We start from the raw sequence: 245,656 nt of genomic DNA, 5'->3' as shown, positions 1-245,656 counted from the left end.
CTTCAGGGACACCACTAAAATTTGGCAAGTCATACAACTTTTTTGGCAATGGCGGCATCAAAAAGTTGTTATAATATGGCGGCTGTTGAACTGCATTAAACGGCTGCGTCAAGGGCGACTGAGATACAGGCAGAGAAGTTGGCAGCGACGGTTGGGCAACGAGCGACGGAGCAGGTTGCAGGGTCGGCGGCTGACTATGGCGGGAGACTGTAGGCAGATCACTGGTTACGTAAGATTGTGGCGTGACACTCGGGCGATTTGTGTCCACTTCAGACTGGGCACTGCAGGAACCACCACCATACTCACTCAAAATGTTACCAGTAACCACTTGTGTTGAATTTGGCGTTGATCCGTTAGCGGTAGTCCTTGCAGCTTTCAATGCACGCTGTGAATTTTGCAATTGTATCTGCAACACGTCAATTTGTTTCCTCAAGCTTTCCATTTCAACTTGAGAAACACTTTGCATTGTTGTTGCTGCAATCGGTTGCGTGAAAGCACCTGTTGTTGTTGTTGTACTAGAAGCTCCAGCAGTGGTAGGCATATTTGACCCCCCGGCTACCCCCGGCCGATCTCGGCATCATCTTTACAGCACACACACAAACCAATCAAGAGGTAGCACAGGTTTATAAATGACAGCAAAATTCCAAAAGTAAAATGTCACCAAATTTTCCACACAAATCTTGCAAACGAACAACAATTTTTCAAAATGGCGGCAAATTTCACAAAAAATGGCTCCAATTTTAATTTTCAGCGCCACAAAAATTTCAGCAAATTTTATACCAGAAGGGCCACACTATTATAAATTTCAGCACTGCAAAATTTTTTAATTCCAAAGGCCAAAAACAATTTTCTATACTGGCCACTTGTTTCTTGAATACAGCAAATATTCCTTGAAACAGCAAACAATGGGCCAAACAAATTTCCAAACACGGCAATGAAACGTAAATTCACAGCAATTTCTCCAATAAATTTGTCCACAAAAAACTGTCCAACAATTTCGCCAATATTCACAACAGATTGCGAAATAAAATTTTTCCAAAATTTTCCTCTTTATCGCTCTAGAGTGCGAAATAAAGTTTGTCGCTGGCTGCGACTTGAGTTTCTCCTGGGAGGGATAGCGAATTTAACAACTCCCTGTGAGCCACCAATTCCCACCAACCAAATAAAAACACCTTCATAAATTTATATGTATGTGTATATGTATGTGGGTAGTAGCGTAAAGAGCGTTTATTTCTAACAAAAAAATATAAATTAAAAACTAATAAAAAATATAAGGAGCCACACAACTTACCGCAGTCTTTATCCCTCACGAACTAAATTTATTAAAAAAGGGCGACAATAATAAACCACAAAATTCTACTGCATTGCAAATTTCTAACGGTTTTGTTCCAACAAAACCTGTTTGAGTGACAATCAATGCAGTAGAATATGAGAAGAAAAGTACTGCGGTAAACAAAAACATAACAAAGGCTCAAATGATCAACAAAGAGAACGACTCAAAACAAAATAAATCAAAACATAGAAACACACACATGCAAACATATGGATGGCTGTGTCAGTGACGTCACACTGTCACCCATATGATGCTGTGTGAAAATGAGATCAAACAAAAAATGTAAACAAAAATAAAATATATGAGCGGCAGCGACAAGTCTAAAAGGCGTTTAATGTAAAAATTCCAATAGTCGAACGCACATACAGTTAGTCAACTATATTATTGCAAACGATGAATTTTTAAAAATTTAGACGTTTAATTAGGAATTACTACAAGAAATTCTTTCAATAATGTTGGGCTTTTTGTAAATATCTGTTGATTAACCTGTTAATGACAACATCAAGCCAATAAATCCAGAAATCGGTTGGAAATGACAAAAACAACGGGCAAAAAGGATAGGTACCTGGTTTTTGTGGTGTCAACTAAATAATTGCAAAATGAATTAATGTGCAATAAAATCGTGGGGTTTCCCCCGCGATTTTTTGCATTTAAGGATTTTAAAGACTTTTATGGTATGTGGACATGTAGATCCATAATTTTTGATCATAAATTAATTTTTGTGTGTGTAACATAGACGGTATATTCAGAAAAAGAGAAAGTCAGGTAAACGGTTTTGGAAAATATGCTACATTTGGTCTATTCCAATTATAATAATGGTAAATCCGAAAGAGAAATCCCTAAAATCACCTCTCGTAAGCTGAGAAGTGTATACAACATCATATACCGCACCGAGAAAGAAATCAGGCTCAAACTGAGGGCGTTACATGGCAGGTCCGAAATAGTAACCTCACGAATTGACTGTAGAATGATTAAAGAAATTAACGAAATAGCCCTAAGCAGCACCAGAAAACATCTTTTTCTAATTAAAAATGATTTTGGAGTAAGTGTGTCACAAGAAAAAGTCAGAAAAGTGCTACATAATAACAAGCACTCATCACGAGAGACTAGGTAAAAACCATTGCCCTCCCATTACAATATATAGAAACTATTCCGACTTGTTATAGACAACTTTTCACGCCATCTTTAGTATTGGGATGTCGTTATATTTTCTGATGAAACTAAAATTATGTTGTACTATCACAATGGACCTCAAAAAGTATTGGGAAAACCCTTGAAAGCCATGGAAAACAAAAATTTAATACATACCGTAAAGTTCGGTAAACTGTCACTTATGGTATGGGCTTGTATACCAAGCAGTGACCTTGGTAAAATCCTGATTTTTGAAGAAACAATGACATAGGAGGTTTATTTAGATGCTTTAAGAAAAGATTTAACCAAAAGCGTCTAGAAATTTGGGCCTGTTGACCCTGAAAATTCAAACAAATTGCAATATAAGAACTACAAAGACAACGACCCTAAGCATAAATCTAATTTGTGTAAGACTTGGTTGTTATACAACTGTACCAAAGTCATTTACATCCCGTTCCAGTGTCTAGATATTAACCCCATCGAAAATTCATAGATAAACCTGAAGGAAAAAGTCGGGAATAGGTCGCCCACTAACCTGGGGGCTAAATAAAATGCAATAAATAATAGTGGCTAAAAATACCATTGGAATATGAAATTGCGAAACTTATTTATTAAATTCAGATACGTTTACAAGCTGTTTTTGATGCCAAATATGGGCATACGAAATATTAGAACCAACTTTTCGAAAAATACCGTGAAAGACTGAAAACTTGTGGATTTTGTAATTCTTTAGTTGACAGTGCAAATAATGAGTTGTACTCATTTTTGTTAATTTTAAGAAAATGTTTACTGAAATTTAGCAAATTTTTTTTTTTATTATATTAATAAACATGTGTAAGAATTGCATTGTTAACAAAAATATTAATAATGATATTTATTTATAACAATAAAATGATGTCTTATTTAAAATTTTGAAATAATTTTGGTTTTGCAATAATTAAGCTGACTAACTGTATATACATTATATTGACCTTAAATAACGGCATTTGAACCCCAAAAATTATTTTCTTTTCTCTAAAATATATCTCAGACACCCAGAGGCATTCGCCAAAACAATAAAATGTATAAATTTTGCTGGTAATTCCATATATTTCACGGTAATACCCACATTTCCTTGGGGTGTATGTAAACTTTTGTCCCCATAATTTTTAGGTTTTTGTAAAATTTACCTTTATTTGTATTATGGAATATACTTTTGCTCTATTAGATATTATTTATTAGTGAGAAGAAATAAAACTGCATACTTGGAATTTCATAAAAATCACTACTAACCCTAATACCCGAGATTTAGGGGGTGTATGTAAACTTTTGTCCCTGACTGTATATAACAACACACAATTACAGACCACCTACGACTCATTGTTATTTAACTAAGAACCCGTCATGCATCAATGAATGCGGTTGTCGCAATCTTATCCAAAATGATAAAGCCCAACGTGCCAGTCTTATGATTGTGGCACAATTCTTCTCGTGGGCTTGATCATTTAGGATAAGATTTAGACAATCGCATCGATGCTTGCCTCCCGACATTAAAATGTATGTAGTTTAAAAAAGGTGGCACAAGGTATGAAAAAGTGGCACAAAATATCAAAAAGTGGCACATTTGGTATCAATATAAAAAAGTGGCACAGAAGTATTGGCCCCGGCACATACGGTCCGTTGTGAGTCGCGTCGCGCGTTAAAAACAACGACCACATGAAAAATGTGTAAGTGATGCCAAGTTTGTTCTTGAAGTTTTCATGTGGTTGTTGTAACGCAACGCTCAACGCGCCGTATGTGCCGGGGCCATATCAATGCCGAAAAAAAGTATAAAAATTGATACTTAAGTGGCACAACGGTCACGCTGATTGTGATATTTACTTTTATATTTTTTTTTAATTATTTTTGCGTTTATACACTTTTTAATTGTTGTGTCGTTATAAAAAAACCTTCAATTAACTATATTTAAATGTAAAAACTGACGAAAGATTTTTTATTGAAATAAAACTTTATCCCTGACGATGTTGGAAAATCCCAACGAAACGTAGGATGAAAAAATGAAATAAATAATCTTTATTTTCAACAAAACCCCTAATGACCTAATAGCCCGATTAGACTAAGTCTAAAACTATATATAAAGATTCAAAAAGGTCGAAATAAACAAAAGTAAATATAAAACATTCAGAACTGTCGTAGGTCATTGTTATTAGACTTTTAATAGGCGTTTACACCAGACAGTTTGTCTTCAAATACAACTCTGATTTACTAACACATGCATACATTTGTCGTTTGTCTCTCAGCTGTCCATCAGTTTTTCACAGACAGCCGGGTTGACAAATTTTTGACATCTTTGTGAAAAAGAAGTGGGATGATAACTCAAATGTGCTGAAAACAAAAGAATATGTACAGAACAAAATATGTAAATGGAAAACAAAAAGAAATCGGTGATTTTCATAATTTCATAATTTTTCAACTGGTTTCGCAGTTGTCTGGACGCCTACGTCACACAGGCAAGTTGTGGGATTTTGACAATCAATACATGAAGTCAACGATGAAAAGAAGTATTTTATGGTAGCATGGTAGAACAAATATAAGGTAAAGTAAATACTACAACAAATTCAACTCGAACAACAACCACAAAGGAATTTTTGAATTTTTGTTTGTAACGTTACTGCCAGTTTTATTTGTAAACAAAACAAGGAAATGTCTATAAATTATTGGAATTTAAAAAACTAATAATTTTTCACATTTGGTTGAATATTTTGGAAAACATGAATGAAAATTCGTTACATTTTCAATTTTTATGTTTCCACATCATTCCACTAAATGCATAAATTCTCGCAGTAAGTAGAATTCTTGCAGAAAAGTTTGGGGTCGCTGGAAAATCATAGAAAAAGGAGAAGCTGTTTCAATGTTTTGTTTTAGAAATCAAAGAAGCACATGTTTATTAGGGCTTTATTTTTTTAAATTTTAACAAAATACCTCACATATTAACAAACGTTGTATCGCCTCTACAAGCGGGGATTTACTGTGCGGCTTATCGTTCGAACTTGGAGGAGGTTACATATCATTGATATGAAGAAATCTTTCTGGGAAATGGTTTTTTCCGAATGATATATTTTTTTTCTCAAAAAATATATGTCCCTAATGTACATCGAAATAGAAATAAATGTATAAAATGTCATATGAAATTTGACACTAACGTTACAACCCAGTTCAGTCAGCGGTGTATTGCTTCTACCTTTTCTTATTCTACCATGTTATGTTAGCAAATTTCGAAGTTTCAAATTTCATGAGTAGACCCTATTACATTTAGAAAACCAAATTTACAAAAAACAAAAAATAAATAAAAATACGGCTGATTGTCACTTTTACCTTATATAAATGTGCCTTGATTAAGGGCATGTTTCACTATAGCTCTGTTCCAGAACTAAAAAGTTTTTACAATTTTTACCACTTTTACACATTTTGCGTTCCCGTACACAAAATTTATATGAAAATCGTTTACGACTTTTACAACTTTTACTACTTTTACCACTTTATAAAGTACGGGAACAGGCCTTTGTCCCGCAAAAATTTGCAAGCCTGATCAGCTGAGTTTTAATTACCTGTTCAATGTAAACAACTCGAAATGTTATCATTTTTGACCAAGAAAATTTCACAATTGCACATTTTTTTAGATTCTAAAGCGTTGAGGATATGATTAAAGCATTAAATAAGTAAACTGCAAATTTAAAATTTTTTGGTCTGTTCCAGAACTGCAAGAATCTACTATTTTTTACTATTTTCTCCGATAACATAAAGAAGAAAATGTTATTGTAGTAAAAAATAGTAGCTTCTTGCAGGTTCTGGAACAGAGCTTATGTTTTTGTTCCGTTTGGTTTAAAATATCGAAAGAAATAAAAACAAATTTCATACATTTTCAGAAACAGCTGACTTTCTTGCAAGTTTTTTGCAAAATGCTGTTCGATAACTTTCTGCAATTTTCCTTGCTTGAGAGAGTAAAATTCACTGAGAGAGGTTGCTGGAACTGACTGAGTAATTCTTGCTGGGAAAGTTATCGTACACACCTTTTGTTTTTGCTTCGAAACAACTACACAATTTGAAAATCATACACGAGTTAAGTAGTTTTTCTTTCGACATAAGGTGTGTACGCAAGTTCTCAGTTACAAAACTCTCCAAAAATCTCTCCAAACTCGCTCTATTTTTCTGGATAATTTTGTTAACGAACAGAATTCAGTAAAAATTTGTACGAATTTTTAAAAATTTTTTGGGTTATCGTACAGATTATCGTGAAAAAGGCTGTAAAACATATACATATGTATGTAGGTTCTTTCCCGTACTTATTTTTTTAGTAAAATTTGCAATTTTCTAAAAATATCCTACCACATCCAAATTTGTTAAAAAGAGAGCGAAAAAAATAGCAGAAACGTACCAGCCAATCAGAAGTCTAGGTTATAACGTTTGCTTAAAGAGAACGCTTTTCAACGGATGTTCTGTGCGTGATGCAAATAAACCTGCATCACTGCAAAGCAGCGGTTACCAGAACTTAAGTAGACATCGCCGTGGTTCAGGAACCCACAGAGCTCATTTTCGGACCACGGAGCTATGCACGTTCAACTAAATTGAGTACTGCAGATTAAGTGAGGATATGGAAGAGACAGAAACAATCAAGCGCATCCTCTGTCTGTGTTCTAGATTGGCAGTCAAAAGACACAGCCTGTTTGGAGTGTATGAGATAGTATCTTTCTTTTATTTTTCCTCCATAGACCCCGCAGCCTTGTTAGCTTATTGCAGGGGCCTTAAGTGGCTATAGGATGGGTCATCCTTGACACAACAAGATCAATAAATATTATCTTTTCTTGCCTTCTCCTCTCTTAAATCTACTATCCTCCTAAATCGTTCCTGTCCTTCTCCCCTTCCTATTCATTTTACAGGGAATTCAAGAAATTATTTTCTACAGTCTACATCAGCCAAGATCATCCATATACGTTAACGTATGTGAGAATAACAATCAGTCGTCGTTGAGCAGCCGACAAGTAAACATGTGCATAGATATACGCATAATTTTAGTGGGGACACTGAACAAAACCGCACACACCCACGACATGTTTACTGGTCACAGGTCTAGCAACCACTGAATGCTGATACAAACTTTCTTGTGATCATAGATGGTCAAAATTGCTCTTAAATATTTTTTAAGGGAAAAATAAAACAGCGTTTTTGTTAGAATTGCATTACTTTTTTAATATTTTTAACACACAGACGACATCTAAACAATTACAAAAAACGATTTTATTAAAAATAAAATAACAAAACAACCCGTAAATGTTTATTTATGTTGTAACAACGAAAAAGAGAAACAAAACACAGCAACGCTGGCGTGCGAGAAAGCCCATCTATGCTTGTGATTCTCTCACTACTTTACTCTCTTTTTTATTTTGAGCATCAATGGTCTACATATAGCATAGATGGTCAAAATTACTCTTAAATATTTTTTAAGGGAAAAATAAAACAGCGTTTTTGTTAGAATTGTTTTACTTTTTTTAATATTTTTAACACACAGACTACATCTAAACAATTACAAAAAACGATTTTATTAAAAATAAAATAACAAAACAACCCGTAAATGTTTATTTATGTTGTAACAACGAAAAAGAGAAACAAACCACAGCAACGCTGGCGTGCGAGAAAGCCCATCTATGCTTGTGATTCTCTCACTACATTACTCTCTTTTTTATTTTGAGCATCAATGGTCTACATATAGTGTTATTTTAATAAGCTTTGAAATGATATTTTATTGGTTCAATACATTCGGTTCTATATCCTGTTTTTTCAGACAAAAAATATATGTTGCCGTTATCAGGAAGACAAGATCCATCGAGGTAAACCGTTCAGTTGTTGCGACAAAGCTCACAAATCTATGAATGAAAAGTAATAATAAAAGTAGACAACACTTTTGCTATCGCCAGGACCATGGCACAATTACCCAGGTAGTGGCATCGTAAAATTTTGAATATGTAATGTCAAAACTTTCTTTATGTTGTTGGGGAAATTACAACAAAAATAATTTTTTTATAAAGGGATTTGACTTTTCATATTCGATCAGCTGGTGTGATACCACTACCTGGTAGTTCTGCTATGGCCAGGACTTAGCGACAACTTTTTTGGTTGCTAATTTACCGACAAATTTCGTTAATTAGCGAAATTATAAGCATTTTAATTTTACCAGTTTTTGCCGGTAAAAAAAATTCGTTAAGCTGAAAACACATCCAACGTTTGAGTAAAGTTTTGTGTAATTTCTGGTAGATGAATTAAAAACAAAGTGCTGCCAAGTTTCAATTTTTCTTTATTCTAAGTCTGTGTTTAGACACACAAATTTATCGGGAAAGTAAATTGAGTTTTTGGGAGAGAGCGGAGAGGAAAGAGCTCTTCAATACTCTTTCCTACCCCCTATTGCCTAAAAACTGAATTTACTTTCCCGTGTGTCTAAACACGGACTAAAGGCCTCGGCACATACGGCGCGTTGAGCGTTGTGTTACAACAACCACATGAAAACTTCAAGAACAAACTTGGCATCACTTACACATTTTTCATGTGGTTGTTGTTTTCAACGCGCAACGCGTCGCACAACGTACCGTATGTGCCGGGGGCTTAAAGGCCGCTGCACATACGGCGCGTTGAGCTACAACAACCACATGAAAACTTCAAGAACAAACTTGGCACCACTTACACATTTTTAATGTGGTTGTTGTTTTCAACGCGCAACGCGTCGCACAACGGACCGTATGTGCCGCGGGCTTAAGGCTTCTGCACATAAGGCGCGTTGAGCGTTGCGTTACAACAACCACATGAAAACTTCAAAAACAAACTTGGCATTATCACATTATCCAACTGAAATTCGTTGGTGGTATAAAATTTTCCGACAGAGAATTGTCCGTGCAGGCCCACTTTTTGATATAGCCCCCATAGGACGGTACCGCCCGATTTTTATTAATTTTGAAGGTTTTAGCCGTACCCAACTGAAATGGCGGAGATTCGGCATTTAGTCTTTGTTGGGGATACATATAAAATATTCCGACAGCGAATGGTCGGTACAGGTCCAGTTTTTAATATAGCCCGCTTAGGGCAGTGCCAGCCGATTTTCGGCATTTTGAAGATTGTGGCATTAATATCTCACCGAAACGGCTGAAATTTGTATTTAGTCTTCGTTGGGGTTATAAAACTTTTCACCTGAAATTTGTCAGTATAGGTCCACGTCTTCATATAGCCCCCATAGAACAGTACCTCCCGATTTTCGGTATTTTGAAGGTGTGACCTCATTATCGCATCAAAATGGCTGAAATTTGATTTGGATATACATAATTTATGGTGGAGGGTTTAATATGAGTTCAAAATCGCCCCATTCTGCACCTTTTAGTAATAAAAACTTGAATTTAACAGTTTGTTTGGAGACTCATCACTGCACTAATTTTCCTACTTCCACCCACATCGTAGGAGCCGTAGGGCGGATTTTTTCATTTTGTTTTTTCTTATTTATTATGCTGCGATCAATTCCAAGTGATATCTGATCTTATTTGTCAAAAATGTTCCCATAATCGTAGTTTTATTTGAACCAAATTAAAAAAAGCTTCCTTCCCGAATTGGTATATTTCCTAAAAATTGCTATAAAACCAAAAGTCGCAGGAAGTCCCAGGTAAAAATTTAAGACGTTATTCTAGACAATATATATACATAAATACTTAAACAAAAAATCGAAGCGGAACTCGATGGATTCCCATACTAACACCCTATTTTAATTGCAGAAATTAAAAAATGTACCTTACATTAATTTTGCACGAAACATGTAAATATAAATACCTTATGGGTTATACAACTATTTCATTTAATTAAATGCCATTACGATATATCAAAAATATAAAAGTTTCCACACGTCTATCGCAATTTTACAGTTAAAAAAGGTCGTAGTTAACATTGTAAAAATATCTATTTTTAATTACCGTTATTCCGTTCTGACTAACTATTTCTAATTGTTATATAAGCCATTAAATACAGTCAACATTCTAGTTCAATACTGTACTAAAGTTTTGTAGTTTCTTTCAAGTCCAATTTTTTTATTTTCTGCACGATAGATCGGTACTTTTTCCCACTGTACGTAAGCCTTTTCAAGCTTTTGTAAATCCCCCTCTATGAAGACAAGTAAAATAAGACAACAATAGCAGATGATTCTTTTGCATTTTGTTAATATTAACTAATTAAATATTTATTTAATTTTATTTATTTATTAAAATTACTTATGGTGTAAAATAATTTCATTAGTTTTCTCTTGAATGCAGTTTTAGTTACATTTGTTGTAGATAATAAATGTGATTTTGTATACACAGCAAAAACCTCCGTTTGTAATGATAATCAAAAATACATAACAATAGAGATATTCGAATAAAATTATCATTTTACATTGACATTGGTATTTATTTTTCTTTTTAATTTTTTATGTTTTTTTTGGTATTTGTACAAAATATAAATCAATTCAATATAAAACTTTTGTTCTCATTGACAATGGTGTTTGAAATAGAGAAAACAAAGAGGCAATTACTTGTATTTAATTTTGTATATTAAAATTTATATTTATGTTAAGAACAAAATGATATATTTTTATTTTTATAATTTTGTTTTTGTATATGTTTAAAGGAATCTGTAAAGGATATGGACTCATTATTGTTTCAGTTTTTAGTTATTTGTTTTTTTACTTAAATGCATTTTGAATACTAGACGTAAACACCGGCACAAAAACGTACGTTGATATACAAACTGCAACAAAAAAACTAAAATTGTTTTTTATTAAAAAATAAAAATTCTTTTACATATTTATTAAAAAAGAAATACTTAAAAAAAGAAATTATAATCACACGCAAATAAACAGTTCATAAAACTTATTTAAAATTACTTAAGATTGATTAAACATTTCTTCTCACACACAAAATACATTTTGATAACTTAACAAATATTATACAAATATTGTTGCAAAATTATTAGATATAAAACATAATACATTATAAGAAGAAGTATAAATAAAATATTGCAATTATGGAAGAAACTTGAAAATTTTGAAAAAACACAATTTCATATAAAATGACTTAGATTATAAAATCATAGAGAAAAAACATTAGATTTTCTATAAAAAAGAACAAATTTCTATAATGACACGGTGCTACAAAAATGTAAAAAATAGTTTTATGCTTCTAATGTGGTTTACCATATAATAGGGACAATACTAAGGACACTGCAATTTTCTTCTAATTTTCATTACTACCCCCAAAAGCAAGATTATGAAAAAATATGTTTTTCGTATTGAATTAAAAATGCTTCAACGTAAACATTTTCTCTCGACTGAAAATGTGTGACATTACTTGGAGAGATGATCATAATTTGGAGAGAACAAATAACAACCTACTCATTGACGAACGTCTGATCCATACAGATTTATGAACTAAAATAACGATTTATGTTGAAAAGGCATGAACATATTCCAGCGCTCTACCAAATAAATCAACGAGCCCAGCACAGTACATGTTACAAAAATATATGGTATTAAAAATCTCAAACTTTTTAAATCTACAGTTCGCACAGTTTCGCTGTCATCACATCTAGCTTTAGACCCACCAATTTAACGTTTCTTAGGCGAACAAAATAGCTTTGGGTTTTTTTTTGAACATTTGGGTCATTGGAACGAGGATTTAGAAAATTCCGAAGAAACATATATTTTGGACAATCTCTGTACTCTTTAAGCCAAACTTCAAACTTTGGTAAAATAATGGGAAATGATCCAGAATATACAATTGATCTTCGAATTGATCTTGATTGATTGGTTGAACATTATCGATGTGTAAAACGCTGGAAACGCGAAAATTCTTCAATTTATAATTTTTAAAAAAAGTTATGATAGTCGAAAATGTCATGTACGTACATATGTACATACATACATGTAAAAAATATAAGAAAAATTACAAACTTCAATAAAACAGAGAGATAGGTCATCTAGAAAAACTGAAAGGTTGAAACGATGAGAGATAGTGTTGTAAAATGGCTTTATTGCCTCTTAAGCCGATATTGTTAAGTTCCAAACTACATTTAAATTGGTAAAGACAAAAATTGTAATATGAGCCAAAAGACAGGCTGCATTTTATATTAAAAACTTCCCAAGACAACACATCAAACTGCATCTAAGCCAAAACTATTTAGGACCTTCTTGGAGGATGTTCCTTTTGTAACTTGTTCCGATATAGTTCAGCTTCGAAATATTTTCAAGTTTGGCAAAATTAAACACAGGGATGGTGTACCAGAAACTGTTTATGAAATGCCTTTCGATATAATACATATTACGACGGAAACGTCGTATACCTATATGCATAAAGATTTGTGACCGAAGGGGAAATAGATATTGAATTGAAAAATGTTGGCCTGTTCTTTTACAACTTACAACTTTAGTACGCATTTTTAGAAATTCTTCCTCCTTCATTTTCCGAAATCGAAGACAATTGTAGTGACTTTCCCTAGACATATAAGAATTAAATAATTAAAAAAAGGAACCAGAAGGACTGAATTAAAATTTTCGTAATTATCGACTCCACTGTAGACTAATGTAGAACGATATAGAATACGATAGTGAAACCCAGCGACTATGTTAAATACGTCTTTGGTGAATCATCAGACTGAATGTCTAACCTTTCTATTTTATGTGTAACAATTTGACGAAAAACATGAACTTGTAGATTTTGAAGAACCAGTAACACAATGGTCGAAATCGTCACAAACCTATCCAAAACCAATATGTTCTTGACAAAAGAAAATTTGTAGTGGTTGTTGGTGGTTTCACACAAAATATATTAAAATGCAGAAAAATACCCGGAAGGTCTCTTAGAACATCACGACCGAGCCAATGGTCTGCAAGGATGTCGAACTGAATTTATTGAATGATTCACCCTCATCACTGACAGACAAAATGAGATGAGTCTGGTAGTAGATGACAGAGAAGATATTCTAAGTAGGTGGAAAAAAATTGTAGAAACAATTGCAAGCAACTCAGGGAAGAAAAGAGACCTAAAGTGGCTGATTCGTTGTGATTAAATATTATGTTCCAAAAAAGTCGGCCCCGAAAATCCCAAGCAATACGCAACAAGCGTTGGCGTTACTAAAGTGCTAAAATGCCGATGGTAATTTTCAGAACTGTCGTCTAAAGATACTGTTAAAGTGATGACCTATTTGAGGCCTGACTGAGGTAATCGTGAAGATTGTTTCGATGCTCGTCAGTGCTGGTAACTCAGAAACCAGAAAAATATGTTCCTTTGAAATCAGTATGATACTCGAAAGAAGCTTACGCCCAACGAGAACAATGGTCCTAAAATTTGTTGGTTCATACTTTCCCTATGAGCAAGCCCGATACCAAGAAAAATGGGTTTATGGTTATCTTGAGGCCTTTTTCCTTTTTAACAACATGAGACTATCTCTTTTTGAACATCACATCCTTTAAAACGTTGTATATGAAGTTTACTACTTTGGCAACTTAGAAAACCTAAAAATATTAATACGGACAAGAGACGGTCAATCTGTCAATGTCCGAATTAAACTGAAATATTTCTGCTCGTTTACGTTTTAAGTTCTAGTTTGAGATTCTTTGCACATTGAATTTATATATAGCCTGCCTTAATAAACTCATAGTTTTAGAGAGTCGACGGGTCAACAGATTCGCAATAATTTGATGACAACCGAAACAACCCATCGTACTGTGTTATTAAATTTGTGCACCACAACTTTATTGCGATTTGAATTTTTATTAAGAAAATCAATTAAATTTGGTACGTGAGTAGTTCTACCTATTCACTAACCTCAGATGTGGACACCAAAATGTTTTACATGTTTCAGACTTTTTTACTTTTTATACGGTACGGATAATCTGCGATAATCTCTGATAGAAGGACATGCCTAAATCGACTAGGCATACATTTCGAGGTATGAAAACAACCAAAATGTATATGCAGAGGGAAAACATCAATGTTATAATATGCAAATTTATTTCGAAATGCATTTTTAAATCCTTTCTTACTTAGTATCGAAATAAGAGCTTTTTTTTAACTTTTGAAATCCACTACCGATACTAAATTTGATTTTTGGTTAAGGGGTTACCCTTTAGAAAATTATTGACTTATTCTGAAGTACAGGTAGCATAGAGTATGTCGCAAACAATTTCAAGTCGATCGGAGCAAAATTGGCTGAGATATAACCTTCAAATTGAAGAACCCGTTGTGTTTTGTGTGGAGAGACGCAACTTATAACGTGTTTATCTCGAAATTGCAAGAAGAAGACGTACCCAACGATAGCTCGAAAACGAATGGACCGATCCTCATATATTCTGGTGAGCTTTTTAAATACAAACAAATCTTGTCTTTAACCGAGACGTATGTTTTTTTTTTTTGTTAAATATTTTTGCCCGTATGTTGGGCAAAAAGGTCAAATTTTTCGTTAAAATCGAAATTTTGACTGAAATTTGTGAACTGTCTAGATCGGCCCATTCATTTTCGTGTTATCGTTGGCACCGCAAAACTCTTTTACAAAAAAGGGTTTCGCAGGTAGCCATTTACCACAAGACTATGCAATACTTACTTGTCAACAACAAAAATTCAAAAAGTAGTTTATGATGCCCTCTTTCAGTTGAAAGAAATATAAACTTAAAAATATTGGTAGTTTCTTTGAAAAAATTAGTGAAAATTGATTTTTTGGTCGGACAACTTGGTGATAACCCATTAGGCGATGAGTTGATTTTTTATGTTGAAAAGTAAAAGAATCGCATAGACTTTTGGTTATGACGAAAAAAGAAAGTACCACTTTCCATGGTCGATTTTTCAACTTTCCAGGAAAAAAAATATTTTTTTGAAGGAATGTCAAAACATGGAGGTGTCTATATTTTAGTTGAAGATAAAAAATTTGGCTTTTAGTTAAACATAAAAATTTAAATATCCGTATCTTCGGGCGATGTTTAAGACTTTTACCCTTAGATACAGTCAAAGTCTGCTTTATGGCTTTGTACATTCTAAAATTTCATGTTTAAAAATGGTTTTGTGGCCCCATGATGAATAATATTGACAAAATGGGGGACCAATAATATGCATTAAAAATTTTTAAAATCGATTAAGAAGATGAATTTGAGTGGAAAAGAAAAAAAATAAAGATCAATTTATGACTTATTTATAAAACTGAAAGATCAAAAAGTTTACATTTTTGGTGAAGAATAAAAATTAGAATTGTTAATTGAAAGTAATGAATCTAATGTCGACTTTTGTTTTGGATTATGAATATCTATCTTCGGTCGATATTGAACTGTTTTACCATTGAACACTCTCATAGTTGTACAAGCTATATAAACAAATACATAGCTTTTGCAATAGGTAAGTACAACAAAATATCTGTGCGGCTATTTGATGACTAAGAATTTTGGAAAATTTTGTCTTTAACGTCGAAGTCTACCACCTTAATGGGACTAAAACTTTTTTCTTAACTCTGACAAATATTACAAAAAAGACAATCACGATATATAACACATTCCAGTCGTAATCTAACTTTTGGAGGTTGTATTGCTAATTTGCAAACTAACGTTTTAATTGCACATTTACTTTGCAAGTATTTTTTTTTTTGGTTGAAGCACAGTGTTATGATTGTTGGCGCTTTGAGGGGTTAAACTAAGAGTTTTATGCTTTTAAAATTAAAAATAAAATTCTTAAAAAGACAATAAAAATAATAATTATATTATATAAAAAACAAAATAATAATTAAAAAACAGACATTTGCAGCACACATGCAGTTATAATATTTTTTAGTTTTGTTTTTGTTGTTTCATTACTTATATGTATGTATATGCTATCATTTATGTATAAACGACAATAACACTAGGACGACGATGACATTGAAGGAAGATTTCAGCATTGGATGTGAGTGTGTGTGTTTTGGATTATATAACAACAATCGGAATTTAATGCACTTTTAGAAGAATTTTTCAACATCCTTAACCATCCGCTTCACATCATAGTCCTGGTATTTCTGCTTGCTGTCGCCTATTCGCTCTTGCCGTGGTGATAGTATAGTTTGGTTTAGAGGATTTTTTATATTATGCTGCCAATAGATTTCGTATATTTTTAGGCGTATTCTCTTCATTAAGATGTTTTGTTGTATATCGCAGAGCATTTAATAGGGGTTCAGCTTTAATCGCTGGCTGTTGTTGTAGAAGTCTTACACATCCCTTGACATCGACATGAGCACCGCGTGCAAATGCACCAACTGGATGAACATGATCATAGAGTATGACAAGACCAACCATTACTCTAAGGACAAGCAGGTGGGTTTCTTCACGTTCGATTTGTTGAAGAAGTTTACTGGAAAAAGTTAAAACAAATGGTTTAAGATTAATATTAAGTAATATTCGAATGTTATTTAATAGCAGCTAAATATTAAAAATGTCGAAATATTGAAGTGGTAAAGAATGCTGAATGAAATTAATAAATTTTAAAAAATGGGTAGGCTAATTCCGTTATTAAATCAAAAAAGACCTAGCAAAGCAAATTCATAAAGTTAACTTCAAAATCTACAGCAACAATATAACCGTCATGAGGCAGCAAAAAGGCATGTTCGATTTTGAATAAAATGTTAATAACAGGACAACTAATTGCAAATCCCGAAAAAATCGTAATTTTCTATTCTGTATATTTTTTCTACTCGAAGCTGCTGTTGCCGAAAAGGAGTTTAAAGCCATGCCGAATAGTAGTTGGGGAATCTCTATTCACTTACTACTCTCTATTCACTTACTACTCTCTCTTCACTTACTACTGATATTCTCCCTCAATCATCATGTGTTTGTGTTTGTATATTTTTGTTCAGCATGGGAGCGGCAATATATCCCGTGCCGGGTTTCATCCATGCCGGGTTAGAGAAGAACCCCGTCCCATGGATTTGTTCCGTTTGCCAGATCTGCATTCATCGTCCTCGTAGAAATACAAGACCCCCGCAGTCTCCCCAACAACAACTAACACAGTATCTAACACCACATATTGTTGTTCAGCCCTCCGGAAATACATCGTTCTTGCAATTTAATTGCAGCGGTCTTCGCAACAATGTCTGTGAAATTTGAGGCTTTATGAGTCGGAGGAACATCGTGGTTGCCGCTATCCAGGAAACAGAGTTCAAAATCTCGTGTGGCTTGCAACATTTGCGATGGTTACAACGTTTTGCGAAAGAATCGTAGAAGAAGCCGAGGAGTAGGACTTGCCTTCCAGATACATATCTCGCTTGAGCTTGGCTCTAGTGACCCATACATGGAACGTATGCGTATGCGGGTATCAGTAAAGTTTGGAACTGCAGAGGTAGAGTTCGTTAATGTATACATACCGCCCAACATAATCCCGCTTTTGGAAGGTCATAACCGACTGGTCTTAGGGGACTTTAATGATCATCATGAGTTGTGGCATTCCGTCCTAGGCTATGACCAGAGGGGTACACGCTGGCCGAGTAAATTGATAGTTCCATATTTTTTACGATGAACGGGGGCGATCCTACGAGGGTAAGGGGAGATTGCAAGAGCTCGCTAGACATAACCATTGTGGCACCCGGTCAGGTAAATTAAATGCCCTGGAAACCCCTTATTTCCCATGACTCAGACCATCTTCCAATCATCGTCCCGTAAACAGTCCACACGACTTCATATCCTCAAACCACCGTACTTTTCTGAATTATAGAAAATCTGATTGTCCAGATAATTTATGAATCACCGACTCAGGGAGCTAGCTGCTCATTTCCTTAGATCCTCGGGTAGCTGAGATAATTTTCCGGGATATCATCACTTCTACAGCCGCTCGATACATAACTGCTGGTTGAATGCCCGAAATCAGACCAAATTTCCCAGAAGAGGCGACGGGACTAGCAAATGAGTGTGATGAGCTTCGTCGTACGAACCCTGAAGATCCAAGTTCTTGAACTAGTAGGCGAACATAAGCGGAAAAAGTGGCTAGACCACCTGATGCAATGCAGCATTAGTCCAGGATTACGTAAATTGGGGACAACGATTAAATCACTCTCGAATCCGAAAAATAAGGATGGTACAACGCCTGTTACTAGCAACTGCGCAACAGCTACAGGATAAAGTCCCTGTTGTCGCTAGTAGATTTTAGAGGCACTTAACCTGTCTCCTGATTCTTTATGGACACAATCTGCCCAGGTTGTAAAATTTTTGATTCTGGTCACAGAGGAATCAGAACCAGATAATTGAGAAGATATGCTAACGTTCTTATTTGCATTGCTACAACAAAAACATTTTTCAAATTATTTAAAGTATATGCATCATTCTTGACCATAACTTCAACATTTCGACATTTAACATGCACATCTAATATTTATACATATTTAGAAAATACTTACGGGTTTTCCAACATTCTCAGACAGACTTTAGCCATCGTGCCTAATGTTTCCGTTGTATTGTCCACATCATCGGCATTGTCGGCAACAAACTTCGAGGTAGCTTCGCTTAATACTTTCAACATTGGCGTGGCATGGGCATAAAACAGCGACATACGATTTGCCAATTCCGTGCTCACCAGCATATTATTTGTCGCATCGATACGTTGCCGACTTACAATACGTCTGTAATAACTGAAATCATTTTGTATCGCAGGTGTTTTCATCTGAAAGTAAAATGTGAACAGGGAAAACAAAAACAAGGATTAGTTATTTTATTATGAGATAATTAGACAACGGATTTTGCATATTAAAAAAAAATCAAATAGAAAATTTCTGATATTTTCACATGTTTTTGAAGATATTTTGTCATATACATCTTTACAGAATCTATAAAAAAATCGAAAATTTGCATGCCATTGCGTTGCTGTACCGAAAGAATCTTTGTCTCCTCATGTAGATGGTCCACTGAAGACATACGGAGGCAGTTCTCAGGGCGGCATTGTTATAGTTTTGAATATTTTTAACTCTCGTTGCACTGATAATTGCGGACCACATTGCGCCACATAGCTTGCAACAGACCTACCTATCGCATTTGTACTGAAAAGGTTTCTTTATCTGCACCCCAAATGCTGCCGGCTAGAGACTTGAGGACTTTGTTCTTACAACTCAGCTAATCGCAGATTGACGTGACATGGACTTCTTGTTCCTGAATTATACGTACGACTCACGTCCATAATTGATTAAGTCTAGCGCCACCATCACTGTTCTATCATACGGCTTGCTCTGGTTGAGTCCTCAACTAATATGTACGGAACCCATGCCGATGATCAGCAACTGGTTAGCTGTTGTTGACGCTGAGACCTCAAGGGTCTTTGTTACTGGCGACAAACACGACAATGGTCTGTACGATTCACCTTTATTTGCATCCTTGTCTGGCTTCAGTAGCGGGACAACCAGTCTTCGAGAACGATGTGGGTGGCTAGCGACAGGTTGAGAACTGTTTCAGCATTACCATGGAGATTCCATCAGTGCCGAACACTTTGGATGATTTAGCGTTGCTGATGACATTCGCAACATCATCCAGTGTAAAATTGTGGTGGTTCATACTCGGCAGGAAGAGATCAAAAGCGACTTAGACAATGACAATGGTTGCGTAAGCGAATATATGCCTACCTCATTCAAGTTCGACTCCTTGGCCGTCATCTTCCCAAGCAGAGACGCATGGGCTGAGTGCATATCTCCTCTGGACGGTCTGGCAATATACACAGACGGGTCCAAGATGGAAGAAGGTACTTTCGTTGGCGTCTACTGCGAGAATCCACTAATTAAAAACTCATACAAACTATACGATAATTGTAGTGTTTTTCAGGCGGATAGTCTTGCTACCAGGAAAGCAGCTGAATTGGTGAAATGTCTTGAAGGCATCCTTACAGGACCGGTGACTATATATGTCGATAGTCAAGCGGCCCTCAAGGCTCTCATCGGCAAACTTCGGAAGATCTTCAATGAGAGAACACATCAAAGATGGCTATTGGAACCTGGTTGTAGGGTATCCAATGCGATCTGGCCTGTGGTTTCTTATCGAAGAATTGCTTCCCTCCTCTCACTTGATAAGTTAGGGATGAAAATTGCGGTGGGACTTATAACAGGTCACTGCAGAGTGAGATCTCTAACTTCAAAATGGGACGACAGTGGCATTGACTACTGCAGACTATGTGAAGATGCGGAGGAGATAGAGACTGTCGAACATCTGCTTTGTAAGTGTCACTTGTTGCAAACAAGGAGATACCGAACACTAGGTAGATATGAGATAGACACTCTGACCTCCTTGTCTAATATAGATTCCATCGTCCTACTCAACTTTGCCAAACATCTATCATGGCTTGGCAAAGGTCCTCAACCACTAATCAGACTCTTTCTTCTTTTCTAGCACATTCTCATCCATGCCTTTGCATCAAACTTTACATCTTCATCCTATCTGGGCTGCACCATCAACTCATCATCTCCACCCTATCATCCTCATCTCGCCATACTGCATCAACATCCTCACATCTATATCATCTTTAAATCTTCAACAACAGTCTACACAGGATGAACACAATAGACCAACGATCTCCGAGTGAATCAGTCACCTATTCTAAAACCTAACATAACCTAACTCTTCTTCTTCGCCCTGTCACTACCGGGGTGTCGATTAAAAAACTTGCGCACCTCTTCGGATCAGTCAGTGTAAATGGGCAAGACGAAGCTCATTACGATAATTTGCCGTCCCTAGTTCCTTGCCGGCAGCACTAGAAGTGCAGATAAAGAAACTTGTTTGTGGTAAGCTATGCGGCGCCAGTGCAACGCGATGTTAAAATATTCTAACCTGTCAGAATGCCGTCCTGAGAGCTGTCCTCATGTCTTCTTTGGACCATCTACATGAGGAGACAACGACTTTTCCAGTACAGCAACACAAAGGCATGCTTTCGTTGCGGTATTTGCTAGGGTGTTACCGTGAGATCCATCCTAATCACCATATGGTGGATAGGACCCCCACACCAGGAGGGAGAAATCTTCAAATCTGGAAAGAGAAGTCCAACGTTACAAGAGAGAACTCCGAGATCAAGCAGGTTTACATAGCATTCACAGGGATACAGTTGCAGATGACATAAACAACTATCGTGTGAATGCGGTCGTACGAGAACATCCCCCATCTATCGCAGCTGAGGAGCGTCAGCTGTCACGACAAACCAGAGTAATTTTGGCCCAACTACGCTGGCCGTCTGAATTCCTATCGCGCAAGGATCGATGATACCGAGCAAAACATCTGCCCAGCCTTCAGCACAGGCCCGCACGACATAATTTACATTTTCAACTGTCCCGCCAAACCTACTCAATTAACTCCACAAGATCTGTGTTTACATGTCATCGAAACAGTAACAGTAAACGTCCTTACTGCTACCCGAACATCTCTTAAACTAGGCCAATTAGCTATTCCATGATTAATGAAAGTGCGATGTTTAGAGGTGATGAAATCGGGCGGTCTGTTGATGGAACCTATTAATGGGAAGATGGTCTGAGCCAAGAGAAAGTCAGGTTGCCAGTTGACGTCATTTGTCAGATCAGGTGGCACGATGCGTATGGCTGGCGAATTCTAGTAGGGGCATTCTCATTGACCGTGTAAAACATAGATAGAGCCGAGGACATTCTATGTACGGTTCATTAGAGTCAGGCTCATGCGAGATAGGTCTATATGGTGCGATCCATCCACAGTACGTTGTAACCATCACAATGTTGTAAGCTGCAGTTGTAGTTGAGCTGCGACCATGATATTCTTCCGACTCATGAAATCCACAATTTCCTAGACCTTACCGCGGAGTTTATTGCAATTAAATTACAAAAAATGACAACCCCTGAGTGCAAATCTATTGATGCAATAGATGACCTTGTTTTATAAGGAGACGATACAGTCAGTAAATTGTCAAAATTTCAATTTCTACATACATATATCTCAAAAATGGTAAAACCTAGGAAAATATCATAAAGGACAATCTTGTAGAGAATTTTCACAGCTACAAAATTTTTCTAAGCACAATTTTGATAGGACTTGAGATTTCCCAGCAAAATCGCGAAAACCTAAAATAAACCTAAAAATGTGTACTTTGACCGCGATTTATTAAAAAAAACCCTCCAGCGATTTTTTCTTGTTTTTGGATTTTTCTCATCTATGAACATTGCTGTTTCAGAATCCGTAAAAACTTCCCAGGTGTAGGAGGATTTTTTTTAAAGTAAGTTAAGGCGCACCGTACATGAGACATTGTTTTATAAGTAGGCGATACAGTCAGTGCATTGTCCCAATTTGAACTTCTATATCTCTAAAATGGTAAAACCTACGAAAATATCATTAAGGTCAATCGTGTAGGGAATTTTCACAGCTACAATATTTTCTCTAATCCCCTTTCCATAGGACTTGCGGTTTCCAAGGAAAAATGACAAGTTGAATCGCGATATATTTAGAAAGTGCTCGGGCGATTTTTTTGGTTTATTGATTTTTCTCATCTATGAATATTGTATTTTCAGAATTCGGAAAAACTTCCCAGGTGTAAGCACCTTCCATTTAAAGTTGGCTCAAGAGCACCGTGTTATTTGAAAGATTGCCTTCTAGCGTTGGGTAATGAGCTTCCAAACCTATACGATTCCACAATCCATGCTCGTAACTTAAAAAGTGAGTTTAATTAAAATTTTGAAAAAATTTATACAAAATATGAGAATGAAGCCAAAAAGTCGCAGGTGAATTAGTTTTGAGAATTAATTCATAGTTGGCTGGGTAGTAGAAAAAACGTGCAAAAGATAATCACAGAAGGAAATGGAAAACATTACGTGATTTGACAATTAGAGTTGTAAATTAAGTAAAAATCAGTCGAAAGCAGTTGTCGGCAACCATTATGCGTAATAGTCGGCAGGCAGGCAGGTCGATGTTCACATAAAACATTAACATACATAAATGGTCAATTATTATAGAATGGGGGTGGGGGTGGTAGTGAGAGGATATGTGTGTAACTAGAGATAAACGCAACAACATTTCTATAGCAGCGACGACTACAGGTATTTTCCATATGAAATATTTTAAATTATTTTCGTTGAGAGTTCAGGGAAAAACGTGAGGTTTATGTTTGTGCCGGTTGCTCATCACATCATCATCATAGTCAGTCGCCACAATAACACACAAAACATCGCAAATTAAAACTGCTCAATAGTGCCAAGTTAGCAAATAATCAATTCAACCTGCCACCACCACCCCCACACTGCACTTATGTTCTCACCGCGGAGAGATGTTGTTTCCCACAAGGTTCTAAGTTTTTATATATAAGTAGTGATTGCTAAAGCTGGAAATTGTGTAGTTTTTACATGGATTCTGAATAAACAACAACATGATTCATAGAGTAAGTAATAAAGAATTTTAAGTAGATGCTTAATAATTAAAAAAAGTAGAATTTACAAAATTCAATTTTCTTACAGATATTCCCATGTTTGTTTTTGCTGTTTCACAGCGCTTTAGGGCAGGCGGTTAACTACAATTCTTACATAAGTAACATAAATTCCCTGCCACCAGAGCAACCGGAACTACCAGGAACTGGGAGCAACAACAATTTCCAACCTAATCCCTATAATACTCCATATGCGCCATTGTCATACTCCAATGAAGATTTTGTACAAATTTCCCCTTACCTCAGGAACAATGGGGAGGAATTTCAACAGCTTCCCACCACTAAATCTATACCATTCACACCCAGAGCAACAACACCCACAGGATTGTGGTCTGGCCCACCTATAGTAGTTGAAGATATTGCTGACTATTATTCAACCACTAATGATGGACAATTCGGTGGTAACACCATTACCTGGCGTACACCCAAACATTTACATATCAACAACCACAGACAAGAATTCAAGGAGGAAGAAGAACAGCGACAAGACACTCAATCCTACCAACAACAACCACCACAATCACAGCCATCACATTTTAATTATGGCAATGGAGGAGTAATTTATCACAGCGATATTAGGCGGCATCAAATTTTTAGCTCCTCTTCACCTGATACTGATGTTTCAACAACAAGACAACAGGGACAACAGCCACAAAGGAATGTAAGAATTTACAATGACGAACCAGAAGAACTACAACCTCCACAGGCAACAACAGCAGAGTATCAACATTATCATATAAATCCTCCGCAGGCTATCGCCGCCCTACAATCATCATATGCTTCAAATACAAATTTAAATTATTTCCGAAATATATCTGGTTTAAATAGAGCCGAGGTAGAAGAAGAACGTTTAGCAGAACACGCAACGAATTATGCCAAACATTTTAAAGTCTATTTGAGAAAATATCCACGTAGAATAAAACCAGAATATTAATTTGTTAATGTTTATTGTTGTACTTAAATAAAATAAAAATAAAAACAATTAACAGAACTACAAACATGTATGTAGGTCAATCCCAATATGGCCGGCGGTTCTATGCATCGAATTAACTGGGAGCAATCTCCGACAAGAGGCTGCCACCTTACACAATGATATCTGTATTCGATTTTTTTAACTACGAGAACGATAGTGGTCCTTGCCGAAATAGAAAAGATCCCAGCCATGGTTTTTCTGATATTCACGGTGCGCCTAACTAACTTTAAATGAAAGAAGCTTACACTTGGGAAGTTTTTGGGGATTCTGAAACTACAATATTCATAGATGAGAAAAAATAGAAAAGTCGCCGGAGGTCTTTTTAAAGTTAACATTTTTAGAGTTTTTTTTTTAGTTTTTTTACGATTTTGCTTGAAAATGACGCGTTCTATCGGGACTAGAGACAATTTTGTAGCTGTACCAATTCTCTACAAGATTGACCCTCTTGTTTTTCCCAGGTTTTACAATTTTTGAGATATAGAAGTTCAAATTGGGACATTGAACTAACTCCATCGCACTCCAAGCAATGTCATTACAGCAATGTCCCAATTTAAACTTATATACATATGTATGTAAATGGTACAGCCTAGAAAAAAATTACAAAAGCCAATCTTGTAGAGAATTTCCACAGCTAGTCCCCCCATTTCGATAAGACTTGCCGTTTTCAATCAAAAACGTGAAAACATAAAAAAAAAACAAAAAAATGTGACCTAAGCTTCTATATCTCAAAAACGTTAAAACCTAGGAACAAATCGTAAGGTCAATCTTGTAGAGAATTTTCACAGCTCTAAAAATGTGAACATTGACCTAGATTTATTTAAAAACCCTCCGGCGATTTTTTTGGTTTGTTTTTGATTTTTCTCATCTATGAACATTAGCTCTTTCGGAATCCGCAAAAACTTCCCAGGTGTAAGCGGTTTTCGTTTAAAGTTAGTCAGGCGCACCTTGTATTATGTCTGAAATCCTACCAAATTACCAACAAATTGTGTTTTTTGAAAATTGAAATTCGGTAATTTTTAACAAGGATATCTCCTAAAGAAAAAAAATCCGACTTAACTAAATGTAGCAGATTTCAGATTATGAAAGAGTTTCCCATACGATTGTTTTTAACAAAGTATCATAGGGAGAAACATTTCAATGTTCGCAGGATGCTTTTGCTCTATTGGTGCCACTGTGCAACTGGTCTCCATATTGTCGGTGTCATGCTTAAGTGTTCCATACGACATTTGGCTGATTCGAGAAAAACTCAAGTTAATGTTTGAGCCCATATAGTCTAAAAGTGGTTCAAAAGTCCAATAATTTAAGAATTCAGTTCTACTTAACTAAATTCTAAGAATATATCAGGAGTTTGACCAATTTTTATAATTGTAAAAAGATGCACAATTGTTCCATGGGATCTTTTTTCATGTTTTTTTTTTGCAATTTGTGTCACATGTAGGGTTTCCAAAACCGAAACCGGTTTTCGCCAAAAACGTCATTTTCGGTTAACCGAAAAAACCGGTTATTTGTGTCGGTTAACCGGTTTTAAAAAAGTAGTAATATTTTTAAAATTTCATTACAATTGTATTCTTGAAAGTAAACTAAACTTAACTAACAAAAGGTACGGCTAAATTATAAATGTCAGATACCTTTAAACTTGAAAATATTTTGTGTAAAATGGCACAACTTCAATATAGTTCAATTGAACGATCTATGAAAAAAATGCGTATACGTAATATCACACGGTTGTTTGAATGACGTTAATCATACGTTCTTGAATTATTACATTAAACTAAGAACTTGTCGAAATTAAGGTTGTAAAGGGTAACGAATCAAGTACTTTTTGATTCCGGCACGATAATTTGAGGTTCTCAACGCAAGAAGGAGAATCCAGACTCACTAAAATGTAAATTTAATTCCTTTGGTACACAATCGCATATTTGTAAGGGCTTTTACTATTCTTAGAGCACAATTTCTGACTTATGTTTGCTGTCTCCACTTTAAGGTTGAATGTTTAATAACAAGGATATTATCAGATATATATATAATATAATGAATTAGTTATACTTAATTTACCCCTTGCCGCACATTTTTTATCAAATATTTATCAATTATGAGCAATTTTGTACCTATTTTACAAAACCGGTTTAACCGGTTAACCGGTTTTGAAAATTTTTGAAAACCGAAAACCGGTTTGTGAAAAAACTGAAAATTTCGGTTAACCGAAAACCGTTTTGTTTGGAAAAACAGGTTTTTTGGACACCCTAGTCACATGCCACTTTTTATCAATTGTGTTCCACCTCCCTTATGTGAAGTGCTACTGCGGAGTTGAAAATTCAGGGCCGTGAATTTGCAATATTAGCCACTAAGTCTACGGCTGATAGAACTGCGGAAATCAACACAAAGAATGGTATGAATAACTCAAAAACACTTACTTTGATGCAAAATATGACAAAAAATCAAAATTTTAACTTTGGCCTTGAATTCCTCTGCAACTACTAGACCGAATTTGATCGTTATTGATGCATCGGGTGGCTGATAGCTGATAAAAATATTTCTATCCGTTGAAAAGTTACAGAGTTTCGACCAGGATAAAACGATTCTGAACCACTGTGGGTCGTCAGAAATGAAAATAAATCCATTCAGACCCAGAAAAAAATCCTTAATAAATAATGGGGTTTTATTGTACTTTTTGGTAGTCGTAACTACTTGCAGAACCCCCTACTAACGCATTATTTTAACAAGGGCATGTGAAAAATGAGCTAAAAAGATCTATTTTTAGAACAGTTGAGGTGGAATTTGTTTCCAAATCGGATTAAATCTGCGAACTTCTGATTTGTAGCGGAACACACTACAAACAGTGCCACGCGTACGAACATTAAGGGTTGTTTAAACCCACACATGTACACCACCAACTGTTTTTTTATTTTGTTACATTACTTTGTAATGGGATATGATGAAGACGATGTCAAATATATGCATTACCTAAGGGAATTCAATTTTTTAAACAAATTCCTGTACAATCAATACATCTTCGCTAAAGAAAATGAAATTAAAGCTAATTCTAAATGCTTTTGGTCTTTCGTCAAGTCTAAAAAGAAATCATCCGATATTCCCTCTACAGTAACATATAATGGTGTATCTTTAAATCTAATTTTGATCCTCCAGTGAATAATAACTGGACTAACCAAAGCTCTCTGTCTGCAATTAACGTAGCTAACATATCAATTTCTAATGATGATGTTTCTGAAGCGATTTCGAAGATTAAAAATAGCTTTAAAAACGATGCTGATGGCCTCTGTGCACATTTCCTTAAGAATTCTTCTGCTTCTTCTCCTATATTAACATATATTTTTAATCGCTCAATTAAAGAAGGTGTTTTCATTATTAGATGGAAAATTACAACCATTACACCAGTATTTAAAAGTGGGAAAAAGGATAATGTAGCCTGCTATAGACCTATAGCAAAATTATCTTGTGTCTCAAAAGTATTTGAACATGTTATCCACAAAAAACTATTTTTTGCTTGTAAATCTATTATTTCACCATATCAACATGGTTTTTTTTCCTGGTAGATCGACAACTACTAACTTGATCCTTTTCACTGAATACTGCTTATCTGCCTTTGAGCTTGGTTTTCAAATTGAAATTATTTATACAGATCTAGCTAAATCGTTTGATAAGGTCGCACATCACATTTTACTTGCAAAACTGCAACAAATAGGGTTTCACTCTAATTTTCTACAATGGGTTTCGTCTTATCTACAAAACAGATGGTGTGCTGTAAAAGTAGAGAACTTTATTTCTACTCCTTATATTCAAACGTCTGGTGTGCCTCAAGGTAGCGTGTTGGGCCCGTTACTCTTTAATCTTTTTATCAATGACATTTCGGCTTGCTTTACTAAATCTAGCTATCTTCTTTAAAAATATTTCATAAAGTTAAGTCATTTGCTGATGTTTTTGATTTGCAGAATGATTTGGACAACGTACAACGCTGGTGTAATGAGAATAAACTTATTTTAAATCTGTCGAAATGTATTCACATATCATTTTTCAGTCTGATAAATCCCATCCAATCATCATTTTATATTAGAAATTGTGCACTTAATAAATTAACTTTAACTCGTGACCTTGGAGTGTTTTTGATATTACTTTATCTTTTGTTCCACATCCCAGCAAAAAAAGTCATTACCAAATAATGACTTTATTCAGTAAATTTTTGCAGTTATAACTACTTACTAAATGACCGTAAAAGTCATTATTTTAACATGGGGATGTCATAGGGAGGAAGTACTTCCTTAAATGTGTTTTTTAAGTACATATTTAACCACTTACCAGTAGTGAAAAAAAAGCTAAAAAGCATATGTTCTATTTTTAGAACAAATGTGGTGAAATTATATTCAAATTCAACATTCCAATTATTTTTGTTTTTATTTCTTCTTTTTCTTTTATTCCGCTTCCTGCCGGTGTCGAACACATGAACTTCTGATTTCTAGCCAAACACACTACACACTAGGCCACTCGTACAAATAGTAAGGGTTGTTTAAAAACATCCATGTACATCAACATTTCTTCGTAATTTTGTCAACAAAAAACTCCCATGCTGACGGTGAGCTTTGAACACACAAACCTAGGATTTGTAGTCAGACACACTAGCCCTGTGCCACCGTACTTATTCCTTTGTAGGTAAGTAGTAAGTAAGGATGTAACTAGTTATATGTTACCTGTTATATATGTACTGTCTGATAATGCGGAGGGTAATGAGTACGCATTACCTGGTAATGCAGAAAGTAATGACATGTGCCTACCAAATTTTTGCTGGGATATTGATCATATGGTTTCTGAGGCTTACAAAGCCCTTGCATTTGTTAAACTAAATAGTAAAGAATTTTCTGATCCTAGTACCATTAAGTTGCTGTACATGAGTTTTGTTAGGTCGAAGTTGGAAATATGCTTCTATAATCTGGGATCCTTGTCATATCTCACATAATTCTCGTGTTGAAAGAATACAAAAGCAGTTCACTAAGTTTGCTCTTCTATCACTATTTCCACAAAACCCCCCAGCATATCGATCCAGATGTTTGTTACTGGGTATACAAAGTCTAGACTGTCGAAGAAAATGTTAATCCGCCTTAATTATATATGATTTAATTAATAATCAAACATTGATTCGCCAGAACTTTTGGCTTTAATTCCCTTTTTTGTTCAATCGAGGAGTTTAAGATATATTGATTTATTTAATGTTTCGTTTCATCGTACCAACTATGCTCGAAATGGTCCATTAACACGCACTTTGTTCAATTTAAATCGTTTAAATATTGAAAACCAAAAAATTTTCCTTTGTCTTAGTCTGTAAGGAATTGAATGTTCCATTGACTATAATAAATAAATAATGGCTAACGGATCCGAATTTTTGCTGTGGACATAGTAAAATGGGGCAAAAAAAAAAATGTGTACGTCGATAAGTCAATAGGGTTCAAGACCTAAATAATGAAATAATTCGGCACATTAAAGGCGTAGCACCTCAATTATGTTTCACGTCTTCCAAAATTAAGACAATCGGATGGAGGTGTAACGTGGTGGTTATTATTTCAAACTTATTTGAAGCACATCAATATTATCGTAGTAAAATAAATGGCAGTAATTTTCTGAATAATTTCTGTTTCTTCAAAATTAACATCGGCCCTTCAAATTTAACCACCTTTTGTATTCTGTTTCCTATTTATTTATGTTGGATTTAAAGATATTCAACACTTTTTGAACACACTGTACTATTTCGAACACACTTCAACATGAACAGACAAATGCATAAGAGAATAACAAGGGTATTAAATGGGTGCATAAATGGGTGATATAGATACGAGTATACATACATATATGTACATGCGTATATCATATGACCCTTTAGTGTCTGTCTGTCATCAATGGCTTTCTGTTCGATGAAACTTAGCTGCATAGATAAAAGGAGTAAAAACAATACACAAGTTATGTACTTTTCTTTAAGTAGTCACGTTTTCCACTTTCCTGAATGTAACTCAAGTTGTTCTTATCTAGAATATGTCTTTATTTTATTCAAAATAGGACTTGGTGTAAAGTGATTTACATAAATAAGGATAAGATGTGAAGAATGTAGGGATGTAATTGTATGTAGTTTCCAATGACGTTTATAGAAGGGATAGAAATTAAAACTCCAACAATAATTTGAGTATTTGGAAATAAATTTGGATTAAATGATAATCCAATCATTAAAAAAAAAACACATTCTTTGGAAATAACAAGAGAAAAAAATAAATTCTGAAATATAGAGGATTGTTACCCAAAGGAGTGGACCAATATTTCCTATCATCGAACTTGAATTTGAGCTTGGACAAAATATTATTAGTTGCGAATGCTGAACCAAATCGTTTGATATATCTGGAGATAGAATGCACACCAGCCAGTCAGTCAGACAGATAAATGAACGGGGATCTTATACATGTACATACGAGTATATCCTTGATATGTATGTTCCATGGTTCGTAATCTTCAATTTCAGACGATAAAGGAACAAGTAAAAAGGTATCGGTCGGCTTTGCCGACAGAGATATACCCTCAGCCTGTGTGGATTGAAATACTTTTTTTTCCAAATTGAGCTTATCATTTTAGCAAATATTTTCATACATTTGTGGGAAAGGTACCGGAAGCAGTGGACCTATAAGCACTACCATCGAATTTCATATAATATTCGAAGAAATATTACGATATCCAAAGTGTGGACGAACGCAGTATTCGGTTCGAGCTCTACAGCCACTACATATGGTGCCATATGGTTTTTTTAACAACTTTCGGGGTTTCCTCAAGAAGTATGGACTTGCCCCTGAAAAACGTTTACTGTCGTAATTGAGACAGAGAATGCAAGATGCGCCAACAAAAATCAAAGTGATTCGAGAACAGGTCTTAAAGTGAATTTATCCAAAATTTTGTGTGGGAGGTACCCGAAGGACTGAACAAAACAAATATAACCATATTCGAACCTGATCTATATCTGGTAAATATATTAGGATGTGTAAAGTATGGACCAAATCGCTCACTCCCATTCAGAGTTATTGTGCGCACAATTTTTCTGACAATTTTTGAACTTTTTTGGGGGAGGTACCTGAAGGTGTGGACCGATATGGCTTATCTTCGAATTTAAACTAAGTTTGCACAAACTATTACGAAGGCCACATTTAGGACCGACTCAGTAGATCCGTTCGAGAGTTATCTTGCGCTCCAATCACTACACACGGCGTCATAGGGTTTTTTTTGCAGCTTTAAGGTTAGTTTCTCAGGAAGTGTGGACTTGCCCCTGATGAAACTTGTACCGTCGCATGGGAGGCAGTGAATACAAGTTGCTACAACAAAAATCAAAGCGATTCGAGAGCAGGTCCTAAACTGAACTTTTCCGAAATTTTGAGTCCATATTTGAACCTCATATTACTCTGGTAGAAAGTTTACGATATACAAAGTATTGACCAAATCGGTTACTCCCTTCAAGAGTTATCGTGCGCACAAACTTTTCGAACATTTTCGAACTTTTGTGGGGGAGGTACCGGAAGGAGTGGACCGATGTAGCTCATCTTCGAACTTAAACTAAGTTTGGGCAAAATATTACGAAAGCCAAAATTTGAACCGAATCGGTTCATCCGTTCGAGAGTTATCGTGCGCTCCAGCCTGCAGGACAGACAGACATGGCTAGATCGACTCCAAATTGTCTGAAACACATTTCGTCCAAACATACTTGGGGTCTAAAACCATTATTTCAATAAGGCACATTTTCATCGTATCAAAGTGTATATACCCTCTTTAGCCTAAAAGCTGAGGGTATAACAATGAAAACATTTCTTAAAATTTGTTCATGCTCTGCATGGCAACGTAGTGATATTTCGGATAATTGCAACAATTTTCAAAAAAAGGCGTTACATGTGTATATTATGTGAAGAATAATGTAAAATTTTGGTGCTATTATTTATGGCGTATCATCATCATTCAGAAGTCTCCCTTGTCCCTTATGGGATGTTTGTGGAACAATTATATTATCATCATCATTCGTACTTTGATATTATGAATTTAATATATTGGATGAATGGAAAATTATAAATATCATCGCAAATAAAAAATATGTAATATTATACTGTTCGTGAGTATCTCAACACATACCCATTCACATTTGAACTAGCTGTTTCGTTAACATACTAGAACGTTGGTCATTAAATCATGAGAATCACATCATTCGATATTAATAAAATTTCTTTATTTAATTTAGCTTTTTATAATATGCGGTTTTATTACACTGACGCCATTGCATACGGAAGTATGACAAATAAATAATTTAAATAAAAAAAGCAATTTCTCACGAATATTCCAGAATGGACAAGTTAAGACTTCTTGTATCAATAAGTGAAGCCCGATTCTATTAAGTCTACAATTATAAACGTAGATTTTTATATCCCCAGTCTTTAGACTAACGAGGGTATACACCCAGCAAAAATTTGGTAGGCACATGTCATTACTTTCTGCATTACCAGGTAATGCGTACTCATTACCCTCCGCATTATCAGACAGTACATATATAACAGGTAACATATAACTAGTTACATCCTTACTTACTACTTACCTACAAAGGAATAAGTACGGTGGCACAGGGCTAGTGTGTCTGACTACAAATCCTAGGTTTGTGTGTTCAAAGCTCACCGTCAGCATGGGAGTTTTTTGTTGACAAAATTACGAAGAAATGTTGATGTACATGGATGTTTTTAAACAACCCTTACTATTTGTACGAGTGGCCTAGTGTGTAGTGTGTTTGGCTAGAAATCAGAAGTTCATGTGTTCGACACCGGCAGGAAGCGGAATAAAAGAAAAAGAAGAAATAAAAACAAAAATAATTGGAATGTTGAATTTGAATATAATTTCACCACATTTGTTCTAAAAATAGAACATATGCTTTTTAGCTTTTTTTTCACTACTGGTAAGTGGTTAAATATGTACTTAAAAAACACATTTAAGGAAGTACTTCCTCCCTATGACATCCCCATGTTAAAATAATGACTTTTACGGTCATTTAGTAAGTAGTTATAACTGCAAAAATTTACTGAATAAAGTCATTATTTGGTAATGACTTTTTTTGCTGGGCACTTTTTTCATTCGAGCAAAATGTGCCTCATGGAAGTAACTCCAGCAAAAATTAGTATCAGTTAGTCATTATGTATCCCATTGCAAAGTAATGCAAACAAAAATAACTACTTTATATTACTCCTTACTAAGCTATGAGTACGGTGGTACACAGCGTGTGTGTCCGAATACAAATCCGAGGGTTGTGTGTTCAACGCTCACCTTCATGACGGAATCTCTCAAATAAAATGTTTGCCGTTAAAATTTGACACCAGTTTTAATTAAAATGCTGCGTTTTATTTGAGAGATTTCATCATGAAGAAGAATATATGTATATATATAGAAGAATATGAGGCTAAGCGAAACATTATTTTATAGTTTTTAGTGCATTTATAAATAAAACACTGTAAAGTAATTTTTTAATTATTTTTTTTTTTTATTTTTAACTTTTTAGTAAGTTATTTTTTAACCAGTTAAGTACAGTACACATTGTCAGTTTTGAATGACGATTTTTTGCAATTATCGATAACTGTCCAACCGTCCAGCAACCACAAAATATTTTGAGATTGCATGATGAATGACAAAAATGAACGGCCACACTAGCAAGCAACAACAAAGCTGTCATTCAAAACTGACAATGTGTACCCAGCTTAAGAGTCATATTGGTTTAGTTTTTATATTCATGTATTGGCATCCAAATTTGAAAAGTGTGCAAAGTTTTAGTTCGACTGGTCAACTGCAACTGTGTTAAAAATAAGTTAATTGTTTTGAGCTAAACAGACACCAAAGCAAGTTCAATAAAACACAGTAAAAAACAAAGACCAGTTGCTGGTGCAAGCGTTTAAACTACCCTAAATGTTCGTACGCATGGCATAGTATGTGTGTGTGTGCAGCTACAAAGCAGAAGTTCGTATGTTCAAATCCAGCAAAGAGCGAAATAAAATAAAAATGTGAAGTGTGTTGAAATTGAAAACAAATTCCACCTCAACTGTTGTAAAATAGAAGAGGTTTTTTTTAGCTTTAGCTTATTTTTCAACTTCCAGTGGCCATAGAATAACTAGCAATTTAGTGCGACATGCCCTTGGTAAAATAATGGATTTGTAGGGTGTTTTGTAAGTAGTTACGACTACAAAAATGTACTATAAAAATCCATTATTTAGTAAGGATTTTTTTGCTGGGATGTAAGCGTTTAAGCAACCCTTAATGTTCGTTCGCGTGGCATAGTGTGTTCGGTTATAAATCAGAAGTTCTCATGATCAAATCCCGTAGAGAGCAAAATAAAATAAAAATATGAAGTGTGTAGAAATTAAAAAACAAAACCCATCTCAACAGCTCTAAAAATAGAACAACATGCATAATATGCATATTATGTTTTTAGCTTATTTTTCTACTTCCAGTGGCCATAAAGTAACTAGTTATTCTAGTCATTGTGGAATAACTAATTATTCAGTGCAATGGAAATAAATTTGGATTAAATGATATTCAAATCATTTAAAAAAACTATTCATTGGAAATAACAAAAGAAAAAAAAATGAATTCTGAAATATAGAGGATTGTTACCCAAAGGAGTGGCCAAAATGGTCTATCATAGAACTTGAATTTGTGCTTGGACAAAATATTATTAGTTGCGAATTTTGAACCAAATCGTTTGATATATCTGAAGGTATAATGCTCACCAGTCAGTCAGCCGGACAGATAAATGAACGGGATCTTATAGATGTACATACGAGTATATCCTTGATATGTATGTTCCATCGTTCGTAATCTTCAATTTCAGACGATAAAGGAAAATGAAAATAAGAAACTAATACCACATTTCTTAAAATTTGTTCATGCCCAAAAAAGGCGTTAAATATGTACATTACGTAAAGAATGATGTAAAATTTTGGTGCTATTATTTATTGGTATCATCATTCGTATTTTGATATTATGAATTTAAAATATTGGATGAAAGGAAAATCTCAAATATCATTGCAAATAAAAAAACGTGTAATATTATACTGTTCACATATTATACCATTCACATTTGAACTAGCTGTTTCGTTAACATACTAGAACGTTGGTCATTAAATCATGCGAATCATATCATTCGATATTAATAAAATTTACTGATCGCTACCAATATCATGATTTCATCCCAGAAAAGCCGAAAAGTGAGTGTGATTCTCATTCATATGGGAATACTAGACACTTAAAGAGTTCGGTTTTTTCGCTAAAAAGACATCATTTCAAAAACTGAGAAGCCAATTGATAATTCCCTTCGCCGGGATGAAATCATGATATTGGTAGCGATCAGTAAAATTTTGCAACACTGTCAGTTCGTTTTGAAAAACATTACTCTCTGTAATAGAGGGTAATAAATGAAGTTGAACCAATGGGGGAATACTCCACTCAAGCAATCAAATGAGATTGAATCTTCAACAATAAACAAAACAAACAATAATAAAAATATTATCGGTATTCACTCATGTTGTTAAAGTGGCATTGTGGATCTTTAATATTGTAAATCTACAAGGGTTTACAATACCACAACAACAAAATACATGAAAATTTAATTTACCACGGGGTTGTTAATTTACTCGATCTAAAAGTATTGTAAACATTCCATTGTACTTTTACAAGGGTGTAGAGCAGCTGATTGTTGTGCCATCACTTTGTTGTGAGTGTTATTTTATGTCGGAGTTTTGTTGTTTTGTTAGAAAAATAAAAAGAATAAAAGAATGGAGGCCAAGAAAAAAACAATTTTTTATAAAAAAAGTGTAATAAAACTGAAACTAAAAGATAGACTTACGACGACGTTTAGATGCGACGACGTTTAGATTTGTTTACGATATTCACAAAAAAGACATTCACACTTCGTTGTAAAAACCCTGGTACATATAGTACATTAACAAGAGTTGTAAATCTACCACAATTGTTTTATTAAAAAAACCGCTACTGTTTTATTAAAAAAAAAACACATTGAATTTCATATTTTTTCATTTTATTTAAAACATTCGCACATTTTCATTATTTCTCAATCTACGAAACCAATTATTAATTAAGCATTGCCACATAATTTTTTCGTGAGATCATTTGTAAAAACAAAACAATCTGGCAATGCGAATGATACATTAAAACAGAGCTAGAATGAAACAAAAAGAAAGAACTCCAACAAGGTATTTTTATACCCTCCACCATAGGATGGGGGTATATTAAGTTTGTCACTACGTTTGTAACTACTCGAAATAATCATTGTAGACCCCACAAACTATATATATTCTTGATCAGCGTGCAATTCTACATCGATATAGCCATGTCCGTCCGTCTGTCCGTCTGTGGAAATCACTCTAGCGTCCGAACGGATTGACGTAGGTGGATGAAATTTTGGGAAAATCTATTATATGTACGTAGGTACGTATTGAAAGCGGGCTATGTAGGTCCACGCTTTCGTATAGCCCCCATACAAAATGACGCGTGACGCGTCGTCGTTTTAAGGAATTTTTAAGATATTTCTCCCATTTTACCACCGAATTGGTTGTAATTTGGTATTTTGTGTCTCCAGAGGCCAAAAAACATTCCTACCAAAGTTGGTTTATATAGGTCCACGTTTTGGTATTACCCCCATATAACGCCCCATATAAAGTACGCGTCATTTTAATATATTTTGAATGTATTAGTCCCATTTGACAACAGAATCGGTTGTAACTTTGTATTTTGCATTTCCAGAGGCTATGAAACATTTCTACCATAAAATGTTTATATAGGTCCACGTTTTGATATAGCCCCCATAGGACGATATCTGTCGATTTTCGGTATTTTGAAGGTTTTGGCCTCATTATCACACCGAGATGGCTGAATTTTGGTATTTAGTCTTCGTTTGGGGTATAAAACTTTCCCCCAGAAATTCGTAGGTATAGGTCCACGCCATCATATAGCCCCCATAGAACAGTATCTTCCGATTTTCGGTATTTTGAAGGTTGCGGCCACAATAATCCACCGAAATGACTGAAATTTTTTTAGGGGAAAAAGCTTAACCACTCCTACTTTTTAAATATGCTACATTTACAAAACTACTGAATCGATTTTCCTGAAATTTTCAGGGAATTCTTGAATTTCGAAGGTGCGGGGTACTTCCCTTTGCCATAATAAAAACACCATATCTTTATGAATAAAAATCAAATGCCGTCATAACCTAAGTTTTTATGGAAAGAAAATTTTTTTCTGAAATTTTCAGGGAGCCTACAGGGATGGCCCCCGAAAACAGGCTACATATTTTATTGAATTCCAGAGGGCGTGGGGCACCTCCCCTATGCGATATTTGTGAAAAACGCTATATTTGCCAAAATTACGCATGTATCGGTTTAAAAATGTACGCGTTAATCTACAATCTAGGTACTTCTTTGGGGCCTATAGTCCCGAACACGCCCTTTTTTTTAAATATGTTATATCTTCAATAATATTGAACCGATTTCCATAAAATTTGCTGCAAAAGCTCAATGGTTTGCCGTTGTTATGTATATTTTATGTAGGGTTTAAAAGCCAGCATCTAAAAACATTAGCATTAGCTGTACACTTCAACTGCTACACAATATTGATACACACGGCTAATTAAGCAACCGAACGCATATTTATTTTTGTACATTTTTGCTTATTTCGTTTTTTACGCCTAATCTATTTTGCGTTAGGCATAATCGACAACCACGCTAGGGTAAAAGCTCCTATTGTCGGCCGGTTCCAGTATTCGGCCACATTTGTACATAAACACGAATAAATAAGAATACCGTTATTTATATAGTCAAATAAGATTACATTTACATAAAATATACTCCCTTCTCCCTCTATTCAATTTTTCATGGTCCTGGGAACGGTATTTTAGCATTTATAGTAGTTTCTAACGGTACTGATTTGTCAACACGTGTTGAAGTGCATTTTTTAAGAAATTTGTTAGTTTATAAATGAAAGTAAAATAAGTAAAAAATCCTATTAATTCATATCTTGTTTTGAAATGAGTGAATGCCATATTATATATTATTAAAACTAATAAAGCAGATGTGATAAATGTTTATAAAAAAATGCGAATTCTTCGTATTTATGGTATGCCGACAATAGGAACAATAAAATCACAGTTGTTCCAATAGTCGGCATAGGTATGCCGGCTATAAGAACATGCCAGTTTTTACATGGTTCCTAACGTCGGCCACCAATAAAAATTTAATAGATATGTATTTTTTTCTCGTAGTTTCAAAATAACAGTGCGAGTGAAAATACTCGAAATGGAGTACGAGTTTATTCGTAGAGTAAAATCGAGTGAAACATTTTTTTTGCCGTTTGTGTGTTTCTGCGTGTGTAGTAGCGCACAGGTTTTAATGTTCCTGTGGACTGAATGTGGAAAGAGCAAGTTGTGCGGAGGTTCAGAGGAGGCTATCCCGAAGTTCGAAGATGGGTGATAGGCGGTCCAGAGGAGGTACTTCCGAAGTTCAGAGGAGGTAGTTCCGAAGTTCGGAGGAGGGCGGAAGGAGGTCCAGAGGAGGTACTTCCGAAGTTCAGAGGAGGTAGTTCCGAAGTTCGGAGGAGGGCGGAAGGAGGTCCAGACGAGGTAGTTCCGTAGTTCGGAGGAGGGTGGTCGGAGGTCCAGAGGAGGTAGTTCCGAAGTTTGGAGGAGGGTGGTCAGAGGTCCAGACGAGGTAATTCCGAAGTTCGGAGGAGGGTGGTCGGTGGTCCAGTGGAGGTAGTTCCGAAGTTCGGAGGAGGGTGGTCAGAGGTCCAGAGGAGGTAGTTTCGAAGTTCGGAGGAGGTTAGTCGGAGGTCGTTCCGAAAGTTCAGGCTTTTAAGTGTATGGTGCACTACAGCACTTCAAATCATGATATATCTTGCACAGAAATTAAGCACTGATATCTGGCTAACTCTTTGCAAAATATGATCTAAGTAGTTATTTTATTTTTCCTGTAATAACCTTTTTAAGTTGGGTAGTCAAATTTCCATTTCCAACTTAAAACGTGTTTTTCTCGAATCTTGATTTTTTGAGATTTGTCACTCTTCAATTCAATAAATATAAATGTTAAAATGATTAATTTTTTGTTATATTTGTAAGGCGTATTAATGTAAATGAATTTGTCAGATTTAAGTTTTATTAATTGATATAAATATATTTATGTAGGTTTTTAGTCGAAATAGATTCTTATTTTTTTAAGTTTCTTCTTTTTTCTACAACGGTAAAAGGGGTGCCGACTATTGGAACATCAGTGGCCGAACTTAGGAACATGCATGCCGACTATTAGAACATAGGATGTTTTTGGAAAAAATGCAAATTGGCAATACTTATTAAATAATTAATAAAAACAAGTTTATAAATTCTGAAACATAACCCTTTAGTGATGTGTAAAATTAAATATTTGCAGTCAAATTATATTCCCACAACCTGTGACACCAGTTTAAAAATGAAAAAACAGTTAAAGGGCCGACTATTGGTGCATTTACCCTACATATTTAGCAGTCGGCTGACCATTCGTCGCAGTGAATTAGCCAGACAGGATGTTTTCTGTGATTAGAGTTGCCAACGCAGTAATAAAAAAGGTGTCATTTAAAGTCAAAATGCCTCCATCATATGGTAGAACCTAAAGAATACGAATTATTATTGTTAAAAATAAAAAAATATATTTTGAACGGCTTCACCAAAAATTCACATGTCCTTTGAACGAAAAAGTGGAATTAATTATAACGTGATTTTTAATGCATTACACTGGTAACCCTGATCTCAATAACAATTGTTTGCTGAAAACATGGCTAAGCCGTTGAAACTTTGTTGCTTATTCTCTTTTCTGATATGTATTGATCATGTGTGCTGCAAAATATGAGTATGCGTGCCCGATGCTATTTTATTAAAGCGACAATATCAAATAGCATCAGCATCGATAGCAATATTTTTGTGAAATTTGTTGCTACATGTTGCCGTTGTACATTGTTGCTAAATATATTTCGAAGAAATTTTAGCTGGCAAATCTGCAAATATTCGGTGCTTTTGCTAATATGGCGTTAGCATTTTAAACCCTGATTTTATGAATTTCGGAGGAGGTGGGGTACCTTTTCCACGCCTTTCTTTTAAACGCTATATGTCTAAGCCAAACTTATGATTATATCGGTTTCAGTATACATTTTAGGAGGCAACGGGGTTGTGTACCACGCCCAGTTTTTTAAATATGCTATATCTTGAAAATTGGTGGCCAAGCCCACTCTTTTCAATACATTATTTTCCAAAACTACTGAACCCAATTCCATGCAATTTTCAGAAAATGTTCAGGAATGTCTCTTGGTCCAAAATCCTATGTATTTGTAGACGAATTTCGGAGGCCTATTGTTTTATAATCTCTATATTTGTTATACTAATGAGAGCATCGGATTGCAAATAAATTTTCGAGATAACAGTGGTTGCACCCCCGATCGAGAAAAGCGATATATTTACAAATTTCCTTAAATGGTGAGGTTCAATGGTGCATCAGTCATGGAAAACTAAAACATATTTGTCTCAATAAGCGGGAGAATTGTACTTATCCATTATTATTTACTTTTATAATTAGATGGCTTTAGGATAAAGACAGGGGATATGGACGATAATAAATCACAAACAGCATCAATGGGCAAAAAATCGGACAAAGTCCATAAGAGAAAAGAAAGTTACAGACTAAATGTGTTGATAAATTTAAAATTCTCCTCAGTTTGACAATGGACCGAAGAAGTGAGGTAGAAAATACCTATTTTTGAATTGTCAATGATAAAATCCATAAAAGTTGTCATTAACAATCATTACGACGGGCCAAAAACGCGGACCGGTGTCTGCTAGTTGTATATAAAAATCTCGAATTATTTTGTGGCTGATTTTATGGAGTATTTGAATGTATATGAAAAATGTCAATAGGCCTTTGAGTGCGGTATGAGACATCAAAATTCAATAATGTGCAATTGGTTGACGTTAACGACAAGTATTTGGTAAAATAAAAAAATGAATAAAAATATTCAGTAGCAAATCTTTACTACGCTTTTTCTGTAGGCTTAAATTATTTTGTGTGCTAAATAATGAGTTTTGTGGTTTAATTAAATTTAGAAATTAATATATTTTTATTAGGCACACATGATTCATGACAAATGTTAGCCCATTCAATGTTACCACAACATTTTCTCAAACTTAACCTTGATTTAAATATTTACTCATATCTAATATTGTTTTAGTTTTTACATACATTATAACATAGTATTTAATTAATTAATAATCCAAATAATGTGTGAGTAACTAAAAATATTAAATTTTCCATGCAGTTTTCCATGCAAAATTGTATACTTATTCTGGAAATGGGAATGCTGATATAAATGTATAAAGAAATCAATTTTCAATCAAAAAATACATCTTGGCATTACTGAAACTTACAAATTTTGTAGCAGATTTCCATTTTTTCACTAGGATGAACTTGCAATTTTTATATCCAAACCCATTACACATATTCAATGACCTCCATTAAGTGAGTTATAGTAATCAGGAATAGAATATGAGTGGCTTTAGGCCAAAACTAAAGTATGTTTTTACATGGCTTGGTATTTTTTTTACAAAATTGACACGGCATATTATCCCAGCAAAATAAATTGGAAGTAGTGCAATGTGGACTAGTTCTTTCACGGCATGCTTTGATGCAGTTCAAACGGAGTCGTGAAAAAGGCACTCCAGTCCTCACATTTTAACCGCATTTGGATGCAATCCAAAGAATCACATCCAATTGTCACATTTTAACAACATCCGGATGCAGTTCAACGGAGTCGTAAAAAAGGCACTCCAATTCCTCACAATTTAACAGCATCCGGATGCAGTCCAAACGGAGTCGTGAAAAAGGCACTCCGTTCGCTACATTTTATTAGCAGTTGTTAGAGATCCCTACACGTTCATAAATCAGTGTATACATCTCTACAGTCAGCGGCATACATTTTATAAAAAGAAATAAGCGTGTTAAAATTTCCAAAAATTTGCTAATACAAACTACAAAATATTTAATTTGTGAACATTTTTCCGGTAACTCACGAGAAGAAAATTTCCCAATGGAGTGCTGTTGGAGACAATATCAAACCCAAATAGCAGATGAAGCATAAACAATTCAGCTTGAATTAAATAGAGAGTGGAGGAAACACGCATGTTTGCGATTGAATTCAATGGAGAATTTTCATAATTTGTGTTAATGTAATAAAGTTCTTAATATTTTTGTTCTCCACAAATAATAAATGCATTTTATTTGTTCTGGGATATTTTGTAATGGCTTGCACAAAAACACGTGCTTTGGACTGCATCCTATTCTACCCCAAAGGGTTAGTTAAAATGCAATGCCAAAGGGTCAGTTAAAATGCAGTGCCAAAGGGTCAGTTAAAATGTAGTGCCAGAGGGTCAGTTAAAATGCAGTGCCAACGGGTCAGTTAAAATGCAGTGCAATGGAGTGCCTCTTTCAGTAGTCACGCTCTTGTAAAAATCATGAGTGAAAATGCATAATTTGATGCACTTCCAGATCACTTGTACATATCATTTAACTGCCTCTTTGGAGGCAAACTTTTTGCTGGGATGGTTATATATAAACAATATTATTACAAAACTACATATTTCCATAAAATTCAAGCCTCAATGAAGAGACATGCAACCACGCAAAACTATACAGCTGCCCACCTCTATTCAAAATAAATAAAACCCCCAGCAACCTCAAATAAAGCTTCCAAACACGCAAACATCATTAAAGACGGTTGCTTGACGTTGCCTACACACACAATCATTGAATTAATTGCAATGGCAGTAAACTTTAACATCAGGTCGAAAAGAAGAAAAAAAAAAAACAAAAACCAATAAACAAATTGAGGAAAACCAGAAATTATTCAAAACGAAATTAAAATCACTCAAAAAATAAGTTTGAATTGTGCAGATGATAACATTAGAGTGGATAGATGAAGATTTATTTCTTAGATTTGGTATTCATACAAATGTCCCGTAGACTCGGACCAACTTTGGTTGTTGAAAACTACAAACACCCTATTGAGGAATTTAATTTAAAAAACATAAGAACGGCGTTAAGTTCGCCTGCGCTGAACTTTATATAACCCTCCACCACGAACTGTAAACATGAACAATTAGTTTCCTATCGTTGAAAGTACTAAAGGTCTTCTTCCACGTTTTTCCTTGGAGGATTGTATCTTATATCTTCTTTGTTTAAATTACAATTCAGGATTATTACAATTTCAATTATAAAGTGTAACAAAATAATATGTATTTCTGACAATAACTTAAGGAAGTTGTCTGTCAATTAATAGTACGGAAATCAATATATATAATTGTTCCACAAACATCCAGACGGGACAAAGGAGATTTCTCTCATATTAATGAGCAACCCGATTCATATTAGTTCAATGATTTCTGCGTGAAGGTTTTGTATCCATTGAGAGTTCAAAATACCAAGTTAAATCCACCTCAGAGGGAAAATGTATCAAACCCCTTTAAAAGAGCTTACCTGGGGCGTCATTGTTGTTCTTTCCAAAAGCTTTTTATCCTCTGACAACACGTAATCTCGGTTCGAAAATTTGATATTTGGATACACAGAAAAAAATGTTAGCCATTTGATAAAAGAATTCAAATATTCAATCAAAAATTGATCGATTTTCCGGCGATAATAAGAATTGTCATATTGACAAAATTCGATAAAATTATTTGATCACAAAGTAAAAGTACATGCTGATAAAATTAAATTGTTATATTGATCAAAATATTTATCGATTTTTTATTTTGAACTAATAAAATATTTCACATATTGACAAAAATATTTATCAAAATATTCCATATTTTGCTTGATAAAAACAAAATATTTTCTTGATTAAAAAATTGTTGAATGCATTTTTTCCAATCGATAAAAAATATTCATATTTACAATTATTTTGTTGTTCTTTTGTTAAATACAAACCAAAAAGCCACAAAAAAGATACATACACACATTTATAAATGGTGGTGGTTATTTATTTAATTGAAATGCCAGTACTTGGTATTGCTAGGGTTAATTCCGTAAATGCCACCAAAGTAGGAGTGAGTCCAATCATTGTAGTTTTTTGGACCACACCAAATTGTGCATGTGAGAGCCTATATGACACCTATATTTTCACTGGACCATAGCCGTAGACCTCTAATGTATTTTCGCATGCAATATAAGTAACCAATGGCTTATCCTAACTACGGAATTTAAGTTGAAAATATTAAAAATACGCAATTTTCGCAGGTCCGATCTGTGTTTTTTTTAAATTTTTCAAATATATATTCACCACAAATGTTTTTAAAGCTGTTTAAATTGAACGCACAAAATCTTCTGTATGGATTTATAACGAAAATCTTCTGTATGAATTTATAACGATATTTATATTTTTCAATCACAACGACAATCTGTATGAAAATTGGAAAATATGGCCCTAAAACCTATATATCGAAAACAAGTGCTGCTAAGAATGTTATATGTAATGGTTACAGATTTCTTTTATTCAGAGACTCATAATGAAATTTCATTTGGAACATTTCTTTCTTTAACAATATTCCCAAAAAGTAAAGGATTTTGCTAGATTTTGATCCAGTATGGAATTGTGAAAAATTAACAGTCCAAAATTAAAACATATAATTTCATCATAATATATATAAGGTTGTAGTCTAATTCTTTAAAGGAAATAGTGTACATAGATTTATGGTTTATTTTGAAACTCATAGTGAAATTTTGTGTAGAATTTTGAATAGAATTCATCCTTTGACATTTTTCACCTATAACCAAGTTTTATATTACTTCTATGTATCAAATAGAAAAAAGAAGGAACAAATTTTCATCAAAAAAATTGGGAAATATTTTCATGTTTTTTCAGCAAAATTGATACTGATATTTTCATGCTATAGAATGTAAATAGACATTTCATTTCTTTTGTGACCTATGATGAAATTTGACGCAGAATATTTTTGTCTCTGACATCATCTCTCTAAAATTATGTTTTGTGGTACAATTTTGAATAAACCCAGATGAAGTCCGACTTTAACCCTAAAACGTGTTTTTCATTTTTAGAGATTCCTGGCGATTATACAAGAGTTACAGATTTGATGTATTCTGAGACCTATAGTAAAATTTTATGGCGAACAATTTTGTAGAATATTCGGATTTGATACGAACACATTTTTAATGAGTTTTTGGAAGATTTTCGAAAAAAGGACAAAAAAGACCCCTTTGATGAACCGCATGAGGATTAAAATTTTTAACAAAAATATTTCCCACACCCTCCTATGTAAAGTTGCCAAAGGCACTATATACCTGAAATGCAAGGATTCCAAGATATCTAAACTCGAATATTTCGAACTTGTCCCGCCTATTTTGGTTACTTTCCGACGTAAACTTTAAAAACGCCGATATACGTGTCTAATATTTTTAGCTCTACTTTCATAAGTTTATACCCCCAACGAAGACTAAATACCAAATTTCAGCTATTTCGGTAGGATATTGAAGTCACAATGTTCAAAAAAAGGGATTTACCCTTCTATGGAAGCTATATGAAGTGGAGAAGGTGGAAAGTTTTATGCCGCCATCGAAGACTAAATACCAAATTTCCGCCATCTATCTCACATAAATTGAGGCCACAACCTTTAAAATACCGAAAATCGGGAGGGGTGCCCTCTATGGGGGCTATATGGTAACGTGGACATATTCCGATAAAACTCAGGTCGTTGTAATCTATTAAATCTTGTGCTCGAACAGACCTTAAACCGCACAATAAGTTTGTGGGAAATATTACAATGACAAAAGGTTGAGCCAATATCAGTGACTCCTTTCAATAGATATAGTGCCCCCCACCAGCCATCTTAGTTGGTCACATTATTTCGGTGTAAACAGGACCCAGGAAGTACCTTCGGTAAAAATTTCAAAACGATCGTCAACAGCCCTTAAATTGCTCTGAAGCGAAATTTTTGAACTTGACTAAGGGAGTTACACAAACGCCTTCATGGAACTTAATGTACGTTTGAAATGCGTTAATTTTCGGTCAAATCACTTAATCAATTAGTAATGCAACAGGAGTTTGTGGAGATTCTGAGCCGTTATCTCAGGAAGTATGGCATTGTCTTTGAAATTTTAAAACAATGCGAAATATGTCGTGAAATGAAGTGAACTTTTGCGAAACATTTTGAAATTGTCTGTGATAGGTATCCGAAGTGGTGGACCGATATATTCCACATTGCAACCTGACCTATGTGTGGAAGAAATATAACGATGTGCAAAGTTTGGACCAAATCTGTTACTCTCTCCGAGGGTTAATATGCGAAAAATGTTAATCTTTTGTGTGAAGATTTGAATAAAAAATTACTAGGTCCAAAGTTGGACCAAATCCATCCGTTCGTGAGTTATAGCGCGCTCAGCTCCAGGATAGACAGGACTAAATCGACTTCAAATTGTCTGGAATGTATTTCTTCCAAACATACTTGGGGTCTAATACATCAAAGCCTAAAGATTGAGGGTATAAAAATCGTTTGAGTATCTAAATTTTATATCAATAATCTAATTCGGTGTACACTGCCTCCATACTTTTTAAACGTTGATTTGCATAGTTCAAAAATAGTCTTTAATTGCCTTTAACATGCATTAAAAAGTCAAGTTTACCTCAAAAAAAAAAAAAAAAAAAAAAAAAAAATAAACAAATAAAATAAAAATGTATAAACCCGCGTGACAAGAGTTCGTGCGTGTTTATATTTTATACTTAGACACGAGCACATCGAAACAATTAACGTATCCGCGTGACACGAAACACGATATTTTGATCTATATTATGTTTTGTTAACTATAGTTCGATAACACTGTGCAACATTTTCAATGTAATTTTGTGCAAACAACTTCTAATGCGGTTTTTATGAATGCACAGACCCAGTATACCAAAACTCTCTTTGAGTTTTGTTTTGTTACATCGGGTTCGGATTATATGGCCCTATCTAAACATGGTTAAATGTTGAATTTTTAAAGCAAATCGGCAAATCTCTCTCCGAGGGTTAATATGCGAAAAATGTTAATCTTTTGTGTGAAGATTTGAATAAAAAATTACTAGGTCCAAAGTTGGACCAAATTCATCCGTTCGTGAGTTATAGCGCGCTCAACTCCAGGATAGACAGGACTAAATCGACTTCAAATTGTCTGGAATGTATTTCGTCCAAACATACTTGGGGTCTAATACATCAAAGCCTACAATAATCTAATTCGGTGCTCCATATTTATTAAACGTTGATTTGCATAGTCAAAAATAGTCTTTAATTGCCTTTAACATGCCTCAAAAAGTCAAGTTTACCTCAAAAAAAAAAAAAAAAAAAAAAAAAAAAAAAATAAATAAATAAATAAAAAAATAAAATAAAATAAAAATGTATAAAATCGCGTGACACGACTTCGTGCGACACGAGCACTTCGAAACAATTAACGTATCCGCGTGACACGATATTTTGATCTATATGTTTTGTTAATAATAGTTCGATAACACTGTGCAACATTTTCAATGTAATTTTGTGCAAACAACTTCTAATGCGGTTTTTATGAATGCACAGACCCAGTATACCAAAACTCTCTTTGAGTTTTGTTTTGTTACATCGGGTTCGGATTGTATGGCCCTATCTAAACATGGTTAAATGTTGAATTTTTAAAGCAAATCGGGGCTATATCTTTGAAACCTATATGAATCTTTCCATGACATTCGCAACAAAGTTGTAGATAAGAACAAGAAGAAAATATTTGGATAAAAAATGAACACGAGTAACCTCATTTATTGCTCAAATTTTAAAAAATATCTAAAAATTCTGTAATTTGTATATATTTCGCAGCGTATCTCCAAAACGGTTAAATTTTCCTTATACCCTAGACAGACGGCAGAGTTAATTTGCATTAAAAATTCCTTAATTTGAATTAACTTTTTACCCTGACAGACGATAGTTTCTGCATTTATGAAACAGCTGTTTGTGTTGTTTGTTTGTACATAGCAGACCATTTCATAAAGTTTTACAAAAGTTCGCCAAAATATGCGAAACAAATATACGTTCTACCATTGACCTTTTCACCACGATAATGCAAAATTAAATTAAATTTATTCGCGATATTTTTGAGTCCTTTTAATATTAAAAAAATGTCGCAAAACTCTAAGATAAAGCCCGGATCAATGGAAAAATTGGTCGTTTTAGCCTGGTATAGATGAGGCCATAAAATCCATACCCGATCTAAAAACACAAAACCCAACTAGGAGTTTTGCAGTTTCAATATGTACTTCCAGAAAATGTCCACTAGAAAGAAGTTGTTTGCATTTTCAGTGTTGCACAGTGTAATATCCCAACTGAAGAAAGATGAAATTGTTTTCATTTCATTCATATATATATATATATATATATATATATATTGAGTTGAGAAAAATAGAAATATGCGTCCAATTTCAGGTCGTTTTGAAGTGTAAGTGTAAGTCATATTTTAATATTTTTTCGGTTTTAGTATTTTTGGTATTGGAATTGTTATTTTTAGCAATTTTATCTGTTTGTACCTAAGCAGCTTAATATCCATAAAAAAACGACAATTCTATAAAACCAGTTTTCCCAATGACAGCCAATTCCATCCAACATTGCACATTTTTAATTTTCTTTTTTATTTTTACTTTTGTAATAGCTTGCAAACTCACCTTGTGTTCATCGAATTTTAAAACAAATTCTAAAATTTCTGCTAGTTGTTTGACCAGAGCCTGTTGTGTTTCCAAATGCTGTGTAGGATTTAATTTACCGCCCACCAACTGACCCAATAGCTTTGGTACAATCTTCTCCAGCTCTAACGAATGTTCATAGCAGCGTTTCAATTTTAATACTAACGGCAGGACAGCAGCCCAGGCTTTTTCTTGGCACTGTGGTGTTGGATCGGCAATAGCTTCACGTATTTCTTTGCCAGCACCCTGATTAAAAAAGGAAATACAAATTTTTAAATTTATTGTTAGTTATTTATAAATAAAATTTTTTATAAAATAAAATTATTGTATTTACATATAAACAAATAATATTATTAAACTGTGTGCCATTTTTTTTGAGTCATTGTTTATTAACCACTTTCTGACACCACAGCGTGATAGAAGACCAAAAATAAGAAGACACGTGTATCGGCGTTTTTCCCTATCTTCAACTTTCACTGTTATGGGCCCACAGAGACCTAAGGCTTTGATGTCAAAAGGGATCATTTTGTCAGGCACATATCTTCTAAATCGCTTGGAATTTGGGATTACTCGTGGATGCAAGGTTGTAGCTCTCGTCCTAAAGAATAATAATAGTGAACACATAAAATCCATTCGACCTCATCTTCAAGATAAAAATCGTCAAGGTCAAATTTGCATTATGGTTTTTTCTCGGATTTTAGCCTGTAGATATCAAACCGATCAAAATTGAAGCAAACAACCAATTAGTAACTTGTTCCTTAAATCTCAATAGACAACTTTCTAGAACACACGAACTCTGTCTAAACGGTTCTTAATGGCCAAAATAGCTAAACAAATGCGAACTTTGTCCTCTTTTCTTGGTTTCCGCTACATAGATTCTAATACATAATACACACATGGCCACGCTTGCGAACATTAAGGGTTGTTTAAACGCTAACATGTGCACCACCATCTGTTCTTTATTATTTCAACAAAAAGTTCTGGTGCCGACGGTGAGCGTTGAATACAGGTGAGGAATTTCGTACTTCCACACCAGATTCAATTTACCACCTTCCCAGGGAGTTGCTAAACCCCGAGAGCGGCAAGAGATTTCTTCGTTAGGGCAGAGTAGTATGACAATCCAACTCCCTCCGTCCGCACGGAGGTCGCACACGGTAGGGAAACTGACAAACACCCTCGAGGTGTTTTCGAAAGACCTTGTGGATGTGAACCACGAGCTGTATCGGCTATACAACGACATCAGTATAGCTAAACTTATCGAGTTACAACGATAGCGTTGGCCACACCATGTCATGAGAATGAACAAAAAATGTGTATAAAGGTGCATAACGGCATACGCAGAACTGGAAGTCCATGTCTTCGATGGAGTAAACAAATGAAAGACGAAATAAAAAACGATATTTTAAATTGGGAACGGCTTATAGGGCAAATGTTCTGTAGAAGTGCACCTAAGTAATCCAAAGATCTCTATTTTAATTTTAAAGCTCTATTTTAAATCTTGCGAAGTACAACGCAGGGTTATAGGGTTATACGAGGGCTACTATATAAGATTCTGGTCTAATGAAAACGCAAATGTTTATCACCAAAAATGGGTTTATTATTTGCTAAAGTATCCTCCAGCTAAAGTATCCTCCATTTATACACTTTTGAATGCGCTCAAACCAATGGTTGGAGCATTTTTTCCACTCCGAATGAGATACATACTTCCAAAACGTGGTTTTTGAGCACTTTAACAGCATGTTCTGGCAATTGCTGTTTGGTTTGGGGCTTGTACGCATAGCTCCATGATTCGCCATTCGACAATCTTATAAATGTCTTCTGAAGCACCGCGATCTTATTTATTTGAAATTTCTTTCAGCGATCAAAACGAGATCCAACTAGAACAAACCTTTTCTGTGGTGTTCTGGTGGAAGAAATTCCCAAGGATGCCTCTATATCAGGGCTTAAATGTTTTCTGGCACAACGGCCATTTTTGAACGACCTTCACTACCTTCATCTTTAAGCGAGATTCGGCGACGATTAAATTCATTAAACCATGTTTTCACAGTGCCATAGACTAGTTTTTCATAGCCATACAAAAAATTTAATTTCATGGATTCATCTCTTGTCGTGGCAAAACGTCGGACGAAAACGTTCACAAGTAAATTCCATTATTTTTGGCAAATTGATTTTTCAAGTCGCTGTAAACAAAGCAAAACAGGGTCGTACGTCTAACCTTAATAAGTTCGTTTATACTAAAATATGTTAGACATTCCATAGGAAATGTCAAATGGCACCGGGCAACACGTACTGTTGCCTAGGTCAGAAACTTATGGAGCACACATATAAAGAGCTCCAAAAAGTTTGTCATAAGAACCCAAAACTTTTTGGGGTTTTGATGTTTTGAACGAATACTATCACCACCACTTAGAATTTCCCACACCCCATATATTGTCTGTTGCACAGTGTTATTATGAAACTGAATACCAGAGAAGGACCACAACTCTTGTGTCCATATGAAAAACTGAATAAAAATTTAAAAAAAAATCATAGCTAAAATGCATCTTCCTACAGCACGCCCCGCATACCCCAACACATAATCTTGATGTTTCGGCTTCACTAAAATTTGCTAGGGAACAGTAAAACCAATTAAATGTGAAGGAAATCCGTTATTTTTGGCACGCTTCAAAGTTCTAATTCGCAGAAACATATAATCTCAATTGTCGATACGAATCACCACCTTTCCTTAGGCTTTGGGTTTCATCATTAACAAAATTCTTTAACATGAACACCGAATATGCAAAGCTAGCGGTTATTGAACATGAAACCTTAACATAAAATAGAATGCGCGGTGCATTTTGGGGTAAGCGAACAGAAAGGAACAGAACAGAAAAGTTGAAAAAGTAATGCTAAACTACATACTGCCATAAATTAAATATGCACAAGTCCAGTTCAGTTCACAACAATAAACAACTGTGGCTGCTTTAGTCGAGTTATGGTTCTGGTGGTGATAGTGGTGGAGTGTTGTTGTTGCTGCTGTTGTTGAACGAGTTGATGTTTAACTGCATGCCACCAATTTGATGGCATAGAGAAACAAATGTACATGTTGCATGTTGCTTCCATATCCACCACATACATCTACTGCGGCGGATGGTGGACAATAACATGCAACACAAAAATAACATTGCTTCCTACATGACTGACTGCCTGAAAGAGCGAATGAATGAATGAATGAATGAATGAATGAATGGCAAATAAAAGTTATTGAAAATATTCCAACATGTAAACGGAAAATGAATGAGTGAATGAGTTACTACTATTACTCATTCTAAATATTCCTGTATGCTGCCACCTTCTGTAGCGTGTGCCGGTATGTAATGACCGCTAACGGGCATAGAACAGTTGTAACATAGAAAAAATCACAATACATACTGTTAATAGCTGGTTAAACTGGTTGCCGGACAGTGGGTCAAAACTATAAATTAAATTTAAAACCGTAGAAAATTGAGGAAAACCAAAGGGCCATATTGTAGAAGACCAAAAGGTCTTATTATAGAAGACCAAGGGGTCTTCTTGTAGATGACCAAGCGCTATTCTTTAGAAGGCCAAGGGCTCTTCTTGTAGAATACCAAAAGGTCGTCTTGTACAAGACCAAGAGGTATTCTTGTAGAAGACCAAATGACCTCCTTGTAGAAGACAAAAGGGTCTTCTTGTAGTGGCCTTTTTCTAGACCAAAATGTCTTCTTGTAGAAGATCAAAGGGCCTTCTTATAGAAGATCAAAAACAAAAGGGTCTTTTTGTAGGGGCCTTTTTGTAGACCAAAGTGTCTTCTTGTAGAAGACCAAAGGACCTTCTTATAGAAGATCAAAGCGTTCTCCTTGTAGAAGATCAAAGGGTTATGCTTATAGAACACAAAAGGGTCTTCTTGTAGAAGACCAAGGGTCTTCTTGTAAAAAAAACAAAGGGTCTGCTGGTAGAAGATCAAAGGGTTCTTCCTGTAGAAGACCAAAGGGTCTTCTTGTAGAGGACCAAGGTGTCTTTTTGTAGAAGCCCAAAAAGTTTTTTTGTAGAAGACTAAAAGGTCTTCTTGTGGAAGACTCAAAGGTCTTGTTGTAGAAGACCAAGGGGTCTTCTTGTATAAGATAAAGGGTAGAACACAAAAGGTTCTTCTTGTAGAATTCCAAGGGGTCTTCTTGTAGAAGCCCAAAAGGTCTTATTATAGAAGACCAAGGGGTCTTCTTGTAGATGACCAAGCGCTATTTTTGCAGAAGGCCCAACGGTCTTCTTGTAGAAGTCCAAAGGGTCTTCTTGTAGAATACAAAAAGGACTTCTTGTAGAAGACTAAACGGTCTTCTCGTAGACGACCCAAAGGTCGTTTTGTAGAAGACGAAGGGGTCTTCTTGTAGAAGTCCAAAGGATCTTTTTGTAGAATATCAAAGGATCTTCTTGCAGAAGACCAAAGGGTCTTCTAGTAAAATATCAAAGGGTCTTCATATAGAAGACAGAAAAGACTACTTGTAGAAGACTAAACGGCCTTCTCGTAGAAGACCCAACGGTCTTCTTGTTGAAGGTCAAGGGGTCTTCTTGTAGAACACAAAAATGACTTCTTGTAGAAGATAAAAGGGTAGAACACAAAATATAGAAGACCAAATGGTCTTCTTGTAGAAGACCAAATGGTCTTCTTGTTGAAGACCAACGGGTCTTCTTGTAGAGGACCATAGAGTCTGGCGGGTTCGAAATGTGTTGGGTGTTATGCTCGCAATTTTTTTATTCAGTTATACCCAACAACAGGGTGACGTAGGGGATGAAAGATACCAAGGAACGGTCCTGACCGGCTTTAACATGGTAAAGTCCAGGATTTATCTTGGTCCCTCTCTCATCTCAAGTGGACACTGACCTCCCCGTGGTGTTACCTGGGGAGATGCCTTTAACACCCGTTAAAGGTAGTGAGCTAACATGTGCCGCGCGTTCACCCATAAGAACATTAAAAACTTGGGTTTGGGCGTCGGGCTAGTAACAGACCAAAGAACAATAAATCAAATTGATCACGTTGTGATAGATGGAAGACATTCATCGAGCGTGTTGGATGTACGATCGTTCCGAGGAGCAAACATAGATTCGGACCATTACCTCGTTGCAGCAAAGGTACGTACCCGTCTTAACGTTGCAAATAAAGCACGGACAGACACAACACGAAAGTTGGACATCGCTAAGCTGCAAACACAACAGATAGCCACAGCATATTCCACTCAACTGACCCAATTGCTTAATGAAAGCGCTTCTCGTCCCGATAACATATCAGCACAATGGCAAAATATTGCCCACTCCATGCAAACTGCCGCAAAATCAGTACTTGGATACCAGAGACCTCCACCAAAGTATCCATGGTATGACCAGGAGTGCCGTGCTGCTACCGAAGAAAAAAATGCGGCATATAGGGCTACTTTACAATCAGTAGCATCGCTTAGCGCACGAGAGAGGTATCGGGAGGAAAGAGAGATGGAAAAGAGGGAGTGTGAACAAATAGAGATGTACAGGAGACAGAAGGAAGTCCGAAAATTCTACCAAAGAGTGAAGCATCAAACTGATGGCTTTGATACAGGCATAGCCTCCTGTAGAGACCAACAAGGTAATTTGGTAACTGATACAGATAGTGTGCTCAGGATATTGAAAGAACATTTTTCCAAACTGTTGGTATCCGATAGCAGTGAAGACGGCGAAGATACCACAGATCCAATCCCAGAAGATGGTATTGAATGTGTACCGCCCAGCCAAGATGAGGTAAGAACAGCAATAAACCGGCTAAAGAATAATAAGGCGGCAGGAGCAGATGGTCTACCAGCCGAGCTGTTCAAAACCGGAGGCGACACGCTGATAAGGTGTATGCATCAGCTAGTTAGCACCATCTGGCAGGAAGAACGCGTACCCGACGATTGGAACGTGAGCATCCTATGTACAGTCCACAAGAAGGGTGATAAGACTGTGTGCTCCAATTACAGGGGCATAAGTCTGCTCCCATAAGCATATCTGGCATATTGTGTGACAGACTAAAGCCTATGGTCAATGAAATTATTGGACCCTATCAGTGTGGCTTTAGACCTGGCAAATCCACCATTGACCAGATATTTACCTTGAGACAAATCCTGGAAAAGACCCAAGAAATGCAGATCGACACCTTCCATCTTTTCGTCGATTATAAAGCAGCATTCGACAGCTCTATACGTTCAAAGGTGTTCCAAGCCATGTCTGATTTTGGTATTCCTGCAAAGCTCATTCGGCTTTGTAGAATGACATTAACTGGGACGAGATCCTCAGTTAAAATAGGAAAGAACCTCTCCGAAGAGTTTATTACCAAAAGAGGTTTCAGACAAGGAGACGGCCTGTCGTTTGATCTATTCAACATCCTGCTGGAAAAGGTCATACGAGACGCGAAGGTCAAAAGAAATGGAACGATATACACGAACAGCCATATGTTACTGGCTTATGCCGACGACATTGACATCATGGGTCGATCGGTAAAGGAAGTAACTGACACCTTTGCAAAAGTCGAAAGAGAATCGCTAAAGTTGGTCTGGCAGTAAACGGCGAAAAAACCAAGTTGATGGTATCGACGCGTAATATTTCCACAAACCCCGCAATATTTGTGAATGTTAGTACCTACAATTTTGAGGTAGTAAAGGACTTCGTCTACCTCGGCACCGCCATAAACACAAAAAATAACATCAGTTGTGAAATACGAAGAAGAATAGTGTTGGCTAACAGATGCTACTTTGGGCTGAGTAAGCAGTTAAGGAATAAAGCCACCTCTCGTCAAACAAAAGTAACACTTTACAAAACACTGATACTACCCGTGCTAATGTATGGTTCCGAAGCATGGGTACTTGGCCAAGCAGATAAGGCAGTTCTTGGTGTATTCGAGAGAAAAATTCTTCGAAAGATCTACGGGCCAATATGTGTTGACCGCGAATATCGGCGTCGTATGAACAACGAGCTGTACCAACTATACAATGACATCAATGTAGTTGAACAAATCGAGATACAACGATTGCGATGGCTAGGCCATGTTATAAGAATGAGTGATGATGAACCCGCTAAAAAGGCGTATAAATGAGGGCCGCATGGAGGTTCTCGCAGATCTGGAAGGCCAAAGCTTCGTTGGAGCGAACAAGTGAAACGAGATATCAGTAAGCTACATATCCCAGATTGGGAAAATACAGCAGCAAACAGGGAGGATTGGATATTAGTTCGGCTTATGGAACAAATGTTCTGTAAAAGGCCAGCTAAGTAAGTAAGTATGCCCAATAACAAATAACATTTAATAAATTTTGGGAGCTATACCCGAGTTCATTGACTGACAAGTGCGAAAACCATTAAGGGACTAATGTCCTGGCAATTTATAAAGTACTCAAACAATAATTCTTCAAAAGTTAGGTGTCTTAATTCTCTTGCCTTCTAAATATTATCACCACCTCGAAATCACTGTGCCCCGCCACAAATCCAAACACAGGAGTCTCCGCCAACTAGCCAAGAAATCAACAAAAACAACTTTTGCCACAACATATAGACAAAGCACGCCATCTACGAGGCCATTGACCAACCTAATGAAATGGTGGAGTTTTCATTACTGTTATTATTGTTGTTGTTATTTGCATGCACAGCAAGTGAGAGATGTTGGCAGTGGAAGTGGTAACTTTTCACAAAAGTTTTCTGGTATTGTGGCAGTAAAGCTAAACGAAAATGTGCAACCGATAGGCATCGGACATACATACATATGTATGCCGAATGGCGGCATTTTTTGTGGCAAAAAATTAAAGTTCTGTTACTTTTGGAGAAAAGAGAATGCAATGTGTGAAAGATTATAAAATAATAGAATAAATGTTGTAAAACCATTTAATAGGCACTGCTAACGTGACTGCTTACAACAAATCATTATTAATAGCTAAGCTAAGTGTTTAAGTCGTACGATTTAAGTTAAAAATTAAAATTTATAAAATATCCAAAGAGGCCGTCAGTACGAGGAAGACTCTTGCTAGTTTTTTTTTTTGTTTTTTAACGATTGCCGAATTTGCTTACTTAGTTGGCCCTTTACAGAACATTTGTCTTATAAGCCAAGCTAAGAAAAGATTTTCATTCCTCTCAAATGGTCGATTTTCGTTTCCAATTTGGAATATTGTTTTTATAGCCTACACCATAATATGGTGGGTATAATTAACTTTGTCATTCCGTTTGTAACATATTGAAATATTTGAGGATTTTTTTTGTATTAAACTACGATTAGTTAAAATAAAATGTTAAGTCCTATTTGTCAGATTTCATTGTATAGCCGATACAGCTCGTGGTTCCTACGACGTCGTTATTTACTGTCAACGCATATTGGACGTAGATCTTTCGAAGAATTTTTCTCTAAAACAGATCAAGCACTACCTTATGTACTTGCGCAAATACCTAGGCTTCGGAACAATACATTAGAACTACCGTTGTTAATGTATTGTCCCGAAGACTGTATTTTCCGGGAGGGTATTATAAGTTAGTTTTGACTTAAAAGTTTCTAATACATCGAAATAATGGTCGTAGACCTATACTTATACATACCAAAATGAATGTCTCGACTTTGTAATTACGCTACATTTCGCAATTCCTATCGGATTGTCACGAAATTTTGGGTGTTGATGGGGAAGCCTATTGATATTGGCAATGGTCGGAAAATATTCTGGGTACGAAATGGGCAGAAATCTTATTTGGAGAAAAAGTCAACGTTTTATTCCAAAGCGAATATCTCCGCTTCTATAACGGATATTCTAAAAGTAAAACATGGCAATGAAAGCAGAAAATGTCACCTTTACAACGATATCCATTGACCCAAGCTTATGCCCAGGAGTAGTGGTGTTGGGTATCACATAGTCTGCCCCGTCCCGACTATAGCCCTTGTTCACTCATTTTGTATACCGCATTTTTCTCTTCGCACGACACTCCTGGTCATACAATCGGTTCCTTGGTGGAGGTCTCTATTTGCTAAGTTCTATCGTATTATTGTTGTAACAGTATTTGTTACGTATGTATGTTCGTTTTTTCTGCTTAATATGGTCCTGGGTCTATCTCCAGTTATAGAAATGTGGCTACTTCGAAGATTCTACGGGAGTTAGTTGAGTAGATTTGGCATAACTGTTCAAAAGGTGCAGTGTATCGTACCGACCTGTTTCGCATGCTGGACAGATGTTTTTCACGGTGTCATCGATCCTTGCCCTATTGGAATCCAGACGGCTGTACCGTCCTGAGCTAAAACTACTTTGGTTTGTTGTGGTAGCTGACGTTCCGAGGACCGCATTCACACCATAGTTCTTTATGCATCCGAGTGATGCTAAACTTGCTTGATATGCTTATTGACCTAGGGGTTCTCTATTGTAACGTTGGACCTCTCTTTATAGATCATAAAGATCCCTCCTGACATACCTGGGTGTGGGAGTCCTATCCACCATATGGTGATTAGGAAGGCTCTCACGGTAACACCCGAGCAAGTACTGCAACAAAAGCACGCTGTTTCAATTGGCTCATATTATTACCTACTTTTTAGCGCCGAGTCCGAAAAGTATGTCTTACGACACTACATGTATACAAGTTTATCATGGCTGTAATATCGAGACAATGCCGCCTACATAATACTGAGTGGATTTGCAACCGCCGAAAATTTTGATGTTCTGGTCAGGGTTGAACCGCAGACCTCTTAAGTGAAGGCGGACGTGTTTACCACTGCACCACGTTGGCTCCGCTTTACGGTGGGACCATGCGCGCAAAAAAGGAAACAATGTTTACAAATGTAGAGTTTTGTGTTTGTTTTGTTTTTAACGTAGAGGTCAGTGTCCTCTTGAGATAAAAGAGGGACCAAGATAAATTCTGGCCTTTGCCATGGTCGGGATCATTGCTTGGTATCCATCATCCCCTACGCCAACTACGCTTCGGACCAAAGCATACTGAAAATCCCTCAAACGTAGTTGCCTTGTTTATTAAAAATGTAAAATCACATTTGAATGCAAGGAAAGCCACAAAAATGTCATTACACACACACACAACGAAAGACATTCCCTCGTCTACAATTTGTTATAAAAACGACCTTGCATTTCTTAACAGTCAATTTACATTGGCCACAAAAACTGAAGAACACAACTCTTGAGACACAAATCGTACTTGTCGAAAAAACAGTCATTCATGCCAGTGGCAGATGTTTGGCTTGTTGTGGTAGCTGACCTTCCGAGGACCGCATTCACACCATAGTTCTTTATGCATCTGAGTGATGCTAAACTTGCTTGATATGCTTATTGACCTAGGGGTTCTCTATTGTAACGTTGGACCTCTCTTTCTAGATCATAAAGATCCCTCCTGACATGCCTGGGTGTGGGAGTCCCATCCACCATATGGTGATTAGGAAGGCTCTCACGGTAACACCCGAGGAAGTACTGCAACAAAAGCATGCCATTGTGTTGCTGTACTGGAAGAATCTTTGTCTCCCCATGAAGACATGAGGAGGCATCCTGTGGCAGTTCTTAGGGCGGCATTCTGCCAGATTTGAATATTTTTACATCGTGTTGCACCTTATTCGTGCACCATACTGACACCGCATAGCTTACTACCGACCGACCTATCGCATTATATGTGGTCAACAAGATTTCTTCATCTGCTCCCCTAAGTGCTACCGGCTAGGGACTTGAGGACCTTGTTCCTTTATCTCAGCTTGTCGCAGATAGCTGTGGCATGAGCGGACGACACGAACATGCTGTCAAATGTGACCCCTAACATTTTGTGGTATTTTGAGGCGGTATTCAGAATTCTGCATCGATGCTACCACATGTTGAATCGCAACAAGGTGGTGATCCGGTTCGATGTTTACTTCTCTGATGGATCGTACATGCAACACGCTCGATGAATGTCTTCCATCTATTACAACGTGATCAATTTGAGTGCGGAGATGCTTAAATCTGTACTGCTAATTACCATGTTTTTGCTGCCGGGAAGTCTATCAGCATCATTCAATTGCCACACGTTTCACTGTGGAAACTGAATTTCCCCACTGTTGGGCCAAAGATATTCTCCTTTCCAATTTTGCATTGAAATTGCCTAGAATAATTTTAATGTCAAGCGCTCGTAAAATAACTTTGGTCTGCTCGTCCTTGTCTTCAGTGCGTATATACATACATACATACATATGTTCCCACAATATCCCCAAAGGGACAAGAACGACTTCTATCACATCAATGAGTGCACGCTGTTTCAATTGGCTCATATTATGACCTACTTTTTAGCGCCGAGTCTGAAAAGTATGTCTTACGACACTACATGTATACAAGTTTATCATGGCTGTAATATCCAGGCAATGTCGCCTACATTATACTGAGTGGATTTGCAACCGCCGAAAATTTTGATGTTCTGGTCAGGGATTGAACCGCAGACCTCTTAAGTGCAAGGCGGACGTGTTTACCACTGCACCACGTTGGCCCCGCTTGACGGTGGGACCATGCGCGCAAAAAAGGAAACAATGTTTACAAATGTAGAGTTTTGTCTTTGTTTTGTTTTTAACGTAGAGGTCAGTGTCCTCTTGAGATAAAAGAGGGACCAAGATAAATTCTGGCCTTTGCCATGGTCGGGATCATTGCTTGGTATCCATCATCCCCTACGCCAACTACGCTTCGGACCAAAGCATACTGAAAATCCCTCAAACGTAGTTGCCTTGTTTATTAAAAATGTAAAATCACATTTAAAAACGACCTTGCATTTCTTAACAGTCAATTTACATTGGCCACAAAAACTGAAGAACACAACTCTTGAGACACAAACCGTACTTGTCGAAAAAACAGTCATTCATGCCAGTGGCAGATGTTTGCATCTGCTGAAGAAGTACCTAAAATAAAACAACAGTTTTGTAAAATAACAACAACAGCAACAATAAAAATGCAAACAAGTCACCTGTCTGCAACTGAGTCTGAGAGTGAAAACGCCTCATTACAAAGAAAAACAACCGCAGGAAAAACAAAAACAACAACTGGAAAACATGTTTAGTTATTATGTGGAGAGGAAAGCATAAACAAGGACTATAATTCCGCATGCACATTTATAATGGGAGAAAAACAACAACAAGGACTACTAAATGTAACAACGTGACAATCTTGTCATTACCGCACACATTTATCACATTTATGGAGATGCCACAGTAATGGCAGATACATTTTTTTCACAGTACCTTCAAATCAGAATCCGTAAAATACATAAAAGGATATACAACATCAGATTCTGTGTTGTGGTATGTTCGCATGCTCGTTTTCTTGCTTCATCTAGCTCTGGGTCTATCTCCAATTCTAGGAATGTGGCTGCTTCGATGTTATGTAACCAAAGATCTACTGGAGTTAGTTGAGTAGGTTTGGCAGGGCATTTGAAAAGGTGAAGTGTGTCGGCAAGGCCTGTGCCGCAAGCTGGGCAAATGTTTTGCACGGTGTCATCGATCCTTTCTCAATAAGAATTCAGACGGCTGCACCATCCTGAGCATAGTTGGGCCAAAGCTACTCTGGTATGTCGTGGCAGCTGACGCTCCTCAGCTGCGATAGATGGGGGATGTCCTCTGAGGACCGCAATTACACGATCGTTTTTTTTTGTTTACGAGGGTCACTAAAAACCTTCTGGCCTAGGCAACAGGCAGTGTCGTATGTCAAACTGCCCTGAGTAAGCTTAGGCTAAAAACTGTCAAACTTTCCAAAAAATGTCAAATGACGCGTGGCGATACTGCGTTTTGCCTAGGTCAGAAGGTTTTTTAATGACCCTCGTATGGCATCTGCTACTGCTACCGTGTGGATGCTATTTAAACCGGCTTGATAGGCTAGTCATGAAGATTCCTCCAGACATGCCTGGGTGTGGGGGTCCTATCCACTAGTAGAATCTTTGTCTCCTCATGTAGATGGTCCACTGAAGACATGAAGATGCACCCTGTTGCTGTTCTCAGGGCTGCGTTCTGACAGGTTTGAATATTTTTCCATCGCGTTGCGCTTATATTCGCAGATTAAACTTGTGCCACATAGCTATCGCGTTATATTTGGCCAACATGGTTTCTTTATCTGCACCCCAAGTGCTGCTGGCTAGGGGCTTGAAGACATTGTTGCTACATGTCGCAGATAGCTGTGGCATGCGCGGACGATATGAACATGTTGTCAAATGCGATCCCTAGAATTTTGAGGTTGCTTGTGGTCGGAATTCTGCTACCATCGACCATGACATTCAACTCAGTTCTCACCACTTCTATCCATGTGGTGGCCGGAGACATAGTTGCGGATATTTGCATATTCCTCGAGTGAAAAAGATTGTAAGATCAGTCAAATAGGAGTTAAGCCTTTCACAAGTGCCATCTGGAGGGGGCGAAATACAGGAGAGATAGAGGTTAAACAGTTTCGGATATATCACCGCAGCCTGAGGAACTCCATGTTGCACTCTACGGGGCTTGGCTTTCTTGTTCCTGAATTCCACGTACGACCGGCGTCCACATATATAATTGATTATCCAACGTTTCAAAACTTGACCGGAAGGTTGTCTGCTCGGTGTCCTCACCCAGCGTGAAGAGCTTGGCAGTATCAAATGCGTTTTATAAGGCAAGCGCCACCATCACTGTTCTATTTAGCAATCCCACGGCAGCGGATTCTTTCGTACCGGACTGACCCGAAACCATAGTGTTTCGGCCAGCGGCTGCCAACCCAGCATCAAACCTATGCTGTTTACGGAAACCATGCTGATGATCGACAACTGGATACCTATTTCTGACGTTGGCGAGCACTAAGGGTCTTTGTTACGGGTGACAAAAACGAAATCGGTCTATACGATTCACCCTTTGCTGACATCCATGCTTGGCTTCAGTAGCCGTACCACCCTGTCCATTTTAAAGGCTGAGCGATATTGGTGGCTAGCGACAGGTTGAGAACTTTAGCAGCACCACATACAACTGTTTCAGCATTACCCTGGAAATTGCATCAGGGCCAAACGCTTTGGATGATTTAGTGTTCCTGATGACATTCGCAACATCATCCATTGCAAATTTTGGTGGTTCATCCTCGGCAGGAAGAGATCTAATGTGACTTAGTACTCTTCTCTTCGCCCTGTAACTCTGGGCGTCCTCAACAAACTGTCGATTGAAAAAAGTGCGCACCTCTTCGGATCAGTCAGTGAAACATCGCCAAACGTGACTGAGTCGGGTATTCTGGCAACGACTCAACCACTGAGATGCACCCAATGCCTACAACTAATGCATCTCACCGAAGTTAGAGCGTGGTGACAAACTGAGCATATATAAATTGGTCCTGGGTTTTCTTTCGTCCCAAAAGAATCCGGAGTAGACATTGCGGGATATGCTGCTCACAACACAGAAAAACGATAAACATACAAAAATGTATACACTGAGGTGGCAGCCGCTGGTCGGAACACGTGTGTTGTGTGGTTCCGGGTCAATCCGATACGAAAGACCCCGGGATTAGATTCAATTTTTTTTTGTTTGATGAAGACTGTTTGTTTTATTCGGGATGCAAAAATATTCTTTGTAAGAAATCAAAGTCAAAAGATTGCTCCTCAAGTGATCCTTCATCTCTTCCTTACAAATTATTTTTTTAAGAAACTTTCTTTCATTAGCCGTCTTAAGGGTTTTGGAATTAATTTGGAATTGAATTTTGCCTTTTTGGCACATTTGGTGAGCATTTATATTTAAAAATTAAAAAATATCAAATAAGTTTTGTACTTGCAATATATCTTTGTAGGAGCACTCATGTTCTAAAAACGAAATAGGATATTTTAAATGGGTGCCAATGTGGTGCACACCCGCTTTGCACGCTGAAGGTCGTGGGTTCTATTTGCCGGCTAGGCGACATCAACAAATTTTCAACGGTTGCAAAATATCCCTCAGCAATGTTGGTGACATTTCCTGAGTATTTCAGCCATGTAAAACTTCTCTACAAGTGGTGTCGAAGACACGCCATTCGGACTCCGCGATAAACTGTAGGTGTAATGTCATTGAGCTAATATGAATTGGGGTGCACTCATTGATATGAGAGAAGTCTCCCTTGTCACGTTTGGGATGTTTGTGGAACAATTATATTATACTAGCAAAATGTCCGCTACTTCGTATGCGGAAAAGGAATAATATACAAATAAACAATATTAAAATGAAGAACACTGAAAATTTTGATGTACTAATACCTATTTCTTCGAATTTTAAAAAAGACCTCTACACTTCAACAGCGGCCTAAATTCCAGTCCATGTTTTATTAGAATGGTGTGGGTATTTTGAAAATTTTATCCACATTTTCCAACCCAATTTTGGAATTTGTGGTATCAAAATGTAGAATACCATTATTCAGAAGATGTTACCCTATATAACAGTTAATTTTTGAGACATTTTATTTTAGGCCTTTTATCTCAGGATGTAAAAACCTTCAGCACATTATTCAGAAACCGAATTCGTGTTAACCAAGAAACAATAGTACATTATTCAGTACAATTTTTAAAATCCAGGACCTAAGCTCAAATGTTACAGTTTTAGCTCTACTTGTTCACCCAAAGTCAATGATATTACATGTAGAAACCTTTCATACATTTAAAGGCGGATTTAAATAAACATTCTGATCCAGTCTCAACAGTGATCCTCATAACAAATTTCATTTGTTTTTCAATTTTGTGCTTTTCACGCACTAATGATATAATTCCATCTTTATTGCTACACCCAACGTCAAATTTAATAGAATTTAGTACATTTCCTATTTCTCAATAAATCATCATGCCATGCCCTCAGCCTAATTTTAGAATTTGTATGCATTTCAAAAAATCCGTATCTAAACACCAACACAATCCCTCATACAACAATTCGAAATTCCACATATGTATATCCCTTCATGCAACACCAAACTGGTATATAATTTAGTACTTATGGTATGTATAAGTTTAAAAAATTACTTTCTTTTATCCAAAACTATATCCCAACCGTGATTTTGTATTTTTCGTATACATTAGTACGATTTTCTCTATCTCCACTCTAAACGTTAACTGCTATGCAATACCGAATTTCACAATTTCAGCTCTACGCCTTTACACAATAACAATTTGGACCAAATTTTGTGCCACTTAGTATTTTTCGTACACTTATTGTACGTATATCCACAACCACATCCATATCTCAACCCTACACACCAACAGCGGCTATAATACCACATTTCCGAATTCCACTTCTATTCATAATACCATTAATACTTTTCATATGAAAGTACGAATTTCAATAACTATCTCCAACAGTAATTGCGAATTTCAGGATTCCACCTCTATCTGTCTACCCAAATCTAAATTATACCAAATTTAGTAGCACTAATACTTTTCGTACCCATAAGTACGAATTTTCAAAACTTCCTCAATCCCACACTCCTACAGTAACCTTAACTCGAAATTTCAGGATTCCAGCTCTATTCGTTCACCCAAATATAAATTTAGTACCATTTAGTACTTTCCGTACCCATAAGTACGAATTTCCAAAACGACCTCAATGCTACACTCCATAAGTAATCTTAATTATCAATTTCAGGATTCCACCTCTATCTGTTCACCCAAATCCAAAATGTACCAAACTTAGTACCATTTAGTACTTTACGTACCCATAAGTACGAATTTTCGAAACTACCTCAATCCTACACTCCATAAGTAATCTTAATTCCAAATTACAGGATTCCAGCTCTATCCGTCAACCTTATTTTAAATTGTACCAAATTTAGTACCATTTAGTACTTTCCGTACCCATAAGTACGAATTTCCAAGACTAAGTCAATCCTACAGTCCAACAGTAATCTTAATTCCAAATTTCAGGATTCTAGCTCTATTCGTTCCCCAAAAATCCAAATTGTACCAAATTTAGTACTTATCGTTTCCATATGTACGAATTTCCAAAACTTCCTCAATCCTACACTCCAACAGTAACCGTAACTCGATATTTCAGGATTCCAGCTTTATTCGTTCCCCAAAAATCCAAATTGTACCAAATTTAGTACTTTCCGTACCCATAAGTACGAATTTCCAAAACTACCTCAATCCATAAGTAATCTTAATTATAAATTTCAGGATTCCAGCTCTATCTGTTCACCCAAATCCAAAATGTACCAAACTTAGTACCATTTAGTACTTTCCGTACCCATAAGTACGAATTTCCGAAACTACCTCAATCCTACACTCCATAAGTAATCTTAATTCCAAATTTCAGGATTACAGCTCTATCCGTCCACCTAAATTTAAATTGTACCAAATTTAGTACCATTTAGTACTTTCCGTACCCATAAGTACGAATTTCCAAGACTAAGTCAATCCTACAGTCCAACAGTAATCTTAATTCCAAATTTCGGTATCCCAGCTCTATTCGTTCCCCAAATCCAAATTGTACCAAATTTAGTACTTTTCGTACCCATAAGCACGAATTTCCACAACTTCCTCAATCCTACACTCCATCTGTAATCTTAATAGCAATTTTCAGCACTCCAGCTCTATCCGTTCACCCAAATCCAAATTGCGTACCATTTAGTACTTTTCGTATCCCCTAAGTACGAATTTCCAAAACTTGCTCAATCCTACACCCCAATAGTAATCTTAAATCAAAGTTTCAGGATTCCAGCTCTATCCGTTCAACTAAATTTAAATTGTACCAAATTTAGTACCATTTAGTACTTTCTGTACTCATAAGTACGAATTTCCAAGACTAACTCAATCCTACACTCCAAAAGTAATTAAATTCCAAATTTCAGGATTCCAGCTCTATTTGTTCACCCAAATCCAATTTGTACCAAATTTAGTACCGTTTACTACTTTTCGTACCCATAAGTAAGAATTTCCAAAACTGCCTCAATCCTTCACTCCATCAGTAATCTTAATTCCAAATTTCAGGTTTTCATGTCTATCTAAATCCAAATTGTACCAAATTTGGTACCATTTAGTACTTTTCGTACACATAAGTACGAACTTCCAAAATCATTTCCTTATATCAACACCACTTCCCAGCCTTGATTCCCATACCAAATATGAAGATTGTAGCTATATCCGCTGAAACTATACAATTGGTACCAAATTTAGTAACTTTTCGTACACTTATAGGTCGAATTTCCAAAAACCCTCTGGCACATCTTTCTATCTCTCCATCAGTTACCCTCATTCCAAATTTCAGAATTCTAGCTCTTCCTCTTTGCCTAATACAAAGGGTACCATATTTAGTACCTTTTAGTACTTTTCGTACCCTTCTAGGTCGAATTTCCAAAAACCCAGCCTTATCTCACCCCTACACACCGACAGCAACCCACAGTCAAAATTTCAGCTTTCTAGCTTCAGCGGTTTCGTCTGGGCGATGATGTGTCAGTCACTCACTCACTCACTAAGCTCTTTTATATATATAGATATGAAAATAAATATTGTTGCTTCAATCATATATTTTGCGTAAACGACACAAAATATATTGTTACAGCAACAATATATATTTTTACATATTTTGTTTTCAGAATATGATTGCTCTCATAATATGTATTTTCTGGTGTAGTGGTTTTATAATAAGAAGACTATACAAAACTTTCACAAGAAAGACTTCAGATTAACTTAAAAAAGTTTTTTTTTAATTAGTTCTTTTCTACAAGTTATTTAAATATCCTACAAAGGAATACCATTATTGACTTTCTGTTACCATTGAAACCACAGTTTCATATTTCTATTCAAATGACTTATTTTCCCAACGCCCCCGCTTCACCTCATGCTTATTAAATCCTACATTGTTTAAATTTACAAATGCAAGGATGACGAAGATGAGGATAATGCATCCTGTCAAGTTCTGTCACTGTCTATGAAGTGGTATAATGTTATGGGGTAATATATCAAAAGCTTGAAATAAACTTGACTAAGAAAACACCCTTGAGAGTTTCTTTAAACAACTTATGGGGGAATTCCTGTTTTTCTTTATCCATTTCTTTTTCGTTATGCAGCAGGAGTTTGTAGGGAGCATAAGGATTTTTTATTATTGTTTGTGTGATAAATCCGTGTTTACGACGGATTTCATATTCTCCAACAATAGACTCGTTACTATGAATTATGTGTAAGTACCACCAAAGGATACAGATATTAGCATGCCTGTTCTTGTTTTGTTTTTTTGCTAACTCTCGTTCATTTAAGAAGTAAAGTTTAATTATTACTTTCTTTGCAGTGAATACAGAAGATGGTCGTTAGGCGTACGTTTACTTCCTTTTAAAGATCATTGAACTTGAATTGCACAAACTGCAGTGTGTTTATAATATTAACAGCCTGGTATGTATCCCTAACTATGGAATTTGACAAGTATCTTTTAAACCAAACAATTAAAAAGTATCAGTTGGGTTTGCCGAGAGAGATATACCCCCAGCCTGTGTTAATTGAAACTGTCATCTATGGAAAATATAGAATCGAATATCGGCTACGGAACCAAAATCCTTTTCCCCAATAATTATGTATGTAGGAGGTTTTCAGATTCTGTGGGCCATTTTGGACGTATGAACTTGCCGAAAAAGTATATATTTGGACTAAAACTCAAGTGCTGAGGAGGAGTTTCATGAAGTAAAGCATCGGTATAGCCTATTTTGGAAGTGAATCTTATTTTCTCCAATCAGCATATAACTTCGAGCTTTTGGACAACTATGTCAGGAAGCATGGACTTTGTCAGGAAAAACATAATATTGCTGTAAAGAGGTCCACAAGGAGTAGCATCGGTATATATTTTCAAAGGATCTTCGAACGTAAACTACACTTAAACAAATATGTTGAACTTTTGTGGGGGAGGAACCCTAAGGAGTAGACCGATATGGACCATTTCCGAAGTTAAACACATTTGGACAAAATATTACACAGAAAAAAAATTCATTCAATATATGAATAGTGTTCAAAAAAATTTTCCAATGTTCAGATTTTTGTATTTTATGAACCTAGTTCATAAAGCAATAAATACCAGTTTCTTTTTTGAATGAATCATAAACATGTAATATATGTATTCTATTTTGCAAAATATGAACAAATTCATTTATTTCAAAATAATCTTCTTTAAAGAAAAAAAAAATTGCTTATATTCCAAAACTCTTTTTATATTTTTCAAAAATTTATTTTTTCTATACAAATTTTTGTTTCTTTTTTTATTTTATTTTGAAACTATTTTTTTATTTTATTTTCAAATTAGTTGTTTTTTATTTAATTTTGTAATTCCTGTTCTTTTAAAGGGTTCTCTTCTAATTGATTTTCCTAATTAATTATGTATCTTGTAAATCGGAACAATGTGAACCATACGTACATACATACTGAGTCCATCAGCACTAGCTTGAATTTATAGATGTTGCATTTATATTAAAGTAATTCAAAAATTGTATTTGCGAATTAATGCTATTGATATGGTGAGTGTCTTCCGAAAACAAACGAAATCTATGGTGGTTTGTTAGTGTGGTAGCGGTGAGTAGTGGTGGTTGTTTAGGCTGTTGTGCTTTGTTGACACGCAGTCAATGTGCGTGTAGATACGATGGAGGGGAGGAAAGACAAAAACAATAGAAGCAAATTCACCATATCTTTGTAGGCAAAGCACAAAAACCGGTTTTGCCAGAAAATAGTGGTTAACGTAGGAGAAACTATGAAATTTATTTTTGTATTTTAGAAAAGCATTCATACTTTTGCAAAAATAGTATTGTGTGCATGAGTAAAAAAATTTGTCCATTCACTTTAAAAGAGGTACGTTCAAATTATGGACAACAAAAATTATGAACGGAGTTAGTAAAAAATTCATACTTTTGTTTTTTCTGTGTAGGTTGCTCCGTTCAAAATACATATGACGTATTATTTTAGTGACATTTTTTTCATTTTTGGGGAGAGGTACCGGACGCTGTGGACCCATATGGCTCATCTTCGAATTAAACTAAATTTGGATAAAATATTACGAAGGCCATTTTGGACCGAATCGGTTGATCCGTTCGAGAGTTATTGTGCGCTCCAATCCTTCAGAAGAATCACACGGTGTCCGATTCTATTCCCTGGATGGATTCTTAGGAATCTTCGATTAAGGTCACCTCAACAATTATGTGTGTTGTGTTCGCAATATATCACGGAAAGCCTGCACTTCTGGACCGTACCGGCATAAAAAAGGACTCCGGGCCATGGATCTGTTCCGTTTACAGGTCCGCATCCACCACATGTCAACATCTGTAAGATGTAATGGATGTAGGGAATGGGACCACTTCCGATGCTGCTCAGTTCTTAGCTGCATCTAGGACTGCTGCGATAGAAAATATGTAGCTGCATGGTGCGTCAGAACATTTTCCAGCGTGTATCCAACTTCATCGTCGTCGGAATACGACGCAGTCTCCCCAACAGCAAAATTTCTGAAATTCAATTTAACGGTCTCCACAACAAATTGTAGACTTTATGAGCCGCAGGAATATCATGGTCACAGTGATCCAGGAAATAATGCTCACATTTATCTGTAGCTTGCAGGATTTAAGTGTGGAACTGCCAAAGTAGAGTTTAAAGGGAACATATCGCGGATGAATAGTTGTGCCCAGCTTTGGCATTCCGTCCTAGGCAATAACCACAGGGGTACAGTGCTAGCCGAGCAAATTGATAGCTCCACCTTTTTTATACCATGAACGAAGGCACCCCTACAAAGATAAGAGGAGATTACCACAGCTCGCCAGACATCATCATTGTGGCACCTGGTCTGATAAATGACATGTCCTGGCAACCCGTCATGTTCCTTGGACGATGACATTCGTATCATTGTTTCTGTTAACAGGCCAAACGATTTCATAACCTTTGGCCGTAGTACATACTTCTCTGAACCATGAAAAAGCTGATTTGCAAGGGTTTAGAGAGTTTATCAATCACCGATTTATCAGCACAAATTTATCAGCAGATCCGACGGGACTAGCATATGATTGAATCCTGAAGACTCAAGAGTTAGAGAATTTACTCTTGAAGTCAACAGGCTAGTATGCGAACATAAGCGGAAAAAGTGGCTAGACCACCTGAAGCAATGTAACATTGGTACAGGATTAAGTAAATGGTGGGCAACGGTTAAATCCGTTAAAGAAGGATGATAGAACGGTGACTACTTTTAACGCCGTTATAGTAACCGACCCAAAGAGGTGCGCGTACTATTTTAACCGGCAGTTTGTAGAGTGATAGGGCGTATAAGAAGAGCCCTCACAGCCGAGGAGGTACCACCACAATGTACGATGGGCGATGTTGAAGATTTCATCCGAAACAAGAAATCATGCAAAGCGTTGGGTAATGCTTAAGCAACTGGATGACAAATATTCTCAATCTATCGTTAGCAGCGTGGTCCCGCTACTGAATCCAGGCAAGGATACCAGCAGAGGCGAGTCGTATTGGCCGATGAGAAGCTGTTGCCAAACACCAGATGGATTCCGGAAAATGCTCAGCACCACAACAGCATTACACGCTATATCCACACATATCCACAAGATCTTTGGTACAGGCAAACTTGCCAATTTGTTTAACGCACCGTTTGAAACGGGTGAAGTTATAGGAGCTATTTAACCTCTCCTTTTCTGAAACTCCACAACCTCCAAACTACAAACGGTACGATCTTGGAGTCGGCATCACGCGATATCTCAGAAACTTGGCCTATGGCGAAAATTTACTTTTGGTTCTTAATATACTCACCAAGGGCTTTCATATCCAAAAGGAATTTTCCACCCCCCAGACTTTGAGTTCCATTTTGTGTCACAGTGTAAACAGTAGGTTCCATATCATTGATATGAATCCGGTTGTCACTTCTGGGATGTTTGTGGAACAATTATTATAATGGTCTGTGTGGTATGCAAATATGTTAGAGATACTCAGTGAAATAATATTCAAATCAGTCAGAATGTCGACCTGTAGACCATCAATTCGACGTTGCTTCAAACGACGTTTATGAGATCGTCACAGATCTATACATATGAGCCCAAAACAGCAATCGACCGGGTGGGTCTGTTAAGGCGAGCAAAATCCAAAGAAAGTTGTTCATGGAAGAAGCTCTTCTAAGCGGTACACCACAATTTGTTTGCTTGAAGTCTTCGGAGAAATTTGAAAAACGAACACGAGAAGACGAGAAGCTCTGACCCTAGACGCCAAGCAAAAAAGGCGTGATCCACGATTTTCGTGGCCAGCAGATGCTGTGGAAGTGTTCAAAACTCATATTTTAAAGGTGTCAGAAAAATTGCATCAACAATTGGTTTGAGCCCATGCAAAAGTGTATAAATCATGCTGGAGAATACTTTAGAAAACAATAAAGCTATTTTTTTAATAATATTCGCGTTTTTATTACTAGGCAAGCAACTTTTCTAGTAGCCCTCGTATTACATTCAGTCATTAAGTTTGATGTTAGATTTTAAAATCCTCAATTATCCCTGTATGGTAAATTATCCCTGTATGGTAAATATGTATGGTAAATAACATGCGTGATATGAAGCAGGTTTCATTTTATTGAGTTAAAAAGGGAAAAAGTTTAGCAATCTGGGATACGGGTAAATATCCCCTTGTCCTTTTTTATACTCCTAAAGATTAGTTTTATTTCGGGGGTTTGTTGAATGTTGACGTTTTTAATTCATTCACAAATCCCTTACTTTCATTTATGGTTTGCTTTTGTCATAGCCATAATTGATATTGTAGTTTTAGTTCCGCATAATTGTGGCAGTGGTAAATGTTTGACTTTATTCCATATTTAACTCGTTGGCTTTACTTCTGGAGACAACAAGAGAAGAAAAACAAACAACAAACGAATAAAAAAAGGGTTTCATTTGAAGGACTTTCAGTCTGCCTTTCTCTCGCTGAATTATGTTTACACTATTGACCCATTTTGTTGGGTTGGCCAGGAAGTGATGGAACTTCACAATGTAATGTTTTATTTATGAAAAAGGAAGTGACATGGAAAAATAATGGAATTAATGACCACAGGAAGATTTGCAAAACAGCAGAATATGCAAATTATTTTCAGTATAAGGAAAACATACTGCATATCTTTATATTGTGTGTGAGTTGTTTTTTTTAGTTTGGAGTGGAAATAATAAATTTAATTATGGGAAATACAAAACGATATAGCAATGCCAAAAGTCCCTAGCAATACTTATCCTTCTTTGTTCCTGTTTTATTCCTATTCAACAATCATCAAATAGTATCAAAGCGTTCGAAAGTCTCATAAATTCAGAAGTCGTTACGATAAATTTGTAGATGTCAAAAAACAATTTGTGTGCTCAATGAGTAAACATTTTTTAATGTATTACAAAATATTTATTGTTCTTTAAAACTCGTCCTGCAAAAAATCTATCTGAAAAGTCACATTTCTGACTGAACTTTTTCGAATACCTACATACGTAGTATGTACAATACATAGTATTTACTTTTGAACATTCCTCTTCGTCCAATAATCCTTATGTTTACAGAATTTTTTGACTTTTATGTGAATAAACGACAACACAGACGAAAGAAAAAATAACATAATAATTCCAAGTCACGTACCGCACAAAGTATGTATCAATGTTTGTCTCTACGTTATGAAGAACTAGGTGTACCAGAGATCCACATGAATGGCAAATAAACACACAAGCGTTTTTCAATAGCTAATTTTATAGTGAGAGGCACAGAAAACTATCGCAAGATGAACATAATTCGCTGTTTAATGCATGTTGCTACCTTCCATTTTCTATTTTAATCATATCACTGAGTGCGTCCCAATTCTATTTTAACTCAATGATATGGTACTTTATTTTGTGCATTCATACGAATGCAATGAATGCATTCATTGCGAATACACGAAATAAAATATGATACCACTAAAAAATTCATTTACAAAAAAAATTATATACGAAAAAATTATATACTTTCTGGCCATTTGACATTTTTTTTTTGGAAATTGTAACAGTTTTTAGCCTAAACGTGCGTACTCAGGACAGTTTGACATACGACCATGAGTTGTGTTATTTACAGTGACATGGAGAAATAACTTTGCGAAAAAAAAAAATGGAAATTACTTGTGAACATTTACGTCCGGTTATTTTTCACAACCTTTGACTTGGATAATCACGGAAAGTGCATCATTAAGATTAAATCTTTGTATGTCGGTAAAGGACCATCCTATATCACTGTGAAAAACTTTTTTAATGAATTCAATCGTGGTCGACACTCGCCAAACAACGAAGGACGTGAGGGTCGTCCAAAACGGCCTTTGTGGCAGAAAAAATTAAGCCGTGCATGAACGGATAGATCTCCATGTTATATACCATGAGATAGAGGCATCCTTGGTCATATTTTCCACCAAGTAACATTTGATATTGCATGAACACCTGGCCGCAAAAATGGAGTTTTCTCGTTAGATCCGGCACAATTTGACAATCGCTCAAAAAGGATTGGATCGACAAGAGTGTCGATTTATGAATAAATCCGGTCGCGGTGCTTCAAACTACGTTTGTAAGATCGTCACAGACGACGAATATTAAACAAAACAGCAATCGACAACAATCGTGTGGATCATCGAAGACAAGCCAAATCCGACAATAGTGGTTCGTGAAAGAAGAACTTCGAAACAAATGGTCGCCTGTTTCTTCGGCAAAACTGCCCATATCCATTTCAAACAACTGTCAATTCTGAGTGGTACACCACAATTTGTTTGCCCTGACTTGGCTCCAATGACTTCGATTTATTCCCACACATGAAGAAAAGAAGCGTGGTCAAAGCCAGAAAATGCTGTTGAAGCATTGAAAATCGATCGGAGTGGAAAAAGTGCTTCTTCTGAAAAATCAATCGGAGTGCAAAAAATTCTTCCACAACTGGTTTGATGAGCGCATGCAACAGTGTATAAATCATGCTGGAAAATACTTTGAAAAATAATAAAACAATTTTTGATGATAAATATCTGCGTTTTTATTATTAGGCCAGAAACTTATCTATGAGCCCTCGTACACCAATTAAGATAATCATTTGAGAAAAACTAATATGTATCCAGTTAGTGTTCTAAATGTGTTATGGCTTAATAAATATGTGTATGTGAGCAAGATGTGCCTGAATGACATGCAGATCTCTGATGTCTACGAGTCTCAATGGGAGACAAATAGAACAAAAAAGTTTTTATTTAGCTTTTTGTATTTTGAAAATTTTTTTTCAAGGAAAACATGACAACAATAAAGAGTTAAAGAGCAAAACTAAAGCATAGCCGACCAAGAAGAGCGAGCGCTTAAATTGTTTATGTGTGGGTAAAATTACACTGACAGAACAGGGTGATGATTTTCATATTGAGTGTGAAATGAAAAATACACATAGCCCAGAAAGTCTGCGTTCACCTTACTACTTTTCAAAAACGATGCTAAAACTTTAATAAATAGGTAAATGAGATCAGTTTTTCTTTCATAAATATGTTATTGGCACTCTTTACTACCAGAATAAAAAGAAAAATTCCAGAAAATATATTATTATTACGAAGATAACGGTAAAAAAGTGTTACAACTGCTAAATTAGAGCCCCAAAAAGTCTGCGTTCACTTTGTATGTTGCAATAATACCGTTAGTTTTTTTGAATTTTTTTGCAGTTTTCTCCCATTTTTAATCAATATTGTCACAACTGGTCATTCTGTGAGGTCGTTTGCACACTTAACTTAAAAAAGTAAAGTATTTCAAGAATGGAAAACAAGGGCAAAGAAATCGGCATCGATAAAAGGAAAATTCTAGGTAAATAATGGAAAAAGCTATCGAAATATTGGCGAAACTGTAGGTAGAAAATATTTGCCTATACATAGAGTGATAATTAACTATAAACAAATCGGAATTTTGAAGTCAAAGCCCAGATCTGGATGGTCAAAGCTCAGTTTTGGACGGTCAAAAATATTATCAGAACGGGAGGAGCGTAACATAACTAATAAAGTTAAAACAAACAGTCCGATAATTACTTCGAAAATTGTTGAAAATGTGAAAATGACATCAAAAAAAGTATTTGTGCAGAAACCGCCAGAAAAATACTGCATACAGCTGGATATCATGGTATAGTCGCACGGTGAAAGCCGTGCATATCACTAGTGAACAGGCAGAAGCATATTGAATTTGCAAATGAATACATAAACAAGCCTCCAGTATTCGGGAATCAAGTCATATTTTCGGACGAAAGCATGTTCTATATTTTTGCAATGAAAGGACTTCAAACTGTTTGGAGAAAGCTCGAACAGCACTTGAAAAACAAAATCTTGTTTTACACTGTAAAAAATGGCGAGGGTGCTGTTTTGGTTTGGGGGTGTGTAGCAGCTTCTGGAGTGGGCCAACTTGTATTTATTGACTCGACAATGGACAAGTATGGTTACCTAAACATCATGAAGCGCAATTTGAACCAAAATGCAGAAGAACCTGGCTTAGCTATGAAATTTTGGTTGCAACAACATAACGTTTCAAAGCGTACTGCTGAGATTGTAAGGTTTTGGCTCCTATATAATGCCCAGATCTGGGTTTTGACGTAAAAATTCCGGTTTGTTTATAGTTAATTATCACTCTATGTATGGACTAATATGTTCTACCTACAGTTTCGCCAATATTTCGATAGCTTTTTCCAAAATTTACCTAGAATTTTCCTTTTATCGATGCCAATTTCTTTTCCCTTGTTTTCCATTCTTGAAATACTTTACTTTTTTAAGTTAAGTATGCAAGCGACCTCACAGAATGACCAGTTGTGACAATATTGATTAAAAATGGGAGAAAACTTCAAAAAAATTCAAAAGAAACTAACGGTATTATTGCAACATACAAAGTGAACGCAGACTTTTTGGGGCTCTAATTTAGCAGTTGTAACACTTTTTTACCGTTATCTTCGTAATAATAATATATTTTCTGGAATTTTTCTTTTTATTCTGGTACTAAAGAGTGTCAATAACATATTTATGAAAGAAAAACTGATCTCATTTACCTATTTATTAAAATTTTAGCATCATTTTTGAAAAGTAGTAAGGTGAACGCAGACTTTCTGGGCTATGTGTATATTGTTGGCGCGTTCGCTTTGTATGATTAAATTAAAAATAATATAAATAACTTCATAATTTGAAAAGTATTTTTCTTCATATGTTAATTTTTTTGAGAGAAAAAACAAATTGTGTATAAAAATGATTTTTTAAAACTTTCTAAGCATACATACATTTTTTATTGTTGCATTGCAGACGAGGCATTCTGCGTCATTAAAAATATTAATACAAAACAAAAATCATTTTCAAATTCTTCCCTCCACATATTTGCTGTACAACTGCAAAATCTTTTCTGTGTACCCAAAAATAAACAAATAAAGCGGCATCAACCTGCTTGCATGAAATTCAGGACAAGACTGAAGTAAAAAAATCAAAACATTTGCTCTCTTACTTTGCGTTCGGGTCGCGTGTGTGTGATTTGCCGAAAAACTTCGTAACCAAATCAATACCCACGAACGGGTTTGAACTAAAGGCGAACAAAGTAGGTAGATATAAATCTCTGATGGTATTGGAAGAGAGAACTTTAAAAGTCCAATGTAATAATGTCGAGAAGAATGTATGGATGTTCAATAATTTCAAATTTGATTCAAAAAGTAATAACCAATTAAAGCTTTAGCATAATAATATGAAGGGATTAGAAAATTGTATTCAATTTTCAAAAATAAAATAACAAGTAAGATAGTATCGCAGAAATCCATCACCAACCTAAGAAAGTAAAAGAAAAAATGATTGGAGATAATCATTCGAATATAACTCAAATTTCTTAATTTACTCCAAAAATACCATATTTGTTTATTGTAATTTTCGGGATTCTTGTCTCGGCAAATATGGTATTCCCATAGGAAAAAAACCCTTAATTAATAAGGAACATACGAATTTGCCGTTGTAAAAATTCAAGACGATTCGTGAAGTGCCCCTAAATTTGATTTTAGTGGAACATTTTGAACTTTGTTTGGGGTAGGTACCAGAGGATGTAGTCTCAATAGCATTTAAATTTTCAGCTTTTAGAGAGTAAATACGCGAACTTGATCTATGTTTGCTTGCGATGTGTAAAATTTTGACCAACAATGTTTTTTTTTAATAAAGATCAATTCGATCTCAAAAATACGAGGGGAATAAGAAAACTTTCTGGCAGTGTCACCAGGCATCATTTGACATTCATTTTTGGAAAGTTTGACAGTTTTTAGCCCAATCGCACCCAGGACAGTTTGACATACGACCATGTGTTGAGTTGTTTACAGTGACTTGAAAAAAATCACATTGGCAAAAAAATGGAATTTAATTTTTCACAACTTTTGACGTGGATAATCACGGCAAGAGTGCATCAAATCAAATTAAATTTTTGTATGTTGGTAAAGGCCCATCCTACAGCACTATGAAAAATTGGTTTAATGAATTCAATCGTGGCCGACACTCGCCAAAAAGCGAAGGGCGTGAGGGTCGTCCAAAAATGGCCGTTGTGCTAGAAAAAAATTATGCCGTGTGTGAACGGATAATCCAAGATCGCCATGTTATATACCGTGAGATAGAGGCACCCTTGGGCATTTCTTCTACAAACTAACATTTGATATTGCATGAACACCTGGCCGCAAAATAGATTTTTCTCGCTAGATCAAAATTGGCCAATCACTCAAAAAAGGCTCTTGTGTATTGCTGACAAGAAATTGATCATATAATATCAAGATCATATAATATCATCACAGACGATGAATCTTGGATCTATGCTTAGGAGCCCGAAACTAAACAGGAATCGACCGTTTAGGTCTTCTAAAGCGAGCCAGATCCAACGAAAGTTGTTCATGGAAGAAGACCTTCGAAGCAAATGGTCGCCTGTTTCTTCAGCAAAATGTGACCGTGCGATAATTACACGGCTTGAGAGATATAGGACGGTTATTTCTGAGTGTTACACTACAATTTGTTCGCCTGAAGTCTCCTGAGAAATTCGGAAAACAAACAAGAGAAGACGAATCGTTCATGGCAATGCGAGCTCTCACACATCGATTCAAACTATCGCCTGGCCTGTTTGACCGGACAAAACGTGGAATGGATGGGTCATACGCCGTACAGCCCTAACTGGGGATCCAATGTCTTCATTTGATTCCAGGACATCAAGAAAAAAGGGGCGGTCAATGATTTTCGTAGCCAGAAGATGCTGTAAAAGCATTCTAAAACCATGTTTTGGAGGTGTTTTAATCAAGCCACTGTAAACAACCCAACACATGGTCGTATGTCCTGAGTACGCTTAGGCTAAAAACTGTTAAGCTTTCCAAACTTGCCTAGGCCAAAAAGTTTTTTAGTGTCCCTCGTATACACACAACGAAATTTGTGGGATGCGTGTTGTATGTCTTCAAAAGAAAACCTCAAAAAAATCCTAAATATAGTATGGGCGCAATAAAATTGTTGGTTCCCAGATATCATAGAACCAGCCGCACCTATCGTTTATTTATTTACTTTTTAGCGGTACATTTTTTGTTCTATCGTATGTAAAAGAATAAAAACAATTGCTAACAAAGAAATATGTATTACAATAGGAAAATTGCATGGCTAGACAGTATGTCGCGTACAGAAGAATAATGACAAAGGAAACACGTTTTTCTTTTGTCATTTTGGACTTTTCACTTTAGTCATTGTATTATGGAAAATGTATGTATGTATGTCTACAAAACGCATGGTCTTATAAACCGAAAAGTAAAAATAAATAGTTCACGTAAATTTAATTTTTAATTAAAAAATATGGAAGTACTCGGTTTATCCGCGAATTTATTTAAGTAATTTTTAATAAAATCTCGGGTGTAAAATTAGTCAAAATCTGGTGCACTATTTTAATCATTTACTTACGATCATATAAAATTAAGTAGACAACAATATACGTGAAAAGATATATAAAAGAAAACATTAAAATATAATGCCAATGTTTATTTAAAATAAAATCTAACAAAATTATTGGCGATTTTTTGGTAAAAAAAATTGTCTGAGGAGCAACCCATTTCCCAACACAAGGAATCAATATCGGTCGATATACTTGAATGTTTTATGCAAGTCGCAACTTATTACATTCAGAAGGTAGAGAAAACCCCAAAGCAAAGGTGTTGTAAATTTGAATAAAAAAAACTTTTTTTTAGAAAAAAACCAAAATTTAAGTTTTGGGATTGGATTGCTTGTTTTTGGAATTTCCGATAATTCAAGAAATATGCAGAGAAATGAGATTTACTTTTTTAATATTTTTAAAATGTCTATCCCAACAAACACCTAAATCCTTAAGAAAAAATGTTCAACTTCTGAAAAGTAAATTTTTCTTCATGTTGACAATAATATCTTGCAGTTGGCTCCACCGAATATCATTTGATTTTGTTATATTTTCAATTACATTAACAAAAACGTGTACGTATGACAATAAGACAATATTACTGAAATCAAATATTATACTATAATTGTCTGTGGTCATTGAATTCAATATTTCCTCTACGATGTCAGCCAGTCAGTCACTGTCGCTGTTTCATTCAAACACCCGCTGGTATATTTTGTGGCAAAATCCACCAACTGACAAACATACATACTCATACAATGAATAAATAACCACATAAATTGAAAATAAGATGTATGAATCACGATCTGAAATGTGGTGTGGTCGTGGTGGTGGTTGTATTACGAATATGGATGTGTGGTATTCTAAACTGAATAAATAAACAATGGAAGTCATGAACAATTTTAAATTTCATGAAATTATTCTGTCGCTGAAATTAGTTATGACAGAGTGTTGCCACATTTGTATTGTACATATTTATTAAAACAATAAAAAAGTAGAAAGAAAGTAATTTTAAAAACATTCGCAGCTCCAAGTTTTAGAATGGGATTTAATGATGGGATCGCGTGGGGCTAAGATCTACAAAAATATCGGAAGGGTCTGTCTGGTAGAGAATTTTCGCTGCTACATTTTTGGTACCATTTCGATAGGACTTGCGGTTTCCAAGCAAAATCGTTAAAACCTAAAAATGTGAACTTTGACTGCGATTTATTTAAAAATAGGTGTAAGTACCTTTCATTTAAAGTCAGTTAAGGTACACCGTGGGTAATTGAAGCTAGACAAATAGCTTCTAACTTGTCGTCAAATCAAACCCCTGAAATCGGATTGATCATATTGTAATAGACGGAAGGGCTTTCTAAATCGATCTGAGGGAAACATATAGATTCCGACCATTTCTTTGCAGACGGAACGGTTCGCGTCCGTTTCAATGTACCGGCTAAAGTGCAAGCACAACATGGAGAATGGTCAATCTAGTCCTCATAATAGAAATGGGTAATGACTTTCTAGAAAACTGCCGCAATATCCTCTATCATAGTGTGGAGGGTATATTAAGTTAATTTTTCCGTTTCTAAATCAACCAAATAATCTTTTGGGCCCCCTTTACCTTGATTAAAAGTGAGTAGATCTTTGATGCGTCTTTTGTTGACACTCCCGTTGGAATTTGGACTATTTCGGCCCACAAAACTTCTTTAATGCTCATGCCATTCGGTCCTCGGAAACGACCAGATTGGTATAGTGTTGGCTGAGCATATTGATAGCTTTTCGTTTTGCACGGTCAATGAGGACACACCTAAGATAATTAGAGGGCAGGGTCACGGTTTGCCAGACATAACCATCGTGTCGCCTAGTCTAACAAATGACGCCAAATGTGCATATTATTGAAAAATTTATTGCATAAGAAAATATGTAAAATGCCAAAGAAGCCAAAAATATGCCCAGTCCCAAAATTTTACATGAATCGGACCAAAAATAGGGATTGCATAAAATTCCGCTGTCTACACATTATGTAGTCCTTCTGGGATAGTTTGAGCTTTTCCATCTTCCAGTTTGAGCGCAGAAAAACTTAATTTTCATAAACTCACTCTTGAGGAGTACGTTTTAATGTGCAAAGCTCTTAAAGTGTTTGTCGTCAAAGTACAAGCTCCACTTCTCCAGATAAAGCGTACTCCTTCTCCGGATCAGTTTTCTTGTGGATATGCTTGCAGATTCCTGACTAACATGGGGTTGCGATTCCAATGCCTCAGCGAAATGCTGGTGGCACATCGTTACTGCTTTGTTGACAACAGCTTTAAGCTTGTAACAAGGCGTCTTGCAATGCCTGTTTGGTTATGCTTACTTTTGCTCGTTAATGCAGCATTGTCATCCTTCCAAGGACTATCTGTACTGCTCTCGGATGAGTCTTTGAGCTGTTAAGTGTGAACGCGGTCGTATCCGTTGCCCTCTTTCGCTTGCATGGTTACGTACATCATGATTAGACATCGGATTTTAGCATGTTTTTTATTTTTGGATCTAGGCGTTTTGAGGGTCAATTTTCCGATATTTGGGGTCATATCAAAAACATGCAAAAAATATGCAAAATATATGCAAAAAATATGCAAACAATTGAATTACAACAAAATATGGACTCAAGCTGAAATAAACACAAAGATGTAAAATTCTGCAGTCCAACAATAAAAAACGCCAACAACAATAATAGGCATCAGCACGGCCTTGTTGACCAATGCGTAATGCAAAAACAACTTTCTTGTTGTTTTTACCCCCGCTTATTGAAGCAACACTCCTATGTTCGTATTCTTTGCGAAGCAAAGACGACATAAAAACAGTGGTGGATATGAAATTCTTTAGTTCGACTCAAATTGTAGGGTAAACAGCTTTAGGGCCATACAGCAAATTTCTCATTTTATTTAATTTGCTAGATGGCTTTATTGACCTGTTTATCGATACAGAGTCGGCGAAAAAAGGGAACTGATGAAGTTGTTTGGTGACAACTGAAACTATAGTATTCCCTACCCTTCGCCCGCAACTAATCAATTTCATATCCACTTTAAAATATTTTGTTGTTATTCAAACAATTGAATTACCACAAAATATGGACTCAAGCTGAAATAAACACAAAGATGCAAAATATATGCAAAAAATATGCTAAATATGCAAGTGTTTTTTGACGAAAATCGTCAATTAAATTTGGAATGTCATCAAACAAGTAAAAAAGTATCAGTCGGCTTTGCCGACAGAGATATACCCTCAGCCTGTGTATATTGAAACAATTTTTTTCCAAAAAACGTATGTATTTAGGGAGTTTTAGAAATTTTGGGCGTTTGAACTGACAAAAATGTTGATTAGGATTTAATATCAAAAGTTTTGCGGAGGAGATACTAAAAAGAATGGATCTACAGCCACTACATATGGTACCATAGGGGTTTTTTTAGAACTTCAGGGATGTTTGCTCAAGAAGTATGAACTTGCCCCTGAAACAACTTTTTTGCAACTTTCAGGCTATTTTCTCAGGAAGTATGGACTTGCCCCTGATGAAACTTATACCGTCGTATGGAGGGCAGTGAATACAAGTTTCTAAAGCAAAAATCAAAGCGATTCGAGAGATGTTCCTAAACTGAACTTTTCCAAAATTTTGTGTGGGAGGTACCCGACGGAGTGGACCGATTGAGTCCATATTAAAACCTGATCTAAGCCTGGTACACGCTCCACGATGGGCAAAGTATGGACCAAATCGGTTACACCCTTCAAGAGATATCGTGCGTACAAATTTTCCGAACATTTTCGAACTTTTGTGGGGGAGGTGCCGAACTTAAACTAAGTTTGGACAAAATATTACGAAAGCCAAAATTTGAACCGAATCGGTTCATCCCTTCGAGAGTTATCGTGCGCTCCAGCCAGCCAGACAGACAGACAGACGGACGGACATTGCTCAATCGACTCCAAATTGTCTGAAACACATTTCGTCCAAACATACTTGGGGTCTAAAACCATTATTTCGATGAGGCACATTTTGCCCGTATGAAAGTGTATATACCCTTCATAGCCTAAAGGCTGAGGGTATAAAAAGCGTTCTAAATTAAGTTTTTTGCCGTTTAACATAGTTTTTTGCAGATTATTATGTTATTGAGACTCTCCAGATATTCCGCCGCAGCAATAAATCTGGACTAATAAGACTTAAATCAATTTTCACAAGGTGAGAAAATGTCAAATAACCCAGCATTCCTATTACAACATATGTTGCTTCCAATACAAATGTAGGTAATGGAAAAATTTCAAAAACTCAATCAGAAATGTCAAAATCAACGTGTCCAAATATGGTGATAGTTTCTACTCGGCCAAAATTGTCTAGCAGAAAAACAAAGGAGCTAGAATTAGTCATCGCAATTTTTGTTTAGATAAAAGCGGATTTTTTTCTAGTTTTTGGAAAAAGGGGTCGTTTTTTAGCACAAAATGGGAAAAAGTACTAGAGTACCATTTACGATTCCAGGTTCTGGAATATAACTAAAATTAGAAGTATACCTTTGGAATATGCACATATTAGATTTGAATATATTTTATGGTGTTTAGTCTTTTATTCAGTATATACAGACATAAATTGGCAATTTTTGTACTTTGTGGTCAAAAAGCTTCTTTGGAAAAATGCTCTAACTGCCGCTTTAATATTGATGACATTTAGTTTAATGCGCTAAAAATACATAATTTTATATGTATATTGTACGCATACAACCGCTTAATGCAGAATTGGGAAATGTTCACTCCTCGGCGAAAAGTAATGCATTATTGTTATAACCATCCACTATGAATAATAAGCAAAATGATTAGTGCAAAATTACATCACTCAGTAAAACCACACAATAGCGTGGTAGTGGTAAAATAAGTCAAAACCTTGGAATTATCTTTAACATGGCAAAACCACCTACATACATATTTCTGATAGAAATGCATTTGGAATGCTAAAAAATATAGTTCATTCATTCCTGCTACAGAAAAACAATTTTGATAACACAGTCGAAGTCATAACCCTTTTGTATACACAATTAATTAACTTATACCTGACCGTGGACTCGATAATTTGCACTAATTATTACAAATGCTTCGAATTTTGACAATTGTTTAATGGAGAAGTTGCTGTAAAATTGTTTTAGTAACATTTAGTAAAAATTATCAAATACAAGGACAAATTTTTATGACACGTTAGTCTTGTTGTATAGCATATAAATAAATATATTATGAAAAATATTCGCCGCAATATTGTCATTAAAGTTGCCAAAGCCACTCACTATACACCTACGAGTAAACGGGAAGGATTTCAAGGAATCTTAATATCCAAAAAGATGAAATTTCACATCTGTCCCGTGTTTTGCTTACGTCCTGATGTAAACTTTAAAAACGTCATATTTTTAGCTCTACTTTCACAATATAACTACCACGAGTGATTTAATCATAGAAAATAATTTATTTTCTTTACAATTCGTTTGATAATTCGGACACCGCCGAAACCTGTGGTGTAGGGATTATCGTGATTATATTGTATATGGGGGCAATATCCAAATCTGAATCGATTCTTACCAAAATAAACTGGGATCGCACTAGGGCCAAAAAATCTCCATTTTTTATGCGAACTGGTCTATTAATGTGACCTGTACTTTGTTTTCAAAAAGACATGGCCAGATGGATAAGTGAGAATCTATGCAGATCATCAAAAGGAACTGTGATACTATTTCGTTTCCTTTTGCATGCTGCAAACTCATTCACAAAGACATAACACCCTTACCCCCTTTATTATAAGTCTCCTTTTGTTATAGTTTGGATTTACCGAACAGATTTATAGCGTTCCGGTTAGCTTAAAGTTAAAAGTGATGATTGAGTTTCAAGGAGGAGCTTCTTGGCATTAACTTTCAATGTAAAAATCATATTTGTAATGCCTCCAAATTGGTTTATTTTGAGTTTTCAAATCCATCAGATAGTAAAAGAACACATATAATAATGGCCCTTAGGGTATTAAAATATAGTTATCAGTGCAATCATGAATAAAAATTCCGTGCGGAATTAGTTTCCTTCCCCCAATTTCACAATGTTTTATTTCCATATTTATGCCCAAAAAGGGATATTTTTGTCGATTCGACTAGAATACGCCATAATGAAGCGAATCTAGTAGTTTTCAACTTTTAACAAATATTGATTTTAAAAGAATTTAACTTTTTAAAATTATTTTCCATGCGGAAAATTCAAAGGGAAATATTCATGATTGCCATGTATAAGTTTTTATATGTTATATGTTTTTAGTAAAATATGAAAGGTTTTATGTAATATTCAATATTTTCTTAGTCATAATTTCTAGCTCATTTGTAATTCTGTCAGACAATTTTGGCCGAGCAGAAACTATCAACATATTTGGATACGTCCATTTTGACATTTCTGATTGAGTTTTGAACAAATATATATTAGAAAGCAACTTATGTTGTTTATGTTATGTTGTTTAACGGCAATAAACTTAATTTAGAACACTTTTTGATGACTTTCCAAATTTAATTTGATGATTTTCGTCAAAAAATTAGTTGCATATTTTGCATATTTTTTGCATATTTTGTGCATATGCAAAATATGCAGATATGCAAAAAAATAAAAAATATGAGCCTGTCATTGCATTCAGTTTTCTTCAAAACGAATTTTGGTCCAATCAGAATTTTCGTATCTTTATTAATAAAAAATATGCAAATATGCAAAATCCGATGTCTAATCATGATTGCAAAATATTACATGAATCATTTATAAGTTATTTGAAAAATCTATATGAGAATTATAAGCAAGCAATATAAAAATATCAGCAACTGCTTTTCTAGGATGACAAGGCTATTTATAAAAAAGTTAGTTCGTGTTTGTCAAGACCGTTGGTAGACCATTGGTATTTATCATTCTCCATAGTGGTTTTTGTGGCAGAAGAACAGATCACGTTTTCAAATATTCAATTTGCAATGGTAAAAAAATATATAATAGTTGGGACAAAAATAGTTATTAGGCCATTTTAGCTCGATTAATTCAAATAATTAATTAAAAATATTTATTGTTGCTCTAAAAAAAATGCATTTTTACCCCGCGTGTAACTATGCCTCTTGATTTTAGGCATTATTATGGGTTTGATACATTTCATGAACGAATCAGATGTAATTTGTCTTTATTACTTGCATATTTTGGTCGGTTTCAATGTAAAGTTTTGCCGAAGACAACACTGGCAGTTAAACAAGTAAAATTTACATCATACATTATATGTAATAAGCGAACACTCATTGCCGTTATTTTTGTATTTTAAAAAATGCGGACAGTTTAAAAACAAAATATTCTTCATAATTTTGGATTTGAGTGCCTAGCCACACTTAGCCTTAGTCGGGGGTAATTATTTTGTTTTACTTCAATGTTTGTTTGCCATGTAAATGCGTAATTAAACTACACATATGCTATACATATTTACAAATAGATTAGTTATGTGACGCATAGAAAATGGTATTTTCCTCCATCACATTATCGTGATTTAGGGAAATGTTTATTACCCCACTATGATGGGTCTGTAATTACTAATAACTTACAAATACATACATACAAACATTTATTTACAAAGATAATATTTCATTACAAAGATAATAACTAAATGAATTATTAGATTTATTTTGTTTTATCATATTTATTCATAACAAATTTTTAATATTCGATATAAAAAATACAAATATTTGCAATTTTTTTTTTTGCTTAAAACCAAACCGAAATCGTCGCTGCAATAAATTTGTTGAGCAATTTATTGCCAAATTGTCTAAACAAATTGAATTTCAATTTTTATATTTTTGCAAAACACCCCTAACCCATTTGCTTTGGAATACAACGCTATTATTAGATAAACTGAGATTCCATAGTGTTGATGATTTGTTGCCGGAAGTCATTTATAATAAATAAGCTTCTGTAAAAAATATTTCTTTTTCTTTCGTTTTACACCATTTACGCTAGAGAAGCTAATAGTAATGGGAGAAATGAAAAACAAGTCAAACTGATAAAACGGAATTGTTTTTGTTTACGTTTTTTAGCATTAGAATGTTTTTATAATGTCTTCCAAGAAGGCAAAGATCAGCTGTTTTAAATTAAAAACATGTAAACAAGTATCAGTCGATTTTGCCGAAAGGGATATACCCTCAGCCTCTGTGAATTGATACGTTCACCTTTGTACAATATAGATTTATTTATAGATTATATAGAAACTACCCCAAACTTTTAGAGGTCTCATTCGAAAGCACGCTCTTGTCTTCCGCGCATACTGCAGCTGTCAGCGACAAGCTGGAATGTAAGAACAAGGTCCTCATGTCCCTAGCCGACAGCACTTGGGGACAAATAAAGAAACCTCTTTGTGCATAATTGGAACGCAATGGAAAAATATTCAAACTTGTCAGATTGCCTACCTGAGAACTGCGTGCCTCCTCATGTCTTCTGTGGACCATCTACATGAAGAGACAAAGATTCTTTCTGTACAACAACAAAATGATATGCTTTCGTTACAGTACTTGCTCGAGTGTTACCGTGAGAGCCATCCTAATCCATTGCAAGCTACAGGTGTCTCCTGGATCGTGACGATCATGATGTTCGGCTCAAGAAGCCTAATATTTGGCTGACTTTGTTGCGGACCATTGAAATTGCAATTGAATTGCGAGAACAATGCCTATTGGGGACGCTAAACAACAACTTGAAGTGTTATATGCTGCGTTTGTTGTTGTTGGAGAGTCTGCGGGGGTGTCTCGTATTCCAAAGACGACGATGATTCCAACGACAAAGTTAAAGACATGCTTTGAGATGATCTGGCGCAACACGCAGCAACATAACTCCTAACGCAGTAATCTTGGAGGCGACAAATACCTTAGTAGCCTCTGAAGTGCACCCATTCCTTACATCTATTACATCTCACCGAAGTCGACATAATCCACCAAATGTGGGTTCTGGCAAACGGAACAGATTCCGGGAGCAGGCATTCCGGGATATATTACCGTTATGATGCAGAAAAACGTATACGAACACAAACGCATAATTGTTGAGGTGGCGACCCCTGATCGAAGATTTCTCCGAGTCAATCCATCGAGCCGCCGTGAGATGAATCCGTTTATTGTTGCTGTTGTAGCAACGCAAATATGTTAGTTCGTGTATTATTTCAGTTATCTACTTCTGGTTCCAAAAATTCTGTAACAAAAATTTCTGTAACCTAGACTGGTTGCGTCCATAAAGAATCGGAGGACAGGGTGAGTGGGGCAGCTAAACAAATTCAGAGTGTAGTGTGGTCCCAGTCAGCATGTCGTGCTTGTGTTGGGTATCAATTCGGGTCCAAAACAATTGAGGCGGCTACATCGTCCGGATCTTAACTGGTGTTTGCCTTAGAGGCTGGCGTTATTCTGCTGCCATGAATGGGAGGTTTGGCCCCAAGTACGGCATTGACACTATATCTCTGTATTGCCTGTGCAACTGTATCAGTGTGTAAAGCCTTGCTGATACGCTCGTTGGTCTAGAGGTTCTCGTTTATATCTTTGGACCTCTCTCTTTAGATCATGAAGATCTCTCCTGTCTGGGTGGTGGAAGCCAGCTCATTAAATCGTTACATGGAGGATCACTGCGATAAATCCCAAGCAGTTACTGCATCGACAACATCCTGTTGTGCTGATGCAACGGTAAAACATTCGTCTCCTCATGAAGATGGTCCACTGGTGTCCTGTTGTAGTCCTCAGGTCGGCATTCTGGCAGATTTGAATAATCTTCCACTGCGTAGCGCTAACATTTGCATACGACGCCGGCGCCGCATAACTTACCACAGACCAGCCTGGCTTTGTAAGAGGTCAACAAGGTTTCTTTTTCAGTATTCGTGGTCTTAAAGTGATGTGTCCTGATTAGATCTGATCAAACTTATGCCACATATACGATTGAACCGAAACGCTCTAAATAAATGCGTTCGAGTAGTTTTTTTTAATAACCTGTCGATTACTAATGAAAAAATAGAACAAACCATTCCGACAATCTGTGTCAACAAGTTCTGAGCAAAATCTATAGCAGAAATCTATATTGGCTGATTTTTCCTCCGCTCTTCCAACATTGCCGGTTTTTGCTTTATGGTGACGACGATGTTGTCGATGATGATGATCTCTTTGTGCCAATTGTGCGTTAGTTGTTTGTTCGTCGACTCGTCCACTCGTACATGTCGCTTAAATCTGATGCTATTAACACCGAATGTTGTTGCGCTTCTTAACAGTCTTTGCAACGAACAGAACACGGACGAACAACTTGTAAATTCTTAACCCAATTTATTCGAGTGTAAATGTTATTGCTGCAGTGATGAGTGTCGGTGCGGTTGTGTAATATCGCATTTGTAAAAAGCTAAGAAGAACCGGCGTCGTCAACGACAACAGCCAGCAGACACTACTCAGTGATCTAGACTACATGCATACATACAAATTACATTAATATGTGAAATAGTATTTTAAACGCAAAGAAGATGTACACTTTCGAGACCATCAAGATGATGATGACGATGACGAATGAATGGTGGAGAGGTCTGCTGAATGTGCTCCCATAGCCTGAGTGCCTGCCTACCAACCAAAAGACATGCGACACTTGTCACGTGTTGAGATTGGAGCGGGAGGCAATTAGTGTGACAGTTAAATGTCATGACAAGCAAAAATTTGTTTTTACGCCGCCAAAATCCACTTACATGAAATAACAAGAGTTTTGGTTGTTTATTTTTTATTAAAAATAAAAACGGATTCAATACACGCCAGCACTTTTTCAGTTGAAATAGAGAGCAAAGTTGTAGAAATTTTATTTGGCTTCTTAATATAAAGATGCCATCGTTTTGAAATGTGTTTAATATTTTTGTCTATTATATGGAATTCGATTGAATTCAAGATATTCATTAGAAAAAACATAAACAACGAACCCCCCCACTATCATTTACCAAATTAGACATTCGACCAATCGTGGTTTCCCTTGGGTCAGATCATCTCTCGATAATTGCCTCCAGCAGACTGCCCGATTCATCACCTCTTAACGCCGCACTTTAGAGCCAAACTCATAACTTCCAAAGGATGCGCCAAGCGTTTGTCATGGAAGCCATACAATGAATGACATATATCCATCATAAAGAACAACAAATTGTATTTGAAGGATGAAAAGTTCCAAAGGCGAAACATGCCACATAGTGGTGGTTGTGTGGGTTCGAATCTTCGGCTTCCCCTTTTCAACGGCTAAAAAAATAATCATCGGTCATTAAGCTCGACTCCAACGAGAAATGAATTAAAATTAATGTTAAAAATTATCTTCGCTCTAAAGACAACATTTTCAAATAATAAAAAAGGAACCAAAGGTATTTTCGTTGTCCATGGACTCCAACACGAAAGAAATTTAACATCAGAACGCTTGCATATTTTTTTAATCAACTTTTGTAGCACCAGAGATCTCTACAAAACTTCATATGTATACTCTGATCGAACACCCAAAATGAGACCAAATTTTCCAACAGATAGAATTACCAAATGAGTGTAATGAGCCTTGTCATACGAACCCTGTAGACACAAGAGTTAGAGAACTTACTCTTGAAGTAAGCGGAAAAAGTGGCTAGACCACTTGAAGCAATGCAACATTGATACAGGATTTAGTAAATCGTGGGCAACGGTTAAATCACTCTTGAATCCGGGAAGAAGTTGATAGAACGGATGTTTTTTTCGTAGGCGTTTCAGTGGCAGCTCCTAAGAGGCACGCATGTTATTTTAACCGACAGTTTATATAGCAACCCGAGAATGTTTGGGCGAAGAGGTATAAGAGCTCTCCCAGCCGTGAAGGTACCACAACAATTTACGATGGGCGAAGTGCAGACGTCATCCGACTAGGGTTTCGGTTCCGACTCCGGCTCGACTCCGAGGGTAAATTCCTATACCACTAAAAATTAAAAAAGTCCAAAAATGTTTAACTTTTTCCTATATTTGGGCCCGTATAGGCTAATCTGTTAGGCATTCGTTCGAAAATAATATATACTTTTGTGGGCTTATCAAGGACAACAAAGATTAGTAGTTCATCGATCGATTGGGTAAAAGATATTCGATTTTGGATAGAAAAATTCAAATTTTATATTTTTGGCATAAAAACTGAAGTTTTTGTTAAAAAACGGGCAAACACAACTTGAAAAATAAAATCGATAGATGAATTACTACACGCAGAAAAATATATGTTAGAAATGTGTTTGGATCCAATGTATGTTTGGGACTTATTGCAAACAAATATATGTTTGGATCCAAACATAATATGTTTGGGTCAAAACAAATATATGTTTGCAACATTTTGTAACGTATCTCAATTTTATTTGTTTGGGTACCAACATATTTTTTATGGGCGGAGAGAGGATTTTTGTCGAAGAGAGTAACAACAGAGCTCTCGCGGCTGCGGAATGCTGTTTTATAATAAAGAGCTGTGCGTATGGTGTAATAGAAGATGCAGAAGCGAAGACGGGAGGGTAAAAAGTTTGTTTTTGCTTTGGTGGTGTGTATGCCATATAGACCACAATGTCTTTCATAGGAGTCCAACAGGTCCTTTAATAGAAGACAAGGATGACTTCTCACAAAAGACCAGATGAGAAGACCCGTAGACTTGTAGGACTTATATAGAAGACTTCTGCTTGCAATAAATTAAAGGATTGATTGGACAAAAAAATATTCTCGACATGCATTCTGTAAACAAATTGGAGATAAAAAGCCTAGACTTCAAAGGATAATAAATATCCACTAACTTATTATAATATATGTACCGTTTGCTTCTATGTTTTCTTCTTATAGCTTTTTTTTTAAATAAGTTATGATTTTCGAAAAAAATGGTGTCCCGAATTTAATGTTATATTTCTATAATGTAGGAAAAAAAAATTTCCCGGAGCCGAGTTATTTTTTTCGACTCAGACTCCGACTTCAGCAATATTGCTCGACTCCGACTCCGAAACCCTGGGACCCACACGGAATCTCAATGGTATGAGTACGACAACAGCGCTGCATGCCATCTCCAAACATATTAGTCGAGAACTCTACCAGAACGAGCCGTGCGACAGGGAGTGTTGGTGTTGCTCAACATATTCCGAGTATGCCACAGTTATCTGCGACAGCTGAGATGTAGGAACAAGGTTCTCAAGTCCCTAGCCGGCAGCTCTTGGGGTGCAGACGGTTTATCGTAATCAATGCGGGCGCCAGTATGGATCGCGAATATAAGTACTACGCGATGGAAAGATATTGAATACCGTCCTGAAAAATGTCAGAATGCCACACTGAGAACTGCAAGAGGTTGCCTCCTCTTATCATCAGCAGATCATTTGCATGAGAAGACGAAGTTTCATCTCTAACGGAACACAATGACATGCTCGGGTTGCAATACTTGTTTGGGTTTTACCTAATCACCATCCAGGCATCTCAGGTCTAGAAAGAGAGGTACAACGTTACAAGAGAGAACCTATGGATCAACAAGTCTATCAAGGTCTAAATGACATTCAAGGTTTAAATGACATTTACATGGATGCTGTCTCAGATGCCATAAACAACTATGGTGTGAATGCGGTCCTCGGAGAACATCCCCCGTCTATCGCAGCACGACACATTGCACGTTTTAAATCTGACTTCAAAGCAGTCACATTCCTAGAGCTGGATATGACTCAGAACCAGATTAAACAGAAAAATGAAATTAAAAACATATTAAACAAGTAAGAAAGTGTCAGTCAGCTGTGTTGACGGTGATATACCTTCAGCCACTGACCAAAGAAAAAACCCAACCGTATATAAAATATATGGATTTTGTATCATGAGTTTGCTTTAAAATCTGTAGGTACCGTAATGCGAGGCTATACCAAATCATTGACATACACTAAACATTTTTAGTAACAAAATTTCTGCATAAAGGACTCGAAATATTAAATTACGAAATATTAAATTAAATTAAACTAAGTTTGGAAGAACTTTTTCAAAAATTTTAGAGTTATCTTGCGCAATAGCCATTTTAGGGTTTTGGAGCTTTTGGGTCATTATTTCAGGAAGTATTGACTTACTCCGGAAAAAATTGAACCGTTGTAAACGAGGCCGCTAGAACAACCTACTGACAAAAGAATCAAAACGATGCGAGAAAAGCTCTTAAACTTCACTTTTTCCGAATTTTGTGTGGGAGGTTTCCGCGTCCGACATATATCTGAAACAATAATAGTTATCGTTCACACCCTTTTACAGAAAAATGTTGAACTTTTGTGGGGGAGGTACCCGAAATTGTTGTCCGATAAGGCCCATCTTCGAACTTAAACTAAGTTTGGACAAAATACATGGACACGACATGGCTAAATCGACTCCAAATTGTCGAAACGAATTTCGTCCAAACATATTTGGGGTCTAAAACCGTTATTTCTATGAGGCACATTTTTGGTCCTATCAAAGTGTATATACCCTTTCTAGCCTAAAGGCTGATTGTATAAAAAATTGTTTTAATAGTTTTTGTCGATATTACCAAATCGAATATTTATAACACTCACTGTAGGTTGAAAAAAATAAATAAATTTAAATGCGTAATTTTAATGAAAATGTATATCCCACTCGTCCAATTAAAAATCGATATTTATCTAACCATTCACGTCTATTATCCTGAACATCTTATTTGACAAACTTACAGTGGATGTAAGAAGTCTTTAAAAAAAAACATTGTCGACATAGTAGGTCTACATATACATACATATGTAGATTGCCGGGTATGGAATAAAAAAGTTGCGAAGTTTTTGCATGGTTTATTTTATAGCTTGCTTTAGAATTGCATAACTCCATAAATCACTTTTTGCATTAATTCAAAGTAAGTCCTGCATTGCCTGCAGGAATAAAAGGAGAGCGAACAAAAGGAAGAAATTTATAAATTCTAAACGAATACGTTATGAATGAGAAACGAGGCTATTTGTCTATTTTTTTTTTCTTTTCTTTTGTGCTATGTTAGAAAGTTGTCTAAAGTTGCTTTAGTTAAAGTTGTTCAAAGGAAAATACAAGTCGCGAAAATAGTGAAATGTAAAAGAAAAGAAGCTTAGAAGGAATATTAAAATTCATGTCATAGATTTAGGAAGAACTAAGAAAATCTTTATAAAAATATTAAATATGGCAGCTTCTCCTACGCTAAGAAAGTATGGCGTCACTTTTATGGACGATAACAAAAACCAGCAACCAATGATTATCGCTCATTGCCAATGTATCCTTTTTTTGTCCTTTATTCATTTTTTTAAGCAAGAAGTAAATTATGATACAATACAATAATTTCACTTGTATAAAAAAAGTAAATGGTTCACTTTAGGAACATAGGGCGTCAATGTATCCTTATTAATAACTCTAATTTGATCCTTTAGCATAGCTTCCATTCAGTTGAGAATAAAATTGAATTCATTTGATTTCTATTGGAACAATTCAATAGAGCGTAAAATAAACATAACAAAATTAAAAATCCAATCTTCATTCATGTTATCTTTATTATTACTACACACATTTTTTATTTTTATTTAAGTTTATTGTTCTCTTTAATCGAGCGAGTCAGTGAGTATTCAGTGTCATATTAATTGCGATATGAATACACAAGTCAAAAGACAAAACAAAACACACGCTATGATAGGGGAGGGAAGAATGAAAATGAGTTTGTTGTGTGTATTTCCATGGAAATCACTGGAATTGTCATTTTGTACTTTTAATGTTCCACAAACGTGTGTATCATCATTCATTGTTGCAATGCACTGCTTTATAAGTTACAAGGTGAAATTAATTTAAAACAATTTTCAGATTTTTTTTGCATTTCGATCACCAAAAATTAGAGTATGTTGAGATGAAAATGTAAAGGGAGAATTTTGAAAAAAGCAAAAACCAAATTTTAACCTATTTACAGAACTAGAAATTGTAACTAACCATTGAAGATAGACTGATTTTGCGAAGCGAAATTATGATACGCGCAAGAGGTGCAAGAGATGGCCTTAAATATTGTGAAAATTTAGGGCCAATAGCTTGCGCTAACCAGAACACAAAGGAGACTTGTCTCATGTTAATGAGTGCACGCCTACTCATATGGGTTCAATGATATGGGACCTAATTTTCATCGCCGAGCACGAACGGCGCACAGTGTTGCCGCTTCCATACAAAAGTGGACAAAAATAGAAGAAGTTGACCTAGGTTGATGAATTTTGTACGAGTACTTATGAGGGCACAGTAATGAAAAATATCAACTTTGGTCTATATGGGTTCAGATTTGGATATAGCCTCCATTTATATCTTTCACCGATTTTGCTATAAATTGGTTAATTTTTGAAAAATAGCCTTTAAATTTAACATGGGTTCTTTTCTTAGCCTTGAAATTTAATATGGGATGTTTCCTCAGGCCACTGTTCGGTTTTACCGATTTTGATTTGATTTCGCAAAAATCGGTACAGATTTGGATATAGCCTTCATATATATCTTTCACCGATTTTGCTATAAATCGGTCAATTTTTGAAAGATAGCCTTCAAATTTAACATTGGATGTTTTCTTAAGCCCTTTTTCAGTATCACCGATTTTGACAAAAATCTGTTTAGATTTGGATATAGCTCTCGTATATATTTTCGCCCGATTTAATGTATTCGATGTACTAAACACGCAATGTATGTGAGATATTGATTAAATTAGGAAAATATGACGTAATTATCCATAATTGAGTGACATCGGGCGAAATTATATATGGTACGGAATCATATATGATATTTTTCATTCCTGTACTTGTGCAAACATTCCTCAAACTAGGCCATCTTAAATTTGAAGGCTATTCATCAAAAATTGAGCGTCTTATAGCAAAATCGGGGGAAGATATATATGGGGGCTATATCGAAATCTGAACAGATTTTTATGAAAATCGGTGAATCTATTCAGGGGCCTAAGAAAATATCACATATCAAATTTTAATGCTATTCGATTAAAATTTACCGAGTTATAGCAAATTCAGGGATGGATATATATGGGGGCTATATCCAAATCTGAACCGATTTTTGTGAAATTCGGTGTAGCTATTCAGGGGCCTAAGAAAATAACACATATTAAATTTGAAGGTTATTCGATCAAAATTGAACGAGTTGCAGCAAAATCGGGAAAAGATATATATGGGGGTTATATAAAATCCGAAGCGATATATCTCAGAAGGTTGCAGGGATGTGCAGAATTTTTTTACACATTTCGCTTCGGAAGAGATGTCCAATTAACGAAAAGCAAGAGCCAAGATGGCAATAGGTGGCAATCAAAAGATATACTCTACGAAAAATTAAGAATTTATATTTTTTTATCAAATTTAAATTTTCAATTCTTGATAAAGGTACTTTTCTCATGTGCAGTTGATGTCAACTTTTTGTCCTAAAATTTTATTTTTATAGCCCATCCATCAAATCCCCATCCAAAACTTTTAATATTATCAACAAACTTTTCAGAAAATGTTATTTTAAATGTCGTCTAATTTTCATATGATTATCGCTTTAGATTACCTGGGAAATATTTTTCATATTTAAAGAGCTATAACTTCATTATGGATGCACATATCGACAAAATTCTTTCAGATTCGTTGTATCGGATGTGTTTACTGTAAGAAGAAAACATAAACATATGTTAAAGTTAACATCACATTTTTTGATTTTTGTCCACGCGGCAACACTGTGGGGCGTAGCCAGAAATGCATCCCGACACCATTTCGGGGGACCCAACGCCAAAATCTTTACTCTGGTACAGTGGTAAGAACGTCCGCCTTGCACTCAGAAGATCTCCGGTTTAATATCTGAGCAGAACATCAGAAAATTTCGGTGGTGGCAAATCCCCTTAGTGTAATGTTGGCTACATTTCCTGATGGAAAACTTCTCTACAAGTGGTTCGACCTACTTTGCCGAGGTCCCATATCATTGAGCCTTAGGGCTTATGCTGAATGCAAATTCCCCGTGAGTTTTCTCACTTTCTCCTTTATGTTGAAACGGCGGAAAGACCAAACTCACAGTGAGTTTTCGTGCAGAATAACCCAGGACCAACCCCTGTCTATGTGGCTGTGTCCAGTTAAGGACTACATTTGAAACAATGGGCAAGTAGCAGCTTTCAGCCTTACAAGTCACCGGAACTGGAACTGGTATAATACCATAGGCTTAAATAACTCGTTTTTGACTTGGCAAAAAAAAAAAAATTTTGCTGCGATGTATGGTCTATGACATTCATACTGTGCATGGTGCTCTTCAAACAACTTTAAATTGAAGGTGCTTACACCTGGGAAGTTTTTGCAGATTCTGAAACTACAATGTTCATAGATGAGAAAAATCAAAAAAAAAAAAAAAAACACCGGAGCCATTTTTAAACAAATCGCTGTCAAGGTTCACATTTTTAGGGTTCACATTTTTACGTTTTCACTATTTTGCTTGGAAACCGCATATCCTATCGTGAAAACCTAAAAAACCCCTACAAATGTGAACTTTGATCGCGATTTATTTAAAAAGCGCTCCGGAGGTACCAGACTTTACTGCTAACCGCATGCATTCAATGTATGGGTCACTAGAGCCAAGCTCAAAGGAGATATGTATCTGGAAGGCAAGTTCTACTCCTCCGCTTCTTATTTGATCCTTTCTCAAAACGTTGTAACCCAACGTTGCAGGCTGTAAGTAACGTTGAGCTTTGTTTCTTAGACCGCGGCGACCATGTTGTTTCTCCGACTCTTAAAGTATACAATTTCGCTGACTTTGTTGCAAAGACAGTTGCAATTGAATTGCTATTTTTAGGGCGCTGAACAGCATGTGGTGTTAAAAGCTGCGTTTGCTGTTATTGGGGTGACTGCAGGGTTGTCTCTTATACCGACGAAATTGGAGACACACTTCCGAAGGAACTAAGATCAGAGCATCCTCAGAAGTGACATCATTGCATACATTCATTACATCTCACCGATGTTGACATATGATGGATGTGGATCTGGCAGACGAAACAGATCCATGGCCTGGATTCTTCTCTATCGCCGCACGGACCAAAAGAGATCGGAGCAGGCATTTTGGAATATACTGCCGATCCCATAGTGAAAAAATATAGGAACACAAACACATAATTGTTGAGGTGACAACCCCTGGTCGAAGATACCTCCGAGTCAATTAGGTGAATGTATAACTGATCTGGGGTACACATTTTGATTCCAACAAAAAGTTGAAATGGTATTGTTTTAAAAGTTCTTGATTACGTCGAATTCATAGCTTGCTGAACTGTGTCTAGATGTTTGTACCGCTTGCTTGAATCAAGGGCGCTTAATTTTCGCTAGAACAGACATAATCACAAACTTCATCCTCGCGACCTGATCGTTTGCTCAAGGTAACCCCGAAGATAGACAAATATTTTTTTTGCATATTTTGTATATCGTACATATTTTGACATATTTTTACATATTTGCATAAAATGAGCGTATGCAAGGATTTGTGGCCCAAATATCCCACCGAAATTGCTGAAATTTGGTACAAAGTCTTCGTTGGGGGTATGAAACTTTACACCTGCAATTTGTCCGTATAGGTCCACGTCTTCATATAGTCCCCATAGAACGGTACCTCTCGATTTTCGGTATTTTAAAGGTTGTAGCCTCAATACCCCACCGAAATGGCAGAAATTTGGTATTACGTCTTTCTTGGGCCTTAAAAACTTTCCACCTAAAATTTGTCGGTTTAGGTTCAGGCCTTCGCATAAGAAAATATGTAAAATGCATAAATTTTGCATATGCAAAACATATGACATATGCAAAATGCATAAATTCGATTGCAATTTAATCAGAAGCCAAAAATATATCCAGTCCCAACATTTGACATGAATCGGACCAAAAATAGTGGTTGCATAAAATTCCGCTGTCTAGATATAGACAGAGATGGTATTTACCGGGTATTTACCCGGTAAATACCCACACGGTGGGTAAATACCGGGTAAATACCCATTTGTGTGTATTTATTCGGGTATTTACTATATTGAATGGCAAATACAACATTTTACACCCTATTCCTGGGTTTAGGTTGTAAATTCGTTTCAAAATGGATAGTTTTACAATACTTTAAACTAGTGGGTAAATACATGGATAAATACCGGAGTATTTACCCAAGTGTTGGGTAAAAACTCATTAACTGCCGAACCAGTTATGTCAACAGAACTTCTGGTACTGAACATGGGGTCTCTGGGTCCATGTTTTGATATAGGCCCCATATAACCGTACCTCCCGATTTAAGGTATTTTTTGTCTATTAGCCACATTTTACAATAATATTGGCTGTAGCTTGGCATAGTGGGTTCTCAATATGTAGAAAATATCCTTGCAAAAATTTGTCAACATAGGTCCACGTTTTCTAATAGCCCCCATATAAGGGTACCCCGATTTCGCGTATTTACCCAAATGTTGGGTAAAAACTCTTTAACTGCCGAACCACTTGACGTTGGCTGACAAAATTTGGCTCAAAACTTTCATATACGAATAGTATTAAAAGTATTGAAAATGGAGTCCCTGGGTCCATGTTTTGGTATAGCCCCAATATAGCCGTACCTCCCGATTTAAGGTTTTTTAATCTATTAGCCACATTTTACAACCAAATTGGCTGTAATTTGGTACAGTGAGTCCTCAATTGGGTGCCACCGTGGTGCAATGGTATGCACACCCGCCTTGCACGCAGAAGGTCAGTGGTTCGATTCCCCGGCCAGGCAACATCAAACATTTTTCAACGGTGGCAAAATACCCCTCAGTAATATCAGCCTTGAAAAACTTCTCTACAAGTGGTGTCTTAAGGCACGCCGTTCGGACTCGGCGGTAAACAGTAGGTCCCATATCATTGAGTTAATATGAATCGGGGTGCACTCATTGATATGAGAGAAGTCTCCCTTGTCCCGTATGGGATGTTGTGGAACAATGTTTTTTTTTTGTTTTTTGAGTCCTCAATGAGTATAAAATATCCTTGCAAACATTTGTCAACGTAGGTCCACGTTTTCTTGTAGCCCCAATATGGGTTTCTGAAATCGGGAGGTACGGCTATATCAAAAAGTGGACCTAGGGACTCCATTTTCAATACCTTTAATACTATTAATATAAGAAAGTTTTGAGCCAAATTTTGGCAGCCAACGGCAAGTGGTTCGACAGTTAAAGAGTTTTTACCCACTTTTGGGTAAATACACGAAATCGGGGTACCCTTATATGGCGGCTGCAAGAAAGCGTGGACCTACGTTGACAAATATGTTCAAGGATATATTATACTCCTTGAGGACTCACTGTGCCAAATTACAGCCAAGTTGTTTGTAAAATTTGTCTAATAGATGAAAAATACCTTAAATCGGGAGGTACGGCTATATGAAGGTTATACCAAAACATGGACCCAGGGACTCCATTTTCAATACCTTTAATACTATTGATATAAGAAAGTTTTTAGCCAAATTTTGTGAGCCTGCGCCAATGGTTCGGCAGATAAAGAGTTTTTACCCAATATTTGGGTAAATACTCGAACTCGGGATACCCATATATGGGGGCTATAAGAAAGCGTGGACCTACGTTGACAAATGTTTGCAAGGATATTTTATACTCATTGAGGACTCACTGTGCCAAATTACAGCTAATTTGGTTGTAAAATGTGGCTAATAGATGAAAAATACCTTAAATCGGGAGGTACGGCTATATCAAAACATGGACCCAGAGACCCCAAGTTCAGTACCTGAAGTTCTTTTGACATAAGTAAGATTTGAGCCAAATTTTGTCAGCCTACGTCAAGTGGTTCGGCAGTTAATTTACCCAAGTATTTACCCACTTGTTTAAAGTATTGTAAAACTATCCATTTTGAATCGATTTCATAACCTAAACCCAGAAATAGGGTCTATATAGTAAATATAGTAAATATATAGTAAATACCCAAAAAAATACCCACAAATGGGTATTTACCCGGTATTTACCCAATTTACCGGGTATTTACCCATTGGGTATTTACCCACTGTCCATCTCTAGATATAACAAACAAAATTTAGTAAATGAGACCACTATCACAAAGTATTTTTGAATTTTTCTGTGTTGAAGTTCTTCTTCTTGCTTTCATCTTTTTCTATCCGCAACAATGCACCGGACACAATTATCAATGTGATTCTGGATCTGGCTGTTCATCTCTGACATGTAGTATTCTCTACATAGAATGTCATTAACCTTATTCCAAAATGTCCTTTTTCGTGTGCATTTCGAATCATGGGTACTTGGACTAACAGACGAGGCAATACTTGATTTGTTGGCGAGAATTTGTTGGCCAATCTGCATTGACGGTGAATGTCAATTTCATCTTTCGATTCATATATTCGTTCGATACGATATCTTGCACTAATCATGACAATGCCATTATGTTACTTCAGCTAGAAATACTTCTAGATATTATCCTAATGATCTTCGAAGGCAAGATGCAGTTGAAGATAATTTGTTAAAATATTGTATTCAAAATTGGAAAATTAAAGTAAATTACCTGTTAGTATATTATTATATACTACCATTTACAACGTAGCTAATTGACTATGACATTATGTGGAAAATTTGAAGCAAAACTTGTTTACATTATTTCTCTTCGTTTAGCGCTAGGAACCATTTCAATCGGTAATCAACAATCCATCAATGAGCGAGGTATGCATTTGACGTAATTATGGACACAACAACTTGGTATTGTTACGATTTATAATTGAATATTTAATTGATTAACATAAGAAGCTAAACTTGATTTGGTCTTTCCTCAGGTTTCTTTGTAACGGATATAATTACGTTAATTGTACCATTTAGGGTTGAATGACACTCGCAATTGTATGGATGTATGTATGTAATAGCGCCAATGATGTGTGACAACTATGGTATTTGGAATGTTACAACATATAGAGCCTTAAATAGATCAGAGCCGATCTATTTAAGGAAGATGGAGAAATTCCAAGACAAAACAACATGACAATGGGCGTTGTACATGTTTTTGGACATACAACACAAATGTACAGGCTTACACATGTATGTATGTAACATCGGTCAGGGTCATATACTGTTGCTAACCAAATTGACCGGGTTGTAAATATGGAAATTGGGTCATTAGGTTGACTGAATTTTTTTTGTTCTGTTAGTTGCGTGAAATTCTTAAAATATATTTTCGTTTTTTATTTATTCTATAATAACACTGTGCAATATTTTTAAGGTAATCTTGTGCAAACAATTTGAGTTGAGGATTTTTTGAAAGTACAGACGCAAACGACAAAAACCATAGTTGGTTTTTGTTGTGTCAGATCCAGCTTGGATTTTATGGCCCTATCTAAACATGGTTAAATATTGACTTTTTAGAGCAATTCTGGGCTATATCTCTGCAACCTATGTGAATCTGCATCACCCTCTGAAGCAAATTTGTAGATAAGGGCAAGAATAAAATATTTGTAGAAATAATGAACTCGAAAAAATACATTTATTGCTTAAAATTTTATAAAACATCGAAAATTTCCATAATTTGTTAACATTTCGCACCATATCCCCAAAACCGTTAATTTTTCCTTAGTGTTTTCTTTTGGAAAAAAAATATTCGCTGGAATGTAGTATATTTTCATCGGTTTAATAAATATGTCAATAATGTGGTGAAATCCGAAATTCGAGAACAAACTGTTGGTGTGAACTGTGTTTGAAATACGTGTTGTTAAAGATATGATGCAAAATGCCGCTGAAACAACATGAATTAAGCATTTTTGAGTTTTAGAATGTTCTGAAGAATTGCTGAGACCTTTATTTGGAAGATTTTTGCAAAGGGTTACTTGGTTCAACTCCCAATAGTTTAGCTGATACTGACCAGAATTTCAGCAATTATGTAAAATTTTCTATATTTTATCGATTTTGATGCCCTAGATGGAGTTTTTCTTATGTGGTCTGTTCAAAAGATAAGTTGTGCTAGTTTAGGGCTACAATATTGCCAAAGACAGCAAGAACAAATTCCTATTCGTTATTGAGATAAAGGCCCGATAAATGCAAAAAAACTGTAGTTTTAGCCCGGTTTAGATAAGACCATAAAATCCGAACTGGATCTGACAGGACAAAACCCTACTAGGGTTTTTGTAGTCTCAATATGTATTTCAAAAAATTCATACTAGAAGTTGTTTGCATTTTGAGTGTTGCATAGTGTAATATAGAGCCTATTTCAAACTAATATGCATAAAGATTAGCCGCATTTTAATATTTTTAAAGCCCACGAACAGGTCTTAGAGAGATTTTTAAAACATTTGCAAACACAGTCCAATTGAAGCCCCACTCAAGCCTACCTCCAAATTCCAAATATTTTGAAAAATCTTCATCATCTACAAATTTAATTGGCAATAATTTTGAATCTAATCTTATCTTCGTTCTCTAATGTTACAAACCATCTTCTCAACACGCATAGTCCCATTCTCGTCTTGATTAAACTCTAAAAAAGCGGTACCAGGCTTATTTGATTTAATGTTGTTTCTTATCAACCTACTACAATTCAAATTCTTCGAAATACTGCTAAAAATGTTCAAATTATTATTAACAAAATCGTTAATATGAGCTAAAGATTACTTTTAAAGTCGTTAATCTTCAATCTGTGAGGTGTTTAAGAATTTTTAACAAGCCGTCATTATTTGCTGACGGAAAGATTGATGAAGCGTTTTTCAGGTCATTAGGCAGCACATTAAAACCAGTTAATAGCCACTGTTTTAATGTGTTAAGATAGTAGCATGAATTTTATTTATAAATATTTTTGCAAGTAAATGGAGATGGAATGAAATTAACCTACATCGCATTTGCCAGATAACAGCAGTGGCAATTATTGATTAAAGACAGTGCACGTAACATTTCAACAAAATGCTGAGATGTTAGTTCCGTTCACTAATTTTAAGGATATCTTAATATGCTATTTTTAATATCTTACCGTGTACCCGAAAATGTTATATGTAAGAAATTACCTAAAATGAAAAAGAAAACAAATTTCAATTAGTTAAGTGGTAAAACCATCATTTGTAAAGTAGTTCAGTTTAATTTAAATTACACTATGCAACACTGAAAATGCAAACAACTTCTAGTATGCATTTTTTGAAAGTAAATACTTAGTCCACAAAAACCCTTGTAGGGTTTTGTCCTGTCAGATCCAGTTCGGATTTTATGGCCTCATCTAAACCGGGCTAAGTCTACACTTTTTTGCATTTATCAGCCCTTTATCTCAGAAACGAATAGGAATTTGGCCTTGCTGTCTTTAGCAATATTGTTGCTCTAAACTAGTAGAACTTATCTTTTGAAAACCACATAAGAAAAACTCCATCCAAACACTCCAAACATCAAAATCTATAAAATAGAAAAAATTTTACATAATTGCTGAAATTCTGGTCAGTATCGGCCAAACTATTGGAACTTGAGCCAAGTAACCTTTTGCAAAAATCTTCCAAATAAAGTTCTCAACAATTCTTTAGAACATTCTGAAACTCTCACATCTTTTACAACACGTATTTCAAACACAGTTCACACCAACAGTTAATTATCGCATTTCGGATTTCATTACATTATTGACATTTTTATTAAATCGTCGTTGAAAAATGTACTAAAAACAACGGCATAGAGGCATTTTACAACAATGACTTGTTCTGAAGAGTTGTGTACTACATTCCAGGGAATATTTTTCCAAAAGAAAATATTCAGAAAAAATTAACGGTTTTGGAGATACAGTGCGAAATGTATAAAAGTTGTGGAATTTTTGCATATAAAGGCAATAAATGTAGTTTTTCGAGTTAATTTTATTTTATTCCTGTCCTTATCTACAAATTTGCTTCAGAGGCCAGAAGAAGATTCGCTTCTCTGAATAGCCCCGAATTTCTATAAAAACTCAATATTTAATCATGTTTAGATGGGGCCATAAAATCCGAGCTGGATCTGACACAACAAAACCCAACTAGGGTTTCTTGTCGTTTGGGTCTGTACTTTCAAAAAATCCTCAGTTCGAATTGTTTCAACAAGATCGCCATAAAAATGTTGCACAGTTTTATTATACCCTCCACAATAATATGGAGGGTATAATTACATTTGTCATTCCGTTTGTAACACATCAAAATATTCGTATAGAAAATATTAATATTAAAGTTTTATAATTTGGTATAGACGTTTTCATTACCCTCCGAAATGGCATAAATTTGGTATTTTATCTTCTTGGGTCTATAAAACTATCCACCAGAAATGTGTCATTATGTGTCCACGTCTTCATATAGCCCCCATAGAACGGTAAACCTCCACCCAGAAAATTATGAAAATAATATCTCGGAAGCTTGTGAAGCACATGGCATGTCCGTATGCTCTCCATTTATGTGTATATCTATGTACATACAACATGCATCATCGAGGGTTCCAGTCGGACAAGTCCGGACATTACCCCCGTCAACCCAACGCATGCGGATCTTTGTATACTGTAATGTTTTGGATGAATTGCAGGCCAAAGTGACCATATTTGGAATTAATTATTTGTCTCAATATTTATGTTGTTTATAAAACAATGATGATACCCAAAGATGATATCCAAAGACCTCTTTTATGACTCGCACTAGTGTTAATTTTTTTTGTCAGTAAAGTTACCAAAGACACCATATACTTAAAGTGCAAGGATCCCCAGTACTCTTAGGATAAATAAGTGCAAAACTGTAGAAATGGTAGAAACTTGCACCCCTATTTTAGTTTCTTGGTTTTTTGACAAAAATTATATCGATTATCCCGATATTCCCAGGTAAAAGTCGCTTGGAGCTAAATCAGGTGAATAAGGTGGGTGGTCAAGCAACTCGTACTTTAATTCGTTGATTTTAGCCATTGTTAAAACACTCTTGTGCGCTGGTGCGTTGTCTTGATGAAAAATTATTTTTTTGTGTTGTAAGCCAGGACGTTTTTCTCGAATTTGTACATTTAATTGATCCAAAAGGTTGCAATAGTACTCTGAATTTATTGTTTTACCCTTTTGCAGATAGTCAATCAATAAAATACCTTTGAAGACCCAAAAACCGTTGCCATAACCTGACCAGCCGATTGAATTGTTTTTGCCTTCTTTGGGTCGCTTCCTCCAGCTTCAGTCCATTGTTTGGATTGTTCTTTTGTCTCAGGAGCATAGTGGTGGATCCATGTCTCATCAACAGTTATGAAACGACGCATAAAATCCATTTTATTTCGCTTAAAACGATCCAAGCAAGCTTGAGAAATGTTCATTCTTATGCGTTTTTGATCGACTGTTAACAAATGCGGCACCCATCTTGCAGAAAGCTTTTTCATCTGTATGTAGTTCTTCATGCAAAATTAAATGGACTCGATCATTTGAGATGCCCATGATATTAGCAATTTCACGCACTTTTATTCGTCGATCATTTAATACCATATCATGCACTTTGGCTACAATTTCTGTTGTTGTTGCTGTTTTTGGACGTCCACTACGTGGTTCATCTTCAATGCTTGTACGACCACGTTTAAATTCAGCAACCCAATTTTTTACTGTTGCATATGAAGGAGCACTTTCACCTAACACATTCACAATATCATTATGAATTTCTTGTCCCGATAAACCTTTTTTATGTAAATATTTAATGACAGCACGCATTTCTAATTTTTCCATTGTAAAAAAATTGCGGATGCGTCTTTTTTGAACACCTGTTTCTATATGAAGGAGTTGCCAGATCGAAACAAATATTAACATGTGTTCATAACAGAGATGGAAGTTTCCAAAACACCTAACTTTTTTCTGTTTATACCGCGCTTTTTGTGCTAGGCTAAGAAGTTTCCGAACTGCCCTCGTATCTTTTGAAAAAATCACATAAGAAAAACTCCATCTAGGGCATCAAAATCTATAAAATATAAAAAAATTTACATAATTGCTGAAATTCTGGTCAGTATCGGCTAAACTATTGTAAGTTGAGCCAAGTAACCTTTTGCAAAAATCTTCCAAATAAAGTTCTCAACAATTCTTTAGAACATTCTGATACTCTAAAATGCTTACATCATGTTGTTTTAGCGGTATTTTGCATCATATCTTTTACAACACGTATTTCAAACACAGTTCACACCAACAGTTTATTCTCGCATTTCGGATTTCACTACATTATTGACATTTTTATTAAATCGTCGTTGAAAAATGTACTAAAAACAACGGCATAGAGACATTTTACAACAATGACATGTTCTGTGTATTACATTCCAGAAATATTTTTCCAAAAGAAAATATTCAGAAAAAATTAACGGTTTTGGAGATATGGTGCGAAATGTATAAAATTTGTGGTATTTTTGCATATATTTTGAAATTTGAGGCAATAAATGTAGTTTTTCGAGTTAATTTTATTTTATTCCTGTCCTTATGTACAAATTTGCTTCAGAGGTCAGAAGAAGATTCGCTTTGGTTTCAGAGATATAGCTCCGAATTTCTTTAAAACTCAATATTTAACCATGTTTAGATGGGGCCATAAAATCCGAGCTGGATCTGACACAACAAAACCCAACTAGGGTTTCTTGTCGTTTGGGTCTGTACTTTCAAAAAATCCTCAGTTCGAATTGTTTGCACAAGATCGCCATAAAAATGTTGCACAGTTTTATTATACCCTCCACAATAATATGGAGGGTATCCCAGCAAAATTTGACGGAAGGGGTTCTTTGCGATGACGTGATTTCATGTCATCTTTTGCATTGGTTCAAAGGAAGTCGTGAAAGATCCGATCTTTTCATTAGGATTTGAACCAATGCAAAGGAAGTCGTGAAAGATCCGATCTTTTCATCAGCATTTGTACCCATTCCATCGATCCAATAGAGATGATGTTTGTGTTTTTATTTACACACCTGTTTATTTTCATTTTGGTATGTTCCAGTACTGCAAAAATCTACTAATTTTTACTATTTTTTCCGATAACATAAAGGAAAAATTGTTATCGTAGTAAAAATAAGTAGATTCTTGCAGTTTCTGGAACAGACCAAAGTTGTTAGAACTGTCGTCGTGATGTTGTCTTACATTTCCTGCATATCAAACAACTAAAACTTCTAAACAATTGGTATTACACTTCACCCCGGTTAACTACCTTTCATAAAATTCCAAAAAATTGAGGCAGTTATGCGGGAAAGACAGTTACGAAAATCCCGCATAACTACCTCATGTGGGTAGTTACAAAAATCTCATCTCAGCCTTACAAAAAATTACAACAATTAGAACATAATCGCCAAAAAACAAAACGGTCTATAGTAAAAAAGTCTAAAAATATATAAGTTATATTATTTAATCAATAAGAAATTTAGTCATCGGTAAGCATAACACCATAACATAACACTGGACATCTTCATCACAATTCGCGTAGTCGTCGAAATTGATTTTCTCATAAATACACCAGTGGGGGTAATAAACCGAGAAAAACATTGTTAATATTCTTTTTGGGGAAATATTCGACGGGCAAATATCCGAATTGGGTACTTATAGAAAAGTAGTTAAGCGGGAGAGTTTGAACTCATTTATATGAAGAAACTTTGGGGATTCAGATTGTGAGGCAATTAAACGGGAAAGGCAGTTAAGCAGAGAGGTAAATAACCGGGGTGCAGTGTATATGAAGTCCCAACCATCGAGCTAAAAATAGAATCGGACTGCACACATTGCTATTTTAAAAGTTCCCTTGTCTGTTCTAAATCTGACATAGAATGAAATCAATCAAATCTCGCTTCTTGGAATTTGAAAAAAAGTCCAAAACGAAAAGGAACAAGAATCTGAAAATAAAGAAGAAACTACATTTGGAAAGAAACAATTAAAAATAAATTAATTAAGCATAAATGGTATTTTCCATAAAAAGTCTCTCCTCCCCGTTCGTTACATTTTGTTCTTAGAGATCCCTAAAGCAAGCCGGGTTGTAGATCCCTACATATTTCCGTCACTAAACAAAAGAGTATAAATTACCAAAATGTTGTTATAAAATAACAAAATTATAAAATAAAACTAATTTACGAAATAAAAATACTTAAAGGAGTGCATTTGGATTCCATGTCGAAATCTGAACTGGTGATGGGAAGATAATTGAAAAAACCTTTTGTAAGATGAAAGAATATCAGTTGCGGAGAACGGAGGAAGTAATCTTTTGCGTTGCAGCGGTGGTGATTACATTGCAATTTTGGATGTAAACTTTTGAAAAACTAAACTGATAAATAATTTGTAGTTATTTCATGAATTCGTTTGAATTAATAAAGAGTTTTGTTTTTCATGAAAACCATATTTCAATACAGCATTTCCATTTTCCAAACAATACATGAAAATTTCATGCCAAGGGGTTGGTGAAAATGACATGCCAAAGCATTGCTTAAAATGACATGTCAACGCATTGGTTAAAATGACATGCTTAGGATCCAGAAAAGAACGTCATCTTTTGGGGTCCACGCTCATATAAAATTCATCGATGAAGATGCTAAAAAGATGACATGCTAGATCACTTGCACCCATGATTGAATGTCATCTTTGGCATCGAACATTTTGCTGGGTATAATTACATTTGTCATTCCGTTTGTAACACATCAAAATATTCGTATAGAAAATATAATTATTAAAGTTTTATAATTTGGTATAGACGTTTTCATTACCCTCCGAAATGGCTTAAATTTGGTATTTTATCTTCTTGGGGGTATAAAACTATCCACCAGAAATGTGTCATTATGTGTCCACGTCTTCATATAGCCCCCATAGAATGGTAAAACTCCACCCAGAAAATTATGAAAATTTTATCTCGGAAGCTTGTGAAGCACATAGCATGTCCGTATGCTCTCCATTTATGTGTATATCTATGTACATACAACATGCATCATCTAGGGTTCCAGTCGGACAAGTCCGGACATTACCCCCGTCAACCCAACGCATGCGGATCTTTGTATACTGTAATGATTTGGATGAATTGTTTCCTTTTCCTCTGTTGGCCACCACACCATTGCACAGTGTCCAATTTTCCGAAAAACCTGGCCAAAAATCGAAAAAGATTGTATCAATTTACCCTAAATAGAAACAAATATTTAGTTATGAAAAAAATATATACGTTTCCTGTTTGATAAGTGCGTATAAAAGCAGGCCGAAGTGACCATATTTGGAATTAATTATTTGTCTCAATATTTATGTTGTTTATAAAACAATGATGATATCCAAAATAGACAACGGTTTTTATTTCTAGAATATTTTGATCTGATATGAACACATTTTATAGGAGATTTTAAAGATTGGTGGAAAAAGGGACCAAAAAGACCCCTTTTATGACTCGCAAATTGGTTAATTTTTTTAAGAAAAAAATTCTTCGCAATCTTGTCAGTAAAGTTACCAAAGACACCTTATACTTAAAGCGCAAGGATCCCCAGTAATCTTAGGTTAAATAAGTCCAAAAATGTAGAAATGGTAGAAACTTGCACCCCTATTTTAGTTTCTTAGTTTTTTGACAAAATTGATATCGATATTTCCTTGGCATGTAATGCAAAAAGAGATTTCATTTCTGTAGTAACTTATAGCGGAGAACATATTTGTCTTTGACGTCATTTTTCTAAAAACATGCTTTGTTTGACAAAACTCACATGAAGTAGGACCTTAACCCTAAAATGTGTTCTTAATTTGCATTTTTTTTTTTTTTGAGTGTAGATAATTTATAGAGTTTTGGTGTATTCTAGGACCTATAGTAAAAATTGATTACGAACAAATTTGTAGAATATTTTGATCTGATAAGATGGAATTTTATAGGAGAAGGGACCAAAAAGACCCCTTTAATGATTGTCCGAGGGTTAAAAAATATGAAAAATGAAACCAGCGGCCCAAAAAACATAAGAACCCAAGGCTTGGTTAAAATCCATTAATTTTTAGAGTTTTGGCCAGATTTTTCGTAAAATTGGACACTTTGTATTGCACAGTGGATGCTCCCAACGACAAAAATCCAAAAAATATGTCATAATTTTAAGAGTTAAAATCGCTTCTAAACATTTGCTCGATGGTGTCGCACGCATTTTTTTTTTATAAAATATACCAACATTTATTTTGGGCCTTATGTCAGGTCGCCGTCGATTAATGCAGACTATGTGAAGCTGTGGGTGAGATAGAAACAATAGAGCACCTACTATTAGAGTTGGGTAATCTAGTTCCTAGTTCCTTGTACTAGTTCCAAAACATATGAGTAACATTATGAAATGTAACGTGTAATATTAAGTATACGCAGTTTGTTCAAAGAAAAAATGTGGGCCATTTGAACTGCGAAGTGAACTAGATAGTTCCATATAGTTCCTTTGGCACAACTCTACCTACTATTATGTCCGTACCCAATGTTACAGAGCACTTTACAAATACTCTTTGCTGACTATGAGATGACATCTGTTTTGTCACTCAACAGCAGGCTGAGATAAAATGTTTTGGCAATTATATTAGCTGACAAATTAAAAATAAAATTATACGCAATTTTAAAATACAGGTGATGAATTGTTGACAAATTGCAAATTAATTCCGACAACATTGTTATATTTTTTTCGGAAATATAACAATGTTGACGGAATTAATTTTATTACACATTAAGCAAGTATAAAAACAAAATTATACAAACATAACAATTTGCCGTAATTTTATGCTAGACAAAACGATTTAAACACACAGATATGGATAATGGGAAGAAGATATACTACGGCCACACGATTTCCATAAATATAATAGATATTTGACACAATGTCTGTGAAAATAAATTCGTAAACAACTCCAGCGTCTCTGCCCATTTTGATTTAGACGCTTACCAACACTGAAAATCTTTTTACGGTAAAAAACACGAATTTAAGTATAAAATCACATTAAATCATAATAAAAATTAAACAAATTTAATGCAAAAATGCTTAATTAATAATATTACATAAAATATGCCAACATTTTATTAATATTTAAGCAGATATTTGAGTGTGAATTATTATTCTGCCTCAAGTATCCCACGTGCCATATAGCAACATACACCATACGATAGGTAATAAAAATACCTATTCGACAGTACCCGATATATATCCCAAAACGTTTTGGTTCCCGAGATATCGGCCAATTATATATATCTGCTGAAGGGCCCATATAGTAAATTGCCTGTTTCTCAGGAACAGTTCCGCGTGCCATATATCGACATATGCCATACGATAGGCAATAAAAATACCTATCCGACAGTACCCGATATATATGCCAAAACGTTTTGGGACCCGAGATATCGGCTATTTTATATATACCGAAGGGCCCGTTTGGTAAATGGCCTATTTCTCCCGAACGGTTCCGCGTGCCATATAGCGACATATACCATACGATAGCTAATCAAAATACCTATTCGACAGTACCCGATATATATCCCAAAACGTTTTGGAACCCGATATATCGGCCATTTTATATATATGCCGAAGGGCCCCATATAGTAAATGGCGTGTTTCTCAGGAACGGCTCCACGTGCCATATAGCCATATATACCATATCATAGATAATCAAAATACCTATCCGACAGTGCCCGATATATATCCAAAAACGGTTTGGAACCCGATATATCGGCCATTTTATATATATGCCGAAGGGCCCCATATAGTAAATGGCGAGTTTCTCAGGAACGGCTCCACGTGCCATATAGCAACATAAACCATACGATAGGTAATAAAAATACCTATTCGACAGTACCCGATATATATCCCAAAACGTTTTGGGACCCGAGATATCGGCCATTTTATATATATGCCGAAGGGCCCCATATAGTAAATGGCTTGTTTCTCAGGAACGGCTCCACGTGCCATATAGCCATATATACCATACGATAGGTAATCAAAATACCTATCCGACAGTGCCCGATATATATCCCAAAACGTTTTGGAACCCGAGATATCGGCTATTTTATAAAATCCCTTTGATATATGCCAAAGGGACCATATAGTAAATGACCCCCTTCATGAGTCATGAGTCGTCTATTTCAGCATAATAACATGCTTTAGTCCACTGCAATATTACAATATTATATGAAAGAAATAATATCTATATACACATAAAATTCTTCGAGTCTGCCATGATGTTCGAAATTAAACTCCTCCGAAACGGCTGGACCGAATTCGATGAAATTTTGTATGTGGAGTTTTTAGGTCTGAGAATAGGTTCTTAGCTATTTTTATATACTGATCATCGGAGTGACAGGGTACCTCCCCACAATTTTTTTATGAAAACGTGAAATCATAGATATTTTCGGACGTATTGTTTAAAAATTACTTGCAATACTATGGTAAGTGAAATATCGCGGTCAGCCCAATTTTTCAAAAATTTATAATTATAGGTTATATCCTTAATTTTTGTAAGCGTGACTACAAAAGCGCTATAAAGACTGGCTTCGATAAGTTAGATATCGCGATCAACTTTACAATTTGGAATATAATAAAATCCCGAAAATTTAAAATGGCACTTGACCAAAATTCCAAAACAATCGATTAGGAAATCAGGTCAGTTCTTCAAAATGTCTAAATAGCAGCTTTCAATGCAAATTCTCATAGAATAACAGGAAGTGGTGGTCAAGGGTGACCTCCCCCACAACGGTTCTTACAAAAACGCGAAATTTCAGAGATTATTAGACGTATTGGTATAAACGGCATTGGTAATTGTGGTCTATATCATTAGTTAGTGTTTTGGTAGTAGAAAACCGCGATCGCGTCCTATTTTTTAAAATTTTACAATGTCACAAAAGATTCCTAAACTAAGAAGGGAGATTAAATACCAAACATTGTCATACTGTGGATATAACCTTGAAAATACCGAAAATCGGGATGTACCGTTCTTTGGAAGCTATATATAATACCTTGACCTGTGCGAAATATTCCATGTGGGAAGATTTTCTAAGCACAAAGAAAAATAAATACCAAAATGTAGCCATTTCCGTAGGACAATGAAGCTAAAGTCTCCAAAATATATATAATCGGCAGGTAATGTTCTACGGTAGCTATATTCAAACCAATAAATTCTATGTAGGAATATGTTATGCCTCCAAGAGAGACTTGATATTATTATAGTCATTTCGGTTGATTAATTTAGATATAACCTTGAAATTGCCGAAAACCGGGAGGTACCCTGGATCTGTACCGACCATTCTATGCGAACATATCCCTAAATTTAAGCACTAAACACCAAATTTAAGCAACTTCGGATGTGTGTGAAGATAAATTGGATTTCAGATTGGAAAATTTAATTTTAGAAAAGACATGAACCAACATCAGCGCACTGTACAGAACACTTCTAGGGCTAAATTTAAATTTGAATTTAATGACAAAATTTAATTTAAGAATGAAACTATTAATATATTTATAATATTTAAACAATATTTAACTGAATTAAAGGAAACTGTAAATATTTATTTAGCCTACAATTTTATTATATTAATGAGGTTTGTTTAAAGGTTTAAATAATTATATACGTGTCACAAAAATTGGAAAAAAAATTATTTTATATACCCCCTACGAAGGCTGCTAAAGGGTAATTACTTTGGGCCCCCACTAAATAATGCGGAGGGGTTCGTCCACGGAATATTTTTTTCTGGATAGGGCATCGAATGTCCATCAAGCCCATGTCTTTCAATAAATTCTAAATATATTCAGATTTTGGAAAAAATATTTTATATACCGCCTACGAAAGCTGCCAAAGGGTAATCACTTTGGGTCCCCCCCCCCACTAAATAATGGGGAGGGGTTCGTCCATGGAATATTTTTTTCTGGATAGGGCATCGAATGTCCATCAAACCCATGTCTTTCAAACAATTCTATATATTTTCAGATTTTGAAAAAAAAAAATTATTTAATATATTCCCACTACGAAAGCTGCTAAAGGGAAATTACTTTGGGGCCCGCACTAAATTATGGGGAGGGGTTCGTCCACGGAATATTTCTTTCTGGATAGGGCATCGAATGTCCACCAAGCCCACGTCTTTCAATAAATTCTAAATATAGGTATAGAAAATTACAAAAAATCGATTTTTGAATTGCTTGCGTTTTGGGCCGATTGCGTGGAAATACATAGGCCGAATGAAACTTTGTAAACATGGACTGACAAATTACAGACAATACTATAACAAAATGCAAAAATTTGCGAAAATATCCAAGTTTTACGTAAATATTTGGAACCATTTGACATTATGTGGGTTAAAAACCGATTTTCGTAATTTTGGATGAAAAATTTAAATATGTGATACAAATTTAATCATTTATGTTACATCTACATATGTACATATGTATATAAATTCAGGAATTTAGCACATTGAAAACATTTATACACATACATACATATGTATGTAGGGTAAGTCCCTGCAAACCATTGGAAGATTGTTGGACGATTTTTCGACCAGATTTTTCTTCAACGCTTCTTTTCGGCGATCTTTTAGCGAATTTTTATATAAAATTCACCCATGCGAGTAATTTGCCATTCGTAGACGATTCTCAAAAATTATTGTTTATAATCAATCGCTACGACAAATTACCTGTTATGCTTCTCGGCGATCTTTCCGCGAAATTGTGTTATGTTCCGCTATTGTTAGAGCAGGAGAATAATATATTAATCTTCCGAACCCCGATCACGCGATTGTTGCTAAAATTTTTGATTTGGTTGCTTATAATTCTCATATACACATTCTGCATAACTTTGGTATAAATGGCTCGTGTTATATTATGAGTATTATGAGTATTGACAAACATAGTGGATGTCTGGGTTTTGCCAAGTGGAAATAAGAAAGGCCCGAGAAGCAGTATAAACCACTATGTCATAAGGAATGATAAAAAATTATAACAAATCGGAAAATAAATCAAAAAGTATAAAAATCAAAGACAAAAAAAGAAAGAAACAAAAAACAAAGAAAAATTAAAAATAAATTTTCTTTAATTTTTTGTTTACATTTTCTTCTTTTTAAGATCTTCCAAATGATTCGTCAGCGAATCTTGGTCGCGATTCGCATTCCATAAACACTTACTTTAGGTTGGTGTTACGCAGAAGATTTTTAGGCGATATCGCCTGCGAAAAATTATCCGCCCAGGAAAATCGCGTATTATTCTTAGGCGATAGAAATGGTTTGCAGGGGTGCACCTAATGTCGGCATGTACCAGTAGTCGGCACCTTTTGAATTTGAACTCAAATAACTAAAAATTAAGAAAACAAAATAGGAAAATAATCTTAAAAATGCTTCAACAATATTGTCAGCTAACTTTATATAAAATTTCATTGTATAAAATCCTCCAAACTTGTCCGCATTTTTAAAGAACGCCGGATTCCAAGAAAACTATGCGTTCTAGAGAAAAATGTTATTTTATATAAAATGCTTAGAAAGTCACGAAATTATCATTTTCATATAATGTTTTAAGTTTTCTCAAAAAAAAAAAAAAAATCCCGGCGCTAATCGAGTTAACCCACTTTTTGCGAGAAACCTTAAAATTGTTTATGAAAATTACATTTTGAGACTTTTTAAGTATTTTTTATGAAATAATTTTTTTCTCTAAAACGTATAGTTTTTCTGCAAAATGTAAAAAACTTTGAAGGGTAATATAGGTGTATCTTTAGGTGTATCGCCGTTTAATATAGGTGTATCGCCGTTTAATTTTGTCACCACTTTTAATTTATATGCAAGCGTTTTATTTGAGAGATTCCATCATGATGAAGAACATACTACTTGATGCTAAGCGAAAAATTATTTTCTAGTTTTAAATGCATTGTAGGTATATGCATTTATAAATAAAATTATCATAATGCCGACCACCTGGTCGAAAAATCGTCCAACAATCTTCCAATGGTTTGCAGGGACTTACCCTACATACATATGTATGTATGTGTATAAATGTTTTCAATGTGCTAAATTCCTGAATTTATATACATATGTACATATGTAGATGTAACATAAATGATTAAATTTGTATCACATATTTAAATTTTTCATCCAAAATTACGAAAATCGGTTTTTAACCCACATAATGTCAAATGGTTCCAAATATTTACGTAAAACTTGGATATTTTCGCAAATTTTTGCATTTTGTTATAGTATTGTCTGTAATTTGTCAGTCCTAGTCCGGTCAAAATAGACATTGAAATAGCAAAAATTCCCACAAAGCTGAATTTTGGTGGAGAGCTAGGGTTTGCCATTAGAAGCAACGTCCTAAAGGTCCCCATCGATCCCATGTGTGCAAAAAAAATTATTCGGGGTCAAAGGTCAAAATTTAAGGGTTTTTAGGTTTTTGGATTTATTTTTTGAAAACGGTTGATCTAATCAAAAAGTGACTAAAGTAAATATTGTAGACAGAAAAATTATCTACAAGTTTGACCCTTACAATTTTTTCTTAGAAGGAACCATTCTTGAGATATAGCTTTTCTAAAAAACACATGATTTTTATGCACTTATAAGGGAAATATGCCCATATTCAGACGAACCGGCTAAAATAAGCGAAGTAATCGGGTCTGTCCCCCAAAAATATATATTTTTTCTTGAAGAGCGAAATTATAGCTATCTTCTAAAAAAAATTCCAACAAAATCGGAGTGTGTTTAGTAGAGTTATTCAATGTTAGAGTCATTTTATGCAAAAATAGCCCATTTAACCCACATGTATAATCGAAAGCCCAACGGGAACGACCCCAACGAAAACTCTCCGATTTTTTTCAAGTTTTGTCCGAAGCTAGGGTTTGTTGCGCTGATTACGGAAATGTATAATTTTCAACGGTTGCGGATCCGGTTCGCCGGTTATTAGACCCGAAAGGCCAAATTTAAAAACCGGGTTAGACCCGGTTCTACTGAACCGATTACTGCAAAGTGGATATCGTTTGAAAGCTTACGGAAGTATCTAACACATAGTGTCGTTACTTTAACCGGTTCGCCTCATAATGTACTTACGCGGCTAATTTTTTATTTGACCTTTAGATCGAGATATCTCGAAAATGGTAAGTCTTTTTTAAGAATCATAAGGACCAATCTTGTAGACAATTATTGAATCTACAACTTTTACTTTAGCGGGCTTTTGCTAAGTATTACCGTTTTTGAGAAAAATTAAAAAAACTGAATAATGCCTCCAAAAATGACCTTTGACCCCGAATAACTTGTTTTGCACACATGGGATCGATGGGGACTTTTAGGACGTTGCTTCTAATGGCCAACCCTAGCTCTCCACCAAAATTCAGCTTTGTGGGAATTTTTGCTATTTCCCCCTTATACGCATGTCTATTTTGACCGGACTATCCATGTTTACAAAGTTTCATTCGGCCTATGTATTTCCACGCAATCGGCCCAAAACGCAAGCAATTCAAAAATCGATTTTTTGTAATTTTCTATACCTATATTTAGAATTTATTGAAAGACGTGGGCTTGGTGGACATTCGATGCCCTATCCAGAAAGAAATATTCCGTGGACGAACCCCTCCCCATAATTTAGTGCGGGCCCCAAAGTAATTTCCCTTTAGCAGCTTTCGTAGTGGGAATATATTAAATAATTTTTTTTTTTCAAAATCTGAAAATATATAGAATTGTTTGAAAGACATGGGTTTGATGGACATTCGATGCCCTATCCAGAAAAAAATATTCCATGGACGAACCCCTCCCCATTATTTAGTGGGGGGGGGACCCAAAGTGATTACCCTTTGGCAGCTTTCGTAGGCGGTATATAAAATATTTTTTCCAAAATCTGAATATATTTAGAATTTATTGAAAGACATGGGCTTGATGGACATTCGATGCCCTATCCAGAAAAAAATATTCCGTGGACGAACCCCTCCGCATTATTTAGTGGGGGCCCAAAGTAATTACCCTTTAGCAGCCTTCGTAGGGGGTATATAAAATAATTTTTTTTCCAATTTTTGTGACACGTATATAATTATTTAAACCTTTAAACAAACCTCATTAATATAATAAAATTGTAGGCTAAATAAATATTTACAGTTTCCTTTAATTCAGTTAAATATTGTTTAAATATTATAAATATATTAATAGTTTCATTCTTAAATTAAATTTTGTCATTAAATTCAAATTTAAATTTAGCCCTAGAAGTGTTCTGTACAGTGCGCTGATGTTGGTTCATGTCTTTTCTAAAATTAAATTTTCCAATCTGAAATCCAATTTATCTTCACACACATCCGAAGTTGCTTAAATTTGGTGTTTAGTGCTTAAATTTAGGGATATGTTCGCATAGAATGGTCGGTACAGATCCAGGGTACCTCCCGGTTTTCGGCAATTTCAAGGTTATATCTAAATTAATCAACCGAAATGACTATAATAATATCAAGTCTCTCTTGGAGGCATAACATATTCCTACATAGAATTTATTGGTTTGAATATAGCTACCGTAGAACATTACCTGCCGATTATATATATTTTGGAGACTTTAGCTTCATTGTCCTACGGAAATGGCTACATTTTGGTATTTATTTTTCTTTGTGCTTAGAAAATCTTCCCACATGGAATATTTCGCACAGGTCAAGGTATTATATATAGCTTCCAAAGAACGGTACATCCCGATTTTCGGTATTTTCAAGGTTATATCCACAGTATGACAATGTTTGGTATTTAATCTCCCTTCTTAGTTTAGGAATCTTTTGTGACATTGTAAAATTTTAAAAAATAGGACGCGATCGCGGTTTTCTACTACCAAAACACTAACTAATGATATAGACCACAATTACCAATGCCGTTTATACCAATACGTCTAATAATCTCTGAAATTTCGCGTTTTTGTAAGAACCGTTGTGGGGGAGGTCACCCTTGACCACCACTTCCTGTTATTCTATGAGAATTTGCATTGAAAGCTGCTATTTAGACATTTTGAAGAACTGACCTGATTTCCTAATCGATTGTTTTGGAATTTTGGTCAAGTGCCATTTTAAATTTTCGGGATTTTATTATATTCCAAATTGTAAAGTTGATCGCGATATCTAACTTATCGAAGCCAGTCTTTATAGCGCTTTTGTAGTCACGCTTACAAAAATTAAGGATATAACCTATAATTATAAATTTTTGAAAAATTGGGCTGACCGCGATATTTCACTTACCATAGTATTGCAAGTAATTTTTAAACAATACGTCCGAAAATATCTATGATTTCACGTTTTCATAAAAAAATTGTGGGGAGGTACCCTGTCACTCCGATGATCAGTATATAAAAATAGCTAAGAACCTATTCTCAGACCTAAAAACTCCACATACAAAATTTCATCGAATTCGGTCCAGCCGTTTCGGAGGAGTTTAATTTCGAACATCATGGCAGACTCGAAGAATTTTATGTGTATATAGATATTATTTCTTTCATATAATATTGTAATATTGCAGTGGACTAAAGCATGTTATTATGCTGAAATAGACGACTCATGACTCATGAAGGGGGTCATTTACTATATGGTCCCTTTGGCATATATCAAAGGGATTTTATAAAATAGCCGATATCTCGGGTTCCAAAACGTTTTGGGATATATATCGGGCACTGTCGGATAGGTATTTTGATTACCTATCGTATGGTATATATGGCTATATGGCACGTGGAGCCGTTCCTGAGAAACAAGCCATTTACTATATGGGGCCCTTCGGCATATATATAAAATGGCCGATATCTCGGGTCCCAAAACGTTTTGGGATATATATCGGGTACTGTCGAATAGGTATTTTTATTACCTATCGTATGGTTTATGTTGCTATATGGCACGTGGAGCCGTTCCTGAGAAACTCGCCATTTACTATATGGGGCCCTTCGGCATATATATAAAATGGCCGATATATCGGGTTCCAAACCGTTTTTGGATATATATCGGGCACTGTCGGATAGGTATTTTGATTATCTATGATATGGTATATATGGCTATATGGCACGTGGAGCCGTTCCTGAGAAACACGCCATTTACTATATGGGGCCCTTCGGCATATATATAAAATGGCCGATATATCGGGTTCCAAAACGTTTTGGGATATATATCGGGTACTGTCGAATAGGTATTTTGATTACCTATGATATGGTATATATGGCTATATGGCACGTGGAGCCGTTCCTGAGAAACACGCCATTTACTATATGGGGCCCTTCAGCATATATATAAAATGGCCGATATATCGGGTTCCAAAACGTTTTGGGATATATATCGGGCACTGTCGGATAGTTATTTCGATTAGCTATCGTATGGTATATGTCGCTATATGGCACGCGGAGCCGTTCGGGAGAAATAGGCCATTTACCAAACGGGCCCTTCGGTATATATAAAATAGCCGATATCTCGGGTCCCAAAACGTTTTGGCATATATATCGGGTACTGTCGGATAGGTATTTTTATTGCCTATCGTATGGCATATGTCGATATATGGCACGCGGAACTGTTCCTGAGAAACAGGCAATTTACTATATGGGCCCTTCAGCAGATATATATAATTGGCCGATATCTCGGGAACCAAAACGTTTTGGGATATATATCGGGTACTGTCGAATAGGTACTTTTATTACCTATCGTATGGTGTATGTTGCTATATGGCACGTGGGATACTTGAGGCGGAATAATAATTCACACTCAAATATCTGCTTAAATATTAATAAAATGTTGGCATATTTTATGTAATATTATTAATTAAGCATTTTTGCATTAAATTTGTTTAATTTTTATTATGATTTAATGTGATTTTACACTTAAATTCGTGTTTTTTACCGTAAAAAGATTTTCAGTGTTGGTAAGCGTCTAAATCAAAATGGGCAGAGACGCTGGAGTTGTTTACGAATTTATTTTCACAGACATTTTGACACATGTGTCTGACTGTCATAGACCTTTCCAAAATCCATATTTATGAGCAAATTGTATGAAACCAACCGTTCAGTTTCAGTTCTTGCGTTAAATTGTTGTCCAGAAATTCATATTCATAAAACAAATTTCAACAATTTATATTCATTCAATTAATATTAGGAAGAGGAAAAAATTGTAATTGTCTGGTCGGATGGATGGATGGATGTGCAGACAGAAAGACAATTATCTATCAACAAATAACTGTCTACGCTTATGCACAGTGGTTACTAAGAGAAATGTGAGTGTGAAATATGGAGGAAATAAGAAAGAGGGTAAATGCTAACCTTCAAATCAAAGAAGAAATTTGATTGCTGCTATATCATATATGGAAACACATATTGTTCCCACAACCCATTTCATGATATGTTGTTGTTATCCGCTTAATCTGGCATTGGATCTATCTCCAGTTCTAGGAACGTGGCTGTTTCTACCGGAGTTATTTGAGTAGACTTTGCGGAGCAGTTGAAAAGGTGCAGTGTGTTGTGCGGACCTGTGCCGCATGTTTTACACGGTGCACCATGTCTAGCGTACTCTGACGCTCCTCAGCTGCGATAGATGGGGAATTTTATCCGAGGACCGCATTCAAGCGATAGTTGTTTATGGCATCTGCGACTGCAACAGTAGGTTCTCTTTTGTAACGTTGGACCCCCCTTTCTAGATCACGAAGATCCCTCCTGACATACATGGGTGGAGGGAAGGTCCTATTGACCAGATGGTGATTAGAATAGCTCTTACGGTAACACCCTACTTCAACGAAAACATGCCATTGTGCTGCTGTACAGGAAGAATCTTTGTCTCCTCATGTAGATGGTCCACCGAAGACATAAGGAGGTATCCTGTTGCAGTTCTCAAGAGCGGCGTTCTGGCAAGTTTAAATATGTTTCCATTCCGTTGCACTTATATTCGCGGACCAAACTGGCGCGGCATAGCTTACCACAGACCGACCTATTGCGTTAAAAAAGGTCGACAAGGTTTCTTTATCTGCACTTCAAGTACTGTCGGCTAAGGACTTGAAGACTTTGTTCCTACATCTCAACTTGTCGCAGATAGCTGTGGCATGCACGGACGACATGCTCATGTTGTCAAATGCGATCCCGAAAATTTTGGGATTGTTGGCATTTAACTTTGTTCTCACATCGGTCGTTCATGTGGTGAACAGAGTAGCCGTAGATTAAGTGGCGGATATTTGCATATTCCTCGCGTGGAAAAAGTTGGTAAGATCAATCAAATATGAGTTCAGCCTTTCACAAATGATATCAGGAAAGTTACCTAGCGCCAAGAGCATACAATCATCCGTATACGTTACGATCTCAACGCCGTTTGTAGGGGTCGGAATGCAGGAGAGGTAAAGGTACAACAGTTCCGAAGATATCACCCCACCTTGAGAAACCCCCCACTTTCACTCTACGGGCTTGAATTCGAAGTACGACTATCGCCCACACATATAATGGATTATCCAACGTTTCAAACTTGGCCGGAGGTTTGTCTGCTCGTTGTCCTCAAACACCGTGAAATGCTTGACAGTATCAAAGGCTTTTGCAACGTCAGGAACAACCATCACTATTTTATCACACGGTTTGTTCCGGTTGAGTCATTGACAGAAATGTATGGAAATGGTGTACATCGATGTTGTCGTGCTGTACTGCTTACGGAACCCATGTTAATGATCGGCAACTGGCCTTTGATACATTGCCGGCTTCAGTAGCGGGGCCCATTTTCCAGACTTCCGGAACGATGAGGGTGTCTAGCGACAGGTTGAGAACTTTAGTGAAATACTCGACTCCCGGCTCATCTAGCAGTTCCAGCATTACCATGAAGATTCCATCAGGGCTCAACTCTTTGGATAATTTAGCGTTCCTGGTGACATTCACAACATCACCCATTGTAAATTGTGATGGTTGATCCTCGGCAGAAAGAGATCTAATGCTACGTAGTAGTCTTCTCTTCTGTATGTTTCAACACAAAAAGTCGACTAATCGAAATTCGCCCTTTGTATACGCACTGAAGCTATCAATTTACCAGGGATGTATGTTCCCTCTTGCCTCTTATCTACATCTATGGCAATGACAACATTAAAGAAAATACTTTTTTCTCCCTAAATCCCACTGTGTACATCCATTCTCAATGTTTGGACTTTGTTGAACACCCTCATTATGTCGTGTTAAATACTAGAGGGTAAAAACAAATATTTAACACCTATTACCATGTCCGGGTGTGAATTATTTGTTAAGTTAGTTGCGGTGGGGTGTGGGGAAAATGAGGAAATTGTCTATTTTGCAATGACTTCAAAACACATCGCCGGAAGTTTGGCAAAATAGGGGGGAAGAAAAAAGGCAACTAAACGGCCGAAGTCAACAACCACTTAACACGTTCACACCAAAAGAACGTCAAGCCGACAATTTCGGCAAGAATTTCTTTATATGGTTTAGTTGTTGCCGTTGGCATATTTCGTTATATTCGTCTGTTTGTAATGCGACCACCGGCGGCAGCCATGCAACAAATAAAGATGTAATGACTTTTTTAGTGCTGACAATTTGAAGTATGACAAACAACATCATCATGTCACACGCTTAGCACAATAAATGCGGCCTAAAGTTATTCATCATATTTTTGCCTGTGTTTATTTCGTGTTATGTTGCCCGTGGTTTTTATGTGTGTCTGTCTACATTTGCGTCTGTTGTTGTTTCTCTTGTCTGGTTGCTTCTTTTTTTGTTTTTGTTTGTCTGATTCTTTAGCTGTGGCAAATAGCCGTATGGCATGACTCAATTTAAAATGCGTTAACCATATTTTGACCTCAACCCCAAGGGTCCAGCAGTAGAACACTGGCATCAGCACCACTACCACCGAAGACTTGGTTAATAAAATTATTTCATTTAATTTAATTACAAAAGGCAAAATGTATGCAGTAGTCAGTCATTCGTATGGATTTAATGTCTATCTGCATGATTATATGAGGGTAGAGCGAACGTAGGATGGTTGATCTGGATTACACAATAAATAATTAAAAATACATTCAAACTCCAAATATTTTCACAGATTTGCAATAAAATCCGGCCGAATTTTCAATATAGTTTCATGCTTTTGTATAGTCCTTCAATGAGAAATTTCGTGGCCTCGAGAAAGAAGAAAATCTCATATCTGTGCCCCGCAAAGACGAGAACGAGCAGACCAGTGTCCTGCCCAAGGAATTAAAATTATTCTAGACAATTTTAATGCCAAAAAGGAGAATATCTTTGGCCCAACATCTGTCATCGGAATTAGGCAGATAGACTTCGTAGCGGCAAAACATCGAAGTTAGCAGCACCAGATTTAACCATTTCGACATTTATAAGGGCCATTAAGGTGTCATCATATCACGTTTGCCCTGGAAATACCTATCTGACTTCGGCTTGCCTCTACAACAGAATGTATGGGGCTAGCAGGAACTGCCAATCTTGAAGCGCTTAATATTTACATAAGTTCTGATACTAGGAAATTCTAATGCTCATCATGAGCTTTGGTGGTCCATGCTAGGCAGTGACCAGAGGAGAACAGAGATTATCAAATAGACAGCTTCACCGTTTTCACATGAAGAGAGCCACTCTTTAAAAACAACGTGTCCTGACAAACTGTTATTTCTCTTGCCTCAGGCTACATTCCAATAACCGTTTCCGTCAGCTACAACACCAGACTGTTTAATACCGACTTATCTCGCTTGAGCCTGGCTTTAATGACCCATACATGGAATGTACGGGGGTAGTAGCAGTCAGGTGTGAAACTGCCGAGGTATAGCTATATTTCGAGCTGTAGACGCAACATTAGCCCGATTTTGGAAAATCATAACCGTCTGGTTTTGGGGGACTTTAATGCTCATCAGTAGTTGTGGCATTCGTTCTAGGTAATGATCAGAGGGGTAAAGCGCTGGCTGAATAGATTCATAGATATATGTATATTTTGCACGGTCAATGAGGACGCCCCTACCAGAATTAACCGAGACTGTCACAGTTCGCCAGACATAACCATAGTGTCACCTGGTGGTTTCTCTTGTGTCAGACCATTTCCCCATAATTGTCTCCATCAGCAGACCGCCCAATTTCACCACCTCTGAGCGCCGCACTTTCGTCAATCATGCGAAAGCTAATTGGTCGATTTTCAATGAGTTCATTAATTACCGCTACAGAGATCTGCCCAAACAATCTGATTTTCGGGTAGTAGAAAGGACGCTCCGAGACATCACTGCCGCAGTCGCTCGCCATATACCTGCTGGTAAAATACCCTAAGTGAGAGCAAATTTCCCAGCAAAGGCGGCAGGACTAGCAAATGAGCGTGTTGAGCTTCGGCGTGCCGAACCCAGTCACCCCAGAGTCAGGGAGCTGACACCGGAAGTTAACAGGTAGGTCGGTGAACATGAGCGGAACAAGTGACTGGACCATCTAAAGAGTTGAGACATTGAATTAATGTATCGTGGGCAACTGTTAAGCCACTCTCGAACCTTGAAAAGAATGAAGGCAGTACCCCAATCACGTTTGGCGACGTTAGTCTGACTGATGCGAAGCGGTGCGCAAGTTATTTTAATTGACACTTGTTCAAGCACGCCGGGAGTGACAGAGTAAAGTGAAGAGTATTACTTCGCATTAGATCTCTTCCTGCCGAGGAGAAACCACCACAATTTAAAATGGATTATGTTGCAAATGTCATCAGCAACGCTAAATCATCCAAGGCGTTGGGCTCTGACGGTAAATTCATGGTAATGCTGAAACAGCCGGATGAGCCGAGAGTAGTTATCTTACGAAAGTTATCAACATGTTGCTAGCAACTCACATTGTGCCCGAAGACTGAAAAATGGGAGGGTGGTCCCGCTACTAAAGCCAGTCAAGGATCCCAGCAAAAGTGAATCGTCAGATCAATTTCGTTTTTGTCGCCCGTAGCAAAGTCTCTTGAGGCTCCTCCCTAGAATCAAAATAACTATCCAGTTGGCGATCATCAGCATGGTTTCCGCTAGCAGCACAGCACGGCACTCCATATCCACACATATTAGTCGATAACTCAACCAGAGCAAGCCGTGTGATAGAACATTGATGCACGCAGAGAAAAAAATATGTTTGATCCAACAATATTCCAAGAGCAAAATATGTATTGTTAACATATTGTTGGATTCCTCATGTAGTATTGTAAATCCAAAAATAGTTTGTGTCAACTGAACAATATTTCTCTCTTTTCTTCGAAAATTTGTTTCTCTTCTCTCGCTATTCGATGCCGTGTTGAAAAAACAATTTTGGTGAGTTGTGGTGTGTTTGTATGACATGCTGCCTTTACCTTTGTTTTTGTGTGTATGTACTTGTGAGACTCTTGTTTTTATTTGTTTCTGTTTTGTTTCATTCTTCTTTCCTTTTCATGTTTGTTATGGTGTTTAATTATTCCTTATGTTGTGGTGGGTTCTTGTGGCTTTTTGTTTGTCTTTGTTGTCAGCCAATGCAGCAAACCATGTATTGTGTTCATCAATGATTGCAATATTATGGTTTTCTGTATTGACAATACTTTTTGTAAACAAAATTAGATTATGATAGTTCCTACAATCGGTATTGTTAACGATTTTAACAATATTGCGGAAATTCGAAAGTTGTTTTTGTTTTCTATGTTTGGAACAAAAGATGGTATTTTTGGATTTGGATTACAATGTTTGAACAAAACAAATACATTTTTGGAACCAAAACATATATTTTTGTTCCAACAAAAGCGAAAAATATTTTTTCTCTGCGTGTGGTGGCGCTTGACTTATCAAAAGCCTTTGATATTGTCAAGCACTCCACGCTGTTTGGAGACATCGAGCAGACAACCCTCCGGCCAAGTTTAAAACATTGGACGCCAGTCTTACGTGGAATTCAGGAAAAAGAAGTCGAGGGTCCTTACAGTGAAACAGGAAGTTTCCCAAGGTGGTTCCAAGGCCGTTCCTGTAATCCACCTCCTCCAAACGGCATTGAGCTCGTTAGGTATGCAGATGATTGTACGATTTTAGCGGCTGTAACCCTCCCTGACGTCATTTTTGAAAGGCTGAACTTCTATTTGACCGATCTTACCATCTTTCTCCGCAAGAGAAATAAGCAAACCCCCCGCCACTATGTCTACGAGCACTTTGTTCAAACCGATGGAAAAATATTGAAACCTGTCGGATTGCCACCCTGAGAACTGTAACGGGGTGTCTCCTCGTGTTATCAGTGGACCATCTACATAAGGAGACAAAGATTCCTCCAGTAGAGCAAAACAATGACCTGCTCTCGTTGCAGTACTTGTTCGGATGTGACCGTGAGAGCCATCTAAATCACCATATGGCGAATAGGACTTCCCAAACCAAGCATGTCAGAAGCGATCTTCATGATCTAGAAAGAGAGGTCCATCGTAGCGAGTACCCCTGATCAACCAGCCTATCAAGCAGTTTTAAATAGCATTCACACGGATGCAGTCGCAGATACCATAAACAACTATCATGTGCATGCGGTCCTCGGAGAACACCCCCCATCTATAACAGCTGAGGAGCGTCATCTGCCACCACAAACCAGAGTAGCCGCCCGAATTTCAGCATGCGTCTTGTTGGCACACTGCACCTTTTCAACTGCCCTGCTAAATTTACTTAACTCCAGTAGATCAGTGGTTAAATTCCATCGAAACGGCCACATTCCTAGAACTGGAGATAGATTAAGCAGAGATTAAACAGGATACGAACTTATAACTATCGTGTGAATGCGGTCCTCGGTGTAAATTCCCCATCTATCGCAGACAACTAAAAAAATTGTTTTGTGGTAACAAAAAATCTAATCACCCACATTACTACTACACCTGAGACAGAGACGGATTAAGCAGGAAAACTTTTGTCGCCAGTAGAAAAAATTCCCGATCATCAGCACGGATACTAGAAGAAGCACAGTACAACAACAGCACTGCAAACTATTTTCTCACATATAAGTCAAGAGTTTTCTATAACAGGCCATGTCAATAACATCACGCAGAGAAAAAAATATGTTTGATCCAACAATATTCCAAGAGCAAAATATGTATTGTTAACATATTGTTGGATTCCTCATGTAGTATTGTAAATCCAAAAATAGTTTGTGTCAACTGAACAATATTTCTCTCTTTTCTTCGAAAATTTGTTTCTCTTCTCTCGCTATTCGATGCCGTGTTGAAAAAACAATTTTGGTGAGTTGTGGTGTGTTTGTATGACATGCTGCCTTTACCTTTGTTTTTGTGTGTATGTACTTGTGAGACTCTTGTTTTTATTTGTTTCTGTTTTGTTTCATTCTTCTTTCCTTTTCATGTTTGTTATGGTGTTTAATTATTCCTTATGTTGTGGTGGGTTCTTGTGGCTTTTTGTTTGTCTTTGTTGTCAGCCAATGCAGCAAACCATGTATTGTGTTCATCAATGATTGCAATATTATACGCGACATTTATATCCAAGTTATGCGAAAAGTGTATATGAGAAGTATATGCACTCAAATCAAAAATTTCTGGGCTGGTTTTCTGTATTGACAATACTTTTTGTAAACAAAATTAGATTATGATAGTTCCTACAATCGGTATTGTTAACGATTTTAACAATATTGCGGAAATTCGAAAGTTGTTTTTGTTTTCTATGTTTGGAACAAAAGATGGTATTTTTGGATTTGGATTACAATGTTTGAACAAAACAAATACATTTTTGGAACCAAAACATATATTTTTGTTCCAACAAAAGCGAAAAATATTTTTTCTCTGCGTGATTGTTCGTGAGTTTTCTCACTTTTTCCTTTTAGTCGAAACGACGGAAACACAAAACTCACGGGGAATTTTCTTTCAGAATAATCTCCATTATAAAACCTTTTTTTCAGTATTTTGATGTTCCTTAAAGTTTAGGATTTGTTTTTTTCCTTCGTTGCGAGAATGTCACACAAGTGTTAAATTGATATAAATACTTAAAGGCTCTCCATGAAAATGATTTCTATGAGTGGAATATTAATGAACAATCTATGTAGGAAAATTGATGAATTTCATTGGGTGTGACCGACGCCGTTCAGCGTATTTCTCTTCGAACTCTCGTGTTGAACGGGATTCAAAAGCCAATATTGTGTGTGGTACGACATTGTTGTCATTGGTTTTGTGAGCTGTTTGACATGTTTGTGGTTATTTTTATATTGTCCTCCTGCTGACATAGTTTGTAGGTCAAACCGACATGTGTGCTAAAGGATAATTTTGGGGCTGACAAACGCAACGGTGAACTTCGTTGTTTATAAATAAAAAATAAGAATGCTTGATTGGAAAGCAAAGGGAAGCAAAAGAGGATAGCTAGGTAGCTTAAATTGTAATAAAAACTTCATTAATGCCGCCTCCACATCGAATAGGTCATAGGTGAAGAGCATAGAATAATAAAAGGTGTATGGCAAGGGTTGTCCTTCAACCATTTGTTATGTCGATTGTTATGAGCTTATTTCAGAGAAAATAAATTCAGCATTCTAGTAGACAGAAAACCTTTTAAGGTTTTGTCTAGTAGACAGAATACCTCTTAAGGTCTTCTATTGTAGGCAATATACGTTTAAAAAAATTCTCTAGTCGACAGAAGACTTTTTAAGGTCTTCCATAGTAGACAGACAACATAATCAACTTTCCGATGCATTAAAAAAATTCGAGTCCAGTCTAGTAGTTGCAGAGGAATTCAAGGTCAAAGTTAATTTTGAGTTTTTTTGCATAAAAATATTATTGTTTTTGAGTTTTTCGTATGTTCTAACCATTTTAAAAAGATCAAAGATGATTCCCTACACCACCAAATGTGAACAGATTACGATATAATTTGGCACATATATTTCTAGACCAAACACTGTCACACATTCCAAATTTCACCAAAATTAGACATAAATAGCGTCTTTGGTGCATCAAATACCTGAAATCGGGCGAAAATATATTTGGGAGCTATATCCAAATCCGAACCGGCCGAAAATGTATCCAAATCTGAACCGATTTTCACCAAAAGCAATAGCGTTGTTCATTAGGCTAAAAAAATTATCTTCCCCAATTTTCAGCCAATCGAACGGACGGACGGACATGCATAAATCGGCTAGAAAGTGATTCTATGCATATGCCTAGAGGGAACTATGGGTCTATCTCTTTTCCTAAGGCATGTTACATAAAGGACACTCTTGGGTATCATTCTGTGATAAAAGAACTTTGTTCCAAGCTGTTCCCTAAAAGTTCTAGTCCACTAAAACTGGAATTTCACTAAAATTTAGTACGTGAGAAAAAATAAAATAGCTCACTTCGTGTAAACGCTACGGTAATTTACTACCTAACTCGAGAAATTTGCAAAAATCACGTATTTTTCAAAATTGCGAAAAAATGGTCGTCTTTAGGAGCACGTCTCTCCCTCAACTTCCAATATTTTGACCTAATTTTTTGGTTACCTTAGTTTCAATACGTTTACTATAGAATTTCATATAGAAAAATCGGTGACGACAAAAAATTGTCGTTTTGGCCAGGAAAATCGATTCCTGAACCACTGTGCGGCATTATAGCAACAAATCCGAAGAAGTGTGCGTGTTATTTTAACCGGCAGTTTATAGAGAAGCCCGACAGTGATCTGGTGAAGAGGAGTGTGCAATGCCGTAGAAAATCCCTCTCAGTCGAGGAATCTCAATGGTAATATGCTTAGAATAGATAGAAAGGGGGATAGGAAGGGGAAAGGAAGGGAGGGAAGCAGGAAAGATGTAGGAGGAGAGTAAATATAGCAGCGATTTTGGGAAGAAATTATATAATAATTGTTCTACAAACATCCCAGAAGGGATAAGGGAGCATTCTCTTATATAAATGAGTTCACCCCGATTCATATTGACATATTTTACACTAATTAAAATGACGACGTCATCCGCATATGCGCAATTACTTTAGTTCCTAATCTGTCAAATTCCTTGAGTATCCCATTTACCACCTTCCTTACGGAACTCCCACCAATGTTAAAATTGATTAGTCTGCTTTCCAGCATTATATCAATCTACACCTTTTTCAGATGTAATTCGAGTTATTTTAATTGTAATTCTTATTATTTCATTTGTAATTCGAATTATTCCACTTGTAATTCGAATTATTACATTTGTAATTCGAATTATTCCATTTGTAATCCGAATTATTCCATTTGTTATTCGAATTATTCCATTTGAAATTCGAGTTATTCCATTTGTAATTCGAATTTTTCAATTTGTAATTCGAATTACAAATGGAATAATTCGAACTACAAATGGAATTCTCGAATTTCAAATAAAATGTTATGAATTACAACTAAAATGTTTCGAATTAAATCTGAAAAAGGTGTAGTTGGTTAGGATAGGGCACTCGGTAGCTCTAGAGCCGAGTGGATGAATTCAAGTTTCAAATTATTGAAGGCTCCTTCCATGTCTAAAATGCGGCCCAGGTGTAATTCTAGTCGTCCATATTATTTTCTTTATAACCCACAACCTCGTGTAACGTATGCATGTTTCGAGTTTATGTAGGATTGTTTTCATCAGAAAAGAGGAGACCCTAATCGCTATATAGTCCTTCGGCAATTGACTTATTTTGAAGTACAGGTAGTATAGAGAATGCCTCAAACAATTTCAAGTCGATCCGATTTTTTCGTTAAAATCGAAATATCGATTTTGACAGCTCACAATTTTTTAAAACTTTTTTAATTATTTTCCGCTTAAAGACAAGAGTATTAGGTTTTAAAACGCCCACAAAAATATGGAAAGATCGGCATATTTGTTTTCGAGCTATTGTTTGCACCTCAAAACGATTTAACAAAAAAAGGGGGTTTCGCATGTACCCATTTACCACAAAACTATGCAATATTTTTTAACAAAAATTCCAAACGTAATATAGGATGTGCTATTTCAGATGAAAGAAAAAACTAATTAAAAATATTGGTAGTTTCTAAATTATTTTTATTTTTATTATTTTTTTATCTGCACAACCTGGGAGAACCCCTTAATCTCTAAATAAATACAAGATAAATATTTCAATTGAGAGAAGAAAAATATTACATTTTCCAAAAAAAAAAATAGCAACAATAATTATTTAAAATCCCCCACGGGTAATGGGCTTGTGCTAAAAAATTCACAAAAACAGGCAGTCACTCAACTCAGCCAGTCAACCATTCGCAAAGGTTTTTTTATGGTAATACCGGTGGCGCCTTATTATTTATTTGTTTGTTGCTATTGTTGTTGTTCAGTTACAACATAGAATTTGTTTTGTTCGTGACCGTCTTATTTTGCCGTCTTCTCCCATAAATTAGGGTAAGGGGTTAAATTGGTTGTTTGAATTTCTTGCCAAAAGGTTATCACAGGTCATGTGCCCACATTACAACATAGGCACGACGACAAAAACAAAAGCTCAAGCTGACTGGGTTTTGTCTGTCTCTACTGTTTGAAATAGATTTTTTGGGTAACATTTTCACTTTTTATTACGAAAATTCCGCTGACTACGGTTAGACTTAAATTAAGAGACAGACAGACCATGACGACAATGTAAATGGAAATTTATAACATGTGTGTCACTACGACTATCACTATTTGGTTCATATGTACAGTTAGTCAACTAAATTTTTGCAAACGATATATTTTAAAAAATTTAGATTTTAATTAGGAATTACTACAAGAAATTATTTCAGCATTCATGCTAACGAGGGTATATACACTTTTATACGGCCAAAATCATCGAAATAATGGTTTTAGACCCCAAGTATGTTTGGACGAAATCCGTTTCAGACAATTTGGAGTCGATTTAGCAATGTCCGTCCGTTTGTCTGTCTGTCTGGCTGGTGTGCACGATAACTCTAGGAAGCATCAACCGATTCGAACCAAATTTTGCACTTCGTAATATTTTGCCCAAACTTATTTTAATTTCGAATATGGGCTATATCGGTTCACTCCTTCGGGCACCTCCCCCACAAAAGTTCAAAGACTTTCGCAAAAATTATGCGCACTATAACTCTCGAAGGGACTTACCGATGTTTGCTGAAGAAGTATGGACTTGCCCCTGAAAAAAACGTTTACCATCGTAATTAAGGCAGCGAATGCAAGATGTTTCAACAAAAATCAAAGTGATAGGATATCAGGTCTTAAAGTGAACTTATCCCAAATTTTGTGTGGGAGGTACCGGATGGAGTGGACATATAAAGTCCATATTTGAACCTGATCTATATCTAGTAGATATATTAGGATGTGTAAAGTATGGACCAATTCATCCACTCTCTTCACGGGTTACCGTATGAACAACTTTTCCAAATATTTTTGAACATTTGTGGGGGAGGTACCTGAAGGAGTGGACCGATATGGCTTATTTTCAAACGTAAACTATGTTTGGACAAAATATTACTAAGACCAAAATTTGGACCGAATCGGCAGATCCATTCTAGAGTTATCTTGCGCTCCAACCACCTCACACGGTGTCATAGGGGTTTTTTGCAACTTTCATGCTATTTTCTCAGGAAGTATGGACTTGCTCTAATGAAACTTGTACCGTCGTATGGAGGGCAGTGAATACAAGTTGCTAAAACAAAAATCAGAGCGATTCGAGAGATGGCCCTAAACTGAAGTTTTCCGAAATTTTGTGTGGGAGGTACCCGAAGGAGTGGGCCGATTGAGTCTATATTGAAACATTGTCTAAGTCTGGTACACATTTTACGATGGGCAAAGTATGGACCAAATCGGTTACTCCCTTCAAGAGTTATCGTGCGCACAAATTTTCCGAACATTTTCGAACTTTTGTGGGGGAGGTACCGGAAGGAGTGGACCGATATAGCCCATCTTCGAACTTAAACTAAGTTTGGGCAAAATATTACGAAAGCCAAAATTTGAACCGAATCGGTTCATCCGTTCGAGAGTTATCGTGCGCACCAGCCAGACAGACAGACGGACGGACATTGCTCAATCGACTCCAAATTGTCTGAAACAGATTTTGTCCAAACATAATTGGGGTCTAAAACCATTATTTCGATGAGGCACATTTTGCCCGTATGAAAGTGTATATACCCTCGTTAGCATAAATGCTAAGGGTATAAAAATTTCGTTAAAATAGTGCGCACGATAACTCTCGAAGGCAGTAACTGATTTCATCCATACTTTCTACATCTAAAATGTTTACGAGACATAGATCTGGTTAGAATATGGACTATATATGTATGTCAACTCCTTCAAGTACCTCCCACACAAAATTTCAGAAAAGTGCAGTTTAGGACCTTCTCTCGAATCGTATTGATTTTTCTTGCAACATGTTGCTCTCAATACCCCGATTACGATGGTACACTTTTTTTGAGTGGCAAGTCCATACTTCTTGAGAAAATGACCAGATAGCTGTCAAAAACGCCTTACGGCCAGCATGTGTAGTGGCTGGTGCGTACGACAACTACCGAACCGAAAACTGCGTTGGTCCACACTTAGCATATTGTAATATTTCTTGGAATATAAGATGAAAGTGTAAGGTGGTGCTTATAAGTCCACCCTTTCCGGTACCTCCCCCACAAAAGTTCGAAAATATTCGCTAAAATGGTACGCGTGATATCTCATAAACGGAGCAACCGATTTGGATCAAAGTTTGGATCTCGAAATATTTTGTCCAAACTTAGTTTATGTTCAAAAGTTTGCCCTATTTGTTCACTCCTTTGTTTAAGTGCGGTTTAGGGTCTGTTCGAGGATCCTTTGGAAATTTTTAACGAAGGTACTCCAAGTCTGCCTGTTTATAACGATAATACGTTTTTCGTGGGCAAGTCCATGTTTCGTAATAAATTATATGGTGACCAAATGAAATGACTGGTGGGCGCGATATCTATCGAGAGGAATGACTCCCAAAATATGAGCTTTCATTAATATTTTTGTCGACAGGTTCATACACCCAAAATTCTGAAAATCCCCTAAATACATATTTTTTTTTGAAAGAAGTGTTTCAATTCACACGGGCTGAGGATATATCTCTGTCGGCAATGCTACTTTGTTACTTGTTTTTCATTTTATTTTATTAATAAGCATGTGTAAGAATTAAACTGTTAACAAAAATATTAATAATGATATTTATTTATACCAATAAAATTATGATTTATTTAAAATTTTGTAATAATTTTGGTTTTGCAATAATTAAGTTTACTAACTGTGTATTTAATGTGATGACAGTTTTTTCGATGACCCAAGTTAATATCAAAAAAAATTAAAAATATAATATTTATTTTTTCAGAATTTTGTTAGCAACAGGATACACTTTTGGGTTTTTTCTTTAGAGAATTAATGATATTTTTAGAAACTCGTTCACTTCATATTACTCATAATTAAAATGCATATATTCCATAATGTATGAATATATGTATTTATTACTTTCACAAATGTTGATTTTCTACAAAGTTCTGTAACTTAAAAAACGAAAATAAAACTTCCTTTTTTAAGCTAACAGCATAAAAGATGGTTTGTAATAAAAAGTCTAGCGCATCATTATAATGACAGTTTTTTCTCTACTTTTCTACACATTCATCGTTAAATGTTTAATGAAGCACCATCCTCCACTTTACCGGTTTTTCACAGCAGCTATATACACCAGAAGAGACCTGGTTTTTTTCTTTATTTCCATTTTATCCTCTGCCATTTACTGCAATCATTTTTCTCAGTCTAGTCTAGTTAGTGTGTTAGTGGTTGTATTTGGATGTGGGCCAAACAAAACTAAAACAGGGAATCAAAATGCATGCATTATTCTTTGTTCCTCGCCTCTCCACTGGTCTTGTCTTCGTCGTTAAGTTTCGAAATGCCACTGTAGAGAAATGACAAAAAAAGTCGTTACTGCTGTTGACATTTTCAAATAGATAAGCCATTTTACTTGAATATTCCATGGAGACTGTGGGGTATACTTAAAAATTGAAAACAATATAGCCTCTTAGAATAGAAACAAAATCGGCTGAAATGCTGTGTTAAATATTTTTTGTATGGTATCAAGCAATAAAGTTATACCAAAACGTGTGGGTCCTTACTGGTGCAACGTTTCGTAAGTATATGAGCCCTGCATGCCATGAGTTTTAGGAGTTCTACTATATATATTTGTGGCCTAGGCAAGACTAAGTGTTGCTTGGCGCCATCTGACATTTCCATTGACATTTTTTAGCATAAACATACTCAGTACGGTTTGAGGTACTACCATTCGTTGTGTTGTTTACGATAAAAAATTAATTTGTCCAACAAATGGAATTAACTTGTGAACATTTTCGTCCGATGATTTTTCACAACTTTCCAAGTGAATTATCATGGCAAGAGTACTTCGATGTAAAAAACTGGTTTAATGAATTCAATCGTGGCCGACGCTCGTTCAAAGATGAAGATCGTCAAAAACGGCCGTTGTGCCAAAGAATTGTTGCCATGGGTGAATTGATAATTCAAGATCGTCATGTAAGGTAAAGGCATTCTTGGGAATATCTTCCACCAGCATACATTCGATATTGCATACAAAAAGGTTTGTTCTCGTTGGATCTAGCACAATTTGAAAAGCTGGTGTCGATTAGTGCAAAGAAATATTGAAGAAAATTAATATATACAATCTCCATGCTTTAAAAGACATTTATAAGATCGTCACAGGTGACGAATCATGGATCTATGCGTATGAGCCCGAATCAAAGCAGCAATCGATTCTCGTTGTGGGTCTTCGATGACAAGCCAAATCCAACAAAAGTTGTTCGTGGAAAAAGCACTTCGAAACAAATGGTTGCCTGTTTCATCGGTAAACCTGGCCATGTGGCGACTATTCCGTTTCAGCAACGTAGGACGGTCACATCGGCTCAATCCATGGATTTTTTCTTCGGTAAACCTGGTCATGCGGCGACTATTCCGTTTCAGCAGCGTACATCGACTCAGACCGTGGGCTTTTTGACGGGCCAAAACGTCGAATTGGTGGGCTATCCGCCGTACAGTCCTGATTTGGCACAAAAGGTCTTATATTTTTCCGCACATCAAGAAAACACGGCAGATTCTTCTGTTTTACGTTGCCAGGAGGTGTCCCAACCGGAGTGGAAAAAGTGTTTGAAAATCAATAAAAACCTTTTTTGATGATAAATATTCGCATTTTTATTATTAGGCCTGAAATATATAGTGACCCTCGTACAACAAGGTCAGCTAACGATAGAAAGAGGGAACTTGAGTGAGATAACGGTTGGGGTGGGTCCAACGCTTTAAGTGGTTTTGCGATAGCTCAATGTAAACTGTTGTGATACCTAGTCGGCAGGGCGGGCTCTTATACGGCGTAGCACACACCTATTCGCCTTGTCACTCTCAGGTTGCTTTATGAACTGTAATTCCAAATTGCACACACGCTTCATCGGATCTATTACTGTTACGCTTTCAAAAGTAATACCCGTTCTATCATACTCCTTTCTCGGTTTCGAATGCGATTTAACTAATGATGCATTGCTCCAGGTGATTTAGCCACTTGTTCCTATGTTCGCACACTACTACTAATTGTCTTTAAAGGTATGGTCACATGACGCAAATAATTGATCCAAAGTTGTTTTCCCAATTTGCCCAAACACATTTTGGCAAAGAAATTTTTGGCATTTTTTCTCAAATATTTGCCAAAACTAAATACGACGATGCTCATCACGCTCGTTTGCTGTTTGAAAGGTCTTAGAGGACTTTAATGGTGATCATGAGTTCGTCGAAAATCTGTACGTTTTCTACGGTCAATGTGGACGTCCCTACCTGAGTTAGCGGAGTGTTACAATTCGCCAGATATGAACATCGTTTCACCTGGTCTGACAAATGACCCTGTTTTCTCTTGAGCTGACCGTCTTCCCATAACTGTCTCCATCAGTAGACCGTCCGATTTCATCACCTCCGAACGCCATACTTTCATCAATCATGGGAAAGCTAATTGGCCGAGTTTCAGAGACCTCACTAATCACAGCTTGAGAGATCTGCCCAACCCTTCTGATGCATGGTTAGCAGAAGGGACGTTAAGAGACATCATAACTTCAAAATTGTGTCGACAATCTGAAAAATCTGACACTACTGTGCAGTGCACAGTGCATAGTGTGCACAGTGTGCACACTATCGAGTGTGCAGAGGTATTAAATTTAATTGATAGTCTGCTTAAAAATGGCGACAGGAATTACTTACATAAGAGGAAAGGAATTAGAAGATAAATTAGCTCGGGTTGGTACTAAGTCGATCGACTTAACAATTGTTGAATCTGTTGGAAATGCACAGCGCAGATGACGTATAGAACCTTGATGCAGGATATCCAAGTCAATCTAGCATACGATCTCTCAACTTAGAACGACTTTCCTTCTCTCAATCGATAAGTTAGGGAATACACCTTTTCAGATGTAATTCGAATTATTTTAATTGCTATTCCGGAATTCTATTTGTAATTCGTAACATTCCATTTGTAATTCGAGAATTTCATTTGTAATTCGAATTATCCCATTTGCAATTCGAACTATTTCATTTGTAATTCGAATTATTCCATTTGAAATTTGAGTTATTCCATTTGAATTCAAATTATTCCATTTGTAACTCGAATTATTCCATTTGTAATTCGAATTATTCCATTTGAAATTCGAATTATTCCATTTGTAATTCGAATTATTTCATTTGTAATTCCAATGACCTCATGTGTAATTTCAAATAAAATAATTCGAATTACAAATGGAATAATTCGAATTACAAATGGAATAATTTGAATTACGAATGGAGTAATTCGAATTACAAATGAATGTTACGAATTACAAATAGAATTCTGGAATTACAAATGAGATGTTACGAATTACAACTAAAATGTTTCGTATTACATCTGAAAATGGTGTACAATCACCGTGCGACTTATTACGGGTCACTTAACGGTTAGATCTCTAACTTGGCGTCGACTACTCTAGATTGTGTGGAGATGAAGAAGAGTGCTGAAAGCTTTAGAGTCGCTAATGGAAATTACAGTTTTTGCAGGTAGAGTGGTGGATAGTCCGGCTGCTCCAGAAGCTCTAAGGTCCTTTGCCATTAAATTTGTTTGTCTTTTTTCAGGGCTGTAAAATTTTGTTGGGCCCTGCAAAGATCAGCAAGACGGGGTTCTCACACTCCTGATATACTTGTGGAAAACTTCTTCCACAAACTCAACAAGTTCTACTTTGAGAAAACAGCAAAACAGGAATCCGGCGGGACGAACCTGTATACAAGGTATCGAAGACAATCCGGCCGGTAATCTCAGGACGGAGAACTCCATCCCTACTTTCACTGTGTATGTGTCCGACCTGCTGTAGGGGTCACTACTACAGGCCACTGCCGTATAAGATCTATGACATGCAAATGAGAGAACAATAGCATTGAGTAATGGAGGCACTGCGAAGACGGGGAAGAAACTGAAACAATCGAGCAACTTCTATGCCAATAACCTAGTTTGGTGAACAAAAGGCGAAGGTTGTTTGGCGCCTTCAAGATAGCATCACTCTATTACTTCTCTTCCATAGAAACCGCAGTCCTCATAAGATACAGAAGGAGGCTTAAATGGCCGGGTTTTCCTAAATCTAATTAAGTTTGATCAAAGGTCTTTCCTACCTATGTTCGACTAATCTCTTTTCCATTTTCCTTATCTGTTCCATCCACTTTCCTCTTCCCGATTACCGCTTCCCATTACTCTCCTTTCAGAAATGTCGTGAACATTGGCGGCTGGGCGTCCTACAATCTAATCAAATCTAACTCCAGTAGCTTTGTGCTAACAAGTCATTAATCTAGCCACATTCCGACACCTGGTGATAGAGTCAGAAATTCGAAAATATAAAGATAAATGTCTCTACAACAATAACAATTATCAGTTAAAATAACTGGCCGTACCCTTACAGTTCATTCAAATCGTGTTTTTGTCTTGGATCCCAAAGTTACTTAACAATTATTCACAATGGACTTGTTTCGACACCGATGTTGCAACAATTCAGATCATCCAGTTAATTTTGCGGTTATACTCTCCGACCAACTTAGTGACTTATTTTCAGTTTCCTGACCCTACGATTAATTGCTAGTATGTTCGAAAATAGGATTTTGACCAGCAGGTTATAGCAAATACTGATTATGGTCCCAAATGTTGTTACTGTGCTCGATCGATCATTAGATGATTTTGGCAGTTCGTTGAAGCGGTTAGTGTATTACTCAAAAGTTTGTTCATATAGGTTCATTGTGGTTTACAAAAATTGGGCTTTTAGAGAAGATAAGGATTTGAGCTTTGTTGATGGCGACACAGCGATTCAAAAATAAAAATGTCGGTCAACGTAACTTGTCAGACGGGCAGACACGGCGAATATGCCTGGCGAACTATGCTAATCTTCACAAATTTTGGTGTGAAAGTTCTAATACAGCAAAAAAGAAGGAGATGTCAATCTATTTTGAAACCCCTAAACCTCTTTTTGAACTCCCAAGGACAGCGAAATACGTATAATGTCTTTTAAAAATCTTATGTAAAAAGCGTTATTGTACATATTCATGGCTAGGAACAGCAAATTGGGCTTGATCATCTTTTTCAATTTTGACTTTGCCAAAATCCTTCGAATATTAAAAACTTACGCTGTTTTTCAATATTTAAATTAAGTTAAATTTTCAAATTGCAAAAAGGATGATTTTATTTTTATACACAATTTCTCAGCAACTTCGTCTGAACAGAAGCAATAAAATATTTCTATAACAAAAATATGTTCAAATTTTTTTCCATTGAACCATCTGAAGTACTAGCTAAATTCATTGAAATCACTAATAACACCCCTTCTTGGCATACAAACAACCACAGGTGGTATTTTCATAAAATACAAATAATTCCCAGAATTTGAAGAAGAAAATTTGCAATGTTTTTCAAAACAAATCTGCTGATAAAGCAGGGCAAACAGTCGTCATGTTATAAAAAGATAAATTCTAACAATAATTGACGTTTATGGCTATTTGATGGATTTACCCATCATATGGGACTGAGGAAGAAGCACAGCGGGATTTTTGACAATCAATTAAAACAATTATATGTCATTTATCAGGAATTCCATTTAATGTTCATTACTAGGTTTATTAAGTAATCAGTGTTTAGGAACAATCAAACATGGTTTTAATGTTATGATATGCAGAAAAGCAATTTTAACTTTTTAAAAATATAAACTCTTCGTTTACGCATACATTCATATATACAGTTAGTCAACTTAATTATTGCAAAACCAAAATTATTACATTTTACTGGTATAAATAAATATAATTTTTAATATTTTTGTTAACAGTATAATTCTTACAGATGTTTATTAATATAAAAAAATAAAAAGTAGCTAAATTTCACTAAACATTTTCTTAAAATTAACAAAAATGAGAACAACTCATTATTTGCACTGTCAACGAAATAATTGCAAAATTCACAACTTTTCAGTCTTTCAAGGTATTTTTCGAAAAGTTGGTTCTAATATTTCGTATGCCCACCTTGGACATCAGTAACAGCTCGTAAACGTCCCTGAGTTTAATAAATAAGTTTCGGAATGTCGTATTCCAATGGTATCTTTTGCCATTCTTCTTTATTGCATTTTATTTAGTCCCCCAGGTTGGTGGGCGGCCTATCCCCAACTTGTTCTTTCTGGTGTACCCATGAATTGTCGATGGGGTTAATATCTAGACATTGGAACGGGGTGTAAATGACTTTGGTACAAGTCTTACATAAATTAGATTTATGCTTAGGGGCGTTGTCTTGGTAGTACTTCTATTGCAATTTGTTTGAATTTTCAGGGCCAAAAGGCCTAAATTTCTTGACGCTTTTGGTTAAATCCTGTTTTGAAACATCTAAATGAACTTCCTCTGTCATTATTTCCTCAAAAATCTGGATGTTACCAACGTCACTGCTTGGTATACAACCCCATAGCATAAATGACAGTTTTCCGAAATTTACAATATGTATTAAATTCTGGTTTTCCATGGATGTAAGGGGCTTTCGCAACACTTTTTGAGACCCAACGTGATAGTACAGCATAATTTTAGTCTCACCAGAAAATATATCGTCATGCCGATACTAAAGATGGCGTGAAAAGTTGTCTGTAACAAGTCTGAATAGTTTCTATATATTGTGCTGTGGGAGGGCAATGGTTTTTACCTAGTCACTCGAGATGAGTGCTTGTTATTATCTAGCACTTTTCTGACTCTTCCATGTAACACACTTACTCCAAAATCCTTTTTAATTAAATAATGCAATTTTCTGGTGCTGCTTTGGGCTCTTTCATCAATTTCTTTAATCATTCTCCTGTCAATTGGTGTGGTTACTATTTTGGGCCAGCCATGTAACGACTTCAGTTTGAGCCTGGCTTCTTTCTCGGTGCGGTAAATTATGTTGTATACACTTCTTAGCATACGAGAGGTGACTTTAATGATTTCTCTTTTGGATTTACCATTATTACTATTGGAATAGACCAAATGTAGCATATTTTCCGAAACCGTTTACCTGACTTTCGCTTTTTCTGATTATACTGTCTATGTTACACACACAAAAATTAATTTATGATCAAAAATTATGGATCTACATGTCCACATACAATATAAATCATAAAAATGCTTAACTGGAAAAAAATCGGGGGGAAATCCCACGATTTTATTGTACATTCATTCATTTTGCAATTATTTAGTTGACACCGCAAAAACCAGGTACCTATCCTTTTTGACCGTTGTTTTTGTTATTTCCGTCCGATTTCTGAATTTGTTGGCTTGATGTTGTCATTAACAAGTAAATAAACAGATATTTACAAAAAACCCAACATTATTGAACGAATTTCTTGTAGTAATTCCTAACTAAACATCAAAATTTGTGAAAATTCATCGTTTGCAATAATATAGTTGACTAACTGTATGTAGCTCAGAGTTTTTCTGCAAAAACTTATATTGATTACTTTACGTTTATATTTATTGCTTTTGTTTGCGTCCAATGTTTTACCCAAGTTTCATATTCGCCTATCATCTGATAAAATATTCTAAGGCAATATAAATCGTTTCTGTTTGTGGTTAATAATGATATTATTTATGCAAGATTATTAGTCATCGAGCTGGTTAAATATTTTTTTTTATTATTTTGAACCCTATATTATTGTCACGCACACAAACATAGCGAGCGAACAATATAAAAAACAAACAAAAGATTACAAAAGTTTTGCGATCACTAAACATGAGTAGCTGTTGTGATATAGAATATGTTATTTTGAGCTTTAGACGACAAACGTTAAGAATTTGTTATTTAGATTAGGTTTAACTTTTGGAGTTTTAAAATTTTTAGTTTAATAATTTTATGTTTAAATGCAATTTTTAATTTTTTTTCATCAGTTAGTAGAAACTGTTTATTTATTTGTTTTAAAGACTTTCGTTAGTTAGTTGAAGTAGTTTAGAAAGATACTGGCAAATATGGGAAGATTATGGTATTTGTAATATCTTTCTTCATCTTACGATGGAGGAACTACAACCTACGTAGACTTCTGGCTTTCGTGTTCTTTTATTTCAGGGGAAGCTATCGGTGCCCTCACTAAATTTATATTAGTTTGAATTCGTTCACAATTCAACGAAATTAATTTGAACGACTGTTCATAGATCATATTATGCTATAAAAGTTCCGCTCCCAAAAGTCTTGGAAGAATCATAGCTGGAGCCGTCTCCTAAAAAATGACTACTCTTTTCCAGAACCTGCAAAATGCTACTACGACAGGTTGCCAGGGGTCAGAACTCCCCACAATAAATTCAATCTGCAAACCGCCCGACTTCGTAACGTCTGATCGCCTCATCAATTATGGGAATGCTGATCGGATCCGAAGAGTTGCTCAAGTCATTTTAATCGACAGGGCAAAGGGAAGAATTAGTACATAGCATTAGATGTCTTCCTGCCGAGGATGAATCCCCACAATTTACAATTATCCATTGACATTGAGAATGTCATCAGGAACGCTAAATCATCCAAAGCGTTGGGCCTGATGGAATCTCAATTGTTATGCTATAGCAGCTGGTTGTGCCGGAATGCGAGTATCTCACTAAAGTTCTCAACCTGCATCGTCCCCGAAGTTGGGAAAATGGGTATGGTGGTCCAGCTACTGTATCCAGGCAACGTGGCCGAAAAGGTGAATCGTAAATTCTTGAGGGTTTATTCTTCCCCAGCGTCAGAAATAGCTATTCAGTTCCCGATCATCAGCATGGGTAAGTCAGGGACTCCCCAAGGTGTGGTGATATCTCCGGAACTGTTTAATCTATACATATCCTGTATTGCATTCCTCCCGACGGCAAAGGGATCTTAAAGTATATGTCGTGGCGTCGGCTATATTCCCTGATGCCATTCGTGAAACGCTCAACTCCTATTTGACAATCCCATGGCAGCGGGTTCTCTCGTACCGGAGTGACCCAGAAAAACACAACATTCGCGTTCCGGCCAGCGACTGCCACCTCAGTGTATGGTTTTCTGTGTTGGGAGCAGCATTCCCGGAATGCTTCTCCAGATTATTTCGGTCCGTGCTGGGACGGAGGAAAACCGAGGACCCATATCCAACCTTCGGTGAGATGCAATAGATGTCGGGAGTGGGTGCATCTAAGGGGTTGTTCAGGACTTGTCCATGCAGGGACTACGACATGGGCTATGTTGCTGTATGCTGCGTGAAGACAGCCCCCAGTGAGTCGTCGTCAGATTACGAATCTACCCCGCAGTCCCCAGCAACGGCACACACAGCATTTGTGTCCCAATCCCAGAAAATGCATCCTTTTTGCAATTTAATTACAATGGACTTCGACGTAAGATCGAGAAAATAGTAGATTTCATGAGTCGGAAGAATATCAAGGTCGCGGCGGTGCAAGAAACCAAGCTCAATAACAAATGTAGCTTACAATGGTGCGATGGTTACAAAGTGCTAAGGAAGGATCGCGCCAGAAGTGTAGGTGGCGGATTAGCTTTCCTAATACACCAGTCTGTCCAATACAGGCCTATCTCGCTTGAGCCCGTCTTTAATGACCCGTACATGGAATGCATGTGGGTTGCAGTTAGGTGTGGAACTGTCGAGATAGAGTTGCTGAACGTATTCATCCCGCCGAGAAATAGCTGTATCTCAGATTATGAGCCTGACATTAGCCTGCTTTTGGAAGGCCATAATCGTCTGGTCCTAGCGGACTTTAAAGCGCATCATGAGATTTGGCATTCGGCCCTTGGAAACGACCAAAGCCATACAACGCTGGCTGAGCAGATTGATAGCTTTTCATTTTGCACGGTCAATGAGGGCGCCCCTACAAGGAATAGAGGAGAGTGTCACAGTTCGCCAGACATAACCATCGTGGTCTGACAAATGACGTTACCTGGCAACCCGTCATTTCCCTTGGATCAAACCAACTCCCCATAATAGTCTCCATTAGCAAACCACCTGATTTCATCACCTCCGAGGGCCGCACATCCGTCAATCATAGGAAAGCTGATTTGCCGAGTTTCAGAGAGACTTCACCAATCACCGCTTCAGAGAACTGCTCAATCCTTCTGATGTTCGGGTAGCGGAAAGGACGTTCCGAGACATCATCACTGATGCAGCCGCTCACCATATGCTTGCTGGTCGAATACCCGAAGTAAGACCAAACTTTCCAGCAGAGGCGACGGGATTAGCAAATGAGCGTGATGAGCTTCGTCGAGCCAACCCCAATGACCCCAGAGTCAGGGAGCTGACACTGGAAGTTAACAGGCTGGTCGGCGAGCATAAGCGGAACTAGTGGTTAAATCATCTGAAGAGTTCCAACATTGGAGCCGGTATAAGTGAATTGTGGGCAACGGTTAATTCACTCTCCAACCCTGGAAGGAGGGAAGATTCGACGTCAGTCACGTTTGGCGACGTTACACTGACTGATCCAAAGTGGTCCGCAAGTTATTTCAATTGCCAGTTTGTCGAGCACCCCGATAGTGACGGGGCGAAGAGAAGAGTATTACGTAGCATCAGATCTCTTCCTGCCGAGGATGAACCACCACACTTTACAATGTATGATGTTGCGAATGAAATCAGGAACGCTAAATCGTCATAAGCTTTGGGCCCTTATGGAATCTCCATGGTAATGCTCTATTCACCATATGGACGGCCGAGGTGAGAACTGAGTTTAATGTCATGGTCGATGGTAGCAGAATTCCGACCACAAACAACCCAAAAATTCTAGGGGTCACATTCGAGAGAATGTTCATGTCATCTACACAGCTATCTGCGACAAGCTCCTTAAGTTCCTACCCGGCAGCAATTGGGGTACAGATAAAGAAACCTTGTTGAACATATATAATGCGATTGGTCGGTCTGTGGTAAGCTATGCAGTGACAGTGTGGTCCTCGAATATAAGTGCAACGCGATGGGAAAATATGCTCTCCTGACAGAATGGCGCCCTGAGAACTGCAATAGAGTGCCTCCCCAAGTCTTTAGTGAACAATCTACATGATGAGACATAGATTCTTCCAATATAGCAACACATTGGCAGACTTTCGTTGCAGTACTTGCACGGGTGTTATCATGAGAGCCATCCTAATCGCCATATGGTGGAAAGGACTCAGGGGTGTCAGGAGGTATCTTCATGATCTACTCACTAACTCTAGTAGCAGCTTTGTCGTCATTGTAGGAGCATAGAAACCTAGGTAGAAGCATCATCATCATCAAACCTAGAAGTTTTGTGGTTATTACCCATCGAAGCAGCCACATTCCTAGAACTGCAGATAGATCCAGAGCCAGATTTAGCAACAAACAAACATATCATATTCTGTTACAACAACAACCACTTGAACTGCTCGGCAGCGGGTTCTTTCGTACCGGATTGACCCGGAACTATAGTGTTTTGGCCAGCGACTGCCAACCCAGCATTAAACCTATGCTTCAACGTAGGTTTTTATGTTGTAACAACAACAACAACATGAACTGCTGAAATAGAGGTTACCATGTAGATAATGGTCTATGGTCCTCGGGACCACTAACTACCATAAGATATTTGGATATCTAACATTTGATTGTTTATTTAAGTGTGTTCGCAAGCCACTGCTACGTGGGGAACTAGAAAAGTTTCTCCTTACAATGAAAACGCGAATATTTACCATCAAAAATAGTTTTATTGTTTTCTTAAGTAGTCTGCAGCATGATTTATACATTTTTTTCATGCACTCAAAGCAATTGTCGAAAGAATATTTCACTCCGATTAAGACATCTCCTAAACATGGCGTTTTACAGCATTTTCTGGCGATTGCTGGTATTTTTTCAGGCTCATACACATAGTTCCATATATGTTTTTTGAAGTACTGCCATCTTATTTTTTTGTTTTCGAAAATTCTTGCACCGATCGACACGGGACCCAACAAGAAAAACTTATTTTTGCGACCAGGTGTTCATGCAATATCCAATGCTAGCTGGTGGAAGAAATGTCCAAGGCTGTCTCTATCTCACGGTATATAACATGGCGATCTTGCATTATCCGTTCATGCACGGCTTATATCTTTTTGGCACAACGGCCGTTTTTGAACGACCCTGACGACCTTCGTTTTTGAGCGAGTGTCGGATGATCGATGAACTCTAGTCGCGATAATCCACGCCGAAAGTCTGACAAAAATGTTCACAAGTAAATTCTATTTTATGGCAAACCATTTTTTGAGGTCACTGTAAACAACGCAACACATGGTCGTACGTCAAAGAGTACATATCAAACTTTCTAATGGAAATGTCAAGTGGGGCCTGGCCTAGGCTCGAAATTTTCTCGTAGTGCTCTCAACAATCCTTTTTCTGCTTCTAACGTGTGTGTATGAAAATACAAAGAATTTTTTTTGCTTATTCTTTATTTTTACGACATCACTTGATTGGTATCATCAAACGAGATCAATATTTATTACTCACAAAATGATATGATTAATCATTGCAATATGGACGAACAGATACATATCAACATATGTACATACAGTTTGACAACAAATGTATTGCAAAGGCCAAAATTGTAAAAAATTTCATATTAATTGTTCGCTTATGGCAACAAATTATGTAAAAACTATACGGTGTTTTGTTCACAACTCTTGCTGTTGGTCCTCCAAACAATATTCCGTCGAAATATACAAAGTTTACTTGCAATTTATAACAAATACTGACTAAAATAAGAATTACCTACTACTTTGAGGTGACAATAAATGTATTGCATAGGGGAAAGCAGAACTATAAAACTAATAATTTTTGAAATTTGTTGTAGTCATTATTCATTTTGATGACTTTTGCGGCTAATAATGAACTAACTGTATTGAATGTGATAAAGTTCAATGATAATAAAAGCCGTCGTGGAGGGTCTTCAGACAGGTAAAAAACGTATGAGACCCTATTGACAATAAGCAATGACGAATCAGCAAGAGACAAGTATGCAAAAAATGAATATTTGATTCAATATGTATTGTCGGACTTTGAAAACATCGAAAAACCTCTGCACACTATAGGGAAAAATAGACCCTCAGTGTATTATTTTGAAAGACCTACAACCTAGCTCTATTTTTTGTCTCAGTATTATTGGAATCACATCATTTTTACTAAATGGATAGATGGCATAAGATGAATGTAGTGGCAGGTCTTGGAATGCTGATTACGCCAATATATATATCATTCATGGGAAATCCGTATTTCCCGAGATATAGGCTTAGAAAGTTCCGAAAAACCATATGATTTTTGGCAAAAAATTAATTTTGAAAAAAATTTGTTCGCGTTAGCCCTGTTTAGCATTTGTCCATAGGAGAACCTCTTAAATCCCGGCCGAAGGCCGTCTATTTTCGACAAAAAATTAATTTTTGAAAACTTTTTGTGAAAAAGTTTCAAATCCAGCCACTACATTCAACTTGCTCCGGATAGATATTATACTCTGCTATCATAATAAATCCCAAATAGTGCGCCAAATCTTATAAAACCCATCAAATTTGGAAATTATACACCTTCTAGAAAAGCTGAATACCGAATATTTGGGTACTATATTTTTACCAAGCAAAAAAGTATGCAAAATCGGGTTCACGGACATAATAATGATAGGGAAGATATCCTCACTGACATCATTAGGAAATATTTAACAGTCATTATTCTTAAAGTCGGTAAAACGGGTGCAAACATCTCAAACTCGTTCAAATACCACCATTCCAAAGGCCAGATCATGACATATTAATCTTATTTGTGTAAGTTTTTGATGTAATATAACAAAACTAAACTGTAAATACCTCGGGCCAAAATCCTGATATCAACCCTTATAAATTTTTTGGGTTCAGTTTAAGAAAAAAACTCGAAAAAAGTCCTTCAACGAAAGATTAAGATTTAATAAAAATTGGGAAACCAGAACCTTAGAGTGTAACATGCCTAGCCTTAAATTTTGGTTTAACTAAGCTCATTACTGCTCCAATTAATGTCCAAAGTGGATAGACAACTCATTAACGAACATAACTTTGGTAATTCTCCAAAAAACCAAAAATTGGCCATATTTTTATAAATCTCAAATAAACTTTACATTTTTTGGCGGAATATTATTTTGGGGACCAATAGCAAGAGATTTGCACAAAAAACCGTATAGTTTTTACATAATTTGTTGCCATAAACGAACAATTAACAAGAAATTTTTTACAATGTTGGCCTTTGCAATACATTTGTTGTCTAACTGTATGTATGATTGTATTTATGTTATTTCTATTTTTTAACCTTACCTTATAGACTTGTATCTCATCGAGCACAGCTTCTGATTCCTTAAGCACACGATCAACTTCTTCGTATACTTCACGTTCGGTTTCTGTTGGTGCCGCATTCTCGAAATCCAAGAATACATCATACGATTTGGCTGTGCAACAGTTTGAGTCATCACGTGCCAATAAACTCAATAATTTGCCCATTTTTGAAAAGTTAAAATTTTATTTGTTTTGGTTTTCCGTTTCTGTGGTTGTTACTGATGTTTTTTCTCCACTTTTTTACTGTGATTTATTGATTATTAAAATGATGGGTGTTGTTTTTGTTGTTACTTTCTTCTTCCAAAAAATAAAAATTGTTTACTCATATATAAAAAACAATAAATAAAGCACAAAATTTTGTTTGTTGTTGTTGTTGTTCGTACAAAAAATTGCTCTTTTCACCTCTTGAATAATTTTGTTTTCCTTTTTGGTTGTTGTTGTTATTGTAAACTCTTTTTGTACTTGAACAGAAGAAGGTGCGTTTGTTTTTTGTTTTTGTTATTTGGATCTGCGCACAGAATTTAACGTTGCTGGTTTCCTTGTTTGAAAATACTTTTTTCTTTAGTCGACATATACATAAATTTATCGAAAAAAACAAAAAACACAATCCTAAAGACATAAAATGAATAATTAATTAGAATTTTATATGAATGGTTTGAGGTTCGAGTTTTTCGTTAGTGCGTTCGTTACGTGGTTTGGCTATGCTCGGGTGTTTGCTGGTGGGCAAGTAAAATTTGCAAAATTCATTTAAATTTTAAGTGATTTCAAATATAAATTGATTTTCTATAAGCAGCGCTAAATACTGTGGGAATATGAAAGCAATTGGACTACAACAAGTTGAATTGATGTAAACGTGTGGCGGAATAGTTTTCTTCCTCTTGCTAGAAATTAATTTGAAAGGTTTATTTTTGTTGGCTAAACGATGGAGAATCAATGATCTTGACAACATTTATTGTCACTGGCATTATATTATGGCAAGGCCACAGTGATTGTATATCCCAGAATACCTGATCAGTAGACCTATTCTGTAACTTTTAACAACTACCGCTATTGTTTAAATTTATTTTGTTTTGTAACAACATCCATAGTTGTTAAAAGCATTATACAATAAGAAGGTAGCAGAAACTGCCGTTTTTGGTAACATAAGATGTCAAAATTTGACTTAAATTCAATGCAATTGACGCATTATGTTACCATCAGCTGGGCTGATAATGCTACCTTCTTATTGTATCATGGTTAAAAGTTATAGAATAGGCCTACAGTAGGCCTATTCTGTAATTTTATCGATTGAAGAGTTGTTAAAAATTTTTTTTTTGTTTTTGTAACAACTACAATACAAACAAATGAAATTGTTGTAAAATAAAAAATCAGTAACGTTGGTAAAAAGTTACAGAATAGGCCTACTGAGGTCTTTTACTACTGGCTAGGTATCTTTTTTGTTTAATAGATCCGCCACTACGCTCTATTGCTGCATTCGGGACTACTACGTTTTGATGTTGCCGACTGCTACTCCACAACAAATCCCTGCGTTTTTTTTTTGATCTTTCTTCGTCACCGTCGTCATAATACAAGACACCCCCAGTTTCCTCAACAGCAACAAACGCAGCACCATCACACTAATGCAAAGGTATACTTCCCGCCGATTAACAACTATATTCCAGGTTATAGTTCCAACACGAGCCCGCTTTTGGAATGTTATAACGGACTGGTCTTGGACATTCGGTCCTCGGCATCGACCAGAACGGTATAGTGCTGAGGTGAGCAAATTGATAGCTATACGTTTTGCACGGTTAATGAGGACTACCAGAATTAGTGAAGAGTGTCACAGTTTGCCAGATATAACCATCTTGTCACTTGGTCTGACAAATGACGTCAACTGTCAACCCGTTGTAGTTGTTGTAGCAGCATAAAAACCTAGGTTAGGTTAGGTTTAGGATGCGTAACTGTCATTCTGGCAGCCACTCCACTCGGAGACCTTGAGGTCCATTGTGATCATCCAGACTATTGATTTATGTGTATTGTAGAGATGAGGATGTTGTTGTAATGTGTAGATTGGGTTATTTTTGTAGATGAAGAACGTGGCTATGCGTGTTGTTAAACGGTGTTCCAGTTATTAATTTGGCGATGGTATGTGAAACCTACATAGAACCGTAGGATTGATCCTGAGCCGCTAGCCGAAACACTATGGTTTCGTGTCAATCCAGCACGAAAAAATCCTCTGCCGTGGGATTGCTGTCAACCCGTCGTGTCTCTTTGGTCAGAGCATCTACCCATAACTGTTTCCATCAGCAGATCGCCCGATTTCATCACCTCTGCACGCCTCACTTTCATCAGTCACGCCTCACTTTCATCAGTCACGCCTCACTTTCATCACCGCTTTAGAGATCTGCCCATCCCTTCTGTATATCTGCTGATAGAATACCCGAAGTGAGACCCAATTTCCCAGCAGAGGCGAGTGGATTTGAAAATGACACTGGGAGTTAACAGGTTGGTCGATGAGAATAAACGAAACAAGTGTGTTAAATTATCTGAAGAGTTGCAAGATTGGAGCCGGAAAAGGTTAATTATAGGTAAGGGTAACATAACTCTCAAAATCGGGAAAAAGAATGATAGTTTTTACCTTCAACAGAGTGACAGATCCGGAGAGTTGTGGGTGTTATTTTAACCGGCAGTTTATAGAGCACCCCGAGAGTGATAGGGCGAAGGAGACTGTTCTACACCGTATAACAGCCCTCTCGGCCGAGGAGGTACCACCATAATTTATGATGGGCGATGTTGCTTACAGATGTCATCCGAATCACAAAAGCAATGGTCCCACACGGAATCTAAGTGGTAATGCTTAAGCCTATGGATGAAGGAGTTGAGTTTTTATCAGAAGCCTGGAAAGTTCGCACGGTGCTCCCACTACTGAAGTCAAGCAAGGATGTCAGCAGAGATGAATCGTAAAGGTTGATCTCCCGCTTGTCGCCAGTTGCAAAGATTCTAGAGGCAATAATCATCCCCATGATGAAAGATAGTTTCCCAGTTGCCCAACAACAGCATGGATTCCGGAAAATGCGAGGACTGAACAAAAGCACGCAGTGCGACCGAACTGTTATGACGGCCTATCGAATACCTTTGATACCGTCAATCATGCCAAGCTTGTAGATGACATAGAGAAGACTTCCCTCCATGTGAGTTTGAACGTTGGATAATCAACCATATGTGTGGACGCATGTCGTCGAGTGAAACAGAGCATTCCTCACAGCGAGGTCATATATCCGGAACTAATTAACGTCTATCTTTCTGAAATTCCACAACCTCCAGACGGCATAGAGATCGTAATGTAAGCGGAATATTGTACGACCTAAGCATCGGGTTCTAGCGTCGATGACATATGTGATAGGTTAAAGGCCTATATAGCTGAATTACTGCAGTTCTTCCATCTGAGGAGTATGAAAATATCCGCCGCTAAATCCACTGCCACACTGAGAAATGAGGCTCCCCCTGAACATATATAACTAACCCAAAGTATTGGGTGTAAATCTGACGGTTCGTTTAAGTCTTCCACGCAAATCACAGCTATTTGGATAAGATCAGAAGTAGGAACAAGGTTCTCAAGTTCAACCAACGCCCATTGCATCGTAGTGAGCTACCAATTATGTTCAAGAGTTTGGCATTGTGTGGTGCGGACACGATCTAAAATACATTCAGGCCGAACACCATGTCTGCGATTTGGGTACAACCACCACCATAATCCAACAAGGAGGCCGACACCAACTAATAGTCTAGGTCAAAAGGCCTAGGGGTAACTGATAAGAAAAAGACTAATACTAGCTGCCAAGGCAAACACAAGTGGTTTTAGGCCAGACGAAGCAGCCGGCTCAATTCATATTGGGCCCGAATTGTTGGCGCGATACCCAAAATATGCCTTGCATGTGGATAGGGATCGCACGGCACGATGCAGAATTTTTGAATCTGGACACCTGGGGAACCGGAATCAGATAACTAATAATAACACTGTGCAACACTGGAAATGCAAACAACTTCTAATGGGTATTTTCTGAAAGTACATATTGAGACTACAAAAACCTTAATTGGGTTTTGTGTTCTTAGATCGGGTTTAGATTTTATGGCCTCATCTAAACCGAACTAAAATGAGCCTTTTTTCCAGTCATCGGACCTTTTTCTCCGAAGCTAATAAGAATTTTGCTTTGCAGTCTTCAGCAATATTGTAGCCCTAAAGTAGTAGAACTTATGTATCAAACAGATGAACTAGGAAAAGCTGCATCTAGAGCATCAAACTCGTTAAAATATAGAAAAGTGACCATCAATTCTTCAGAACATTCCGAAACTCTAAAATTGTTATTTCACGTTGTTTAAAGGGTATTTCATAACATACCTTTTTCAAAACTTATTTAAAACAATGTTCATACAGGCTGTTTGATCTCATGTTGGGGATTTCAATTAATTATTGAAATATTTACCAAATTGTTGTTGAAATGTTTGCTATAAACAAGGCGATAGAGGCATTTTACAACAATATAATGTTCTGAAGAGTTGTGTATTACATTCCAGAGAATATTTTCCCAAAAGGTAACATTAAGAAGGATTTAACATTTTGGGAGATACGCTGCGAAATATACACAAGTTATAGAATTTTTAGATATATTATAAAATTTGAGGCAATAAATGCAGTTTTTTGAGTTCACTATTCCTCCAAATATTTTCTTCTTGCTCTTATCTACAAGTTTGCTGCAGATGTCAAAACAAGATTCGTATTGGTTTCAGAGATACAGCCCCGATTTGCTTTAAAAATTCGATATTTACCCATGTTTAGATGAGGCCATAAAAACCGAACCCGATCTAAGAAAACAAAACCCAAATATGGTTTTTGGCTATTGGCCCTCTACTTTCATAAAATTCTGGACAGAAGTTGTTTGCACGCGATTGGCTCAAAAATGTTGCACAGTGTAATTATCGTATCAGGTGACAGTTTTTGATGCATATGCTCACATATGGAGTGATAGAATCAATCTTGGGAATGTCTACAACTGTTTCTCCAGGGACGTTAACACTATCTGAAATCCAATGAAGGGAGACTAGTCTAGTGCTACTAAGTGCTACTAAACGTTTCCATCTGTTCCTCATGCACACAGATCCCGTAATTATCGATTCCATCCCACTTGCAAATTGTAGATATAAAACGACTGGATCATAACTCCTAACGCTAAATCTTTGACTCGATAAGCCCGGCCAGATGAGTTTTGTCACACGATATTTAGGTACGTCACACCCGGGCCTAGAGCCGCCTTCAGTATATAGACAATAGTCACCCCAAAACACTACTGTTCCTATTCATCTCCGCTTCTTTTTCACAATATATTTTGGATCCTGTGTCCTCTTCTATTCACTCCTCTCCGGTAGATAGACCTCAGTCATCATAAGGCTCAGGTAGGGTATAATTAAATCAAGTGCCATGAAAAAGACAAGAACATAATTGCAATATTACATAGTGTTGAACATCATGGAAATTGAGAGCATCAACAATGACACAAATCAATAATGGAATTATCGATAAATGGCAATTATGCAAAATCACACACACACTTCCTCATTGGTATAGCTTCTTTGATACTGTTAAGACAAAAAAGAAAAACCTGCAGTGAAAGATAAAAAAGAACACATAAACAATATGGGCGGTGGTAGAAGAAAAACCATAACAGACAATTGTGAACAAAAACATTTACAGATGTTGACCTCAAGGACCCAGTCAAACAGTAACATAAAAGGAGAAATCAAAATAAAGAAACGACAATAACAAAAGACGTTCAACTCTTCTCTCAATGTTCTTTCTGTTTGCATATTGTTTTTCCATACGCTGTTGTTCACATACGTTGCGTGATAAAGTTTCTTTGTGGGGGGTGTGTATGAGTGTGCGCTCATCATGGACCGCTAAATATTGCAGCGGAAACCAAATATAAACAGATCTTGAAATAAATGTTTATACTAACAATTCTATTTTCCATCAACCATAGAATATAAAATTGAGGAGAGGAGGTGGGCCCGAAGTTTTTGGGATTTTCTATAAATTTGTTCCAAGTTTTCCAGATATTTTGTTGTAGTTGTTGTTACACTGAAAGCCGCTTTGTCATGTTTACTCATTGTTATCTTATAGGTGGTGTATTTGTTTGTGCAAAAATAAAAGGCAGAAAAATGCTTATCGGTATCCCATGGATTACTAAAACAACAATAATAAAGTAAGAAACCAAAGAATAATTATAAATGAAAAAGCTTTTGAACGAGCATTTGAATGACTTTTATGGAGTTTGTTGTATGGTGAATTATCAGGGGGCGGGCTGAACCATTTTCAGACCATATGTGCGTTTCCCTGTCGATATTCTAAATGCTGCTATGTAAAATGCAACGCACGTTTTATCGGCTTATGTACCCGAAAGAAGAGATGTCAATATATAATTTGAGTGTGTATGTGTTGTGATGATAATCGAACAAATCCAAACGAAGAGGAAAATGGAGTTGCCTTTTTTCTGTTCAACACACTTGGTCCTACGCAGGGGGCGCAGGGGTACCAAACATCAGCAAGGTTTTGATGTTTTCCAATCATACAGGAAAGAGGGGTGTTACCCTTTTTTCACTTTTCATTATCACACACATTTATATTTCCATGTTATTAAAAGAATTTTGCAATTTATTTAGCACCACCAACCGTTCGCTTATCGCAATTTCTTATTGTTGTTGTGGATTTTTAATCTTTTTTTATTATCACCCTTTGGTTTTGTAAAACTTCTTTCTATTTTGGTTTTTCTTTTTATTTTCCCTTGTTTTAACTATTTGTTTCGGTTTTATTTAGAAAAATTATCATTTGTTATTATTTTCTATATCTTAGAATTTTTGATTCTTTTATTTAACGCGGGTTGGATATAGGCCTCTAATTTTTCACGAACTCTTTTCTCCGACACATACGTTCTGATTTGCCGACTGTGTTGACCAAACTAGGGATACGCAAGTCGACTGATGAATCGATTAGTCGTACTCGACTTTTTGATTGGAAAAGTCTAAAAATCGTAAGCGACTTTATGTTATACCGAAAATCGAATTTTAATGGTTGACAATAGGCGTGTTCGTTTACGGCAATATCTATTTACCAATGACCAAATTTGACGTTTAGTATGATTTGATGTAACACCTTCTTATGCTTGGTTTACATTTACGAAATCCACTCGATTTCAACTGTCAGTTCCATAGCTCAAACGTCAAATGAAATCTCATCTGGATTTCATTTGACGTTTAACCTATGGATTTGACAGTTGAAATCGAGTGGATTTCGTAAATGTAAACCAAGCATTATTCCACCATGATTTTACTCTCCTATGGAACTCGATCTAGAAACGCATATTTTCATAAATTTCTTTCAATGAAATCTCTCTAGTGTGGACCGGGACATACATACATACGTACATTTGTCGGTTGTCTCCCAGCGGTACATCATTTTTTCACAGACAGTCGCGTTAACAAATTTTTGACATTTTTGTAAAAATAAGTGAGATAATTGGTCTGTTCCAGTACTGCAAGAATCTACTAATTTTTACTATTTTTTCCATAACATAAAGGAAAAAATGTTATCGTAGTAAAAAATAACCAGCAAAAAATTTTGGAAGTTGTGCAATTGAAGTTATGATTTCACAACATCTTTCGATGTAGTCCAACAGAATTATTAAAAATGCACTCCGTTCGATACATTTTATAAGCAGTTGCTGTAGAGATCCCTACAGATAAAACTGTTGGTTGATCCCTACACATTTCTTCAAAAGATAAACAAGAGTGTATACATTTCGAAGAATTTGTTATAAGATAATGAAATAACAACTTAAGTTGCGAACATTTTTGCGGTAATTCACGAGACGGAAATTTTTAATGGAGTGGAGTTGGAGTCCATGTCGAAAGCTGAACTAGTGATGGGAAGGCAACATAAAAAAAACTTTAGGATGATGAAGAAAAATCAGCTGCGCTTGGATTAAATGGAGAACGGAGGAAGTAAGCTCAAATGTGATTAAATTCAATGGAAACTTTTTTAATTTGTGTTTATATAATAAAGTTCTTTGTGTTCTTGTTTTACACAAATAATAAATTCATTTTATTTATTCTGTGATATTTCGCAATAGCTTGCATTTTAATTGCATCTTTAGATTGATTAAAAATGCAATCCGAAGAGTGTCTTTAAATTCAATCCAAACGACTACATCAAAAGCTGTGATTTGGATCCAAAATGGAGTGCATCCCAGCTGTGTGCTGTGGAAGCAAAATGGAGTGCATCCTAGCTGCGCGCTTTCTTGTAAAATTCATAAGTGAATTCATAGGAAAAGATGTACTCCAACGTGTAGTGATTCAACTGCATCCGTGGATGCAAACTTTTTGCTGGGATTGTACAACTCTACTGATAAGTTCCCAGCAAAAAGTTTGCATCCGCGGATGCATTTGAATCACTGCAAGTGTACAGTACATTTGCCGTTGTAGTACATCTTTTCCTATGAATTCACTTAAGCTGAAAACAGATACAACGTTTGGTTAAAGTTTTGTGTCGTTTTGGCCGTTTTTACACTGTTGGGCATGATGCCGAAAAATTCAAATTCATTTGAAATATATGCCGACAAACAGATAAACGCTGGACTTAGGTGTCGTCGTCGCCCTGTTGTTGTTTTTTCTCAACGCCCAACGCAAAACTTTAATCAAACGTTGTATCTGTTTTCAGCTTTATGAATTTTACAAGAAAGCGCGCAGCTAGGATGCACTCCATTTTGCTTCCATTATCCATCCAAATCCATTAAGTTCAATCGCATTTGAATTCTCCGGTCGCCAATTAATCCAAGCGCATCTGATTTTGCTTCATCATCGCAAAAGGTTTTTATGTTGCCTTCCAATCACTAGTTCAGCATTCGGCATGGACTCCAACTCCACTCCATTTAAAATTTCCGTCTCGTAAATTACCACAAAAATGTTCGCAACTTTAGTTTGTATTTTTTTATTTTATAACAAATTGTTCGAAATATATTCACACTTGTTTCTCTTTTGAAGAAATTATGTCGGCAGCGACGGGTAAGGATCAACCAACTGTTTTTGTTTTGTAGGGATCTCTAAAGCAACTGCTTATAAAATGCACCGAACGGAGCGCATTTTCCATAACTCTGTTGGACTACATCGAAAGATGTTGTGAAATCATAACTCCATTTGCATAACTTCCAATTTTTTGCTGGGTTATTTTGATATTTCTGCTTGAGTTTTTTTCAATTTCTGCAATTTGTCCGTTCTCGCACTGTTTGAACAAATTTGTACAGGAAATAATTTTTTGACATTTCGCTCTTTTGCTAATTTTACCATTAAAAAGTACAAAAAAATGAAAACTTAACATTGTAACAAAATAATTTAATTTTTTCACCGTGGGGGAGTTTGCCGTTCTCCTACCAGGCGCGTCTTCCCGGGTGGCGGATGGGAAGGGGGTCACTGCAATGTGCGAAAACGAAATCGTCCTAGGGCAACCAAAGACGGGGCCGTTTCCGCACATTGTGGGGACTCTGGGGGTCTTTGGACCCCCCGTGGACCAAAAACTGGATCGGGGTAGTCCCCTTAAATAATTAACTAAACATGGGTAGAAGAAAAAGAAGGACTAAAGTTACGGTGCAGGGAGTTAATAACCCAGTACCGGCGGCAAGTGTTGGTGTGACCACAAGCCATGTGTCGTCGAGATCAAGTGATTGTGATCCGGCTGTTTTAGGTGTGGATGCCTTGGCACCTACAGCTGTACCTGCTACAAGTGCATCAGTTTCTAACCCCAAAGTTGACGACTCGGTTTTTCGTAAGGATCATGATTTGACCAGGGCTGGTGAAAGCCAGTCCAAGGCAGACAGGACTGCAAGTTTGGGCGGGGACGACCCTAGGACGAATCTCAAAAAAACTATCGACGAGAGTTTAGAGAGACAGAGTAGGGAACTCCTCGACCAGCTGGAAAGGCTTGTGCCGGAAGAAACCACTGAGGACATGCTCCCGGAGGAACTGCTGCACAATCTTACTCTGACTGACGATGAGCTGGACACCACGGTGATCCCGGCCAAGTCTACACGGGTAGATTGTTGCAGCCCTGACGAAGGGGGTATAAGCCTGGTGACTCAACCGGAGGCAAGTCGTATTCCGACTGGTCCTGTGTCGGCACATGCCGACAAAAAGCTTGAAAGGCAGGAGGCGACGGAAATGATGTCCGACGACGGGGAATCGGTAGATGACCCGAAAACGGACAGCGGCTCAAAGTTTGCCTCGGCCCGCAAAGCATCGGATGCGAGACACTACAAGCGTGCCGTATCCTATCTCCGCAGGTTTGTAGGGAGAGATGCAAACTTGCATTCGGAGAGGGAGGTCCACCTCATCAAGGGCAAGTTGAAATTTATGAGGAAGTTCGAAAGAATGTACCCTCGTAAATTTCATCGCGAATTCCCGGTGGAGAGGATCTTCCTCCCGGAAGACGTAGTAGAGAAGGCAAAGCCTGCTACCTCCGGTAAATGTGCTGCGCCAAAATCTTCTTCGAAGCCTAACCCGAACCGAGAGGTAAAGAAAAAGGCTATTGAGAGCACCCCTAAGCCAACAGTCACCCCTAGTGGTGATCGAGCGGTAAAGGACTCTGCCTCAAAGCCCGATTCTGCTCCAAAAGGCAAGGGTGACGAAATCGAAGATGCTGGTCTCAACAGGGAGAAGGTTGGACCAGCTAAGGAAATATCGTCTTCGGGTGGGGAGAACAGCGCCACGCAGAGTAAATCTGTGAAGCGTGTGCGCTCCTCTGAGGGTCCGCAGCCTTCAGCCAAGAAGACGATGACTTCTCAGCTGATCGAACCATCAACCTCGTATGCAGCGGCCGCTGAGCGTGTGACCGAGGAGAAGCAACTGAGTACGGAGAAGGTTTCCGCCTCTTCTGGAAAAGTTAAATCCAAGGTACGCGGTCAAAGGCGCAATAAGCCATACGGTAGACCAACTGCTGTGACAGACGATGGCCTGCAAATAGCAATCATCGACAGAGCTGATCCAAACGGAAAAATCAGCGACAGTCACTGGTTGCTATTTGAAACTGGTCTTCGGGCTGCGATAGTTTCTGGACCGGAAGATCCGGAAGACCGTCAGCTTGGCAGCGCCTTCTTGCGTAAGGGTGTCAAGGTCATCAACTGTATGAATGAAAGGTCGCGAGACTTTCTCGTTCAGACAGTGAGTGGTCTTGGTGCTCTGTGGGAAGGAGCTGATCTGGCGGAGGTCTCCCTATCGGACATCCCGTCCAGAAAGGTACTCTCAGCGTGGATTCCCCCACCTACGGTAAGCAAGGAAATCCTGCTGAGAATGCTGAGGTTGCAGAATCCCAATCTTGTTACAACAGGCTGGACTGTTATTAGTCTAGTCCCCTGTAGCGAGTTGGGTGGCTTAGTGGCCAGAGTGGCGGTCGACCCCCCTGGGGAGTTATACTTAAGAGAACGTGAGGGAAAGCTGAATTTCGGTTCAGGATGGGTTCGGTTTCGACTGAGTCCACCTCACGAAAAACAGTAAGGGTAGGGAAGCGGCAAAGGCTGCGCATACTGCAGATTAATCTGCACCATTGCAAGGCCGCTGCCGCTGAACTGCTCTTGTCCCTCACGAACTCTGAAGTAGACATTGTCTTAGTCCAGGAGCCTTATATCTATAAAAATAAGGTTTCTGGACTAAACAATGCCAACTTCGACGTCTTTGCCGCGTCCGAGGGGGACAAGGTAAGGACTTGTATAGTAGGTAAAAAGAGTTTAAATCTAATCTTTCTATCTAATTACAGTAACGGTGACATATGCACGGTCAGGATGGAGCATGGAGAAAGCAAGGCCACGCTGCTGTCATCGATATATATGCCTTTTGAGGCCCCAGACCCACCCAACCAGTGTGTCCGACGTCTGCTTGACGAGATGATGGGTACCTGTAACGTAATCCTGGGTTGCGACGCAAACGCTCACCATTTCCAGTGGGGCAGCAAGGACACCAACAAGAGGGGTGAGTCCATATTCGATTTTATTTTATCTTATAATTTACGGATATGTAATAGGGGTAGTGATCCAACGTTTAAAAATAGGAACAGGGAAGAGGTCATTGACCTAACCCTTTCTAATTTAGATGACTCTGTCCTGAGGAATTGGAGGGTATCTAAAGAATCTTCCTTTTCGGACCATATGCAGATATTCTTTGATGTCTCTCTGGACAGAGGTCGCCAAATTCCTTATAGGAACCCACGAAGGACAAACTGGGACAAATACACGGAACTAACGAACTCGCAACTAACTCCTAATATTAGTACGGAAACAGTTGATGACCTCAATGGAACCGTAAATAATCTCACTGATGTTCTTCTTCGTTGCCATAAGGAGTCCTGTCCACTAACATATCCTGGGAGGAAATCTCAGCCGGTGTGGTGGAGCAAGGAGCTTGGCGAACTTAGGAAAAACACTAGACGACTGTATAACAGGGCGCATGAGACTAAACTCGATATTGATTGGGACTCCTATAAAGTGAGTTTCAATAAATATAAGAGTGAAATCAAGCGGGCAAAGAAAACATCTTGGGTTAACTTCTGTGAGTCGGTAGAAGGAGTTAACGACGCAGCTAGGTTTCGACGACTACTCTCCAAGGACCCCAAATCCATTGGAAGTATCAAGAAACAAGATGGTGCGTGGACAGACTCCGCTACTGAGACTCTTGATCTCCTTGCGGAGACCCACTTCCCAGGCTGCAAGGATGAGGATACTTTCAACAATGAGCGTGACGACTTCCGAGTTCAGGAGCCTTTGGATTTGGTACTCATTGACAGGGTGGTCAACAGAAGTAGAATTAAGTGGGCGGTCAGCACTTTTAAGCCTTACAAGTCTCCTGGGCCGGATGGCATAACGCCGGCGATGCTACAATTTGCATCACCGACCTTATACCAAATCCTGGAGGAGATTTTTAGGGCGTGCTTGACCTTCTCTTTTATACCGGGGCTGTGGAAGGAGGTAAAGGTAACTTACATTCCCAAAGCGGGAAAACCTAGTCACTCTGCACCTAAAGAATACAGACCCATAAGTTTATCATCCTTTCTCCTTAAGACACTCGAAAGACTGATCGACCTGGAGATAAGGAGTCAGGTAGACACCGTCTCTATAAGCAACTCACAGCACGCCTATGTTAAAGGTAAATCTGTTGAGTCTGCCTTGCATGAGGTGGTCGGCTTCATTGAGAAAAACATGGAAGACTCAAACTTTACCTTGGCTGCCTTTCTAGACATAGAAGGAGCTTTTAACAATGCAAAACTTGAGTCCATCAATCTCTCACTGAAGAAAGTTAATGCACCTGAACCCCTAACGTGCTGGATTAATAATATGCTTCAAAGCAGAATTATAAATTCTAGCATTGGGGAGGTAAAAATAAGGAAAACAGTGACTAGAGGCACCCCTCAAGGAGATGTGCTCTCGCCATTACTGTGGCTCCTTGTTATAAACAATATTTTGATAGAGCTGGACAATCAAGGTATCAAAGTTGTTGCTTATGCTGATGACGTGGTACTGCTGATTTCCGGTAAATTTCCGTCAACCATTTCGGAGCTTATGCAAGGAGCACTATCGACTCTATCACGCTGGGCCAAGGCTAATGGTCTTGGGGTTAACCCAACGAAGACGGAACTGGTAATGTTCACAAGAAAGCGTAAGCTCGGCGCCTTTGTTCCACCAACACTGGATGGGGTGCAGCTCCAACTCTCCCCCGAAGCAAAGTACCTTGGCACAATCCTTGACTGTCAATTGCGATGGAATAGGAATGCTGAGGAGCGGGCGAAGAAGGGAATGATTGCACTTTATTCATGTAAGAATTCCATTGGGAAAAGCTGGGGACTAACTCCTTCGATTATACACTGGCTGTATAATACAGTGGTTAGACCCATCCTATCCTATGGTTCTCTCGTTTGGTGGCACTCATTGCGTCAAAAGTCAACATCCACTAAGCTCGATAAGGTACAAAGAGCCGCCGCTACTCTTATTACTGGAGCTACCAGGAGCACGCCACAGGCTGCACTGAACGCAATGCTGAACTTAAGACCACTGAGTATCAGCATTAAGTGTCAGGCAACCAGGAGTGCCCTGCGGCTTCATGAACAGGGTCTTTGGCGGGGTCGTACCTATGGGCATGGGTGTATCCTGAATGAATCAGGTATTTTAGTGAACCATTGTGGCAAAATAAGTGACTATATATCACCAGTCTTGAGATTTGACGATATAGAAGTCATTATACCTAGTAGAGACGACTGGAACCGCAGTAACCCCCCTCTGGGCGGTCTGGCTATATATACAGACGGCTCCAAGATGGAGGAAGGTACCGGTGCCGGTGTCTACTGTGAAAGTCTATCACTTGAACGCACATACAGGCTAGACAGCAACTGTAGTGTGTTCCAGGCTGAAATCTTCGCGATTTGGAAGGCGGCGGAATTGATTAAAAATCTGTATGCAGAAATCTTTGAACCGGTGACTATCTATGTGGATAGTCAAGCGGCTCTTAAAGCCATCAAATCCTGCAACATCAAATCCGACGTCGTCCTCAAGTGTAGAGCAGCTCTGGATGCGCTAACTAACGGCTTTCGGCTATGTTGGGTACCTGGACATCGTGACTACCAGGGTAATGAAAAAGCAGATGAATTAGCTAGACGAGGATCACAGTCCGCTGATCTAGCTATCACTGACTCTATCAAACCACCCATCTGTCACTTTTTCCAAAAAGTCGAAGCGTTCTCTGACGAAAGAGCCAGTGAATTGTGGCACAATGAACCTAGGTGCATTGTGGCAAGATCCATATGGCCGTCTCTGTCAGCCAAAAGAACGAATTCGCTGTTGAACCTGAGCAAAGCGGAAGTGAAGGTAACGACGGGAGTCATCACTGGACACTGCTATGTCAGGGCCTTTACCATTAAATGGGATAGGGATGTTAATGACTACTGCAGACTCTGTGAGGATGAGGAGGAGTCGATCGAACACCTCCTGTGTCGTTGTCCAGCCCTGGCTCGTAGACGACACAGACTAGTGGGTGTTCGTTTTCCGCCGTCTCTAACCTTCTACTCAACTGTGGAACCTACTGTAATCTGCAACATCGTTAAAAATCTAAAGTGGCTGGGACAGCGCAACCTAAACGCGTAACGCTTTGTTTTTTCGATTATTCTGCCTACCTTGTTTCTTATCTGTTTCTTAATTCTTTTAATTCTTTTTATTCCTATTTACTTTACTTTATCTCTCTCCACTTTTCTAAAGGATGATCACAATGGACCGTAGGGTCTCCGAGTGGCGCAGTCACACTTAGTGGCTGCACATCCTCTAACCTAACCTAACAAAATTTTAATAATAAAATTTGGTTTCGCCATCTACTTTGTTTATTGTGATACGTGAAAATTGTTGCAACTTTTGGTACTTTTTCAGGCAAAAACAAGGTTGTATATCATGAGTACTGTGATTTCGATGTTGATTTCGCTGAAATCACAAAATGAGATGATTTCATTTTGTTAGATTTTGCTGATTCCGCGCGAAATCACAAAGCTCCTCCGAAATTACGAAACGATGCCCAATGGAGCAGAATAACATGGTAACCCTAAAATTTTCATTAATTTTGGCAACACGTGTTAAGGCCTTGCCAACCATAAATACACGAATGTTGTTTAAAAGGGAACAGCGGAAATAAAGTTAGTCTAAAAAGAGAATCTGCAAAAGAACATTTTTTGTGTGGTGTAAAAGGATTTGGGAGAAATTTAATCTAGAAAGAAAAAAGAAAACATCTACAGGAATTTGACTCCATTGCAAGCAAATTCAGTCATGGCAGAAAACAAAAAAGTTCAATTGGACGATATACAGAAACAGGTATTTGAGAAAATCGCCAAAAATGATAAGGATGGTTTCAAGCAACTGATAGCCCAAGTAAAGGGAGGAGTTAACTTCATCGATGAGAATGGAATGACACCGCTACAACATGCCTGTTGTAAGGGTAACAAGGAGGCCGTTCAAATACTACTAGATATGGTAAGTATTATTGAGATTTATCGCAAATGTATTAGCGGTTTAAGGGCGCCTTTTTATTTACACTCTGGTCGCTAGCCACGTGCTAGGCGCTCTTTAGTCTGAATAGTGTTGCTTGATATTAATTTGTTGTTTATTTCTTAGGGTGCCGATGTGGACTATAGTCAACATGGAGCCAACTATACACCATTACACTTTGCCGCCTTATCCGGTAATACGGATATCTGTTCAATGTTACTCGATGCTGGCATCAATCCAACTACCCTGAACAGTGTTAATCGTACTGCTTCCCAGATGGCGGCCTTTGTAGGAAATCATGCCTGTGTTGAAACCATAAACAATTATGTTCCAAAATCACTGCTAGAATATTACACGATACCACAGGGCCTCCAGAAAGAACCCTACTTGCCGCCATCAGCACTTGACGCCTTCCACAAATTTGTCATCGAAACAAATTTACATCCTGTTCGCATTGTGTTAAATCTACAAAACTTTGGCCTATTAAAACACCTTAACGGTTTAAAGAAAGCTCTGGAATTGATGTGTGAAAAGGAAATGAAAAAGTCTTGCGACATTAATGAATTGATGGCATTTAAATATCACTATTTGCGTTGGATTGTGTCCGAACTGTTGCGCTGTGAGGAGCAATGCAAGGCCCAACGAAAGGACAAACCTGCAGCAACAGCTGATGAACCCAACAAACATGATTTTGTAGAGATTTTCATTAAGCGAGTACTGAAGGAGAACAAACTGGGCCAACTAGATTATGTGGAGTTTACAATACGCGACTGTGTTCGAGAATTTCCATTCCGGGAATGTACCATCTTTCGCCAGATTGTTGCTCAACTGCCGGCGAAGGATGCTCCTCCCGCTTTGACTATATTGCGTACGGCCATTAATGGTCAACGCGGTTTTGTTGACGACATTTCCTATTGCAGTTCCTGTGGCAATGAAAAGCCCGACAAGAAATGTTCCAAATGCAAAGCAGTGCAATATTGTGATCGTGAGTGTCAACGTTTACATTGGTTTATGCACAAGAAGACCTGTAATCGACCCACGTCAACTACAAACACAACAACAGTACAACCTAAGGGTCCCATCGATGCTGCAGAGTTACGCGAGGAATTGGCCCGTATGACTGCCAGTTAAACCAGATACAACTACGCATAGCCAGGGAAGGTAGCATTTTCCGAAGAGAGAATCTTAAAATGTGTAATTTGATGTGTGCATTTTTCGCTAAACGTAGTCGTCTCCTTTGGAGTCATAAATATTTTTCCATGTGCATAAAATTGATTTTATATTCTTCCAAGCTGATGTTTTACAAGGGATCCCTTGCCCATGTTTTTTTTTTATTATAAAATGCTAGATGTAGTTCGATTACGTATGATACGTTTGAATTCTATGTATTGTATTCGCGCTTTTATGCAGTGTATATTTTACAACCATCAGTTTTTCTCTTTTTTAATAAAAGAAAAATGGACCACTTGTTTTATTAGAATTTCTTGTGTATTAATGTTTTCAGCGGATTTAAACTATCGGGTATGTTCTGAGACACACCTCACCTCTCACTTCACGCTACAAGCATTTTGTTCACCACATTTACTCGAATTTTTTGCGAATTTCTTTTAGCTTAGATTCATTCATTAGGTTATTTTAAAAGAAGAGTTCAAAAAAGACTCGAAAAATAAGCGTAAATAAGGTGAACAAAATGCTTAAGGCGTGAAGTGAGACGTGAAGTGTGTCTCAGAACATACCCGTACGAAATTAATGGGTCGATTCCGTATTGCGACGCGAGTCGTGTCGCGTTGCAATTTTTCTATTACGTACGCTCCGCTACATCACCGATAACTTGTTATCGACGATTATTTTCTATCGCTTTACGTAGTGCATTTTTTAAATTTTGTCACAGAGACGACGCGACATGACTCGCCTCGCAATACGGAATCGACCCATAAATTACCTCTGCGACAACAAAAAAATGACGAGGAAAACTTAGTAGATTATGAAAGTAGAGCAAAAAATATGAGACACGTGTATCGGCGTTTTTAAAGTTTACATCGGAAAGTAACCAAAGTAGGCGGGGCAATTTTCGCCCATTTCTAGTTTTTTCGAAATATTCGATTTAAAACATTATGGAATCCTTGCATTATATAGTGTCTATGGGAACTGTACAGAGGAGGATATGGGCCCTATTTTTATTAAAAATTTTAACCCTCATGCAGTTCATCAAAGGTGTCTTTTTGGTCATTTTTTATTTTCGAAAATCTTTCAAAAACTCCTTTAAAATTTGATCATATCAAATCCAAATATTCTACAAAATTATTTGTCATAAAATTTTACTATAGTTCTCAGAATACACAAAATTTGTAAATCTTATCTAATCGCCAGAAATCTCTAAAAATGAAAAACACGTTTTAGGCTTAAAGTCGGACTTCATCTGAGTTTATTCAAAATTATACCACAAAAAATAATTTTAGAGAGATGACGTCAAAGACAAAAATATTCTTCACTATGCGTCAAAGAAATGTCACCAGAGCAGGAGTTACTCCCATCATTGAATTATTTTAGACCACGAGAAATCGTGCATGTGAGAGCCCATATGACACCTATATTTTCACTGGACCATAGCCGTAAACCTCTCACGTATTTTCAAATACAATATAAGCAACCAATGACCTATCCTAACTTGGTAATTTAAGTTAAAAGTTCTAAAAATACGCAATTCACTACAAATGCTAAAAAGCGCATCACATCTTCTGTATGAATTTATAACAAATTATTCTTTTCACCTAGAACCAAGTTTCATATTACTTTCATATATCAATCAACTGGAAAAATTTGGGAAATATTTTTATTGGTCTGTTCCAGTACTGCAAGAATCTACTAATTTTTACTATTTTTTCCGATAACATAAAGGAAAAAATAGTAGCTCCTTGCAGGTTCTGGAACAGAGCATATGTTTTTTTAGCAAAATTGATACAGATATTTTTTTGATATATAATGTAAATAGACATTTCTTTGGTGAACCATACGAAAAATAATTTTGTCTTTGAAGTCATCTCTCTAAAATTATGTTTTATGGGATAATTTTGAATAAACTCTGATGAATTCTGACTTTAACCCTAAAACTTGTTTTTCATTTTTAGAGATTTCTGGCGATTAGATAAGATTTACAGATTTGGTGTATTCTGAGACCTATAGTAAAATATTATAACGAACAATTGTGGAATATTTGGATTTGATATGATCACATTTTAAAGGAGTTTTTGACAGATTTTCACAAAAAAAGGACCAAAGGGGTCCTTGATGGACCGCATGAGGATTAAAATTTTTATCCAAAATATTGTAAATTTATCAAAGACACTATTTACTTAAATGCAAGGATTCCATAATATCTTGACTCGAATATTTCGAAAAAAAAAACTATAAATGGGCGGAACTTGCCCCGGATTGATTCAATTGGTGTCCAAGGATTATATAACACCATATTAAAACACAATTCAAGTTCTTCTGTATGTAATTTGAGCCTAGAATTCCGAGGAATCTATTAACATCCTGAGATATCCCAGGAAAAATGTGAATTTATCGATACCCAGGAAGATGTGTTATGCACAAGGTCAACTATAAAGCTTTCTAGGATCTCAAAATCTATAATCTGACACTAATATTGTGGCTTTTCTCAAATACCTAAAACCGGAAATAAATCAGCAAAGGTCCGCTTTAACGAGCTATACAAGAAGTTTGGCATTATATAACGGCATTTAACACCCAAAAATTATTTTTTTTTTCTCTAAAATATATCTCGCAGAAACATTCGCCAAAACAATAAAATTTATAAATTTTGCTGGTAATTCCATAAATTGTACGATAATACTCATATTTCCTTGGGGCGTATGTATACTTTTGTAAGTATCATTTTTTGGTTTTTGTAAAATTTACCGTTATTTATATTATGGAATATACTTTTGTTGTATTAAATATTGTTTATTAGTGAGACGAAATAAACCTGTGTACTTGGAATTTCATAAATAGGTATCATTACTTTTTCTAAAACCCGAGATTTATGGGGCGTACGTATACTTATATAAGACTGTGTATATTCTTTCTCATGAGGAATCTCTCAAATTAAACGCTTGCATTTAAATTATAAATGGTGGCAAAATTAAACGGCAAGCGTTTTATTTGAGAGATTCCATCATGAGAAAGAATATATTTATTGAGGCTAAGCGACAAATTATTTTCTAGTTTTAAGTGAATTTCTAAACAAAACATTGAAACTTAATCTTTTAAAATTATTTTTTTAATTGATTTGATTAAAAATCTTGTAAATATTCTATAAAACTAAGCAATGTTCTTGAAGAAATGAACAGTAATGGCAAATTTTGGATGGATATTGCTAAAAATATCTAATCTTAGTTGTTCTATGATAAAATATGTGGTCCTTATTAAAAATAAATACTGCCAGCTCATGAGAATTTAAGCCTGTCTAAGCTTATGGCTGGACATCTCTCGTTTATACGTGTGAAAATGAACACGTTTCCTTCACTAAGTGGCTTAAAATTCATTATAATTTTAGAGCACAATTCTAAAAATCATTTTACAACAATAATTATAGATAATCGCAACAAAAAAATAGTTTTTGAAAGTCGTAATGTTGGCGGACTATAAATGAATTTTTAGGTAAGTAATGAAATGGTGTAATCGTTTCCAAAAACTCCAAAATAAGGACTCTTTTATCTGAAATGTGGCTAGTTTGTTGTAAAAAACTAAAAAAAAACATTAATTATTCATATGCATGAACAAATTGCGAAAAATACCTTAGATCACAGACAGAGCGAATAAGTTTTGTTTAGATCGCATTTCGACATTTAAATTCAGGATTTGTCGTGTGGTTTTCCATAATTATTACAGTGACGTGAATTTCGGAGCCCTTCTCAAATATTCAAAACCTATTTAAACCACGTGTTCATTTTCACACGAATAAATGAGAAATGTCCTGCCATAAGCTTAGACCGACTTAAATTCTCATAAGCTGGCACCATTTATTTTTAATAAGGACCGCATATTTCGTCATAGAACAACTAAGATTAGCTAGTTTTAGAAATATCCATCCACAATGTGCCATTACTGTTCATGTCTTGACCAATATTGTTTAGTTTTATAGAAAATTTACTATATTTTTAATCTATTAAATTTGGGAAAAATGTCGAACGTTAACTTTACTAAATTTTATGTTTCTGAATATCAGAGGATATTCAGAGAGGATATTCAACTACAAAAAAGTAACACTTTACCTAGAAAAATCCTTCAAAAAAAGCGAAAATGTAGTGCCATAGGGGGTTCGAATATGAATTTTGTCTCAACTCTGAACGCCATCTACCTTAAATGATGGAACTAATTTAAATATATCTTTCTTTCAGGTAAATTACTCTTAAATACTCTATGTCCAATAAATTAATGCACTTGTTCCTGCCATATCTGCTATAAATAGCGATTTTACTAATTTTTGAAGGGTGTTCGAATATGAGTTTTGCATACTGTACATACACGACATTTAGTCTCACTAAGTCTGTGTTTAGACGCACAAATTTCTCGGGAAAGTAAATTGAGTTTTTTTGGGAGAGAGCGGAGATGAAAGAGCTCCTCAATACTCTTTCCTACCCCCTATTGCCTAAAAACTGAATTTACTTTCCCGAGAAATTTGTGTGTGTAAACACGGACTAATGGGTACTTTAAACGATATGTGTTTTACATATGATCTGTCTCTTTGGATATATATTTTGTATGGGAGAGGTGACAACTCATATGTAAAAAACATATCGTGTAAAGTACCCATAACGTCTATAATTTGCTTTGTATCCGATTAATAGAAGATAGATCAATCAGAATTCAAATTGTATGCCATTCTCGCGGTAAACTTTTGACGACAAATCAAACCAAGAATTATTTTGATTTGTCGTCAAAAAAATCCCTGTATAATCCCTAAAATTGTTTCCCATCAAGTCCCCAATCTCAAATTTCTTTCCCTATTTCCGAAAAAATATTCCCAATTTGGGGAAAAAGCCCCAATACTGGCATCACTGCCTGGAAGTAATATTACCATATGCGAAGTTATGGCCAATCCGGTTACTCCCTTCGAGAGTTATCGTGCGCCAATTTTAGCGAAAACATTTTGAACTTTAGGAGGGTTGGCGTTTTTTGTTTGGGATGACGACTTCTATTTTGTTTTTCAAAATAGTCAGGCTTAATCCCATAGTCGTTGTTTTAATATTTTATTAAAACAACTTTAATTTATTATTAATTGTAGTATGCAATACCAACAAATTAGTTATGTGTTTTTTCGTCGAGAACCGACGAACGCATAGCAGTGGGAAAGATTTGGTTTTGTTTGCATGTGAAGTTGCTAGAGTTTAGGTAGTGCCAAAGAAATTCTCGATCAGAGTCTTTCTTTGCGCACGTATCTATTTGAGCTAGCAATTGACACTTGGGTATAAAAAGTTTCTTGTTGAAAAACAAGAAACAAGGGAACTGATGAAGATTTGTGGCGAGATCTGAAACTATAGTATTCCCTGCCTTACCCCTTGGTAAACACCGCCAATTTTTCCCAGTAATAAATTAAAGTTGTTTTAATAAAATATTAAAACAACGACTATGGGATTAAGCCTGACTATTTTGAAAAACATTTTGAACTTTTGTAGGGGAGGTATCCGTAGGAGTGGGCCGATATGGCCCATCTTCGAACTTAAACTAGGTTGGTTAGGTTGAAAAGCGGGGTGATGCAAAATCACCAAATGTTCGTGTAGACATACACTTAAGCCATGCGGAGGTCTGTTGTGCGCTCTAATATTGGGTCAGGATGAGGTTGTATATTAGATTATAAGAATTTATTAGCTAAATTCCTGATTATTTTGTTGACGTTAGTTTAGGATCTCTGTCCTATTGACATAGAAAAGAACATAGACATAGAAAAGACTTGTTTCGGGGGTCAAAAATGACCCAGTGCGAAAATAGGTTTAAATAAATATTTTTCGGTATATACTGTTTTATAAGGCAATTTTATGCATTAATTAGAGGTGGCCCATGTATATTTCGTGGATTTTAAGAATTTTCTAAAAAAAAATTAAGGGTACAATGTTGTATTAAATGGTATGTTTAATAATTCTATAATAAATTTGTTAAATAATTATCATAGACTGAACAATCCAAAATTTATATTGAAAATGTCATTCCCGTGATCCGTTTGTCATATAAGTATACCCATGCTAATGACCGCCACGGTAATGACGGAAACGCCTGTTAGACTATGAACTTAAGCATAGTACACACGGTCCAACAAAACTGACAGTCAACGTACTTTTACGGCAATTTTCTGGCAAATAAAAACTTTTTGTTAGCTAAAAATGATTGAAATACAACATTTAAGGTATAATTTAGTGATTAGGAAAGTAATTATTCAGTTAGACTTTGATATTGTTACGAATGTAACTTATAGATTTAAGTTAGTTTAGTTTAATTTCCGTTAATTTAAAAATTTGAATTGTAACGTAAAGTTTTTATTACGCAGTTACTTTATTTAAGCAACAACAACTACCATGTAGAACTCTCTTCATTATTCTAGATGTTACTTTACCTTTCATTAATGTGCTTTTATTTTGTTTTGCCATAATCATGTAATTATCGTTTAGTTTGTTACATCTTTATTTGTTGCATTTGTTTGTTGTTGTAATTACGTCATTACTGTGTTTGTCCACTGTATTGCTCTTTCCCAATGTATGTGAGTCTGGTTGTTCGCTTAGTGCGAATGTGCGTTCGTTGTACAGATTCGAGGTGTTGCCATATGTTCTAGATATTTCTCGAACAGGGAGACTTTGGGATATAAATACAGGGGAACTGGCAATGACGAGTGAGTTGTGTTTTAAGCGTTGAACTGAACAGATCGGTTAAAGAATAGCTGCGTGCTAACTAGAGACTTGCTGTGTGCTTAGTAACACTGTGCAACAAAATTGAATTTTTTTCAAAATGATGGGAAAAACCGAGTACATTATGAAAGAAGAGCTAAAAATATGAGACACGTGTATCGGCGTTTTTAAAGTTTACGTCGGAAAGTAACCAAAATAGGCGGGGCAAATTCCGCCCATTTTTAAATTTTTTGAAATATTCGAGTTTAGATATCTTGGAATCCTTGCATTTCAGGTATATAGTGTCTTTGGCAACTTTACTAAGGAGGGTGTGGGAAATATTTTTGTTAAAAATTTTAACCCTCATGCGGCTTAACAAAGGGGTCTTTTTTGTCCTTTTTTCGAAAATATTTCAAAAACTGATTAAAAATGTGATCGTATCAAATCCGAATATTCTACAAAATTGTTCGCCATAAAATTTTACTATAGGTCTCAGAATACACCAAATCTGTAACTCTTGTCTAATCGCCAGGAATCTCTAAAAATGAAAAACACGTTTTAGGGTTAAAGTCGGACTTCATCTGAGTTTATTCAAAATTGTCCCACAAAACATAATTTTAGAGAGATGATGTCAGAGACAAAAGTATTCTTCGTCAATTTTCGCCATAGGTCATCAAAGAAATGAAATGTCTATTTACATTCTATAGCATGAAAATATCAGTATCAATTTTGCTGAAAAAACATGAATATATTTCCCAATTTTTTTGATGGAAATTTATTCCTTGTTTTTTTCAAATTGATACATGGAAGTAATATAAACCTTGGTTATAGGTGAAAAGTGTCAAATGATGAAAAATTCTACACAAAATTTCACTATGAGTTTCAGAATAAACCATAAATCTATGTACACTATTTCATTAAAAAAATTAGATTACAAATTTATATATATTAGGATGAAATTATATGTTTTAATTTTGGACTGTTAATTTTACATAATTCCATACTGGATCAAAATCTAGCAAAATCCTTTACTTTTTGGGAATATTGTTAAAGAAAGAAATGTTCCAAATGAAATTTCATTATGAGTCTCTGAATAAAAGAAATCTGTAACCATAACATATAACATTCTTAGCAGCCCTTGTTTTTGATATATAGGTTTTAGGGCAATATTTTCCAATTTTCATACAGATTGTCGTTGTGATTGAAAAATATTGTTACGGAATTAGGTTTAACTAATCTCCGTGTAGACGTTGTTTTATTCCCCGATACGATTTGTACCAAATAAAACAGGGTTCGTTTTAGATTACGTTTCTACAATGCTTTATTTACTTTATTACACTTATTCAGAACCGACTTTAATTACAAAGCACACAGCAAGTCTCTAGTTAGCACGCAGCTCTTATTTAACCGATCTGTTCAGTTCAACGCTTAAAACACAACTACTCAATGTTGCCATTCGTAACTCTATTTATACCCAAAATCTCCTTGGTCTAGAAATATCCAGAACATATGGCAACCTCTCGAATCTGTGCAGCACATTCGCACTAAGCGAACAACCATACTCACATACATACAAGTAGACAAGCACAGTAATGACGTAATTACAACAACAAACATCTACACGAAATACAAGAAGTAGGAACTAAACGATAATTACATTATTATGGCAAAACAAACAAAAGAACATTAACAAAAGGTAATGTAACGACTAGAATGATGAAGAGAGTTCTACATGGTAGTTGTTGTTGCTTAAATAAAGTAACTGCGTAATACAAACTTTACGTTATAATTCAAATTTTTAAATTAACGGAAATAAAACTAAACTAACATAAACCTATCAGTTACATTCGTAACATTGCCTCCCGCTTAAGCCTGTTCGTCCCGAATAGGCACAGTTCCCTCTCGGTGGTATGGGCATTGGTAACACTGCCTCCCGCTTAAGCCTGCTCCTCTTGACTAGACGCAGTTCTCGTTCCGTAGTGGCGGCAACCGATTTAGATGTACCCTCTACTGCGTCAGCTTTGGTCTTTTGCTCTTCTGGACGACGTTGCCTTCTCTCCAGGAATCGTGACGTTATACCTTCTTTCTTTGTGGTCACCTTCCTAAGTGCCACCTGGTCTTCATCAGACTTGTCCTTCCTTGTTGTACGGCCGCTTTTCGATGGACCTTTCCTCGACGTACATCTTCGCTTTCTCGTCGTCGTTGCTGGACTTTTCCGCTTTCCTACGGGCCAATAGTCGGCGGCTTCCACCTTCAGCGTACGGACATCGACAGCGATCTCGCCGGATTCTGCCTTTGGGCGATGTTTGCTTTTCTCGGTGTAGCCCACATTTATCGGTATTTCCACATTGGACCAAGTCATCACACGGTGCTTTATGTCCAGGTTGATATCGAAGGCAATCATAAAGTCTACACCAAGTATAACTTCGTCCACAATATCGGCCACTATAAAATCGAAATTTACCGATTTTCTACCCATGCTCAGCCTTTGGTAGGCCTTTCCATGTACTGTTGCAGTCTCGCCTGTGGCCGTCCGCAATTTGACTCCATTTAACGGCAATACCTTCCCTTTTACCAAATCCGGTCTAATAATGGACTTTGCTGCACCGGTGTCCAATGTCAAGTTACGCAAAACACCATTGATGAAGCCTTTAACCGTTAGGTTGTGATTCTTCTGTTGGACTATGGCTATAGAGATGGTGGGACCATCGTTTTCTTCATCTGCCAGCGGCGCCTCGTGATTGACGGAATCCACTTTTGTTGATTCACCTGATGTCTCTCTTTCCAGATTCTTGGCCACCAGTTGGTCGTCGCTTTTTGAAGGCGGTGAGGTGGATCTGGGCCTTGCTTGTCTCAATCTGCATTCTCGGGCCAAGTGTCCAGTTTTCCGACAGTTGTAGCAAGTCTTTCTCGTTCTAGGAGCCCCTCGTTTCACATGCACTAGTGCATCCTTTAGCGGATCGACAACGGTCTGGGAATTGTTGTCCTCAACTTGCAGCCTCCTCACGTTGTAAGCTTTAGGTTTCACCAGCATCCTCGCGGTTTCTTGGGCCAGGGCAAATGACACGGTTTCTGCAAATGTTCCTATCGGTGCCGCATACGTCGCAAATTTTATCTCTGGATCACGAATACCACTTGCAAATGTCTCAATCTTTATGCGGTCCACCAATGGATGTGTCTCTCCTGGGTATGCCAAGTGCGCCAACCGCTCTATGTCAGCCGCAAAGTCTTGTAAAGTCTCATTTGGCTTCTGGACTCTTCCCCTCAGTTCCATTCGGTAGATCTCTTGCTTGTGTTCACTACCGTACCTACGTTCAAGAGCAGCCATTATATCTCCATAGTTGTTCCTAGAAGCGGCGGGAATACTCTGTAATACGTCAGCAGCATCACCCTTCAATGCCATCAGGAGTGATACCGCTTTGTCGTTGTCGTTCCAAGAATCTCTAGCAGCCATTGTCTCGAACTGTAATTTGAACACATTGAAAGAGGTAGAGCCGTCGAACACTGGAGGCTTAATTTTTAACGTGTTATGAATAGCTCTCACTGGGCCACCTTTGATTTCCAGTTCCGACATTTTCTTCTCCAGGTTCACAAATTTCTCGTCATGGGCCAGAAATTTCTCGTCAACAGACAGAATCTTTTTATCCAACTCTTTAATTTGCACCTCCATGTTTTCTACTCTCTTTTCAATCACTATCGTGATGTTCTCGAGTTTCTCGTTAATTTTTCTAGAATTCTCTTCCAACTCCTCTTTTAAGTTTCTAGAATTTTCTTCAAACATCCTAGAATTTTCTGCCATTAAGTTTTCGGTGATTTTTCTAGAGTTCTCCTCCAACTTTTCCTCTAATTTTCTGGAATATTCTTCACTCTTTCTGGAATTTTCTTCCATTTTAGCATCTAATTTCTCCATCATAAGTCTGGAATTTTCTTCATTTTTCTTATTCATTTCCATGGAGCTACCTTCTATTTTCTTAATTTCCAGCATCATCATAGCCAGCATTGATTTCAAATCGTCACCCCTGGCAGCTACCGACGAAACTTCCTCAACGCTGGATTCGCCCTTTGCCGATAACTCGACTTCCTCCTTCTCGAACTCATATTCATCGATGTTCATTCCACGGCGCTCGAACTCTTCCAACAAGCGTTTTTGTAGTTCGGCCTTGTTGCCAGTAGAACACAACTCCAACTTACTTAGCTCCTTCTTCAAGTCTTCCACTCGTAGATCCTTAAACTTCATTGTAGGATGATCGTAATCTCACTGCTGACACCAATTGTTACGGAATTAGGTTTAACTAATCTCCGTGTAGACGTTGTTTTATTCCCCGATACGATTTGTACCAAATAAAACAGGGTTCGTTTTAGATTACGTTTCTACAATGCTTTATTTACTTTATTACACTTATTCAGAACCGACTTTCATTACAAAGCACACAGCAAGTCTCTAGTTAGCACGCAGCTCTTATTTAACCGATCTGTTCAGTTCAACGCTTAAAACACAACTACTCAATGTTGCCATTCGTAACTCTATTTATACCCAAAATCTCCTTGGTCTAGAAATATCCAGAACATATGGCAACCTCTCGAATCTGTGCAGCGAACACACAGACGCACATTCGCACTAAGCGAACAACCATACTCACATACATACAAGTAGACAAGCACAGTAATGACGTAATTACAACAACAAACATCTACACGAAATACAAGAAGTAGGAACTAAACGATAATTACATTATTATGGCAAAACAAACAAAAGAACATTAACAAAAGGTAATGTAACGACTAGAATGATGAAGAGAGTTCTACATGGTAGTTGTTGTTGCTTAAATAAAGTAACTGCGTAATACAAACTTTACGTTATAATTCAAATTTTTAAATTAACGGAAATAAAACTAAACTAACATAAACCTATCAGTTACATTCGTAACAATATAAATATCTTATTAATGGTTTTTCGTTATAAATTCATACAGAAGATGTTGTGCGTTCAATTTAAACAGCTTTAAAAACATTTGTGGTGAATATATAGTTGACAAATATAGAAAAACACAGATAGGACCTGCCAAAATTGCGTATTTTTAATACTTTCAACTTGAATTCCGTAGTTAGGATAAGCCATTGGTTACTTATATTGCATGCGAAAATACATTAGAGGTCTTCGGCTATGGTCCATTGAAAATATAGGTGTCATATGGGCTCTCACATGCACAATTTGGTGTGGTCCAAAAAAACTACAATGATGGGACTCACTCCTACTTTAGGGGCATTTCTAAAGTTTATTCCGTAAATGCCAAACAATAACAAAACATCGATCCATACCTACACATTTCTGGCGGAAAGTTTTTAGACTAAAAGAAGACTAAATACCAAGTTTCCTATATTTCGGTAAGATTATGTGGCTAAAACCTTCAAAATACCGAAAATTAAGAGGTACGCTTCTATAAGGGTATAGGGGGCATTTCTAAGGTTTATTCCGTAAATGCCACCAAAGTAGGAGTGAGTCCCATCATTGTAGTTTTTTTGGACCACACCAAATTGTGCATGTGAGAGCCCATATGACACCTATATTTTCAATGGACCATAGCCGAAGACCTCTAATGTATTTTCGCATGCAATATAAGTAACCAATGGCTTATCCTAACTACGGAATTCAAGTTGAAAGTATTAAAAATACGCAATTTTGGCAGGTCCTATCTGTGTTTTTCTATATTTGTCAACTATATATTCACCACAAATGTTTTTAAAGCTGTTTAAATGGAACGCACAACATCTTCTGTATGAATTTATAACGAAAAACCATCAATAAGATATTTATATTTTTCAATCACAACGACAATCTGTATGAAAATTGGAAAATATTGCCCTAAAACCTGTATATCAAAAACAAGTGCTGCTAAGAATGTTATATGTTATGGTTACAGATTTCTTTTATTCAGAGACTCATAATGAAATTTCATTTGGAACATTTCTTTCTTTAACAATATTCCCAAAAAGTAAAGGATTTTGCTAGATTTTGATCCAGTATGGAATTATGTAAAATTAACAGTCCAAAATTAAAACATATAATTTCACCCTAATATATATAAATTTGTAATCTAATTTTTTTAATGAAATAGTGTACATAGATTTATGGTTTATTCTGAAACTCATAGTGAAAGTCCCAATTTACATTGGGCGAGTTTACTTGCGGCAATTGTCATTTTGTAGGAGAGAGAGGTGCGGCACATGGTAACCCTTTGCCTCTCAGCACCCTCTCTCACCTAAAAACTGACAATTGCCGCAAGTAAACTCGCCTAATGTAAATTGGGACAAATTTTGTGTAGAATTTTTCATCCTTTGACACTTTTCACCTATAACCAAGTTTTATATTACTTCCATGTATCAACTTGAAAAAAGAAGGAATAAATTTCCATCAAAAAAATTGGGAAATATTTTCATGTTTTTCCAGCAAAATTGATACTGATATGTAAATAGACATTTCATTTCTTTGATGACCTATGGTGAAATTTGACGAAGAATACTTTTGTCTCTGACATCATCTCTCTAAAATTATGTTTTGTGGGACAATTTTGAATAAACTCAGATGAAGTCCGACTTAACCCTAAAACGTGTTTTTCATTTTTAGAAATTCCTGGCGATTAGACAAGAGTTACAGATTTGGTGTATTCTGAGACCTGTAGTAAAATTTTATGGCGAACAATTTTGTAGAATATTCGGATTTGATACGATCACATTTTTAATCAGTTTTTGAAATATTTTCGAAAAAAGGACAAAAAAGACCCCTTTGTTAAACCGCATGAGGGTTAAAATTTTTAACAAAAATATTTCCCACACCCTCCTTAGTAAAGTTGCCAAAGACAGTATGTACCTGAAATGCAAGGATTCCAAGATATCTAAACTCGAATATTTCGAAAAATTTTAAAATGGGCGGAACTTGCCCCGTCTATTTTGGTTACTTTCCGACGTAAACTTTAAAAACGCCGATACACGTGTCTCATATTTTTAGCTCTACTTTCATAATCTACTCGATTTTCCTTGTCATTTTTTTTGTTGTCGCACAGTGTAATTAAAGTCGGTTCCGAATAAGTGTAATAAAGTAAATAAAGCATTGTAGAAACGTAATCTAAAACGAACCCTGTTTTATTTGGTACAAATCGTATCGGGGAATAAAACAACGTCTACACGGAGATTAGTTAAATCTAATTCCGTAACAATATTAACGAAATAGACCTCAATGACTGTCAGTTTTGTTGGACCGTGTGTACTATGTTTATACTATGATTTAAACTGTCAATCCCATACAATATACGTCAAATAAAATCCAGTGGATTTAGAACTACGATTTATTTGACGTAAATACTATGGAATTGACATTTGAAATCGAGTGGATTTACAAGTCTAATAGAATGGTTACGCTACAAAAATTAAATCCCCTAACGAATGGGTTTATTTTAAATCCGACGCAAATCCACCAAAAATACAGAGATGTATTCGGTATTTGTGCAAAAAAAATCCAACTGTACTCAAAAAGTAGTAAAAGTTGCAACTGTTTTTGCAACAGAGTTTGTCGTGTTTTACACGTTTACGATTGGTCGCATGAGATTTTATGGAGTTAATAAATCTAAAGTTATTTGAAAATCATAAAATTATTTATTTTTTTTTCATTAGACACTTATTTAACACAAAGTACGCTTGATACCATGATACAAAAATGTATCCCTGTGTGTAAAATATACCAATATGAGCAAAGAGGGGACGATATCCCATACGAGAAATTGTAAAAGTGTAAAACACGACTTTATTAGTTATTTTGTATGTATACGTAAACAAACATCAGCTGACAGTTTATATCCTCGAAAAGCTAAGTGTAACCAGCAAAGATTAACCCACTGGATCTATTTAACCCAGTGGGTTAAACTTCAATAGTGTAACCGGGGTATAAACGTACTATAAAAGTGATTGTACTTGGATTTAAATAAACATCGAAATCACAGTGCTCATGGTATACAACCCTGTTTTTACCTAAAAAAGTACCAAAAGTTGCAACACTTTTCACGTATCACAATAAACAAGGTAGATGGTCAATTGCTGCAACAAAAAAATGTAATATCAAAATTTGTAAACAAAGTAAAAAAAATTAAATTACTTTAACGCAGAGAAAAAAATATGATTGATCCAACAATATTCGAAGAGCAAAATATGTATTGTGAAGATATTGTTAAATTCCAAATGTAGTATTGTGCTTCCAACAATTGGGTTTTGTTAAATCCAAAAATAGTTTTTGTCAACTGGACAATAGTTCTCTCTTTTCTTCGACAATTTTTTCTCTTCTCTCGCTATTCGATGCCGTGTTGAAAAAAACAATTATGGTAAGTTTTGTTTGTATGACATGATGCCTTTATCTTTGTTTTTGTGTGTATGTATACCAACAATGAGACTCTTGTTTTTATTTGTTTCTGTTTTATTTCATTCTTCTATCTTCGTTGTACTTTGAGGTTTGGTGCTATACCGGAGTTTGTTATGGTGTTTAATTAATCCTTATGTTGTGGTGGGTGCTTGTGGCTTTTTGTTTGTCTTTGTTGTCAGCCAATGCAGCAAACCATGTATTTGGTTCATCAATGATTGCAATATTATACGCGACATGTATATCCAAGTTATGTGAAAAGTGTATATGAGAAGTATATACACTCAAATCAAAAATTTCTGGGCTGGTTTTCTGGGTTGACAATACTTTTTGTAAACAAAATTAGATTATGATAGTTCCTACAATCGGTATTGTTAACTATTTTTACAATATTGCGGAAATTCGAAAGTTGTTTTTGTTTTCTATGTTTGGAACAAAAGATGGTATTTTTGAATTTGGATTACAATGTTTGAACAAAACAATTACATTTTTGGAACCAAAACAGATATTTTTGTTCCAACAAAAGCGAAAAATATTTTTTCTCTGCGTGTTGTTACAATGTTAAATTTTCATTGTGTTCCCTCCTTTCTTCGTCGCAAAATTAGAAAATTAGCAAATGAGCGAAATGTGAAAAAATACTTTCCTATACAAATTCGTTCAAAAAGTGCGGGAACGGAAAATGGCAGAAAAAATTATTCTGCCCCATGTTTAAACGCGTTTCTGGCTCATAAGGTTCTGGAAAACAACCTTATGCCTGTTCCAGAACCTGCAAGAATCTACAAAATTTTACTACGATAACAATTTTTCCTTTATGTTATCAAAAAAAAAAAAAAAAAAACAAAACAAAAAAATATTAAAAATTTGTAGATTCTTGCAGTTCTGGAACAGACCATTTATCAATCAAAATTTCTAATTTTGATGCTTCAACGATAAAATATTTTTTTGTACATTTGTCAGGTCTTTTGTAGAAAGAGAATGTCAGAATCACTCACTTGCTTTGTAGCTGTCGAGTAGAACGTAAGCTCGCGAATAACACCGAAAATCTTAAATCAAATTTATGCAACACATTCTTGAAACAAAATAAAAATTTTATAGACACGTTTTAATGGCAGTTTCATTCATTATTTTGAAGAAATCATTTAAATAAAATAATTCTAAATACTGATATATTTTATTTTCTCAAATAAAAAAAAGTTTGGAGTTTCAATTAACTGACATAATTTCGCATATACATTTATCTAATGAAGTGCGATATATACACTAGTTTCCAAGCTTTGCCTTCATCTGCCACAACAACAACATCCTAATACACCTGAAGATCGGCTTTACCACCCGTGAAACGTAGTGTAATGGTTGGATGCGTGGGACTTCGGTAGACTCCTAATTTTTCAATGTATCTCTAAAGGCCTAACAGCTCAACTCGAAAGAGAATTAATTAAAATATCACTATAAATGGCCTTCGCCTTAATAAGGCAAAAAAAGAAAAAAAAAAATAAATAAAAAAAATATAAAAAAAAATAATTTCAGCATGAGCCAGGCTGGGATTCGAACCTGTGTCTCCGACAACTAAGTGTCAAGGTTGCCGGCGTCTTAGCGTTCTAAGCCACCATCAACTTGTCAAAACTATAGCAGACATTAATTGATGATCAAATCAAAAATAAAATCTTCTGATATAGAAGAGCAATTACTAATGATGTATGTAGGAATAAAACTTACCATAGTATTTGTGAACATTGAAAAATGGGATTACCAAGCAGGACTGTAGGAAAAGTTTGGAGTTTCAATTAACTGACATAATTTCGCATATACATTTATCTAATGAAGTGCGATATATATACTAGTTTCCAAGCTTTGCCTTCGTCTGCCACAACAACAACATCCTAATACACCTGAAGATCGGCTTTACCACCCGTGAAACGTAGTGTAATGGTTGGATGCGTGGGACTTCGGTAGACTCCTAAAGGCCTGCGTAGATAAGCTGCTCCGCCTGATTGCCTTGCTTTCCTGCTTCATTTTTGACATAATAAAAATAAAAGAATAAAGAAGGCCGAGGAAATTTCGAACTGGGTTGCCCTTTTCTTTTTTATTCTTTTATCAGAAGTAAGCAAGGTAAGCAGGCAAGGCAGCTTATGTACGCAGGCCTTAATTTTTCAATGTATCTCTAAAGGCCTAGCAGCTCAACACGAAAGAGAATTAATTAAAAAACAAGTAAGAATAGCGTTAAGTTCGGTCGGGCCGAACAAATTTCAGCCATTTCGGTGGATTAATGTGGCCACAACCTTCAAAATACCGAAATTCGGAAGGTACCGTTCTATGGGGGCTATATGATGGCGTGGACCTATACCTACAAATTTCTGGGGGAAAGTTTTATACGTCTAAAGAAGACTAAATACCAAATTTCAGCCATCTCGGTGTGATAATGAGGCTAAAACGTTCAAAATATCGAAAATCGGGAGATATTGTATTATGGGGGCTATATCAACACGTGGACCTATATAAACATTTTATGGTAGAAATGTTTCTTAGCCTCTGGAAACACAAAATACAAAGTTACAACCGATTCTTTGGTCAAATGGGTCTAATACATTCAAAATATATTAAAATGACGCGTACTTTATAAGGGGTCTTATGTGGGGACTATACCAAAACGTGGACCTATATAACCCAACTTTAGTAGGAATGTTTTCTGGCCTCTGAAGACACAAAATACCAAATTACAACCAATTCTGTGGTCAAATGGGTCTAATACATTCAAAATATATTAAAATGACACGTACTTTATAAGGGGCCTTATGTGGGGGCTATACCAAAACGTGGACCTATATAACCCAACTTTGGTAGGAATGTTTTCTGGCCTCTGGAGACACAAAGTACCAAATTACAACCAATTCGGTGGTAAAATGGGCCAAATATCTTAAAAATTCCTTAAAACGACGACGCGTCACGCGTCATTTTGTATGGGGGCTATACGAAAGCGTGGACCTACATAGCCCGCTTTCAATACCAAAAGTCCTACGTAAATATAACATGTTTTCCCAAAATTTCATCAACCTACGTCAATCCGTTCGGACGCTAGAGTGATTTCCACAGACGGACAGACGGACGGACATGGCTATATCGATGTAGAATTGCACGCTGATCAAGAATATATATACTTTGTGGGGTCTACAATGATTATTTCGAGTCGTTACAAACGTAGTGACAGACTTAATATACCCCCATCCTATGGTGGAGGGTATAAAAAAACCAAATCATACTTATTCCAATGTTTGTATGTATATGTGGATTTTGTTTTTACCCAGTCAGCATTTTTTGAAAATTTTAATCAAATTCGAGTCTTTTTTGATCCGACTGCACGATTAAAAAGCTAGAATATGAGCTCATTTTCTGATCATAAATGACTCCTTTGTCGGTAGGAAAACATAACCTCAGGCGACTCTTCTAAACAAATCACAAATGAGTCTTTTTCGAGTCGTATTTCAATCATTTATTGGTGTTTTGTTGATTAATTTCGGATCCTTTTTCGAGTCTTTTTAGAGTCATGTTTATAATCATTTATGAGTCTTTAGGGAGTCATTTATGAGTCTTTTTGTTAGACGAAATAAATTAAAAAAATTTTTCTTTTTATTCTTCTTTGTTTCTTTCCTTTGTTTTATAGTCTTTTCTGCTTTGTTATGTCTTTTAATTATCCTTTATGTTGCTTGGTGGTTAGTATACTGCTTCTTCATCTCACTTGGCAAAACCTGTTGTGTTGTGTTTGTCTGTACCTTTAATATTATACGTTACATTTATATCAAAATTTTGTAGAAAGTGTATATGAGAATTTTATTTTTTTATTTAGAACCAAATAAAAATAAAACAAAGCAATCAGTTTTTAATCACCTAACTGTTCAAAATATGATCAGAGTATACATAATTATAATCACTTTTCAAACACCTGTATGACCCTTTTTTGATTAAGCATTTTTCAATCTTCCAGATGATCAAAATGTGACAATAAATAACAAAAAATTGTCACATTTTAAACACCTCAATGATTTATTTGTGATTGCTACACATTTGTTGTTGTATTCTAAATTGAACTCTTTTTAATCATTACAGGGAGTCACTTTCGAGTCCCTTTCTGATCACACAAGCGACTTAATCAATTTTTGATCACCAAAAGGACTCTAAAAAGACTCCTCAATGTGATTTTTGAAAAAACAGTCTTCTAAATGCTATCTGGGTAGTTCTCATTTAACTCTCATTTAAGGAACATATGTAGTTGTACAAATGTACATTCAAATTTGTAGTAATTTGCATAGGATACGTAACGGCAGTCGCATGATAGTTTGTCACGGTCCACACTAGAGTCATTAAAAAATTTCATGAAATTAGGTGTTCTTAGGTCGAATTCCCCACTACAGCAATTTCATGATTTTACTCTACTATGGAACTCGATCTAGAGACGCATTATTTCATGTCAAAATTTGAGTGAAATTACTCTAGTGTGGCCCTGGACTTTGCGAAATACATGAACGCATTTTTAGACGGAAGTGAGTGACTGCCCAGCAAAATTTGACGGAAGGGGTTCTTTGCGATGACGTGATTTCATGTCATCTTTTGCATTGGTTCAAAGGAAGTCGTGGAAGATCCGATCTTTTCATTAGGATTTGAACCAATGCAAAGGAAGTCGTGAAAGATCCGATCTTTTCATCAGCATTTGTACCCATTCCATCGATCCATGCCCGTAATTTCTACGCGTAGTTATCTATGAGATCATAGATATCCCCCGTGTAAGCAAAATTTCATAATTTCAATCCATAGGTAACGTTACCGGGTCGAAAACGGTCGTGTTACTTACACCAAGTATTTTGCCTGGTTGATCGTTGCCAATGTGTTAAAAATTGTAAAACACTTATATGTGGCAATGTTTTTACGAAACCATGAATGAAAATCACCAATGTTACCACATGTTTTCAAAATGTACACGCCTCGGTAAATGGCACGTAGAAATTACCAAACGCGTAGGTAAAGATAACTAATAGGTAGCTACCTACCAGGTTACCTAGGGCTAGAAATTACGGGCACCAATAGAGATGATGTTTGTGTTTTTATTTACACACCTGTTTATTTTCATTTTGGTATGCTCCAGTACTGCAAAAATCTACTAATTTTTACTATTTTTTCCGATAACATAAAGGAAAAATTGTTATCATAGTAAAAATAAGTAGATTCTTGCAGTTTCTGGAACAGACCAAAGTTGTTAGAACTGTCGTCGTGATGTTGTCTTACATTTCCTGCATATCAAACAACTAAAACTTCTAAACAATTGGTATTATATGAAGTCCCAACCATCGAGCTAAAAATAGAATCGGACTGCACACATTGCTATTCTAAAAGTTCCCTTGTCTGTTCTAAATCTGACATAGAATGAAATCAATCAAATCTCGCTTCTTGGAATTTGAAAAAAAGTCCGAAACGAAAAGGAACAAGAATCTGAAAATAAAGAAGAAACTACTTTTGGAAAGAAACAATTAAAAATAAATTAATTAAGCATTAATGGTATTTTCCATAAAAAGTCTCTCCTCCCTGTTCGTTACATTTTGTTCTTAGAGATCCCTAAAGCAAGCCGGGTTGTAGATCCCTACATATTTCCGTCACTAAACAAAAGAGTATAAATTACCAAAATGTTGTTATAAAATAACAAAATTATAAAAGTAATTTACGAAATAAAAATACTTAAAGGAGTGCATTTGGAGTCCATGTCGAAATCTGAACTGGTGATGGGAAGATTATTGAAAAAACCTTTTGTAAGATGAAAGAATATCAGTTGCGGAGAACGGAGGAAGTAATCTTTTGCGTTGCAGCGGTGGTGATTACATTGCAATTTTGGATGTAAACTTTTGAAAAACTAAACTGATAAATTAATTGTAGTTATTTCATGAATTCGTTTGAATTAATAAAGAGTTTTGTTTTTCATGAAAACCATATTTCAATACAGCATTTCCATTTTCCAAACAATATGAAAATTTCACATGCCAAAGCATTGGTTAAAATGACATGTCAAATCATTGGTGGAAATGACATGCCAAAGCATTGGTGGAAATGACATGTCAACGCATTGGTTAAAATGACATGCTTAGGATCCAGAAAAGAACGTCATCTTTTGGGGTCCACGCTCATATAAAATTCATCGATGAAGATGCTAAAAAGATGACATGCTAGATCACTTGCACCCATGATTGAATGTCATCTTTGGCATCGAACATTTTGCTGGGTGCTTTCCTTTCGTACCGGTTTTCGTGCGACATATATACATAAACAGACGGCATGAATCTAAATTTTTATACCAACCATACATACCATATCGAGGGTATAATTAAATTTGTCATTCCGTTTGTAACACATAGAAATATTCTTCGGAGACCCTATAAAGTATGTATATTCTTGATCAGGGTAAAATTCTAAGTCGATATAACCATATCCGTAAGTCTGTTGAAATCAAGATACAGCTCGCAATTTTCAAGATAGAGCTTTGTAATTTGGTATAGGAGTTTTTATTACTCCTAGGATGTTTGGTATTGCAAATGGGCTATATCGGTCCACGTTTTGATATAGCCCCCATAGAACGGTACCACCCGATTTTCGGTATTTTGAAGGTTTTAGATTCAATATCACACCGAAATTGCCGAAATTTGGTACTTAGCCTTCGTTGGGGGAAAAAAACTTTCCCCCAGAATTTTGTCGGTATAGGTCCACGCCTTCATTTAGCCCCCATAGAACGGTACCACCCAATTTTCGGTATTTTGTCGGTATAGGTCCACGCCTTCATATAGCCCCCATAGAACGTTACCACCCGATTTTCGGTATTTTGAAGGTTTTAGCTTCAATATCACACCGAAATTGCTGAAATTTGGTACTTATTCTTCGTCGGGGGTATACAACTTTCCACCAGAATTTTGTCGGTATAGGTTCACGCCTTCATTTAGCCCCCATAGAACGGTACCACCCAATTTTCGGTATTTTGAAGGTTGTGCCCACAATAATCCACCGAAATGGATGAAATTTGGTACATAGTCTTCGGTACCACTCGATTTTCGGTATTTTGAAGGTTTTAGCTTCATTCTCACACCGAAATGGCTGAAATTTGGTACTTTCTGCCGGTTTATGTATGTCGACCGAAAGGTTTCTTGCGCTTTCGAAGTGGAAAAAATTATTTTCTGTTCATGTAAACGCCTTCGAAACGAAAATCTATGCGACCGACAAGTCATACGAAATAACACGTAAACGTACACATTTTTGGTTTATGTATTTCGAAGGGACTGTATTTTGTAGAAAGAGAATATCAGAATCACCCAATTGCTTTGTAGCTGTCGAGTAGAACGTAAGCTCGAAAATAACACCTAAAATCTAAAATCAAATGCAACACATTCTTGAAACAAAATAAAAATTTTATAAATACGTTTTAATGGCAGTTTGATTCATTATTTTAAAGAAATCAATTAAATAATAGCCCGTTTCCACGGTACGTCGTTCGTTCTCTATTCGTTGTTCGACCCTCAAATACGAAAAAATTACAAAATTCTGAGAACGAACGACGATTTTTCTACGTTGTTCAAGTAGAAATACTCTCCGAACAACGATAAAATATGTCCCATCTCTAACAAATGAGAGCATTTATCGAAATAAATTAATTATGACATGTCTAAATTCAAAATTGAAAAATTTGTTGAAAACACAAAAATTTTTAGAAAAAAAAAGAAAAAGATGAATGAAAATTAATGAATTAAACATTTTATATAGATGCAGAAGGAAGATGGTTGTGTTTCCTTCTTAATTCCACACACATTTCTTGTCCATTAGTTCAAAATCGCGTAAAAAATCAGAAACAAAAAGGAAACAAATAACTGAAAGTCTGCAACACAAACATAGATTTGACATGTCTCTCTCTCTTTAATTTTGAAAATAGAAACATATAAAAATATATTGAAAATGCAAAATTATTCGGAATTGATGGAAAAAATTAATGAAATGTGTGTAGTTAAATATAGAAGATACATTTGAAGGAAAGTCTATTGCTTTTCCTATTCATTAAATGTATATTTTATGTGTTTTCAGTTCAAATTTTCGTGAAAACAAGGAAACAAAAATGAAGGAAATTTTGTTTATGTTGGAAACGGGTTAATTCTTGTACGTCGTTCGACAGGCGAACAACGTAATAGAAACGCTCGTGTGAACATGACATAAAATAATTCAAAATACTAACCGCCTGTTCATGTATGTCGCACGGAAACTTGTACGAAAGGAAAGCAGTCACTCACTTCCGTCTAAAAATGCGTTCATGTATTTCGCAAACTATCGTGCGACTGCCGTTACGTATCCTATGCGAAATACTACTAATTTGAATGTACATTTGTACAACTATGTTCCATAAATGAGAGCCAAATGAGAAATGAAAACAAAATCCACATATACATTTACATACAAACATTGGAATATGTGTGATTTGTTTTGTTTGAAAAATAAAATGAGTCGGTATTTTGAATTATTTTATTTTATGAATTTCTTCAAAATGTTGAATGAAATCGCCATTAAAACGTGTCTATAAAATTTTTATTTTGTTTCAAGAATGTGTTGCATAAATTTGTTTTAAGATTTTCGGTGTTATTCGCGAGTTTACGTTCTACTCGGCAGCTACAAAGCAAGTGAGTGATTTTGACATTCTCTTTCTATAAAAGACAGTCCTTTCGAAATACATAAACCCAAATTTAATGGAAAAATGTACGTTTACGTGTTATTTCGTATGGCTTGTCGGTCGCATAGATTTTCTTTTCGAAGGCGTTTACATGAACAGAAAATGATTTTTTTCCACTTCCCAAGCGCAAAAAACCGTTCGGTCGACATACATGAACAGGCTGTAACACATTTTATTTTCCCAAAACAAAACAAATCACACATATTCCAATGTTTGTATGCATTGGTCTGTTCCAGAACTGCAAGAATCTACTAATTTTTACCAATTTTTTTAACATAAAGGAAAAATGCTATCGTAGTAAAAAATAATAGCTTCTTGCAGGTTCTGGAACAAAGCAATAAATACAACAAGATAAGTCCCAATTTACATTAGGCGAGTTTACTTGCGGCAATTGTAAGTTTGATGGAGAGAGAGGTGAGGTATATGGTAGCCCTTTGCCTCTCAACACCCTCTCTCACCCAGAAACTGACAATTGCCGCAAGTAAACTCGCCTAATGTAAATTGGGACTAAGACATTTTTTTGCTATCATTCTTCAGTGAATGGCTTTCGAATTTAACATAATGTTATATTACGATATGGACTCAATCGGCCTATTCCTTCGGGTACCTCCCACACAAAATTTTGGAAAAGTACAGTTAAGGACCTATTCACGAATTGCTCTGATTTTTGTTGTAGCAACTTGCATTCACTGCCCCCCATATAACGGTATAAGCTTCATCAGAGGCCAGTCCATACTTCCTGAGAAAATAGCCTGAAAGGTACAAAAGAGGTCTATGACACCGTGTGTAGTGGTAGGAGCGCAAGATAACTCTCGAACGGATCTACCGATTCGGTCCACGTTTTTTGTAATATTTTGTGCAAACTTAGTTTATGTTCGAAGATAAGTCGTACCGGTCCACTCCTTCAGGTAGCTCCCCCACAAAAGTTCAAAAATGTTCGGAAAAATTGTGCACAGGATAACTCTTGATGGGTGTGACCGATTTGGTCCATACTTTATACGTCTTAAAATATCTACTAGATAAAGATCATGTTCGAATATGGACTATATTTGTCCACTCCTTCGGGTACCTCCCACACAAATTTTGGATAAATTCACTTTAAGACCTGCTCTCGAATCACTTTCATTTTTGTTGTAGCAACTTGCATTCGATGCCTTAAGTACGGCAGTAAAAGTTTTTTCAGGGGCAAGTCCATACTTCTTGAGAAAACTGCCCGAAAGTTGTAAAAAACCTCTATGGCACCATATGTAGTGCCTGGAGGGCTCGAACCGAATATGTTACCGAATATAGCTATATTATATTTTTCGCAAGCTAGTGTGATAAAAAAGCCCTATCTATCGATATCCCCACAAATTTTTGAGCTTTGTCGGTGCATACGGCCAAAATTTTGAAAACCCCCCTAAATGCATGTTTTTTTTGGAAAAAAGCATTTCAATCCACACAGACTGAGGGTATATCCGACTGATACTTTTTACTTGTTTTTATTTATTTTTTATTTTTCTTCTCTTTTAGAGAAATTATCTTTTGCAATTTAATTTTGTCATTTTAAAAATGTGATGTTTTGTTGCCTGACTTGGGAAGCGAACTCGGAAAAATTAAAAAATAAAAATAAAATACATAAAAATGAATAGAAAAAATTAAAAACTTATTTTTTTAAATTTCTAGATCTATCGCGGAAATGATCTTCTAGAAGTGTCGCTGGAGTGACTTCCAAGACGACACGCCGGCGTGGTTCATTTCTTCACAACGGAGGTCACTTCAGGGTGACTTCTGCGACTATCGCCGCGACTGTTTTCATCGCCCTGGGCGACACGTCAAAGTCACTTCCGCGATAGTTTTTGCTTGTTCAAATCATCGGTGTCCAACATAAATTAGAGACAATTGATGGGAGAGTAATGTACCTTTGTTAAACAATGGCTGACGTGCTCTCATTTGAATTAGTTGTTCTCTGTTGTTACGACAGGCGTTGACATCAAAGGAAGTGAGTGACTGCTTTTCTTTCGTACGGGTTTTCGTGCGACATACATGAACAGGCTGTTAGTATACAATGTATACTATACATACAAGCATTCGCCGTGGCAACAAGTAGATAAACACTGTGCAACATTTTTAAGGTGATCTTGTGCAAACAATTCGAACTGAGGATTTTTTGAAAGTACAGACCCAAACGACAAAAAACCCTAGATGGGTTTTGTTGTGTCAGATCCAGCTCGGATTTTATGGCCCCATCTAAACATGGTTAAATATTGAGTTTTTAAAGAAATTCGGGGCTATATCTCTGAAACCAATGCGAATCTTCTTCTGACCTCTGAAGCAAATTTGTAGATAAGGACAGGAATAAAATATTTGGAGAAATAATGAACTCGAAAAACTACATTTATTGCCTCAAATTTCAAAATATATGCAAAAATTCCACAATTTTTATACATTTCGCATAGTATCTCCAAAACCGTTAATTTTGTCTGAATATTTTTTAAGGAAAAATGTACCCTGGAATGTAATACACAACTCTTCAGAACATGTCATTGTTTAAAATGCCTCTATGCCGTTGTTTTCAGTACATTTTTCAACGACGATTTAATAAAAATGTCAATATTGTGGTGAAATCCGAAATGCGAGAATAAACTATTGGTGTGAACTGTGTTTGAAATACGTGTTGTAAAAGATATGATGCAAAATACCGCTGAAACAACATGAAGTAAGCATTTTAAAGTTTCAGAATGTTCTAGAGAATTGTTAAGAACTTTATTTGGAAGATTTTTGCAAAAGGTTACTTGGAGCAACTCCCAATAGTTTAGCCGATAGTGACCAGAATTTCAGCAATTATGTACAATTTTCTATATTTTATAGATTTTGATGCCCTAGATGGATTTTTTCTTATGTGGTTTCTTCAAAAGATAAGTTCTACTAGTTTAGGGCCACAATATTGCTAAAGACAGTAAGGCCAAATTCCTATTCGTTTCTGAGATAAAGGCCCGATAAATGACAAAAAGTGTAGATTTAGCCCGGTTTAGATGAGGCCATAAAATCCGAACTGGATCTGACAGGACAAAGCCCTACTAGGGTTTTTGTAGTCTAAATATGTACTTTCAAAAAATGCATACTAGAAGTTGTTTGCATTTTTAGTGTTGCATAGTGTAAATCAATGAACGTAAACAAACAAAACGATTCCCGTACCAATCACACAAAGCCACAAAATTTTCAGTTTCTCTGAATCGTTTCATTCTCACAACCAAAACAAAACCACAAACTTTTCAATGTAAACAGTACGATTGCTGAAATGTACTTCGGCTATGCTTTGCCTAGTCGTTTCATTCACCACCGAAACAAAAAGAATTTTTGGCAAACGTTTGCCTTGCGTTATGGTCAATGACACACTAAGGCACACACACATCCCAGCAAAAAATTTTGGAAGTTGTGCATGTGGTGTTATGATTTCACAACATTCTTCGATGCAGTCCACACGGAGTTATGAAAAATGCACTCCGTTGTAAACTATTTATAAGCAGCTGCTTTTGAGATCCCTACAAAAAAAAAAAAAAAAAAAAAAAATAATAACAGTTGGTTGATCCCACTGCTGGCGAAATCATTTATTCTAAAAATAAGAGAGAGTGTATACATTTCTCAGAATTTGTTATAAAATAAAGAAATAAAAACTTAAGTTGCGAGCATTTTTGCGGTAATTTACGAGACGTAAATTTTTAATGGAGTGGAGTCCATGTCGAACTGGTCACTGAACTGGTGATGAGAAGGCATTATAAAAAACCTTTAGGATGATGAAGCAAAATCAGATGCACTTGAATTAATTGGAGAACGGAAAAAGTAAGCTCAAATGTGATTGAATTTAATGGAAACTTTAATGCACAAAACGACGACGAAAACGCGACAAAATCGGTTAGTTGTCAATGAGAGCCGTACCTAAAATTTTCTGAGGGAAATTTTTGTCGAACATTTCAGAAGTCGGAAATAATCCTCATAATCCTCATTCGAATTGACTTAAGACGTGTCATCTCAAAAATAAGCTAAAGCAACAGTGAACAAAGATATAACGCTAATTCCTGCTGGCTTACAGGGTCTCTAGCAAAAATTTCATCACGCCGTAACGCGGAAGTTCGACTCACGGCGGATCTGTCCTTCGGGGTTCTTAATATACTCACCAAGGGCTTTCATTTCCAAAAGGAATTATCTCTGCCCCAAAATTTGTGTTCACAGTGTAATAAATGAATTTTATTTAGTGTGGAAGATTTCGCAATGGCTTGCATTTTCATTGCATCTTTCGACTGACTAAAAATGCAATCCGAAGAGTGCCTTTAAATTCAATCAAAAACACTACATCAAAAGCTGTGATTTGGATCAAAAATGGAGTGCATCGTATCTGTGCGCGCTCCCTTGTAAAATTCATAAGTGAATTCATAGAAAAAGATGTACTCCAACGGCACTTGTACTGTATGCTTGTAGTGATTCAATTGCATCTGCGGATGCAAACTTTTTGCTGGGATGTGATTGCTTAGTCCCGGGCCACACTAGACTGATTTCAATGAACTAATTTGATGAAATTAGGCGTTCTTGGCTCGAGTTCCCCACTACAGCAAAATCACAAAATTACTTTAGTATGGAACTCGATCTAAGAACGCATAATTTCATGAAATTATTTCACTGAAATCGCTCTAGTGTGGACCGGGACTTAACAATCCTATAAACTAACATCAACATACCACAGTGAATAGTTTATCAACCACCAAACGTTTTTGATTTATTCACATGTTTTTAGTACTATTTAGTTTTCTATCTGCTCTTGTGGAGTTGAGTACTTTTCGCTTTTTGTTTTGTTCGCACTCACGAATGTAAACAAAACGAAACCATAGACTAATGAATTTATAGACGACGGATTAATCAATTTTACTGCGGTCAAGGAACTCAAACCCGAAAACTCAAAAAAGTTCGAAGACGATTTTTGGGGAAAATGGCAATATTTCTTGGATATTTTTATCTGAGAATATAGTAGTCTTTTGCCAGAACAAAATTTTTGTTAAGTTGGATTTTTTGGCATTTTATATTGAGTTTCTTAGTTACCACACTCAATTCGAACATACTCGGTGAGAGCATGACGAAACTAAACAGCGAACTCCGCCACTGCGGGTTATGTTTCGTTTTGAATTGTTCCTATGGAAAATACGAAACGATTGGATTTGTTATTTAAATATATATGTAAATAAACGCCACACACACATTCCCTCCATGCTGCAAAAATGTCATACCCGTTCTTTGAAATAAATATAGCAACGACACACACAACCACAGCACATTGTTGTAGCGGAAAATCTCCCTCCATAAAAAGTTATTTTCTCGCTCTTGAGAGCGAAAAACGTTGAAAACCATTATAACAACAAATATTGATTAAAAAACTTAAAAAATTTCAATGAATTATTTGTTTGAACTCGTTTATCGGTCGCTTTTTAATAACATTTTCTTGTTTGATAAATATTTTCCCAATATGTTTGAAATATTTTAAAGAAATTCAACAAAAATATGGTGATGAAGCTTCTAATCAAAATTTTCGGGGTGTCTTTTGTTCTGTGCAGTTCGAGAGTTATAGTACTCTCCAGCCACTACATATGGTACCATAGGGGTTGTACACCATTCGGGCGGTTTTCTCAAGAAATATGGACTTGCCCCTGAAAATAAAACGTTTACCGTCGTAATGGAGGCAGCGAATGCAAGTTGCTTCAACAAAAATCAAAGTGATTCGAGAGCAGGTCTTAAAGAGAACTTATCCGAAATTTTGTGTGGGAGGACCTCGAAGGAGTGGACAAAAATAGTCCATATTCGAATCTGATCTATATCTGGTAGATATATTAGGATGTGTAAAGTATGGCCCAAGCGTACAAATTTTCCGAACTTTTGTTGGGGAGGAACCGGAAGGAGTGGACCGATATAAACCATCTTCGAACTTAAACTAAGTTTGGCCAAAACATTACGAAATCCTAATTTTGGACCGAATCGACATATCCGTTCGAGAGTTATCTTGCGCTCCAACCAATGCACTCGGTGCCATAGGGGATTTTTGCAGCTTTCAGGCTATTTTCTCAGGAAGTATGGATTTGCCCCTAATGAAACTTGCACCGTCGTATGGGGGGCAGTGAACACAAGTTACTACAACAGAAATCAAAGCGATTCTAGAGCTGGTCCTAAACTGAACTTTTCCGAAATTTAGTGAGGGAGGTATCGGAAGGAGTGGACCGATATAAACCATCTTCGAGCTTAAACTATGTTTGCACAAAATATTACGAAAGCCAAATTTTGGACCGAATAGGTTGATCCGTTCGAGAGTTATCGTGCGCTCCAACACAGCCAGACGGACGGACATGGCTAAATCAACTCCAAATTGTCTGAAACGGATTTCGTCCAAAAATACTTGGGGTCTAAAACCTTTATTTCCATGAGGCACATTTTGCCCGTATGAAAGCGTATATACCCTCGTTAGCATAAATGCTGAGGGTATAATATTTGGCCTTCAATAGAAAATGTTGTGTCTATAAAATGTGGTTAACTTAGTGCGTCGTAATCGTTTAGAAAACCACAAGACTGTGTATATTGTTTGCAAGGTATTCATAAAATCTATTGATAATTGGAAAACAAAAGGGTGTCTCCAATTGGGAGTTCTCCAGAGGTTTTCATTAATTATTAAAAAATCTTAATTTAAGGATCCTTTAAATATGAGATATATTTTAGTATTTGAATTTAGTTTTAGGCAGTTTGGTGATAATGTTCTATCTAACATGGGCTTCACCCGGTCAAATTTTTTCATTGTATCCTATTATTTAACTTTGTACTTTGTATTTACTTTGGTTTGTAAAGTCAGTAGAGGTTTTAATATTCACCAAAATGGATACAATTCTATTATTTAACTTTGTTCTTGGGTTTGTAAAATCAGTAGAAGTTTTAATATTCACCAAAATGGATACAATTCTACAAGACGCAAGGCTTAAAGCGGAACAAATTCTTAAAATGTGGAAGTGGTTGGCATTCTCTGCCGGATGTAATGTTTTCTATAAGACAAAGTTTATCAATCCTTTAACACTGTAAGGACTTTATAGATAAAACAAAAAACGAGAAATATTATTTATGTAGCTGTTGATTTTTTTTAGATTAAATTTCTTATTTGCTATATCGGCTGCCACTGGTTGTTATGGTCAATTGATTTTTCTGTGGAACCATCGTCATGAGCCGTTTGATGTTTATATTGAAGTAAGTACTCATTGTGTTAAGAGGCAATATTTCTCGATTTTAAAAGCAGGTGTGACGTTTATATTGATGAAGATACTACGCGGCATGGAATTCTTGCTCAAAAATGTCAACAAATATGGAAAATATGCAAGCAGTTTTTGTCCGAAAATGGTCATAAAAGTCGTACAATTGATAATTAAAGTTAGAAAATTGTCAAATATCATTAAAGTGTTCTAAATTAAGATCTTTGGCCGTTTAAGTTCGTTTTTAGCAGATTCCCAGCAAAATAAATTGGAAGTAGTGCAATGTGGACTAGTTCTGTCACGGCATGTTTTGATGCAGTTCAGCGGAGTCGTGAAAAAGGCACTCCAATTCCTCACAATTTAACAGCATCCGCATGCAGTCCAAACGGAGTCGTGAAAAAGGCACTCCGTTCGCTACATTTTATTAGCAGTTGTTAGAGATCCCTACATGTACATAAATCATAATATATGCAATATTGGAGATTTTCCATACGCCATTTACTCTGTGGGCCCACACCAGCAAAAACGTAAAAAACTACGTCTCCACATTGCCTCCGTGGGTAGATATGGAATGGGTTTTTTTCGTATCATATGACATTGATAGATGGTGTAAACTACCTCTAAATAATATTTAATTTGAGAAAATTTTTCCGGTAACTCACGAGAAGAAAATTTCCGAATGGAGTGCTGTTGGAATACATGTCGAAATCTTAACTGGTGATGGGAAGACAACCCATTTAGCATATGAAGCAAAAACAGTTCAGCTTGGATTAAATGGAGAGCGGAGGAAACACGCATGTTTGCGATTGAATTCAATGGAGAATTTTCATAATTTGTGTTAATGTAATAAAGTTCTTAACATTTTTGTTTTACACAAATAATAAGTGCATTTTATTTGTTCTGGGATATTTTGTAATGGCTTGCACAATTTCCGCAGAATGCCTGTATCAAAACACGTGCTTTGGACTGCCTCCTATTCTACCCCAAAGGGTCAGTTAAAATGCAGTGCCAGAGGGTCGGTTAAAATGCAGTGCAATGGAGTGCCTCTTTCAGTAGTCACGCTCTTGTAAAAATCATGAGTGAAAATGCATAATTTGATGCACTTCCAGATCACTTGTACATATCATTTAACTGCGTCTTTGGAGGCAAACTTTTTGCTGGGTTATTATGCTATTGAGACCTAATACAACAGTGTGGTGTATGGTATAAAGGTATGGTTATATGTATATTGTAGTACCATTTTTTATTATTAAACTATGCAAAAGGCATCCCCTAAAGTGTTTAGTTTTGTAAGATTTTAAGATTGTTAAAGTTTGAGCACAATTGAACATATTCCAATTATGCACGTGTCACGTTATAAAAATCTCGATTTTTTGACTATTTGGCGACCCATATCTCTGGAACGGTTAAAGCTATTTGCCCGTATTATCCATTAATTTAAAGGCCATTCTGTTTTTAATATTTTATGCTCAACAAATAATAAAATATACTATAAAATATAATATAAAATACGTAAGTATTTTCTTTATTTATTTAATTATTTATTATAATTAAAATTTTTAATAAACTATTAGCTTAAAGCAGTAGCGACTACGGCTATCGGCTTTACGTAAGTATTACTGAATTATAAAAATTAGGGCGAAAATGAATTCTATTGTGAAAAGGGAAAATTTTTCTTCCTATATTATCAATTTTTGGAATGAAAACAAATGTCTTTTAAATTTTATTCTTATATAAATTTATTCAAGGGGCTGGCATAATGCGGTTTCGGACTTACCTGGGTACAGATGACTGCTTGGACAACGCATTGTTTTAGTTTTTCGTCCTTTGTAATTAATTGGTTGTAATCTGTGATGAACTCGAGTCCTTGCTCTGCTATGTCGTTCACAACTTGTAAGTTGTTTACCATCCTTTGTATTTTTGGAGAAATTTCCATCTTCTTCTGCTTGCTTTGTTAAGATTTTTGTCGCATTTGGCTCTTCACGGTGGTTTGGACTATCAGATAAAACAATTCCAGGCCAACAAGTTGTGGACTAAGATACCACAGATGATTCATCATTTTGTTATTTCCTTTTCTTGATATTTGTTTGTGAACAGAAATGGTCTGTTTGATTTTTTGGGATTTCTACGGTCGTAAAGTTGTAAACGTCGGAAACGTCACATACCTGTATGAAACGTATAAAAAGTCGTTTACGTCATAAACCTAAAAATGTCTATGTTCTCTATATAATTTCTAATTTAAATTATTGTTACACATTTATTACCTCTACTATATGGGTTTTTTGGTGTTATATTTGCACATTTTAATTATATTTTACACTTTTTATAGCCTCAGCATTTATACTAACGAGGGTATACAATTTCATACGGGAAAAATGTGCCTCATTGAAATAATGGGTTTAGACCCCAAGTATGTTTGGACGAAGTCCGTTTCAGACAATTTGGTCTTGATCCGTCACTCTGTCTGGCTGAAGGGTACGATAACTCTTGAACGGATCAACCGATTCTGTCCAAAATTTGGCTTTCGTAATATTTTGTCCATAATATTTAGTTTAAGTTCGAAGTTGGGTTATATCGGTCCACTTCTTCCGGTACCTCCCCCACAAAAATTCGAAAATGTTCGGAAAATTTGTGCGCACGATAACTCTTGAAGGGAGTAACAGATTTGGTTCATGCTTTGCACATCATGAAATTTCTACCGGTCTTATATGAGGTTCCAATATGGACTCAATTGGTCCATTTCTTCTGGTACCTCCTACACAAAATTTTGAAAATGTTCAGTTAAGGACCACCTCTCGAATCGCTTTGTTGTAACAAACTTTATCCCCTGCCCCATATACGATGGTACAAGTTTCATCAGGGGCAAGTCCTGAGAAAATAGCCTGAAAGATGAATAAAAACCCTCTGACACCGTGTGTAGTGGTTGGAGCGCAAGATAACTCTCGAACGGATCTGCCGATTCGGTCCAAAATTTGGCCTTCGTAATATTTTGTACAAACTTAGTTTAAGTTCGAAGATAAGCCAAGTCGATCCACTCCTTCAGGTACCTCCCCCACAAAGGTTAAAAAATGTTCGGAAAAATTGTGTTCACGATAACTCTTGAAGGATGTGTACAATTTGGTCCATAGTTTACACATCCTAATATATAATATATCATCCAGATATACATAGATCAAGAAGTACAGTTCAGGATCTGTTCGAAGATCATTTGGACAATTATACCGATGCTACTCTTTTTGCTCCTTTTTATAGCGGTATTATTTTTTCCTGGGTAAGTCTATGCTCCCTGGCATACTGGCCCAAAATCTTTAAATTATACGGTGATCAACTGAAATGACCCCTAAGATCTACTTCCAAAATGGAGTATGTCGATTTTAGTTGATGAGGATTTGAACTCGCACAGGTTGAGTGTATATCTCTGTTAATATGAAATTAAATTTGTATTACAAGAATATTCAACAAGTTTGAAATTTAACGATTCCATTTGCGTTCAACGCCTTGAACGATATAGCCCAATTCAAACTCAAATTCAAATTATTACAGAAATATGAAATCCTAATATTTTTTTTTTATTTCAAGGAATAAAAGACACTTTCAATGGAAGCAAAATCAGTTAAATTAATATCTTTTAAATTTGTTGTTCTTTTTGTTGAAATAAAATAAGATCTCAAGAAAATCTAATAGTACGTTTATATATAACCGGATTTAACAAACCCACTGGGTTTCAAACGTCAATTCCATTGCCTATACGTCAAATAAATCCGCATTAAGAAGGTTAATCCTGCAAAATGCTATAATATAAACATGGCCTAAAACGTTATTTAATTGGATTAAAAACAAATATTGTTGAAATTATAAATGTTTTAATTCTGTGGTAAACCTATGTTTTTTGGGTAGGTTTACGACGTTTCTGACGTATGTATTATACGTCGGAAATGTATGTCATATACGTCACAGTTTCCGACAGGCCATCTCTGTTTGTGAATCCCTTTCGTATTTCAATAAATTTTCAATGCGGTCTGGGTTTACCCAATCTATCCTATATATAAAATTTTGTATGTGGAGTTTTTAGAACTGAGAATAGGTCGTAAACTATTTTTTATTGGACTTAGTGGAGGAGCCAGGGTACCTCCCTTACACAAAGTTTTTGGGAAAACGCGAAATTCATGATGTTTTTGAACGGATTGTTTAAAAATTTCTTGCAATTCCAATGCAAAATCGAATTTTAAAGACAGTTAAATATCTAGAACGTCTAAAAGTTGCATATTGGCCACTAAAACGACGGGCCAGCAATACGGAGTATATTCATGTTATAAAATTCTTCAGAACTGTCATGATTTTCGAAATTAAACTCCTCCGAAACGGCTGGACAGAATTTGGTTAAATTTGGTTATGGGTAGGTTAGTTAGGTATGCAAATACGTATATCGTAAGCTTAATAAGGGGATGGGATAATAAGGCTAAGTCCTCCGAAACACCGAAATCAGGAGATACTGTTCTATGGGAGCTATATCAAAACGTGGATCTATACCGAAAAATCTCTGCAAATTTGAGCAATTTCGATGGGATAATGAGGCTAAAACTTCCAACCTATCAAAAATAGGGATGTATCGTACTATGGGAGCTATATGAAAACCTGGACCTATACCGACAATTCTCTGTAGGAATATTTACGACACCCTACGTAGACCAACAACAAATTTAAAACCAATTTGGATGAATTTGAAAATGCCAAAAGTCGGGATGCACTGTTCTGAGGAGGCTATATCAAAACCTGGACCTGCACCGACCATTTTATATCTCCAGGGAAGACTAAACACTAAATATAATGCCGAACACCGAAAATTGAGAGGTAGAGTTCTCTCGGGGCTATATCCAAACGGCTTCAAACTTGATGAAGCCAACATAAGTTATGATTGTAGAAAACAAACCAACGTAACCTTATCATCAACAGAAGCAGAGTTAGGAGCTTTTGCGGACGCATCACCGGAAATTTTATGAATTTGTCAATTAATGAAAGTTGCCTCAAAATTCTCCAGGAAGATAAAATAATCCAAGAAGGAAGCACATTGATGTTAAATACTACTTTGTCTGAAATTTGCAATAGTTTAAAAGAATAAGCTACGAATATTGCCCAACAGATAATATGTTAGCTGATATTTTGACTAAGTCATTACAAAACAAAAAAAAAAAAAAAAAAAAAAAAAAAATAAAGTTTGTAAATTTAGAGATTTAATCGGATTATCTCTTTAGTTTTAAACGTACATACATACATATGTATTTCTGTTAACAATATTTAATACATATTTAATACATTGTACAATGTATAAATGAATAATCTTCTGTATATGTATCTACTTGGTGTACAAAGCACCTTTGTGTGTAAGTGTATGCAGAGGTACCCATGGGTAACATTACATTTGCAAATGTAACATATTTTCTGAATGTGTTTAATAAAATAACATTTTGAATGCAGAGAAAAAGTGGTTTTAAAAAATTAAAAATACTAAAAAAGTAAATATATATTTAATTATATATACAATCTGGTTGTAGAGTTCTAAACTCTTATTACACAGTGCAGCACTGAAAATGCAAACAACTTCTAGTGGGTATTTTCTGAAAGTACATATTGATACTACAAAACCCCTAGTTGGGTTTCGTGTTTTTAGATCGGGTTCGTATTTTATGGCCTCATCTATACCGGACTAAAATGCCAATTTTTTCCATTGATCCGGGCTTTATCTCAGAAACTAAAAGGAATTTTACCTCGCGGTCTTCAGTAACATTATAGCCCGAAAGTAGAAGAACTTACGTGTCAAGCGGATGAACTAGGAAAAACCGCAACTAGCGCATCAAAATTGATAAAATATATACAAATTTAAATAATTTATGGAATTATGAGTTGAACTAAGTAACCTTTCGCAAAAAATTCCCAAATAATGTGCTCAGCAATTCTTCAGAACATTCTGAAACTATAAAACACTTATTTCATGTTGTTTAGGCGGTATTTCAATCATACTTTCTACAAAACATATCTCTAACAACGTTCACACAGGCTGTTTATTCTCATATTTGAAATTTCAATGTATTGTTGATATATTTTTCAAACTGTCGTTGAAAAATATGCTAGAAACAACGCGATAGAGGCATTTTACAACAACGATATGTTCTAAAGAGTTATGTATTACATTTAAGCGAATATTTTTCCCAAATATAATATTATGAAAAATTTAACCATTTTGGAGATATGTTGCGAAAATTATACAAATTACGGAATTTTTAGATATATTATAAAATTTGAGGCAATATATGAGATTATTCGTGTTCATTTTTTTCCAAATACCTTCTTCTTGTTCATATCTACAAGTTTGCTGCAGATGTCATGGAAAGATTCGTATTGGTTTTAAAAATATAGCCCCGATTTGCTTTAAAAAGTCAATATTTACCCATGTTTAGATGGGGCCATAAAATCCGAACCGGATCTAACAAAACAACACCCAAAGAGGGAAGTTGTTTGCGCAAAATTGCCTTGAAAATGTTGCACAGTGTTAAAACTAAAATTATTTATGACATTAAAAATTATTTTACAATTTAATGCACAACTTTTCAATATACTTTTTCACAAATTTGTTTATTGATTTTTTTTTTAATTTTGATTTATTAATAAAAATAGGTAAAAAACTTTTTAAGTTAAACGGTTTTATGTTAAACATACATTGCAATGTTTAAGATAAATGTACTAAAAACCAAAAAATAATAAAATAGATACAGTCGTGGGAATTATAAACATATGCATAGACTAGACTAAAATAAAACCGTGGGGCACGTCAATTGTCTACAAATTATCGACTTAATGTGCGATAGAAGAATCGTTTAATTTGTCGTTAGGCAGTTGGCCCGCAGACGGTGAGGAAATTTCTTACTATTTTCTTGCTCATGGAAATTCCAATAGTTATACACTCCATGTAAATAAAAGAGTTGTTTCAACTAGTTTATCGTTGGACATTCACACTGCTGGCAGGCGAGGAATAGTTTCACTGCTCGTAGTTTGTCTTTAATCGAGAAAGTACTACTCGCTCACCACTATGAAACCCTAAAACTCGCTTATAATCGAGCTTGCTAGCTTGTTTCCACATTCTAGCCCTACTTATCACACGTCCATGGTTGTCGGTTGAACAACTGCCTAATTATGGTGTAACATTACAAAACAAACATTTTAATCAACGATTGTAGACAATTGACGTGCCCCACGACTGTATCTATTTTATTATTTTTTGGATTTTAGTACATTTATCTTAAACATTGCAATGTATGTTTAACATAAAACCGTTTAACTTAAAAAGTTGTTTACCTATTTTTATTTTCTAGTTATTAGTTTTTATTTCGCATTCTGTTTAATTCATTTAGTGCTTCATTATTGCAAGGTTTCTTGCCCGTTAGTTTATTGCAGTCCAACTGTACCGCTAACGACGTATCATTTTTAGCCACCCTAACGCCACACAGTCCTCAACACGATAAAAAATCTTGACTTGGGTGGTGGATTCAGGCTGGATTAATCAGATACCTAAATTACAGATTCAATTTCTAAATTTAAATCTTAATTATACGCCATTTATTGGCTGCGCCCATCTTAAATTTTGAGGTTGTATAGTGCACTATATTCTTCTTGTCAAGCCCTTTTATTTGATACCCATATTAGTGGGATTGATAAAAAATTGTTATCAGCCATTTGGTAGCGGCGGCCATCTTAGATTTCAATTTTGCATAGTAAATTGTATTCTACTTGTAGAGACCTTTCATTTGATACCCATGTTGATGGGATTGATAAAACCTAAGTTATCCGCCATTTTGTAGAGGCCGCCATCTTGGATTTTAATTTTATATAGTACATTGTATTCTACTGGTTGAGCACTTTCATTTGATACCCATATTGATGGGATTGATAAAACCTACGTTATCCGCCATTTTGTAGCGGCCGCCATCTTGGATTTCAATTTTTATAGTATATAGTTTTCTGCTTGTTGAGCCCTTTCATTTGATACCCATATTGATGGGATTGACAAAACCTACGTTATCCGCCATTTTGTAGCGGCCGCCATCTTGGATTTCAATTTTTTATAGTGGATTGTATTCTGCTTGTTGAGCCCTTTCATTTGATACCCATATTGATGGGATTGATAAAACCTACGTTATCCGCCATTTTGTAGCGGCCGCCATCTTGGATTTCAATTTTTATAGTGGATTGTATTCTGCTTGTTGAGCCCTTTCATTTGATACCCATATTGATGGGATTGATAAAACCTACGTTATCCGCCATTTTGTAGCGGCCGCCATCTTGGATTTATAATGATAATGAATAAATATAATAATTGTATTGTCACCAAAATCCAAAGTGTATACAAAATTTCAGATTAATCGGTTGACAGGAAGAGGGTGAAATTTGAATTACTAAATTTGACCCAAGAATAAATAAAACAAACGGGGTGAGCTAAATAAAACCATTTAAAAAGAAAACAATATCTTCACAATCTTCCGTCCGCTTCGAACAAAGAACCGCGAACAACGAACACGTTTTTTTTGTATTTGAAGTTCTTTGCTTAGAAAATACACATTTTTTTGTGCGAAAATGAATTTGCTACTGTTTGTGTTTAACTTCAAGCTCATTATGTTGCAATTGCAGTTCTTGCAACGAACACTTTATGTTTGAAATTAAGTGGTTTGTGTTTAATTTCAAATATATTCTGTTGAAACTACTGTTTGTGCAATAATTTGTGTTCGAAATTACGCATTTCCATAAATTGCACTATAATTTGTTAATTATTAAGCACCGCCTAAAAAATAAATAAAAAAAAATATAATTAAAAAAAATAAGTTTCAGTGTTTTATTTAGAAATGCACTTAAAACTAGAAAATAATTTGTCGCTTAGCCTCAATAAATATATTCTTTCTCATGATGGAATCTCTCAAATAAAACGCTTGCCGTTTAATTTTGCCACCATTTATAATTTTAATGCAAGCGTTTTATTTGAGAGATTTTATCATCAGAAAGAATATATTTATTGAGGCTAAGCGACAAATTATTTTCTAGTTTTAAGTGCATTTCTAAATAAAACACTGAAACTTATTTTTTTTTTTAATTATATTTTATTTTTAACTTTTTAGTAAATACATTTTTTTGACCACTGAGAACAAAATTATAGTAAACTTAGGCCGAAAATTTAGATAAAAACTTTAAAATGCATGAAATCGTGTAGTACCGTTATATAAAGGCTATACCAAATCCTGGACTTACATCCATAATTTTTGGTGGGGAAGTTTCTGTATCATTGGGGACTCCAAATGCCAAGTTACAGCCAATTCTGGCTAAAAATAAAGATAAAATCCTTAAAACACTTGAAATCGGGTGGTACAACTATATGGGGGCTATATCAAAATCTGGACATATGTATGTCAACAATTTTTGAGGGAGAAGTTTCTGTACCATTGGGGGCTCCAAATGCCAAGTTGCAGCCAATTCGGCCTCAAAATGAAGATAAAATCCTCATAATACTTGAAATCGGATGGTACCGCTATAAGGGGGCTATACCATAACCTTGACCTATGTTCACAATTTTTGGTGGGGAAATGTCTGTATCATTGAAAATGCCAAATGACAGCTAATGCGGGCAAAAATGAAGATAAAACCCTCAAAATACCTGAAATCGGGTTGTACCGCTATATGTGGGCTGTAGGAGAAATTGGGCCCATATTCATGTAATGTCATCCAAATCTGAAAATTGTGCAAAATTTCAGTTCGATTGGTCAACTGCAACTGTGTGAAAAATGAGTTACCAGAGTTGAAATGCAAGTTAAATAAAACACCGTTAAAACACTGTAAAATGGACCAATGTTTGTTTTAATTTCATATTCATGTAATGTCATCCAAATCTGAAAACTGTGCAAAGTTTTAGTCCGATTGGTCAACTGAAACTGTGTCAAAATTGAGTTACCAAATTTGAAATGCAATTTAAATAAAACACCGTTAAAACATTATAAAATGGACCAATATTAGTTTTGATTTCATATTCATGTATTGTCATCTAAATTTGAAAAGTATGCAAAGTTTCAGTTCGACTGGTCAACTGCAACTGTGTTAAAAATGAGTTACCAGATTTGAAAAGCAAATTAGATAAAAACTGTAAAACAGTGTACAAATGGACCAATATTGGTTTTGATTTCATATTCATGTATTGTCATCCATATCTGAAAAGTCTGCAAAGTTTTACTTCGATTGGTCAACTGAAACCGTTTTAAAAATCAGTTATCAGATTTGAAAAGGGCGTTAAGTTAGACACCGTAAAAACACTGTAAGAATGGACCAATATTGGTTTTGATTTCATATTCATGTATTGTCATCCAAATCTGAAATGTGTGCAAGTTTTAAGTTCGATCGGTCAACTGCAACTGTGTGAAAAATTAGTTACCAGATTTGAAAAGCAAATTAGATAAAACACTGTAAAACAGTGTAAAAATGGACCAATATTGGTTTTGATTTCATATTCGTGTATTGTCATCCAAATCTGAGAAGTGTGCAAAGTTTTAGTTCGATTGGTCAACTGCAACCGTGTTAAAAATGAGTTACCAGATTTGAACTAAACACACAACAAAGCAAGTTAATAATAATAATAATAATAATAATAATAATAATAATAATAATAATAATAACACAGTGATTGTCATTTCAATTTTTAACAAATAATTTACAATTTATGTGTATGTATGTATGTCGTCATTCCAAAACTAAAGATTCCAGCTGTATCCGTTCGTCCAATTCCAAATAGTACCAAACTTAGAACCATTTCGTACTCTTTAAATCTATAAGTAAGATTGTTTTTTCAAAATAGTCTAGCTTAATCCCTTTTGTTGTTGTTTTAATCTTTTAAAACAACTAGTTTATTAGTGGAAAAGATTTGGCATTGTTCGCAAAGGGGTAAGGCAGGGAATACTATAGTTTCGATTATCGCCACAGAATCTCATCAGTTCCCTTGTTTTTTGTTTGTGGATATTCTCCACCGAAGTTATTTTTCAATAACTTCTTCAACAAAAAACTTGTTATACCCAAACATCAATCTTCAGCTCGAAGTATAAAGGTAAGCAAAGAAAAAAGTTCAATGAGAATTTTTTCCTTGGTAGTACCATTTATTGCTTTCTGTACCTATAAGTACGAATTTATTAAATTTCCTCACTTCTGCAGTTCAACAGTAATCTTAATTCCAAATTTCTGGTTTTCAGCTCTATCCATTCACTCTAATCAAAATGATACCAAATTTAGCACTATTTAGTACTTCTCGTACTCATAAGTACGAACTCCAAAATCATTTCCTTATATCAACGCCACTTCCCTACCTTGATTCCCATACCAAATTTGAATACAATCTGTACCAAATTTAGTCCTTTTCGTACACTTATAGGTAGAATTTCCAAAAACTATTTGATATATCTCCCTAACTCTCCATCAGTTTCAGAATTTTAGCTCTTCGCGTTTGCCTAATACAATAGATACCATATTTAGTTCCCTTTACTTTTCGTACCTTTCTAGGACGAATTTGCAAAAACCACTTTATGTATTTCCAAAGTAATCTATCTGCATATCTTAACCTCACACATAAACAGTGACTCTAAGAACAAATTGTAGAATTCCACATCTGCCCCTACACCAATACCAAATTTAGAACGATTTAGTACTTTTCGTATATTTATAGTATGCACATATTTCTTAATCCACCTCCATATACCAATGCCACACACCAGCACTCACCCTGACCCCAATAACAAATTGAGTGTCATTTCGTAATTTTCGTATACATATGGTACGTATTTCTACAAACACATATATCAACCCTTCGTACCTAAACTACCTCAATCCTTCACTTCACAGGATTCCAGCGCTACCCGTGCACTCAAATCCAAATTGTACCATTTAGTACTATTTGGTACATGTTGTACCCATAAGTACGAATTTCAAAAACTACCTCCATCTCAATCCTACACTCCAACAGTAGACATACCAAATTCCCCGTTCCCCAAATCCAAATTGTACCAAATGTAGTACCACTTAGAACTTTTCGTACCCATAACTACGAATTTTCAAAAATACCTCTGTCCTACTCTCATACAGTAATTCTATTTTCAAACTTCAGGACTCATGCGCTATGCGTTCACCCAAATCCAAATTATACCACATTTAGTACTTTTCATATCCATAAGTACGAATTTTTAAAACTACCTTTATCCTAAACTCCAACAGAATTTAAATTGCAAATTTAAGGATTCCAGATCTATTTGTTCACTCAAATCCAAATTGTACTAAATTTAGTACCATTTTGTTCTTTTCGTACCCATAAGTACGAATTTCCAAAACTACCTCAATCCAACACTTCAACAATAATGTCAATTATAAATTTCAGGATTCCAGATTCCGAATACCCATTATACCAAATTTAGTACAATTTAGTACTTTTCATTTTCACATACATAAGTACGAATATCCAAAACTTCCCCAATCCTACACTCCAACAGTAATCTCAATCTCAAATTTCAGGATTCCAGCTGTATCCATTTACGCAAAACCCTATTCTACCATATTTAGTACCATTTAGTACTTTTCGTACACATAAGTACGAATTTCCAAAAGTACCCATATACATATCTCAATCCTACACTTGAACAGTAATCTTAATTCCAAATCTCAGGATTCCTGCCCTATCCTTACACCCAAATCGAAATTGTACCAAATGTAGTACCATTTAGTACTTTCCGTACCCATAAGTAGGAATGTTCAAAATTTCCTAAACTTCAACAGTAATCTTAATCCCAAATTTCAGGTTTCCAGCTTTATCCGTTCACCCAAATATAAATTGTACTAAAGGCCGATAGCCCTAGTTGCTAGTGTTTTTTTTTATAATTTTTTATTATGATTTTTAATTGTAATAAATATTTCGAAAATAAACTAAAAAAATAAAAAATAAATTGTACTAAATTTAGTATCATTTAGTACTTTTCGTACACATTAGTACGATTTTCCAAAACCATTTAATTACATCAACACCACTTCCCAACCTTGATTTCCATACCAAATTCCATGATTTTAGCTATATCTGTTCAAAATATACAAAATTTAAAATTTAGTACGTTTCGTATATATATATATATATATATATATATATTTATATTTATAAATGTAAAAATATAAAATTCGTAAACCGCGTCACGAATTAAACTGTTTTTATTTATTGCGCATTAACTTGAAAAGGGTAAGTTAGAATAAGTAGATTAAATTGCATTTAAAATAATTGTAATAATTTTTTAAATTCGTGTATTTAGGTTGAAGTCAAAGCAGAGGTTTAAAAATCCCAATATGAAGCTAGGTAAGATTTTCGAAAATATTAGTGGCAATTTTCAAATTTGATTTATCATAGAATCCATAAAAAAGGATATGGAGATCGCCCTTCAGTCGGCTGGGGTAAGAAGTACGGTGTGCCAAAGTTCGAAGAAAATGGTGACTGGCGGAAATATGGGAGCTAAGTATTATTCATTTAAGATAAAATTTGTAAACATATTAAATATTTATAATTTAATAAAAAATTTACACACGACGACATAAATTAAATTGTCTTTAGTTGGGTCATCAATGACTAATAGCAAGACAGTGTCCGTGGAACAGTCGTCAACGAAATATGGGGTGTTTAGTCATCGGAGTTGTCTTCAGTGACAACTTCGCTTACCCTGTCGCTCAAGTTGTCTTACGCGAATACTGGGACATTTGTGTGAAAATTTCGTCGATGATTTCACATTGCACTCTGCAAGGTGTCTTCAGGGATATAGCATTGTCTTAAACGATTAGACAATGTTGTCTTCAAGACACTTTCTACTGGGCCGTACAAAATTTCGTGACGATCGGTCTTTAATTTTGCCTGGAGTTTGATTAAAATATTAATGGGCGGACTGGACGGGCGGGCTGGCACACATAGCTTGATCGTTTCATTTTGTCGATATATGGAAATTAGAAAAAAAAAGAATTTTGCCCGGAGTCGGAGTCGAGCTTTTTTTCACGACTCGACTCTGATTCCGAAACCCTGCCTACAGCACATTCCTTATCCTTAAAGTTGAATTCAATTTATATCCTTTTTTATTTCAGGCCGTTCTTATATTCTTTCAAATATTCGTTTCGATTATTAAATTGTTGATGTTTACATTCAAACAGCACGAAATATTCGATGTCGTTCAATATGTGCAGAATGCTGATATTCTCATTGATTTGGAAATTTTCGAACTAAGTAAGTTCTTAATGATAAATATAGTCCAAACTGTATTTCAAAACTTTTTTTATTTTAATGATTTCTTTATTTTTCTTCAATTACATGCTAAGATTTAATGAATTCCTCCGAAATACTTAAGGATATCAATGAAATTCTTAATAAATCTTGGTCTAGTATTAAATTTCAATGCCGTTTCTTCACATGCGTTATCGTGGCAATAATAATTGGGTATATGGGTCAAAATGTTGCAGTGAATATTAATAATTTTGAAAATAAATCACAACATTTTCATTTAGAATACGGTGGGTAGTACATACATATATACACATACAAAGACAAATGCAAAACAATAGTATAAAATTCTTATTATTTTTCCAGTATTTCCCGCCTCGTTTACCCCAAATACTTCAGATCCCATAAAATCTCCATTATGTCAAATTTTCGAGTATTTTATTGTTCTCAGCCAAGTGCATTGTACGGCGTTTTGTAAGTATTTAACAAAAAAAGTAGACTCCTAATTTTTCAGTGTACCTCTTAGGTCATAACTGCTCAACTCGAAATAGAATTAATTAAATAAAATCACTATAAATGACAATCGCCTTAATAAGATAAAAATAAGATAGTTTAAGCATGAGCCATGCTGGGATTCGAACCTGGTCCCCTACAACCGAGTGTCAAGGTTGCCGGCGTCTTAGCGTTCTCAGCCACCATCAACTTGTCAAAACTTTAGTAGACAATAATTGATGATCAAAAATCTTCTGATATACATAGAAGATCAAATACAAATGAGGTAGGAATAAAACTTACAATAGTATTTGTGCACATCGAATAATGGAATTACCAACCCAGCAAACCAAATGTCGGATGTTCGATACATCTGAACATTTTTCGGAAGCAAAATCGTTCAGATTTCGTTTCGAGAATGTCGGAAATAAATTTCCCTTCCAATATACCAGTGTTTTTCTTCCGATTTCGGTACGAATTCGGATCGATATGCCGGAAACAAATTTCCCTTCGCACAACAACCACCTTTTGTATATGTATATCTAACTCCTTGTTGTTAAATATATACAAAAGGTGGTTGGTTTCATTTAAGTTTGTTGTCGAAAAACAAAATGTTTGGTTATAAAACTCGCATATACAATTTTTTAAATATTTTAAATATAAATGCAACATATAACAACTGAAGCTAGTGATGATAGACTCAATATATTCGTACACAAAGTTTACATTGTTCTAATATAACTACAAAATGATAACAACAGTGAAAATCATTAGAGAAACGTTTGAAATTTTACAATCTTAAAAAAAAACATACAAAGATCAATTAATAAAAAAGAGAGGCGCCAGAGACAATTTTTTCCTTCGATATTCATACTACATTATTCCAAAATCGTTCAGAAATATTAACGAAGATTCGGAAGGTACATACCTCCGATTTTTATACGACATTATTCCGAAATCGTTCAGAAATCTGTACGAAAATTCGGAAGAAAAAATTCGCCTTCGAATTTCCCAAGGATTTTCTTCCGATTTCGTTCCGAATTCTCACCGAAATCTATCCGATGGCGCTCCGACATTTCGTTCCGAAATTATGTCCACCACTTCATACAACTTTCGTTAAGATATCGTTACGATGTCGGTACGATTGGTTTGCTGGGAAGTTGGACTATAGGAATAGTTTGGATTTTCAATTATGTGGATGGATGATGTGTAGACTCCTAATATATCAATGTACCTCTTAGGTCGTAGCAGCTCAACTCGAAAGAGAATTAATTAAATAAAATCACTATAAATGACCTTCGCCTTAATAAGGCAAAAATAAAAAAAGGTTTGAAACAAATACTAAAATTAAAATCGTCGTTGGTGCCGATTGTTTTACACATCCTTTGTAAATTTGTAATAGCCCAGCAAAAGAAGTCCTCCCAAAATCATGGGTTTTGTAAGGGATTTTTGGCAGCCGTAACTACTGGCAAACCCCCTTTCTTTCCCATTATTTTTACAAGGGCATGTCGCACTCAGTTTGTAGTTATTTTATGACCACTAGAATAACTAGTTATTCTGTGGCCACTAGAAGTTGAAAAAAATTCTATTTTTAGAACAGTTGATGTAGACATTTTTTTTTTTTTTTTAATTTCATCACACTTGTTACTTTTATTTTACTTTATTTTATTTCGCTCGCTGTGCGAGTTGAACACACGAACCCTCTGATTTCTAGCCAAAGACACTAGCCACGCACACGAACTTTAAGGGTTGCTTAAGAACTTAAACGTGCAGTGCACATGTGCACCACGAACTGTTAGTTTTTAATTAAAAAAAAAAAATCGCATGCCGACAGTGAGCGTTGAACACACAACCCTAGGATTTATAGTCAGACACACACTCACTGTGCCACCGTCCTCATTACTTAGTGAGGAGCAAAGTAAGTAGGGTTGCCTTGTAATTTTTTTAAGAAGTATCCCATTACTTTTCAGATTACTTGTAATGGGAAAAGAAGTTTGTTTACATTACTTTGTAATGGGTTACGTAATGACTAATGGATCCGAATTTTTGCTGGGAGTATTAATATTACTAATTTTTTTTTTAATTTAGGTGCCATAGCATTTACTGGACTATTTACTTTAATATCAACCCACTGTCTGGCATCGCTAAAAGCTTTGCGTGCCTTAATATCTTATAGTACCACATATCACGTATTACGAGAAGACCGTATAAAATATATGCAGGTGTGCATTAAATTCCAGCAAAAAATCTATGAGTAAGTATTTGAATGTTATGAATTTTGAGTTGAAGATTTATGAAATATTTTCCAGATTTTGCAGTCAACTGAATTCTTTATACCGGATGCCGACGTTGTCTATGTTTTTGGTTTCTTGTTTGGTTATATGTCTGTTGACATTTCATGCCAATACATTGGTAGGTACATCAACAATCAATATTTTCAATTTTCCTTTAATTACATAACTGTTACACTTTTATTAGGGCAATAATGTATCTGCTATTATAAAGGTGTTCCTTTACATGATCGCTGCGTATTATGAGGTTGGCATATTTTGTTTCATAGGTCAGCTTATTACATCCGAGGTAATTGATTTATTGGTTTTGTCTATACATAAATATTTATTTTTTTATATTTAGAGTGAAATTCTACCAGTCGTTATTTATGAATGTAGATGGTATAAAGAGAGCGCTCAATTCAAAGATTTGGTTCAATTTATGATACAACGTTCCAATCTTCCAATTCTTCTTGATGTTGGAGGGTTTGCAACATTGTCATTTGTAACATTTATAATGGTATGTTTAAAATCTTTTAAATCGTATAATGATCTAATATTATTTTTTGTTTAGATTTGTCGTTCCAGTATTTCCTATTACTTAGTCCTACTCGAGTGTATGTAGGGAAATATATCCTGGAGGCAAAATATACTTACTTCTAATTTATTAAATATTGTAACGAATGTTACAGATAGATTTAAGTTAATTTAGACAATTTTCAGTTAATTTAAAAATTTGAATTGTAACGTAAATTATTTTGAAGCTGTTACAGTCGAAATCGCTTATTACGTCGGCCAAGGGACCGACCAAAATCGAACGCCATAAGCGATATTCGTTATAAACGATATTTATAAAAAAGTTGAAATTATATTATGTATTGTCGCATTTGGGTATAAATACGTTGTTTTATTAAGTAAATAAATACATTCAATTCAATTCAAGCACATCTACGATTTTTGGTACAGAGGTAAAGGAAAAAAATCCGGTTTCAAATCTGCTCGCGTTCACGAAATTGGCCAATGCGCGCAAAAGTTATAGCGGTTTTTATTCTCATATAAAGAAAAAATATTTAAAAATATATTTTTTGTTGTTATGAGAAAATGTATGCATAAATCGTTAACAGCAGTCCATATCTATTCGTAGATGTTTAAATAGTTATTAAATTTATTATTATTTTCGCGGAAAGTCAACAAATAATAAAAAAATTTGAAGTAAATCCAAATTATCCTGTCCCAGAATCCGTACAAACCCTCAAAAAATAAATTAAAGAATATATGCGGAATCTAGACAATGCGTAGAACAATATGATACCAAATTTATAGAGACTGGGTACATAAATTGCATATTATAGCAACAACAAAAGAGAAAAACTTATTGCTGGAAAATATTGTTGCAAATATTTTTTTGGTTTGATTCTAAAAATTAGAAAAAAATATTTGGGAGTTCTCCAACTATTTTGCTAAAATCCCATAGAATAATGAATGTATACAGTTAAAACTTCATCAAAACATATGGTTTACCATCGCGAGAGTTTAACTGATTACTGTGATAACTTATAAGGGTAGGAAATTAAGAGTAATATTGAAATTACAATCATTCAATTAATATTATAATTAAAAAGCCTGTTATTCGCGAATTAATTAAAGTCGGTTGATGCGCATCCGTTTTTGGATACAGCGAATCAATCTCTGTCAAAATTTATGCATATTTCGATGTTTCACTCAGGGGCCATTGTGTGCCACCAGTTGCATCATACACTGCAAAAAACCTTAAAGTTGGTAAAAGTCGCGCAATGTGCATACGATTTTGATGCGCATCCGGTTTCGTCAGCGTCTATGAAAAATACGTCCAAATATACCAATTTTAATTAGATTCTTCAAGAACCGCGGATGTGCCTCCACATTCTATTTTTGGTGAAAAACCCATATTACACGCGAATCTCTGTAATTTATGACACGCGTTTTCGCAAATATTATAATCGAGTATAAAGGATTCCATTTACGTAAAAAAATTTCAAGAAAATCGCGGTTTAGTACGCGGATTTGTCGAAATAATTTTTTGCTGCTTTTCCTATTTTCAGGGTATCTATATCCGCGGTTTTAGTGGATGGATTCGATCGCGGAAGGTCTCATTAGATCCGTCGCGTAAAAAACTAAATTCACGCGGGGTACAAAGGGAATTGAATGGCACTTGTAAATTTTAAACGCAAAAAATAGGTTTTTTAAAAAAAAATCACGCATTAAATATTGGCCTTTAGACTCCAATTACTAGGATGCTGTAAGGAGCACACTCATGAGATATGCATTAAAGGACGTAGAATCACGAGTTTTATAATCCTAATGTGAGTTTTGAATATTATCTTGTTGCGCGTCCGAATTATTAAAACAATTCAAAAAACCCCGAAATTCCGGCTTCAAAATGTCAGCATCAATTTTAGGTGGATGCAGTGGATATATCGAAAAATGATACACTGCTATCTTATTGTCCGTGGAGTATTCTGTGATTCATTCTTTGGGCATATGTCTATAAATTGTAAGGTTAAGCCTAAAATCGGAAGGGAGCATAAAAAAACTTGTTGGCTTCAACCCATTTTTACCTATTTTTCTACATTGATGCCAACACAGCTTCCACGTAAATTAATTTTAATGGTCGACCTTATGGGATTCCTCCTAAAACACTTCAGTTTAAAGAATGTATATCATACTATATAGAATATGTTAACAGTTCGCGAATTCTGAAAGGGTGAAACTCGGATTCATCGATTGTAAAAAATTTTTGTTTTTCGCCATATTTAACATACGTATCAATGACTTAAAAACAAAATAATAAAAAATATAAAAAATAGGTGGGTGCCACCGTGGTGCAATGGTATGCACGCCCGCCTTGCACACAGAAGGTCGGGGGTTCGATTCCCCGGCCAAGCAAGATCGAACATTTTTCAACGGTGGCAAAATACCCCTCAGTAATGTTGGCGACATTTCCTGAGTATTTCAGCCTTGAAAAACTTCTCCACAAGTGGTGTCGTAAGACACGCCGTTCGGACTCGGCGATAAACAGTAGGTCCCATATCATTGAGCTAAATATGAATCGGGCGGCACTCATTGATATGAGAGAAGTCTCCCTTGTCCCGTATGGGATGTTGTGGAACAATGTTTTTTGTTTGTTAATAAAAATAGGTGCCCGGACATAACTCCCAAAATGATTTTGGGCGTTATGATCAGCATAAAATTCTATGTCGATTTCACCATGTCCGTCTGTCCGCCTGTCTGTTGAAATCAAGATACAGCTCGCAATTTTAAAGATAGAGAGTCAAAATTTGGTACAGAAGTTTTTATTACTTGCAGCATGGTTGGTATTGAAAATGGGATATATCGGTCCACGTTTTGATATAGCCCCCATAGAACGGTACCTCCCGATTTTCGGTATTTTGAAGGTTTTAGCTTCATTATCCTACCAAGATGGCTGAAATTTGGTACGTAGTCTTCTTTAGGGGTATAAAACTTTCCCCAGAATTTTGTCGGTATCGGTCCACACCTACATATAGCCCCCATAGAACGGTACCTCCCGATTTTCGGTATTTTGAAGTTTTTAGCTTCATTATCCTACCAAGATGGCTGAAATTTGGTACGTAGTCTTCTTTAGGGGTATAAAACTTTCCCCAGAATTTTGTCGGTATCGGTCCACACCTACATATAGCCCCCATAGAACGGTACCTCCCGATTTTCGGTATTTTGAAGGTTTTAGCTTCATTATCCTACCAAGATGGCTGAAATTTGGTACGTAGTCTTCTTTAGGGGTATAGAACTTTACCCCAGAATTTTGTCGGTATCGGTCCACACCTACATATAGCCCCCATAGAACGGTACCTCCCGATTTTCGGTATTTTGAAGGTTTTAGCTTCATTATCCTACCAAGATGGCTGAAATTTGGTACGTAGTCTTCTTTAGGGGTATAGAACTTTACCCCAGAATTTTGTTGGTATCGGTCCATGCCTTCATATAGCCCCCATCGAACGGTACCTCCCGATTTTCGGTATTTGAACGTTGTGGCCTCAATATTCCACCGAAATGGATGAAATTTTGTATTTAGACTTCGTTGGGGAACTCAAACTTCCCCTTTAAATTTGTCGGTATAGGTCCACGCCTTCGTATAGCCCCCATGGAAAGGTACCTCCCGATTTTTCGTATTTTGAAGGTTGTGTCTTCAATATTCCACCAAAATGGTTGAAATTTGGTATTTAGTCTTCAATGTGATATAAAACTGTTCGCCAGAAATATGTCTGTACAGGTCAACGCTTTCATATTGCCCCATTTCCGACTAAAATTCGTCGGTATAGGTCAACGTTTCGATATAGCCTCCATAGAACGGTACCTCCCGATTTTCGTAATACTGAAGATTGTGACGTCAATATCCAACCGAAATGGCTGAAATTAGTTATTTCGTCTTCCAAGAGTTATAAAATATTCCAGAAGAGTATTGTCAGTAGGGGTCCACGTCTTCCTATATCCCCATAGAAGCGTACTTCTTGATTTTCGGTATTTTGTAAGTTTTAGCCACATTCTCATACAGAAATATAGGAAATTTGGTATTTAGTCTTCTTTGAGCCTAAAAACTTTCCGTCAGAAATTTGTCGGTATAGATCGACGTTTTGAGACAGCCTCCATAGAATGGTGCCTCACATTGTTTTACCGAAATTGCTGAAATTTAGTATTAAGTCTTCTTCATACACGAAAGGAAACTAATTATTCCATTTTACTTCAATACAACTTGTGGTGGAGGGTATAACAAGTTCGGCCCGGCCGAACATAAGGCCGTTCTTACTTGTTTTTTAATATTTTTGCCTGCGGAGCTATTCGTTTTGCAGAAAGTATTTGCATGTTTTAGCAAACACTTTTTATTTTCTTAAATATTGAAAATATTTTTGTAAAAATCGCGCTATTTTGTTAAAAAATTTCGACTGCGGCACTGTCCACATTTAAAAATTTTAATGGAATTAAATACAAATTTTAACATATTTTTAAATTACTTTACATTTTCTTAAAATGAGCACATATTTTTTGTAAAAATCGCGCGATTTCTGTTTTAATATTTTCTTCAGCGGCGCTTTTCCACTTCCCGACACATCACCAATTAGCTTCATAAGCCTCATTTCCATTCATCTTAATGGCTACTAAAAATAGAAAATAGATTTGTATTAATTTTAATTTAATTTTCGTAAAAAATTTGAATCAATTATAAATGCTTTTATGAAATGAAAAATGTCTATGAAATTAAATTTATTTTGTAATTTTCTTATATATTCGAATTAAAATATGTATTAAAAACTCCGCATTGCGAGTTATGTCCGCAAGGGGTGGTCAGACATAGCTCCCAAAAAATTTTGGGACTTATGTCCGCAAACCAATGCGGATATAACTCCCAAAAATACCGTTGTCACGGCACCAAAAAAATAACGATATTAAATGTATTCTTCAGCAGATATACAAGGTGGCGCAAAGGTAATCTTCCGAAGTTTTTTTTGGCTGTAATTTAAAAAAAAAATGAAAAACTTTGATTTTTCTTGTGGATTATTTTTATTTGGTCTTTTAATTTTTTTTACATCAAGTCGAGAATATGATATCAGATAAATGGCCGCCGCCACAGTTTATTGTCATTTGAGCCCTTTTTATGGCATTTTACATCACTTTGGCCAAAACTTCATTCTTGTTTTAAGAGCTGAAAGAGTCAGAGGCGTGTTGACATAAACCCGCGACTTCAAAAAGCCCCACAAAAAGAAGTCTGGAGCGCCTCATCACTCATGATTATTTTTGATGAAAAATCATCTTCCTCCTGGTGGTGATTAAGGATGGAAGCGAGGGGCTAAAAGTCTGCGACGAAATTCACGTTGTTCCAAAGTCACCGACCGATTATTGGTCAAATAAATAGTCACCAATATTCCGCGTTCTGGAGCAGTGCAGCGTAATATTGCTTATTAACGTGTATTTCGCATGTGTTTACTACACAAATGTCAAAACAGAACTGACATTAGGGGCCAATCGCAAAAATTATAGCATTTTTTGATCATTTCCTTAATATACGAATAAATTTTTGAAGAGTTTCTACAGCTAGACATGCCTCTGACACTGACGGTAATTGAAATTCTGGTTCCGTAGTATCCTCAATTTCTTCGTTAGGATTGACTTTATCTAAAACTACCAATATTATGTCGTCATAATACATGGCAGATGTGAAAACATTGTCATCGATGGCTACTATGTAATTCATTAATATCTTCTGCGTGTTAGGAGAAATGAGAATGAGGGGCGTGATGAAAACAATTAGCAATAACAAAAGTCCTTAAATTTTTCAAGACTTCATGTAACAATAACTCGGCATCCAACACATTTAATTTCGTACTTTGATCCTTTTCCATTCTTGTCAGGATAGTGGATATTTACCGATTCCGATAGTGCGATTTTACGATTTTTTACCTTGGTCCATGGGTTGTAAAACAAAGAGACCGCCTACATGTGAGTCGTAATTCAGTTGTCCAATCCTATCTTCGGACATGTTGTTCATATGCTTGGTATTTTGTTGTTGTTTGAGTTTGAAAAAATATTTACATACACCAACAAATTAATAGGCCACTTAAATATGACATCATTAGCCGGATTTAGCGCATTATCAAGTTTTTATCAAGTTTTATTCGCTAAATCCGGTCAAAATCTACCAGATTTATAGCACGGTTACACTACAGCTTTTTGCCGGGTTAACCCACTTCATGAGGATTTATTGCTTAATCTGGTCAAATCTGACCAGATTTGCCATACAAAAATTAAATCCACTCACGACTGGGTTTATTTTAAATCCGGCACAAATCCACCAAAAATACAGTGTTGTATTCGGTATTTGTGCAAAAAAATCCAACTCTACTCAAAAAGTACCAAAAGTTGCAACTGTTTTTCCAACAGAGTTAGTCATGTTTTACACGTTTACGATTGGTCGCATGAGATTTTATGGAGTTAATAAATCTAAAAATATTTGAAAATCATAAAATTATTTATTTTTTTACTTTAGACACTTTTTTAAACAAAAAGTACGCTTGATACCATGATACAAAAATGTATCCCTGTGTGTAAAATATACCAATATGAGAAATTGTCATACGAGAAATTGTAAAAGTGTAAAACACGACTTTATTAGTTATTTTGTATGTATACGTAAACAAACATCAGCTGACAGTTTATATCCTCGAAAAGCTAAGTGTAACCAGCAAAGATTAACCCACTGGATCTATTAAACCCAGTGGGTTAACCTTCAATAGTGTAACCGGGGTATTACCATACAAAAATAAATCCTCGTATTGAGTGGATTTGTTTTAAATCCGGCATAGATCCTCGCATACAACTCTGTTTTTTGCAACATCTTGCTAGAAAATACAAAAAGTTGCAAGCTGACACAAGAAACAAGGTAGATGCATCGGTGAATTGCTACAACAAAAATAATTTAAAATTTCAAAATTTTTAAACAAGGCGAACAAATTAAATTTGCTTTGATATACAAAGTTGATTTTAATCAACCAAGACTAAAATTTACGATGTCTAAACGATAAAGTAATTCTTTATTTGCTCATTAGTTAGCATTAGTAGCATAATGTGCTGACATTTTCAATATTAAACAGTAAATTTGTAATTTGCCGTATATTTCTTGAGACGAATTTAATTTACAACAACTTCTTTTGACGTTTCAAATTTGATCAGATGGGCTAATACATCTACCTTGGTAATTTGCTATGAATAAAAATCAGCTGACTTCCATTTAAATCCTCCAAAGGTATATCTAAATGCAATGAGATTTGTACTGAATTTTTTAAATCGTGTTGAGGATTAATGGCTAGTCTGAATGAGCTATAGGAGACATTTTTCTTCTTCGTATGGTTCAACATTATAACCAATAGCAAAATTCAAATATTTCACAAAAAACCGACGTTATAACCGATATGACGTTTTAAGCGATTTTGTTTGTTTGTTGTAAACCTATTTTATAGAATTTTCTCAATCTTTCCCGCTCTTTGTCCATATTTACATTAGGCAATTTTCCTTGCGGCAATTGTCAGTTTGTTGGTGAGAGAGGGTGTTGAGAGGCAATGGCTTACCGTATGCCCATGGCACAATTACCAGGTAGATGCATCAGCAAACAACTACAACAAAAACGAGTTCAGTACTGTGAAATGTTAACAATGTTTTCCAAAAATAAAGCGATCCACACATTTTTTCAACAAAATTTTGTTAGGCAGTTATTAATAAACATATTATAACAAAAATCCGTCAAAAATTCACAGTTTTTCTTTTAAATTTTTGTTTTTTTAATTATGTGTTTTCAATTACAACAACTTTTTTGACAGCTCACAGTACATCAGCTGGGCTGACGCAGGTACCTGTATGATTGTGCCATGCATATGCCTCACCTCTCTCACCATTAAACTGACAATTGCCGCAAGGAAAATTGCCTAATCTAAATATGGACAAAGAGCCGGAAGGATTGAGAAAATTCTATAAATTAGGTTTACAACAAACAAACAAAATCGCTTATAACGTCATCATTGTCTAATGTAAATATGAACTTCCTTGCCATGTTACTGATGCACCTTTAGATCGGTTCTTTTACTTTTAAAAATTGTGAACTGATTCATATGAATTCTGAAGTAAGCGAGCAATGTTCGAGGAAAAAGTGGCAAAACTTGAAGATTCTTGCACGTAAGGGAACATAGCAATAATCAATAAAAAGTGTGGGAGCCAGTCGTGTTTGGAACATAGAGTCGAAGCCCCGTAGAGTGAAATGAACTATTTTGCTTTTACCTTTCCTGTAGTCCACCCCCTCTAGAAGCCATTGAGATAGCAAGATCTACGCAACAGTTTGCCTCCTTATGCTATCAGTGGACTTTCGGTGTCCAGTACGGCAACACAATAGCATACTCTCGTTGCAGTACTTGCTCAGGTATTACCGCGAGAGTCACCCAATATGGTTATCAGGACTCCCACCCAGGCATGTCAGGAGGGATCTTTAGAGAGGTCCAACGTTACAAGGGAGAACACCTAGATCAGCAAGCCTATTAAGCAAGTTTGAATAATATTCACAGAGATGCAGTCGCAAATGCCATATGCAACTGTCTTGTGACTGCGGTTCTCAACTACATTGAGGATGGCGAAGCCGTCTAAATTCATGTAGGGCAAAGATTGATGACGCGCACGATGCACTGCATCCTTTTAACTTTCCTGCCAAACCTACGCGACTAACTCCAGCGACTTTGTGGTTAAAGCCCGCGTCAACCACGTGAAAACTTGAAGAACAAACTTGGCATCACTTACACATTTTTCATGTGGTTGTTGTTTTTGACGCGCAACGCGTCACTCAACGGACCGTATGTGCCGAGGCCTTCAGGCTTCTTTTGATGTCAAAAGTTTTTGTAGCGAGGAATGCACAAAAAAGAATAAAACCACGAAATATTATTGGCACAATTCACATAAAGAAGTTTTAGAAGTATAATTGTGGTCAAACTGACATATTTTTGTTATTATACCCTACACCATTATGTGGAAAGGGTATAATAAGTTTGATTGGGAAAAATTCATGCAACACCGCGACCCACAATGTGATATACCAATCTTCATATCTCGACGATATAAAGCGATTTTGAAATGTGTGTCCGTCCGTCCGTCTGTCCCGTATAAATTGTAATCAAACTCCAGGCCGCAGTTATGGACCGATCGTCACGAAATTTTGCATGGAGGTCGGGTTCAGACCAGAGTAGACACCTATTGTTATTGGTGATCATCGTGAAATATTAAGCGGGTGAAATGGACCAAAAACATCATTTTTGTTTTTCCGATTTTGTAGCTGCTCTGTAGGTCGCAATAGTAGTCCGATCGTCTAACTAAGGTAAGAGTATATGACAAAGAAGAAGTTTGCAATATGAGATAGTGATCAGATAATATTTAGAGGGTTAAATGGACGACAACTTTTGTGTAACAATTGCGAAAAAAAATTTAATATACAGCTTACATATGCATTCCTGGAAGATATATTCCGCCCACGTAAATAACATTTGCAAGGCCATTTCTTGACCTTTCCATTGATGCTAATTATGTTGATTTACATGCTCAGATAACAGAGTTACAGCCTAATATATCCAGTTATTTGTTTGTAGTGTAATCAGACGTGGGGTGACGTAGGGGATGGAAGATACCAAGGAACGGTCCTGACCGGTTTTAACATGGCAAAGCCCAGGATTTATCTTGGTCCCTCTTTCATCCCAAGTGGACACTGACCTCCCCGTGGTGTCACCTGGGGAACTGCCTTTAACACCCGTTAAAGGTAGTGAGCTAACATGTGCCGCGCGTTCACCCATAAGAACGTTAAAAACTTGGGTTTGGGCGTCGGGTTAGTAACCCTCCCCTAGAAAAAACAGCCTACTATGAAAAAACGAAAGAAAAGAAAAACAAACCCCTCTAAAGTTGACGAACCCCGCAAACGTTTTAAGGACCATGATCTGCGAATCTGCACCTGGAATGTTCGCACTCTTTATAGAGAAGGTGCAGTCTTCGCATTGGCAGACGTACTTGAAAAGTACAAGACCGATATTACTGCCATACAGGAAATACGATGGATTGGGAAAGGCGTCACAACAACACCTAAAGGTGACGCACTGTATTATAGCTGCCATGACGTAAAGCATGAGTTTGGTTGTGGATTCGTAGTTAGTCGGAGACTAAAACATCTTGTATCCAGCTTCACTCCAGTGAATGAAAGACTTGCTGCAATTCGAATAAAAGCTAAATTCTTCAACATCAGCTTTATTTGCGCTCATGCTCCCACTGAAGAAAAGGATGAACAGACCAAAGATATATTTTACGAGCGCTTAGAAGAAACATATGACCGTTGCCCTGCCCATGACATTAAAATCATTCTAGGCGATTTTAATGCCAAAATTGGAAAGGAGAATATCTTTGGCCCAACAGTCGGGAAATTCAGTCTCCACAGTGAAACATCTGACAATGGTATGAGACTGATAGACTTTGCAGCTGCAAAAAACATGGTAGTTAGCAGTACCAGATTTAATCATCTCGATATTCATAAGGGCACCTGGCTGTCTCCAGATCAGAAAACAAGAAACCAAATTGATCATGTTGTGATAGATGGAAGACATTCATCGAGCGTGTTGGATGTACGATCGTTCCGAGGCGCAAACATTGATTCGGACCACTACCTTGTTGCAGCAAAGGTACGCACCCGCTTAAACGTAGCAAACAAAGTACGAACAGACACAACACGAAAGTTAGACATCGGTAAGCTGCAATCACAACAGATAGCCACAGCATATTCCACTCAACTAGCCCAATTGCTTAATCAAAGCCCTCCTCATCCCGATAACATATCAGCGCAATGGCAAAGCATTGCCCACTCCATGCAAACAACCGCAAAATCCATACTTGGATACCAGAGACCTCCACCAAGGAATCCATGGTATGATGAGGAGTGTCGTGCTGCCACCGAAGAGAAAAATGCGGCATATAAGGCTACTTTACAATCCGTAGCAACGCGTAGCGCACGAGAGAGATACAGGGAGAAAAGGAGAGAGGAGAAACGTCTTTTCCGCAGGAAAAAGAGAGAGATGGAAAAGCGGGAGTGTGAAAAAATCGAGATGTACAGGAGCCAGAATGAAGTCCGAAAATTCTACCAAAGAGTCAAGCATCAAACTGACGGCTTTGGTACAGGCACATCCTCCTCTAGAGACCAGCAAGGTAATTTGGTAACTGATACAGATAGTGTACTCAGGATATGGAAAGAACATTTTTCAAATCTGTTGGTATCCAATAGCAGCGAAGACGACGAAGATACCACAGTCCCAATCCCAGAAGATGGTATTGAATGTATACCGCCCAGCCAAGATGAGGTAAAGACAGCAATAAATCGGCTGAAGAATAATAAGGCAGCAGGGGCCGATGGCTTACCAGCCGAGCTGTTCAAAACCGGAGGCGACACGCTGATAAGGTGTATTCATCAGCTAGTTAGCACCATCTGGCAGGAAGAACGAGTACCCGACGATTGGAACCTGAGTATCCTGTGCCCCGTCCACAAGAAGGGAGATAAGACTGTATGCTCTAACTATAGGGGCATAAGTCTACTCCCTATTGCCTACAAGATCGTGTCAGGGATATTGTGCGAACGACTAAAGCCAATGGTCAACGAGATTATTGGACCATACCAATGCGGCTTTAGACCTGGCAAGTCCACCATTGACCAGATATTTACCCTGCGGCAAATCCTGGAGAAGACCCAAGAGATGCAGATCGACACCTACCACCTTTTTGTCGATTATAAAGCAGCCTTCGACAGTCCGCTGCGCTCAAAGGTATTTCAAGCCATGTCTGAATTTGGTATTCCCGCAAAGCTCATCCGGCTTTGTAAAATGACTTTAACTGACACGAGGTCCTCAGTTAAAATAGGAAAGAACCTCTCCGAAGAGTTTGGTACCAAAAGAGGTTTCAGACAAGGAGACAGCCTTTCGTGTGACCTCTTCAACATCCTGCTAGAAAAGGTTATACGAGAGGCAAACGTCAAAAGAAGTGGCACAATCTACACCAATAGTCACATGTTACTTGCTTATGCTGATGATATAGACATCATGGGTCGATCAGTAAAAGAAGTAACTGATACCTTTATAAAAGTCGAAGGAGAATCTGCTAAAGTGGGTCTGGCGGTAAACGGTGAGAAGACCAAGTTGATGGTGTCGACGCGCAATGCGTCCATTGAGCTCGGACCGACTGTGGAAGTTGGTTCCTATAATATTGAGGTAGTAAAAGACTTCGTCTACCTCGGCACCTCCGTCAACACAACAAACGACATCAGTTGTGAAATAAAAAGAAGAATTGTATTGGCCAACAGATGCTACTTTGGATTAAGTAAGCAGTTTAAAAACAAAGCCACATCTCGTCAAACAAAAATAACGCTCTACAAAACACTGATACTACCCGTGCTGATGTATGGCTCCGAAGCCTGGGTATTTGCGCAAGCAGACATGGCAGTGCTTGGTGTGTTTGAGAGAAAAATTCTTCGAAAGATCTACGGACCAATCTGCGTTGACGGTGAATATCGACGTCGCATGAACCACGAGCTGTATCTGCTATACAACGACATCAATATTGTTAAACGTATCGAGATGCAGCGATTGCGTTGGCTAGGCCATATCAAAAGAATGAGCGATGATGAACCCACTAAAAAGGCGTATGAATACATGCCACATGGCGGTGCACGCAGAATTGGCAGGCCAAGGAATAGATGGCGCAAACAAGTGGATGATGAGATGACAAGGCGCGGTATTCCAGAGAGCAAAGCAACAAATAGAGAGGAATGGAGATCTCTTCTTAGTTCGGCCTATAGAACAAATGTTCTGTAATGGGCCAGCTAAGTAAGTAAGTAAGTAATCAGAAGCACACTAGACGTCGCAATTATAGATCAATAGTCATGAGATTTTGCAGGATGTAAGAGTTAAGGTCGAAGAAGATGCCTACAATTTTGGATGATGATCTCATATAATCTAGTGGGTTAAATGGACCATAACTTTTGTATGAAAAACATAAAAATTGGAAAAAGAACTACTGACCTTTCCCCTGATGCAAATTGCAATAGCGTGTCTCCTGGGTAACTAACGGGCCTACTGCTTAATATATAATAGGTTTTGTGTAGAATACAACATTTTCCTCCCATGCTACAATTTGTCTCTTGTCAATCTGTCAATTTGTGATTTCACGAAAATCCTAACCATGAAATTGTCATTGCTGCTTGACCACTGTAAGATGTCCTTAGGAATGTTACTAGTATAATTTTTACTACAGTAGAAGCTCTCGGAGCGGATCCCAACAAATACAAGATCTCTTCTTCAAGGAATGATGCCATTTGCGTGCACTGGCATGGAAAACTATTACCAGGTATTCTCAAAACAGAGCAAAAAGAACGGGTTGCAGTTCTGGTATCATATGGGGGTAAAGAACAACTCCTAGTCGTTCCTGAAACTGAAAGTAGCTCAGGGGAGAAACAAGACCTAGCAGTGTACGAATGCCTAGAATAATGGGGTCTCACCAGTTCGAGCAAATATTAGGTCGAGAACTTCTGTACCAGCGTACAGACTTATGAGAAGTATTGTTGAAAGAGATTTTTGACTGCAAGTTTTTAGGCACATCCGGACATCAACCAAACATATTCAAGCGATTAATAAATCCAAGTTCGTTGTAGACGAGAATGTTTTAAAAGTACTTCCCAGCTCACTTCCCAAGAACAAGAGGCCGTAGAAGCACCTTGTGTTTACATCGTTTGAGTCTGGTTAAACGCCCCCAGAACGTTTTTTATTTTATTTATTTGGTATCTCACACGACAACAACTGAGTGTTATAAATGAGAGTTTGGGTTATTGATTTAAAAAACGTATAATGAACAAGACTATGTTTATATCAATAAAATATAGGATAGATTGGGGAAACATAATTAAAATAGTGAAAACGATATTCAGAAATATTTTTTAGGTCCATACTGCATTGAAGATTTATTGAAATACGAAAGGTATTCACAAAAAAATATCCGATAAAGGAAATAAAAAAATAATAAATCATCCGTGGTCTTAGTCCTGAACTTGTTGGCCTGGCATTGTTTGATCTGATGGTGCAAACCACCGTAAAGAGCCAAATGCGACAAAATCTCAACAAAGCAAGCAGAAGAATATGACAATTTCTTCAGAAATATTCAAAGTAAACTAACAAAAGAACAACTGCCGAAATTCCCAGAAGTCATACAATGAATAGACAAATATCCATCTTCGTAAAAACAAAATTGCATTTTAAAGAGAAAAAGTTTGGAGATAGCGACGCCAATCCACAGCTGATACGTCTAATAAGTCAAATTAATATTAAAAAATCTCCGCACTAATAGGCAACATTTTCAAATAAAGTAAGATATTTGTTTTCATTCCCAAAATTGATAACACTGTGCAGTACGAACAATATTAAGAAGACCAAAAAAGAGAAGACACGTGTCTCGCCGTTTTTTCCTATCTCATCAACTTTCGCGGTTATAGGCCTCCGAAAGTTTGAGGCTTTGATGTCAAAATGGGTCATTTTGTCAGAACTATATCTTCCAAACCATTAGGAAATTAGAATTCATCTCAGAGGAAAAGTTTTAGCACATACACTTTAGAAAATATTCGATTTTTGTACTTTTGTCTCCGAGTCTGGTCCATAAATACCAAACCCTCCAAAATTAGGGAATACAGTCAACTACAAAAAGATTACAATAAACAACTTTTCATAACATATAAACGTTCTCGGAATGACGTTTAAAGCTGAAATTCACAAACAAATCAATTATTGTAAACATTTTCGCCTACTCAGGTCTGTCAATAAGAAACTCTTCCAAATTCAAGAAATTTTTAAAGGTCATCTATTTACGGACCTCAACAGAAAATAATGGGAAAATATAATCGAACTTTGAAGCAATCCATATTTCAATAATTACACTTGCATGCCCTCTATATGTCAATAGTAACAATTTTCATAGTTTTGTACCTTTGTCATTGTGAGTTTGTAAATATTCCAATTTCCCATTGTGATTGATTCATTGTATTTTAAAGTTAACTGACAGAATGCAACTATGTAAATAATTTATTCTACTACTCTTCTAAAACAACTCATTAATTACTACTTTCGATATACCATTTTATGCAACTGTAAACTATTTCTAATATATTTACGCCCTACTATTTCTTCTCACGATTTGTACTTAAGCTAGAACAAAATTCAATAAAATCGCTCAGTTTGTGATCTACAATCTAACGCGTTACATAACCATCAGATAAGATCACAAGGGGTGATCTCCATTCTAACACGTTATGGTAACTATCAGATAAGATCACAATGAGACAATTTGTCCGTCCGGCAGTATACAACAATCCTCACTTGTGTTTTCCTGAACAATCCACACCAGGTTGTTATAATGGCGCCCAACTCGTGGCCATGTATCACGACCACACCAACCATAATCTGTGAGTAATAGCCGAGGACAACAACAACAAAATCAATAGCACAGCGTAATTCTTGGAACGATCAGTTGCCGCATTCGTATCCAAAGATGACCCACAAGAAGAAAATGCCTGTTGGAAAAGAAGCTTGATGAATCAACAACTATGTACGTGTACGATGTATGAGTTTTACTCCAGGGTGAGGTAAACATACATCCACCTCTGCTATCAGTTATTCATCTTTACTCTTGCAAAATGAACCGCGAACCATGTTGAGAAAAAGAAGGTTGATGAATCACTAACAATGTACGTGTACGATACAGTTTTACTCCAGGGGGAGGCAAAATACATCCACCTCTACAGTTAGTCAGTCACCTTTACTCCAGGGGGAGGTTCCGGAGAAAGTCTTCAACGCCATATTTATGCATTTACTACAGTCTTATTGGCACAATAGCAGTTTCAACATCCGATTGTTCCTGATGCAGTCCATCCTAAGCAGATGCAACAATCCTGATGCAGGTTACAATAGAAGTTCAACAATCCGTAATTTCTGATGCTTCATCGGGACGCTTTCAGCATCAGAGGGGGAGACTGAAGCAATCCATATTTCAATAATTACACTTGCATGCCCTCTATATGTCAATAGTAACAATTTTCATAGTTTTGTACCTATGTCATTGTGAGTTTGTAAATATTCCAATTTCCCATTGTGATTGATTCATTGTATTTTAAAGTTAACTGACAGAATGCAACTATGTAAATAATTTATTCTACTACTCTTCTAAAACAACTCATTAATTACTACTTTCGATATACCATTTTATGCAACTGTAAACTATTTCTAATGTATTTACGCCCTACTATTTCTTCTCACGATTTGTACTTAAGCTAGAACAAAATTCAATAAAATCGCTCAGTTTGTGATCTACAATCTAACGCGTTACATAACCATCAGATAAGATCACAAGGGGTAATCTCCATTCTAACACGTTATGGTAACTATCAGATAATATGCCATTTAGATATGACACCATTAGCCGGATTTAGCGCATTATCAGGTTTTATTTGCTAAATCCAGCCAAAATCTACCAGATTTCCCATACAAAAATAAATCCTCCTATTGAGTGGATTTGTTTTAAATCTGGCATAAATCCTCGTATACAACTCTGTTTTTTGCAACATGTTGCTAGAAAATACAAAAAGTTGCAAGCTGGCACAAGAAACATGGTAGATGCATCGGTGAATTGCTACACAAAAAATAATTTAAAATGTAAAAATTTGTAAACAAGGCGGAAAAATTAAATTTGTTTTGATGTACAAAGTTGATTTTAATCAACCAAGACTAATGGGCCAAATACATACGGTCCGTTGTGCGGCGCGTTGCGAGTTGAAAACAACAACCACATGAAAAATGTGTAAGTGATGGCAAGTTTGTTCTTGAAGTTTTCATGTGGTTGTTGTAACGCAACGCTCAACGGACCGTATGTACCGCGGCTTTAAATTTATGATGTCTAAACGATTAAATAATTTGTGTATTTATTTTAGATGGGCAAACTGCGATAAAATAATTCTTTATTTGCTCTTTAGTTAGCATTAGTAGCATAATGTGCTAACATTTTCAGTATTAAACAATACATTTGTAATTTGACGTATGTTTTTTGAGACGAATTCAATTTACAAAAAATTCTTTTGACGTTTCACATTCGTTCAGATGGGCTGATGCATCTACCTTGGTAATTGTGCTATGAACAAAAATCAGCTGACTGCCATTTAAATCCTCCAAAATGTATATCTAAATGCAATGAGATTTGTGCTGGATTTATTAAATCCAGTCGAGGATTTATGGCTAGTCTAATTGAGCTATAAGATCACAATGAGACAATTTGTCCTTCCGGCAGTATACATCAATCCTCACTTGTGTTTTCCTGAACAATCCATACCAGATTGTTATAACTTTGAGCTTGAAGAACCGTTCTTACAAAGTTCATATATTCCAGAAAGTAGTTTACTAAGATCTTAAGTACATTTTTGTAGTAGACTGGTTGTTTGCTTCAATTTTGATCGGTTTGATATCTTTAGACCACAACGCGAGAAAAAATTTTAAATGAAATTTGACCGTGCAGATTAAGTTTTATGGATTTTATGTGTTCACAATTTTTGTTCTATAAGACAAGCGCTACCACTTTGCCTCTGCGAGTAAATCAAATTTCTTAACATATAGCGTTTAATAAAAACTATTAATTATAAAATACAGAGACATCGTTGAATGCTTCTCGTTAGTTGTAAAATAAAATACATTCCCCACAAAAATTGGAAAAAATCAACGGGAAATCGGCATCTGGAATAAAATGATTAATGAATCCTTAGGTACATCCATATTTCTAATATATGCATATATGTATATGAAAATTGTATTAATGTTATTACCTATATTATATGGGATTTCTTCCTTTTCCAATAAAATATTTCCGTTCACCCTTTTGATTCAATTATAAAATTTCCAATTATAAAATGTATTGGACATTTAATTTACTAACAAGTAAAAAAGCGTTAAGTTCGGCAATGCCGAACTTTTTATACCCTCCACCATGAAATATTCTCAAATAAATGGAATAATTAGATTTTTTGCCCACAATTTTATGGGAAGGAGTTTTTTGACTACTGGGAACCCCAAATGCCTTATTTTATCTAATTCGGTCAGCTAAAAAAATGAAAATACCTGAATTCGGGAGATACCGTTATTTGTTATTCATAGGGGATACACCACAACGTGGGCCAAACTCTATCATTTCCGTCGGATAAGTTTGTTGACCATTCGGAATAGTAAATACCAAATAACAGCCAATTTAGGTCTAAAATGCAGATAATATTGGACTGCAAATGTGGCTAATTCGATCTGAAAAAAAAACACGCCAAAATATCCCAACTCGGCCGGTTATACCAAATCATGGACATATTTATGTCCACAATTAAGAACGCTAAATGTCAATTATACCTAACTCGGTATGAAAATGTAGCTAAAGAGGTGAAATATCCGGAAATCGGGCGGTACCGTTATATGGAGGCTATATCAAAACGTTGACATGTGTCCACAATTTTTTGTAGATAAGGACACTAAATACCAAATCATAGCTAATTCGGTCAGAAAATGTGGAAACGTCCGAATACCTCAACAAACATGGACCTATGTCCATGATTTTTAGTAGATACGTTTTTTTCACAATGTGGCTAAAAGCGTAAAAATACCGAAAATCGGAAGGTACCGTTCTATGAGGGCTATAGCAAAACATGGACTTACACTGACAAATTTCTAGGAATAATTTTTTTGGCACCAAATACCAAATTTCCGACATTTCGCTAAGATAATAAGGCTGAAACCTTCAAAATACCGAAAATGGGGAGGTACCATTCTATGGGTGTATGTCAAAAGGTGGACCTATACCGACAATTCCCTGCAAAAGTGTTTCACACCAGCAATGAAGACTACATACTAAATTTTAGATAATGTGGCTAAAACCTTGAAAATACCGAAAATCGGGCGTAACGTTCCATGGGGTCTATATCAAAACGTGGACCTATATAAACATTTTTTGGTGGAAATTTCTTTTATCCTCTGAAAACACAAAATACCTAATTGCAACCAATTCAGTGGTTAAATGGGCCTAATACCTTAAAAATTCATTCAAATGACGCGTACTTTATACGGGGCGTTATATGAGTTAAATTACTTTTGGAGTGTAGGATTTAGATATGAGGTAGTTTTGGAATCGTACCTTTGTGACTTAGAGGGATAGAGCTGAAGTGTAGCCTTGGTATATGGAGGTGGTTTAGGAAATTTGTATGTACCATAAATCTACGTAAATACTAAATCGTTCTAAATTTGGTATTTGGTGTACGGACAGCGCTCGAATGTTAAAATTTGGTATTAGAGTCCCTGTTTGTGTGTGGGGTATTGATATCAAGGAGATCTAGGCGTGGAGATGAGATATCGAGGTTTTGGAAATACAATAAGTTCTAAAGAAAATGAGCTGAAATTTTGGGATACCCGTTGGTGTATAGAAAGGAGATAAGGAGGAGGTTTTGTAAACTCGTACTTATGAGTACTAAATGATACTAAATTTGGTACAAATTGGATTTGGTTGAATGGATAGAGCTGGAATCCTGAAATTTGGAATTAAATTAGTTTTGGAGTGTAGGATTGAGGTAGTTTTGGAAATTCGTACTTATGGGTACTAAATTTGACACAATTTGCATTTGTGAGAACGGATACAGCTGGAGTCCTGCAATTTGAAAATAAGATTACTGTTGAAAATAAGATTACTGTTGGAGTATAGAATTGAGGTAGTTTCAGAAATTCGTACTTATGTGCAAGAAAAGAACTAAATATTATACAATTTGAATTTGGAATTAAAATTACTGTTGGAATGTCATATTGATATATGGAGGAAGTTTTGGAAATTCGTATTGGGTTGCAGTAAATGGTACTAAATTTGGTACAATGGATTTGAGTGAACGGATAGAGCTGGAATGCTGAAATTGGGAATTAAGATTATTGCTGGAGCGAAGGATTGAGATATGGAGGTAGATTTGGAATCGTACCTGTGTGAATTAGATGTTACCTTGTACTAAATTTGGTACATTTTGGAGTTGGATGAACAAATAGAGGTGGAATGAAGAAATTAAGACCTAAAATTACGCTTGAAGTGTAGGATAGAGATATGGATGTAGTTTTGGAAACTCAACTTATGTGTACGAAAAGTAATAAATGGTACTAAATTTGGGTACAATTTCAATTTGGGTGAAAGGATAGAGTTCGAATCCTGAAATTTGGAATAAGGATTACTTTTACAGTGTAGGATTGAGATATGGAGGAGGTTTTGGAAATTCGTACTTATGTTTACTTAATGGTATTAAATTTGGTATATTTTGATTTTTGTGATCGGATAGAGCTGGAATCCTGAAATTCGGAATTAAGTGTGTGGTTAATATATGGTGGTAGTTCCGGAAATTTAAAGGTTATAAGTGGTACTAACATTGGAACCTTTTGGTATTTGCTAAAATAAGGAACTGGAATTTTGAATTATAGTATTAGGATGTGTAGAATGGAGATAAGAAAGAAATTTCGGAAATTAGTGCTTATGTGTACGAAGAGTACTAAATGATACTAACTTTGATATTGTGTTAAGGAATAGAGTTAGGATTCGAATTTGCTGTTGGTGTGTAGGGATGTGGTTTTGGAAATAAGTTCCATAAGTATACGAAAAGTACTAAATGGTAGTCAATTTGTTATTGGATGTAGGGATAGAGCTGAAGTGCAGCGTTGGTACTCGTTTATGAAGGTGGTTTAGGAAATATGTATGTACCGTAAATCTACGAAAAGTACTAAATTGTTCTAAATTTGTTATTTGGTGTACGGACAGCTCTCGAATTTTAAAATTTTGTATCAGAGTCCCTGTTTGTGCGCGGGGTTTTAATATCGAGGAGGTATAGGTATGGGGTTGAGATATGGAGGGGTAAAAGGGTTGAACTGGAATTTTTAGATAGCAGTTGGTGTACAGAGTGTAGATAAGGAGGACGTTTTGTAAATTCGTACTTATGAGTACTAAATGGAACCCAATTTGGTACAGTTTGGATTTGTGAAAACGAATAGAGCTGGAATGCTGAAATATGGCATTAAGTGTGGTGTTAAGATATGGAGGTAGTTTCGGAAATTCGTACTTAGGTGTAGGTTGAGGTAGTTTTGGAAACTCGCATTTATTTGCACTAAATGGTACTAAATTTGGTACATTTTGGATATGTGTGAATGCATAGAGTGGTACTAAATTCAGTACAATTTGGATTTGGATGAATCCATGGAACTGGAATCCTGAAATTTGGAATTAACCCCCTGTTCATGTATGTCGCATTTCGCATAGGATACGTAAAGGCAGTCGCACGATAGTTTGCGAAATAAATGAACGCCTTTTTAGACGGGAGTGAGTGACTGCTTTCCTTTCGTACAAGTTTTTCCACTTCGGAAGCGCAAGAAGCCTGTCGGTCTACATGCATAAACAGGGGGTAAGTGCACTCATGGTAGAACAATAAAAGGTAACAGCAATACCCAGCTGGCTGAACTGGGGTGTAATGTTAGTGTCAAATTCCATACGACATTTTATATATTTATTTCTATGTTCGATTTATATTAGGGATATATGTCCCAATTTACATTAGGCGAGTTTACTTGCGGCAAATCCCAGTTTGTAAACTCCAATTGGGGAAGGATCGATGGCATGGTGCAAAACATCTGCTCTGCATGCGACACAGGCCCGCACAGCACACGGCACCTTTTCAACTGCCCCGCCAAACCTACTCTAGTGGATCTGTGGTTATATCCCATCGAAGCGGTCACGTTCCAAAACACTATTACAACAACAACAGTTGCGACTGAATTTAATGAAGAAATTTCATAATTTAAGTTAGTGTAATAAACTTCGTAATACTTTTGTTTTACACAAATAATAAATGCTTGTTATTTATTTTAAGATATTTTGCAATGGCTTTCATTTTTATTGCATCTTTAAACTGCATAAAAACTCATTCCGAAGGGTGCCTTTAACCTCCATCCAAAGCATTGTATCAAAACACGTGCGTTGGATGCAAATTGGACTGCATCCTATTCTTCCCTAAAGGGTTAGTTAAAATGCGATTCCAAAGTGATAGTTAAAATGCAGTGCCAAAGGATTAGTTAAAATGCAGTGCTAATGGAGTGCATCTTTCAGTAGTCATGCTCTTGTATAAATCATGAGTGAAAATGCATAATTTGATACACTTCCAAATAATTTGTACATATGATTTAACTGCATCTTTGGAGGTAAACCTTTTGCTGGGATATTAATGATCTCAATCATGATAAATAGATTTGATGTGCTGTAGGTTAGTTTTTGGGCTGTTTCGAAATAGGAAAAGTCCATAATCGATTTTGTTGAGTACTGATTTTCGGTATTTCGAAGACTGTGGCCTCAATATAACACCGAAAAGGCTAAAACTTGGTATTTAGTCTTCGTAAACTTGCCATCAGAAATTTGATGGTATGGGTCTACGCCTTCATAAGACAGTTGCAGCTGACCAATCGAACTAAACTAAAACTTTGCACACTTTTCAGATTCGGATGATAATACATACATGAATAAGAAATCAAAACTAATATGGGTCCATTTTTGCCTATAGCCCCTGAGGATTTGATGTGGTTTTTGAGGATTTTATCTTCATTTTTTACCCGAATTGGCTATAACTTGGCATTTGGAGTTCCCAATGATACTGAAACCTCCCCACCAAAAATTGTGGACACGGGTCCATGTTTAAGTATAACCCCAATAAAAGGGTTTAACTCGATTTCTGGTATTTTAAAGGTATTATCTACATTTTTGGCCTAAATTGTTAATATGGTTATGTTAAAAATTAAAAAATAATTAAAAAAAATACTAGAAAAAAATTTTCCCTTAGCCTAAATAAGTATATTCTTCTTTATTATGGAATCTCTTAAATAAAACGATTGCATTTAAATTAAAAATCGTGACAAAATTGAACGGCAAGCGTTTAGGCTAAGCGAAAAAATATTTTCTAGTTTATAGTGCATTGTAAATAAAACACTGTTTTTGAAAATACACATTGGCTTGATCCAGGAACCTTGGACTATTCAGAACTAGGTCTCTGGACTAAACAATATAAACAACCAACTGGTTTATGCAAATACGGGGTCTCGACCGAGAACCTGTATAATATGTCACAAAAACTTATGTTTTCATTTCTCTCCAGAGATGTCAAAATCGGACGCAACTGTGCTGAAGCTGGGGAATGGCTATATATACCTTGCGTCAGTATATTTACCGTCCGACTCGCCGACACTGCCACCTACGTCGGAGCTGCAGCGATTGGTGAGGAAAGCAAAACAAACAGGTAACAAAGTACTAGTAGGTAGCAATGCTAACTCACACCACATTGCGTGGGGTAGTACTCTAATACTAACAAAAGGGGCCAAGCCCTTTTATATTTCTTGAATACTAACGACCTAATAATCGTTAACATAGGAAATAAGGCCACCTTTGTTAACAAGAAGTATTAGATATAACAATATGTTCCGAAAATATTATAAACGAGGTGCAGAATTGGAGGGTCTCGGAAGAGCACTCCTTCTTGGATCATCGATATATAAGATTTGAACTAACACGGCCACCGCCGAAACCTATAAGTTTCCTAAATAAATCCAAAAGCAATTGGACAAAATTTGGAAAACTAATAAAAGAAAGGCTAAGGCACGATAGCTATGAATGCCTAAGCACGGAAGATATAGACAGAAATGTCAACAGTATAACGGAGGTCTTGGTAAAGTCATTCGAAGAAAGTTGTCCCCTACGAGAGAGGAAATCTGCCTACGAAAAATCCTGGATGACAGGAGAAATTCGTAACAAAGGCAAAGAGGTCCGAAGGCTTTACAACAGAGCTCGACGTAAAAAATTAGGTGTATTCTGGGACAACTATCACACAAAACTTAAAGAATACAACAAAAAGAACAGCAAATCGCAATTCCTGGAAACTCTTCTGTGAACAGGTAGACAGCGTAAATGATGTATCAAAAATAAAAAAGTTTCTATCGAAAACCCATACACAAACCGAAATTATGGTGAATGATATGAGAAATAAAATGGAAACAATCGAGGACACGCTGCGGCTTTTCATAAATTTCTCGCCGACACTGCGGTGCACAATGTCGCGAGTTCATATTAACTGTGGCCAAAAATAGAAGGAGTTGTCTTAGGTGCATCAATTTTGGTACACGTACCTATTATTGACTTACAATCTTCAGGACAAAAAATTGGGTTGGTCGGTCCACGTTTTGATATAGCCCCCATAGAACCGTACCTCCCGATTTTCGGTATTTTGAATGTTTTAGACACAATGACCAACCGAAAGTATTCAAATTTTGTGGTTAGTCTTCGGCAGAGGTATCAAATATTCCAACAGAGAATTGTGGGCTTATGTCCACGTTTTGATATAGCCCCCATACAACGGTACCTCCCGATTATCGGTATTTTGAAGATTTTAGCCTCATTATTACACCGAAATTGCTGAAATTTGGTATTTAGTCTTCATAGGGGGCATTATATCTTCACCTTGAAATTTGTCTGCATAGGTCCACGCCTTGATATAGCCCCCATAGGATGGTACCTCCCGATTTTCGGTATTTTGGAGGTTTTAGCCTGATTAGCACACCGAAATGGCTGAAAATTGGTATTAAGTCTCCGTTGGAGGACTTATAACCTTCCACCAGAAATATGTCGGTATAGGTCCTCGTCTTCCTATAGCCCCCAGAGAACCGTGCCTCCTCCTTTTTGGTATTTTGAGTGTTGTGGCCTCAATATCCACCCGATATAACTGAAATTTGGTGTTTAGTCTTCATATTGTTTGTGAGCATATTGAATATATCAAAATCTTGTCTTTATATATGAGAAATTTCATTAAAAAAAAAAAAAATTTTGGCCCAATTAGTGGTCAAAAAACGGTAAATTGTTTGTAAAAAATCGAATTTTGATTTTCGCTGTTCACAATTTTTTTTTAAAAATTGATATTTTTAAAATTCTCTCGTTTTAAAGCAAGATTATTAGGTACTTAATAAGCCCACAAAAATATATGATGATCGGTTCATTCGTTTTCGCGCTATAGCCAACACCGCAAAACGATTTGTTAAAAAGGGGGTATCCTCTCAGTGAGGTGGTCGCTGAAAAAAAATGACACATTCGTCTGCAATCCTCTGCAGCTGGGACCTTTATATATTTGAAGTACTCACTTTTTACTACTTATACAGCAAAAAATATCGATATACACTTTTATACAATTTTTTTACCACTCTACTCAATTTAAAATTTGCTTCAGAAAATTAATAAACTTAGTAATACATGTTTGGGTAAATGTAAACACCATATGATTAATATTTACATGCAAACAAAAATGTAGCCAAGTTTATTACATCCCAAGAGAACTTAGGAACCATTTTTGCAGCGGCCGTTACTTTTTAATTTTAAATATTAACGCATAATATAATTTATTAATTTTAGGAAGAAAAACACAAAAATACGTATTAACTAAAATTGTCGGATTTAAATCCTGATATAGCAAAAACTACTTCACGTATCAGTACCAAAATTCAGATTCTTCTTAATTAATATGTTTTCTATCACTACCCACCAATAAATTTGTTCAACGAAGTATTTAGTTTTTACCATTTTTGGCCACGGTCGTGACACTGTGCGGTGCACGCAGGGGGTGGGTGCCGGTAGTTAGGGAATATGTTACAGAAGAAGCACCAACAATTGATGAAGCGATGGTAAAGGATGCCATCAAGAGTTTCAAACCTTTTAAAGCAGCGGGACCGGATGAGATATTTCCGGCCTTACTCCAGAAATAACGTCAGCACCGAACCCCTTATCCAATCCTTAAATAAATTTCAGGTGAACCAGGCCCTTAGGGACTGGATGAGCCACATGCTAAGGAATAGATGGATAAGCTGTGGGCTACTTGACGTAAAAATAAGGGACAAAGTTGGTCAGGGTACGCCGCAGGAGGGATTTTATCCCCACTCCTATGGGTCACTACCATAAATAGCCTATTAATGACTTTAACCGATGAGGGATTTAACCCAGTCTACTATGCAAACGACCTTATAATACTTCTGAGGTGTAAGAATCCAAACTTGCCATGCAGATAAGCTGAATCAGCACTAAAACTCGCGTACAACTGGGCTCGACCAAGAGGTCTTAAGGTAAACCCGAAAAAAATGGAAATATGTATATTCACTAGGAAAACTAAACTGGGGCACTTTGAAGAACCAGTTTTCCTAAACAAGACAATCAAAATTTCCAACAATGTTAAATATCTGGGAGTAATCCTGGATAGGAAACTTAAATGGAAAGACCATATTCAAGAGAGAGCTAACAAAGTATACAGATGTTGGTCAACCTGTAGAAGGACTATAGGCTTCAAGTGGGGTCTTAATCCTAAGATGACATACTGGCTATACAAAAGCGTAGTTAGACCTATTCTAACATACGCTTCAGTAGTCTGGTGGACAGTTATGGATAAAAAGTGTAATATTAAAATACTACAGAAAGTCCAACGAATGTGCTGTTTAAGTGTAAGCGGCGCAATGAGGACAACACCAACGAGGGCATTAGAAACTATTCTATATATACACCCAATAGAAATCCAGATAAGGTATGAAGTGGCCGTCGCAGCTATCCGACTTAAAGCGATGGACGAGTGGATCAGTAAGGACCACGTAACATACCATCAAAACATTCTACGGGTAACAACGGCAGAGTCAATGGATAACATTGTATCGGACCGTATACCTGAAACAGTTGTAGCTGCCTCATGCGAGGCATTAATTCCAGACAGAGAATCGTGGATCGGCGGAACTCTGGCACATATGCCGACTGGAAACTGTTGTTATACAGACGGCTCCATGCGGAGATCCGAGCGATTACAAAGTGTCTGAACTGGCTTAATTGCAACACGAGACCAACTACTGTAAACGTCCTTATGGACAGTAAAACTGCAATCAAAGCAATAACATCCAAGACAGTAAAATAACAAACAGTCTTGGATTGTATAAATTCTCAACATGGCTCGGTGCGTATAATATGGGTACCGGGACATGCGGGGAATAGAGGTAACGAGCAAATTCTCTGGCAAAAAATGGAAGGGAATTAGAAACAGTAAACTTAGAGAACGCAAAGCCACTAAACGGGTCTCGTCTAGAGTTAAAAACTTGGGCAAAAAATGTCCACTTATCCCTATGGAATAGAGGGAGGAAATAGGGAAAACCACAAAAATCCTATGGGGAGACCCAAATGAGGAAAAACTAAAAATCTATTACTGCTAGGTAAGGCTGAGTTGAGTAGACTTACAGGTGTCCTTACAGGTCACCTGAGTTTACAAGCTCATCTGCATAAAATTAATTGTGCAGACAACAGCATATGCAGGGCATGCGGAGAAGATGACGAAATATTGGAGCACTTTCTCTGCCAATGCCTCGCTTTCGGAAACATCAGATCCCAGTTTTTAGGGAACCACACAATACCAGATCTGAATCAGGTAATTGTAGATCACCTGAAACAATTTCGGGAT

At 36.1% G+C, this 245,656-nt stretch overlaps 4 protein-coding genes across 12 annotated transcripts; 3 read left to right on the top strand and 1 right to left on the bottom strand.

The window, feature by feature from the left end:
• Window positions 1-10,669: 10,669 nt before the first annotated feature.
• On the bottom strand, window positions 10,670-159,024 carry LOC141402523 (CYFIP-related Rac1 interactor B). 4 transcript variants are annotated; one of them, XM_073984004.1, is made up of 6 exons: window positions 158,787-159,007; window positions 152,423-152,629; window positions 152,003-152,314; window positions 49,691-49,954; window positions 18,902-19,164; window positions 10,670-16,866 (listed from the first exon to the last, which is right to left on the bottom strand). In XM_073984004.1, the coding sequence occupies exons 3-6, from the start codon at window positions 152,183-152,185 to the stop codon at window positions 16,602-16,604; spliced, it is 975 nt and encodes a 324-aa protein (XP_073840105.1). In that variant the 5' UTR covers window positions 152,186-152,314; window positions 152,423-152,629; window positions 158,787-159,007; the 3' UTR covers window positions 10,670-16,601. The 4 variants fall into 4 exon arrangements, with proteins under 4 accessions (XP_073840105.1, XP_073840104.1, XP_073840103.1 ...); XM_073984003.1 differs by having other exon boundaries at window positions 152,003-152,629; window positions 158,727-159,024; XM_073984002.1 differs by having other exon boundaries at window positions 152,003-152,629; window positions 158,787-159,014.
• LOC141402525 (uncharacterized) lies at window positions 23,695-24,908 on the top strand. Of its 2 annotated transcripts, none has more exons than XM_073984007.1 (2): window positions 23,695-23,865; window positions 23,942-24,908. In XM_073984007.1, the coding sequence occupies exons 1-2, from the start codon at window positions 23,854-23,856 to the stop codon at window positions 24,842-24,844; spliced, it is 915 nt and encodes a 304-aa protein (XP_073840108.1). In that variant the 5' UTR covers window positions 23,695-23,853; the 3' UTR covers window positions 24,845-24,908. The 2 variants fall into 2 exon arrangements, with proteins under 2 accessions (XP_073840108.1, XP_073840107.1); XM_073984006.1 differs by having other exon boundaries at window positions 23,806-23,865; window positions 23,915-24,908.
• An 8,713-nt stretch (window positions 159,025-167,737) lies between the features above and the next one.
• LOC141401867 (ankyrin repeat and MYND domain-containing protein 2) lies at window positions 167,738-169,588 on the top strand. Its single transcript, XM_073982423.1, has 2 exons — window positions 167,738-168,093; window positions 168,235-169,588. The coding sequence occupies exons 1-2, from the start codon at window positions 167,890-167,892 to the stop codon at window positions 169,237-169,239; spliced, it is 1,209 nt and encodes a 402-aa protein (XP_073838524.1). The 5' UTR covers window positions 167,738-167,889; the 3' UTR covers window positions 169,240-169,588.
• Window positions 169,589-199,866: 30,278 nt separating this feature from the next.
• LOC141401568 (odorant receptor 63a-like) lies at window positions 199,867-218,340 on the top strand. 5 transcript variants are annotated; one of them, XM_073981878.1, is made up of 11 exons: window positions 199,867-199,986; window positions 200,064-200,211; window positions 200,278-200,377; window positions 214,621-214,693; window positions 214,786-214,977; window positions 215,054-215,161; window positions 217,268-217,433; window positions 217,489-217,591; window positions 217,658-217,759; window positions 217,814-217,969; window positions 218,024-218,340. In XM_073981878.1, the coding sequence occupies exons 2-11, from the start codon at window positions 200,087-200,089 to the stop codon at window positions 218,072-218,074; spliced, it is 1,176 nt and encodes a 391-aa protein (XP_073837979.1). In that variant the 5' UTR covers window positions 199,867-199,986; window positions 200,064-200,086; the 3' UTR covers window positions 218,075-218,340. The 5 variants fall into 5 exon arrangements, with proteins under 5 accessions (XP_073837979.1, XP_073837977.1, XP_073837976.1 ...); XM_073981876.1 differs by having other exon boundaries at window positions 199,873-199,986; window positions 200,067-200,211; window positions 218,024-218,339; XM_073981879.1 differs by having other exon boundaries at window positions 199,897-199,977; window positions 200,067-200,211.
• Window positions 218,341-245,656: the final 27,316 nt, after the last annotated feature.

Source organism: Musca autumnalis, unplaced genomic scaffold (assembly GCF_047663935.1).
Source record: "Musca autumnalis isolate F117 unplaced genomic scaffold, ASM4766393v1 scaffold_4, whole genome shotgun sequence".
NCBI lineage: Eukaryota > Metazoa > Arthropoda > Insecta > Diptera > Muscidae > Musca > Musca autumnalis.
This window is presented reverse-complemented; position numbering and strand designations above follow the sequence as displayed.

Bases quoted from the DNA above. Each gene is read 5' to 3' on its own strand.
- LOC141402523 (XM_073984003.1), bottom strand. From the start codon at position 152,185: ATGGGCAAATTATTGAGTTTATTGGCACGTGATGACTCAAACTGTTGC. The intron at 49,955-152,002 runs GTAAGGTTAAAA...TTTTTTAATCAG, and splicing joins ATGAGATACAAGTCTATAAG to GGTGCTGGCAAAGAAATACG. The intron at 19,165-49,690 runs GTGAGTTTGCAA...TTTTACTTTCAG, and splicing joins TAAAATTCGATGAACACAAG to ATGAAAACACCTGCGATACA.
- LOC141401867 (XM_073982423.1), top strand. From the start codon at position 167,890: ATGGCAGAAAACAAAAAAGTTCAATTGGACGATATACAGAAACAGGTA. The intron at 168,094-168,234 runs GTAAGTATTATT...TTTATTTCTTAG, and splicing joins TTCAAATACTACTAGATATG to GGTGCCGATGTGGACTATAG.
- LOC141401568 (XM_073981875.1), top strand. From the start codon at position 200,015: ATGGATACAATTCTATTATTTAACTTTGTTCTTGGGTTTGTAAAATCA. The intron at 200,378-214,620 runs GTAAGTACTCAT...ACATTCAAACAG, and splicing joins CGTTTGATGTTTATATTGAA to CACGAAATATTCGATGTCGT. The intron at 217,760-217,813 runs GTAATTGATTTA...TTTTATATTTAG, and splicing joins GTCAGCTTATTACATCCGAG to AGTGAAATTCTACCAGTCGT.